The following is a 288,358-nucleotide window of genomic DNA, read 5'->3' on the forward strand; positions in this document are numbered from 1 at the left end:
TTTTTTTTTCCATAGGGAAAAAATAGAGTCTGTATGTCCCTAGCCAAAAGTTTGATGATGTTTTTAAATGTAAAGGGTTTATTAGGAATTAGGCTTATTACGGGATTCTTGAAAAAAAGGGAGGAAACAGAAAATTCAGTTAAAAGAGCCAATGGCAAATGTATATGCATAAACCATATAGGGAAAAACAGAAAGCTACTTGTACTTCAAGGCTGCAAGCAAAATAAGCTGTTTGCAGACATGTGTTATTAGGGTGAGGGGGTTGCCGTTTGTGTCTAAAGCCAGGCTTGGGATGATCTGTACCAATATGTGCTTATACAAATGTATCTAAACTCACTGATCTTAGAGCACCATAGGGTTAATTTCCAACCAGTCAAGGAGGGCTTGTGGTAAAGCAAACCCAAGACCTGCTTTCTAAAGTTCAGGAGCCTCAGCCAGAAGCTGGACCATAGCCCCCAGGTGAGCTCTCCCTTCTATGCCTTTCCTTCTGTCCTAGTCCTCAACCCCCTCCCCAGCTCAGAAGATTTCTGGAGACTTTAAATAGAATTCTGTCCACAGCTCCTATGCTGTGCCCCAACCACGGCTAAAAATACCTTTCAGTTTGGCACCACACACAGCCCTGTTTTTTGGCATCCCCTTCCCATCTCTAGCCCCTTGGCTTTCTTTGCCCTCTGTGCTTACTAACTAGAGTCCACTCTGTCCCTCCGCCGTCCAGGAGCCCATTCAACCAGCACATTTCAACTAGGTGTTAGAAAATCCAGCTGACGTGGTGAAATCACACTGTGTTGGGAATTACTTACAACCATTCCCCAACACACACACACACACACACACACACCACCCCCTCCCTTTCCCTGGGAATGGCAGGCAGCAGCGGGAAGAGCATCTGCCCCATTTGAATGATCCATGTTCAACAGCAGGAAACAAGTCCCAAAGTATGGCATGAAACTAGACCTTTGCAAACTCATTCTGCTCTCTTCCCTCTCACTTTACAGGCACACGACCTTGAACGAGGGTCTCCGCTGACTTTCTTCTTGAAGCTGTAGCTGAGCTCGAAGGTATTACATGCAAGAACAATAGCCCTTACCGCCCTCTCCACTTAGCAATCTGCTCCTGGCTTTCAGAAAAGCAGGGGGAGCAGATTCTGACCTGCCCAGGTTTGGAGAGTTATTCTAAATCAACTCCCCTGCTCCATGAGGTTACTGAACCCCTTCCTTTAAAATGGATTCTGTGCCATGTAATTTAAGAAGTGCTTAAGGGGCTGAGGTCATCTAAAATGGTTTCTCGCTGGGTGTGGTGAAGGGTAGGGGTGGGGGTGGAGGGCCTCTGTCCTGTTTCTCAGAGAAGCTAGGCTGTTTGTTTCGATTATCCACCAGGGAGGAAAGAGAGGGAGAACAGCCAAGTGTCTGAGGGAGGGAGAGGAGGTGGATAGTTTAACTGCCTGGACAAGAACAGCCTTAAATTTGGGTCTCAATTTTGCAGTTTGAACAAGAAAACTGCAGTGGAGGGATTGCTTCAGGAACAACTTAAAGAGGAGGGTTTTTTTTTTTTTTTTGGTTTGTTTTTGTTCAGGGGGAATTGGCCCAAGCTATGAGGGTATGTTAAGGAAAGATGGAGAGAAGAGGACAAAGAGGAAGGAGGAGGAGGAAAACATGTTAGGGACAAGCTGTTCTTGAGACTGAAATAGTAGCGAAGGAATGGTGGGACAGTTAGCTCAACTTCCAGAAAGACCCTCAGAAAATATGCATTATCTGGGAGCAAGTAGTTTGTTCCAGAACTTACTTGTTGAACCACCCGGGAAGAGTTGATGATCACTTGTTGATTTACTTGTTGCTGTTGTTGTTTTACTTTGGTGTGGGGGATGTTGGTAGACAACAACGTTGGTTTGGTCTGTTGGTGTGTTGCTGGTGCTTCTAAATTTGCTGAGTGAAGAACAAGAAAGTGTTCCTAAGAGAGACATTTTAGAATGAACAGAGTAGAGGAAGGAGCCTGGCAGCCACTTTAGGTGTCTCTATCCCCCAGCATCCCCGAAAGAATGAGAATTCAGGAAGGAAAGGGTGCGAGCCATCTGTACTACCCAGAAACAAAGCATTTCCTCCAGACAAGCACACGTTAGTAGAGGCCCACCATGCCTTGGTTCCTGTCAAAGAACGCAGCTAATTCACCATTATCAAAGACATCGATAGAACTGTATTTTTGCACTTGGGAAGGGGCAGAGGGAGTGATTCGTGTTTGGATGCTCTTTAGCTTCATGTTATGCATATGCTAAGCTGTCAAAAATACTAGCCAAAGAATGAACTCATTTATGTAGGGGTTACATATCTCAGTGGGAAACAAAAGTGAATCTCTACACTTATGCAAGTTCATTCCCTTCCAAATTTTAGGCAATTTTCCCCTTATACATGTCATTTTCACTTTCTTCTTAAGACTTATTTATTTTCCTTGCAAAGACAGATTTACAGAGAGAAGGCGAAACAGAGAAAGATCTTCCACCCATTGGTTCACTCCTCAAGTGGCTGCAATGGTCAGAGCTGACCTTATCTCATGAAAGGCCTGCATGTTTGTCTGGTGGCTCAAGTCCTCACTTTGCATGTGCCCGGGGACCAGTTCACATTCCAGCTGTTCCACTTCCCATCCATCTCCCTGCTTGTGGCCTGGAAAGCAGTGGAGGACAGCCAAAGCCTTGGGACCCTGCACCTGTGTGGGATACCCGGAAGAAGTTCCTGGATCCTGGCTTTGGATCAGCACAACTCTGTCCATTACTGCCACTTGGGGAGTGAGTCCACGGACAAAAGATCTTCCTCTCTCTCTGTAAATCTCGCTTATCAATAAAAATAAAGCTTTTTTCTAAAAAAAAAAAAAAAATGAAAGCCAAGTTGAACATTTGATTCTTTCCTTTTTTCTTTTAGAGTTCTTTCGATCCTTCTCTAAATTTGTTCATTTCTTCCTTCTTTCTTTATTTGTGAGAGTACCTGGGTTCAGGTCCCCACTGCAGTTCTGGCTTCTACTTTCTGTAATGCAGACCATGGAAGGCAGCAGATGATGGCTTCTGATTTCCTGTTTGAGACACTTATTTTTAGCATTGCATTTTTTTCTCCCCGCTAGTAAAAAGCAATAGTTCTAGGAAGTGGTCAGACAGCTTCCTATTAAAAAAGGGAAAAAAATAAATAAACTAGTAAAAACAAAGGAAAAAACGTCAAGCAATGATTTGGGGAGCTATCTTGTTAATCAGTGTGTAAAGTCCTTAACAGAGGACTTTTAAATGCGTAATATGCTTTGAAAATATACAATTAGGGATGGGCATTTAGCCAAGCGCTTAGGACAGCTGCATTCCATAGCCTTGGTTTGAGTCCTGGCCCAGGCTCCTTCCTGCCAGGGCACACCGCTGGAGGTAACCGTAGATTGGTTATGGAGTCCTCACCATCCAAGTGGGAGACCTGCATCTTGTTCCCTGTGCCTGACTTTTACCTGAGATCAGTCCAGGTTATTATCCATGGACATTGAGGGAATGAGGCAGCAAATGGGAGGACTCTCTGTCTGCCTCTCAACTAAATAACTTTTTCCCCAAAAAAGGTAAATGGTAAAATTTCAAAAACATATTTTTTTATGAATCTGCAATTTCACTGTTTTACAAGATATCCCAAGTGACTATATCAAAGAATCAATTGCTCAATAATTTATGCTATTTCTGCTGTTGTACATAAATCATCCATTTCACCATTTTAAGTGAGCCACTCAGCAAAATATCAATATTTGACTGTCAAGAACACGTCACTATTTCTTTTTAGATGTTTAATTAATTGAAAATGTTGCTAATGGATAGAATTCGGCCTAGCAGTTAAACTTCTGGTGTCACATGTCAGAGTACCCGGGTTCAAGTCCCACCTCCAGATTCCAGCTCCCTGATCATGCAGATGTTGGGATACAGCCAGGGACAGCTCAAGTGGGTGAGTCCCTAGCACACCTGCAGAAGGGGCAGGTGGATTGCCGTCCCAGCTCAGCTCCCACGTGGGCCAGCTTGAGCTGCTGCAGACATATGGAGAGTGAGCCAACAGTGACAAATCCACTCTCTCTCCTTCTCTCCCTTCTTCCCATGTAATAAGTATGTGAAAAAATAAGTTACCAAAAAATATCTAAAAATGTTGAAAACAGAAAAAGACAATGATCGAGGGCACTATGGCACAGCTGTGACCTGTAACACTGGCATCCCCTATCAGTGTGCTGGTTAGATCTGGCTGCTCCAGTTCCAACATAACTCACTGTTGATAATTCTGGGCAGACAGCGCAAGATGCACACTACCCAGGTCCCTGTCACCAATGGGGGAAACCTGGCTAGAGTTGGAGACTTGATTTGGGGCCTGGCTCCGACGCAGCAATTGTGGATATTTGGGGAGTGAATCAGGAGGTAGAAGGACACCCCCCGCCCCCGCCTCATCAACTCTGTCTTTCAAATCAGTAAATTTTTTTTAAGGCAAAAAGTAATAGAGGAGTTCATTAAGGTTATCTGTCAAAATCTTGCAACCCTTAAAGAGAGAAGTGTTACAAGTCTGAATTAAGCCTGAATCAGGCATTTGGCTCAGCCATAAAGATAACCATTCGGGACATTCACAATCCATGTTGGGAGTGCCTGAGTTCAAATCCTAACTCTGCTTCTGATTCCTTCTAATGCACACCCTGGGAGGCAGCAGCTCAAGCACTTGGGGCTCTGGCACCCAAAGGGGAGACCTGGCTGGAGTTTTTAGCTCCTGGCTTTGGCCTGTGCTGGCCTCTAACATTTTTGAGCATTTGGAAAATGAGAGTGGATGGAAGATCGTTGCCTGCCTGCCTTTATCTTTACCTATCTCTTTGCTTTTCAAATAAATAAAAATAAAATTTAAGTATTAAATAAATGGGATCACTGCTGTCACATAGCAAATTAAGCTTCTGCCTACAGTGCTGGCACCTCATCTGAGCGCCAGTTTGAGTCTCAGCTGCTTTGCTTCTGATCCAGCTCCCTGTTAATGGCCTGAGAAAGCAAGAGAGGATGACCCAACTGCTTAGGCCCCTGCACCACATAGATTACCTGGAAGAAGTTCCTGGCTGCTGGCTTCGGCCTCATGCAGCCTTTGCCATTGTGGCCATCTGGGGAGTGAACCAGCTGATGGAAAATCTCTCTTTCTCATTCTGTAACTCTGACTTTCAAGTAAAGAAACAATAATCATGTCTCACTTTTGGCTAAGATCAAGTGCAAATTAAAAAGATCATTTTTTTAGATTTATTTATTCTTATTTGAAAGGCAGATTTTACAGAGAGAGAAAGAAGGAGAGATAGAGAGAGAAGGTCTTCCATCTACTGATTCACTGCCCAAATGACCACACCGGCCAGAGCTCAGTCAACCTGAAGCCAGGAGCCATAAGAAAGTTTCTTCTTGGTCTCCCACATGGGTGCAGGGGCCCAAGCAGTTGGGCCATCCTCTGCTACTTTCTTAGGCCACAAGCAGAGAGCAGAATTGGAGCAGCCAGGACATGAATTGGCATCACAGGGTAGAGGATTAGTGTGCTGTGCCACCACACCAGCCCCAAGGGAAAAAAAAAATCTTTTTTTAAAAAAATAAAGTATCTCCTATTTCCTATTTTGGTACATGTTGGTACAAAGGTGTAACTACTCTTGATCCATATAAATTCTCATTTTGCATGTGAAGTATATGTGTTTTATATCAAAACAACATAGTAAGTAGCTTAAAGAAGCCATTTCAGACATGTGCAAACACAGGAATTTCAATGATGAGATTCAAATCCAATTCCCTCTCACAAGAATGTTTTCCTGTTGTTAATGCTTTGAAGGTTAGCCTTTTGCCATAAAAAAAAGGCAGGGGGTGGTCGTGTTTGACCGTCTGACAGGAATTAAGATGACTTGTCTTGTGTGTGTTTTGTGCTCTAGAACCCCTCATCAGACAGTTCTCTTTGCACTGTGCCGTTCCGTGACCTGCTGCAAGATGACTCCTTTCCAGTTGGTAGCCACGATAGCCTTCCTGGCCTGTGTGCTTCCACCCGCTTCAGGAGAAAATGCAGTGACTGTGCTGTGCTCCACAGAATGGTTCATGGTCACGGTCCACCCCTACATGCTGAACAATGATGTGTATGTTCACTTTTATGAGGTACATCTGGGTACGGGGTGTCCTGCCAATCATGTGGAGACATATGCCTACAGCTTCACCTACCGTGTTACTGAATGTGGCATCAGGGTCAAGGCTGTCTATGAAGACATAATTGTCTACAGCTCCGAGATACGCTATGCTTCCCTGAGCACATCCTCTAGGTATGTGATACCACTGACCTGTGCTGCTCCTCGGCACTCCCCGTGGCTCCCCATGCCTGCCTTTGCGAGATCAGCCGGTAAAGATAGCGGAGCCGTCCACCATAACACAGGCTACAAGGTGTCCACCTTAGCCCAGAGCAACAGCAAGACTGATGACAAATGTCCGTCTTGTATCTTCAGTGAACAGCAGTGGTTCCAGGCCCCACCTCACCAACTGGACATGGGGTACCAATCCGTGCAGGCATCTCCCTTTGGTGATGATTTTAAGGACTTTTGTCATTCTTCAAGTTGATTCCTGTATTCGGGGGCGTCGTGAAGATGCTGTCTCTGTCGTATCTACCAGTGCTTAACCATGTCGGCTAACGGATCAGAGGATTTGTCTCCTATGCGACCTTGTTGAGAGCCCAAGTGGTCCTTGCACTTGGGGCTCTCATGAAATGCTGTTTCTGTAATAATTATGTCGTATTTAATCATGTCATATAATAAGCTGTTCTTGTAGCTCTCTTAGGAACACTTTGGGGAAGGGATGGTCTATGGCAATGTCAACAATAAAGATTTTGTTAATAAAAAAAGCTTTTGTTAATAATGAGACAATGTTTCTGAGAAGAAAATAAAATCAAAAGGAATAAAGCGGGTTATTGGGCATTTCGATTTAATAAACACATGTGAAGTTTTACTGTGGGTCAGGCATTGAACTAAGTGGTTTGCAAATATTAGTATCCGGTCTCTTGTGTCTAGCACGTTTCTCTGTCCCTTTACAGTCCCCCCAAAAATAACCTTCCCCAACTGAATTGCTTTGTCTGTATTCCCATTTTACTTATGTTTTGCACTATAAGTACATAACTGCATGCCTTCTTTTTTAAAAAAAATGTATTTCTTTTTATTGCAAAGTCAGATATACAGAGAGGAGGAGAGACAGAGAGGAAGATCTTCTGTCTGATGATTCACTTCCCAAGTGGCCACAACAGCCAGAGCTGAGCTGATCCAAAGCCAGGAGCCAGGAGCTTCTCCCACAGGTGAGTACAGGATCCCTAGGTTGAAGGCCCACCTTTTCTGCTTTCCCAGGCCACAAGCAGAGAGCTAGATGGGAAGTGGGGCTGCCGGGATTAGAACCGGCACTCATATGAGATCCTTGCATGTACAAGGCAAAGACTTCAGCCACTAGGCTACTGCACTGGGCCCAGCTGCATGCCTTTTTAGCTTGATCTATGGCTCTACCATTTTTTGTGCATGGAAAAAATAGGCTGCACTCATGATTTATAAACTACCAATGGTTCAAGTCACATTCCACATTGTACCAGCTAAACGGTGAGCTCCTGAGGCCAGCAGCTGAATCTTAGTTTAGTTCCAGACTGATGATACTTTGAAAGGAATCCCTGCCCCTAGTCCTGCCCCAACATATAGTATTTCAAAAAGTTCAAGGAAAAGTAAAAAATGTTTTAAATTCCTGAGAATGATATAGTATAATAGGTTAACAATCTGCAAATACTTTAAAATGTACTGTATTTGAGTAAAATGAGTATCTTTTCATTCGATTATTTATAGCCCTTGCTTGGATTCCTGCTAAACTGTTGTCTTTTTACTTTTCAAACTATTTTACTTAGTGGAGCATTTTTAACTATAATGTAAATGTAAAGCATGCAATCAAAAAATGTTTTAAACAGAAAGAAACTTGAGCTTATTTTGGTGCAAAACCCATTGAAATCCACACGTAATTGCTTCATGATGCAGATTTTTCCAGTTTTTTCAAGATTTTTCAAATTATGCACCAAAAACCCTCAAACTTTTAATTCCATTTTTCACATTTTGCTATGGCCTCCTAGATGATCAGAAAAACTTCACAAATGTAGCTGCCCAATTTGTTCTCTCAAGGGCCTGCAGCAAGTCAATGTAAGTGAATTGTTCAGCAAAGCAACTGCTCCGGTGCACTGGACTCTGCTGCGGGCACCGAGGATATGGCCATGAGTAGAAGAGGACTCAGGAGAAATGGAACTCACATAGTTAGTGAACACAGACAAATTCAGGTAGTGACAAATGCTATGGACCACTTTAATAAAGTGATATATGAGGGACTCGCATTGTGGCCTAGTGGGCAAAGACACCAACTAGAACATGAGCATCCCATACGGGCACAGGTTCATGTCCCGGCTGCTCCACTTCAGAGCCAATTCCCTGCTAATGACCTGGGAAAAGAAGCAAGGAATAACCTAAGGCCCCTACATCCAGATCAGAGTCCTGGAGGATGCTCCTGGCTCCAGTTTGGCCCAGCACTGGCCATGACAGCTATCAGCGGAGCAAACCAACAGATGGAAGATCCTCTCTCTCAGTTCGTTTTTGTTTTTATTTTTTTTTTTAGATTTATTTTTAATGCAAGGTCAGATGTATAAAGAAAGGAGGGCAGAAAAGAAGATATTCCATCTGATGATTCACTCCCCAAGTGACTGTAATGGGCAGAGCTGAGCTGATCCAAAGCCAGGAGCCTCCTCTGGGTCTCCCACGTGGGTGCAGGATCCTAAGGCTTTGGGCTGTCCTCAACTGCTTTCTCAGGCCACAAGCAGGGAGTTGGATGGGAAGCAGAGCAGCCAGGACTAGAACCGGCACCCATATAAGATCCAGGCACATTCAAGGCAAGGACTTTAGCCACTAGGCCACTGTACTGGGCCCCCACCCCCTTCTTATCTATTTATCTTTCTGCAACTCTGGCTTTCAAATAAATAATCTTTTTTTAAAAAGGTGATATAGGACCCGGCACAGTAGCCTAGTGGACCCTGGGACCCTGGGTGCAGCCTTGGGACCCTGCACCTGTGTGGAAGACCCGGAGGAGGCTGCTGGGTTTGGATCAAAATTCAGCTCTGGTCATTGTGATTATTTAGGGAGTGAACCAGCGGAGGGAAGCTCTTTCTGTCTTTCCTTCTCTTTGTAAATCTGATCTGCCTTTCCAATAAAAAGAAATAAATCTTTTTTTTTTAAGCATCACGTTATGTGTGATTAACACAGAGAATTATTCTGTTAGTAGTAATATGTTGATTTTTAAAGAAGCAGTATGATTATGGCATTCTGTTTGCTCATGTAAATATGGGTTATGTCTTCAGCAGCTGAGTAGATATTAGATATTCAGTCACTGCAACTGAAGAAGCATAGCTACTCATCTGTCCCTTCTTACAGGAAATGGGAACTAGTCCTGAAAAACAGGATAAGCATAAAACAAACTGTTATTGCTTCTGTCCGATGTACCAGCCATTACATTAGCTACTCGGGATGCAGTGATAAAGACGACAAACGTGGCCTAACGAGGGTGAGGGGAGTCCGGAAGCTTAGGAGCTGGGGGCTGTTGAAGCTACTCCAACGGGCTGTGGTGCAGCAAGTAAAACTGCTACTTGCAATGCTGGCATCCTATATTGATTCACTCTTCAAAGGAATGGAAGATCCCTCCCCCCCTCTCTGTCTCTCCTCTCTGTTACTATGACATTTGAATATAAATTGGTTTTTTTCAAATTGTCTTCTTTTTCATTTTTTAAAGATGTATTTATTTTTATTTGAAAGGCAGATTTACAGAGACAAAGATCTTCCATTTGCTGGTTTGCTTCCTAAATGGCTACAACAGCCAGAGCCGAGCTTCTGGGTCTCCCACACAGGTGCAGGATCCCAAGGCTTTGGGCCGTCCTCCACTGCTTTCCCAGGCCACAAGCAAGGAGCTAGATGGGAAGTAGAGCAGCTGGGATATGAACTGCTGCTCATATGGGATCCCTGCGCTTACGTGGAAGAGGATTAGTTAATTGAGCGATCGTGTCTGGTGTAAAATATAATAAATCTTTCAAAAAAATATTTATCCCATTTTATAGGTTTAGGAGTTGGAGGCTCAGAGAAATTCAAGATGTACAGTTAGGAAATGACTGGCCAGGAAGTCGAACCCAGATTTGTCTAGCTCCAGAGTTTGCTTCCCCACCCTGTCTTCAATACTCTCTCCCAGAGAACAGAGACACCCATGTGAAATGGAAGATCTGAGAAGGTTTTTGATAGAGAAAAGCAACAACCCCAAACTCAAAAGACCTGATGACACAGAGGCGAGGAAGGCGAGCATTTTTTGAAGACTAGCGCTGAGAAAATGCATGGTGCCGGAGGCACAATACTTGTGGGCTTTGCTGAAACTCAGGTAGGAGCAGATAAGGAGAGCACATGATGCGGGGTGGGGGAGCTGAAGGATAGGCAGGGACAGAAAAGAGAGCCATTTTGCAGGGGAAAACAAGGCTTCATTGATTTATGCCTCCGGGAAACAGTTCAATGCAATTTTAAGAAATTAACTGAGGTAGTACAAACAGATTCAGAGCATGGAATGTTCTAGAGCCCAGACCAGATAGGACGGATTCTGGAGGACCTAAGGTTTAATCCCTTTTCTGATATGTCTGACTGTATACATGTGAAAAAAAAGAGACTAACTCGGCATTGGAGGCGTGAAAGTTCAAAAGACAAGGTAAACTGAGGATTTAAAGTAAGGAAGGTAGACAGAGCCCAAAGAAAAAATGAATTTAGCCAGGACATGCTGATTTTGAGTTGATAGGAATCAGCTTAAGAAATGCAGTGGGAGCTGAAGCAAGAGGTAATTGCAGGGACACGAAGCCTTGGAGGAATCACATGAATGCGGGTAATTATGACCACATATTTTAAATCCCTTACATTCAGTCCCCAAAGCATCATTAGCAAAATGGTAGGCGAAGTACAGAAAGAAGTATGTCTCTTGAAATTCTAGGGAGAAGAGCTAGATGGGCCGTGGTCTCCATGGCAGCATACAAGCCAAGATGGGGTAAACTTAGGCCTCGTGGAATCAGGACTCTGAATTTGACCTTAAATGAGAGGTAGCATTTCATGAGATGAAAATGATGAAGAGCATTCTAGCCAAAGAGAAAACAGAAAAGATGAAATATCTTGATCATGAATCATATTTTATATAAGTTAACATCTCAATATAAGCAGTTTTCACTTTCAAAATTCAATGAGAATCCATACTTGTTGATTTGGATATTATACCATTATTCAGTAGATATGTACTTTGACCATTTTAGGTGCACGTTTTAACTTCTCAACTCAAGTGTATGCTTCTTGAGCCTGGGGGAGTCTGTTTCCTATTTGTTTTGCTTTTCCCCTAATATAGTACTTAGTGAAGTTACCCTGTATGTACTCAGTCCAGCTGACTGGTGCTAAGAAAGCACTAGGGAGTCAGTGGGCAAGGATGAGAAGATAAAGACAATTTAAGGGGAAGAGATGCATTTTGAATTGGTTTAAATGGCATTTGAAATGCCACCCCAAAAGCATATTTTCCTCCTTTATTGTGATAATGGTCATTTATGTTTTAAGATAACATGATTTATACAAACCCACAACACAATATTAATCATATTCGTGTTAATACTCAGAAGTGCTTTCCTGCTTTCAAAAGGAATCAGCATTTTCATCTTTCAATCTTAGGGAAAGTGGGAAAGCCAAAAATGTCTGAAACCATTTGTTATAAAAATGGCTTGTCAAATATTTAAAAATTAGAGTCATAATGAGATTTTTTCATCCATAAAAGGAGACTCAAAGTGATATTTAGACTTTATTATTGTGTCCTGAAAATACCAAGCAGGCTTTTTATTATTATTACATGTCAGGCAGAGAGAGAGCAAGAGGCAGAGAGTTCACGTGTACTGGGTAACTCCCTCAAACGCTCAGGCGCAACAGAAGCCAGATGAGAAGGCAGTTGGCCTAGCAATTAGAATGTTGATACTCCCCATCATAACAAAGTACCTAGGTTCAAATCCGGCTGCTGACTTCAGCTTCTTGAGAAGCAGTGGTGATGGGTCAAATGCTTAGCTCCCTGCCACCCACACTCTGGACCAGGTGATAAACATGGCTGCCCATTGCCAATGAGTTTTCTTTCTGCCCTTTGATTCATTTGAACCCCCTCCCTGAGACCACTTCCACCACTTCCTCCCTTGAACCCCCTCCTGTCACTAAGGTAGCAGCCTTCCTTCTCACTCTTTCCTAAATAAATCATGCCTTAAATACTAAAAACAAAACCAAAAACATTAAAGTACTTGTAAATGTTAAGAGTAAAAAAAAAAAAAAATCAAAAGGGGGGGTAAAAAAATCATCTATCCATGATTTTAAGCTAATTTTAACCTTTTGGAGACACATAAACATACTCCTATCCCTCCACTTCTCCACCAATAATAGAAGTCAGATTGAGCAATAAGCTATAAGCTAAACACAGGGCGTCTCTCTCTGTGTCTTTCTGTCTCTCTCTCTCTCTCTCTCACACACACACACACACACACACTTCATAAGAAATGCCTTATCAATGGGCAAGTGTTTATCCTGTTTAAATTGCAATTATGATTGCTTGTTCCTGACACAGACAGGAGAGAGTTCCAGTCTTGTGATTTTTTTTTTTACAACTTTTTCAGAAGAAAACAAATGAGGTCAGATTTCAGCTTCTAAATTCACTTTGGTTATACAATTACAAGATTTGTAGTGGCTATCTACTGCTGGACAACAACAACAACAATTTACTCCCAAACAACACACTTGGGGATCTCTCAAGAGGCACAAACACAGCAGCAGCTCTCGACCAGAACTGCAAAATCCACTTCCAAGCTCACTGCAGTGGCTGGGGGAAGGGCAGCTCGCTCCATTCCTGTCTCCTTCAGAAGCAGGGAAAGGAAGGAAAGGCAAAAGAAGGAGGAAGGGGAAAGGGAAGGGGACGGAGAAGGGAAAGGGGGAGAGAGTTGGGGCCCCAAGGCCCAGGTGGGAAGCCACAGGCTTTTTGTGCCCCTGACTTGAAAGTGACATCTCCCTTGCTGTATTCTGCTTGTTTGAAGAATGCAGCCCCTACCCTAGGGGAGGGAGTTGCACCCTGTGGGAAAGCCAGGCCCACTTGGGCCCACATGGAGGCTGCCCACCTACATTCCATCTTACCGTATGGACAAACAGGCAGTACACAGCATTCTTCAGCTTATTTACGTAAATGGCCCCCACATAGCCTGGGTGGGAACATGCCTGGTAGGTTCCAGAATCCTAGCACTGACTCAACTACCTCGATCATCTGATCATTTACATTTTCCTTCTTCTGGATAAACAAGTCTTACAAGTTTCAAGTTAAATGACTGACTAATGGGTGAAATCCATCCACAGAAAAGCTTTGATTTGTATTATAAGAGGACATGGATGTAAAGCCAAAAGAGAAGTAATGCAAATGATGATACTGGATACAGGTGTTAGTGTTCTTTTGAATGTTGCTCATGTTACCGATCAGCTAAACTCCTTTAAGAATCCTGTAATGCCATTCACATCAGATTGACAGTCCTCTAAATTTAGAGTGTGGGCAGCAGTGGAGGGCAGGAAAATATGTAATGACAACTGGCACTCATTTGCTCCCCACCACTGTTAACTTTGCTTTGTTTTTATCCAAGTCATATCCATCTGGTTTGGCCATTGGTGAAGTTCCTGTGACCTACCTGTAGCAAAAAGCGTGCAATCAAAATAGTGTACAGAATGATGAGACACCAGTAGCTGAAAGGGGCTAATTTGGCAATGGCGAGGCAGTGGGAGAGTACAGGTTTCCTGAAGGGAAGTGACAGGCCTGCCCTTAGCTACAAGGGTTTGTCAGTATTCATTTGCAGAAATGTTGTGACAGGTGGGAGGGAGGGGGGATTGCCTTGAGTATGGGAAGTAAAGCTAATACACTTTTCAAACATAAAGGAGCATTTTTGAAAAGATCCCTGCCAGCTGTCTAGAACTATACCCTTTGAGGGTAACTATACAAGGAGGAATATTTAAGAGCTCAGGTTATTTTCAGTGTGTTTTAACTGTGTCACACACATGCTTTACGATGTAAACACCAAACTAAATTCTTCACCTTTTAAAGTTACTTTTAAAATGTTTACTTTTAGCCAAATATTGCTTTCTATCATGAATTCTTTTCATGTCTGTCTGCAACTTAGGCAAGAACACATCTTTAAAAGTTTCCTTTCTAAGCAATGCCCCTAGAATATAGATCCTATTTTCTAAATTGCATTTACATGAAAAAGCTCCAAAGGAAACCTCCTGTAGGGAAAAGACGTCAAGTTGGATTCCTTTGGGCCTGCCGCTACAGCCTAGCTGCTAAAGTCCTTGCCATGCACACTCCCGGGATCCCATATGGGCACCAGTTCTAATCTAGCTCCCTGCTGGTAGTCTGGGAAAGCAGTGGAGGATGGCCCAAAGCCTTGGGGCCCAGCACCTGTGTGGGAGACCTGGAGGAGGCTCCTGGCTCCTGGCTTTGGATCAGCTCAGTTCTGGCTGTTGTGGCTACTTGGGGAGTGAATCATCAGACGGAAGATCTTCCTCTCTGTCTGTCCTCCTCTCTCTATATTTGACTTGCCAATGAAAATAAATAAATCTTCCTTTATCCCCCGATCCCCTCCCTGCCATGATCAAGGGTAAGTCAGGTTCTGAACAGACTGACCCAAAAGTAAACATCAATATTCTTGACATCAACAATCAGAAAAAAAAAAAAAGACCTCTTCAAACAGCTTTCTCTTTTATGATTTTGAATACTAAACAATAATTTTCATTTCATATCCCATCTGCTTCACTTTTGCTCCATGAAGGGGAGGAAATCACACTCTTTGAACAATTGTCCCATGCACCTGAGCCCCAAATACACGGTGATGCTCGGGTTACAGCAAGTGCAGGGAAGAGCTAAGTTGTCCAAGTAATGTTCAGTGTGCTGTCAGAACTACATGAAAATATTGAATGGCAATTTCAGAAAACTGCCCCGGCTGCAGCAGCCGAGGAGACTCAGTCGTGACACATGTGCTCCTCCGTCAGACCACAGATCTTGTCATTTTCCCTGTAGATGTCTGTGGGCATACCTGCGTCTGCCCCCCAAGTATCTTTCTTTAAAAGGGAAAAATAAAAAGCAACTATGCTGGCACACTGGTTAACACAAATTTGGCATTAACCAGGCCCAGAGAAAAAAATAAATCTTAAAAAAAAAAAAAAAACTGCATCCCAATCTGCATCTGTTGTCAAATCCGTGTGCCTGCTCCTACACTGCCTGGTCTGATGTCACTCTCCTTACCCAGCTCTCTGCACCTCATTCTCCTGTAGAAGTGTTCTGCTCAGGGCAGCTGTCTGGCACAGCAGTTAGGTAGGTCATCACCTGGGACACCCACAACCCATAGGGGTGTGCTAGGTTTGAGTCTTTGTTCCTCCACATTGGATTCCGGCTTCCTGCTAATGTGTGCCATGCAGGGGGGGGCAGATGACGGTGTACCTAACTTCCCAACCTCCCATCTGCCTTGCATGAGGTTCTTGGCTAATGGCCTAGCCCTGCCTGTCTCTTGAAGGCATCTGGAGAGTGAAAAGGCAGATGGAAGATCTCTTGAAAGAGAAATCTCTCTCTCGCTCTTTCTCTTTTTCTCCTTTTCAAATAAAATGTAAGTAAGTACATAAAATGTAAAACGTGTATTTGGAAAATAAAAAAAAAATTCTGCCCACCTCCTCTCCACCTTCAGGCCTCTGAAAATGCTGTTTGTCCCCCTCTTGCAAACCCTGCCCTCATTTGGAAGCGCAGAAGCATAACCTGATGGTGATGATTTTTCAGGAGAATCTTCATTGTACTGAGCAGCTAATTTAAAAGCAATTTAAATTTCCTTTTATGTCAGGGGATGCTCTCCAAGGGTCAGCTCCAGACCAACTGCAGATAAACCAGGATGGCCCATTTGCGTTGAATAGCCTTCAGGGACAGCAAGGCAGTGAAGGGTACCCAAGCCAAGGGTGAGGATGGTCACCATGGTCTCTATCCCAAGCACACCACCTTGTCCCTACTCCCTCTGGTTTCTGATTCCATTCTCGGATATGCGTTCATTTAACAATTAGGGTATTGGTCACCGACTGATGTTTGTGATTATGCAAAGTGAGAATCTCCCAATAGGTAGACATGTTCCTGCTCTCTGGGAGCTTACTGTCTACTAGGAGGACAGTCTCAGAATAAACTAGCTTCACTAAAGAGCTGTGTCCTGTCCTAACAGGACAGAGTCAAGAACTGCAACCCTAAAGCCATCTGAGAAGGCTGCCTGGAGGTGATGGCGCTGAGTGAGACCTTGAGGAATGAGGAAATACTTCAAATGTGGAGGCATTGAGAAAGTGTGCCTGGAGAGTAACTGGAGGGACAGATTGGAGCCTTGAGGGTCTTGAACATCACACTCAGAAATTTAAAAATTTAAATTGTGCAATCATATTAATTGACATGATCAAAACTGTGTTTTCCAAGAATTCAGATAATTGCAGAAAGAGGGGCAAAACCCCACTGACGGATCAGTTGAGGAGCCCTGAAAACATCAACTCGATGATCTAGCAGTGGTAAGTTAAGGGTTTGAACTTGGCAGCAAACGAAAGTAGGAATAGAAGGAATTGCTTTTGATTTTCTTCTTTCCTCCTGTGCCTTCCTTTTATTCTTTTGTTTGTTCTGTCTTTCACCGTGTCCCTTTCCCTCTGCCTTACTCCTTTTGCTGTTCGATGCTGGTGGTCTCAGCATTCCTGAGAACTCTAAGCTAAAGAAGTTGTTGGGTCCTAAATTTAGGACAAATGCAAAAATCACAACTGGGTCTAGATCTCCATTTCCTTTCTCATGCCACCAAGGGATGGGATGGACTCTGGTCAGTGACTATTGCAAAACCCCACCTCATTACAAACCCAAAAAATATTTTAAGTGACAGGAGGCTTAAAAATGTACATTTCCATCCATCCTAGAAATTCCGCCTGCTAAATGCTTTTTGTTTTTAAAAATACAACCAGTTCTAGATGAAGACAAGAACAAGAAGTGCGAGTGACTTCTGGAGAATTCAGTATTAAAACTTTTCAATACACACATTGGCTTTCCCATTTCTGCTCCAACAAAGGATTTCGTCGTGCCTTGGAAAACACAGAGCTTTGCTGGGTTTTAAGCAAAGATAGCATCCCTCAGTTTCCTCCCCTCCCCAGCCCTTTACCCAGCTCTAAAGATAGCATTTACCCCCAGGAGCATTGCCCCTTTATATACAGTAACCCTGAAAAGGATGTCATGCATTCGAACTGGGCAGAGTTCTGTTCTTTTTCATAGAACCTCCTTGGTGCTTGTGACTTTTGAGATTGTTGTTGTTGTTTCTATTATGGATACAAATGGAACGTGTCCTAATGCACTTCAGCCTCCCTCACCGTGATTACATCAGGCGTATTGTACGTATGTGAGGCTCAAAAAAACTGCCACAAGTGGAGGATTTGAAACTAATGACCCCAGAAACTGATGGCTACACTTGAACTTCCATCATGCCTATAAGGCATGCAAACGATGAGTTTTCCATCTGCAAGCCCCCATCTTTCTGCTTTAGTCTGTCAGTGCACACTCACTGCAAAGAACAGCAAGTCATGCTCAGGCACAAGCCAGTGTCGCTCTCGGCCCGGCACGGTGTAAAGAGAGAATAAAGTAGGCCTGCGCCCCTTCCCACCTCTTCCTAGCCCTCCTTTTCACAAACTTCTGTCATTTCTGTCATCTGAGATAGCGTCTGATTTAATGGGCCAAAATCCAAAGATAATGAAGACAATACTAGTGCACACCAACAAGAAAAACATGCTGTGTTTAAAGAAGAAATCTTAGCAGCATTGGGGGCAGTGGAGCTGCACCTTCAAGGGGGAAGAGCCATGGAGAAATGAAAAGCAGCGGTCATCGCCGACTACGCTCCTCTCTGGCAGAAAGGAAAACTACTAATTCATTCTCCTGGTTCCTGATGACATCATGGCGTGGGAGATGTTAAGATGAAAGCGCTCCCTCCCACCCCCCAAAGTTCGAAGTTTTGCAAAGAGCAATCTTTTAGCATAAGTTCCTAAAATAATAATAATAAAAAAATACATTTGGTTCAACCTGATCACGGGGCAAGGATTGTTGGTTATTACTCACAACTAGCCTTTACTTGAACCCTGAGAAAAACGGCTTCTACAAACACCACACTAGAGGCTTCAGAACACAATTCCAGTTGTTTCCTCTCTGTTAAATCTGTAACCCTATCCTGATTTTATCTCTCTGAAGACTTGTGGATCTTTACAACATAAGGAAAGTCTTATTTCCCTAGTTCAAGGCCTTCACGAAAACTAAACTCGTAAAAGGCATTTCTATTTACAATGAAAAGGTGAAGTTCTAGAAATTGTCTTAATTTTGCAAAACAAGAGTTTCAATTCAAACGCTGCCCTCCTACCTATTTCCAGAGCTGCATTGACCATTGTTTTTGCAGAAAGCACTTTCCAAAAATGACTCCATGTAAAATACCTCATTAGGCATAACCTCCTCGCTATGTCCAGTGTTGGACTGATTGATTTTTCTCAGCTTCAAAGCCATTGCTAACATCTCCTCCCACCGCTGACTGTAATGATTTCTTATCAAGGTAATTTCTGAATGGGTCATGGAAGAAAATGGGAAGTAAAATATGTGCGTTTTTTCTCAAAAAAAAAAAAAACCGCTCTGAAATAGCATCCTTCAAGTGACGACAATAGGCGGTGTTTATTTCCTTCCACCTTCCTAGCTGCCCAAAGTTGCCAGGCTGCTAACTGGAGGCCTCCCAGACACCCCCACGGGGTAGGGGCTGAGTTCCGCCCTGCTTCTAAACCCAGGAGCAGCCTCCGCACTCCCGGAGGACAATTGATGTGTCAAATCGGAAAGGGCCTAGTAATGAGAAACCATTTGTAGAATCAGGGTTTGTTTCAGAGGTGTTCAGAAACTCCTTGAGACACCCTGTTTGAAAACTATTTCAACACCGTTCACTTGAGTAAATACTTAAGCCGGCCCTCCCTCACTTTCTCCAGCCCCGTAGCCATATTACTCACCCTCAAAGAATTCATCAATATTCAACTGGCTCTCTAATTTGCTGATGTAGCAAAAAGGAGTTTAATAAAGAAAGCTGCTGCAATTTTTTTTTTCCTTAGAGGACACTCGCCACAAACTCAACTTTCACCCTATAGCCCTGGAATCTTCTATCCTTCTACTAATTCAGTTAGGGAGGGACAAAGAATGCTTCCAGGCAACAACTCTAGCAAAGGAGCACAAGAAACCAAGACTCCAACGGCCCAGAGAGCCTTTCACCCCGGAGGACTCGGGAGTTTTATAAATGACCTAGCTGAGGACTTAGAAGCTTGCTCAGCCACGTCTGCCAGCCTGGCAAACTTGGCCCTTGTCTACCAAGGGTTCCGAAGTCCCTTAATCGAGAAAGCGAAGCTTAGTGTTAAGAGTTTTATTGCCCACGACGCCCCTACAAGTAGCGGCCATTCCAAAAATAGTTCCTGAAAAGAAACCCTTGATGTGTACAACTATTTTGGCTTTAACTTTCGCAAACTTGCTTTGCAGACCCCAGAAAATTCTCCTCTCCTTCCTTTCCACCCGCGCTTCCTCCCCCAAAACAGCCACGGACGCCAGCGAAAGGCTGTGCTGAACGGTCTCAACACGAGGCACAGAAATTCAGTTTAGGATTTTACAGTTCGACAGGGAAATCACAGTTTAAAATGCGTCCAAGAGTTAAGTAGTTCAAGAAACGCCAACGCCGAGTGCGGTGCAGGCCAGGCTTTTATTTTACTTTACACACTGATTCCACAAGTGTGAGCGTGCTTGTGTGTGCGTGTTTTGCAGCTGTGGTCATTTTTTTCTTACCACACCTAATCTGTGTTGTTTTTTGTTTCTGTGTGTGTGTGTGTGTGTTTTGTTTTTTTTTTTTCTCCAGCGCCCGCACGCGGTTCTCTGCTATCCTGCGGGCAGCCTACAGGACACAACTTCGGCCTGCCTCGCTAGGACAGTGCAAGGCACCGGGGCGGCTGGGGCGGCGGCAGCGGCGGGCGCGCAGCTCAGCTCCCGGAGCACTCGGGTTTCCTCGCTCCATAGTGATGATACGCATATCGAGTGTGGCGGGTGTATGGCTGAATCCTGCCCGGGAAGCCCTGGGTTGCCTCCGACCCGGGCGAGCGCTCTCCGCGGCTCCACCACACCTTCAGCTGCCCGAGCTGCCCACCTGCCCCAAGGTGTCCTGGCCCCCTCTGGCCAGCAGTCAGTGCCCCAGGCTGTGGCCACTGTAGGCAAGCGCTATGCATTGCTGTTCCTGCCCAGAGCCCACCGGGTTTGATCCCTGGTTGGTCGTAGATTTGTCCCACCCGGGACGACGAGAAAAAGAAGCCGCGTTCATTTTCTTAGTGTTCAGGCTGGATTTCATAGGCGCCTCCAATCTTTTTTTATGATGTTTTACAAACATACAGTAAAGTTGAAAGAACAGTAGTACAAACATTTGTCATCCCCCCCACCCACCCACACACACTATGATGAGACAACTGTTAACGTACTACATTGCTTTCTCCCCCCGCCCCCCGCCTTCCCCGGTGCGTGAATGTGTGTGTGTGTGTGTGCGCGCGCGCGCGCAAATGTTAACTGCATCATTTGAAAAATGCAGACATCGTTTCCATTTCACTCCTCCACCCTTCAGAATGTATCTTCTAACAACACCACCCTATCTGCCCGCCATACTACTTTCACATAAACAGCATGGTCCGGAAAAGTATACTGAAACTCAGTTTCCCTTTTTGAACTGCGTACACGTGGAAACAATAGTGCCCTCCCTCCGTGTAGGGCGCCCCACAGCGAAGGGCCAGCGTCTACTGGGATCGCTGTGACCACGACCGGGGACCTCTGCTGGAGAGCATGGCAGGGCACGGCAACCAAACGCTTGTTGAAACCTACACGCTCGAGCAGGATGAGCCCCGAAACTTTTTATGGCAGCGAAGGACAGTGCTGGAGGCTTCGCACAACCACCTTGCGCCCAGCTGGCAGCTTGGGAAAAACACTACGTGGGGGCCGGTGAGCCAGCTTTCCGTCCAGGGAACGGCTCTCTAGGTGTCCGCTGTGCTACCTCGTGCCCTTGGCATTTCGACTAGCCCTTTTTTTTTCCCCTGACACCCCCCCCCCACCTCAGCCCCGCCGCCCCTATTCAGCTCTGTATTGGCTATTCTGGGCGCCCTTGTGCCCTTCTCGGCCCTCCCTGGCTGTGAGCCAAGGCTGTGGCGTCCAGCGCCTGCACACCCCTCCTCCCCAACCGCTCCCTCTCTTCCCTTCCCCCCTTCCGCCCCCGGGCCCCCAGAGGAGCCGGGCGAGGGCGGGGGGGAGGGCGGGGAATGTGAGCCCGCCTTGGCCACGCCCTCCCCGGGCGGCTTTTTCTAGGGCCCCTCGGAGCGTCTGGATGCTGGCTGCTTCGCTCGCTTCCTTGGGTGCGCACAGCTCCAGCCCTGCTCTCCGCTCCGCTCCGGTCGCAGCGAGCGCTCCGCCCGCTCTGCTTCCGCCACGCCGCTCTCCGAGTTTCGGCCGCTGCCCGGGGAGCGCGCTCCCTCCTAGCCGCGGACCCTGGCTCCCCGCTCCTCGACCTGGTGGCGCGGTGCCCGCCACCCCGCGCCCTCTAACCTCGCTGTCTTGCAGGTTCCAGCCCTCCCGCCGGCCCAGGTTCCGTTCCCTCTCGCTTAGCTGGCGGGTGGGCGATCTTTCTCTCTGCTCCCTCCCCCTTTCTTTTCTTTTCTTTTACCCCCCCTTCTCCCCCCCCCCCCCCCCCGCTTGCTGGCCCGTTCGCTAGCTCTCAAACGCGGCGGAGCGACTTCGCAGGAAAATCCCAGAAACCTTTGCAAAAAGCTTACAATGAAATTTAAGAAGTTCTTCGATTTCGGCGCCATTTTCAAGTGCAGCCAGAGGTGACATAAGATTTTTTTTAAAAGGGACTTGCAGGCTCGCGATTTTCCTGACTGTAACGTCAGTTGTGTCCGACTGAAAAAAAAAAATCTCGTGCGGGATTCTGAGAAAGTTCTATGTCGCGCTGGGGTGGTGACATCGCGTTTGGGGCTGTGGGTGGGGGCGAAACAGATCTTTAAAGTGTTTAGCAAATTGAGTGCGGGCCGGGAAAATTCTTGGGAAACGGGGCTGGGTCGAGGAGAGAAAACTGAGTAAGGGGCGGCGACCGACTATCAGCCTCACCGGGGTCGGGAGTGACTGGTTTTAACCGAATACGGATGGAGGTTTCATAATTCTTATTTGCCAGCACTAAAATATGTCTTGAAAGGTAATGTGTGATTGATTTTGACATTGTCTCTCCGAAATGAAAATGTTCAAGGTTGTTTTCACTGTGGGAAATTTGACATTGAGAAACTTTGGCTTGAATGTGCCTGTATTCAGGGGGCGGGGGCGGGGGGGGAGGGAGTGACACGGCACCTACAGAATGAAAAAGACTTTGTAAAATAGAAGCGGAGAAAGAGACGTATTTGGCTCTAAAGTCGTTGGCGCAGTTCAGCAGGGGGGTGGGGCTGTTGCAACTAAAACGTTACCGATTCTTTGTGTATTGTGTCAGCAAGCGACCCTCTCCAGAATTGACAAGAGGCCTGTTTGTGCTAATTTTTCGTAAGTAAAATTTGCTCTCTGAGGAAATACGTGAACCGGGACAGGGAGGTGGCTCTTTAGGAACTTCAGTGGTTGAGGTTAAGTGCAAATCGCACATGAATTCGGTTCCAACAAGGTTACAAAACAGTCATGCCATTTCAAATGAACTGTGTTTTTTCGAAGACAACTCAAGAAATGTTCAACTGGAGGTGACTTTAGAGGTCACCTTATTTCTGTGAACATAAACTATCTGGGAGAAATGGGGGGGGGGGTTCCTAAAGTACAATTTAACATTTACTAAACATGTCCTCTTTTTCTTTTTAAGGGCAACCAACGGCGTGTTCCTCCATTACTTTCAAAGCTCAGTGTAAAGGTTGATTGTAAATTTTGTGATCAAAACAAAATGGAATTTAGCGGCATTGAATGCCCCCGATTTAGGGAGAAGGGCTATTACTAATGGCGTTTTTTATCCTTACAGAAAAATACGTTGGTTTTCCAAATGTTGTAATTAGCCTCATTAAAGTATGATGCACATTTTGTTAATAAATAGAACACTTCTGGTTTTGAAAATGTTAAAATTTTCAGATGAAACAAAAACAGTGAACAGAGCTGTGTACTTTAAATGTGTTTTTTGACTTTCAGAACTGTTCTGGTTTTGTCCTTGTGTTGTTGTTTTAACTTTCAGGTTTGTGATGGAAAGCTTCTGGGTGCTTTTTCCCCCCCCCTTATGCTTAATTGAGTGTTTTGCTGAAATGAAAAGGGAGTACATGTAACTTAGTGCTAATCGGTGTCCATTTTAAAAAGGAAAAGTAGTATTTAATGAGTTAATGATTAAGGGGTATGGCCAGTGTCGGCCATTTCGGGACATAAAAGAGTTTCTATGGAGCTGCTTGAGACAGGAAGTAGTAATTGACATCAAGCATAAAAGCTTTCTCATGTCTGTGTCAGCTATCAAAACATCAATTTATTTATGAATTTGAGTACCCAATTTAGCATGTAAATATCCAGGTATTCCTTCCTGCACAAATAGTTTGCTCTTATTCTTTGCCCTTAAGTGCAGTGTTTACGCATGAAAATACTGGGAGTGAAATAGAGAATATCTGATGTTCCTATCAGTCCATCCATATTTTGCCTGTATTTCCAATAAATGAGAAATCTTAGAAAACAGGGACAGTGAATGAGGCGTGCAATATGCAGCTGGACGACGGCTCAACAAGACTTGGAAGCTGTCAAGAGTGCTCCAGGTGCTCCAAGTGGCCCCAATTTATTTACTGTTATTATTCATGTACTTGTACAAGTTAACTTCTTTCCCATCCTGACTTCTATTTCGAACGCTGTGCTTTTCACTACTACACTTTCCATCCTCGAGGAAAAAAAAAAAATTGGGAGCCACACCCTCCAGTCCTCTTGGCAGATCCTGGATGTGAAGGGTCTAAGTTATTAGAAGTACACCCATTCGGAGAGAAGCGCCCAGAGTTCTGCTTCCTCGCCTGGGGTGGGGCGGGGCAGGGCTTATTTCCAATCTAGGAGTCTTTGTTTCAACCCCTCCCCACAGGTACTCGAGAGCGACCCTCCTTCGTTAACTGCAAGTGGGTACAGCAGCAATTCATGTTTTGAAGTGTTATGATTCCTTCAAAACGTGAGGCGCTGCTATATCCCCTTGTGGGAAAGGCAGAAGGTGGGAGTCTGCGGACACGCGTTCCCGTGACCACAAGCCAACTCCCTCCCCCCCCCACCCCACTCCTGCGCCTAGGCAGGCTCGGGAGCAGGTATGTGGGCAGCGAACTCCAGTGTGTCAGGGCCATCAGTGCCACTTTGCAGGGCTAAAATTCAGGGAGAGTAGCCCTGCCCCGCGGGGTGGTCGGCTGGAGAGTCCACTCTCAGCCGTGCCTTAGCAGCGGGAACAGTACTGCAGTGAGGTCGGTATCCTGGAGTATTGTTTCCGTTGCCAGGGTAAGCCTGAGGTTTCAGCACGCGCCCAGCCGCCAGGTAAAGTATCAGTCTGTCCACACCGTGCCCGCTCGGGCGCTAGCTCACCGTAGAGCAACTAGACTTCGTCAAAGGTCCCCAGCGGCGAAGTGAAGGGAGGGTGGGGAGAGGTGAGGATTTAAAAAGGAAGCGAGCAGAGGTGCAGCCCCCTGAAGTCTCTGGGGTTCCTGCTAAACAGGAGACCCCCAGCTCCATCCTCCCGGGGAGGGGGGGTGGAGAGGATTTGGGAGATCCGAGAAGTAGTGAGTGAGCCCTCTCTTGCCCCACCAAAGTGTGGCGCGCAGCCCCGTCCCTCCCCCCACCCCCACCTGGAGCCCTGGAGGCTGCGGCGCTTAGGGACCCAGCTTCTAAAGGCGCTGACCTGCCTGCTGGGAATTTGAGGCCTGGCAGGAGCGCAGGGATCCTAAGGGAGTAGCTCCACATTGAGGCTTGGCCTTGCTAGCGGCCGTTTGTCCTTACCCCCCGCCCCCCCCCCCCGTCTCAATCTGGTCCTATAGTCCCACCAGGGAGGCGCTGCCTCCGAGGCAGCTTTAACCCTAGTGGTAGGGACTTGGGGACTCAGGCGTCCTCCTCGCCTCCCAAAATCACCTTCGCCCCTTGCTGGGCTGCGCTTTTGACACTGTGTGGGTTTTTTTCCTTTCCCCTTGCTAGTCACTTGATTATTATTGGCCAACACAAAGATGAATGTGGGGTCTTTTACATTTTTTTTTCCTTTTGTCATTCTTAAGGACAAAAGAAAACAGACCACATACGTCTTAGCTTAAATAGTGTTGAACTGGGCTTCGCGGTGATTCAGTGTGGTCCCCAGAAGCGTTTCAGTTTGGGGAGACCTTGGGTTCCTGGTACTCCAGGAGTCAGGTTCTAGCTGCCCAAATCGCCTGCTCTCCTAGACTACCTTGCGTGGAGGCAGTGCTTGGGAGTTGCGTGGGTCCCTTCCAGCTGCCATAGACTGTAGGGGCTCCTAGGGGCCCCTCGCCCGGCAGCCTTTGCGGTTCCCGGGCTCCCGTAGCTACCTAGGCGCGCACGGGATACTCCCGCCCCGCCAGCCCAGGGCCCCTCAGGCCCGCAATCTCCAGATGCAAACGGCGAACAGGTTCTTGCAACTGGCTTGCATTTACAGCTGGGGATTGGGAGGGGCACCTCGAGCCTCGAGCCTCGTGCCTTTCAGCGGCTTCACATCTCCTTTTCTCCCTGTCCCTCCCGATCCCCCCTAGAGCCAGGAGGTCCCGTGTCACCCAGCGCTGGAGGACCCACAGCCCACACCACCAAGCTCCCTATTGTGGGCGCCTGCACTACCCAGGTGAGGCGCCACTGCTGGGGACCCAAAAGGGTTGGGTGGGCACAGACTGCATGGGAGCCCCCTTCCTGACTTAAAATGTTTTTTTTTTTTTTCTGGTTTTCTTTACATGCTCCAAGTTGCTGTTTGCCTGCCTAGATTTTCCTCCAAGAACCAAAATGTGAATAAAGTGATATTTTAGCCAAACATTTCTGTGTCAGTTAAGAAGATGGCAATTCGTTCCAGACTGTAAATTCTCTTTAACAACTCCCTAAGGTACTTTTTCAAAAATTTTTTTCATCATTGCTAAACGTACATCAGAATGTGTGGGAGACTTGTATAAAGTGAATCAACTGAGAATTGGCTGTGAACTGACCCAGCCAACCTCAACCCATCCACCTTTTCATTATTTTTTGCTCCCCTCCCCCCCCCACACACACATGTTATTTGTTAGTGTGGAACTGTGTGCACGTGGCTTTATATAAAGTTTATTAGATGCAGCCCTTAAGAGAAGCTTAGTCTAGCTCTAAATAGAAAATTCAACATTTCTGTAAATTGTGAGACAAGATGTACAGGTTGCTGTGATACGCTAAAATTGAATATAATTTTTTAAAACTTTCAATTGCAGGAGTATTTTTTGGAAAGCACCCAGTTTCTCCAGTTCGCAGTGCTGACCCTCGGCCCCCCAAGAAGAGACAATACACCAACTCGCGTGGCGGGGTTCTGGACACGGAAGACTCCTGTCTCAAACACAAGCATCCCACCAAGGCTGTCATTTGTGTGCATATTTAACTCACTAGGTATTGCAAACCACCCCAAGCATTCCAGAAAAGGGGGTCAAATAGAATGCATCACTCAATGTATTCATATACATCCTTTAAAAATGTTATTGTAAAATGTTTTATGATGTGTAAGTCAAAAGAATCTCTCCCACTCCCTCTTTTTGCTTGTCACTCCTCCATACCCAATGCTGTTCTGTCCTGCCAAAGAAATCAGTTGTGAAGGGAACCTCAATGGAATTGGACAGATGTATGTTGCTGTTACTTGGAAAACTAGACGTCAATAACCAGGGCCACAGAAAGACACAGTGGTGGTAACTCTGTAAAAGTTTATGTGCACATACAAAGACAAAAGTAGAATTCCAAACAGGAAAAGAGCTTGCTAGCCTCCAGTGCTGGGAGATTGAATGATTGTATGCTGCTTTGATTTCCGTTAACACAGGCAACTGTCCAATTAAAAAAAATAAGAACTCTGCAGTGCAAATTATTTTGCTGATTTTTTTTTTTTTTTTTGAAGAACACCACACCTATCATCTAGCTCTTCAAGGCAGATGATGAGGCGGGGTGGGCGGGACGGGCCTGGGATTGCTTCCTGAACCCCAGACTAGGGAGCTCAGGGCTATACCTGGAGCAAACATGATCCTGCAAGGTGGGAGTTAATTACGGGCAGCTTTCTTGAGAGGCTGCAAGGTGCAAATAAGAATAGGCTCACAAAGCCTGTTTGGGGAAAATCAAAAATTTATTTTCCTTTGGCCTCCAGTGTTGCTTATTCTCATGACCTTAGGACTGTATATATGCGGTTGTATTTAGATTTATCACACTCCTCTTAAAACATGCACACCAATTGTATAAATGGGTATCTCCCTGCCCCAGCCCAGCCCCATACCCCACTCATTCCCCACATTAGTAAATGAGCAGGGATCTGCTAGCTAGCTCTTGCATGATATTTTACCAATCTGCTACCTTAGCCTCCCCTTCTGTCCTCTGCAATTGATCCCTTAGGCAAGGTCAAAAAGATTTAAAAACACAGCAAGGATGGTAAACCAAGCCGTTAAGGGAGGAGCCCTGGAAGACTTCCACTTCAATTCCTTTAGCCTTGGAACACTCCCCTGCGCAGACTGAGTGTCTAAGCCACTGGCGGGGGAGCTGGGGGAGGTGGCAGAGTGGGGGAGCCCAGATCGTAGGTGTATGGCCCACTGAAGAGTCTTGCCCGCCCTGTGTCTTCCAAGGCAGCTGCTTCCCACCCCACCCCCACCTTCTAGCCAGACCAGACCTTTGCAAGCCCTGGCCACAGAGCTGCAATCATGGGAGGCGTAACAATCCCAGCATCTTGTCTTTATAAGGGGCTTTTACATACTTTTCCAGATGCTCTCCGGTTCGTTATTTTGAACCCCCTTGAAAGATAAGTACAGCCAGGCAGTCAAAAAAGAAAAACAATTACAGGCGAGGAAACAGGCTCCTGCAGGGAAAAGATAATGTCTGCCTTTTTTCCCTGGGACCTGTGTTTCCAGAACTCTCCGGCTTCTTACCTCATTACCTGTTCAGCAGCAGCAGCAGCTACTAAGGAATAAGCAGGGTAGGGAATGAAGTGGAACTAGTAGGTTTGGTTTAGAGACCCTCCTAGTGAAACTGATCAGTCTTATGGTGGCCTTTTGCTTGCTGAGTGCACACCTCCTAGGGAAGAGCCAGTATTTCTGTAAAGGAGTGACTGTGGGTTACCTATCTGAGTACAAGTCGCTGTGCACCCAAAAAACCGTGTATGCATAGTTTTGTGTCAGTGTGCAGGTAAGAGGCTAGCAGGAAATATATGGGAACACTACAGTGGTTATCTCTAAGTTGTAGTGCAGTAACATGGTCAAAGAAAGATGCTAAACTATTTTTGCGATGTGTTCCTAATATGTAATGTAACTGTATTGGGGACACTTGGCATTCATAGTTTTGTATCAATAATGCGGACAAAAGGCTGGGAGGAAGAACACCCAAAGTCTAAAGGTGGTTGTATGGTTGTGTCTGAGCTATAACACCATAGGGGAATAGAGAAAGATGCTAAACTGTTTTTGCGATATGTTCCTAATATGCACTATAACTATATTGGGAACATTTTGCATGCATAGTTTTGTGTCAATGTACGGACAGAATGATGGAAGAAATAGGCCAACGACCCAAGTGTAGGTATCTGGATTTTGCTTTTGTGATAAATTCCTGACCGTGTGATATGAGTGCACTGGAGACATTTTGCATGCATAGTTTGTGTCAAGGTGTACGAAGGAATATAACTAAACCTTAATAGTCATTCCTGGTATTGTAGTGTTACAGCGGATTGTTTTTTTCTGCATACTTTTATGTATTTCCCAAGCAATACTTGTATAAACCACAAAATGCATTGCTTCTGTAGAAATAATAAAACTTATTTTCAAAAAGAGCTTGCTGTTTTTATATTTAAAAATATGTATGAACCCCTGACCTGAGGTGGGGGAGGAGGGAAGACTTCCTATGTGGGTAGCTATGGGCCTAGAATCTATTTCAGAGGGATTTGGGAAAGCAGCTTGCACCTTCAGATGGATCCACAGTGCAACATGTATTTTCATTTGCTCTTGGCAAATGAAAAAGAAAGTATAATTTTAAAATGTAATCATGACACAGTAATTGCAATATTGCTAAACAGGCTGCTATCTGCTGTCTAATCAAGGTAACACTTTAGGAAGTATAGAAAAGTTGAAACAGGCTCCTTTTCCTGCAAGAGCAGTTCAGGAGGGCAGCACTCAGATGCTTGCCCAGGGCCTGAAGACACGCTGGCCTGTTTGAGACATGCCCGAATCAGGATGGCACCTCATGGAAAGCCCACTTGCCTTGAGCTAACTTTTTTGTGAATGTAGACAAAGATCCCTGACGTTTTCCACAAATTCTGCCGAGTTCATGACGACCTAGGTATTGGAGAACACGTGTGACAGCCCAAGTGAGGTGTCCCCTATTCCAACCAGATACAGTTCACCCCATCGAGTCCTGAGGCACCAACTCAGGGTCTCGGTGTCACTTCACTGCTGCACTGAACAGACATCACCCTGAAGGAGGAGCTAGGGTCCCGCCCCACCTCCTTTCGGAAACAGCCTGGGAAATTGTTCTTGCCCTACAGAATACTTCAGCAAATCCATGCTCCATGCTACTCGCAAAATACAGCCACGGTACTCCTTAAAGAAGCTGCAGTTAGGAAGCCGAAATGCACACCTGCCAACATCCTTTGAGACCATTCTTCCGATTTTCCCAGTGCTGAGCCCCTGTCCTGCCAGATACGTCCTCTTGATTCAATGCGTGATGCTCACAAACATGTTGCCCCATGGCACTTTCTCGGTTAGAGTGTATTCGATGGGTACCTTGCCCTGTCCTTGTCACCCAGGTGAAAGGCAGATGGGAGAAAAGCAGGGGGTAAGCCGATACTGAGTCATTGAGGCCATAGACACACAAATCCTTCCCTGTGCTTGCCACCGAGCCCGGAGATCTACAGATTTGCTGAAGCTGTGTGTTTGACCTTCACGTGAGCCTGGGCAATCACGCAAAGTACCTGATGGCTAAGTGATGGCTAAGTGAGTCACCCAAGTGGTCTCCTCCATGCCAGGCCTCCCCTGGCCCCTCAGACACACAATATGAAATAGAGTGGCAGGGATCCTGTCCTAAATGGGAGGACAACTTGAGAAACAGAGACACAGAAATGGGAAGGAAACAGGCCTGATTTGAGCACTGCTATTAAATATCCTAAAAAAAAAAAAAAAGATTTATGTCAGATATATACAGAGAGGAGCAGAGACAGAGAGGAAGATTTTCTGTCCGATGGTTCACTCCCCAAGCGGCCGCAATGCCTGGAGCTGCGCCAATTCGAAACCAGAAGCCAGGAGCTCTTCCAGGTCTCCCACATGGGTGTAGGGTCCCAAGGCTTTGGGCCGTCCTCGACTGCTTTCCCAAGCCACAAGCAGGAAGCTGGATGGGATTAGAGCCGGTGCCCATATGGGATCCTGGTGCATTCAAGGCGAGGATTTTAGCCACTAGGCCACCGCACTGGACCCTGCTCTTAAATACCTTTTACCAATGAAAATAGCTTCAGCCCCAGATTTGGAGAGTCAAGAAAAGGCCCTCGATTTTGGCCAGCAAAGATAACACACTGCTTACATGGGTGTATGCCAAGAAGGGTGTCAAGAAGAGGTGGCAGGCACACAAGGAACCAGGAGCATTGCTTTGCTGCTAGGGTCAGGCCAACCCTTCGTTCCGACAAAGAGGAAACTGAGTCACAGAAGGAGTAACTGGCACAGAGGTCCTGCAGAGAATTGATGGCGATGTTAGAACTTGAATCTTGGTGGTTGGCTCTTTCCATTCAAGTACAGAAGGGCTAAAGGACCACGGCAGTGACTCAGAGAGACTGGGAAGAGTATGGGGTTTGAGGAACCCCTTCTGAGGCGAGTGAGGCCAGGAGAGGTGGAGAAGGCCAGGACAAGGGCAGGGGAGGGAAGCACAGCACGGGGGCGAGCAGGTGCAACATGGTGTGTCACCACGCAAGGCCAGACTTCAACTGGAGGAAACTGTTCAATCTTGCTTCTTGGGGTCAGTCACATGGCACAGCAAGTTAAACCTCTGCCTGTATCATCAGCAAAGTCCTACAGGAGCACCGGTTTGAGTCCCAGCTTCTCCACTTCTGATCCAGCTCCCTGATAATGACCTGAGAATGGCAGTGGAGGAAGGCCCAAGTGTTTCAGCCCCTACCACTGATTTGAGAAATCTAGATGGAGTTCTAAGGTCCTGACCCAAAGTCAACCACTGTGGCAATTTGAAGAAAAAGCCAGTAGATAGAAGATCTATATGTCTGTTTCTGTCTTACCCTCTCTCTGTAACTCTGTCTTTCACACAAAGAGGTCTTTTTTTTTTTTAAAGTTTGTGGACAATGCAATGAAAAGAGAAGTTTATTATAAAAACAAATCTTGCCATGCGACCCCTTGAAGGTAAAAAGACAGTGTCCCCTAGGGCTGCAAACAGGCACAAGCCACATACACACAGCACAACTTAGGAGAGCACAGCTTTGATTCAATAGTGAGGAAGTTGCGGTGTTGTTTTGTTTATAAAAAACTACACAGATTTATAAAGATAAAACTGAGATCTGAAAATCATTTCAAGTTTGTTGCTCGTTTGGGCTGTCCCGGGCCTCCCACTTCAGCTTCATTCCAAGGGAGATTTATGCACTCGTCTCTAGACATTCGGCTTTTTGTTTGTTTTTCCTACCAGTACCCGGGCCTCCTTGTCTGCTTCCTGGCTCTCTCTTTTGGTGAACTGCTCCTCCTCCACCTCAATCCTGGAGTTCTGGAAGAGCTGCTGATCACAGGAAACTTCTGTGCCCCCCACCAGGCTCTTGACCCAGGCCAGGCCAATCACACTGTCCCATCCTCCTCTCTACATTGATGGCCCTAGAGAGAGCTCATGTGACCCCTGACTGACTAATCAGAGCACTTGCCTAGGATTTATTGCTTTTTATAAATATGCTATGTGAAGTAGACAAACTTTTTTTATTTTTTAAAAAGATGTTTTATTTGCAAGAGCTACACCAGAGAGAGAGAGAGAGAGAGATGGAGAGAGCAAGAATGAGGGAGAGAAAGAATCTTCCAGCTGCTGGTTCACTCCCCAGATGGCCCCAAGAGCCAGGCGTGTGCAAGGTTGAAGCTGGGAGATTCATTCAGGTTTCTTACGTGCATGCAGGGGTCCACTCTTGGGCCATCTGTCACTGCTTTTCTCAGGCCATTAGCAGAGGTCTAGATCAGAAATGGAGGAGCTGGGATCTGAATCAGTGCCAATACGGGATGTTGGCATTGCCAGTGATAGCTTTACTCAGTGCACCACAACGCCAGCCCTTGCAAAAAATCTCTTTCTTTTACAGTTGGTAAACCTGGAGCTGTATGTGGCTACACCCTCCCTCACCCCGCTGTACTATTCATTGCTAGAGAAAGCCCAGCAGCAGTTAACAAGAATTTCATGTATGTGGAAACCGGCAGTGGATGGGGTGGAGAGAAAGCCACTGACGGGGTGAGTTCTTAGACCCTGGTGGTTTTGATGCCAGCTTCCCCCTGTTGTTGGAACACATCTCCTTTCTGTTTAAGCTTGTCTCATTCATCAGGCACTTTCCCCAAGTACCTACTAAACGCCATGGGTCATGCTAGGGTCTGGAAATAGAGCAGTGAACAAGAGGCAGAGACCCTGCTCTCATGACCTTTTTTTTTATGCTAGAGTTATGCACTTGTCATTTGCAGCTGAAACAGTGCTGCCTGCCAGACTATGGAAGACTTTACATGCCAGTCTAAAGACTGCAATCAACGATGAGAAATCTTCGCACGGAGGGATCGTGTGAGCTGTCACGAAGGTGCCGATCTGAGGCTGGCCCAGGTTGGAAGCAGGAACTAGGAAAAGTCTGTAGACTGGGACTGTTATGCTTCTTTAAAAAAATATGTATTTACTTATTTGAAAGGCTTAGTAACAGAGAGAGAGAGAATCTCGCAGCCACAGTTTCTCGCCCCAGTTGGCCACAATGGCCGGGGCTGAGTTAGCCTGAAGCCAGGAGCTTGATGCCGGTCACCTATGTGGACGCAGGGGCACAACACTTGGACCATGTCCCACTGCTTTCCCCAGGCCATTAGCAGGGAGCAGGATAGGAAGTGGAGCAGCCAGGGCTGATCCAGTGCCACCACACAAGGCCTAGTTTTGCTCTATCTTTCAAAGCACTTCGTGAAGTAAAATGGCCTATATGAGTCCAGGTGCCTGGGATGCAATCCAGTTCTGGAGGAAAATAAAGTGCTTCCTGTAAGTGTTCCAGGCCCTCTCCACCTCTTTCATTGAGAGATTTAGTAAAACCTTACCAGCTCACTGCACATGCTTGCCTTTGGCCTGTGTGCTGTGCCAGTGCTTGGGCTTGGAGGCCACTTGGCATTGGCTTCCTTCCCGCCCCCACTGCCAATGCCCATCTGCACGTGAAGTGCCTATGCTACTGACAGCCGCATATGTAGCTCCAGGGAAGGCTGGCCCGCCCTCATTCAGTGCCCCCACCTGTTAGGACCCATTCCAAGTGCTTCCTCCGGAGGACTTCCTTCCTCGTTCTCCCCCCGCCCCTTGCCGAGCCCCTTCTGAACTTTTGCCATGTCTGATGTCCAGGCACTTGCTCAGAATGTGGGAAATGGTTTCAGGTGTGTCTCCTACAATTTAGTAGAAAGCTCCAGGCTGGTTGACAGGATTGAGCCCGACATGGCTCTGGGAGAAGGTCTTCCTGAGCCTCTCCCTGGGACAGTCCTGATTCACACCTAGTTTATTGTCATAATTGGTAGCAGCCTCCCCTTGTGTTTCTAAAAGTGTTCTAAGATATGTCATCAGCATGTTCACAGGGAGGCTAGAGAGGATTTGTGGTAAGAGCCTAAGAGAAATGTGTGCTGGTGAGCCTGGCACAGTAGCCTAGTGGCTAAAGTCCTTGCCTTACACACCTGGGATCCTATACGGGCACTGGTTTGTGTCCCAACTGCTCCACTTCCCATCCAGCTCCTCTGCTGTGACCTGGGAAAGCAGTCGAGGATGGCCCAAAGTCTTGGGACCCTGCACCTGCATGGGAGACCCGGAAGAGGCTCCTGGCTCCTTGATCGGCTCAGCTCTGGCCATTGCAGCCACTTGGGGAGTGAACCAGTAGATGGAAGATCTTTCTCTCTGTCTCTCCTACTTTTCTGTGTATATGCCTTTCTAAGAAAAATAAGTACACCTTAAAAAGAAGAAGAAATGCATCCTGGTATAAGACAAAACACTGAGATCGTCGACAAAGTCTTGTGCTACAATTCCATGCTCTGTCACTCGGAACTGAGCATACCCACTGCAGGGCTCCGGACAGCTTTGTGCTGGACCATCTCGGGCTCCCACCTGCTCTCCAGCACAAGAAGCTTTAAAGCCACGGCCCAGCCTGTCACAGGACACAGGCCCTGTCTCCGTAGGTTTTATGCCATAGGCAAATAAAACAGCACCATTATGCCCCACAAAGACTGGAAGATCCTGGAGGCCCATTTTAAGAGTAGGCCAGGAATTCCAAGGCCATCCCTTGGGGATGAACTGAACTGCTGCCTCACAGGGGCAGCCAGAAGAAAAAAGCCTCTCATCTCATCACCATCACATCAGCCCCTTCTACTTGCCTCACCCTGGGCCCTGGTCTGGCCAAGGCATCATTCAAATACATCTAATATAAGCAAACAAATAGAAAACAGGAAACTCAACTGCATAAGAAACTGCAAGCGAATAACAAAAACTCCAGAATAGGCTCAGAGATATCATCTGTATACTTACAAAGGAAAATGAGGCTGGCACCATGGCACAGCAGGTTAAATGATCACCTGCAGTGCTGGCATTGCATATGGGCACTGGTTCGAGTCTTAGCTGCTTCTTTTTCTGATCCAGCTGCCTGCTAATGTGCCTGAAAAAGCAGTGCAGTATGGCTGCAAGTACCTTGCCTCCTGTCCTGGCCCAGCCCTGAATGGCAACCGTTTGGAGAGAGAACCAGCAAGTGCAAGATTGTCTCGCTCTCTTTCTCTCTGTCTTTCCCTGTCTCTTTGTAACTCTGCCAAATACATATATATATTTTTTGTTTGTTTGTTTGTTTTTTTAAGGAAGAGACAGAAGTAACTTTTTGAGAATTGGACTGTCTGATACCTGGGCCATCTTCCACAGCTTTTCCCAGGCCTAGAATAAGGATGCCTTGAAAGTGAACTGGCTCCCCCAAGTACCGCAGTCTGCCCTCCATACGCCTGAGTCACCTGGGCAATCTCATGCCCTGAAGTTGGATTCAATTCACTGGAGATAGCTAGCAGCCCCAGGCACCTGGAGAAAACAAACAAAAGGCTTAGAGGACTGGAATACTATCCTAAGCTCCAAATCACAGTCATGCATTACTTAATGACAGAGATATGATATGATCAGAGAAAGGCACCATTAGGCAGTTTCCGCGGTGTGCAAACGTCACAGAGTGTACATGCACAAACCAAGGCTGCTACCTTATCATCGGGCAGCGTAGGCCTAGGAGACCTTATGCGAGCTGTCATTGACCAAAGTGTTATTTTGCAGCACGTGACTGTATTTTGTTACACTGAAATCCAACATTCACATTGCAAGTTTGTGGAGAATCTGATGCTGAAATCTTTTCTAGATGAATCGCTTCTGGGTTGAGATTTCATACATAGTAGGGCAGCTCATTATGACAAATGGGCAATCAGCCGTTGGCATGAGGGTTTGTGAAAGGGGCTGACAGGGCCGGCTTCGTGGTGAGGCAGGCTTAGCTGGCCTGTGAGCCCAGCAGCGCCTGTGGGCACAGTTTAGCTGTTCTGCTCTTTGAACCAGCTTCCTACTCATGGCCTGGGAAAGCTGTGAAAGATGGTCCAGGTATTTGGGCTCCTGCTCCCACGTGGGAGACACCAAGGAAACTCCTGGCTTCTGGCTTCCACCTGCTGAGCACGGACCCTGGAGGTCATTTGGGGAGTAAACCACCAGATGGAAGGCCTCTCTTTCTCTCTCCTTCACCCCACTCATACGTAACTCAGACGTGCAAATGACAGGAATCTTGTTTTCTGCCAGTGCCGTCGGCATTTTGTTCATGATTTTTTTTTCCTGTTACTAGGGGCATGCATATGCAGGGTTGTCATGTCCCTGGTGAATGTGTCTTTTCTTTTATGCAACAGTCTTTTTCTTTCTGCTGCACCTCTGGAGTCTGTCTGGCCCAGCCTCAGCCATTGTGCCCACAGGGGGAGTTTCTCTCATGGCCTCTCCTTGACTTGCAGAGTGCGTCCCTTTCAGCTGTGTTCCCACATGGCCTTATCTCTATGTACAAACATTTCTCTTTTGAGCATTTTCCTATGCTTGCTTAGACCTCTCATACATTTTTTTTTTAATTATATGTTTTGGGGCTTGGTGCAGTAGCCTAGCAGCTAAAGTTCTCACCTTGAGCACTCCAGGATCCTATATGGGCAATATGGGTGCCCGTTCTAGTGCCAGCAGCCCCACTTCCCATCCAGCTCCCTGCTTGTGGCCTGGGAAAGCAGCTGAGGATGGCCTTGGGACCATGTATCGGTGTGGGAGACCTGGAGGAAATTCCTGGCTCCTGGCTTCAGACTGGCACAGCACTGGCCATTTGCGGACACCTGGGGAGTGAATCATCAAATGGAAAATCCTCCTCTCTGTCTCTCCTCTTTTCTGTATATCTGACTTTCAAATAAAAATAAATAAATCTTTTTAAAAAGTATGTATTTTGTGCCTACTATGTTAATACTAATATATGAATATATAATCAATTAATGTATCAACAATAATGAATGTATAATACATTACATAGTAATATGCTATTCATTAAATAGTAATATTTATGTATTTGAAATATACTCTTCAGAGACCCACACTATGACATAGCATGTAAAGCCACAGTCTAAAGCGCCAACAGTTCATATAGACATAGATTTGAATGCCTGGGCTGCAGTCCCACTGCCACTTGCAATCCAGCTTCCTGCTAATGCCAATCCTGGGGGGGCAGCAACGATGGTTCAAGCACCTGAGTCCCTGTCACCCACCTGGGACACCCAGATGGAGTTTTAGGTTCCTGACTTTAGATTGGCCACACACATATGACTGTCGCCCTTCTCCCCCCCCAATCTATCTTCCACCCACTTTCCTGTCACACTGCCTTTCAAATATATATATCCTTTTAAGTGCACACTTAAGATGCAGCACAGCACACAGCCTCAGAAATAGCGCCCTGTGGATACTTGTGAATCTGAGTTTTTCTCCACCTCATCTTCCAGCCTCTTCCTACCCCCAACCCCCTCCCTCAACAAACACTTTCGTGTTTATTATTCCCTTGCAGTTTGGTCCAGGACTATGTTCCCAAGCAGGTAAAAGTCATGAATGGCACAGAATTTTTAATGTAGGAGGCAGCTTCCAAAACTTCATGATACATAATATGGAAAAAAAATCAACTATGCTTAGGTTTCAAATTCTTTGCACCACAATAAGCCTGTCTTCTCACTTCATCCTAGCATGAACTTTGTGAAGCACCTTCATAGCTACCCCAAAGCAGAGTAGCTCAAAGCCAATAGCCATTTCTTTCAATCTCTTGGTTTTGTAGGCTTGGAATTCAGGCAGGTTTGCCTGAGTGATTCTTCTGTTTCATATGGTTGAGTGGAACTCATAGGAATGAGTTGACTGTCAAGGCTAGCAACTGTTAACTGGTGTGTGACTGCCAGCACGGCTGAGCCTGGACGGTCAGCAAGTCTGCAAGGTCAGGACTTCCAGAGAAAACACTTCAAGAGAGCCAAAGTGAAGGCCTGGGCTTGTAGTGACCTTGCCTTGGAGTCCCAGAGTTTCAGTTCTGCTGCTATCACTCGGTTGAAGGAATGTCCAAGAGAGGGGAATTAGCTCCACCCAGTAATGGGAAGATTAGAAAAGAATTTGTGGCCATCTTTAATCCACCACAGTTCCCAAAACAGTGTGTTTCTAAGCATTTTTACGCCAGATGTTTGGAGGGGCCCTATACATGCCGAACATTCCACAGTAAACATTTCCTCTCAGGCTGATCTGTAGATCTTCTTTTTATTATTAAAAATAGTTTTTAATACAGAAAATTTAAAACATATAAAAAATAGTATCAGGGGGCTGATACTGTGAATTAAATTGTTGCCTGTGATGCTAGCATTCCTTATGGGCATTGGTTTGATATCTAGTTGTTCCACTTTTCTGTTTTTCTTTTATTTTTGATGATATTTACATAGTTGATTAGGGTGAGAAGGGTTGAGGATTAGGGGAAAATGGGTGAGACCATTGTTTCCAATTTTTCTTTTTCTTCTTCCTGTATCTGGGGAGGGAGGCGGCAGATAAGGGCAACACCCAGCCTTCCAATTGCCTCAGGACCCAGGGATGGGGAACAGTCACTCGATGTTATCCCAGGGTCCCCAGTGTGCAGCATGCTCTGAGGTTTCTGCTTAAGTGGCTTCAATAGTTCTAAAATGTTGTCAATCTCACCGCTCCAAGGTTGAGGAAATCCTTCCAAGGTCCATTGGCTGACATAGTCCACCATTCACCCAGAAATTTTCTGCCAACCCTTGGCTGGGGTAGTTGTCCAATTTGTTCTGTTTTCTTTCCTCTATTATAGTACCAGATGTCTTCTGCAGGCCTCACTGGACTGCCATATCCTCCATTTTCATCTGGGTATGTGTAAAGGGACATTGTGACCCTAGAAGTTCAGGGAGCACAGGATTGTGATTGATAGGATAATAATATTTGTATGAAAACAATTGAGTGGGTACCGTTTGTATAGCTAAATGGACGTCATTTGTATGAGAACAGTTGAGTGGACAGCATGTGAATGAGAACACTTGGTAGAATATACAAAACAAAAGAGTCCCAAACAATAGTACAGCAACAGTCGATGGGTTTTGTTGATCAGTTCAGTACCTCCTCCCTTAGCCCATATGACCCTCAGTGTATAAAGTCTGAGGTCACTAATAAACTTCAGCTATTGACCATCAGTCAGAGTCCATGCATGTTATTATCAGCTCCATGCACCAAGTCCATCGCTGTGGGACAGCGACAGGTATGCCATCCACTGCTCCATCTAAGCCACTGAAGAGGCCCAGTTTTGACACATGCTCTCCACACTCAGTCCATAGATACTGTGCCTATTCTGGCACACCCTAGACCCAGTCCACATCCATGCTGTGGGACACTGCAGTCATGTCCAGTCCAGAACACTCCATTCCGACTCTCGCACTCACTAGTAGGAACCACAACCCAACAGAGGCATCCCCTTAGCTCCCCAACCAGGCGTGTTCCCAGCCATCCATATTGCATGTACCCACGGTTGCTCTGACCCAGCACGGCATAGCCCATCCCCCATCTTGGCCTTTGCCATCAGATGCTGCAGCCTGACCCCAGTCCCAACTTTCACTAGTGGGTGCTACAGACCATCCCTGCCCAGTCTGCTACCATCCCTGGTTCATGCAAAGTGGTAGGTATGATAGCTTAACTCGGCATGACTAACACTTCAGGCTGTTCCACCTCTGACTCAGCTCCCTGCTTATGCACCTGGGAAAGCAGCAGAAGATGGCCCAAGAGCTTGGGCCTCCATATCCATATATATGGGAAACCCAGAGTTCCAGGCTCGTGGCCTCTGCTGTCCATTTGGGAACTGAACCAGCAGGTGGAACGTGTGTGTGTGTGTGTGTGTGTGTGTGTGTGTGTTACTCCCTATTTAACTCTGCCTTCCAAATAAATAGGTACATATTTAAAAATGGTATCATGAACCCCATGTATGCCTATCACCCAACTTCAACAGCTGTAACCTCAAGGTCCAGTATGGTACAGGGATCCAGGGATATTCCCACCTACCTTGCTTCACTTCCACACAATTTTGAGGGTTTAATGTTGTTGTTTGGTTTTATTTTATTTGAGATCTATTTGAAAGGCAGACAGAGAGAGAGAAAGAGAGAGAGCTTCCTTCAGCTGGTTCACTTCCCAAATGCCAACAATGTTGAGGTCTGTACCAGAGAACCCAGGAATCTTAAACTTTGCCATACGTTTTTGTTTAGTTAAATTTTTTAATGATATATTTTCACTTATTTGAAAGAGTGACAGAGAGGGAGAGACAGAAAGAGATATTCTGTTGACTGGTTTGCTGTTCCTTGCATCGCTGAGTCACTTCAAAAATAGTTACAACGCCTGAGGTGGGGCCAGGCTGAAGCCTGCAGCCTGGAATTCCATCCGAGTCTCTCATCTGTGGCTTGCCTGGATGCCTTATCAAGGAGCGGGATTGGAAGCAGAGCTGCCAGGACTCCAATCATCACTCAAATATGTGATGCCAGAGCTACAGGCAGAGACTTATTGTGCTGTGCCAAAGCACCAGTCTCACCTCCATATAATTTTTTTAATGTTTTTTTTCATATAATTTTTGAAATGAATCATAGACATCAAGCCATTTCATCTGTAAATCTAGTATAGACATCTAAATGAAAATATTTTTTGAAAGAAAATCGTAACCACAATACTATTATTCTACCTTAAAAAAAAAAAAAGATTTATTGTATTGGAAAGGCAAATTTACAAAGAGGAGACAGATTTCTCATCTGTTGGTTTACACCCAAAATGGCCACAATGGCCAGAACTGAGCTGACCCAAAACCAGGAGCCAGGAGTCTCTTCTGGGTTTCCCACATGGGTGCAGGAGCCCACTCTGATCCTCTACTGCTTTCCCAGGCCAGAAACAGGGAGCTGGATGGGAAGTAGAGCAACCTGGACACGAACCAGGCCCATATGGAATGCTTGCATCTACAGGAGGAGGGGTATCCTCCTTATCCTAATTGGTGGTCCACATGTGCGTGCATCACTCTGAACTATGAAAACATTAAAAATCAAATGAATTTATTATTAAACATTATATATTCAAGTCATTGTTGGTACATAAGTGCCAAAAGTGTGTGCCTATTAAAGTTTTCTCAAATTGGGATCCAGATGACATCCAGTCATCGCTAGTGATTATTTCTTTAAGTCTCTATCTGTAGGTGCAGCCTTCAAGACTTTTCCGTATCATTTGTTTGTTGAAGATACCAGAGTGTTTGTCCTGGAATTGACTAATTGCGATGCCATTGTAAGTGTAGATGGTCTCCTGCATTTACCATAAATTTTGAGTTTATCTTAGAGGCTTGAACAGGGTCACGGTTGGTTGGTTGTTTATCCTTTTTTAAAAACCATTTGAAAGATTTATTTAACTTTTTAAATTGAAAAGTCAGATATACAGAGAGAAGGAGAGACTAAGAGAGAGATTTGTCCACTGATTCACTTCCCAAATGGCTGCAATGGTCATAGCTGAACTGATCCGGAGCCAGGAGCCAGGACCTTCTTCTGGGTCTCCCACGTGGGTGCAGGGTCCCAAGGCCTTGGGCCATCCTTGGGTGTTCTCCCAGGCCACAAGCAGGGAGCTAGAAGTGAAGTGGAGCAAGACATGAAGCAGCACTCATATGGGATCCCGGAGGATGCCAGGCAAGGACTTTAGCCATTAGGCTATTGCGCCAATCCACTCCACACTCCTTTTTTCCCCCTTTTTGTTTAGAGTATTTCATAGGTGGTATACTGGGCCAAACAGTGTCCTGCCAAGTCATGTCCACATGTGAATGTGACCTTATTTAGACATAGGTTCTTTGAAGATAGAATGAAGCCCAGATGAGAATGAAGCCTACCCAATACCAGTGTAGTGGTGTGTTTGTAAGAAGGAAATTCAGCCTGAGAAACAAATATGCAGGGGAAGGCAACCATGTGAAGATAGGGTGGAAACGGAGGGATTCTGCCAGGAGCCAAGGTACATCAGACTGCTGGCTCCCAGCAGAAGCCAGGCAGTGCCCAGGAACACTCTGCTCCCTGGGGCCTCTGCAGAGAGCGTGGTCCTGAGGTACACCTTGAATGGGACATTTGGCCTCCAGAACTACGAATGATTAAATTTCTGTTGTTTGAAGATGCCCGATTATGGTAGCCCTAGGAGACGGTAAGGGTAGCCGTGTGTTTTCGCATCAGGTAGCGCATAAGCTTTGCTTGTTTTTCTCTTCGTGATGCACTGATTATACTGCTCTTTCCCTTTTAATTTTGTTATGTATCAAAGCAGACATCAGGGGATCAGATGAAAAGGTTATGTGAAATTTCTCACTTATTTCAGTGCTTAGAATAGCTCTTGAGATCATCATTTTCTTAACTTTCTTTTTGGTGATGACATTTGGAATTTATATTAGTCAAGGGCTTCACGATGCTACTAAACAGTTTGACAAATGAAAAGACTGCAGTCCAGCTGAACACAGGCGAGGGTTATAGATAATAGTCAAATGAAAAGATGCTCAGCTTCCTTCTTGAGAACAGTGTTAGTGCCTTCTTATTTATGCTCCACAATCTGTCTACAAGAAGAATTATCCCCTCATGTGCTAGTTGAGTAATCAGTAGTGCAGGTCACATGGAAAACAGCATAAATTGTTGTTCTTTTTTATTTTCCCACATATTTGCCATTTAAAAAAAGCAATAATAAGTTGGTTTACTAGCATCCTCCAAAGGCAACTAATTCACTGAGTTTTGCTCCTTTTTTTTGTTTTATCCTTGTGGTACAACAGAATGTTCCAGAATCTTCTTGTAATACTTCTTGACCCAGACCTTGAATTACCCATTTCTCCAAGGAGCCCTGTTCCTTTCAGTGGGAAACAGTGTTTCAAGGCCACATTCTGGGCCTGTTTCAAATTGCATTTTGTCCCTTCCTCGGCCTCTCAAAATCCCTTTCACCCTGCGCTATTATTCCGTAATACGAATCTCCTTTAAACTGCGGAGTTTATTTGAGTTTACTGTACACTGTAAGCTGCAAGAGTAGACACTTCAATCGGGTTTTTGTTGTTGGCATTGTTCACGGATGTACCTCCACTATCAAGAACAGTGTCTGGCCCACAGTTGATATTCAATAGATATTTGTTGAATGACTGAGTGAATTGTTCAGGCTCGGGATGTACTGAACAATGCATTTCATCTCATGTATGTTGAAGGTACCTGCCATAATAGAAGGTCTTTTGTGGGGATAGATCTTCAAATATGAATTCAATCTCCTTCATGAACATTGCATTTTTTTTCTGTTTTCTTGGTTTAATGCTGGTATATATATATATATTTTTTTTACCACTTTAAGTTTTCCAATCTATTTCTATAAAATTCTTCATGCTATTGTGCCTTTTGTAAGTTTTCCTTGGGGCAGGCATTGGGTGTGGTGACTCAGGCACCGCCTGGGACACACATGTCTCATGTTACAGTGCCTGCTCCTGCCTCACGCCAGTGCATACCTGGCAGACATCAGATGGGTCAGGTACTCGGATGGCTGCCATCCACATGGGAAACTCAAGCTGAATTTCCTGCTCCTGGCTTCAGCCTGGTTCAGCCCTAGGGGCTACACCCATTGGAACCAGTGGGTGACACTTGTGTGTGATGTGTCTGTGTGAATTAGAAATAAATATTTAAACTTTAAAAAATTAGCCAAAACTTGTATTATGAGAACCTTAACAAAACTCACAGAAGTAAGCACATAGGGTAATGAACTCACCTCAAAATACATGTACATCCTAGCTCCTTATGTGCTAACTCAGTCCACCTTCCCTGCCAGAGGATTCATTTCCACAAAATCACAGCTATCTCACCATTTTACAAGAAACACTTCAGTATCTATCTCTACATAAATCTTTGTTTACAAACAAATGTTCCATATTATCTATCTATCTATTTATTTATTTTTATTGGAAAGACAGAGAGGAAGATCTTCCATCCGAAGATTCACTCCCCAAGTGGACACAACAACTAGAGCTGAGCCAATCCAAAGCCAGGAGCCAGGAGCCTCTTCTGGGTCTCCCACGTGAGTGCAGGGTCCAAGGCCTTGGGCTATCCTCAACTGCTTTCCCAGGCCACAAGCAGGGAGCTGGATGGGAAGTGGAGCTGCTGGCATTAGAATTGGCGCCCATATGGGATCCCGGAGCATTCAAGGCGAGGACTTTAACCACTATGCTATTGTGCTAGTCCCCTACATAAATCTTACTTCTTGTGTGTTATGTGATTTTTAAGAATCTCTGCTATAGGGCCCGGTGCAATAGTATAGTTTTTCATATGCTATCGGAGTCACCAATTCTAGCTTTCTCAGAGGGTAGGGCTAAAAAAATATTTTTGCATGCATGAATGTGTGGAAACACACATGCATTACACATGATCACATATATATCCACATGTATTTATGCAGACAGCGTTTATTAAACATTTACTAAGCGTCAGCAGCTCCTGGTACTATCTCCTACTCTAAGCCAGTGCCACAGGGTCAGCCCCATCCCACCTCTTTTTCTTGATTGTAGCTCCTTTCCCTACCAAGAAGAGGCAGAGAGCTCCCTGATCCACACGAATTTACTCACTGAATCAATCCTATAAGGTACAGAAAAATATTTCTTTGGTGCTAACCCATGCCTCTGGAAAAAAAAAAAAGTCTAATCAGACTAGTTTTAAACTAGTTTGAACTAATGTAATGAGTTAAAAATCTATTTGGGCTATTTTTTTTTCTATCTTGAGTACATGCAGTATCAGTACTATATTTAAAAGTTACCTCGGTTCATTTGCTGTTTGTATTCAACGTTAGGGTTCTCACACATACTTTCCTTTGCTTTTTCCTTCTCTTCCCTTCCATTTCCTCCAATCCATTCTGGCATATAAAGCACTGAAATTGACCCACAAGTCAGAGCAGTACAAAAATATATTCAGGACCAGCATAGAAACCTAGTTGCTAAAGTCCTCATCTTGCATGTGCTGGGAATCCCCTGTGGGCGCCAGTTGTGTCCTGGCTACTCCACTTCCCATCCAGCTCTCTGCTTGTGGCCTGGGAAAGCAGTCAAGGACGGCCCAAAGCCTTGGGATCCTGCACCCACATGAGAGACCCAGAAGAGGCTCCTGGTTCCTGGCTTCAGATTAGCTCAGCTCTGGCCATTGTGGTCACTTGGGGAGTGAAGCAGCGGACACAAGATCTTTATCTCTCCTCCTCTCTGTAAATCTGCCTTTCTAATAAAAATAACTCTTTAAAAAAAATCTTCAGAGAACCATCTTTCCTCCCCTAAATTGTCCCCATCCTCCACCCCAAGTCTCCCCATGCCTTGAGTGCATTTGCCCTTTGCATGCTTCTTTGTTGCCTCCATGAACAGATATGTGCACATGTACTTCCTTTCCGTTTTTCCTGACACGAGGGTAGCATATCACATACATTCCTGCATTTTCGGTTTTCATTCTTGAGAATCTCTCCATGTCTGTTCAATACTCAATTATGCAGATTGCCACGTTGTTTTTCACTTACTGCTATACTATATTTTGGCATCCTGTACATGCAGTTACTGTAAAATCTGAAATAATTCTGGTCCCAAATATTGTAAACAAGAGCTACTGAAGCTGTACTGCAAAGAGGGTAGCTTAAAATAGCAGATGTTTATTTTCTCCCAGTTCGGGAGACTTGAAGTGCAAAGTCAAGGTGTCTGTGGGGTGGGTTTCTTCAGGGGCCTCCCCTTGCTTTGTGGAAAGCCCTGTATGTCAGCGTCCCCATTTCCTCTCTTTATAAGGATGCCAGTCGCACTGAAGCAGGCCCTGCCCTGGTGAGTGCGTTATTATTACATCAGCTGCTTCTTTAAAGACCCTATCTTCAAATGCAGTCACTTTTTCCAGTTCGGGGAGTTCCAACTTCAACACGTGAATGGAGGCAAGGGAGTCCAAATTATACCCCAATGGTTAATCTCCAGAAAGGCGCATACAGTTCAAGAGCAGGCTGTGCTAATGCCTAAGGTTTATCACAAGCGAAGGAGACAACAAGGAAAAAAAAAAAAAAAAAAAAAACCACAGACCCCAGGGTCCCAGCAGCCCAGGTTCACACACATCACGGAGCTTGATCTTTGTGGCAAGAAACCCTGACAAGCTGGGGTGAAATGGCCTCTAGAGTTTAGGGTGGACGCCAAAGGTAGCCACCAGTGACCCAAAGAACCTGGAAGCCCACATGGCCAGGGAGTGGCTAAGGACTTGTCAGAGCAAGCAAGCTACCTGCTCTGTTAACTCTTTCCTTGCAACACCTGAGCGGCAGAGGGCCTCCTTCCTAATGAGCAGCACCTGCAAAGTGCAGCTACAGGTTTCAGGGATGTGGAGCTGAGGGGCTGAGGGGGGTGGGCAGAGAGCGCCATCTGGCCTACAGACCACGTACACCCAGAGGTCATTTGCCTTAGCCAAAAGCACTTTCTGATTTGAAACATAAAAAAAAAAAAAGATCTTTCTGCTTTTGTAAGTTTTCTCCAAGTTTCATCCATGTTCCTCTGATAGAAGCCAAAATCTTCACCATGGTATAGAGGGTTCCCCCTACAACACCCCGCACCTCTCTGACCTCCTCTCCTCCCGCTTACCCCTTCCGTCCTCTGCTACTGCACTGCTAGGGACCCCGAACTCTTCCATACAGACCTACTGCCGCCTCCGGGCCTTCGGCGTCCTGGAGTGTTCTCCAAAATCCTCCCAGGTCATCTTGTCCACAGACAGCGGTGCTGGAGTTCCTATGCCTTCTCCCTGCTTCGCTCTCCTTCACACCTGGGAAGTGCCGCTCATGCCTGCCTCTCCCTCTCACCTGCTCCACAGCCAATCTGTTCCACCGAGCAGGCTGTGCTAGTTCATTGCCGGCGCACAATGCCTGGCACACAATAGCTGCTCAGCAGCGGTCTACTCAGCGGATAAGTGAATGAGTTACAGACGTGGGGTAAGAGCAGAAGGGGAAAACTTGAAATTCGGTTAAGGTTTCTACTTTCAGCTGTACTAAGGCGCTTGACTTTCTCTCAAGATCCTAATAGGCAAAATCATAGTGATGAATATCACATTTTCCCTTAAAGATTTATTTCTTTTTATGGGAAAGACAGATTCACACAGAGGACAGACAGCTCATCCATCCACTGGTTTATTCTCCAAATGGCCACAACAGCTGCAGCTGAGCCCATCTGAAGCCAGGAGCTTCTTCGGGGTCTCTCACATGGGCATGGGTGCCCAAGGACTTGAGCCATGCTCCACTGTTTTCCCAGGTCAGAAGCAGTGAACTGAATCAGAAGTGGAGCACCTGGGAAACAAACTGGCACCCATAGGGCATGCCAGTGCTTACACGCCGAGGATTAGCCAGTTGAGCCATTCAGCTGCCTCCTCCAACATTTCACCTTTTAAAAATTATTTTATTATTCCATGGTACTAGTTCTATAGGCTCCAGAAGTTGCCTTCCCCTCTCCTCAAATTCCCCCTACTACTAATAAACAGTATTTCTTTTATCAGGATGATTTTGCTTTCCTCTGAGAGGCCAGGAGGAGGGAGATTTTGCCTCCTGGTTGCACAGTGCTTAGAAACCCCATCTCTGATGGCTGAATACTAATGGGGAAAATGGCACCTTCTAAGTCATGACTCCTCTCAAGTGTGGGAGGCCTTTAGCATTCCATGAGAACAGATCCAGCTTTTATTTTTTTTAAAAGATTTATTTGTTTACTTGAAAGTCAAAGTTACAGAGATAGAGAAGGAAAAACGCTGAGACAGATGTTTCTCCTCTGGCTCACTCCCCAGATGGTTGCAACAGCCAGAGCTGAACCAGACTACAGCCAGGAGCCTGGAAATTCATCCAGGACTCCCAGGTGGGTACAGAACCCGCTTCTGCTGCTTTCCCAGACAAACCAGCAGGGGAGTGAGTCAGAACTGGAGCAGCCAGGACTTGAACTGGTGCCCATATTGGATGCCAGCACCACAAGCAGCAGATTAACTCTCTATGCCACAATGTTTGTGTCTGGCACGATAGCATAGTGGTTACAGTCCTTGCCTTGCATGCCCCGGGATCCCACATGGGCGCCAGTTCTAATACTGGCAGCCCTGCTTCCCAGCCAGCTCCCTGCTTGTGGTCTGGAAAAGCAGTCGAAGATGGCCCAAAGCTTTGGGACCCTGCACCCAGGTGGAAAACCTGGAAGAGCTCCTGGCTCCTGGTTTCAGATTGGCTCAGTTCCAGACATTGCGGCCACTTGGGGAGTGAATCATCGGAGGGAAGATCTTCCTCTCTGTCTCTCCTCCTCTCTGTAGATCTGCCTTTCTATTAAAAATAAATAACTCTTTTAAAAAAAAAAGAGTTGAAACAAAAAGGAATTTTCAAAGGCTGTAAACAGGCTTGTGAACAGTTTCAGTGGGTAATGGAATTTTGGGGGTTGACATCTTGTGTCTCTGTAGTAGTTTTCTAGAAAAAAAAAAGTTTTCTGTTTCCTGATCAGAAAAATGGTAACAATAAGACACACACATACATACACACCCGCCATGTGTGCTTGAGAGATTGAAAAGGCTCTGAGATCAGGCAATATCTAGACGGTTAGAAGAGGATTTTCTTTCGGGGAGAGAACACTGTGAGGCTGACAGGAAGGAGAAATGAGGAGGAAGGATGGCTCTCCAGGGGCCCCTGCGAGCAGGGAGGGAGCAAGACTTGCCAGGAAGCAGCAGGTGCGACAAGCTTTATACAGCATGTGCACACGGGATGAGACACAGAAAAAGACCAAAACGCCGATGCTGGCACCTGGGCAGTAAGAGGAGATGATCTTGTAAGTATTCATTTGCCTTCCATACTGATCCGTAACTTTAAAATCAGGGGGAAAAAAAACACCCAACTACCACAAAGGCAAATACTGAAAATGTTCTTCCCAATTCAGGCGGGTAACAAGTTAGAAGCAGCCAGATCGGCCTGACCCTGGGACGGAGGCCACTCTGGGAAAGCAGGTGACAGAAACAGGCATGTCAACAAACTTATGGGGTTTCCCACTCATCAGTGTCCTATCTTTCTAGTTGAGGATAAATAGCTCAATTAATATCTCAACTTTTCTGTTATGATTTCAATACACAAATGTTATATTTCCTATTACAAAATTTATTTAGTTGAAAGGCAGTTAGAGGGCCTGACACGATGGGTCAATGGCTAAATCCTTACCTTGCAAGCACCAGGATACCATATAGGTGCTGGTTTATGTCCTAGCTGCTCCACTCCCCATCCAGCTCCCAACTTGTGGCCTGGGAAGGCAGTGGGGGATGTTGCAAAGCTTTGGACCATATGTGGGAGACCCAGAGGAAGCTCCTGGCTCCTGGCTCTGGATTGGCTCAGCCCTGGCCATTGTGGCCACTTGGGGAGTGAACCAGCAGATGGAAGATCCTTCTCTGTGTCTCTCCTTCTGTCTGTAAATCTGCCTTTCCAACAAAAATGGATACATCTTTTTAAAAGAAAGAAAAGGAAGGAAAAAGGCAGAGAGAGGTCTTTCATCCACTACTTCATCTTAAAATGGCTCTAATAGCTGGAGCTGAGCTGATCTAAAGCCAGGAGCCAGGAGCTTCCTCCAGGGCTCCCATTAGTGCACAGGGGCCCAAGGACTTGAGCCATCCTCTGGTGCTTCCCCTGATGCATTAGCAGAGAGGCGGATGGGAACTGAAGAAGCCACGACTGCCATATGGGATACTGGTGTTATAGATGGCTACCTAACTTCCTGCAGCAGCGTGGGCCTGCCTGATACTATACGACAACTCGACAGGCATGAATTTAGTTTCACTGTAGAGGCTAACCTAAACAGTTGTTCCCCTTAATTTCAAGTAACACATCTGCAAAAGAAAAACCAAACAGTACAGGAAGCATGAAGCAGAGAATGAACATCCTGTGGGCTGGAGATCACGTCTCCTTCCTCTGCCATGCCTTTGGCCTAGTGCCCACATCCCTTTCCCTTTGACAATGACTGTAGACTTACCCAGCATTTCTCAGAGGGTCACAGATTCACGTTGGATTCTCTCAGCTGCCGGGATGCCTCTTCTCACCTCTGATACGCTATAGCAGGCTTAGCTGTAGTGTCACTGAGCTACCCACTCCTGGGCAGGTCTGATTTCTGTAACCCTTGGCAAGTGACCAACTCTTTTCAAAACTGTCACTACCGAAAATACCCACCTCAGCAGAACAGAGCCCCTTTCTGGGGATGGCCCAATCCGGTGACCCATCAACAGCGAGATGGAGACCCAGCTCAGCACTACATGCAGGGCTGAGCTAAAGAGCCATCCTGGCTTGTAGCACTCGCTGTGGGGTTTGCGGGGACCTCTGTGGACCTACGATGCAGCCCAATTTCTTTGTGCTGTGGGCATCACTCTACTACTCTTTCTTCCCTCCGAAGCACTGATCCCAATAATGGTAATGAACTTCTGGCACGCAAGCCTCCTTCTCATAGTAGCCCCATGCTAGCCTCACTGGCAGCCTATTTTCTTTCTTACTCATACAGGACACAATGGCTCAGCTTACAGCTAATAACATCTGAGTCAATGAAACACAGGAACACTTACGGTTTATTAAGGTACGTAATTTTTATTCATGATCTGCACTTTTATCTCAACAAGCCCCAAACACCACTTTCTTGGCATTTGGGATCAAACAGGTTATTGTTGGCTGCCTCCTTAACACCAATTCTTTTACTTCTTCCTTCCTCATCAAATCCTGATTTGACTCACTCTGTCCCAAGGGAAATGGATTTTGATCTTGGCTCCAGAAGTGGGCGCGACTGGGCAAAGGGCAATGCGAGCCCGAATCTGTCATGACTGTGAGCCCATTCTGACCAGTACGTCTTCATGCAAGCATGTTCAAAGAGCAGACACAAAGATTGTCTCAGGGAATCCTGCACTCCACTGGCGACTGACAGCCCCCTCCCGACCATAAGCAGGGCTGGCCCTCGGTGCAGCTGGTTCTAAGAGCATATGGGGTGGAAATCACGTGGATTCTCAGTGTTAAACTGCAGCAGTGGGTCATCGCCATCAGGTCTGAGCTGCTCCTGCACTCCCCAGATGTGCAGTCCATAAACTCCTCTTGTTTAAGCCAGTCTCATCTGGGCTAGCTGGACGTCTAGAACATTCTAACTGAACCAGAGACCCTCAAGATTACCGCAATATATCTGTCTGGTTTTCTCGCTTGCCACGCCTCTGTACATCCTCCCTGTTACTTCCCTACACTGCCCTGGGATTTTGGTGTTACCTTTGCCCAAACTGACTTGCAGCAGACTCTCCCCCCAGCCTTCCTCCCTCGGTATTGACCTGTTGCTGTGTCTCCCAAACTCCAAATTCTCATTCCAAAGGATTTTTCTCCCAGATAGATTCCTCTTTCCATTAGCATGTGTGGCCTACTCTTCCAGCACTGCAAGCTGCCTGGTCTTGCATTAGAGTCACTTGTACACTTGACCTTACGCCCCTGAGGGAGGAACAGTTTGCATTCATCTCAAGCCCTGAGACAGCTAGCACAGGGCCCCAACACACAGGAAGTTCCCAGAATTATCTATGGAATTTGGTTGCTCCTTTAGCCTATGTGACCCTAGGCAATTGTTTTTTTTTTTCTTGTGAAGGCTCATTGACTTTTTTTAAAAAAACAGATTATTTATTTAAAGCCAGAGTTACAGTATGGGAAGGAGAGACTGAGGTACTCCATCTGCCGGCTCACCATAAGTGGCCACAATGGCAGGGGATGACCCAGGCAGAAGCCGGGTCTTGTGCCACTTTTTAGTAGGGAGCTAGATTGGAAGTGGAGCACTGGGACATGAATCCATGGGACATGTGCCCGAATGAGATGCTGTTGTTATGGCAATGGGCTTGACCAGCTCAGCTACAAAACTGCCTGGACTCAGGGGTCATTCCCCCCAAATATAGTTATGTGCTGTAAGTGACAATTAGGACTCAGAAGCCACACTTTAAAAATAGCACGAGAACCAGCTGACGCCAACATCTTTGCCCAAGTTCCAAGTGAAGGCCGGGTGGGCACCTTGGGGACCTGACTTGGCTACACAGAACACCTGTCTAACTAGAACAAGGGTGGCAGCAGCTAGAGAACATTGCCAAGAGGGTGACTTCACAAGTATTCAACTTCAGAAGACCGGACTGAGGAGGGATGAGCCAATGTTAAGAAGGGGGAGGTGAACAGCCTGGTTGTGAATGCATTAGTGCTGATGAGATCCCAGTTTGGGAACTGGTTACATATCAACATGTCACCTTGGAGAACTCCTTCATGCTGTGACTCAGCTACCTTATCTGAAAAACAGGGGACAGCAATAGTGCTTACCTGCCATTATACCGAATGCACCAATACACGCAAAGGGTCCATGCATAATAGTAAGGGCTCCGTGAAGTGTAACTGCCTGTGAATACAAACTCAATGTCACTCACTGGGTAGGTGGGTAAAATGGAAAGTGGGGTCCAGTGCGATAGCCTAGTGGCTAAATCTTCACCTTGCAAGCACAGGGATCCCTTATGGGCACTGGTTTGTGTCGCACTGGCCCCTCTTCCCATCCAGCTCCCTGCCTGTGGCCTGGGAAAGCAGTTGAGGATTGCCCAAAGCCTTGGGACCCTGTACCCACGTGGGAGACCCGAAAGAAACTCCTGGCTCCTGGCTTCAGATCCGAGTCTTTAGAGAGAAAGGCTGACTTTGGCTCTGGGCAGGAAAACACAAAACCCTGATATGTAGTATGTCTTGTGGTGCCAGAACATAGAGACGTGCTCAAAACAGGGGTCTGACAAGAGGCTACAAAAGGCGAGGGAAAAATGCGAGACTAGTCGTTGCAGGCAGGGAACACCATTGTGGTCCAGGACATTAAGTTGCTCTTTGTAAGGCCAGCAACCCTTTCAGAGCGCTGGTTCAAGTCCTGGCCGCTTTACTTCCGATCAGACTTCTGCTCATATTCCCTGGATGGCATTCAGATGACGGCTTGAGGACTTGAGCTCCCATGTGGGAGACCTGAAGGGGTCCCTAGCTCCCGGCTGGGGCCTGGCTTTGAGCTGGCTGTGGCAGCCATTCAGAGAGTAATCCAGTAGATGGAAGATTCATATTCATTCTCTCTCCCTGTCCCCGCCTTTCAAATAAAATAAATCTTAAAAAGAATTCTGGGAAAAGGAAGTCACACAGCATCTAACCAAACCTATCATTTCAGAGCTAATACAGTCATCATTAAAGGAATGGAAAGAATGTTAAGAAAGTTTCATTGAAAAGCAACCAAGTTTGAAAGTCACTTCAGTCACAACAAGGAAGTCCATTATGAAGTACACCCATGTTGTATAGAGAAAAACATAAAGCTTGACAGTTTATGCGTGAAGTCACAGATAAAAAAAAATCATCACTCTTCCAAGTGGCTTGAAGTGTCCAGAAAATTCACATTCAAAAACGGCAGAGCAAATACGACCCTTCCTGCCGGCAAAGGTCTTTGTCTACAGCTGCCCACAGGTGGTAAAGGCAGCAGAAAAGCCTAAGGAGCACAATGGAGAAATCCCACGAGTCTTTGAAAATTCTTACCCCTGCAACAAGGCAGCTTACACTTGGAAAAGTCAGCTGTGATCTCAAAAAGCTGTGTTGAACGCACACATCCTTTGGGCTGGCTTAACCTTCGCTGGCTTAACGTTTTGAACTATGTTATGAGTGTGATCATTCTGACCTAAGAGCTGGGCTCTATAGATAAAGCGGCAATGAATCGAGAGAGATTAGGGAATAGAATTGCCTGGATTAAAATTCCTCATATGCTGTGAGTCTGAGCCAATTACGCAACCTACATTTCTTAAGCTCCAACTCAAAACAAACAAAGCAAACTCCCTTACAGGAGTTATCATGAAGGATTCAAGTGTGGAAGCACAGTTCCATTACATAGATACGCATAAAAGTTACACACACACATACACATACATACATACATAGACATTATATGGAAATAGTTTGGTAGATGGTGGCTAGTCTTTCTTAAAATCATTTTTGGTTCACTCTCCAAATGTTCCCAAGGGCCAGGGCAACTGAAAGCCAGGGATCCATTTCTCCCAGGGGAGAGGCGACAACACCACTACATGATCCATCACTTGCTGCCCCTCCCTCCAGTCCCCATTAGCCCACTGCTTCCCTCCCCCCCAGAGGCTGGGATGCAGGGTTGACACACCACTTTCCTCTCATGGAAGTAGCAAGCTGGGTGTCCACCTGGGCCCGTTTCCTTCCCCGCCAAGCCCACACCCAGTGACCTGTCTGCTCGAGCGAGCTGAGCTGCTGCAGCAGCTGCTGTTGTTTAGGAACTGCTTGACCATTTGAGACTCTAAAAATCAGCCGAGAAGTGTAAGAGTTATGGAGAGTGACTTTGAGGCTGTGCAAGAGGTCAGGGCAGGATTCGCCCAGGTGGTCTTGGAGATGCGGGCCCGCATTCGTCTTTTGGGGAGATGGAGGGAAAGGCTGAAGAAACAGCAAGGTTGAAGAAAAGAGAGAAGAACAGGTCAAACAACCATCTCAGCTATATCTTGGCAGCAAAATACGGGGCAAACGGAGACTCTATGATGGACTAAGTCAATCAGTGGATTCTTCAAAGACCTCATAGTACTTGGAGTGGCAAGATTGGTAGCGATTCATAACTGTTGAACTATCAAAACCACCTGAGCAAGAACCTCGGAGCATACCCTACATCCGGGACCTGGGGAGGGTGAGAAATTGGGTGGGCCTTCTCCCTTAATATCCCCCTTTAAACATGAAGGAAACAATATGGAAATAAAAATAAATTTAAAAAAACAGCAAGGTTGATCATGGAAGTTAGAGAAGCAGGCAGCTCTTTTGCATATGGACTTAAAGGGTATTGTCAGCATTTTCTTTGGAGTTCAGCAAGCAAGCTGTATGATCTGATTTATTTATCTAAAAACCAGAGTTGCAGAGAGAGGGGAAAGAGACAGAATCTTCCACATGCCGGTTCACTGTTCAGATGGCCTCAATGACCATGGTTGGGCCAGGCTTTAAGCCAGGAGCTTCATCTAGGTGTCTCGCACATGGGTGGCAAGACCCTAAATACTTGGACCATCTTCTGTTGCTTTTCTAGCTGGATCAGAAAGAATAGTCAGGACCTGAACAGGCATCCACATGGAATCTTGGCTTTACAAGCAGCAGCTTCACCTACTTTACCACAACACAAGCCCTAATCTGATTTATATTTTTTAAAAGATCATCACCTCATTGGGGGGTGAAAATGCTGGCAAAGTGGGTTGAGCCACTGCCTGTGAAGCTGGAATTCCATTTTGAAGCAGAATCAAGTCCCGGCTGTTTCATCTATGATCCAGATTCCTGCTAATGCGCCTGGGAAGACATGGGAAGATAGCTCAAGTGTTTGGGCCCCACCATCCGTACAACAGCATAGAAAAACTGGATGGAGCTTTGGACTATTTGCTTCAGCTGGCCCAACCTTGGCTGTTGCGGCCGCTTGGACAATGATCTTTTTTAAAATTTTTTCAAGCTTTATTATTTTTATTGCAATGTCAGATATATACAGAAGAGTAGACACAGAGAGGAAGATCTTCCGTCCGATGATTCATTCCCCAAATGGCTGCAATTGCCGGTGCTGCGCTGATTCAAAGCCAGGAGCCAGGAACTTCCTCCAGGTCTCCCATGCGAGTGCAGGGTCCCAAGGCTTTGGGCTGTCCTTAACTGCTTTCTCGGGCCACAAGCAGGGAGCTGGATGAGAAATGGAGCAGCTGGGATTAGAAGTGGCATCCATATGGGATCCTGGCACTTGCAAGGTGAGGACTTTAGCTGCTAGGGCACTGCGTCGCACCCTGGGCAATGATCTTGTAGAAGGAAAGAGTCTCTCTCTGTTGCTCTGCTTTCTAAATAAATCTTTTAAAAGAAATGCACTTGCTAAAATACATCATCCCCCTCACCCTAAAAAAAATAGTACACACACACACACCATTGGGAGGCAGCGCAGTGCTGTGGGAAGGAAGCAGTGCTGAGGAGCCTGCGCAGGGTGCTGGCAGTAGGCAGGGGTGAGGAGACGCTCTATCTGCTAGGGATTTTGACTGACAGGAGGGCCTGGGATCTGACTGAAGGTTTAATTAGGATTACTTTGCTCAATGTGTCAGTCATGGAAGGCAGGTAAGGCTGGAAGTGATAGTTTGGCTCAGAGGCTACTTCCGTAAGCCAGGAAAGAAATGATGGCCATCCCGCCCAGGGCAGCCTCACCAAGTCCCTTGTTGCCACTCATTTGTCAGAGGAGTATCTGGGATGGCCTGTTCTAGAAAATGTGCTGTGGCTAAATAAAAACAACTCAGTTTAGTATCTGACACATATTAAATACTAATTACTGGCATTACCGGTATTTTTCCTGAAGTCCCTGTAATTTTAAAATGAGCTCAAGACAGCCCTTAAAAATGCAAATGAAATCTCACACCCAGCTTAAAGCTCTCAAGTGTTTTTCCTCTGTGGAATGCAAAAAATCCATACTCCCTGCCACAGCATTTTATTAGCAGACCATCTCAATAAATCCGAGTCAGTTTTTCCCTGCTTACATTCTAGCAGCGATAGGGAGGGGGTGTAGACAAACTGAACAATGAACACCAATGTAAATTAGAAATCATGTTGTTGAACTACAACATACAATACTGTCCCCAAAATCGGAAGGAAGGAAGGAAATCACTTTTTGGCTGGTTCAATCCTTTTAGCTAGTACAGCATGCTGTTGTGTGCAACTGAAAACAGAGGAAGTAAGGCGATTGAGCAGTGGGAGGCAAGATGAAGTATTAACTAGCTATTGAGTGACATTTGCTGGGGCGGGGAGACCCAATTTACTTCACATGTAGTACCACTATTCTCAAGCAGCCAGCGCTATGAAGGGTGACAGAGCTGAAAACATTTTGTAAACTAGGAAGTTCTAGGACTACAGCAAACTATTGCTTAGTATTGTTTCAAGCTTTCTACTTTGGTGCTGGGTGTAACATTTTAATGAACCAAATGGTCAGATGGCCCAGTGGTAGCTCATACCTCACTGGGAGCAGAGAGAAGCGATTCAAAGCTTTGGTTTAGCTTTTCTCCCAGTCCCTAGAAAAGCAAAAGGATTTTGCTGTTGCTCCACTTCCCATCCAGCTCCCTGCCTGTGGCCTGGGAAAGCAGTCGAAGATGGCCCAAAGCCTTGGGACCCTGCACCCATGTAGGAGACCTGGAAGAGGCTCCTGGCTTTGGACTGGCACAGCTCCGGCCCAGGTCCAGCCATTGCAGCCACTTGGGAAGGAAATCAGCGGATGGAAGATCTTTCTGCATATCTGTCTTTCCAATAAAAAGAAATAAATCTTAAAAAAAAAATTATCTACATGCAGGACGTGTCTGAAAACAATCCGGAGATGAAGCCGAAAGTTGAACCTAAACAATTGGACTGAATGCCAAGAGAAAGTCACCTTATTTTAGCCTAGCAAAATGTAGCAAAGCGTGCCAAGGCTCTGAAATCTCATATCTCTGAAGTTGGAAGGAACTTTGTGAGCTCCACCAACCCATTCCACCAGAGCATCATTAGTGCCTATGTTTGGTAAAGATTACAACTTACACTAGCCCCCCAAAATTAACAAACCAGGAAAAGATAACAGAAAACTACACTGGGTTAATCTGTAGAGAACGGTTGGGCAGTTTCTTTTAAAGAGACAGTCTACTTTAAAGGATGTTTACAATGAAGAATTCACTAAGAGGTAATTTATTTTTTTAATTTATTGAACTGCATTTAAAAGGAACTGCTGACAAAGATTCACTGGAAACAATCTGAACATATGGGAAAATACAGCCAACGCTACTGAAACACTAATAAAATAATAACAGGGCCTAGGTGTACTCAACAGAACAAAACCCCTTCTTATATGCTCTATTTTATGTGAAACTGACTACTGCTTTTCTTTTCTAAACACACAGTGACATAATTAATATGCAATCACCTTTGTTCTTTCCTGAATATATAAAAATTAAAATACCAATTAAAAAACTAATATATCTTCTCTTTAAATGTTTCTTACAGATACAACTTCAATATTTTCATCTCATAGTGGTGTGATTTAAGATAATTTTTTTCATTCACAAGTTTAACATTTAACAATCCTTCCAAAGGGAACTGATAGTCTATAGGCTCATAGTGCAAACAAAGAGTTTAGGAATGCAGCAAATGACATATCTAAAATATAAAACAGATAAAAACTTTCATAAGGTACATGCAAAAAGCTCTATTTATAAGCAGATGGCCACAGAACCAGACATTTGATCACTTTACTGGCGATGTCAATGAGACTCCTGATGTTTTCCAAATTCAGCCTGAACCTTCATCTTCAGGCTTTGTATTTTGCTTTTCCAGTTTCGCTAATGACACAAACATGCTACAAAATAAAAATTGAGAGATTCACATTAGAAGAGCGTATTCCAAAATAAAAGGCAAGCTATTCTTATCTGGTAAGGATAGCTTTGTGCTGCCAGGCTTTTGGCTAAACAAACAGTAACTTTCAGGGAGTGTGTTGGAACCAAATGCATAATTTGTCCCATTAGTTTATTTTTTATCTCAATATGCACTTTTAAATAACAAATGAAGCAGGCAATTTGAAATGTATCAAAGTGGGAGGGGGCAGGGTAAGTAGAGAAAAAAAAGCATAAAAAAGCCCGTTTTGCTAGAATGCTGTTGTGGTCCCCTCATAGTCACGTTCCTAGCTGTATCCATGGAACTCTGTTTTCACAGCAGAATACTGGAAGGAGAGTAAATGAAAAGACTTAAAACACTATCATTTCTTTCTTTCTTATGACCACATTTATCACCCTAGCCTGGCCAACTTCCAGCTGTGTAAGGACGTCTGTATTTGACTACAACTTTATGTGACTAATGGGAACCATCAGCCTGTTCAAATTATGAGGTGCTGGAAAGAGAAAACAATTCTTGCCTTTCCTAAATTTTTATGTGGGTCTTGAAAAACGAGAGCGAGAATAAGAAAAGTTACTTACATTCAAATCTCTGAAGTATTCATTATAGTCGAGGGCATATCCTACAACAAACTTGTCTGGAATTTCAAATCCGACAACTAGAAGGAATCATAATTCATCATTTAGATGCAAAAATATATTGCTTTCAATTTTAATACTTGCAAATATGCCTTCTCTGCAAATGTTCCCTAAAGTAACTAAGCCATTTCATATACAACTTTTTTTAGGTTGAAGATGGTTAAATGATTGACAAAAACAGTAATCCACTTACAGTCTGGCCTGTATCCAACACTTCGAGGGGTCCTTTTCACCAGCAGGCTGTTAATTATAAAATGATACAAGAGACATATGGGCATCACAAAAGAGAATATTAACGCTCTTAAATGGTTTCATCTGCATTTATCATACCATGGTCAGGTTTAATACCCGTAAGACTTGGAAATGGAGGACGAAATCCTGGAGATGCTGGGTGTGTTGGGGGGGGGGGGGCAGCAATGAGCCTGCAGACAGCAATGAGGCCTTGACTGACCTCCACCCAGGGCCAAATGGATCCTTCTGGGAGCTGACTCCCTCTGCGGCCACTCATGGGGTAGAGTGACAATCAGCAAGGACACAAAGATAAGGGCTCTTGGGCTGAAACCCTGGAAATACAATCCAATCCGTAAGCTCTCAAGGGTGTGGGAGAGGTGAGCATCATTTTTCAACAAAAACATGAACATTTGGCTTGTAAGCAAGAACAGCAGGTGCAAAAAACCTAACTAGTGTTAAAGGAAGTGGCATTTTTGAGAGTAAAAGTTGTAGGTGAGGTAAGCCAGTTTTACAAAAAGCTGATTTTGCAACCTAAATCGTGTCTGTTGAAATGTTTCAGCCATGGCAGGGGAAGTGGGAGTTGGAGGAGGCGGACAGGGCATTTAGCCTAGAGGTTACAATGCCTGAATCCTTCACCAACCAAAGTCCTGGAGTTCAATTCCCAGCTCCAGGACCTGATCCCAGGCTCCCATTAATGCCCTGTCCCTGTTGCCCAAATGAAGACCTGCAAGTAGTTTCTGACTCATAGCTACAGCCAAGGTTCCTGGCCATTGCAGACATTTGGTAAAACGAACCAGTGAATGGGCGCTCCCTGTGTCTGTTTCTCAAATAAATAAAGAAAATTTTCAAAAGTTGTAGAAGATACTTTGAAAGCCTTTACATACGCTAAAGACAGTCCCAATAAAACTTATTTCATACCTTCTTAGATAAATATATTTAAAATCTGGCAATCTTGGCCGCACATCAGAACTACCTGGGTTCTTATAAAACTTATAAAACTCACACACTCTGGCCACGCCCGTGAGCAGCTCCATCAGACTGTTTGGGTTTTTTGTTTGTTTATTTGTTAACTCTCATGGGGTTCCCAATGTGCAGCCAAGGTTTAGAAGCACTGGTCTAAGCACGAAGCTCCAAGGAACATCTAATCAAGTTCCTCATGATTCTCTTCCAGTAATTAGTCAGAGGATACACTTGAACTCAATTTCCATTTAGAAAGATAATAACAAACCAATCGCAGCAAAAACCCTTCTCCCTGCCTGAACTCAAGGACACTCCAGAAAAGGTATTGCTGCACTCAGTGCAAGCTGTGTCATGCAATCAGGGGCGTGCAGCACCCCTTATACCCACAAATCTCGAGGCTTAAAATGAAGCTCCATCTGAACTGCTAAAGTGATTACAACAGGTTGGGAAAGGTGAGGAGTAAGAGGATATAAGGAGATAGAATAACAGATAACAAAAAACAATCAGAGGTGACAAGTGCCAGTATTCCACAGCACAGAGGAGAGACTAGTTCAAAAGTCCTACTACATTCTGCATGAAGAACTGAAAGAGGTGCTGGTAGCCTCCAAGACAAAGAAAAGTGAATAGTGAGGCTGGCATGGCACAGCAGGCCAAGGCCTTACCTGTGATGCCAGCATCCCACATGAGCACTGGTTTGTATCCCAGTGGCTCCACTTCCCTTCCAGCTCCCTGCTCACGGCTTGGGAAAGCTCCTGGCTCCTAGTTTTGGATCAGCACAGCTCTAGCTGTTATGGCCAGTTGGGGAGGAAATCAGCGGACAGAGGATATGTCTCCCTGTAAATCTGCCTTTCAAATAAAAAGTAAAAATAAATCTAAAAAAACCAAAGTAAAAAGAAGTGCACAATCTTATCACCTTATGCTGTGTATGTATTAACATATTACACTGTACTACACAAAAACGTATAAGAACTATGTTAACCAAATAATTTAATTTCAAAAGTAAATAAAAAAGCTGTATGAAAGGGGTTGTGCTGTGGTATAGTGGTTAAAGCCACTGCCCGAGGTGCCAGATCCCATACGGGAACCAGTTTGAGTCCTGACTGCTCCCTGCTGATACACCTGGGAAGGCAGTGGAAGATGGCCCAAGTGCTTGGACACAGACGTTGGTGAACCAATCCTGTTTCAATTTCATATCACAGACAATAGCGAACAGCCTGTATCTAGATTTTACGAGGCACTAATCTGTTCTCTTGCCATTGGAAAGTCAGATTTAGAGTGAAGGAGAGACAGAGAAAGATCCTCCATCTGCTGCTTTACTCCACAAGTACTTGCAACGGCTGGAGTTGAGCCAATGTGAAGCCAGGAGCCAGAAGCCTCTTCCAGGTCTCCCACACGGGTGCAGGGTCCCAAAGTTTGGGCCATCCTTGACTGTCTTCCCAGGCCACAAGTAGGGAGCTGGAAGGGAAGTGGAGCAGCCAGGACACAAACTAACACCCATATGAGATTCCACACATACAAAGCGAGGATGTAAACCCCTTGGCTACCGTGCTGGTTCCTAATCTGTTCTCTTGTTTTCTATATTTGTCATTTTAATAATGTTGTACAAATGGAATCATGAGGTAGATAACCTTCTGAGACTGGCTTTTATCAACATGGCTCCTTTGAGGAGGTATGAACAGTAGGGTGTTTTGTTACGGAGTGTTATCCTATGGTATGTGTGTACCACCTTCTGTTTAACCACTCAGCTTCCAGCTCGGTGCTATGATGCATGAGGCTGCCATGAACATTCATATGCAAACTGTCTGTGATTCATATGCAAACTGCTCAACAGTGAAACTGTTCATACTGGCACATGTACACTTTTGAAAGAAACTGCCAAACTGTTTTCCAGAACAGCCATGCCACTTTACAATCCTATCAGTTAACAGCTTTTAATTTTTAATTTAAAATGTTTATTTGTGCTTTTGATAAGATTTACCTATTTAGCCAGGATATGATGCAGAGCCCATGAAATGCCAGTACTGCAGGTGGAGGCTTTACCCCCTGTGCAACAATGCTGGTCTCATACTCATCCATCTTTCAATTTATTTTATTTCTTTGTAAGACAGAGTGACAGAGGCAGAGAGAGAGTTCTTCCAGCCACTGATTCACTCTCAAAATGACTGTAATAACTGGGGCTGTGCCAGGCACTGGGACTATACCCAGGTATATAGTGTGGGTGGCAGGGGCCCAAGAACTTAGGCCATCTTCCAGCACAGCTTTCCTAGGTGTCTTAGTAGGCAGCTGCATCTGAAGTGGAGCAGCCAGGATTTACATAGTTCTTCTCCATAGGATGCTGGCATTCCAGAAGACAGCTTAACCTGCTGCTCCACGATGCCATACCCTACTTATTCTTTTTTTTTTTATTAAGATTTATTTATTTTTATTACAAAGTCAGACATATAGAGAGGAGGAGACAGAGAAGATCTTCCGTCCGATGATTCACTCCCCAAGTGAGCACAATGGCCGGTGCTGTGCCGATCTAAAGTCTCCCACATGGATGCAGGGTCCCAAAGCATTGGGCCGTCCTCAACTGCTTTCCCAGGCCACAAGCAGGGAGCTGGATGGGAAGTGGAGCTGCTGGCATTAGAACCGGCACCCATATGGGAGCCCAGCACGTTCAAGGTGAGGACTTTGGCCACTAGGACACTTGTGCCAGGCCCTATTTAGTTATTCTTAACTCTGCATTGAATAAAACTTCATATTTTCATATTCTATCTCTGACTGATAAATCAATTAACTCGAAAGGCATTGTTAATTAAATTGAGTTAAAAAATAATATTATCAAAGTAAAAACAACACACACAAAACATCAGCAGTGTTACTACACCAGCAAATTTAAGAATAAAAAATGGATGGACTTTGTGCTATTTCTTCTGGGTTCAAATCCCACCTCTAGATCTCAATAGCCCTGTGACTTAGGGCAATTCCCAACGTCAATAAAGTGGGAATACTAATGCTACTTGAGGGACGGACATTGTGGCACTGCAGTTAGGTCAATTACAAGGCCAGCTATGCACAGTAGGCTTCATGTCCCAGCTGGTTTTGATCCAGCTCCTTGCTAATGCACACCCAGGGAGGCAATGGCACAAGTAGCTGAGTGGCTGCCCATCCATGTGGGTGACCTGGTTAATACTCCAGGTCTCTGGCTTCAGCCAGGTCTGCTCTTGGCATTCAGGGCATTCGGAGAGTGAACCAAAGGCAGTTAGCACTCTTGCATGTGCTGTCTCTGTCTCCCTCTGGAACTTTGCATTTCAAATAAGTAAAATCAATCTTCTTCTAAAACCCTATAATTAGAGACACTCATGGGTAGAAGAATACACGAAAATGCCAAACAACACAGGAAAGGCCAGGATGTGAGGCTAGCTTACAAGAAGGTCCTGTAACATTTTAATGTGGACACAAAACAAGATAAAAAAGACAATACTCAATTTTAGGGGCCCCAAAGCCTTCCTGTAACATCCTTATTTCCCATTGGGATCCTTATTCTCAATTTTGAAAAGAGGCCCAAAATTCTCTCCCATGACACTCAGGACAAGCTGATATAATTCACATGTTAAAGACTCCAATGTTATTATGAGGCAAAAAATGACTAATGAAGCTTATTAATGCACAACAAAATTATTTAGAAAGATATTTCCAAGTCTTGAGATTACATTGCTGTTTTAAAGATAAAAATGACAGCTGAGAACTTTCATAAATTAAAAAGAAGCAATTACTTAATTTGCCTTCACATGAATACATTATCCTTTCTCCAAATATACTTACCTTGCAACCTTGACCATTTTTGGATTATACTGCTTGACCAATGAAAGCAAGGTCTGCATTGTTTTGCCAGTGTCAATTATATCCTTTAAAAAGAAAAAAAACATTTACATAGTAAATAAAACCAGCATGCCTTTGACTTCAGAGTCACCATCTCTACAACATAGCGCCACTCCCAAGTATAATTGGATGTTTTCTTTTGCTTCAGTGGTTCTTATCAAAATTCCCACACTGAGATTTTTCTGGAATCTATAAATCATCCAGCCCTCAGTAAGCAGTAAGTGTGTCAGTCCCAGGATTCAATTTTGTAGGCACAGTGAGGTCAATGACAGCAAATTTAAATACACACAAGCACAATATATCATAAATATGCAATATCATGTGCTAATTCTATAAAGATCCACGAATAATTTCATATACATATATATGCATAACTGCTGTATATATATGCATGTTTTATTAGTTATGATATCAGGTATCATGAAAGCTTTATAGTGTGGTTTTTTAAATAAACCTAAGACAGAGGATCTCTCCCCAAACTCTCCCATTAGGTCGTAAACAGACCCCTCTGCTTTGGGAAGTGAGAAGCACTGTTCAATACAATGCTGAAAAGTACACAAATTACGAAGGTTTAATATATAAATGGCTTTACATGAAAGTTAATCTCAGCCATTCAGTTGAAAGTAGGACACTATTTGAAATAAATGCACCTCTGAAAAGGGAAAATATTTTTTGAACGTAGTTCCTCTTCCAAGAAAACACTTATTTAAGATAGCATAAAGCATGGTAAGCCATCAGAAACGGCAGGGTTGGAGACTTTTGAAAGCTGCACATTTCTGGGTCATATTAGGCAGACTCCGGCTAGCTCTAGGATTCTAGACCGTTCGTGCATACACCCCTGGAAGAATCCCATCCTCTTGAGTGAGATGGAGATCTATAAAAATGCTGCTGCCAGTTCTTCTGGTGGCTGGGTTATACTCAACAAGACAGATGTAGCAGGCTGCTGGTTTTAAAGAAGTCAGCTGCCAAATTATGAGAGGGCCCTGGGCTAGAACAAGAGGACAGCCTTTAGCATCTGGGGAACACACCTGGAGTCAGTGAGTCACCAGCAGCGAAACAGCCCCTCAGCTCTTGAACCCACAAGGACGTCAACCCGGCCAACAGTGTGAACAACACAAGTCCCAGGTGAGACAGAAGCCACAGTCAGCAGCCTGTGAGCAACCTGGTGAGACCCGCAGGCCAGGGGGAATCTGTGCTCAAACCTGCACAGTTATCACACCTCTGGCAATAAAGGCAAAGTGAAGAAAACCAGGGCTTTAGCTGTAGTAGGATGCTTAATTTCCTTTAAAAAATGAGATCTGAAGCAAATACAGAAAATGTAAATATTTTGGGGTAGGCACATGTGTGTTGAATAAATCCTTGTCTTCAAAATACTTCATAATTAAAATTCAAAGATTCAAGTAAGTTGAGGAGGGAAGGAATATGAAGCAAGGCTTTATGGAGGTAACTTCAGCCGGGTCATGACGAATTAAAACATGGGATAAGGGAGGGAGGAAAGACACGTAAATAACAAGAAATAGCAAAAAGTAGGAGTGGATGAAGAAAATATAGCATATTATTTGCTAATAAAAAGCAATGACTACTGACATACTCCATAACACACATAAGCATTGAAAACACTGAGCTAACGGAAATAAGCCATACACAAATGCCATGTGTTTACTACCATTTACACAAAATATCCAGAACAGGTAAATCTTACAGAGTTAGGAAAGAGATGATGAGTTTCTTGCGGAAAGGGGAAATCTCTAAGCGGATTGGCTTTCTTTGTTGGACAAAAACATACTTAAATTGAATGCAGTAATTGTACAATGTTGCAAATATAATAAAAGTCATCGAATTGTGCACCTCAAGTGGGTGAACAGTATGCGAATTATATCCCACTAAAGCTGTTATTTTACAGAAAAGAAATACGGAACAAAAATCAAAGGGCAGAGAATGAAAGCACAGGCTCCAGGAAGCTGTGAAAAGCATGAAGAAAATGCAAGAAAGTTTCAAGAGAATGAGATTGTTTTTATAAGTTGAGGTCACACGAAAAAATTCAAGACTAAAGAATGGGGGAATAAGGTCTGAGCAGGAGATAACAAACTATGCTTCAGAAGTTTATAAAAATCAGGAAGGCAGAAGTATCTGAGATGAGAGATCAGAGACAAAAAATTAAAGAGGTACAGTAGGCTATAAAAGAGTGATAAAAAATCAAGGCGTCAAAAAGTATTAAAGAGGGAAAGAATTTGAGAAGCTGGAAGTGTGAGCTTTTGGTACAGGATGGCCAGCAAAGGCCTCAATGAAATGGTGACTTAGGCATAAGCCAAAGGTTCTTAAACCTTAGCAGTCAATAGACCTACATGGATGCTTGTTAAGCATCGTTTGCTGGGGCTCATCTTGGTCTATGAATCCCACTTTGAGAACTGCGGAGCTAAAGGAAGTGGTGATCTGACGCTTCCCTTAGTAGCTCAGAGCCTTGAGAAAGTGTTTAATCTTCCTGTGTTTGCTTTCTTAGAACAGTCCCTGGTAAAGTAAGCACTGGATAAAGCTGGCTATTATTATGTACAAAATACTTTATAGGACATAACAGGAAAAAGAAAGTAACAGAAATATTCTTTCACACGTACAAAACATTATGTAAAATAGAAAACATTAAACTATAAGCCTTTATATACAATATGACTATGGCATAATTAGGAGAGAGAACTTTCAAATCAAAAAGTTATGTAGACAAAAAGAAAACTTTTTTCTTTATCAGCAAATAATCATTTACTAAGTAGTCTTTATAACACACAAGCCCACCATTAAACCAGTTTTAAGAGCAGTTTCTTTTCCTTTAAGATGGTGCATACTAAGTTAGAAAATACTAAATATATTAAAAGTAAATGTAGAACTTACTTCAACAATCAAGACGTTCTAGAGGAAAAAAAGAAATAAAAATCAGTTCACTGATTCAGACACTATTTTCCATTTTAAGTTAGACAGTATAATAACACAGTATAATGGTATAACATTTTCAAAGAACATCTGACCTAAGTGTTCACTTTGTAAAAATCTTCTATTACTATTCTATTAGAGGAATAATCGTGGCTTTGTTGTGAAATTTCTCCTGGTCTCAGGTGCTGATGTGTAAACGAGAGCTGGCATTGACTTCTTTTTTGTCCTCTAACACTGTAAGAAGTATCATTTGCATAATAACTAAAAACTCATGCATTTAATGGATCAAATGAATCCAATTCAAAAAACCATTTTTATTCCCGTGACCCAGATCTGCGTCTTCTAGGTTCTGTCCATATCCTTGGACGACGCCAAGGAAAAACAAAAGTGCTTCCTCACAACCTAATCCCCACACTATTTCTATATTTCAGGATTTTATAGCTACATGAGTTCTTGAGAGAACATACCATCCAACAATTTCTTCTCAAATTAGAGAATGGTCTCAATCTATTTTTAAGCTGTGTATAGGAAGGACTCAGCATTCACATACTGGATTTTTTTGGCCCCAAAAAGATTCATGCTGTATTGTTTATTTGTAATTCTCATTGTAGTCTGTCATGCAGCTATAGCATCAGAATTTTAATTTTCTATAATTCTTCTAAGACAATGCTTATTAAATTAGAGTGTATCATATCCAACAAGTTGCAAGAAAAGAGACTTGCTACTTTCCCTTCCCCTGTTTGTGTTTATATTTTTACATATAACATATTACTGCCCTAACTCACATAATTTACAAATAGCTATCAGGAGTAAATAGTTTACCTTTAATTTTTTGGGAAAGGGGATGAAAATTTTCAGAATCAAGTTGAAGATACTAAATGTACACTTATATAAACAAGTAAAGCTTCAACTTTGGCATATTTTGTCGGAACTAGGTCTCCTTGGTTCATTGAAGCCTGTGCACGAACCGGTGCCCATATGGGACCAGGAATGCGCGAGGCGAGGACTATAGCCACTAGGCTTCTGCTTAAGGCCCAAGCAATTCTTACACTTTGGACAGGTCAGGAGAAATTACTTTATCCAAAATGGGGCTCAGAATAGAAACGAAAATGGAAGCAAAGCACATAGCAATTTAAGAGTCATTACTTTTCAGTTTTTATAAGATCTCAATAAACGTAATGACTCCGTAAATACTACCAAATACACTGAAAAACAAATAAAACCTGTTATAGTAGAGTGAGACATTTCTTGGTAAAACTGTGGCTCTACCACGGAAAAGGAGCGCCACCTTCAGCAAACACAGAAGTAGTTGCTTAAGAGGTCTGTTCTTTCCTCAAATCCCAACTAATTTGTCTCTTTACATTACACAATTTAAGGCTTTAGCAATATTGAATAGGATGAATTAATGGGCCAATAATTGCTTCACTACATGGTTCTTGATATTTTCTAGCTTATATGAAGGCTGACTTAGTGTTATCAGTGATGGGGTTACTGTCATGGTCATTTGCACAATGGGACCAAGTTAGTTTACACTTGATTAGCCAAAAGGCCGAGAAGCCACAGGACTATCATGTAATAACGAAACAGAGAAAACAAATTTTAGTCTCTGCTCTAAGCTGTACAACATTCATTAAGCTATAAGCTACTAGCAGAAAATGGTCCATATAAATCAAAGTCCAGAGAGAGAGAACATACTTGTCTAATATAACCCTGTGCTATCTAGAATTTAACACCAATGCTATAAGAAATAAAACAATGAAAATTACTACCATTGCTGAGAGTTTATTGTGTGTGTAGTAGCTAAATCCCTATGTAAATAAAAAAAATCAAGTTCAGAGGTCAAATGACTTGCTTAAAGTCATAAAAACAAGAACAGGGCAGATTAGAAATTTAAACTCATTCAGGTTTCAAAGGGGGGGGGGGAATAAAAATACTTAGATACAGGAATTCAGCATTGTGGCACTGCAAGTTAAGCATCTACCTACAAAGCCAGCTCAAGTCCCTGCTACTCAGCTTCAGGTCTAGCTCCCAGCTAATGTGCCTGGGAGGCAGTAGATCGCCCAAGTACACGGGCCCCCACCACCCGCAAGGGAGACCCAGATGGAGCCCTTGCTCTTGGCTTCAGCCTGGCCCAGCTCAAGACATTGCAGAAATTTGGGGAGTGAACCAGCACATGGAATATTGATTACCATTTGTTATCTCTGTAACTCTGAATTTAAAATAAAACAAAACAAAAAGAAAACAGGGGCACAGCACGAGACCCGGTGAAATGCTCCCCTTTGCATGAGCCAGGCTTTCGTATGGGTGCCAGTTTGCATATCAGCTGCTCCCCTTCCCTTCCAGCTCCTTGTGTGTGGCCTGGGAAAGCAGCAGAAGCTGGCCCATGGAGTTGGGCATGTGGGCAGGCCTGGATCAGACAAAGCTGTTGTGGCCACCCGGGGGCAATTCAGCACATCAAGGATCTTTGTCTCACCCTCTGTTTCATTCTGCCTTTCAGATACATACATACATAAATGCTTTAAAGAGAGAGAGCTCCACAGGCATTGTATCAGTTAATCCTTTTAACTCTATGAGGTAGCTAGAGTGACCCACACTCTTTTGGCATAAAAACCACAAAGACGTTTCCTAACCCGACTGAGGTCCCAGATTTAAAGTTGTTGAGGCAGGCTTTGAATGTAAGCCGTCAGCTTCCAGAACTCACTTTCAGCGACACTACTTCTCTATGATTGAAGAAACTAGGTATGAGTCTTTTTTTTAACTTTTTAAAAGAAGCCTATTTTGCCTCCATCTATATTTTTTGAACGATGTCAAATTAGGCTCCCACAGAGACAAACATCTGCCCTTGGCCATATGAATTTAATGTCGGATTCTGCACTTTTCATTATATGATATAAGAAAGGATAATTTACCATTGCTTCAAAAGGTTTAAATAACATCTGTGGCTACATTACATAAGCTGCCTCTTCATGAGTGATTGAAAGCAGTGTTACTGCTCTTCTGGTTCAAGATACATACATACCTTTCCAGTTAAGGTTGAGAGATCGTCTCCACCGATTACTTTTATGTCCCCCGTTGACTGGTCATTCTAGTTAAAAACACACACACACATATAAACATATGTATTATGCACACACATACCTCAAATCATCACATGGGAATTAGAAGATTTAAGTTAGCCATCTAATGTTCACAGCATTATGACATTCTAAATGATATGAATTATAAAATTGTTTCCAGAAATGAAAGACTATGTAATTTTCCAGTAGAGATTAGTAAAACATCCTAATTAGCCATTACTGATTTGATGTCCTAAAAATAAAGTACATGCATTTTGGAGTGGGCAGGATTCTAGCAGCCACTCATCTGTGCTCCCAGTCACTTCCAAAACCATGAAGGAAGGCATTAGGTGACAGATGTCTGATTCTGGCACCGTACCAGTCACATGAGTCAAGCAGGTTGTAGGGGCTGGTCTCCACCACACTCAGCCTCAAGGACACATCCCCTCAAAATCCGGGCCCAAGTCATCCTCAGCCTTGTCTCATCAGTAGTCCATTTAGGCACATCTCCTTGGTTCCCTCCCACTTTTCTGTTCTTACAGAATCCAGTAGAAACCCTTACAAGAATTTCAATGCATTATGTGCAATATCCACCGGAGTTGGTGATAAGAATGGCTAGAATTTTGCTTGTGCTGGACTCAAGGCAGAACCAGGGTGAAAGGGCAGGTGAGCCAAAGGATTCAGACTTGCCCTGTCAAGGAGAGGAAAACACACCATAAAGCTGCAACAATGAGAACAGTGTCATGCCAGCACAATGATCGACAAGGGGATTAAGCAGCAAAGTGGAGCCCAGAAACAGACTCGGAAATAGATGATGATTTAGTATATGAAAAGGATGGCATTTTGAGTCAGTAAGGAAAAGATGAATTGCTCAACAAAGGGGGTTTGGTCAACTAGCTATCCATTTAGGAAAAACATAAAGTATGGTCCCTACCTCAAAGTATATACATATACAAATCCCAGATGGATTAAAATCTAAATGTAAAAAAACAAAGCCATAAGCAGACTGGAACAAAGTGGAGAACTTTTTTTCATATGCTTAGAAGGGATACAAACCTAGGCTCAACATGAGTCTAAACCAAAAAGATCAGTAACAAATATTCCTATTATACCTTGGGTCCAACAATAGTACCATTTGGGAAGCTGGAGGACACAAACAAATAAATAATTGATATAGGAGACGGTCATAAAGGTATAAAATGGTATGCACCAAAGTTGCTGTCTGCAACGCCAGCATTCCATACTGGCACTGGTTCTAGTCCTGGCCGCCCCACTTGGGAAAGCAGCAGAGGAAGGCCCAGGTTCCCGGGTCCTGGCACTCAGGTAGGAGTCCCAAAAGCTCTCAACATCTGGCTGCAGTCTGGCCCAGCCTTAGCCTGTGTGGCCATCTGGGCAGTGAACAGCAGATGGAGGATCTCCGACTCTCCCTGTCTATGAACTCTATCTTTGAAATAAATTGGAAAAAAAAAAGATACCTAGCTGAGAAACAAACACTAAAATGATGCAAATCTACCATTCACCCTTCTACCCTGGCAAAATCAGTATGATCTGTCTTGAAGATGACAGAGCACTAACTATTAAAATTGGAAAGATGACCCAGTAATTCCACCTCCTAGAATTGATGTTACCAAAATTATCACAAATATGCAAAGGTCTGTTCAAGGACGTTCAGTACATTGATTGTTCTTCACACAAAGTATTATCTATCCATTAACAGGGAATTAGTTACATTAAGTCCATCTACATAATACTATAACATGAAGTTACTGAAAACAATTCGGTAATCCAATACACAATGGACTTTAAACAATGCTAAAAGTAGTGGAACAATGTGCTGCCTATTTTAATTCAGAACTAAAAAATTTTTTACAACAATTAGCTCTAAGTAGTGAGAACAGGGATAAGACTTTACTTTTATACAAATTGCTTAAGATTTTTAAATTTTTCAGCTAGTTTCTACCAGGTTGAATATAATTTGTAGATGTAATTTTAAGAACATGATCTTCCTTTACATCTATAATAAACATCAATCTTTCATGGAGTGTTATTTTTGAAAGACACCAATAGGCCAATACGATTTGGTGCTGCAAACTAACCTAAGACTTATAAAAAAACCTTTGCATATTATTTCTTAGGGAAGCTTCCTTTCAAACACATAGGATTAACAGGGAAGTGGGGGAAACGCGGCACAAAACCAGAAGCTTTAAGAGTCAATCATGTTAAGTGGCTAAATAGTGACATCTTGTGTAGAAACCTGGTATTACACTCCAGCTCCAAATAATTGGTTTTTTTAGGGGGAAAGAAGAGTAAATATTTGAGAACTGAACAGTGTGGAGGCATAGAAAAACTCCTTTATAATCCAAAAGCTATGGTGATAAGAGACAGGAGAACTTGAAGCATAAAAAGATACTGCTGTTTTGCTAACATCCCTGCAGTTTTTCAGTGTTTTCTGAAGCCTTTTTCATGGAAACAGTCACCTTTTAAGTAGAAGCTAATGAGGATTCAGGCAAGAGCAGTGGTCCATGGCCACTGTGCTGCAGCACAGCTGTGAGTGCCCCAACCACACACAAAGGCATCCGTGTGCCACTGATCTCACTTTCACAGCCAAAGAAACCTCAGGAATCTCCCCGACTCCCTTCCCATTGTGTCCCTTTACATGGACTGCTTCTCAAATAGCTCATGAGGGTAAAGTCTCGGGTAACGGGGCTGGCATGAGGGAAGAGCCCCTCTTATTGTCCCATTCTCCTCCGCTGCTCTCAGCCGTCAAGAGAACCCAACCCGTGCTTCGGCCTTGGCTCTTAAGTGCCACCATCAACTACAGAAAATTCCCAGGGGCTGGTGTGATGGCTCACTGGCTAATCCTCCAACTGCAAGCACCAGCATCCCACATGGGTATCAAGTTCATATCCCAGCTGCTCCACTTCTGATCCAGCTCTCTTCCTTTGGCCTGGGAAAGCAGCAGAGGGTGGCTCAAGGCCTTTGGACCCTGCACTGGTGTGGAAGACCCAAAAGAGGCTCCTGGCTTCAGATCAGCTCAGTCCCGGCTACTGCAACCAACTGGGGAGTGAACCAGCAGATGGGAGAGCACTTTGTCTTCCTTCTCTCTCTAAATTGCCTTTCAAATAAAATAAATAAAACTTACTTCCAGAACTTATAAATCATTTTTTTTTTCAGCATCCTCTTGGAGTTTTATCATCGGGAAATGTTCTCTAGCTATCCAGCCAGGCCAAGTCTACCACACACAAACATCCTTTTCAGACCACACTAAAGACCCCAGAGAAAAGCAGCAGACACCGCATTTTATAAAATGTAAGTGCAGTAAAAATAAGTCTGGAAAGATATATACCCAGGTTAAAATTATTTACTTGTATTTTATGAGTTCTTTGAAACAACCTCACTTTACTACAAAAAGACTAGCAGCTTGAAACATTGTGCTGATGAAGCAAGGCCCTTCAGGATGATCTCACACTGCCTGTGCTGGCAAGCACAGTACCACCAGCCACATTCAATTTTCATAAGACTTATTTCCAGAGATTAGCAGCCACACGTGGCTAGTGGCTCCGTAACAGACAACATAGATGGACAGCACTTCCATCACATCAGCAAATTCTGTTTGCAGAGCAGTACTCTAAATATATCAAGGATAACTAGAGAAGACTGAAGAGTAAGCACTAATACTTAAAACCTGCTCTCTTGGGGATGTGGCATGATGGCTCAAGCAGCTAATCCTCACCTTGCAAGTACTGGGATCCCATATGGGCACCAGTTCATATCCCGTTGGCCCGGCTTCCCATGCAGCTCCCTGCTTATGGCCTGGGAAAGCAGTCGAGGACGGGGCAAAGCCTTGGGACCCTGCACCCACGTGGAAGAACCGGAAGAAACTCCTGGCTCCTGGCTTCAGATTGGCTCAGCTCTGGCCATTGTGGCCACTTGGGGAGTGAACACCAGTAGATGCAAAGTCTTCCTCTCTGTCTCGCCTTCTTTCTGTATATCTGACTTTCCAAAAATAAATAAATCTTAAAAAAAAAAATACTGGGGCCTAGCACAATAGCCTAATGCCTAAATCCTCACCTTGCATCTGTTGGGATCGCATAGGGGCACCAGCTGGTGTCCTGCCTGCTCCACTTCCATCCAGCTTCCTATTCTGCACCCATGTGAGACACCCAGAAGAGGCTCCTGGCTTCAGATCAGCTCTGCTCTGGCCACTGTGGCCATTTGTTCAGTGAGCCATCTGATGGAAGACCTGTCTATTTCTGTTTCTCCAAATCTGCCTTTCCAATTAAAACAAATCTTAAAAAAAAAATTCTGCTTTGGGACCTGGTGCGGTGGCCTAGTGCAATAGCCTAATGGCTGAAGTCCTCGCCTTGCAAGCACCAGGATCCCCTATGGGCTCTGATTCTAATACCAGCCAAACTGCTTCCCATCTAGCTCCCTGCTTATAGCCTGGGAAAGCAGCCGGGGACAGACTAAAGCCTTGGGACCCTGCACCCGCGTGGGAGACCTGAAGGAAGTTCCTGGCTTCGGATCAGCGCAGCATCTCAGGAGCCTGTTGGGACTCCTCTGCTTCTCCTGCGAAGGCAGTGTGGGAGACCTGAAAGAAGCCCCTGGCTTGGAAATGACCCAACTTCAGCTGCCGCACACATCTAGGCAGTGAACCTGCGGATGGAAGATATTTCTGTCTCTCCTTCTCTGTAAATCAGATCAGCTTTTCCATAAAACTAAATAAACCTTTAAAAGAAGAAAATTAACAAATCATTCTTTATGTTTGCTATTTCAGGCTTTTTATCACCATTCAAGGAATTCAATTTAATAACCTTCTCATAGCTAAAAGAAAATACATAAATAAAAACCAAAAATCTAAACGTAGAGAGGCAGGCATTTGGCTGAGTGGTTAGGTCATCTGTTGGACCAGCAGCACCCCTTATCCGAGTGCCTGCTTCCAGAGAAAACAGCCGAGGCATTTGTACTGTTCACCCTCCTCTGCCCCAAGTCAGAGGCCCACATGGCTATGCTCTCTCAACCATGTAAGCAATAATAAAACCAGAATAAAAAATAAAATCTAAAAAGAGTGCCTGCATCAAACCCTTGCTGCTCTGCTTCCTATCCAGCCTCCCAGAGAACAGTAGATTTGGGTATTTTCTTCTTAAGATTTATTTGTATCAGAAAAGCAGAACAAATCTACAGAGAGGAGAGATCCTCCATTTGCTGGTTCATTCCCCAGATGTGTGCAACAGCTGGAGCTGAGCAGATCCCAAGCCAGGAGCCAGAAGCAGGTGCAGGGTCACAGGGCTTTGGGCCATCCATCCACCACTGTCTTCCTAGACCACAAGAGGGCGCTGGAAGGGAAGCGCAGAAGCCAGGACATGAAACCTGTATGGGATGCCAACACTTGCAAGGCATTACGCTAAGCTTCTGCCTGAGGCGCCAGCATCCCATTTGGTCACTGGTCCCAACTGTGCTACTTCCCTTCCAGCTCCCTGCTTGTGGCCTGGGAAAGCAGTAAAAGACAGCCCAAAGCCTTGGGACCTTTAATTTATGTGGGAGACCTGGAGGAAGCTAATCTTCCACCTTTAAGTGCCAGAGTCCCATATAGGAGCCAGTTGTGTCCCACCCAGCTAGCTCCCTGCTTGTGGCTTGGGAAAGCACTAGAGGATGGCTCCAAAGCCTTGGGACCCTGCACCTGTGTGGGAGGTCAAAGAGAAGCTCCTGCTCGTCAGCTCAGTTCTGGGTGTTTCAGCCATTTGGGCAGTGAGCTAGCAGATAGAAAAGCTTTTCATTCTCTCCTTTTCTCTGCCTACGAAATCTCCCTGTCTACGGAAATTAAATAAATCTTTAAAAAAATAAAGTCCATGGGCCTGGCGAGGCAGTCTACTATGCACTGGGATCCCATATGGGCACCAGTTCTAATCCCAGCAGCTCCACTTCCCATCCAGCTCCCTGCCTGTGGCCTGGGAAAGCAGTCGAGGACGGCCCAAAGCTTTGGGACCCTGCACCCGCGTGGGAGACCCGGAAGAAGCTCCCAGCTTTGGATTGGCTCAGTTTTGGCCACTGTGGCCAATTGGGGAGTGAAGCAGCAGACAGAAGCTCTTCTCTGTCTCCCCTTGTCTCTGTAGATCTGCTTTTCCAATAAAAAACATTTTAAGAAAAAGTTCATGTCCCACACTTGAGATCTGAATACCCAGCTAGCTCCTGACTTTTGCTTCCTGCTAATACAAACTATGACAGTTCAAGTAATCAGCTAGGTGCCATGAACGCAAGACCTTAATTGCTTACTGAGACCGCACCATGAGCCGGCCATCGCAGACAAGAGCTCTGCATGCTCTGTGCTGTGCTGCCTCTCGAAAACTTATTTAGAAAGGTGAGGTTATTCAAGGATAGACTACAATGCTGATTTATGAAACAGCCAAGAAAGGACATTTATTCCCATCTTCAAATAAGATAAATATCCATTTCTAAAGGATAGCGGGCCAGTACAGTGATGCGGCAAGATAAGCCACTAGTTTGAGTCCTAGCTGCTTCACTTCCCACCCAGCTCCCTGCTTGTGGCCTGGGAAAGCAGTCGAGGAAGCCCAAAGCCTTGGGACCCTGATGTGTGGAAGACCTGGAAGAGGCTCCAGGTTCCTGGCTTCAGATTGGCTCAGCTCTGGCCAATGTGGTTGCTTGGGGAGTGAATCAATGGTTGGAAGACCTTCTTCTCTGTCTCTCCTCCTTTCTGTATATCTGACTTTTCCCAATAAAATAAATAAATAAACCTTATTTAAGCCCTCCATTTAAGGGAAGTCACTGTAATGAAGTCAAACAGGAAAGTATAGCTTGCCGCACTTCTAAGAAAATACAGGAAGGGCTGTCATTGTGGCCCAGCAGGTTAAGCCACTGGCTGCAGTGCTTACACCTTGTGAACACGTTGGAGTCCGGGCTGCTCCATTTGAGATCTGGCTCCCTGCTACCATGTCTGGGAAAGCAGTGGAAGATGGCTCAAGGGCTCGGGACCCTGCCACTCATGGGGGAGGCTCAGCTGGAAGCCCTGGCTTCTGGCCTTGGCATGGCGCAGCCCTGGATTCTGCAGCCATCTGGGGAGTGAACAAGTGGATGGGAGATGTTTGTGACTGTCTCCCTCCCTGTAACTGTCTTTCAAGTAAATAAACACAAATATATATAAAACAAAAAGAGAAAAACTATGGTATCCACACTTACAAAAAATGTATTAGATATACTTACGTAGTAGCTCTTCAGTCTGATAAAGTCTACAGTCATAGGAATGGATCTATCACTATTTCTGTTCAGCGCTTTAATGTAATCCAGCAGATCCGCAAAGAACTTATAGCCCCCCTTGAGCACACAGAGAGCGACGATGTGGTGGCCTCCCATCTCTTTCATCACATCTCGAGCAAGCCTTTCAGTCCTACAAAAACAAAATCAATAATTAAACGAAGTTTCATACATTAAACTCTCTAACACACATCTTATAAACATTTACGTTCAAGAAAACACATCCTTTATGCCCATAAAGTGTGCCATGGCATTATAAATCAAGTTAAAAGCTTGTTGCCTTCAAAAGCCAGGTATATCATAACATCTATCACACATTTTTTAAAATGCAAATAAAACTGGGACACAATTTTCACTTTCAGATTGGCAAATTCTGAATTTAAAAAAACCTGCCTGATAATAACTAACATTAGAAGACTTCATGAGGAAACGGACACTCCCCTGCACTACTGGGATTAGAAAATGATAGCGGGCCTAGCACAGTGGCCTAGTGGCTAAATCCTTGCCTTGCATGTGCCCGGAATCCCATATTGGCACTGGTTCGTATCCCAGCTGTTCCACTTCCCATCCAGCTCCCTGCTTGTGATCTGGGAAAGCAGTAGAGGATGGTCCAAAGCCTTGAGGCCCTGCACCACGAGGGAGACCTGGAAGAAGTTCCTGGATTTTGGCTTCAGGTCGGCTCGGCTCAGCTCCAGCCATTGTGGCCACTTGGAGGGTGAGCCAGCAGATGGAAGGTCTTTCTGAATCTTTTCTCTGCTAATCTGCCTCTCCAATAGAAATATATAAGTGTTAAAAAACCTGAGATAGCTTTCTGAAGGATAAATAGGCAATGCCAAAATACTCAATACTTTTCCTTTGACCTAAAATTTCCACATGAATAAAGAGGAGCAGGTACAAGCCAGCTATGATAAAATCGTTAATATCAAATGCTATGGAAATTCTGATAGCTCTAGATGTAAAAATGTTACAACTATGTGGGGCCGGCATGATGGCTGAACTGGGTAATCCTTCACCTACATCCCACATGGGTACAGGTAGCTCCACTTCCCATCCAGCTCCCTGAGCCTTGGGACCCTGCACCCGTGTGGGAGACCCAAAACAAATCCTGGCTCCTGGCTTCACATCAGCTCGGTCATGACTGTTGTGGTCATGTTGGGAATGAACCAGCAGATCGAAGATCTTTCTCTCTGTCTCCCCTCTCTGTAAATCTGCCTTTTCAATAAAAATAAATCTTCTTTTACAAAGTTACAACTACGTGCTAACATGTGCCATGTGCTAAAACAGACCAGACATGCCTATGTGCGCATGTGCATACAGTATATGCACAGCGGATAGCTAGGGAGGGAGCGCATGCCGGAAGCTGACAGGAGAGCTCTATTCTACTTCCACAATGCTTTACAACACAGACATACTGGCATTATAGTTTTAAAATTAAAAACAGATACAAAAAGCAAAAACTCAAATATCAACCATGAGTTTTCATGGTAATTCATTTGAGAGGAAATTGTCAAACTAGATCTATGGAATAGGTAAAATCTGACACTGCCTTCATGCGACTCAGTCCCAGTCCATTACCGGATTCAGGACCAAGCACTCAAAGTCATACCCCCAATCTCACTTCAGTGATTTCTTTCTCACTGTAGAATCCCACTATAGCTTCAGTCATAATGAGTAATTAATAAGGACCTCATCTTTTCTTAATAAAGAGTTCAAAATAAAAGGCACCTTTTATCTAACAGTTTAGCCTAGTTAATGCTCAAATATCGACTACTGAAAACAGCTGATAACACTGCAAATTAACACAAGAAAAAATACAAAATTCCAACTGAAGGTCTTACTAACCTGTCCATAATCAGTCCATGAGGAATGAACACCCTCTCCAAGTCCTCGGCATAATGATTAGGTATGCAAAATAAATCTAGGTCATAACCTGGCTCATCATCACTAATCTGAAAAAGAAACAGTTATTTCAATATGAGCGTTACAGCATACAAACATTTGATTGGCTTTCATTTCTTTCAAATTTTAAATCTACCCAAGGGAAGGAAGATATGAATTACAATTATGTAAGAAAACATATGCCCTAGAGACGAACAGTCAAGAATCCATAAGTCCAATGACATGATACAGATTTTCCCTTAGGTCCAAAAGGGAAAGAGACAAACTTTAAATAAGACAAATATCAACATTTTCATACATTTTAAATGAGGGTTATGCATATATGGAAGTTCACTTCATTATTCTCTCCACTCCTCAGTATACTTGAAACTTCAGGACACATCAACAAGTAAAATTGCTATGCCTTATCTAAATCTATCCTTTTATCCAAATCCACCAATAAAAGCTAACTGATCAGGCCTGGCGCAGTGGCCTAGTGGCTAAAGTCCTCACCTTGAATGCGCAGGGATCCCATATGGATTCCAGCGGCCCCGCTTCCCATCCAGCTCCCTGCCTGTGGCCCGGGAGAGCAGTTGAGGATGGCCCAAAGCCTTGGGACCCTGCACCTGTGTGGGAGACCCAGAAGGAGCTCCCGGTTCCTGGCTTCAGATCGGCCACTTGGGGAGTGAATCATGGGACGGAAGATCTTCCTCTCTGTCTCTCCCCCTCTCTGTATATCTGCTTTTCCAGTAAAAATAAACACATCTCAAAAAAAAAGATAAAGGGGAAAGTGGGTGAGTATGGATGAATAGGCCAAATAATGGTAAGAATTAGGGACTTGCTACTTTCTGTATTTCCTTACTGTCAATGTCAGTTTCATTAATTTAAAATTCCCACTTACCATTATATTCAAAGTTTATTCAAGTATTAAAACTAGAGAGAATTATAATATTGCGTATCAGATTATATCTAATACTGATGATATAAAGTTTGGCATTTAAATTAATTAAGCCTTCAGGTATATTAATACCTGTTGAACATTTCTCTCAGCACATTGGTGCTTCAGGACAAGTGGCTTCATTGACTTCCCAAAACACACTTAAGGTTTATATTATTCATAGAATCCAGTTACGTTTTGACATTTCGATTGCTCAAAGACCTAAGGTTTATATGCTGCGCACTCCCTCGGCGTCTGCACACCAGCCCTGCACACCAGCCCTGCACACCAGCCCTGCACACCAGCCCTGCACACCAGCCCTGCACACCAGCCCTGCACACCGATGGTACTAAGCACAGGTACTGTGCAGCGCTCAGCAACAGACCAAACCCAGCATGACTTACACATTTGTATCAGAACACATTTACTACAACAAGGAAATGGAACATCTGTGTCATCTACAGGAGCGTTTCCAGAATGCTTTGCAACAATCCAGCGCTGCCTTTACAAATTGTATGAACTGAAATCTAGTTTGGGGCTAAGAAGACCTTGCTGTATCTTATAACATGAACCTGTAAATATTAAATGTTAGCCTCACCAGAGCATATCTTCTACCACCTAATAAGAACAAAAGCGTATACTCCTTTAAAATCAAGGGTGCCAGGAATGACTTCGCCAGAGCTTACTCACGCCTTCCATGCACTTACTCATTGTTTCTGCCACCAGCACAAACCAGGACGCACCCAGGAGTCTGAAACACACCCTTGCAAAGACTCCACGTGTCAGCGCGGCTCAGCCGCTGACTTCAGAGTCCTGTTTGTTTCCATTAAAGCCAGTGTCAGTTCTGCCCAGCGTTCATCCTAGACTCCAGGAATTTGCTAGAATTTCTATTTTAGAGTACATCTCTACTTACCCATCCGAATTCTTACTCTAGTTCTGTCTACATCTCAACTAAAATCCAGTTCAAATGATTTTCAGCAGAACCAGTTTTATGTATCATATTTAACATGAAAGTATGTCGTCTTAATCAAACCTTAGATTTTATTTTGGGTTTTGAGATTTATGGTTTGTTATTTGAAGCATAAAAACCATGTTAATAGCAAAAACAAAAATTCAAAAATTTTTACAACTCTAACTATTCTAGGTATGAATTCACTATATACAAATGAAGATTTTATCTGGGTCTTCATTTAAGAAATATATTAATAATTATGGATGTATAAGTGTCAGAACTGGGCACTGAGTACACATTATGAATGCTGAAAATCCAAAATCAAATAAGGAGAAAAGGCACCAACATCAACTTTCCTGAATTTTACATTTTAACAAAAAGTCAAGCCGCTCGGGCCCAGCGGCATGACCTAGCGGCTAAAGTCCTCGCCTTGAACACGCAGGGATCCCATATAGGCGCGGGTTCTAATCCCGGCAGCCCCGCCCGGCGGCCCCGCTTCCCTTCCAGCTCCCTGCTTGTGGCCTGGGAAAGCAGTCAAGGCCGACACAATGCTTTGGGATCCTTCACCCATGTAGGAGACCTGGAAGACTCCTGGCTATGGGGCACAGCACCGGCCATTGCGCTCACTTGGGGAGTGGATCATCGGACGGAAGATCTTCCTCTCTCTCCTCCTCTCTGTATATCTGACTTTGTAATAAAAATGAATAAATCTTTAAAAAAAGAAGTCAAGCCCTCCTAATTCACATTTAATGATCAAACAGTGGAATATTGGGGTAAGTGTGTCACAGCAAGTTAGGGCCCTGCTTGGGATGTCCACATCCCACACCGGCGTACTGACTCAATTTCTAGTTAGTCCACTTCCAATCCCATTCGTTGCTAATGCAACCTAGGAGTAAGCAGAAAGTAGTTCAAGTATTTGGTCCCCGACACCTGCATGGGAGGCATGGATGGAGTCCTGGGCCTCTGGCTTCAGTCTGACTTAAGCCTATTACAGTGAAAAAGCAGACAGCTATTCCTCTTTCAAAGTAGATGAAAATAAATAAATGGGCAAGTAATAAAAAATATTAGAATCCTAGCTTTAAAATGGTAAGGGCCCCATTCAGAATCTATATTCTTTCACTATTACTCAAATAGTTATTGGAAGATACTATGTTGTATTACTAGAGAATTAGATAAATCTGACAGAGCTACCCCTCAATGAGCTTACAGTATATAACTGTCATAAAAAAGATACAGGTATAAAATGTTATGGCACTGTTACGAAAGAATGCTAACTCTAAGAAGCCGGACTTACACCTCAGCCATTAGTAAGAAATAACATAAACACGATATAATTCAATAAATAGGAATTTTAGTTTTATATCATCCCAAATAGTTGAAAATACCTCTGAGTTACTTAAATTTACTCAGAATAAAGAAATCTGACTGCATTTCCTCAGAGCTCTAGAACACAAATCTCATTCTAACCTTAAATGCTTACTAATGAAAAATGTACGCAGGTACTTCTCCACCTTTTGTACAGAATCAAACTCCTTGCTATCATGAATTACTGAAGTTGCAGCAATACTGCGGGGCAGCCACTGCTGGCATCCCATATCGGTCTTCGGATCCAGTTTCCTGCTACCATGTTTGGGAAGGCGGAGGAACATAGCCCCATAGCCCAAGCGCCTTGGCCCCACCAGCCATGTGGGATATTCAGATGGGGCTCCAGCCTCCTGGCTTCAGCCTGGCTCAGCCCTAGCTGTTCTAGCCATTTGGGAAGTAAACCAGCAGATGGAAGATCTCTCTCCTTCCCTCTTTCTCTACAGCTGTGTCTTTCACACGAATGAATCACTGCAGACATTTCACTTTCCAGTAGAACTGGCTTTGCAAATGCTGAATAATTATGTGTATCACATCTGTAATAATGGCTTTCATACATGAAAAGCTTTGTGTTTGACACATATAATTTCTAATTGCAAAGGCATATTATCTAAAATTACAGTAAGGAAATTAACCCGAGCTAAAACAACATTTGCAACATCAATGCATCATCTGTGACTATGATTGCTTAAGACTCTTTGTGGTTTAAAAAAAATGGCAATTTCTGTCAGTCTAAACAAGACTAAATGGAAGCGAGTCATGAAAAAACTGTAAATTAATGATGTACAATAGAATTTTAGGAAAAGGTATTTAATCTCATTCCTAGTAATCAATATTTGCAAGCTTTGAGAATGGGTAGAACTCACTAGGTGGCATATTTTTATCTCCAATTCAGATACAGAAAGCAACAAAGCAGATATGTCATACATTTAGGATAATTTGTGCTAACTCAAGATGTCATAAAAGCAAAATTATGAATTACTGATAAAGATACCCATAGATATGAAAATATATCAGTAGTATATTATTCTTCCTATTTGGTACTGATCTTAAAAGTAAATTACATATATAGCTTGCTTGCTTCCCTTTCTAAGGGTCAAAGCTAGTAAAAGAATTAAAATAAGCATTTTTTTTAGATTTATTTACTTTTTATTTGAAAGATTTACAGAGAGAAGCAGAGACAGAGAGAAAGAATCTGCTGGTTCACTCCCCAGGTGGCTGCAGTGACTAGAGCCGGCAGCTTCCTCTGGTTCTCCCACATGGGCGCAAGCCATCCTCTACTGCTTTCCCAGGACATAAGCACGGAGCTGGGTGGAAAGTGGGGACGCTGGGACATGAACCAGTGCCCATATGCGCTCCTGGTGCATTCAAGTTGAGGATTCAGCCACTGAATGGTGCAGAAAACAAGCATAATTAACTACTCAAGCCAGGGATAAAATTATCAGCTCTCCAGGCAAGCAGGCACATAATACTGTATGTGAAACTGATGTGAATTCATCCAATACTAGAATTGTCTCTTCATTAACATGCACAGTGGAAGAATGCTTACTCTTGACAAAAAAAAAAAAGTATGTGTAAATTATCAGCAGCATACTACTGAATAGCTTTGTTTGAATCCTTACTAGTCATAAACTATTACTGTAAATGTTAATTTGGTAGCCACTGGGAGGAAAATAAGAATTGCCAATACTGATGCTAATGGCTATGATTGACACTTCCCCAGCATATAAATTTTATTGAATCCACACAATACAAAATTACACAAAGAGGGAAGAGTGCACTAGCATAGCTCAGCATCTTTATTACTCGGACAAGTAACAACATGGCCCAGTTACCTAATGAACTCCAGAAAACGAATAGAAAACTCCAAGATACCTCTTGCCTGCTGGTCCTTTTCCTACTTTACGCAATATGCAGAAACAAACAATGGTCAGGAAACAATTAAGATGGGTCTTAAAGATTACACAACATAATTTAGGTCTGTACTTATAGACTGTCAGTTTAAACCACTCAGGCATTAATGATATAGCTGTGGACCCAAAAATGCATAACTGCATCAATTCTGTAAAAATTTATATATCCAGCACTATCAACTGGAACTCCAGAAGATATATCCATATCAAAGCTACCTGATGTTTCGCATTAACTGTAAAAATCCATAGGTTTTTTAGTTCAAATGAGTCAATGTTTACTCTGGCAGTTTAAACTGCAGTTACCTGATAGATCTAGGGGCCAATTTCATGTATGTGATTGTGGGCAAGTTCAAATTACTTCACCTAACTGTGTCTCCAAGGTCATGCTAGTGTTTACCCAATGCAGGGACCTGTTAAGCAACTTCAGGGTATTTACATTAGATAATCTCTACAAAATATTTACTTCAACGGCTAAGACATGGGAAGTGTTGATAAATATCTACTACTGCCACTGCTAATTTAAATGTTTAGAAGTTCAACACAGAATCTGGGGAGGACGCCTTAGGTCCAAATCCTATCATTCATCGTGCAGTGATGGTGAGCAATTTACTGAACCTCTTTGAGCTACATACAGATCTAGTCAATTAATGTATGTGAAGAGCTTAATTAGCTCAGAGCAAGCACCTTTGAAGTGCTATTTATTGCCAGCATTTAGGGAGAAGAAAATTGCTTTAAAGGAATGGGAATTTGCTAGTGAAAATCATAATATCTTGATGTGGAAACAAAACTGACTGCCTGTACTAGCAGTATTAACTAATTCATCGTATAATGAGACAGTCATCATATCCCAAAGCTAAAAGCATCTATCCAGCTTCCTCAGCAACGGAATGAAAACAGCAGCCATTAGCGTCTGAGTGCTCATTTTCAGTAAACCATTTGAACGGATAGGCTCTAGACAGAGACCCAGGCATGAGTCAGAGATCTTTTCTTACTGAATGACCTAGCATATGTCTGCAATCTTTCGGAAGCCTCCAACAGTCCTCATCTATAAAATGCTAATAATCGGATCACTGTTGGAGTTGTTTTGAAGACTAATTAGGACGGCGCAGGTAAACACAGTGACTATTCCCAGGAAGGGACGGGGGCAAGGGTTGTTTATTCTCAAAAACTGTTTCATAACCCCAACTTAACTAACAGGCCAAAAAGCAGCCAGCACCCCAGTCCATAAGAAAATTGGAGCATGAAGCCAAGCGCCCAGGGCCACAGAGCTCACAGACCCCACTGCACTGAGAACACTGATTTTCACCTTAAGCTACAATTCCTAGCACAAAATGCAATCCCTTCCTTCTGCAATAGGTTCACTATTTATTCATTCAACAAACCACATTGAAAACTTCCTCACAAGCCAGATATTTGCTGTGGTCTGGAGTTACCCTGGTGACTCTAGCCCTAAGAAGGCTTTCCTGGGAGAAGCCATCAATAGGTAATGAGGTGAACGCTAAAACAAACATCATAATAAAGCAGCCTAAGGCATTTATCTACCAGGGGCGGGCTATTTTAGCAAGCCTTGATCTGAAGGGTTGGGGAGGAGCAACAGTAGCTCGCCTAGCTCCAATGAACAGAACCAATGAGGGTGGAGATAAGATTCCAAGGCTGCGGGAGGCAAGAACGACCTTGAAGGTAAAGCACCAGCCTCTCCCTGCAACCTCTGAGAAGGGGAATAAGGATACAAAGCTTATCTAGATTCAAGGCCCAGCTACTTCGGGCCCAGGGAAAACGACCTGCCTTCTCAGCAGTTCCTTCGTGGGTGGAAACAGGCATGGTTGCCACTGTGGGAGCTGTGGTGAGGATTGAAGAGGCTACTGCGCAGTCCCCCAAGTATGAATTATTGCACCTGCAGAAGTCAACGCAAAGCCCACGTGCCAGCATAAGCGGTCGTTTCCCGTGCCGAGGCCCTTTTACCCTGAGTGACCTAGGTGCCTCCGCAGCAGCGTCAAACTTCCAGACGGGGACCCCTTAGGGGGAGCTCCCACGCCCTCAAGCGGCGCGATCACGGCCCCGATCGGCCCCTCCCCGCAGCACGCTCGCCGGCGGGCACATGTCAACCACAACGCCATTTCCACCTTCTCTTCCCCCACGCAGCCCTCTTTCACAGGAGCTCTCCCCCCACGAGGGACCCACCCCGAATCCCGCCATTGCTTCCTCCTCACCGCCCTCGGGCGACCTCAAAATCCAACCGAGAAACCTGTGAGCTCCCCCGATCCCCACCGCCTTCCCCCCAGCCTCCCTGGCCCCAGCGCGCACCCCGGGCCCCGCCGCCTCCAGGGCCCAGGCGCCGCCACCGCTGCCCGACGGCCGGCCGCGTGGGCCAGGCCCCAGGGGGACTAACGAGCCAAGCGACACTCACCACCACGCTGGGACTGCGAGTCGCCATCACGGAGCCGGCCGGCGAGTGAGCTGACTGGAGGCGCTGAGAGGAGGAGGAGGAGGAAGCCGGCGGCGCAGGCGAGGAGGAGGAGGAGGCGCAGGAGGAGGTGGCGCGGGAAAGCCGAGAGGGTCGCTGCACCGACAGCCGCAGGCAGCCTTCCGAAGCCACACGCAAGCCCCGCCCTCGGCCCGCCTCCGTCAGCGCCGCCCGCGCGCTCGCCGCCGCCCTGCGTCCGCTCGGGGGTACGGGATTGCACGCGCTGGAGGCGGCCGTGGGAATTTTATTCCGGCAGGAACGGAGACTCCGCCTCCGCAGTCTCTCCGCCCTGGCCTCAGTCTCCCATTCACAGGGCTCCCAAATTCCCAAACCCGCCTCCGACGCGGGGGGAGGGCCTGGTTGCCTCCCCCCCTCCCCCTCCCCCCCGGTTCTAAACTGGGCGTCAGCTCTTCAGGTTGCAGTCACCACGTGGTTGCCTGCACCACACGTCCCCCTCCCGAGACCTGGCACCGCATTGTGGCTTCCATTTTCCCGACTCTCTCGGGCTCATTTACATGAACGGCAGCAACGACACCACCCTAAACTGCTTTTAATGCTTGACTTAGGGCGTTAAAGTCAGCCGGATCAAGCTAGAAATCTGAAAGGGACACTGAAGTGCTGAGTAGCCTTGTGTCAATCAGACTCCAAGCCTCTTTTGACCTCAGTAAAATGAGAATATTGACAGTATATCAGCAGGATCATTCGGGGGATTTAAACAATGGATATGTGTGTGAGAGAGACAGGGAGAGAGAGACAGAGAGACAAACAGACATTCCGTACTTAGGACACTGATCAAGGAGCAAATGGGAATTTTGGCTATTAACTGATCTTTATGTCCCCACAATCTCCTATATGGAACTGGGGGTAAAAAAAAAAAGTCTGTTTTCAAGTACTAATCTGATTACAAAATGATTCTACCTGTGGCAGCTTTGACCTAAGGTTTTATGGGTTATTTTCAAATATTAAGATATTACTTGTGAAAATTCCGCAGATCGCAAAAGCTCAGGTGCCAGGAAGTGTGGAAGTGGCCAAACAGCGCAATGCAGCCAACAGTCAACTGGCATAAGCTCTGCTCTGTGCCAGGATGCCCAAGGGGGCATCCCTGCTAAAGGGGGGCGAGAGGTGAAGGAACAGCCCAGGAGGAGAGATGGTTAGCAGAAACAAAAGCAGGAAAGGATGTCATGCGACAAAAAAAAAAAAAAAAAAAAGCCATACAAAAAATAGACCAAGGTGACTAACCAAGGAACTAAAGATTTTCCACAGAAAGCAGGTGAATCAAAAATGAGGGGAGTCCAGCTGCCCTCTTCTTCTTCTTTTTTTTTTTTTCTTTAAACATTTATTTATTTTGAGGGCCTGGGACAATAGCGTAGCAGCTAAAAGTCCTCGCCTTGAATGTGCCAGCATCCCAGCTGCTCCACTTCCCATCCAGCTCCCTGCTTGTGGTCTGGGAAAGCAGTGGAGAACGGCCCAAAGCCTTGGGATCCTGCAACCGAGTGGGAGACCAGGAAGAGGCTCCTGGCTTCAGATTGGCTCACTGATTCAAGTTTCACTGTGGCCATTTGGGGAGTGAACCAGTGAAGGGAAGTGCTCTCTCCATGTGTCTCTCTTTCTATATAAGTCGGCCTCTCAGATAAAACTAAATAAATCCTGTAAAAAGATATTGAAGTACAAACTTTCAAGGTGAATGCTGGTGTTTTATTTGGCAGGTTTATATATTTTGATTTTTGTTTTCAGTGACATCGATGTCCCTGTGAGCAAATGAAAAATGGTGACAGATATTGTATGCATATTCCACTTTCATCATCAGCTTTCCAGAAAACAAATGCAATATTTAACTCTTCACAAATTATCCACTTTAGCCTTTTTAACTCATATGCTCACCGAGTTTATTGCTATTTAAAAAATGCACTAGCCAGGGCCAACGCCATGGCGCAACAAGCTAATCCTCCACCTCTAAGCACGGCATCTTATATGAACTCTGGTTCTAATCCCAGCTGCTTCACTTCTCAGCTAGCTCCATATCAGCAGCCTGGAAAAGCAGTGGAGGATGGCCTAAGGCCTTAGGACCCTGTACCACTTGAGAGATCCAGAAAAAGCTCCTGGCTCTTGACTTTTGATCTGCTCAGCTCTGGCCATTGCACCCATTTAGGGAGTGAATCAATGAATTAAAGATGTCCCTTTGTCTCTCCTTGTCTCTGGAAATTTGCCTTTCAGATACAAATCAATAAGTATTTTACAAGAATTATAAGCCAACAATAAAATAATGAACAGTGGATTTCCTCTGTATAATGAGTGACACATCTGCGATGCCAGAGCTCTCTCCAACTACTCACCATAGGGTCATGGCAGGACGCCTGTGCCTTTACTTCCTGAATAAATGCTATGTACATGGTAGCTTCTTACATCTTGCAGCTTTGACATGGGTACAACTGGCTGGTACAGCACATATTCGGCAGGGAACACAATGGTGATCAAAACTTGATCTGCTTCATCTGCAGTTGTCTTGCATGCTGTCCTTGAGAGGAAGGCATTAGCTACATTGTATTTAGGAAAGGTTTAGAAAAGGGAGAGGTGGTAAAATCCTGCATTAATGTGAGAACTTTTGGTATTTGTTTGTTTGTTTGGTTTGGTTTGGTTTTTGGTAAGTGCAACTCACAAACCAGTAGATAGCAGGAAAGCAGAGGCTGGAATTAAAAAGTAGTGGACCACAGACCCATCCTGCTTATTTTCATAAAGCTGTTAGAAAATGAAAAAAAAAATTGACACATGCTGCATTGGATAAAATTCCGGAATGGCAGACATAAACCAAGACTATAGCTGGCACACCAGGCTGTGTATTCCTTCTACAGTGGAATAAGGCTAGACTAAGAGATACATCCCAGCACTGCTCTCAACATTTTTAAATTGTAGTAGTTCGACCTCTGGATAAGTTTTCTTCCTTGCCAGAACTTTCTGGGTATTCTAAATGTGCTTTAGACTCATGTCTACCTCTAACTATATGGTCTACCACCAAGTACTTTTTTTTTTTTAAGATTTATTTTTTTTTTTTTTTGGAAAGTCAGATATAAAGAGAGAAGGAGAGACAGGAAGCTCTTCCATCTGATGATTCACTCCCCAAGTAACCACAGAGGTTGGAGCTGAGCTTATCTGAGGACAGGAACCAGATGCTTCTTCCGGGTCTCCCCCGTGGGTGCAGGGTCCCAAGGCTTTGGGCATCTTTGACTGCTTTCCCAGGCCACAAGCAGGGAGCTGGATGGGAAGTGGAACAGCCGGGCCATGAACTAGCATCCATATGGGATCCCAGCGCATGCAAGGCAAGGATTTAGCCACCAGGCCATCACCTCTGGTTCTGTTTCTGATTCCAACTTAATATTAATGCACACCCTAGGAGGCAGTAGGTGATGATTCTGGTTATTGGGCCGTTACCCCACATAGAACTGGATTGAATGGCTCCTGGCTTCTTGGGTTCAGCCTGGCTCAGCACTGGCTATTTTGGGTGTTTGGTGAATGAACTTACAATTGCAGATAGAAAATCTGTTTCTATCTCTGCCTTTTAAAGAATAAGTAACAACTTTAAAGGTGTTTCTGTGGGTGCCTGCCTTGTGCTAGTGCAGGCTCAGAGAGGAGTGAGCCTGGAGATTTCCCCACAGGCTTGGTCCTGAGTCGGGTGGGGAAATGGGACCTGAGAGCCCTAGGCAAACATGCTGGTACGATGTGATAGTGAACTGGGCTTGGGGAACTTCGAATGTGCTTGGATCTTGGGTCAGTGTAGGAGGACACTGTGACCCTAGAAGATCAGGGAGCACAGGATTACAATTGATTGTATAATATTTGTATGAGAACAACCGAATGGATACCTTTTGTATAACTGATTGGATATAATTTGTATGAGAACAGTTGAGTGGATAGCATGTGAATGAGAACACTTGGTAGAATATACAAAACAAAGGAGTTCCAAACAAAAGCATAGAAACAGTTGATGGGTTTGTTGATAAGCTCAATACCTCCTCCCTTATCCTATATGATCCTCCGTGTGTAAAGTCTGATGCCACTAATAAACGTTGGCTTTTGACCATCAGTCAGAGTTCACGCTTGTTATTGGCTCCGTGCACCAAGTCCATCGCTGTGGGACAGCGACAGGTCGGCAGTGGGCTAGAGTCCCAGGCCAACAAGCATGGAAGATTGGGCTGGGGAACCCATGCACTCCCAGGTGCAGAGACTATGGATGGCTCAGGGAAGAGGATTAAGGGGATGTGTGGAAAAAAGGACCACTGAGGCAGTATGTTACAGGTGAGGAATGACTTACGAGGAACTTCCATCGACAAGGCCACTGTATTTGCACGTAATCAAGAGGGCTGAGACCAAGTGGTTTGGAGAAGGGAAGCTGGAGGACCTTTGTATGTCAGAACAATGCACCTGCACCATGAGAGACCTGAGCTAGGCTAGTTAGCATCGACTACCATCGACCACCACCCACGGGGCACACTAAAGTTAGGGGTGGGGGCCTGTCTGGCACAGTACCTGCCAGTGAATGTTGGAATAGGGGATGGGTCACATTACGCTGAGTCATGACACTAACCAGCTCGTCAGAGAACCAGGTCTGGGGCAGATTTTGTGGCGGATATGTGAGCTCACCATTGTGGAACTGCAATCTCACTGGTTTGTTCAAGAGCTGGAGAAAGTGATGGGATGGGCTAACACATGACCATGGAATCCTCTGACACTCATGGATATTGAGGTTGTGAAGAAACCAGGCTGATACAGGCTCCAGCACCCGCAGGCGCACCCAAGAATACGGTGTGGTGTGGGGCGGGCTGTAACATCCACCAGCTCATACAAAGGCAGTGATAGGGAGCAGACTATGCCACTAGCACCCACTGGCACATGTGAGATCTGGGTCTGGGAGTGGGCCTGGCACAGGACCTTGGAAAATTTAGCTAGTGGGCCATAGTTCCTGCTGGTGAGAACATGATTCAGGCCTGGGTGTTGATCAGGGCAGGCAATGAAGCTTTACATGTTGTCAAGTGTGCGGGTTGGTTCTGGGGATGGGAGTGGACTGGATAGGGCCAGGCTAAAACAGCACACTGACATGTGCAGGAGCCAGACTGGAGTGTGAGTCATGCTGGGCTAGGATATCACATCTACCGGTTTGCATGAGCCGACAATAGGGGCAGACTGGGCAGAGCTAGGCTACAGTACCCACCAGTGAGAGTTGGGACTCAGTGTGGGCTAGGCCAGACCAGGCTGCAGTACCTGATGGCAAAGGCCAAGATGAGAGGTGGGTTATGCCGAGCTGGGTTAGAGCAACCATTGGCACGTACAATATGGGTGGCTGGAACAGGCCTAGTTGGGGAGCTAAGGAGATGCCCCAGCTGGGTTGTGGTTCTCACTTGCTGGGGTCTGTGTGATGGGTGTGGAAGGCAGGAAGGTGTGAAGAGTATCGTTCCATTGCAGGCAGGGCCACAAGGAATTTCCCGCTGCATGGCAGGGTCCTGAGGATGTCTCTACAGCCACCTGAATACAGCTCCACCTCCCTTTGCATGGACACCAGACAATCCCGCTGAGAATTCTGTAATCTGTTTAGGCATTGTCTGCCTCTGTGGAGTTTGTTTATTACCAATATGAGCTTGGAAGTTGATGTTGCTGATACCGTTTTAGCCAAAGGGCCTTTTATTATTGCTGTCTCCTTTGCCCCTATTGACCATATGCTAATCAAGGGTGTTATGTCCCCAGGTGTAGTGGGAATCTATTCTTTCCCTCTTTCTTTGATCTTTAGGTCCTTCCTTCTGTGATGCCTTTCCTCCCTTAACTGATTTAAGACTACGTTGCAGAAGTTGCTTTAAGGTGAAACAAATGGCAGAATTATCCTTAGAAACACCCACTTGACTATGATGTAAAATGTCTGAGCCACAGTTTGACTGCTTCTGTATAAATAAAGCAGACAGCTTTCTTGTATTGTCCATTATGATCATGAAATCGGAGTGGTCCATTTCGTCTCTCTTTGCACCTCATCCACACACTCTTCTCGAGTTCCGAACTCAGCTGGAGCTGGACTCCAGCACTCACTGGTGAACACAAGAGCCAGAATGAGGGCAGCAATCTGGGCTGGACATGACTGCAGCATCCCTAGGCATGAGTGTGGATAGGGACTAGGGTTGGGCAGAATGGGCTAGACTCCAGCACCAACTGGTGCTTGTGAGGGCCAGGATGGGTGCAGGATGGGCTGGGCTAGGTCTTGGCACCCTCTGAATCACACTAGAGCTGTGTCTGGGCATGGAGCAGGTGTGGCTGGGCTGTAACAGCCAACAGCAAGAACCAGAATGGTGTGGGCTTGTCAGGAAAAGCCATTGTTCCTGCTAGGACAGGAGGTGGATCAAATCAAGCTGGACCAAGGATCTACTGGTGTGTGTGAGATCTGACACTGGGAGGAGGTTTGATACAGGAGCTTGGGAACCTCCTGTGTCAGAATGCATTTCTCACAAATGAGCGCAAGAACCAAGGCAAGGAGCATCTCAGACCAGGCCAGGTTACAGTACCCATCAGCTTATCATGTCTCGGGGCAGGCAAGGCTGGACAACTTTAGAACATCTACTGGCAGATATGAGAACCAGGACAGGGTGCAGAACAAACTAGGATGGGCTACAACACTAGCTTTTTACATTAGGGCTGGGACTGGGGGCTGGGCTAGGCAGTGGCATGCACCATCATGAACTGGAACTGGGGGCAGATCGGCCCTGGCCTGGATACAGCATCAGCTGGCAAACACCAAGGTGAGCCAGGAGATACTAAACTGTACTGCAGCTCCCAACAACACAGATAAGACCGGGGTGGGGAGGGTGGAATGATGAGCTTGGTAGGGCGCAGCGAGGACTCCCCTGCTGGGCCAGTGCTCCTGCAAGCTGGGACCGGGCACAGACCACACTGGGATCTGTTGGCCTTCATGTGAGCTGGGTTGGGGGTGAGCCAGGATTGGCTAACTGTACCCACTGGTGTATGCATGAGCCAGAGTAAAGAGGGCTGGTCAGGCTTTTCTGCAGCATCAGCTGCATCCCAGGAATGGGAGCAAGTCCTGTCAAACTAGAATGCAGAACCACTTGGAGAGTGCAATATCTCTGACTGGGAGTGTTGGCAATGCCCCGCGTTGCCATGTACCCCTAGCCCAGCGGAGGGACTAGGGTTACAAAAAAAGACAACACACAGTGGGTCATTCTTGTAAAGACAATGCCATTTATTTGAGGTTAACCTGCCTCTTTTAGTCTGCCTGGTTCCTCCCAGTATTATCCCAATGCTCAAGCAACTCCTAAGCTCCTCCGAGGGCATCTTAAAAAAGGGGAAGTGAGGAAGAGGGAACTTGCGGTCAAGCCAGGGGCTAAATGTATCAGGCCAAGATTGCCCATCCTGTTACACCTTGAGAAACGAGCTAAGCTGTGGAGTTAACCCTTGGGAGACCCGGGCCTACATGGGAGTGGGCTGAGTAGGGAAACTGTGAGCACCTCTGTGAAAGGCTGCAACTCCTTCTGACGACCATGAGAACCAGGGCTGAGTGTGGGCCTGAATAGACAGGTGGTGTCAGCTGCTGGCAAGAGTGTGGGCTGGGTATTAGGGTCAGTTGGGTTGAACTAGGCTTCAACGCCCATTGATATGTACAAGAGTTGAATGGGATGCGAGATAGACTGGACCAGTCTGCTGCATATATTGGCAGGCACAGGAACCAGGGTTGGAGGCAGGGCTGGTGGGGGGTTTTGGGGGTTAAGCAAACTGGGTTGAAGTTCCCACTGGTGTATGTGAGGGTTGAGTGTGTGGTGGGTAGGAATTGGCTTGGCCACAGCATCCATTGGTTTACATGAGACATGAGGCTGGAAATAGAAGTGGCCCAGCAACTGCAAATACCAGTGTCTGTGTAGGTTGATGTGGGTGATGGTAACAGACAGAGCCAGACCCTGTATTGGCTAGCACATGCAAGAGTAAGGTCTGGGGTTACTCAAATGAGGTTTCTTTGGGGACTCCCCTCCAAGTGAGCTGCTAGACTCAGAACTCCAACCATGGGGAGAATGGTAGGATCTATGGTCTGACCATGGAGTGTATGTGTCAGATCTGGGCTGACTGGCTAATACAGAGCATTAGATGCTATGCCTAGATGCACATGGAGGATATGGCAGTCCAATGTAGCCTGCAGAGGACATAGCCATAGCAGAGGATGGAGGGCAGAACAAACTGGAGAACTACCTCAGCCAAGCATTGACAGCAAGTATCTGGCCGAATGGAGACTCTGGGATGGACTATTGTCAGCCGATGGACCTTGGGAGGAGTTTCCTCATCCATGGAACAACGAAATCAACAGCATCTCAGAACTATGGAAATCACCTAAGGAGTACCCTTGGAGCACACTCCACACTGGGGACCCTGGGATGACATAGGGGGTGGCTATCCCCCATCCCCAGATACTGATGCGGTTAGCAGACTGGGTGTGGCTTCTCTCCTTCCTTTCCCCAGATACAGGAAGAAGAAAAAAATCTTGAAAACAATGGTTTCATCCACTTTTCCCTATTCCTTGACCCTTTCCACCCTACTCAGTGGTCCACATGGCATGCATCCTTCTCAAGGAGGAGGGTGATAGGTGATGTGATCCCCCAATTTAAAGCTGTTCTGGTCAGAAATACAGGTTTCAAACTGGGGTTTGCAATTGGCATGTGAAGTGGGTGTTGGTGGAAGGGGTCTGAGCTCTCAAGCATGGGTGAAATGAATCACAGAACATTCCAGTCAGTGTCTGTGGGAGAATCACTTGGTGTGCAGGAAAAATGCCACACACATCTGGCCACACAACTGTTGTGTGCTGTGTTGAGACTAGGGGAAAAAAAAACCCTAAGAGTGTCTCACGTGCCATCTCAGTGCTGTGCTGTGGGCAGTCACCTGCTACCTAGTGAGGTGGCTCAGAGCTTCCCTCCCCATGGCCTGATGAGGCACAGCTCCCTGGCCTGCCTGTCGTGTTTGACCTCCAGCATGGCTAGAAGGTCAAGGGGAAAACACGTGGAACATGACTTATGATATGACCAGAAGATCAAGGGAGATAGACGTGCCTTATAGCCAACGACAGTGTCTTTGGTGGACTGGGTGGGCAGGGTAGGGGGTGGGTGGAGGGGTAGGTGGATGGGGTAGGGATGGGGGGCGGGGGGTCTGCCAGAAGGCACTCTCGTGCCCTCCCCTTCCTGAGCCTTTATAATCCTGGGATCTGTATTGAATAAACAGACATTCCTCAGACGAGGGACACCATCGCCTCACCCTCGGTGACCTCAAGGCCTAGCACAGAGCCTGAACCTGGAAACTGTGCTATGATGACCTTTAGCATTAAAGACCTACTGTCTCATCTGGTGACCTATAAAGTGGCATCAAATGTGTCGGCGTCCTGCAGCAATGGACTTGGTCCACGGAGCCGATAATAACACACGTGGCCTACTGACTGATGGTCATTAGCAGAAATTTATCAGGGGCAACAGATTTTATACCCTGAGGGTCAATATAGGATAAGGCAGGAGGTATTGAGCTTTTCAAAAAACCATCAACTATTTCTATTGTTTGGAACTCCTTTTGTTTTGTATATTCTGCCATGTGTTCTCATTCACATGCTGTCCACTCAACTGTTCTTATTTATTTATTTTTTTATTTTGTCAAAATAATATTTTATGTCAAGATGAGGGCATTTACAAATGAAAATAGTGTCACTACCAGACCCTAATACATGGTGGCACATATATTTACACAATCTATAGAAAAAAAGATTTCATATTTTACTGTGTTATCAAGTAATGAAACCACATCAGAGACTCTTCTTGCATTGGGAGGTATGCTTACTTGTTATGGCTTATCAGATGGGATATCAGTTGTAAACTGATCACTCAACTGTTCTTATACAAATGATATCCCATCAGGCATACAAAAGATAGCTATTCTGTTCTCATGTAAAGGATATCCAATCAGATAAAAAATAAATAAAAATAAAAACAAGGATGTTCAATCAGTCACGCAAAAGGCATCCATTCAGTTGTTTTCATACAAATATTGTCCAATCAACTGTAATCCTGTGCTCCCTGACCTTCTAGGGTTACAATGTCCTACAAAATGAAAAACGGATGTGGTTTGTGTGTTAGTATCTACATACCTGTCACTGAAAGCCAGAGCAAGTTCACAACTAAACAAAACTCTAGTAACCTTTGAGGATGTGGACACTTCATGTCAGAGTTTTCAACAGGTTACACGGATGTCTTAAGAAAAATACATCAAAACCCTGCTATATTTTAATTTCAAGTTGCCAGTTTTGTTTTAACTTTTGTTAGAAAATAACAGCCACAAGTGACTTCTAGCTTCCTAATCCTGCAATATTTGCTGGTTCATTCCCCACAAGGCTACAGCACGTGGAGGTGGGAGCTAAACCGAGAACACAGTCCCCTTAACTACCCCAGTGGCCTCCTAGGGCATACATTAGCAGCTAGCTGAAACCATGAGGCAGAGCTCAGAGAGAAACCCAGGTACTCCACCACAGGGAACGGGCACTTAGAAACTAAATTTTATTGCAGTGCAACTGAGGTGTGCAACTCCCAGGATTGTTTTAGCTACAGTGCTACTACAAATGGAACACAGGGCCCGGCACAACAGCCTAGTGGCTAAATCCTTGCCTTGCACAAGCTGGGATCCCATGTAAGCGCTGGTTTGTGTCCCAGCTGCTCCATTCCCACCTAGTTCCCTGCTTGTGGCCTGGGAAACAGTAGAAGATGGCCTAAAGGCTTGGGACCCTGCACCCACATAGGAGATTCTGAAGAGGCTCCAGGCTGCTGGCTTTGGATGGGCTCAGTTCTGCCCATTGCAGCCACTTGGGGAGTGAACCAGTGGACAGAAGATCTTTTTCTCTGTCTCTCCTTCTCTCTAAATCAGCATTTCCAATAAAAATGTAAGTCTTAAAGAGAAAAAAGAGACAAATGGAGCACAAACAGGGCTGTGTGAAATTGGTAAATCTAGTTATGGCTGCCTTAGAATCCCAGGGAAACTGTTTCTGCTGTTTTGTTTCTCAGACAAAGCCCCTTTCTTTTCTGCTGCACTTCTAATATGCAGTTTAATAACATGTTTCAATACAACTGGGATGAACACATTCTCGCAGTTCTCATTATCAGTTGGCCTTCAAACTACACTGGACCTTTCAAACAAACACACGAAGAAATAAACAAAAGCATTATTGTCCTCTGTGAGATTCGTGGAGAAGGGCACTCTTAGAATGTCTCAGGGAGCGATCAAGCAGGCGAGGGAAGAGAGTTGCGCAAGCATATAGAGGCTCATAGCAGCTAATGTGGGCCTGATCCCCAGCAGTGGCTCTGCCGTGAGGCAGGGGAGAGGAACTTTGAATGGGAGGACCATTGGCTCCCAGGCTTCCAGCAGGCAAGAACCACCAGGCAGACCAAGTGGCCAGAGTAAGCTGCATGAGAAAGCAAAGGTGAGACAGTGGCCGCTAGCTGGCAAGGGGAGTTGGGAGCAACCGCTTCTGCCCCCTGCAGGTTCAGGGGCTGGCCACTTTGGTTTATTGTTGTTTGTTTAAGGAGAAAGAAAGAAAAGAAAAGAAAAGAAAAGAAAGAAAGAAAGAAAGAAAGAAAGAAAGAAAGAAAGAAAGAAAGAAAGAAAGAAAGAAAGAAAGAAAGAAAGAAAGAAAGAAAGAAAGAAAGAAAAGAAAGAAAGAAAGAAAGAAAGAAAGAAAGAAAGAAAGAAAGAAAGAAAGAAAGAAAGAAAGAAAGAAAGAAAAGAGAAGGAGAGGGAGAGGAATGCTCTTCCACTTCCTGGTGTACTTCCCAAATATTTGTAACAGCCTCTAGTTGGGATGAAAACCCAACTCAATCCAGATGTCCCAAGAGGGTGGCAGGAAACCCAACTACTGGAGCCATCACTGCTGCCTGGCTTCCAGGGTCTGCATGAGAGGCCAAGTTGGAGGCAAGTACTGAATGCAAGCACTCTGCTGTATGATACAGGTATCTTAACTGTTAGGTCAAATGCCTGCCCTCCCCTTGGTATTATATTTGGAAATACCTTTCTTTTTCAAAAAAGGTTTCTTTATTATTTTTAAAGGATTTATTTATTTTTATTACAAAGACAGGTTTATCGAGAGAAGTAAAAACAGAGAGACAGATCTTCCATCCCCTGTTTAAACTCCCCAAAAGGTCACAATGGCCAGAGTTAAGCTGATCCAAAACCAGGAGACGGGAGCTAGAAATTTCTTCTGGGTCTTGGCACGTGGGTACAGGGGCCCAAGGCTTTGGGTCATTCTCCACTGCTTTGCCAGGCCATTAGCAGGGAGCTGAGGGGAAGCAGTGCAGATAAGACATGAACTCGTGCCCATATGGGATGCTGGTGTTTGGAGGCAGAGGATTAGCTGGTCAAACTGTGACACCGACCCCTGAAAATGCCTTTCTGCTAGAAGAGCCAGCTTACAGGAATCACAAATAGCAGCAGCACAAATAGATCTAGTGGTAATAATGAAGATGTGCTGTATGAAAATGCCTGTTTTCCACCATTTGCTAGACTTTTAAAAAAGCAACAGATGGATGCTTCTTGATCAATGTCTGCTGTGGTTTAAATAGGATATGGCTCCCAAACCCGAGCAGCCCATACTGGACGCTCACCACATCATCCTTCCTCGACCTGCACTTCATGTGCCACCATCATCTTCACCAAAGGCTAACCCAGTGGGGCCACCTGATCTTGGAAATGAACATTTAAAATTGTGAGTGACATAAGTATTTTTTTTTCCTTATACAGTTCACTTTTTTTTCAGGTATTTCATTGTAGGGATCAAAAGCTAATACAATTCCTTCTAAGGCAAGCCATTTTTAGATTAATTTTCTAAGCTGAATCCAGAAAAACTTTTGTAAAATCATGTGATATGGAAAAGTTACTATTTCCACTTTGTATGTGGATTTCTTATTGGGAAGGCGGATATACTGAGAGGAGAGACAGAGAGGAAGATCTTCCATCCGATGATTCACTCCCCAAGTGAGCCCAACGGCCGATACTATGCCAATCCGAAGCCAGGAGCCTCTTCCGGGTCTCCCACGCGGGTGCAGGGTCCCAAAGCTTTGGGCCGTCCTCGACTGCTTTCCCGGGCCACAGGCAGGGAGCTGGAAGGGAAGCGGGGCTGCCGGGATTAGAACTGGCGCCCATATGGGATCCCGGGCGTGCAAGGCAAGGACCTTAACCACTTGGATTTTTATTTATTTTTTTTTTAAAGATTTATTTTTATTATTTTTTGATTGGAAAGGCAGATATACAGAGAGGAGAGACAGAGAGGAAGATCCTCCGTCCGATGATTCACTCCCCAAGTGAGCGCAACGGGCCGATACTATGCCGATCCGAAGCCAGGAGCCTCTTCCGGGTCTCCCACGCGGGTGCAGGTTCCCAAAGCTTTGGGCCGTCCTCTGCTGCCTTCCCAGGCCACAGGCAGGGAGCCGGAAGGGAAGCGGGGCTGCCGGGATTAGAACCGGCGCCCATATGGGATCCCGGGCGGCAAGGTGAGGACCTTTAACCACTTGCGCCACCGCGCCGGGCCCTGTATGTGGATTTTTAAAAGCACACTATTTGACATGTTTTTTGGGAATAGTTATTTAGCAATTGTATTTTATCTCTATTTTTACTGTATCTCCTTGTATTTTTTTTTTTGAGTGTTTGGAGAAAGTTAAATTAGTGTGAAGCTAATTAATGAGCCTTTGATTTGTAAAATCTACTAGAACTACCTGTAATATGTGCCTGTATCATAAATAATACATAGTAACTACATATAAAGTGACTTTTGTTCTTTGTTTGAAGACTTATTTTTATTGGAAAGGCAGATACACAGAGAAGGAGAGTCAGAAAGATCTGTCTGCTGATTTACTCCACAAGTGGCTGCAATGGCCAGAATGAGCCAATCCAAAGCCAGCAGCCAGGAGCTTCTTCCAGGTCTCCTACTCTGGTGCAGGGTCCCAAGGCTTTAGGCCATCTTCCATTGCTTTCCCAAACCACAAACAGGGAGTTAGCTGGGTGGGATTAGAGCAGCCATGACACAAAGTAGCACTCACATGGGATCCTGGCACGTGCAAGGTGAGGATTTCGTCATTGGGCTGCTGTGCTGGGTTCATGAGTTTTGGTCTTAAGCTTTCATGCAAATTTTCAGGCTGGCACAGTAGTCTAGTGGCTAAAATTCTAACCTTATATGTGCCAGGATCCGATATGGGCACTGGTTCCAATCCCAGCTGCTTCCCTTCCCATCCAGCTCCCTGCTTGTGGCCTGGGAAAGCAGTCAAGGCCAGCCCAAAGCCTTGGGACCCTGCATCTGCATGGGAGACCCGGAAGAAACTCCTGGCTTCAGATTGGCTTAACTCCGGCTGTTGTAGCCACTTGGGAAGTGAGTCTTCAGAGGGAAGATCTTTTTCTCAGTATCTCTTTCTCTGTATTTCTGCTTTTCTAATAAAAAGAAATTGATCTTAAAAAAAAAAGATTTAATGTGAAGTTTCAAGAACATGTGTTTGCTTCCCTCCCACAATTTGTGGAAAGTTTGATATGAATAGGAACTACTTTAACAATATTTACCATTGGAGAAGCTTAACACCGGATGTTTAAAGACAACTAGATGTCACTGTTAAGAACTGAGTGGGTTCAGTGAAAGTGATTGTATTTTGTAAAAGTGTGTCTGTATGAGGTGTTATGATACCCGGGATTTTCTGGAAAATAAACCCGGAGGTATGTGAGAAGGAAATAGAGAAAGGGAAGGATGGAAAAGGGCTGAGGACTGCTGAATCTGGGCAGTGTAGCACAGTAAGCTGGTGCCTTAGACCATTCAGTCATGTGAATCAATGGGCTTTTCTAAAATGTGCACATATCCCTTTGGCTTAAAATTCTTGTTCGAGAAATTTATCTTCAGGAAATAGACAAGAAGAGCAAGCACTGCGCACACAAATGTTCAGCTCAGTGGCAGGTTTAGACATTGATTACCCACGTGTCCCAAACGAAAAAATGAAAAATAAATGCTACATCAAGAAAATGAAAATGGAATACAAGAAAAATGACAACAAATGATACAAAACAAACAAGGCAGCTGGAGGGCAAAGGCAGCTCAGTTTGGGGTACCTGACAGTGGAAGAGGTTGGTAATCCACCCTGAGTCCTTGAGAAGCAGGGATTTTCTCTATCCATCGGAGCCAAACACACTTGATCTATTTGCCCATTGACAAGCATCCAGATACACACGTACCCTGGGGCCTGGCTCAACACGTACTTCTGTCCTTGCATTTGATGAATCTAAGATCAGGCCTTCTTTGGACATCCTTGGCAAAAAGCTGCTGTTTCTGCTATGTTTAACTTAAAAAATTGAAAATCACAGGGAAGATGCAAAAATAGGACAAAGAACTCCTGAATATCCATCACTAAGACCCTCACCTTGTAACATTTTGTCCCATTTGCTTTATCTTTTTTTTTTTATAAATAGTTCTTTTCTTCTGTATAAGGGACATTGAACATATGAAACGATTCAGTATATTTTTAACAACAAGGGTATTCTTTTATATAACTAAAGAACAAAGATCAGAATTGGAAAATTAGCAGACATAATTTCTCTAATGTTCAATCCTGACTTAGAAATATTCTCAGCAGCAGAAAAAGTACTGTTTTTCTGAACATCAGGATTCAGATCAGGAGCAAACAGTACTTTTTGTCATCACGTCTCTCTACTTACTGATATCTGGAGCTGGGTCTTGCTTTGTTTTTAAAGACAGTATTTTGAGGAGTATATGCCAGCTGACCAGTAGAATGTCCTTCAATCTTGGGGTCTTTGCTACTTCTTCAGGATTAATTAGTTAGGCATCATTAACAATCAAACCTGCAAATAACTTGATGGCTCAAAAAGGAAATGGCTCAGTAAACTATGGTACATCCACAAAATGAACTGTCATACAGCCAATAAGATATTTCCAATTTTTCAGTGAAAAAAAAAAAGCAGCTGAAACTTAATGGGTCTATAAACCAATTTTGTCAAGTTAACCATACGGAGATACCTTTGCAAAGAAACATGATTTCAGGGCCCAACACAATAGCCTAGTGGCTAAAGTCCTCACCTTGCACGCATCGGGATACCATAGGGGCACCGGTTCTCACCTTGGGTGTTCTGCTTCCCATCCAGCTTCCCGCCTATGGCCTGGGAAAGCAGTCAAAGATGGCCCAAAGCCTTGGGACTCTGCACCTGTGTGGGAGACCTGGAGGAGGCTCTGGGCTCCTGGCTTCAGATCGGCTCAGCTCCAGACATTGCAGCCACTTGGCGAAGGAACCATCAGACAGAAGATCTTCCTCTTTATCTCTTCTGCTCTCTGTATATCTGCCTTTCCAATTAAAAAAATACATTTAAAAAAAGAAACATAATTTTAAAACAAACAATGGTGACTTACCATGCTTAGTAAAATCACAGAAGATACAAAATTTGTATCTCTATTTGTATTTTCTAATTTATGTGTAATGAACTTCAATGAACAGTAATAAAGATAAAGAACTCAACAGAGCCAAGTTTCTCTTGGGTGTCTCTAGGATCACTATACGGAAAAAGGAGCAGCAAATACTTTTTTGTTTAAAAAAATAAACAGGGCCTGGTGATGGCTCAGTGGCTAAAATCCTCACCTCCCATGTGTTGTGATCCCATGTGGGCACTGGTTTTAATCCTGGCAGCCCTGCTTCCCATCCAGCTTCCTGCTTGTGGCCTGGGAAAGCAATGGAGGACGGCCCAAAGCTTTGGGACCCTGCACCCACGTGGGAGACCCGGAAGAGCTCCTGGACCATTGCAGTCATTTGGGGAGTGAATCATCAGATGGAAGATCTTCCTCTCTGTCTCTCCTCTTCTTTATATATATCTGCCTTTCCAATAAAAATAAATAAATCTTAAATAAAAAAAAGAGAAAGTAAAAGAACAAAAGAATAAGAAGCACTGTTATCTGCCGTGAAACAGGTAATACCTTTATAATCACTTTATTTTCTCTACTGGGTTAAGACAACCTGGTGAGGTAAGGGATATTATCCCGATTTTGATGGACAGAGTGACGGACTGCAGCTGAGACAAGGGGAAAAAACCTTGCTTAGAGCTACTTGTGTTAAGTGGCAACAGTGACATTCAAGCTCAGGTCTCACAGACAATGAAGCCCTTATTTTCTGCAGGCCTACATTGCTTTTTTTTTTTTAAGATTTATTTATTTTTATTGGAAAGTCAGGTACAGAGAAGAGTAGAGACAGAGAGGAAGATCTTCTGTCTGCTGATTCACTCCCCAAGTGGCTGCAACGGCCAGAGCTGAGCTGATCTGAAGCCAGGAGCCAGAATCTTCTTCCAGATTTCCCACGTGGGTGCAAGGTCCCATGGCTTTGGGGCATTCTTTACTGCTTTTCCAGGTCATAAGCATGTAGCTGGATGGGAAGTGGAGCGGCCGGGATACAAGTCGGTGCCCATATGGGATCCTTGAGCACGCAAGGCGAGGACTTTGGCCACTAGGCCACCACGCAGAGCATTGCTTCTTAGAGGGCAGAACTGGGAGGAGTGGCAGATAAGTTTTTTTTGTTTTTTTTTTTTTTTTTAATTTTAGATGATGTTAACACAGCTGATCCGAGTAGGATGCATCAAAGTTTAGGAAAAAAATCAGTGTGATCATTATTTCCAAATTTCCTATGTCTCCTTGTTTCAGGGTAGGGGGGTATAAGGAGGGAAGTCATACCCATCCTCCCAACCGCTCCAGTACCCAAGGATGGAGAATGTGTACCCCGTGTCAAGCCAGGACCCCAGGACTCGCCATTACCTTTTGGCATCTGGTGGGGTGAAAGTCCCCTGTCACCGGCTCCTGGCTCCTGGTGTCAAATCAGCTCAGCCCTTGCCATTTCAGCTACTTGGGGAGAGAACCAGTGGATGGAAGATCTTTCCCTCTGTACATTCACATTTCCAATCAAAATAAAGAAATCTTAAGCAAACAAAAAGACCCAACCAAACCGGCGGCAAATAGATTTGGCTGGCTGGAGGGCAGGCCTTGGGGCACTGTACTCATGCGGGGGACCTGGAAGGAGCTCCTGGCTTCAAATAGGCTCAGATTTGGCCATTGGAGCCACTTGGGGAATGAACCAGTGGGACGGAAGATCTTTATCTCTTCTGCTCTCTGTAAATCTGACTTTCCAAAAAACAAAACAACAACAACAACAACAACAAAAGAATCACATGCTAAGGCCTTTCAAAAAGTTCATGGAGATGCATATTCTGCAAAAACTGCGCTTGTTTCAAAATGTCTTGTACCCAAAATTAACTCCTCCAACTTCCCATTTCTCTCAGTTCTCTTTTTTGCCTCTTCGGGGCATACAGTTTACTTCAACCTTACATCCAGGGTCTTTGTGAAGAAAATTCCACATTTTGTGTATATTCTTATTAAATGTGCTAGCAGGATGGTGGCAGGTAGATAGGACATCTAGACTCTCTGACAGAACTTTAAAAAAATTCTGTTCTTTCTTGGGTCATCTGTTAAAAGATGAATAGGTGACTAAGAGACAGCATGTGGACTGTTAAGGGCATCAAGTAGAGTCAGAAAATAAGACAAGAACTAAAGACATGCTCATTGGTTTTTGTAAGTCACTGGTGAATTTTGCTGGGACACGTGTAGCGTGGTGGAGAATGGGAGAGATTGGACAGAAGCAATAAAATGTAAGCAATGAGTAGTAACACTGCAAGTGGAGCTGTCAAGCAGGGACTTTGAAGATGATTGTGAGAAATGGAGCAAAAGGCAAAATGTGGAAGCACAAGTGGAAGAGGCAGCACACTGGGAGAGGCAGGAGTCTTGAGCCTTGTATGCCTATCTCTAATCCTCACAAGTCTCTGAGCGAGGTCCTGTTTTCATCTCTGAACTGTTTGGGGACATAATGGAAATAGAGAGGGGTTCAATACAGGATGAAACTCCTGTGCAATTTGAACCCAAGCCACCAAATTCTAGAGTCGGTATGCCTATGTTTGTAATATCTTTGTAAAAATATTTATGCATTTTTATTGGAAAGGTAAACTTACAGAGAGAAAGAGAGACAGAAAGATCTTCTATCAACTGGTTCACTGCCCAAGTGACCACAACAGCCAGAGCTGAGCCAAGTTGAAGCCAGGAGCCTCCTCTGGCCTCCCTCGTGGGTGCAGGATCCCAAGGCTTTGGACCATCATCCACTACTTTTCCAGACCACAAACAGGGAGCTTGATGGGAAGTAGAGCAGCTGGGACATGAACTGGTGCCCACATGTCCCACATGGAAGGTGAGGATTTAGCCACTAGGCTCTTGCACCAGGCCCTCTGTAAGAGTTTCTAAATGTAATGGGAAAGACAACAACGTGGAGAATTGAGACAAACCACCAAGCATCTATGGTGGCAACAGTTCATATTTTTGAATTTTTAAAAATATTTATTTATTCAAGCAAGGCAGAAAGGGTGATGTGGTGTTAAAGAGAACTGCGAGATGCAGGAAGTTGAGGCTGGTGGTGTCACAAGGTAGCAGAGGTCATCAACCATCACATCTGGGCTGAATCACTCAGGAAGTGAGGCCAAGAAATGAAGCGGCTAAAACGAGAGCAGAAGTTAGAAATCTAGGGAAATGGCTAAAAACAAAACAAACACAAAGTAGGATCCACACCAGCTTATTAACACAGGAACAGAGAGGTTGGAGCCAAAGAACAGAATGGAAGAATGGAAGAACTTAGGCAAGCGGAAGTGGCGATGGAGACCCCTTGTAACCTGATTCATTGAGTGTCATTAGGAGATAAAGATCTTCCCAGCTGCAGGCAACTCTAGTCAAGTGTTTCCACTGCTATGAGAAAAGCAGTCCCCAAGAAACTGTTGAATTCAGCTGGACAATAAGATGCTGGACTCTATGCATGGCACATGCTTGCAATGAAAGAAACAAGACTGGATTTGAACTGTAATATGGCAATAAGGTGCAACAGTCCACCATGGGGGGAGGGTACGCAGAGGGGATGGGGGAACATCAGAGCCTATGAAACATTGTTAAAAAATGAAATGCAATTATATATATATATAAAGAAAGAAAAAGATAATGCAAAAAAAAAAAGCAGCCAATAGATAAAGGGCAGTCCGGGCCTAGTTAATGCCAAATTTATGTTAATTTACCATTATGCCAGCATAGTTGCATATTCTTTTTTAAAAATTCTATTTATTGGGCCCGGCGCGGTGGCACAGTGGTTAAGGTCCTCGCCTTGAACGCCCCGAGATCGCATATGGGCACCGGTTCTAATCCTGGCGGCCCCACTTCCCATCCAGCTCCCTGCCTGTGGCCCGGGAAAGCAGTCGAGGAGGGCCCAAAGCTTTGGCACCCTGCATCTGCGTGGGAGACCCGGAAGAGGCTCCTGGTCGTTGCGCTCACTTGGGGAGTGAACCATCAGATGGAAGATCTTCCTCTCTGTCTCTCCTTTCTCTATATCCGCCTTTCCAATAAAAATAAAATAAATCTTCTAAAAAATTCTATTTATTTATTCTATTATTCCATGATATAGTTCCATAGTCTCCGGGATTTCCCTTCCTCCATCCCCAAATTCTTGCCCCCACTGATTTCCCCATGTCATTACATTAGTATAGTCCTTCACAACCTGTCATAAATCCATCATTCTGCTATTTAAGGGTATCCTGACATTGTAGGCATGGACAACGGCACAGTCCAGCATTTATTGTTAAGATGCATTCGATGGGCCCAGCACGGTAGCCTAGAACATGCCAGGATCCCATATGGGTGCCAGTTCTAATCCTGGCAGTCCTGCTTCCCATCCAGCTCCCGGTTTGCAGCTTGGGAAAGCAGTCGAGGATGGCCCAAAGCTTTGGGACCCTGCACCTGTGTGGGAGACCTGGAAGAAGCTCCTGGCTCCTGGCTTCGGATTGGTGCAGCACCGGCTGTTGTGCTCACTTGGGGAGTGAATCATCGGACGGAAGATCTTTCTCTCTGTCTCTTCTTCTCTCTGTATATCTGACTTTGCAATAAAAATAAGTAAATCTTAAAAAAAAAAAGTAAACAAAAGATCCATTTGAAAGTTCCACTGGGAGTCCATCTTTGATTTGTAAGAACAGGTGCACACTGCATTGTATTTTCATATCTGTGGTTGTCTCTACCACGCAGTTACTGTACATCCCCTTAAACGAAAAGCCATGAAACAAAATCAACCACAGAGAGAAAAATGGAAAATTTACGACAACATGAAGTTCAATAACATGCTACTGAATGACCGATATGTCGCTGAAGAAATGAAAAAGAAAATCAAAGACCTTCCTGAGGCAGACGCTGCTGGTGTGTACCTTATGAGTCGGTGAGGGAATAAAAAAAAAAACCCTTTTCTTTTTTGAATGAATGAAAATAAGAATAGAAATACCAACCCCCCTGAGATGTAGCTATAAACAGTATTTCAAGGGCAATTGATCTTGTATTTTTCATGGAGGTTTCCTTGTATCAGAGAGAACATAGGATATTTGTTCTTTTGGGATTGGCTTGTTTCACTGAGCATAATGATCTGCAGATAGGACCAATTGACTGCAAATGGTAGAATTTCACTTTTTTTTAATGGCCGAGTAGTATTCTATGGAATATCACCTTTTCCTTATCCACTCTTTGTTTTTAAAGATTCATTTACTTTTATTGGAAAGTCAGATCTACAGAGAGAAATCTTCTGTTCACTGGTTTACTCCACAAGTGGCCACAATGGCCGGAGCTGAGCCAATCTGAAGCCAGGAGTCAGGAGCTTCTGCCAGGTCTCCTATGCAAGTGCAGGGTCCCAAGGCTTTGGGCCATCCTCTACTGCTATCTCAGGCCACAAGCAGGGAGCTGGATGGGAAGTAGAGCAGCTGGGTTATGGACCGATATCCATATGGGATCCTGGTGCGTGGAAGGCAAGGACTTTAGCCACTAGGCTACTGTGCCGAGCCCTATCCACTCCTCTTTTGATGAGCATCTGTGTTGTTTCGATGTCTTTGCTATTTGTACATTGTGCTGCCTTATGGAATTACAGATCTCTTTCTCACATGGAAGCTGCCTTTTTTTTTTTTTTTTTTTTTTTTTTTTTTTACTTTTGCTTTAAGGATAGGTGGGAAAGATGGGAAACTCTGGGCTGGGACACATTCACCCTGGCCCCAAGATGCGGGCCTGTGGATGATTGCCTCGGGAACAGGGTCTGGGGATGTGCTGCAGTGGGAGCAGCCGAGAGCACGTTTCACAGGGAAGTACTTACTTCTGGGATCATCCATGATCTTGGCCACCGCACTTGTTGGTAGGCGAGGGAGCTGAATGATTTGGAAGATACTGGAGAACATGTCTGGATCAGGCGGGGGCACCTGCTCACGTGGGAAACCTGGGCTCTGCTGGGCTGAATATCATCACCCTCCGCTCACTGGTGCATGCAAAGGCTGGGACTTTGCGGGGGTATGCCTGGCAAGGTTTGGCTGCAGTACCGGCCCATCAGTGTGCTTGTGGGGAGGGTTCACATCAGGCTAGGCCGCAGCTCCAGCACAACACAAAGAAGGTGGGTCTGGGGGCAATTATGTAGGGGACTTGTGTGCTTCACTCTGTGGGACTGCAGTAACAGCTGCCCGACACAGAGATGAGGGTGGTGATGAGTCGAGCCAGGCTGGGCCACAGAACTCACCTGTGGGGTGACCTCAGGGACCTCGTGGGTCTGGGACTGGGAGTAGGCAGGAGAGGGCCAGGCTGTCGCACCTATTGGCACATGCAAGGTTTGAGACTGACAGCAGGCCACTGTCCCCTCTGGGAGCTCTGTGGCTAGGAACAGGGCTGGTAAAGGTCCTTGGGGACCTGTGCTACTGAGTCACAGCTCCCACCGGGGAGCACAAGATCAGGGGTTGGTGGTGGGCCAGGTCAGGCAAGGCTGTAGCATGTGTTGGCACTTGTGGGACGTGATCTAGGGTCTAGGGACAGGTCAGGTGGACCCAAGCCTCAGAACCTGCTGGCATGCACGGGAGCCAGAACAAGGTGTGGGCTGCACCCAGCTGGGCTAGGCTACAACACCTACCAGCTAGAGCTGTGACTGTGGGTGGGCTATGCCAGGCTGGGATGAAGCATCCATCGCATATGGAAGACCCAGGGCTGAGAACAGACCTGGTAGGTGAACTCTGGGGACTCCCGTTTTGGGCTACAGCTCCTACTGGTGAATATGAGGGCTTGGACTATGGGCAGACTTGGCTGGGCAAGGCTGTAGTACCCGTTGGCACCTGTTTGGGCTGGAGGCTGGCCAGACTAGGCTGGGCACCAGTACCCACTGGCGATTATGAGAGCCAGAGTGGGTGTGGGACAACAGGCTGAGCAAGGCCACAGCATCTGCCAGGTTACTTGAGAGCCAGGCCTAAGAGGGTAGGCAAGGCTGAGCTAAAATGTAGCACCCACCGGCAAGAGTTGAAATAGGTGTGGGTCAGTTGGGCTAGGCTGGAGTGCCTGCTGGTTAGTGCCAGGACTTTGCGGCCAGCCATGTGAGTCCAGGTTAACAGTATCCACCGGCACACACATGATCTGTTACTAGGGGCAGGCCTTGTAGAGGAACTCTGGGAACCCCCCTGCTAGGTCACAGCTCTCAAAGGTGAGCACAAGAACCAGGTAAGGCCAAGCTGGGCTGCAATACCTGTTGGCATACGTGTGAACTGGGTCTAGGACTGGGCCATGCAGAGTAACTCCACAGCAAACACCAGCATGAGTGAAGAGCCAGTACAGGGTGCAGGCCAGTCCAGGCTGGACCATAACACCTGACAGTTTACATGAGGGCTGGGGGTGGGCCAGGCTGCGCCAGGCTGCCACACCTGTCAGCAAGAGTTGGAACTAGGGTGGACTGGGCTGAGCCAGGTTGTAGCACTTGTTAGTGAGTGAATTGGGGGTGGGTCATGTCAGACTGGGTCACAGCACCTGCTGGCATGCACAACACCTGGGGCTGGGAGCAGGCCTGGTAGGGGAACTTCGGGGACTCCCGTGCTGGGCTGCTGCTTCCATTGGGCTATGCTGCTGTCCCCACAGTCACACGCAAAAGCCAGAATATGTGCTGGCCTGTCAGGTTAGGCAATAGCACCAGCAGGCAAGTGCCATGACTGAGTATGAGTCACGTCAGGTTGGACCACAGTACCCCCTGGCAGGCACAAGACCTGGGGCTGGGAACATACGTGGCAGATTGGGCAGACATGGCAACAACAGTTAAGATAAGGGAGGGGAGGTTACCACTGTATTATTGGAATTGTATCTACAAACTCTATCGAATCTGTCAAAAACTAATAAACAATTCAACAGCCCAGATCCAATCACTGCAACCATTTGGGGAGTGAACCAGAGGATGGAACACTTCCCTGTCCTTCTAATTTTGCCTTTTAAACAAACAAATTAATAAGTGATTTCGTGTGATGGAGGACGTATGTGTGAAACCCAAAGGCAAGAACAACGGCAGGAGATTGTGGTGACTGGTGAGAATAATCCTAGATGGCAAAGCTCAGAACACTAGGAAACCCTCATCTTCAACGTAGGGAGATAAGTCAGAAAAGGTGCGGTCTTGCAGACACACCACAGATCAGGAGATTCAGGGAAGAACGCTTCCAATAGAGCATCAAAATGTAACTGTTACCTTTTCTCTACTTAACTTTTTCTTTTGAAAGGCAGATAGAGATGGATCTTGCAGCAGCTGACTCCTCAAATGCTTGCAAAAGCTGTGGCTGAGTCAAGCTAAAGCTAATCAGCTGGGAAATCAACCAGGGCTTCCCACGGAGAGCGGACCCACCACTTGTTTCCTAGGGCGTGCATAAAAGGTGGAAGCCAGAATGTGAAGTTGAGCCAAGACGTAACCAAGGCACTCTGGAGACCACAGGCGTCGCAGGCAGGTCAAAGTCATTGGGCCACACACCTTGCCCAGATGTGAACTTTTCCAGTTTTGTGTTGATCCTTCTAAGAAATGGCTTACAAACTGTGGCGGCTGCATTTTCAGGTTTCATGGAATGGAGTAATGGCTGCCTCAAGCTTCTCCTAGCCTATCTTTTCCCAAGGGAGAAAGCAAGCTGCAAGGCCTTTTCCCCAGGACATACGTTTTTGTTAGCACTGTTCGCACCCCCAACATCCTGGCTAGCCGTCCCAAGCTGTTTTGATTCAAGAGACAGGTTGAAATGCTCCCAAGGGATGTCCACAAAGTTGAGTTGAGGATCATGCCAAAATTCCGGCTCTTTGATCTGTAAACTGTCAGAAACTACTTTATCTTTTGCTAACCAAGAACACATGAGAGCAGTGTCCAAAGAATTATTGCTTCCTGGTAGTACTAAATCATTGCTAAATATAGAATATAAGCCTATTGGACTTAAGGATCAGGAACACTGAAAAAAGAATCCTGTTGTTAACTTGCCTAGCTAACCTCTGAAAACAGCGGCAGTTCCCACGCCTGCTAACAGTACTACTACCGAAAGAATGCTTTTGTGTAGTAACACAATTTCTTGTCCCTCCTTAAGGACTTATTGATATGAAAAATGAGTGGACAGAAACATGATCAAAGGTGTTATTGGTAAAGCATCTGAAACGGTTTACTATTGTTATCACAAAAGTTCATTGAAAATACCTGTTATTCAATAGGATAATGCTCATTTTTAAAAAAAAAGATTTATTTATTTTTATTGGAAAGTCAGATATACAGAGAGGAGGAGAGACAGAGAGAAAGATCTTCCATACAATGATTCACTCCCCAAGTGAGCGCAATGACCAGTGCTGTGCTGATCCGAAGCCAGGGGCCAGGAACTTCCTCCAGGTCTCCCACGCAGGTGCAGGGTCCCAAGGCTTTGGGTTGTCCTCAACTGCTTTCCCAGGCCACGAGCAGGGAGCTGGGTGGGAGGCGGGGCTGCCAGGATTAGAACCGGTGCCCATATGGGATCCCAGTGCATGCAAGGCGAGGACTTTAACCACTATGCTATCGTGCCAGGTCCCAATAGCATAATGCTTAACTGCAATGTACTTATGAATATTTCCAACTCTTTCCTGTGATTAATGTTTAGTTTCATTCCACCATGGTCAAATAACAGCCTTGATACAATTTGGAAGATCTATTTATTTGAAAGGAAGAGTGACAGAACTCTCCTTTCATCTGCTGCTTACCTCCCCAAATGCCCACAACTGTGGCTGGAACAAGCCAGAGCCAAGAGCATGGAACTCCATTGACATTTCTCAGGAACGCAGCAGGCACCCACATCCTTGGGACATCATCCACTGTCTCCCCGATGCACTAGCAGAAAACTGGATCAAAAGTGTGGAGCAGGGCCCGGCACAGTACCCTAGCAGCTAAGTCCTTGCCTTACATGTGCCAGGATCCCATATGGGCATCAAATTCTAATCCCAGTGGCCATTTCCCTTCCAGCTCCCTGCCTGTGGCCTAGGAAAGCAGTCGAGAACTGCCCAAAGCCTTGGGACCCTGCACCTGCGTGGGAGACCAGGAAGAAGTTCCTGGCTCCAGATTTACTTAGCTCTGGCTGTTGTGGTCATTTGGGGAGTGAATCAGCAGATGGAGGATCTTCCTCTCTGTCTCTCCTCCTCTCTGTATATTAGACTTTCCAATAAAAATAAATAAATCTTTAAAGAAAAAAGAATATCAGGATGTATTTGGGACCAGAGAAAACAATTCCAGCACACCATACTCTGAAATACTACAGAAAGGGTTGCTAAGCCAACAAGCAAAACAAAACAAAAACAAAAACAAAACAAAAAGGTGAGAAACTAAGATGCACTGGCACCTAGTAATGTATTCCAGTGAAAAAGACGAAGTGTAGAATTGGAGGACCGTGGTCCTATTTATGTTAAACAACAGATAGTATTTGTGCAGGAGCATTTACAAAGCTACAAAGCTACATATCAAGTCCTTCTCGAGGCAGGCCTAGGAAGTTTTCACTCTCTATAGCTTTGTGTGTTTTACTTGCACACAATCACCACATATACTGTTAAAAAATGAGGTATCCTTTTCTAGGGTGTAATTCATGTTTTTCAGAATAATCACATAATCATGCAGCCATCAACTACTGTGTATCCAAGACATTACTCCAAAAAGAAATCTTACACCTGTTTAACAGTCATGCTCACCCACAAACCCCCATTTTTGCAGCCCCTGGCAACCACTAACCAGCCTTATCTCTATGGTTGTTTCTCTGGACATTTCTTGAAAATGGACTCATAGCATACATGATCTTTTGTACCTGGTTTTCTAGCATAATGCTTTCATTGCTCACCCACACTCTCTCGTGTATCAGTAACTGATTCCTTCTAATGTTAACTAACCAGCCTTGACTCTATGGAACCCACACCCCTATTACCAATCAGGGAAGTTACGTGAGCAGCTTCAGTTCGCCCTTTTCTTCCAGAGTTATTTTCCACCATGCCCCAGAGCATCTAATTCAAGCCAAATGTTTCTGAGTCATGTAATAAAAGGACCAAGATGTAATCAAATTCTCTTAGAAGGCGTTCTTAGAAGGTGGTTTTCTGTCCTTGAGAAAACCTTTCTATTGTAGAACCTTGAAATGAATATAAATTCACATTTTTCCTTTTCCGGTCCTTGTTTAACAACAAGTTATTACACGAACTAGGCATTTCACCTTGAAATAAACACTAAGTCATCAAACTTCATTAAACACATTCACAAAAAAGACATACAACTATGAAAGTCATAACTCATTTATTGAACGAATAGTATATGCAAGAATACCAAAGGAAACATATACTACAAACTACGATCCTGAAAATAAAGCCAAGATAACAGGAACAAAATATACAGAACATGAGAGGAATGTTTGATATTTGACTCATGATGCATTCCTTATCTTTACAATTAAATGTCTGTTATGTGTGTTAGAACAAAACTGTATACCTTTGTCAAATTTTAGTGCTTTTTAAAAAAGCACCAGCACTCCAGAACACTTTCTCTTTTGCTTTGAGATTTTTGAGATTCACACATTTGTTCAAGTACATAGAATCTGGATCAATAGTAGACCTAAGGAACTTGTCATTCCTTAATATCTTGAGTAGCACATACTTCAGAGCAACTACTGCCTGAAATTCCAAAACTGGTGTTTCTTGAAATAAAATTGATTGCAGTTGTGGGTTTTTAATAGATTGAGATGAAAGTAAAATCCCGCCCCCCCCCGCCCCACCACCTCCCCCTTCCCCCAGGAACAAAGAGCTCTTATTAAAGTATAGAAACTCAACTCTATCTTTCTATTCTAAAGAACATTTTTTACTAACATTTCTGGTAAGGCAATAAATGCTCCAGAATAATCTTCAGTATACGCTTGCAAAGATTACACTGTTCAATATCATTAGAAAAAAAAAAAAGGAAAAGACGCTTCAAAATTTCAGGCTAAAATATGCATAAAGAACATTAATGGCAGTATTTTTGAAATGATGTAAATGTTATATACTTATCAAATAATGTCATGCTTATTAAAACTACAGTTAAGGACTTAAGAGATGTACAGTAAATACACTGCTGAGGTCCATTTTTCTAAATATTAATACCACAATGTGATTACTACCCAGAAGATGATGATGCTACTTGGGAACATAAGTACTGTACAATTTTTACATTGTAAGGCACTTTTACTCAGCATGTGACAAAAACATGTATACAGAATCAGTATATTGGAGATTTACAACCAAAGAAGATTTTTTTTATGTGACTTCAATTTACATTTCAATTTTGTCATGAAAGATGATTTAGCCAATCACACACCACAGTGAGAAAAACAGGTAGTCAGCCACTTGTCTAGCCAACCAAAAGGTAAAGTGCTATTCTGGTTGCTAGTGGCAGAGAGGGCTGAAGAAACCCACACAAAGTCATACATTTCACTACATAACAAACCCATCAACTGACAGCTTATAGTATTTGAAATCCTTTACATAATTATTGACTGGCCATGATTACCCCTGGCACCTTCCATTTTTCCTAAAAAAAAAAAAAGTCATTACAGTAGTTGTCCCAAAATGAAGGAGCTCTGTTTCTCCATGGGTAAATTCTATGGCACATAATATACAAACGATGTAGACACAGTGATCGAAAGTTTTGTTTTTTTTTTTTTTTTTTTAAAAAAAACACAATGGTTTTCAAGCTGTTGTAAGGAAATAAAGTACAGATCCTTTGGGAAAAGTCACATTGCTTGGTAAACAAACATCTAGATCTGTCCTTGCACTTCAAGTCATGATACATTTTGAAAATGAATCACATACATATGATGGCATATTAAGAGCAAAATGATAAAACATACAGGGCAACCTACTATAAAGCTAGTTTCTTTCTAGAAATAACATCAGATGTTAAAATAAAGCAAGCATTGAGTCCCTTGTTTAAGTAAATGTGTGAATACACACTTGACAAGTATGATTTTAAGGGACTAGCCGTTTTTAAAAAAATCAGTGATTAAGCACAGTGTAATTTTCCATCTGTTACATTTTAAAAATGCTTTCTACCCATGGTAGAATATTTCAATGTACAGTCTAGTCAACATGATTTCTTATGTGCAGTTCTGCTTTATGGTGGGAGGGTAACTAGCAATTCATAAATCAGAAACCCTTGGTATTGAGGTGTTATGGTACTATCAGGCAGACCACAACTGAAGGTTTTTTGTTTTTTTTTTTTTTTTTTTTTTTTTGGTTTTGCCATAAAGAAATATATAGATGTGCTTTAGCACATAAGTGGAAGAAAATATCACAAGCTCAAAATACCGGTGTGAAAGTCCTTTCTAAAAAGCTGGGTTCTTAGGCTTTCATAAACAGTTCTGGTGAGCAACAAAGCAATACCAAGCCCCACCACGAAAGAAGCAGGGCACCGCAGCCTATTTAATCATAACCAAAGCAATGACCGCAGACATTACAAATATTAAATAAGGTTTCTAAAATAGTGGTCACAAAGTTAAAAAATAAATACTGTTCTATGCAAAGACTGCTTTTCACTCCTATAGCACAAGAGACCTTACACTTTTTGGGCCAATATGTGGAGTATTTATTCCGTACAAACAGGGCACTTGAGAGAGGAACGGGTTTCAGACATGGTTGTCTCGAGTCCTTTAGAGAGTGGTAAGTTTTTAAATCTTAAAGAAGTTTAATTTGCTGTTGCCAAACATTACTTTGAACTTGAAAGGATTCAATCATTCTGCCAGAAGCTCTCTGCGCGACATGGAAAAAAAAGAGGTGTATGGTCAAGAGAATTTTGGCATAAGCACTGGAGCTAATAGCTTATAATCAGCAGTTGTACCAGTCCGAGCTGATCAGTGAGAACAACTTTAACAGGAACCCAGTGAAAAGTTTCAGCACATCTCTGAGATGAGATTTTTAGTATCTGCTGGCAAAGCCAAGAGAAAAATAGAGTTCTCTTCAGTTTTAGCCTCCATTACTTAGGATTGGAGAAAAGAAATCCATAAATGAGCAGAGTGGCCTGCAGCGGCATGTTTGCATTGTAAAGCAACATCTGCTTATGCCTTCCCTTGAGCATCGGTGCACTGAACACATTCAAACACTCTAAACAGCACAACTTTGTTCAGTCCAGAAATACAGCTTACTTCATTTCAATGCCTGCTTTAACTGCTGACACACTACACAGGGTTAATAGTGTTTCAACTGCGACCCAGAAACTGAAAGCTACAGCTATATAATATCAACATGTCAAACTCCGCCGTCGAGCGAGGCTCATAAAATGAACAAGACTTTTTAGGCAGCTTAATGAAGGATCAGGAGTTGGGCAGTAAAAATTACAAACCCTTTTTTGATTTTAGAAAACAGTGAAAAAGAATAGTAGTTATGGATGTCTTATTCATTCCCAGTTTTCTAACTCTGTCCCATGAACCTGTTTAAAAGATGATAAAGAAATGTAAAATATGATGCTTGAGGGAAATATAATCAACATAATGTTATTGAGGAGTGCGAATATATTATTGATTTGACATTAAAACTACATTCATTGATGAAGTAGATAGCTTGAGTTAATGGTTACAAAACTGTTAAAAACCAAAAAACATAAAACTAGGCAAGCCTACACAATCCTCAGCATTCCAGTAACATGCTCTTAAGTAAATGTAACAGGAATTGAAAATCTTACTGTATGCATTACTTCAACATGAATTTATCAGTGTGCACTGCGTTCTGACAACAGATCTCATACAATTATCTTTCATACCTAGTTTCCATTAAGTTGCTGCAGAGTTAGTTGTTGATCATTTTCTATTTTTCCCCGGCTTTTACTCTCTCGTTCTTCATCTTCTTCATCTCTCTCATCATTTCCACTATGATTTTTACAATACAGTCTACAAAGATAAAAGGAAAAAAAATGACAAATTCTTTGTCATTGTTGATGAGAACACATTTATGTCATCCTTAGTGGATGAGGGTGGCATTCATTTCATGTAATTGTTTCCTCATACACACTTAAAAATCCTCCACAAGTAAGGGCTGGCACAACGGCTCAACTGGCTAACCATCTGCATGCATGCTAGCGGTAGCTCCACTTCCCATCCAGCTCCCTGCCTGTGGCCTGGGAAAGCAGTGGAGGACAGCCCAAAGCTTGGAGACCCTGCAGCCACGTGGGAGACTGGGAAGAAGCTCCTGGCTTCAGATCGGCTCAGTTCTGGCCACTACAGCCATCGGAGGAGTGAACCGGTGGATGGAGGATCTTTCTGTACATCTGCCTCTCTCATAAAAATCAATAAATCTTAAAATAAGAAAACCCCACAAACAGTTACAAATCCATTTTTGTCTGAAAGGCAGGAAAAGCGTTATTATGGAGATAGAACAAATTCATCAGAAATAAAATCTCTGGTGGAGGATGACAATTACATGGCAAGTCTTCATTCCACCTGGCCAACTTAAAATACGAAAGCGGACACACACAGATAAACCAGATTCTATTACATTTATTTCATACATACAGCCTGGAATCCCACATTTCTGGAAATACATTTTGCATTTACTTCTGCTTTCTGCTTCACATTTCATGAAACAATTGTATGCAAACGCTTCAAATGCTTTTTCACCTTCACTGTTCTAGCCTGTACTGGGAATACATTCCTGAATCAGTCAATTGCCAGTGACCGTCTGGCTCTTGGGCTATGTCTTTCCTAGTCTACACTGATCCTTCCAACTTCCTTGCAAACACTGATGACTTGGGACAAGATCACACCTGATAGTTTCTCAAGTGTGTCGCAGACTAGATTTCGTGAACTATGGGAGTTTTATTTGCTTTCCTTTCACACTTACTTCTTACAAACTGGTAATAAAGTCTAAGAGCTTGGTTAGCTTTAGGTTCGACTTTTCTTTTGCAGTTAAGCCTTAAGAGTCGTGTAGTTTCAAACTGCCCCACTATTAGTGCTGCCACATGTGATCATCCGATAAAGGTGGTAGTTAGATAACCAGCTTTTTACAGAGTGAAGGTACGTTTGCCCCTTTAAAACTAACACGTAAATGTTGGAGCAATACTTTGAAATCACACTGTTCAGCTCATGTTTTATTCTTAAATATTTATTTATTTGAAAGGCAGAATAATAGAGCAAGAGACAAATTTTCCACCTGCTGGTTTACTTCCCAAGTGCCCCATAACAGTTGCAGCTGGGTCAAGTTGAAGACAGGAGCCAGAAAGTCCATCAGGATCTCCCATATGGGTGGTTTAGGGTCTAAGCCATCATCTGCTGCCTCCCAGGCAAATTAGCAAAAAGCTGGACAGGAAACAGAACAGCTGAGACTTGAACCAGATACCACTCCAATATAGGGTGTCCCAAGAGGCAGCTTAATCAACCGTGTCACAACACTTATCCCCAAATATCCTTTTCACTTCAGTGAAAATACTTCATATTTGAAATTCAGTTTTTAAAGAAGGTTTAAGTGATTTCAGGACAGAGAAGTTGGGATAACTTCAGCTCAGCAGTAGGCCAATTACAGACAAAATGACAGTCACAACGCTTAGAAAATATTCACTGGATGCCCTCTTGTGGCCAGCAGGGAGAAAAGTCAGTAATGCAGGAATTCACATGTCACAAACAGATCATTAAAATTTAGGTCTAACATTTCAGTACAATAAAAAGGCAGGATTATGCAAAAGGGGAAGAGCTGACTTCAGTCTAGTGTTGCACATTTCTTTTTTCTTGGGGTGGGGGGAAATCAAACATTTTCAGTAACTTTCACAGAACCCGAGAGGATCTGTACTCCTCAAATGCTACACATTGGGAACAATCTTTCAGTTAAAAGAGAGAGAGAGAGAGAGAGAGAGAAAGTCACTGTTCAATAGTAGGGTCCCTGACACTCCTCTGGGGAACTGCCTGTGGACTGAGTTCTGGGTTCCTGGCTTCTGCCTGCTCCCCTGGTTGCTACAGGCATTTTGTGAGTAAACCAGTAAGAGGACAATATCTGTCTGTGTCTTTCAACTAAAATGAAAATGAGTTAAATTATTTTTAAAAACCTCATGAGTTCAAGTATCAAGAGTGGAATTCCTTTACAGCAACACATATGAAGCATGTGCCCACAAAATGTAACCGGCATCTAACTAAGCTTTCGAACTAACTGATAAGGAGATACGAGGAAGATACTAGAGACATAATGAAACAGCAAATTGACAAATCTAGGATGTGCATCTTTTACAGACTGGACCACAATGTGGGCCCTAAGGTCAAAAGTTTAAACTGGGCAAACAAGATCCTTGTTGTCACAGAACTCACCATAATAAAATGTATGTGTACATATATACAATAGATATTACATATATATATGTATGAGAGGCAGAGAAACGAACTGATCTCTCATCCACCGGTTCACTCCCCAATGTCTGCCAAGAGCCAGGGCTAGCACAGGGCACTAACTAATTTAGGAAACTGCAAGTGCTATCTTAATCTATTAGGCCAAATACCTACCTACCCCTACAGCGCTCACATTAAAAAAAAAAATGGATAGAACAGAATTAACATAAAAATTTACATATTCCTGCCTCCTCTTTTCAATACGAGCATGTTAGGATCCAGAAAAGGCTGATTAGAATGGAAAGCCACATTTAGGAGACAGAGAAACCCTTCATTCAGAAATATTTATCCTTGCCTTTTTTCTGTTTGTCCATTCTTCTCTCCTCAGAGTAGTCACAGGAGGAATCTCATCTGAACTTACAGGCCTCTAAATGGATCTCAGCTTAAAGGCTGGCTTTACAAAGACATTGCAATGTGAAAAGCAAAAGGAGCAATTCAAACAATCATAGATTCCAATGTAAATATCTTTGTTTAGAAATGGTCGCTGAAATGCAGTTTCCTTTTTTTTTTTTGAAATGCAGTTTTCTAATAGCTAAATGTCAAAAAAAATCTAAATATCAAAAACTGGAACCTATAAAACTGATAGAGCCATGTAATGGAATTATATGCAACAACTAAAACATGGAAAACTAAAACTGTTAACTGTCTTAGATATAGTCAAGGAAAACAGATTACAAAATAGTGTATACAAGAAACTTTTGTTTTTATAGATATGCATGTATAAATAATCACTCTCTAGAAGAAAATATTCCAACTGGTTTAGAACTGTTATCTCTGAGTGACAGAATTAAAGTTGACATGTAGTTTCTTATCAATATTTTCTACTTTTTCCAAAACGAAAACAGGTAATTTACAAATATACTCCATTTAAGTATTTAAATAATTTTCCATATAGTCTCAATTTTAGGTATTTAAAATGCATCAGTCATATTAAGAATGTTAATAGTTACTTTAAATAATAATGTAGAGCTTCAGAAATATTTAAAACCGGTGAATTCATACAATGGAGAATATAAAATTGCCTCTTGTTCCTAATCAGAATGAAAGTGTATTTAACCTAACTGTTGTCAGAGATGAATTAAGAATCAGCAAACTACGAAGTTTCATCTCTGAAGGTAGGGTCAAGGCATGGACATTTTATTCACTTATTTCTAAAGATTCATTTATTTATTTTCAGAGTTATGTAGAGAAAATGTCCTCTGGTTCACTCCCCAGAAGGCCTCAACAGCCAGTACCGAACAAGCCAAAGCCAAGAGTTTCTTTAGGGTCTCCCAAATGGGTGGCAGGGGCCCAAGTGCTTGAGCCAGCTTCTGCTACTTTCTGTGGCCCATTAACAGGGAGCTGGATCAGAAGTAGAACTGCTGGGACATGAACCAGCATCCAAATGCATGCCAGTGCCACAGCTGGTGGCTTCTCCAAGCCATGGCACAGATGGGTGATTCTGAGGTACACCTCTGCTTAAGAAAGACAATTTGAGACAATTACTTGAAAATTCAGAAACTGGGCGTTGATGTAGTGCATAGTATGCTAAGCTTCCACCTGTGGTGCTACCATCCCATACGGGTGCTGGCTCAAGTCTCGGCTGCTCCACTTCCCATCCGGCTACATGCTTTCAGCCTGGGAAAATGGTGCAGGCTGGTCCAGGTCCTTCGGCCCTGCACCCACGTAGGAAACCTGGAAGAAGCTGCTGGTTCCTGGATTTGGACCAGTTCAACTCCAGCCAGGGAGGTCATTTGAAGAGTATATTAGTGGACAGAAGATCTCTTTCTCTCTCCTCCTTCTCCTCTTTCTGTAACGTCACTGCTTCAACAAAAACACTTTTTAAAAATTCAGAAATTGCGTCCCACAGCGTGGCCTAGCGGATAAGGTCCTTGCCCTGAACACGCCGGGATCCCATATGGGCACCGGTTCTAATCCTGGCAGCTCCACTTCCCATCCAGCTCCCTGCTTGTGGCCTGGGAAAGCAGTCGAGGATGGCCCAAAGCCTTGAGACCCTGCACCCATGAGGGAGACCTGGAGGAAGTTCCTGGCTCCTGGCTCCAGATCAGCGCAGCACCGGCCATTGCGCTCACTTGGGGAGTGAATCATTGGACGGAAGATCTTCCTCTCTGTCTCTCCTCCTCTCTGTATATCTGACTTTCCAATAAAAATAAATAAATCTTTTAAAAAAATGCTAACAGTATATTATAAAATTTACCAAACTCCCTTTAATAATAAAGAGGCAACTACTCAATTGAGTTCAGTGAAGTCTTTAAGGAACAGATGTTCCCAATGTTATTTTCAAGAGGTTCAGCACATAGCAAGATAGAAAATTTATTCTGTGGTGATTGCGTAAGTACCTGACAAAGATACATAAAAGAAAAACCAAATAAACCACGGACCACTCTCACTTTAAAAAATAGATGCACAAAAGTTCTAAACAAGGGCCTGCGCAATGGCTCTGTTAGCTAATCCTCTCTCTGCAAGTACTGAGATACCATATGGGCACCATGTCGTGTCCCAGCTGCTCCACTTCCCATCCCGCTCCTCACTTGTGGCCTGAGAAAGCAGTGGAGGATGGCCCAAGGCCTAGAGAACCCATACCTGCGTAGGCGGCCCAGAAGAAACTCCTGGCTGCTGGTTTCGAATCGGCTCAGTTCTGGCTTTGTGCCATTTGGGAAGTAAACCAGCAGATAGATTTCTCTGACTCTCCTCTATATAGATTTGCCTTTCTAGTAAAAAAATAAGTAAATCTTTAAAAACAAAGTTCTAAACAGAATTATTAAAATTCACCCCTGTATTAGAATTTAAAAACTGTACAACACTAGGAAATTTATTAATGTGATCTATGATCTATTATAATTAATAAAGAAATATTGCCTTCATGATAAGTGGTGAAAAAACATTTGATACTGATCACCATCAATTTATGAAATTTCTGAAATGGCGTCCATATGGGATCCCGGTGCTTTCAGGGCGAGGACTTTAGCTGCTAGCCCAAGCCACAGGGCCCCTACAGTCAGCATTTTAGGCAGTGCTGTACAATGCTGACATGCTGAGTACTTTAACCAACTAATTTTTTAAAATATTTATTTAATTTTATTGTAAAGTTAGGTATATAGACAGAGGAGAAGAGACACAGAGGGAAAATCTTCCATCTGTTGATTTTGTCCCCCATTGGCTGAGCTGATCCGAAGCCAGGAGCCCAGAGCCTCTTCCAGATCTCCCACATGGGTGCAGGATCCCAAGGCTTTGAGCCGTCCTCGACTGCTTTCCCAGTTCACAAGCAGGGAGTTGGGTGGGCAGCAAGGCTTCTGGGATTAGAACCGGTGCCCATATGGGATTCTGGTGTGTGCAAGGTGAGGACTTTAGCCATTAGGTTATTGTGCTGGGCCCTAACCAACCAATTTTTTAAAGAATCATTTATTTTTATTTGAAAGGCAGATTTTACAGAGAGAAGGAGAAACAGAGACTTTCCATTCTCTGAAATGGTAGCAACAGCCACAGCTGAGCTGATCCAAAATTGGGAATCAAGAACTTTTTCCAGGTCTACCAAGTGGGTGTAGCGGCCAAAAACCTTGGGACATTCTGCATTGCTTTGCTAGTCCATAAGCAGGGAGCTGGATGGGAAGTGCTGCAGCCAAGACATGAATACCCATATAGGATATGATACCCATATAGGATGCCAACTCTAGCAGGTGGAGGATTAGCATGTTATGCCACAGTGTCGGCCCCTCATAGGTATTTTTTTATACAGAGTAATCAAACTTAAAAATCACTAAGTTATTGCATTCTATGCATGTGAGAGTAAGTGCTTTACAACTCTCGAAGGCAAATGAGAAGCTCAAGGATTTCCATTTGCTTAAACAAATAGAACCATTATAGCGATATATTGACATCACTAGCCGAAGGCAACACAGGTAAGTGGAACAGCGATCTGTTATCTCAAACATCCACACCTTGTTCTTTCATAACCTTTCGGTTTCTATCTTCACAACTATATCCTATTCGAAGCTACCAACAATTTGCACCTGAACCACCAGCAGTAGCCTGCAAATTAATCTCTTATTTTCATCCTTGATTCTCCCACCTGAAAGTCAAGATTTTATTTACTTAAAAGGTGGTGTGACAAAGAGAGAAACTGAAAGATCTTCCACTTGCTGGTTGACTCCCCAAATGGCTGCAACAGCCAAAGCCAGTCGACACTGAAGTCAGGAGGCAGGAAACTCTTCTGGGTCTCTCAGATGGGTGGCTGAGCCCCAAGCGCCTGAACCGTCTTCTGCTGCCTTCCCAGACATATTAGCAGGGAGCCAGATTAGAATGGGACTCATACCAGGACTCTGACATTGATGCCAGCATTATAATTGGCAACTTAACTCACTGCACCACAAAGGCAGCCTCTGAGAACACTGGTCTGCACACAGTTTGCAGTTGAATACTCGTTTAATGAATAGATGTGTCCCTAAGGACTGCAGGCTTCCCGAGGATGTAGTTGATACCTGTGCCGACCAATAGTGTATGCCCAACTCCTAGTACAATGCCTGCTCTAGGAAGCATAATTCTGGATGAATGAGTTTTATTCCAAGGGCACATATTCACAGGAAAATGCCAGTTGCATTACTTATTCCTTTAATAATACCCTCAGCATTCTATTCTTGAATAGAGACACCTAAGAGTAGAGATCAAATACATGAATGCCATATATTTAAGGGTATTTACTTACTGACATACTTATGAAAATGGACAAGTGTTGTTTTCTTACTTGTATATTCCTCGTGACATATTTTCAATGTATTTAGCTTTGTCTTGCACTCCACAGTGGTAATGGTAAGTCTTCACACAGGCTTTTATTTCACATCCGATAGTAGCACCGGGCTGACTGCACAGTGTACACTTCTGTCACAGAGAAGAAAGGATCAGAAGCAGCACTTCAAAGTTAACATTAGCATTCTATGTCTTGACATATTTCAGCCAAGCATTCCAATTTACAAAGAAAATAACAACCATTTTCCATAAAAAGGAGCACAGACAACTTATAATAAGTTAAACTTATAATTAAAATACTGCAAAATAAACCATACTTTCGTAAACCTTTGAATGTGACATCATCTTTTGATGTTTCCATTACTTAACATTTGGAATACGCCAGCTTGGTAGGACAAAACTATACTACCCACAAGACTGGACTTAAGCCTAAATGAGATGATCTTTAGCACTGCCAACACAAACATGGAATGATATTATTGGGTACTGTAATGGCTGATGTTGTTCCCTCTTGGGGATCAGATCCCGTTCTATCATAATTTGGGAAAAGCACAAAAAAACAAGAGAGCAACCACCCCTCACCTCTGCAAAATCCATCTCTACCAACAACTCAAAGGACAGAGGAAGACCAAAGGAATTGAAATCTTTTCAAGATTTCTCAGTTGGAGCTACAGCAGACTTGCCTAAGGAATATTCTCAGAGACTGGTGTAAGTGGCTTAGGAGGAATTCCATAGGGGTACTGGGTTAAGTCCCACCTGCTCCACTTCATTATCCAGGTGCCTGCTTATGACCTGGGAAAGCTGTGGAGGATGACCCACATCCTTGGGTCCCTGCAACCACATGGGAGACCTGGAAGAAGCTCCTGGCTCCTGGGCTCTTATCTGCTCAACTCTGGCTGTTATGGCCATTAGGGGAGTGAAGCAGCAGATGGACGAACTCTTCCTCTGTAACTTTGACTTTCAAGTTAAATAAATTAATCTTTATAAAGAAAACAATATTCTTAGATAAAAAGCTGATTAGAAAAAGGGTTTCATGGTCAATTAAGTTGGAACAAAGTTAGGCTAAGAAGCCTTTTCTCCAGGATATCGGGATGTGGTGCAGTTTTCAAGTCTGTTGAACACTTAGATGCCCTTGTATTTTTTGAGGGGTGGGAGATCTTTCAATGAATTTTAAGCATACTTCTAGGAAAACTTATAGCTCTGTTTACCTTGATCTTCAAAAGTAAAGAGGTAAACAGCAACCTGATCAAGAGACCTGAATAGTTATGCCAGTCATTAATTTGGACTTTAGCCATATGTTACAATATTATTCTACTTGATATGATGAAGTGGTGTTTTTTTTTTTTTTCCTATTTTTTAGTATATGTGCTGCTGAAGCAAGTACTGCTTCCTTTTTTCTTTTTTTTTTTTAGTACTACAGGTTCTTCTATAAAACGATTTCATTTTTAATAAATTTTATTTTTAAAACAGTAATGAAAGTTCCAATAAATTGGACTAGAACTGTGAACAGATTACAGCAATACTTTTCACACAATCAATTATAGAATTCCAAAAAGAAGGATTTTTTTAAAAAAACATTTTATTTATTTTTCTTGGAAAGGCAGATCATATTTTTATGGAGAGAAAGAGAGACACAGAGAACTCTATCCACTGGGTCACTTCCCAAACGGCTTCAATGGCTGGAGCTGAACTGAAGCAGGCACCTCTCCTCCAGGTCCCAAGCACCTGGGCCATCACCTACTGCTTTCCTGGACAAGCATGGAGCTGCATGGCAAGTGGAAGAGACTCGAACCAGCAGCCCCATGGGATCTTGCTACTAGCAAGGTGAAGAGTTAGCCATCGAGCTGTCACGCCGTGCCCAAGAAAGGATTATTTCTAATGGATTTATCCAATAGGGTGCCAGCTCATGTCCTGACTGCTCCTCTTCTTGTCCAGTTCCTTGGAAATGTGATTGGGCACCTGCGATCTACACTGGAGGCCTGGATGGAGCTCAAGGCTTGCTCCAGCCACAGCCCAGGCCATTAAGGCCATCTAGGAGTACATCAGAGGATGAAGGAACTCTGGCCCTCTTCCTGTAATTCTGCCTTTCAAATAGATAAATTTTTACATTAAACACATATCAAATATGGATACCAAAAAATCTATAAGGGAAACTTTAAAGCTATGAAAAACATTTTAAGACACATAAATGTTTCTGTGCACTTTAAACCTATGCCTTAAAAACTTTTTATTTAAAAACAAAAAGAAGGCCCAGCGCGATAGGATAATGGTTAAAGTCCTCGCCTTGCATGTGCCAGGATCCCACATGTGCCAGTTCTAACCCCGGCAGCCCTGCTTCCCATCCAGCTCCCTGCCTGTGGCCTGGAAAAGCAGTGGAGGATGGCCAAAAGCCTTGGGACCCTGCACCTGTGTGGAAGACCCGGAATAATTCCTGGCTCCTGGTTTCTGACTCGCTCAGCTCCAGCTGTTGCAGCCACTTGGGGAGTGAACCATCAGACAGAATATCTTCCTCTTTGTCTCTCCTCCTCTATATATCTGCCTTTCCAATAAAAATAAATAAATCTTTAAAAAATATAAAAATAAAAAAATTAAGAGATTTTCAAAGCTCCATTAGCTTTAAAAAAGTTTTCTTTAAGCAAAATGACACAATAAAATAGTTTAAATTTGACAAGGTTTGTCACATTCGTATCATCACTGATTTTACTAGAGGATTTCTATCTGCCCTGAAATATAAACCTTAACAGTACAGTTCTCTTTAGCAATGAAGCTACTTAGAGTAGAGGTTTCAATATTATCAGTATCCTTGTTTTTACTACAAACAAGCAAAACATACGCTTTGCTTTTAACATATGAACCACTTTATATTAAGCTTTTGATGACTGATTGAATTTGATATGTGTTTCATATTTAAAGTAGTCAAGAATAATATGCATAACACAAGTGTAAGAACCACAGACCATTCTTTTTCCTCGCTTAATTTCCTGCAGCACAGTTTTGATATCGAAATCTCCAAATTCTGCTCTTGATGTTGTTGTGAGTTGAACTGTGCCAGAAGAAAATAACTGGAGAAGAGAAATGCACAATGTTAACAGAGGCCTTATACGAAAAAACATAAATGAGACATTAAATGTGTTATATTAATCTTCTCTAAGATGCGTTTTCCTCAGTATTTAAGTACTAACTCCAATTATTCTGAACATATTTATATTGTTAAAATACAACCCAAAATGAAAGATAATAAAATAAGATTGCTAGTATGGAGCCAAGATGAAATACCCTGCTTCAGACAAAGATTTCAATAATTTCCTGTCATCTCAACCATTCTGTATCTCTACAGAGTTTTTATAAAAAATAGATTAAATTGGCAAATTTCAACTATAGGTTGTAGGTTAGAATCACCTAGCGATTTTGTTTGTTCAAAACAGACATGTCCCGGATCTATTCCACGGGTGCCTCAAGTTCCTATATTTTGGAAATAGCCTCCCAGGTAAATCTGACATGTATTATGGTTAAAAATCTATGAAACTGGAACGGGTGGAGTGGCACAGATAGTTCCATATCAGAGTGTCCTTTCAAATCCTGGCTATTCCCGTTTCCAATCCAGCTTCCTGCTAATGTGCATCCTGGGATACAGCAGGAGCTGGCCCAAATTCTTAGATCCCCGCCTTCATGGTGGAACACCCGGCTGGAGTTTCTGGCTGCTGCAGGCATTTGCAGAGTGAATCAATGGATGGAAGGTACAGATCTCTATTTCTGTCTCTTTTGGTCTTTCTATTTGCCTTTCAAGTAGATGAAAATTAGCAAATATTTCTAAAAGAAGGTGATACACATAATGCAATTTTATATGAATTTTAATATATCATTACAATGCAATTTTAATATACATTATAGAAGATAAACTCGTAAGTAAATGTTATACCATGTGTTACACACAAAAGATACTTATTAAGTTACAGTAGAGGCCTAAAACATCTTTCATAAAACGTCTATGTAGCTGAAATTTTTGGTTACGAAAAATTCATGCATTACTTTGAAAATGGTAACTATAATGAATACTAGATCAAATGTTACAAAAATATAAAGGGAATTATTTTTAAAAACATAAGGTTTGTTAAGAATTAGGATCACACGACATGCTATTCATAATTCTAAAACACTAATGCTAGGCGACAAAGTGCTGTATTTGGTTATTAGCTACTGATTTCCAAAAGAGCTTCACTTTAAAAGCACAATGAAATAAAACATGCTTACCATACACTTATAATGTGCAGCTGCCTTCTTGGCATTAAATATATGCAATTTTCCTCTTGCTTCATTTTCTTCCTCCCCTACGTGACAGAATCCACATTTAGGCCTTGTGTCACTAGGGCTGCCTCTATGTGGAGATCTATCTCTCTGCAAATGGAAAATAAAAGACCAACTTAATAAAGTGCCTGATAGCATGATTTCAAGTTTAAATTACATCCACATGATTAGCTTCATCTATACAGTTTAAATAAAATGGCCATGGTACAACAAAAGAGTCCAAAAGTTTTGTACTTACGTAAGAGCTACTTTCCATTTCATCTGTTCCATGAGAGGATGTGGATCGGGTGTCTTCTGATAGCCCTTTGAAGTTGGTTTTTCGTGGCCTTCCTTTGCGACTTTTCTTTTTATTTTTAGGTGATGAGGGCTCCAGTTCATGCTCATTAAAACTTTCTTCTAAATCAGTTGCTTAAAAATGAACAAATGCTTTATATGGACCAATCTTAGAATGACAGTTATTACTTCATAGGTTCTAGCACAAACACTTCTCCTTAGAAAGAAATTATCTCCCAAAATGAGGAGAAATGTTCTGTGGTATATCCAATATAGCAATGTAATGTTTCAGAAAAATACAACAAAACCAAATGCAACAAAATGGTTATATTACAAATATGGCACTGTAGTTTCCTTTCTATCTACAATTTTATAATAGGGGGTTTTGTGATCTTGATTATGTGGTTTAAAAAATTAGTTATACTAAAATTAAACTTATAAGTTTTAGTCATACTGCTCACATTTCAAGAGCTTATTACACCCATGTAGCCACCTGCAGGCAGTACAAACTGTCTACCTTCCTGTCTACATTCCTACTGATGAAGAAAAGTTCTTTTGGATGGTACTGTTCTAAATAGCTCTTCAAACAATCATAAAGACTCAATGAACAAACTGAGCAAGAAAATCATCTAAAATGAACTGATAAAATAATCAAAACAGTAAGCACAAAAGGAGTTTCTAATACAAGTGGTAGGAAATCTATGTTGAGCATTAATTGCGTATATTATTTTGATAAAAAATATGTAAAATTTTAGAACTCTATAATAATTTTAAAAGGATTTCTATAATTAAGAGGTGTTCCAGTTATTCAATACAGCTATTTTATTAGTTGAGTGCATATTGTCATACAAGACATTGAGTTTTTAAAAATGTTTTTGTAACAACCAAATATTTACTTGTCTTAGGGTCAAACTATAAAGTTTTTGGCATAGTTCCAATACTTTCATTATTTTTATTTACTGATTATAATTCTGGAGGCTAACATAACAATGAGAAAGTAGATCAACTTTTATTCACAAATATAAATATTTTTCCCAATACTTTAAAAAGGGTTAACTCAGTAAATATAGTTGAATATGTAAACTCAAATAACTCATGTATCAGGTTGTTTGTAAAATAGTTAATGTTCATTTGTATAAATGCAGCTTCATATAACAATGTAGGGCTTGAAGGAGTTAAGGGGAAAAGGGAAAAATTACAGGGTTGTGTATTATAAGACAAACTCACATGAACAATTCCCGTAACGACAGAGTAGACAATAAAACACACACTCTGATAGTAACATTACAGCAAATTCCATATCAGAGCAAACTACTTTTTCTTTTTCTTTATATTAAGTGAGAAAATTTCATGTATTTCACAATATAGGATTTAGGAGTCCAGTGGTATGTCCCAGCCTAGCCTTCTTCTTGCCCACACTCCTTACCCACCCTCTTCCTTCCTTTTTTTTTTTTTTTTTTTTTGCTATTTTTCACATGGCATATTTTCATTTCACCCTGCAATCAGACTTAACACTCCATTAGGTAAACATATCTATCCATAGCAAGCAGGGGGGAAAAAAACCTTACTCTTCCTCAGGAATACAAAGTCCCATGATGTCAATTTCATTCATATAGATTACAATTTTGTACTCTGTGTATTAATTATCACAGATCAGGAAGAACATATTTTTTCCCCCCCTTTGGAATTGGCTTATTTCATTAATCATAATGGTTGCTAAAAGACTTCATTTACTTGGAAAAGACAAGATTTCATTATTTTCTATGTCCAAGTAGTATTCCATCATATATACATATTTTTTTTAAAAAGATACATTTCTTTTTATTGGAAAGCCAGATTTACAAAGAGAAAGATCTTCCATCAGCTGGTTCACTTCACAAATGGCCACAACGGCCAGAGCCGAGCTAATCCAAAGCCAGGAGCCAGGAGCTTCTTCAGGGTCTCCTACTCAGGTGCAGAGTCCCAAGGCATTGGACCATCCTCTACTACTTTCAAAGGTCAGAAGCAGGGAGCTGGATTATAAGTGGAGCAAATGGGACATAAACCAGCATTCATATGGAATGTCAGCATTTGGAGGCCCAGGATTAGCTAGCTGAGCAAAAGTGCTGGTCCCCATATATCATTTTCTTTATTTAATCATTAGTTGATGGGCATCTGAGTTGATTGCATATCTTAGTTATTGTGAATTAAGCTGTTATAAACATGAGGGTACAGATAACTCTTTAATAGGCTGATTTAATTTCATATGAATAAATTCCAAGGAATTTGATGGCTGGACCATATGGTAGATCTAATCTCCATATGGTCTTCTATAATGGCTGCACTAAAAGACATTCCCATCAACAGTAGATTAGGGCAGCTTTCCCCCCCATATCCTCACCAGCATCAACTGTTTTCTGATTTCTGTGTGATAGTCATTCTAACTGGAGTGAAGTTGCTTTGTGGTTTTTATATACATATCCCTGATGGCTAGTAATCCTGAACATTATTTCCTATCTGTTAGCCTTCGAAAAACGCCTGTTCATGTCCTTTCCCCATTTCTTAACTGGATTGTTTCTTGTTTTAATTGAGTTTTTTGAGATCATTATAAATCCTAGATATTATTCCTCTACCTGTTGCATAGAGCATATTGTGTTTTAAATAGCTTTAAGTGACATTTTTCTTCCTTAAGTGACAATTTTAAGACATGGGATTTTGGGCCCAAATTTGAGTTCTAGCTGCTCCACTTCCCATGCAGCTCCTTACTTGTGGCCTGGGAAAGCAGTAAAGAATGGCCCAAAGCCTGTGATCCTGCACCTGTGTGGGAGGCCTAGAAGAAGCTCCTGGCTTTGGATCGGCTCAGCTCCGGCCGTTGCGGACACTTGGAGAATGGGGCAGCAGATGGAGGATCTATCTCGCCTTCTCTCTGTAAATCTGTCCTTCAACAACAACAACAAAAAAATCAATAAATCTTTAAGACATGGGATTTAATTCAAGCTGTTAGTTGCAGTTGTGAACAATTCAAAATTCTTAAAGTGATAAACAAATGCTTCAATTTTTTTGATATAGATATACAAGGTTTGTGAAAAAAATGGTTTTTAAAAGTACATATAAATCACTTCTTGGCCTTTTGGCTAAGATCAAGCGTAAAAGTATATATAAAACATGTGTATGTGTGTATATATAACATTCAGTTATCTAAAATGAGAACAGTATCACTAACATCATAACACTGTTTTTATTAAATATCTATAAAGTCATCACTTTAAAACTGATTCCATTATCAGATCAATGTAACTAGTTTTCTCCATGGCATTTCTTTCTTAATATAAAAGATTATTCAGTATTTAACATTTATTTTGTTTGGAAGGCAGTTATATGGAGAAGAGAGACAGATCTTCTACATGCTGGTTCACTCCCCAAATGACCCCAATCGCCAGAGCTGAGTGGACCTGAAACTGGGAGCCAGGAGATTTTTCTGGGTCTTCCACCAGATTGCAGTGATCCAAGGACTTGAGCCATCCCCTATCACCTTCCCAGGCAGTAAGCAGGGAGCTAGATTAGAAGCGGAACAGCTGGGACACAAATCAGTGTCCATATGGTATACCACTGCCACAGACAGACGCTTAGCCCATGCCACAGCGCTGGTCCAAGATTATTCAATATATAAAAGCCACAGAAAAAAAGTCACAAAACAGTCATGGATTTAATTATTTCACTTCCAGACTTCTGAGAAGTTTTTTTTTTTAAAGGTGTTAAGTCAAATGACAGTTAATAAATTGGAAAAATACTGGCCTTACTTGTGAAAAATGATTAGTATCCTTATATGATAAGCTCAAGTAAGATGGCAGCTTTAAGTATGAAGCAGATGAAAGGTATAATTACATAATTTACAGAATAAAAGGTTAACAAACCTACTTTTAATTTCTCTAGAATGGAAGTGTAAATCAAGCGATACATCATTTTTGAACTAGCAATACAGTAGACCGAGTTATAAAGTTTACAATAAACCCAACAAAACATTTATTTGCAATAAAAATAAAAAATGTCCCCTATGGATTAAGAAGACATCACGCCTATGCTTGAACAGGATTGAAGTGAGAAAATAATTTCTTGCTCATTTAATAAAATTCTGATAAAAATGCAACTTAGCTGATTTTTTTTGGAAAAGTAAATGAATAAAAATATACAATAAGAATATTCAACAGCAGTTAACATCCCAGCATATGGGGGAAAATGTTTGGTCTAGCAGTTGAAGACATGACCATACCAAAGTGCCTAGGTTCAAGTCCTGTCTGCTCCTGAATCCAGCTTTCTCCTAACGTACACTGGGGAATGTAATTAGAGACGGTTCAAATACTTGGTTTCCTATCCACAACATGGGAGATGATCAATGTTTCTGGCGCCTAGTTTTGGCTACCCCAACACTGGTCATTTCAGGCATTTTGAGAATGAACTAACCAATAGATGAGAGAGATCTCTGTCTCTTTGAAATAAATATATATTTTTTTAAATACAGAGAAATGTATTGGTAGGAGAGAATAACAAGTGTGAAAACAGACACAATGCATGTGGAAGCTGACAGTATAATATTGGTGGCATTTTAGACCAGCTGGGAAAACATACAATGGTACCACTGGCTTTGTACTGTTCAAAAAACTGAGACCCTGGGCCAGCACCAAGCATGATAGGCTAAGATTTCGCCTGTGGTACTAGCTCACAGCATGGGTGCCAGTTCGCATCCTGGTGGCTCTTCTTCCAACCCAGCTCTCTGTTTATGGCCTGGAAAAGCAGCAGAGGATGGCCCAAGTCCTTGGGACCCTGTAAGCCATGTGGGCTATCTGGAGGAAGCTCCGGGCTCCTGGCTTCAGACCCATCCAGCTTTGGCTGTTGCAGCCATTCTGGGAGTCGATGGAAGGTCTCTGTTACCTTATGTAACTCTGCTTTTCAAATAAAAATACTAGTTTTTACAAAATGAGATTCCTCATAATGTATGACACAGATAGATTAAAATTATATCAATAAACAGCTATAAATGTAGCAGAATAAAAGATTTTTAAAGGATTCATTTTGTGTTAAGATTTATTTTTTTTAATTGGAAAGTAAGATATACAGAGAGGAGGAGAGACAGACAGGAAGATCTTCTGTCTGCTGACTCACTCCCCAGGTGGCTGCAACAGCCAGTGCAGAGATGAACTGATCTGAAGACAGGAGCCATGAGTGTCTTCCGGGTCTGCGACATGGGTGCAGGGTCCCAAGGCTTTGCGCTGCTGTTGACTGCTTTCCTAGGCCACAAGCAGGGAGCAAGATGGGAAGTTGGGTCAGCTGGACACGAACTGGCACTCATATAGGATCATGGAGTGTGCAAGGCGAGGACTTTAGCCACTAGGCTACCATGTCGGGACCAAAGGATTCATTTATTTTTATTAGGACAATTTAACAGAGAGAGGAGAGTGAAAGTGAATCTTTCAACTGAAGGTTCACTCTCTAATTGGCCACAATAGCTGCAGCAGAGCAGAGCAGAGCTGAGCCAATTCCAAACTAGAAGCCAGGAGCTTCTTCCCAGTCTCTCACATAGGTGCAGGGTCTCAAGGACAAGGACCATCCTCCACTGTTTTCCCAGGCAATAAGCAAGGAGCTAGATGGCAAGTGGAACAGCTGGGACAACAACCAGAACCCCTGTAGGATGTTGATGCTGCAGGCAGAAGCAACTTGCCCAATAGTATTCGACAGCATTTAAAAACTGCCAGGGCCCTGCACCATAGCCTAGTGGCTAAAGTCCTTGCCTTGTAAGCACTGGGATCCCATATGGGTGCCGGTTCTAATTCCGGCAGCCCAGCTTCCCATTCAGCTCCCTGCTTGTGGCCTGGGAAAGCAGTCGAGGACAGTCAAAGCTTTGGGACCCTGCACCCGTGTGGGGAGACCCTAAAGATGCTTCTGGCTCACGGCTTTGGATTAGCTCAGCTCCGGCCATGTGGTCACAGGGGGAGTGAACCGGTGGGTGGAAGACCAGACCCTTCTCTTTGTAACTCATTCTGTAAATCTGCCCTCCCAATAAAAATAAATAAATCTCGAAAGCTGCTTAAATGGGCCCTGCATGGTAGCCTAGCTGCTGAAGTCCTAGCCTTGCACATGCAGGGATCCCACATGGGCGCCAGTTTGTGTCCCAGCAACCCCAACTTCAGATCTTCCATCTGCTGGTTCACTTTCCAAGTGGCTGCAACGGCCAGAGCTGAGCTGATCTGAAGCCAGGAGCTTCTTCTAGGTCTCCTATGTGGGTGCAGGGTCCCAAGGCTTTGAGCCATCCTCTACTGCCTTGTCAGGCCTCAAGCAAGGAGGTGAATGGGAAGCAGGACCGTCAGGACAGGAACAGGCACCCATATGGGATCCTAGCACGTGCAAGGCGAGGAGGACTTTAGCCACTAGGCTGTGGCACTACGTTGTACATTTTTTTAAAAACAGATATACAAACAAATAGCATCTTAAGCTACTATTCTACACCTTGATTTCTCCATTTCCATGACAGTATATGCAAACTGCCCTCCTGCCTTCTAAGAGTGAACAGTAATCCATTGTATTCCACCAACCACCTATTAAATATCACAAATGTTTTAAAGAACACCTTTTTCTATTTATATTAATATTCTTACACAATCTTAATAGCATATATTTGTGTCTGTACGTACAGATATATATGAAATAATATTTAATAGCCCATAATAAACATTTGAGCGTTTGAATTTTTACTGTACCAGATGTGCTTCAGTTTGATATGCATCATCTTGTTTGAGCCTGCATTTTGACAGAGTTGTACCAGTCATTGTTCAACATCCTGACCCCGTTCTATGAAGATTACTTAATTTTGTGTAAGATCACAAAGCATGAGAGTGGATGAGCTGGGACAAATATACGCCAGCGTGTAAGCAGATGTATGTGTTTAAAATGCTAACACTCACTATCACAGAAAAACAATTTCCATACTTTCCTGGCAGTCACAAGTTCTGCATATATCTGTGGATGCATGGAATTTCACTGAAAGGACATACCTGCTTGCTTTTAGCAAAGAAACTGAGTTATAAGGGCAAGAGTGGGAAGGAAGCCTCCAGTGTATGGTCTTCTGAATGGCTGATTTTAGTACAAGTACTCAAGAGCTTTTCAAACAGATAAATACAATATATTTGTAATTTCTAAAAATCCAGGCTGACATGATCAGAGATAAAATTGTCCTTTTTGTTTGCCACCAATTGGTTCCAATTTCTTACAAATATGACCCTACTATGTCTATGGCACTTGACACTGCCCAAGCTGCTGCTTGCTTCCATTCTGCTCGTCTCTGATATGACCCTATGGGGTGGCCAAAGCAACTCCCAACTGCCTCCTCATGTTACAAAGCCATGTCTATCTCCTTTCTAGTCCTCTTCTTCTTAACCAATGCTTTCTTCACCTTACATGCTCTTGGTCTATGCTCCACTTCCTAACCTGTCCAAAGGTCTCACCTGGTTTAACAGTGTGAAGTACAAAGGGTCTTGGATAGAATGCCTAACTGCCACTTATGGGATCTTAACTTGATTAAGGTACTTACCATTTGTGAATCAAAGTCATCCCATGTATCAAGCGAGACTTAATACTAACACCTTCTTCACAAAGCTGCCTTAAAAAATTATTTGTGAAGAATGCCCTGCAAACCACACAATCCTATTCAGTTGCTGCCAATGATTCTTGTCATACTGACATAGTAAGCACCTTCATACACAGTCAGACTCCACCTTCCCAAAGGTGCCCACGCTCAGTAGACACTCAGTAAATTTCAATAAATGTTTGGATGTTAAAAAAAAAAGAAAGAAAAATTAAAAAGACAGGCATTACAAAAAGACTGGTTGTCTGTGACCATGACTTGTATTCTACACATGCATGTGATGAAGAATTGAAACTCAACCTCATCACAGATTATTTTGTTCAATACAAATTTAGCACAGAAGTCTTAAATTATTAATGAAAATGATTTGAAATAAAGCACTATTCATTCCTAATCACAGTTCCTTGAAGGCACCCAAATGTTTACAGTGATGGCGAGCTGTCATATGAAAGTACCTCTCTAAAACAGACTAGTATCAGCTACAACACAAGACTATTTGTTATTACCCACGTTTAATATTTTTAAAATACTGCTTAAAAATGTAAAGAATATATTATCTAGACATACACAGAGAAAAATATTTACAATGAAGAATTTAATTCTAGTTATTCCTGTCCATTTTAAGCATTTTTTAAAATTTTTTATTTATTGGAACGTCAGATTTACAGAGAGGAGAGAACAGAAAGCTCTTCCATCTGCTGGTTCTCTCTCCAAGCGGCCGCCAACAACCAGAGCTGAGCTGATCTGAAGCCAGGAACCAGGAGCCTCTAACTGTTTTCCCACACGGGTGCAGGGTCCCAAGGCTTTGGGCTGTCCTCTACTGCTTTCTCAGGCCACAAGCAGAGAGCTGGGTTGGAAGCGGGGCCACTGGCATACAAACTGGTGCCCATATGGGATCCCAGCACGTACAAAGTCAGGATTTTAGCCACGAGGCTTATGGCACCAGGCCCTCTTGTCCATTTTTAAAAGTATCAGTTTCCTATTAAAAATAGGAAGGCATCACACTGTTTTAAGAACAATACTCAATAATCACATGTGGCTAATGGCTACCTACCATACTGCACAGTGTAAATAAGGAACATTTTTATCATCACCACAAGTTCTACTAGGCAGTGTTTCCTGGCCATTAGTCCTATATCCTCTTGTTAGAAACCTTGCATCTTTAAGGACTACATTGTTGAGTTGAACGAATGCTTCTAAAAATATTAAAGTGAATACAAACTATAGGGGATGTGGCCAAAACAGAAATTCCTATTAGTCAGCCAGGAGTGACACCTCAGATTAGATGTCTCTATCAAGCTCCCAGATGATGCCAAATCTGGTCCACAGATTCTTCCCTAAGTAGAAAGAAGCTATGTCTACCCTCTTTCCTTCCCTGTTGCTAGTAATTAACTCCAATCTTTCCACTTCATTCTTCAGCACATCACTCATAGTTCCTTTCTCCATTTCCACCTCTGGTGTCATCCATGGGCTATTTTGGGTGTTCACAAGGACAATCAAAGCAAAAAACCACCCAACCCCTCAGTTTCTTGACTTTCAGTGATGTCCTCTATCAACTGCTCAATTCCCATAATCATATCCAGTAAACCTAAAAACCACCAGAAATGGTTCTACTTCAGAAATCCCGACACACTTTGAACCACAAATGATTAAATTCCTTAAGTACTCTCTCATTGTTTTTGGATTTTACCAGGAGCTGCAGTATTTAGATTTTTTTTTTCTTTTTCTCCTTTCACTTTCTTCTCTATCTAGCTCAGATTTCTCTTTTGCAAATGTCCCAAAGTCATTAATTCCCTAACTTCTTTGCTGAACTCACTTGTCAAAATCCTAATTCTGAATTAGCCATGTAACCCCTTTCTCTAGGTTACATCCAGGATGGGCACTACGACATAAATTCATACTTGCCAATCTCAACCTAGTTTGGAAGCCTGACATTTCTTTAGGCAAACTTCTTTGCCAGTCCTCACAGCTATTCTTTCAAACCTCTTTTCTGCAATCTATAATCCTCACACTTTTCCCTAGGTTTCCTTGACAGAGAAAAGAAATCTGGGAACTGGTGCTGTGGCTTAAATGAGTGGTTAACCACTTAACTCAGTGGTTAAGCCACAGCCTACAGTGTCAGCACCCCAAATGCATGTCGGCTTGAGTACTGGCTCCAATTCCTATGCAGCTCCCTGCTAATGTGCCTGGGAAAGCAGCAGAAGAGGGCCCCTGTGCTCAGGCTCCTGTTACCCACATGGGAGGCCCAAAAGAATCTCCTGGCCTCCACATGGTCTAACCCTGGCCATTGTGGCAATCTGGGGAGTGAACCATCAGACAAAAGATTTTCCTGTCTTTCTTAGCTCTGCTTTCAAACAAATAAGTCTTTTAAACAACAGATCTGAGCTCCTTCTCTCCAAGTATAATGAAAATATCATTGGCCAATTATTTTGTGTGCTGAATCATCTTTCCTATACTTTCGAAATCCTAACTATAGGATCCTTTCTCACGGGAATTTATGTATCAACAAATTACTTGCCTCCCCATTTTAAAATGCCAACTCGGCAAAAGAGACTAATATGAAAAAGCTATGTACTGCATGATTCCAACTATGTGACATTCTAGAGAAAGTAAAACCATCAGTAGTTGCCCAGGTTTCAGGGTGGAGTGGGGGAGAGTAAGTGGAGCACAGGAAGTTTCCAGGGCAGTGAAACTATGGTCTATAATAACACAATGATGAATCCACGTCATTACACATGTCAAAATCCTTAGACTCCACCAAACCAAGAATGGACTCCAATGTAAACTATAGACTTCAAGTGATGATGATGTGTCAATATTGTTTCTTTGACTGTAATAAATGTACGACACTGGCGAGGGATGCCCATGGTGGGGAGGTTATATGCAGGTACTGGGGAGGAAGGTGACCAGATAGGAATTGTACTGGAACGCAGTACTTTCTGCTTAATTTTGCTGTAAACTTAAAATGTCTCTAAAAGTTAAGGTCCATTAATTAACAAAACCACCACCTTTAAAGCTCTTTTAAACTATTCCCCTGCTCTTCCACAGGGAAATACAGTAGGTTTATCTGTGTCACATTTGTCTAAGCCTCACTACTCATGTGCAAAGAGGTGTATTACTAACTGCCTCTACTGCTCCATCCAGGCCACAGAAAGGTAAGCTATTGTGTAAGCTCCATTGTTCCAAATCCTGTGGATGCTCTTTTGCAAAAGATTGATGGATTTGAAAGGCAGAGTTAGAAAGAGAGAGACATCAAACTTGCACCAGCTGGTTCACTCCCCAAATGGCCACAATGGCCAGAGCTGGGCTAGTCAGAAGCCAGGGGCCAGGAGCTACTCTCAGGTCTTCCATATGTGTGCAGAGGACCAAGGATTTGGGCCATCTTCTGTTGCTTCTCCCAGGCACATTAGCAGGAAGGTGGATCAGAAGTGGAGAAGCTGGGACTCAACCTGGCCCCTCTATGGTACATTGACACCACAGGAGGCAGCTTTACTACATCACAGTGCCAACTCCATGTGTGCTTCTGAATAGCACACCAAGTTGATAATTTTGTCCCTTCTGACTCTACTCTCTCCCTTCTCTTGGCTCCAAGACTAAATATGAACCTGGGTTTCCATCCTACCCATTCCTCCCCTCCACCTGTGTAGGACCATCCTTCTATACTTAGTTTTTACCTGCTGAAGTTCTTCAGCAGTCAGTCCTAGGCCATCTCCTATTTTGAATTGTTTCCTTACTATATTTTCCTCCTACTATCATACATTGCGGTATGCATCTCTTCTGCTGAATAAAAGATGGACTCCTAATGAAACTGCTAAATGTATCTTGAAAATAACGTGTTGGGCTTCCTACCATTGTCTATACCTATAATGTCACGATGCACTTAAACAGCAGAATCATGGACTTGTGGCTGCTGTTGAAGGACTATACTATTGTGACAATACAGGGGAAAACAGTGGGAGGGGGAAGAGGGATCTTATCACTTAAATCTTCAGGTGTTTGTCTTGGTGATTAAGATTCCAGTTAGAAGCCAGTGTTGTAGTGCAGCACTTTAAGCTGTCACTTGCAACACTGGCAACCTATGTCAAGAACTGGTTCATGACCCAGCTGCTCTGCTTCCAATTCAGCTCCCTGCTAATGCTCCTGTGAAGGCAGAAGACAGCCCAGGCTCATGGACCCCTGCCTCCCATATGGGAGACCTAGAAAGAGTTCTTGGCTCCTGGCTGTGGCCTGGCTGCTGTGCTCCTGCTACCCCCACTTCTCACTGCTTTCCTCTCTGTTTCCCCCTGTTACTCTGCCTTCCAAATAAACAAGAAATCTTTTCTTTAAAGATGTATTAATTTTTATTTGAAAGGCAGATTTATACAGAGAGGAGAAAGAAGATTTCTCATCTTCTGGTTCATTCCCCAAGTAGCTGTAAAGGCCAGTGATGAGGTGATCCGAAGTCAGGAGCCAGGAGCTTCTTCTAGGTCTCCTGAATGGGTGCAGAGGTCCAAGGACCTAAGCCATCCTCCACTGCTCTCCCAGGACATTAGCAGGGAGTGGGACTGGGAAGTAGAGCAGGCGGGACTAGAACCAGTGCCCATCACAGGTGGAGGATCTACCTGTTACATCAACACATAGGTCCCCAAATAATACTTTTTTTTAAGACAACAGTTAGGATGCTGTCATCTCGCAATGGTGATTCTGGGTTTGATACCAAGCTCCACCCCCTGACTACATGCAGACTTCGGGAGAGAGCTGTGATGACTCATGTGGTTGGGTCCTGTTAACCACATAGGACACCTGGTCTGACTTCCCACTGCTTGGCTTCATCACGCTGTTGCAAGTACGGATGTTCTCTTTCTCAAAGACATTTTTAACAACCACTCTCATATTTATTCACTTTTCATCCCCCTAGTTACAAAACTAGCTTAAGCTTACTATTGTTAATCAAACAGGGCTCCCACAACAGGCCATTCTCACCTACTTAAAACAGTCAATCCCATGTTATCCTCAGGATAATAGTCAAAACGTTCATCAATCTGACCCATGCATTTTCCCATTATTCTGTGCTGCTCTATTCACTTTTATTTTCATTTTTAAAATCAATTCCTTAAAAACATTCAAATACTTCTGGTCTCAGCCTTCCAAGATTTTGTTCTGCAACCCAAAGATTTAATTTAAAGCAAACTCTTCTAAGTTCCTTTCCAACATGACACCTTTTTGTTTGTTTGTTTGTTTTTGCATTCAATCCATTTATTACCAATTAACTGTGCAACTACTCACCTAATGTACATCTCTAAAATTATACTTCAAGGTATTTGGAGCAGATACCTATACTCCTAATTACCTAAAAGGCCCAGGCCACATGAATTTACCAGCTTGCATGTAACTCAGAAGAACCCGGTCTTCACTAGGCTGCCAGAACTGAATCAGAAATGCTTTACTGCACATTTCAAATAAGCTTATAGGCAGTCTACCTTGAGGTCATCATTACTAACTGGTAAATATATAGTTGAAGGACTCAGAATCTAATAATCTAATGATATAGTAATAATTTGAAATTTTATGGATGTAGCTAGATATCTTGAGTTGTAAAGAAAAAAAGAATTGGCTATAGAAATTTACAGTCCACTATTCTCTGGTGAGTTATAGGTATTAAATATTCAGTAATATTTAAGATGCAAAAATTAAATTATTATAACATGCAATTATTCTTAACTTTAATACTCCAAGACAGTTCTAGTTATATAAAACTAACATGACAGACTGAATTAAATAGTGTTTATTATAACCTGAAAGGCCATCCTGTGACATCCCATCCCTGTCACAAAACCACAGAGCAGAAATGCATTCTGCATCAGAACTAGCTTTGCTTCCGACAAAGCACTTACTATAAAATAATTTTGAGATAAATGCGATAAAAGCTAAAATTCAATAAATATAATATCTGTAATACTTTTACATTGCAAAATTATACTTTCAAAAGCAAGCATTAAGCACAGCACATAAGATGTGGCTTGAGACGGCTACACCTTCTGTCGGAATGCCTGGGGTTGCATCCTACTGTGCTTCTGACAGCAGGTGACGACCCGGTACTGGGGTCCCTGCCACCCATGTGCACTCCCAGACTGAGTTCAGGGCTTATTCTGTTGCTCTGATCCAGGCTCTAGCTGTTGCGGACACTGGGGGAGTAAACCAGCAGACAGAAGATATCTGTATATATCACTCTTTCTGCCTTTGAAATAGGAATTTTAATAATAAACCATACTTCATGTTCTACAATATGAGTACAAACATACTATGACTTGAACAATGACTTGAAAATCCAATGTTCTCCAGAAGTATACCGTGAACCCAGATTTCAAATACAGTGTCATAAATTTGAAGTAGTAGTAATACTGCCAGTTTCATTAAAATAAAAGTTGCCTTGTAAAGTACAAATTTAAATCTCTTTTTAATAGAACAAAAAAGTGGTCAAAATTGTTCTATGTACTTTCTACAGACTGCAGTGACCTTTGGCTACCACTAGGTGGTACTATCAGCTTCAGCAATCTAGGGAATAAAAATGCTAGTTGGCTACTAGTAATTAGTATATATTAATTGTGTTAAATATCTCAATTCCCTGGTCCCAAAAAGCTCATATACTTGTATGAATCAGATCAGGACTTTGAATTCTCACCTAACATATACAGCCAGTGTAATCTTACAGGATATTGAAAAATATACTTAAAATGTAATGAAAGGTAAGAAACAATCTTTCACAGATGGGTTTTTTATTCAGTTCTAGAACTGAAAAAACGTAAGAAATAAATACAAAGGCTTTTCAATCCCACAATATCACTTCAAAAATATTCCGTTATTATTTATCTGCTTTAAGTTAAATGTTAGTTCTTGCTAATAATATTTTTAACCAGTGCTTTGTTAAGATTAATCTGGATTCTACAGGGAAAGCAGTATTATTTTGTATTATAAAAGAGCAAGATATGAGGGACCCAAAATGATCACCAATTTGAATATGCTACCCATCATAACTGCGTGAATCTTAATAAAAGAAGTAATTTCCTGAAACAATAACGATCAAATAATTCTAATTCTAAGCAATGTATTATCGGATCTCTAATCTAAATAAAAGAATAGACCAAAGTGAGAACAAATACAAGTCATTTTGTATTGAAAGTTAAAATATCCAACTACCTGTAGGAAGAAACAAACTAGTTCAACCCAGGACTCTCCTACCCCCTTTAAAGGCTAAGCGCAACTTGGGCTAAGTACACAGAAATAAGACCACCCTGGGTCTCTACAGCTTCATGTGAAAACAAACTACTAAATAACTTGAAAAGCACTAGTCCCTCTTTATGAGAAGAGGATACATCCTAAGACCCCAGGGGCTGCCTGAAATCAGACAGTTCCTAACCCATAGCTACTGTTTTTCCTTTACACGCACACATAGCTCTGACAAAGTTTAATTTAAACATTAAGCATACTAAGATATTAACAATAACTAATAACAAAATAATGATAATAATAATGTAAACTAACAAGTTGCTTCAGATGCATGAACTATTTCTGGAATTTTCGATTTAGTATTTTCAGAACACAATTTACTAAAAGTAACACAAATTTCAGAAAATGAAACTGCAGATACAGGGTGGGACTACCGTACAAGATGAATGAGTGTTTAACAGAAAGACTATTACAAAGTCTATTAGTATTCCCAAGTTCACATTTCCTACAACTGACTGTAACAAGGATTCCAACTGTAACCATTACAGAAACACACTGCAACTAGGTTGTTCCTTCCTAAAGAGAAACGAAGTTTCAACACACATTTTACAAGAACTTTAGAGGAAGTTTTTTTTAAAACATTTTGACCTTTTCAGAAAAAAAAAATTCTGACCTTTTCCCACTATATTCATTAATTTATTCTAATGCTTTTCTGAAATGTCAATAGTTCTAGATACATTTAATGAGAAACGTTATGATAAAAATTAGTGTCATACAATTCACTCCTATTTTACTCAAAATTCTTCTCAAAACTGAAAAATGACTATTGTAGATATGACATACCTTCAGAGTTATGTGCAGTTTTCTTATGCTTTCGGCAATAAACCCTATTTATAAAAAAGGAAGATACAGAAAATTACCAAGTAAGCAGACAAAATTGAACTCAACTTTTGGTTGTTGATATCAGAAGTCACAATCGTGTAATGGTTTTATTTTCTGAAGACAGTGACAGAGAGCAAGAGAGACCACGAGGCACCTGTAATTCATTCCCTAATTGCCTCCCACAGCCAAATTTGGATCAGGCCACAGTCAAGAAGCCTGGAACTCAATCTGAGTCTCCCATCCGGGTGGCAAGGACCCAAGTACTCGAGCCATCAGCTACTGCCTCTCGGGGGAACATCAGCAGAATGCTGAGACTCACGGCAAGGCACTCTGATATGACACATAAGCATGCTAAGTGGTGGCAGTGTACCAGCGCTGCCCCTAAACTCATGTTACACAATAAGAAAAAGGAGCAGTATACTTCATCCTAGTCACAAGTTGCAGTAAAACATATCTTACCATTAAAATTCTTATATCAACTCTCTTCCACACCCACCACACGGACCCCAGCATGAGAGCATTAAACTCCTTATCTAAAACATTCTTTATGATGAGAATAAAATGCCTGAAATGGAAATTTGTTTTTACAAAAGCATAAAGGTATTACTGCTAAAAAAAAAAACCACTTAAGATATAGCAAATAATTACATATAAATTCCTTGCGAAGGTTTCTCTCGGATTTGAGCTTTATCGTGCAATGCACAATGGTAGTGGTATGTCCTGTGGCATGTTTTCACATCACAGCCAATTGTTGCTCCAGGACAATGGCACAAAGAACACATCTACAGAAAAACAACAAAACAGTATTAGCAGTATGTGATTTTGCTGAGGCCAAGGTATCAAGTTAGAGGCATATTATCTTTCTGTCAAGAGAAACAAACTGGTTATTGAAAATTCCGTGCTTAAGAATGTTACACTTTCTTAGAAACAGTTTGAATAAAATTCTTCTAAGGGTAGTTCTTCCTCATGCTAAATACTAACAAAAATCAAAAGGACATTATTAATGTCTGTTGTTTCATTATGATCTAGAAAAACTTGAAATACAGTAGATCCGGAATGTGAGCTATATGCCACATTATAAAACAATCAGATCTTGGGGACAATGTTTCCTCATTCCAGAGAAAAGGTTTCATCAAAATTTCCACTTAGTTAATGAGAATCTCTGGGAGAAAAGCCTTAGGTATTATTTAGGAACCTGGTAAAAATCAACTTGAAGTGAAGCAAGGAGAGAAGATAAAAGAATTAGGTAATTTTCGCAGTATCCTGAGCTCTGGGATATTCTGTGATACCAAGTTGATTACATTGTAAAAATGTGCTCACCTACTTCAATTGAACCTGCTACTTACCTTTCAGCAAATACACAAATGAATAATCTTCTAACATACTTTAAGACATGTTTAACTCCTAAATTTAATGGATAATTCATATTAACTAGCTGATGCTCTAGATTTAGAAAACACTTCTTTCACAAAAAAAATGTTAACAGTGATTATTAGTGGTTTTGATTCATATATTGGAGTGTTCTATATAAGTGGACTTTAAATGAAGCTATCTCCTAAAAAAAAAATTCACAAATAAGGTAAAGATGAAAAACTATTTATTTGCTGCATGGTTACTGTCCATCTTATTCTAAACTGTCCTCCTCTTAACGTGAACATAAAGTCATTTGCCATCCTAACTTTTGTTGTTTCTTGGCTTCTAAACAATTTTGATGTAACAAGTGGCTAACACAAATTGCAATGAAATTTCTTACATTTTTCTAAGCAAGTCAAACACTCAAAACTCTCAGTGAAGCCATTGTTTAAAAATATTCATATCATAAGTCAGAAATGAAACACTCTCAATACAGGTACTTCCCAGAAAACACGAGGGCAAGTACCCATTATTAGTACTTGTGAAAAGACCACACTTCCTTAAATAAATACAAAAGCTTCAAAGTCTGACTGTAAGAAGATGTACTCCGCCAAATTATCAGGCAGAGAACGGCACTGGATGATTTATATATTCTTATGAAGGAAGAGTATTTATTTTACAATTTAAGCATAACGTTCTATTATTTCACTGAATTACATTTTTATCAAAAACTATAAACTACATAAATTCTAGAAAATACAAAGAAAATTTAAGATTTATACTCACCAAATGCCTTATAGTGTTATGATGCTTACATGAATTCTGCATATATTAATCTGCAATCAACTGAATATTACCCAACCTCTTTCAGGACTCTACTGCAAGTAGTTTACCTTAAAAGTATATCTAAAATGGTTTCAGAAAGGTGTACGTGGAACATACATTACTAAATTCAATTACTAAGCAATACTGAGTGTTGTTAAAAATACTGCACTGAACTCAAATACCAGAAAGATGGTGAGCTAGGTACCCTTCTATGTTGCTGGAAATTGGTACATGCCCGCTAAAAAGCAAGTTTCCTTATTTTTTGGAGAGGGTTTTTTTTTTTAAGTTTATATTCTTTGATCTTCCATAAATTTGGTCTTAAAAAATGAGACCTAAACAAATTTAAGTACCAGCACAACCATAGAATTGTTTAAAAACAATCCCAAATGGAAAATCATCTATGAAAAACAAGTCATAGTTCAATAAATGACAGCACACCCATTGGAAGAGGTAATCTATAGGCACTCTTTTCCAAGACACTTTACCAGCAAGAGAGAAAGCTGATGCATGTTAAGAAAAGACATGGATATAAACCCGTGATCATGAGCCCAATGATGTTTATGACACACATTCTTTGAAAGCAAGCTGAAGTAAAAGCAGCACGATGCTGCAGGGCTAGCTTGGAGTGGTTTTCCCCATTATTTTCTGATTTTCCTACAATGGGCAAAAGTACACATACATGCCAAAAACATTACAAAACATAAATACTCTGGCAAATGCTTTCAAATTCCCATCCCTGTCTGGTATGAATGCAAAGGAAACCGAAAGCCCAACATACATCAAAAGCAGTGTTTGGCAGCTTGTAAATCTGCCCATCGTAACTGATTTAAGTTGTTATGGTAAAAGGAACCAATTCTGACAGTAGCCAGTTAACTACAATAATTTAAAACGTCAGAAAAATCTTACTTTATTATCAGTTTTACTCAAGGAAGAGAAAGACAACAATATAACAACAAAAATATGTTCAGTATGGAAAATTCTTCTCAAGTTTAGGAGTAGGTATTTTGCTGAATTAGAATTCAGACCTGTTTCATACAGTGTTCATATCCAAAGAGTCAAATTTTTGGTAAGGTACTAACAAAATGAGAAAAATTATCCATAATAAAATTCAAATAAAATATTAAATCCCCCTGCTTATCTATCTAAGCAAAAGGAAAATTGACCTTCAATGTACTACTCTACTCCAACCCCTAAACAACCCTTTACAACTTAAGATATATAAAGTGTTCATTTTCACTCTTATTATTTTATCCTTTTACACAATTATCACTATATAGATGTTACACAACACTTTCCAGACAAATTATTGAAGGCTAAAGTTTTATTAAATAGTGCTCAATAAATATGTCAATTCAAGACCATAGTATCTTATGGCATATTCTCTTCTTATTCATGTTTTCAACACCTGAAATTTTAACATAAATTATCTTCAGGGATTTATAAAATATCTGAACACTCTAAGATTGAGAAAAAGCAAACAGATTCATCCGGTTCAATGAGCACAGAATGAGTAGTAGTAGCATGAGTGCTTGGGGGAAAAAAAAGATCAGCTCTCTTAGAGACAAGGATGAGAAGCAAAGAAAGACAGAAAGGAAAATTAAAGAAGCTGAGAAACCAGATAGGTAGCTACTAATTTTCTTTTCTTTTTTTTTTTTTAATTGCGAGAACTAAAAATAAAACAGAGACCCTTTCAGAAAAATGTACAGTAACTGGAAAAATGGGATTTCTACTACTGCCACCAACTCCCTCACCACAGCAAGACACCAGATGGCAGGAGCTGAGGCATGGCATTCCGCTTCCCACCAATGGGTCACTCTAATTTCTCACCATCCCTACCAGGCAGCAGCAGCATTCACAGCTGCCTCTCGTTATCACCATGCACTGTATCCATGTCTCCCTCCAATGTGGGGAAATCAAAGTTTACCTGAGGGAATACCTTCTCCAAAAACAACAGAAGCTTCCCTTTCCACCCCCTCATAAAAGGCTTGATTCACATATCAGCTATTCCCTTGCAAGCCACTTTCTTTCTTTTTTTTTTTTTTTAAGATTTATTTATTTTTATTGGAAAGGCAGATATACAGAGAGGAGGACAGAGAGGAAGATCCTCCCTCCATTGATTCATTCCCCAAGCGGCTGCAATGGCCAGAGCCAAGTCAATCCAGAGTCAATCTGAAGCCAGGGGCGTGAAGCTTCTTCCGGGTCTCCCATGCAGGTGCAGGGTCCTAAGGCTTCCAGCCATTCTCTACTGCCTTCCCAGGCCACAAGCAGGGAGCTGGAAGGAAAGCAGGGTTGCCAGAACACTAACTGGTGCCCATATGGGATCCCAGCACATGCAAGGCTACTGTGCTGGGTCCCCTAATATCTTTAAGAGAAGTGAGCCCGCCTTTGATCGAGCCCATTGCCGGGGGTGGCCACACGATTGTCCGCTGGGCTGGCAGGGGTCACCAGCAGTCTCACTGCACTCAGCATTCATGAGGCTTGCTGTCCAATCCACATCCCCCCACCAAGCGTGCAGGTGTGTGGTGCTGGGGACATGGCAGACTTGGGCCAGGGGGAGGACATTTTCTGTACTTCGCATAAGGCAGCAACCTGCTAACTGAAAAGGATCCACCTCCGAAACATCTCAACCAAGTTCTGCTATGTGGCCCTCCTGCAGGATTTTACAACGGACTTCCGCAATCTCCAAGGCAAAACAAGTCAGCAGTAGCAGGGAGGAGGAGCCACCATTTACCACAGTCCTCGTGATGAAGCGTGGGGAGTCGTATGGAAAATGGACAAAAGCAATCAAAGTTCTCTGGATGAGCAAGAACAGGTGGAAAGTGTAACCTACATTGTGATAGAAGTTAAGGTGTCAACTCAAGATGGGAGAAAATTAACCTGTTCAAGTTACCTGATGACAAATTATGAGAGTGTTCCCCCTTCCCCACAGCATAAGAAGGTTGTGTGCATGCGTGCAAAACAACATGGTCTGCCCCTGGAGTATCAAAAGTTAAATGCAATAGAAGCAAATGACAACAAAGGAAAAGTCTCCCAGGAAATAGAAGACATGCTCAAGAAGCAGGAAACTGAGCCTCAGTAGAATCTTCTAGAATACACCTAAGGACAGTCTCCCCTGTGTGCCACGAGAAGACTTCTTCCTGTTAGGTGTCTCCATGTTGAATTCGTTTCCAGCAATGCCCTGAAGGGACAGCTCATCGGGTAGTGCCTCCTTCCCAAATTAGAAAGAGGAGTAAGATGGCCAAAACCCCGAGGCTGTGATAAAGGCTCACTGCCTACTTCTGTGGATGCGGCTGCTTTCTCGACTTGGTCTGTAGCATCTTCTTGTGTGTTTCCGAGGATGGTTGATGGTGGTTCTGAAGAACTGCTCTGCTCTGGTTTTTTTGTTTTTGTTTTTGTTTTTAATCAGCTTGATAAGCAAGCAAATTGCAGACAGTTACTAATAATATTTTTGGAAATTGCAAAAATGGCATACTGTTCTTAGAGGAATAAATGTTTTGTGGCATAAAAAAACAGAAGTGCAAATTTCTTCATAATGGTAGTTCTTTTATTTTTCTCATCTATTTAATTTGCTACTTCAATAGGCCTAATAAACCTTTATGCCAGTTCCATATTGGGGAGATTGGAAAAAACAACTGCCTTGTTAGACGTTTCTGTATGGCATCTCCATCCTGCTTCTAGAAGCTACAAGAACTTCATGGTAAGTTGCGCCACATGATCAGTCTCAAAGAGCTGACCAATAGATGAAGGAGGAACCAAGTCACACATGAGAGGCCCAAGAAACTAACAGGACCATGACTTAGCTAAAGTCTGGTAGGAACCAGAGTTTGAGACATAACCTGTTCCTTACTCAAATGAATTAGGCCAGGACTGGAACTCAGTTTACAAAATCAAACCTGAAGCGACAAAATGAAAAATAATTGCTTTCTAGCTATATATAGGGTAGTAAATCCAGATTGAGACTGTCAATTGTCAACTTTTAGGGTATGCAGAAAGAAAAGGCTGGGGTAGGGAGCTTCAATCTGATAGCTAAATGGAGCCACATGAAGCCAGGGATGAAGCACTCAGTATAATTTAGCATTGCCCAGCTTATTTGCTGTAAGTAACTGACTACTGGTGTAGACAGAAAATCTCAAAGTTTATCAGCTACTATTTTCAAAACACCTGTGTATCTACTAAGCATGTCAGGAACTGATTACCGGTATAGACAGGCCATCTCTAAGTACTGCACTCTCTAAAGACTTGCTCCAAGAAAACACAGAATGTTTAGTGAATGCAAAGGAGGGTACAAAAACAAGCCATGTTCTTGAACCTAAAGGTAAAGAAAATAATGTCAAAAGCACAGGTAGCAGGAGACAAGGTACCTAGGCTATTTTCACAGGAGATATCAAAGAGAAGTGACAACAGTTCACCTCACCTAAGTGTTTGTTTTTATTAACGGATACTGCTATCTTTAGTAAAAATCAGCAGAACAGTGCAGTTAGGTTGTTTTCAGAGATGTCCTTTCAAATCCTCCCTAACTCCAGGTCCATTGCTTAATGACAACACCTCGCACATCCAACACAGAGAACAGAGGGATCTTTGAGTTACCTGGTTAACTGATACTTCTCTGATGATCTATTAAAAGTTCCTTTTTAAAAAGCATGTTCTTACATGGGAGGGTAAAACATGAACTCATTAACTATTTAATCCTATAGCTATTTTTTTAAGTGGCATTTTATCATAAAGGCACAAACTTAGCACTACTTAAGAGGTCTAAAAGAAAGCAAGCAATAATGAAATCCAAAAGCTGTCAGAGTCATTCAAAAGTGACAGGCTGCTTGAAAGTCAAATTAAGTACCTTAAATTCAAGGCACTTATAAAAAAATAAAGTAACTGGAAAGTTCTTGCTAAGCTTCTAACAGCATTAACAGACTAAATCAAAGCACTTATTAAATATACCATTTCAGGAGTCTTGAAAACTAGAGGGAAGGGAACTAGGCCTATCAAATTCTTTCTTAACCTAATCTTCTGATCTTTATTTGAGTATTACATATTCCAGCTCCATACAACATTCTGAATCATGACAGATGAGGAATGTAAATTTTTTTATTGAAGTGTGTGTGATTGTTTTTCCATTTGAAAGATTCAGACAGATATTTTCCAAGATATGTGTTTCATGCTGTTTTCTGTATCTAATTTCTTAAAAAGTACTTCATATTCAACTAAATGCAAAGACAGTCCCCTAAAGCCAGATATCATAAATTATTTTGTATTATTGATTTTGGTTCTTCTTTGTTAGCAAAAATAAATAAAAATTACATAATGACATATATTTATTGCATTCCCAATTACAAAATACATATTAAATAAAGGCAAAGAAAAAAGTTTTGCATTAAAAAATACATATTCAGTAATAATCAAAGATTCAATTTTCTCCATCATTAGACTTAATGTTTCTCTTCAGCATTGCTTATTCTTAGTCACCTCAAAAGTTTAAAAAGTTCATTACTTACATACACTAATTAATCTGCATGCCAGAGTTGGAGTCGTGTAAAAAAATTCCTATGAATACATTCATAATGCATTTATACTCAATTACATGAATGGTAACAGGGTCACTGAGCAAATCCTCAGAAAAAAGAAATCTACCTCTTTCCCTCCCCAAATAACCGAAGACAAGCCTCCTGTAGGTTAAGCCACCTTACCATTGTATTGAGTAAAGGTAAGTTTTGCTGGATCACAGCCACGCTCATTTTTTTGTGTATTGTTTGTGATTGTAGCTAAGATCATATGGCTTGCAAAGGCTTGATATTTATGATCTGGCTTTTTACAGAAAAGTTTGCTAACCCCTACCCTGAGACAATGATCCATAACTAAGGGAACCCAACCACAATTCCCTCACCTCCTCAACTCCCCACTCCAATTCTCTTATACTAGAGCTGAGTAGGCACTGCTGCATTGAAGATTTAATAGCACCAAGTCACCTGGCAATTTCTGCTTGTGTATACGCAGGTAGAAAAGTACTGGGACTAATACGTTATGGGTGCTGCATTTGCCCTCACTAAATCCTAAGAGAACCCACCACTTTAGCTAGCACTAGTATTTAGTCCTCATTTCTTTTTTTTTTTTTTAAGATTTACTTTTTATTTTTATTGGAAAGGCAGATTTACAGAGAGGAGAGACAGAGAGGAAGATCTTCTGTCCGATGATTCACTCCCCAAGTGAGCGCAACAGCCAATGCTATGCCAATCCGAAGCCAGGAGCCTCTTCTGGGTCTCCTGTGCAAGTGCAGGGACCCAAAACTTTGGGCTGTCCTCCACTGCTTTCCCAGGCCACAAGCAGGGAGCTGGATGGGAAGCGGGGCTGATGGGATTAGAATCAGCGCCCACATGGGATCCTGGGTGTGCAAGGCAAGAGCTTTAGCCACTAAGCCATCATGCCGGGCCCTAGTCCTCATTTCTTATGACTACTTCCTCCTCCTCCATGAAACTCACTCCACCCCAACTTCCAACTGCATCTCTCTCCTGGTGGAATACATTTCAAATGTCACTTAATCATCTTCCTGTTTCCCAGTTCTCCTGTGGCAGTCCACCTACTTGCAAGGCTAACCCATATTTACTCAATCTTGCATTTAGAACTGTCTGTATCATTGTGCTTGGTTCAAAGTAGGCACTCAACTAAACATTTCCAAATGGAAAAATAAAAATACAACCCCCTGTCCCAAAGTCCATAGTAAAATGGAAGAAAAAGTCTTATGCATATGTATATATGCATACGTACCCAATATAGTGGGTAATGTGTCACACTGTAGGCCAACTGACATTTGAAGTTTGAGCTGCAATTTAAAAAGACAACTTTTGCGAGGCATCCAGGAGAAAGGGGAGCCAGGGATGAATATCAGGATATGCACAGCCATCGGAACAAGCAAAGGAAACCCAGAATGAAGAGGGATGGAAAAGGGGAGGCAAGCCAGGACTTCTAGACAGCATACTGAGGCCTTTGGGCACTATTTCGTAGGTAGTAAGCAATCAAAACAGGTTTTCATTTAGGGAGTGACATTAACTTCTACAAGCAAAAAACAAACAATTGGCAGCAGTGCACTGGAAGATGGGAAGACTAGCTATAGGATAATATCAAGAAAGATAAAAAGGCAGAGATGTCCCAGAAGCAGAATCGACACGAAGGAAGAAGAGTTGAAGATTAAAAATTCAGAAAGTGAATCAGGTTTTAGGGCAGGGGAGTTATGAATACTGGTTTGGACAAGTTGAGGTTTAAGATGCCTGCAGGACATGTATGTAGAGCAGACAAATAAGCTGCCATCATTACAGTTCATGCTCCACAGTACCTACTGTAGATCACCTTTCTCCTGGAAAGTTCTACACCCTTCTCTACTCGTTTCTTTCTGCACTGAAATCCCTGTCCAATATTTAAAGACCCTGACAGCACCCCATCCTAATAAACTCTAATCCATTGCTGCCTAGCTCACTGATCCACGCTGTCACAGCTAACCTTTTGCCTGTACTCATCATGATTTTTTTAGCCTTACCATCTCTAGGAAGCAATCTTAACTCGCAAACTGGGCAACACTCCTCCAAAACTAAAGAAAAAAACAGGTGTACGTGATGATGCATCTTAAATGCAGATTCATGGTAGGTCCAATACCTATTAATAAACACCTGCTTCTTTGCAGTGTCAAACACTATACTGGAACTGAGCACTTAAAGACCTATGTAGAATTTGTCTATTTTCAGAAGCTGCAGATAATAATCAGAACATGCTTACACGGATGCATACAGCTCTTTCATCCTAAAAATTATGGTGCTATTAACCAAACATATCAGTTAACAGGAGTCTAGTTACATCCTAAATTCATTACTATTTCTATCTTTATGAGAAAAGTAAGCTCTAATCATTCTATTTTTAAAAATGTGAGTTGGAGTTAAGAATGTTAAACGATAGGCTAGTTAGTATACACTGACAAGTGGGATTCTTGTTTTGAAGTCAACTGGTATTGGATTCCAATCCCAGCTCTTCCGCTTATAAGCTATATACCCGTTCAGGTTACTTTCCTGAGCCTCATTTTCCTTAGGTGTGAGGTGAAAATAAATATGTTCCTATCTCAGAGTATGACTGTGAAAATTAAATAGGATCATGCAATTAAAACATTTAGCTTAGTTCCTAGCACACATAGAAGTTAATGTTACTTATTCCTACTGCTAGGAAAAAGTCAGAAAATGCTCAGAGGAATTTTTTTTTTGAGGGAATAAAATTTAGTTTTGAAAGGGAAGGTCTAGTTGTGAAAATGATTATCAAGTACATGTAGGATTTCTCTTCTCAAATAAGAGAAAAATCTACTTTTTAATGGAGAGACATACCTAGAATAAGCAGCTTTAAATTAAGAGAGGGGCCTAATTCAACAGCTTAGTGGCTAAGTCCCCTTTCGTTTCCATGCAGCACATGATATATCTGACAAGGGTACCAATTACAATAATGGCTATCCAAAATAGATAGGGCCCAGCATGATGGCTCAGTGGCTAAAGCTCTCGCCTTGCATGCACTGGGTCCCCATATAGGTGCTGGTTCATGTCCCAGCAGCCCCGCTTCCCATCCAGCTCCCTGCTTGTGGCCTGAGAAAGCAGTCGAGGAATGCCCAAAGCCTTGGGATCCTGCACCTGTGTGGGAGACCCGGAAAAGCTCCTGGCTTTTGCCTTCGGATCGGCTCAGCTCTGGCTCTTGTGGCCACTTGGGGAGTGAAATCAACAGATGGAAGATCTTTCTTTCTGTCTCTATAATTCTGACTTTCCAATATGAATAAATAAGTTTTTAAAACAAAACAAATAACTTTAGTGACCTTATCCCCCTCCTCATCCAGAGAGCACACTCTTCAAACATACTGCTATCAAGTGTTTCCTTAAATTAAAAAAAAAAAAAAGCAGTAACTCATTTTTACTTGCAAACTTCCATTTCTTGGCTAGATGGCTTTTGAGTAAGAATAGATGGTACAAACTGATGTTCTCCATATGGTTTCAGTAGGCACTGGAGGTAATTCTGGAAAAATTACCTATGTATGTCTAAACCAGAAAAACAGGGCCTGGATAATAAAAGCCTTAGCGCTCTGGCTGATTTTTCATGGTCTATCTTGGTGCTATATCCTGAAAGATGATTTACATAGATCAATATTTTCTTGTACAATAGATTTTTTCTTTCTTCTTCTTTAGGATATCCTTTGTGGGTACCAGGGCCCAAGGCCTTGGGCCATCTGCTGCTTTCTCAGGCTATAAGCAGAGAACTGGATCAGAAGTGGAGTAGCTGGGACACAAGCAGGCACCCACATGGGATGCTGGCACCAGCGTGGTGAAATAGCTGGCTGTATCACCATGCTGGCCCCTTTCCTCTTAATTTTTATGGTTGACCTGAAAACCTTAGCCTGAAAGCAAAGGCATCAAGAACACAGAGAGCACACACCTGTAGCTCCTGCTCTAGTAGCCCACTATTGTCACAGGATTTGGACCAATCTGGCCTAAACCCTCTCCCAAGTCCCAGTCTCTTCTTTCTGCTGGGGGAAGTAAGCACCAGTGGTGCCACCATCAGATACAGACTGCAATCTATCTGGAAAGCACTTAAGAGCCAGCATTCCAGTTTTTGATTTTTCAATGGGTATTTATGACCTACTTTTTACCAAGAGATCCAGATGAACAGGAGCCAGGGCAAACAGGCTCACAGAATGAAATGCTTTGAAAAGTCAATTAGGAAAGCTAGTTTATAAAGCTCTTCACACTCCCTCCCCAGTTGATTTCTGACATGTGTACTGGTCATGCAAAACTACATAAGGAGTAGCCATCTGGCACAGAGTGCCCACATCCACATCAGAGTGCTTGGGTTCAAGTCCCAATCTGTTTCCAATCCTAGCTTCCTGCTAATGAGCAATCCTGGGAAGCAGTAGGTGTTGGCTCAAGTAACTGGATCCCAGGAACCCAAGTGGAAGATTGGGTCAGAATTCCAAGTCCAGGTTTTCACCTGGTTCGTCCTAAGCTATTGAGGGCATTTGCAGAGTGAACCAGAAGATGGGAGAGCTCTGCCTTTCAAATAAATTTTAAAAACAAATTAAATAAGAATCTCAAACACAGGGAAAATCAAAGAAAAAATTAAAAATCTGAAATTGTGGTTGCTTGCTAAGTCTTTTAAAAAAATGATACGATGGGGAGCTGGTACTGTGTACCGGTTAAGCAACTCCTATCACAGCTCTAGTTTGAGTTGGTTTGAATCCCAGCTGCTCTGCTTCAGATCTGGATTCCTGCTAATGTGCCTAGGAAAGCAGAGAGGGAAGACACCGCAACAGCTTGGGTTCCCGCCATCCAGATGGAAGACCAGGACTGTGCTCCAGCCTCCTGGTTCCAGCCCTGCCCATCTATGTCCTGCCCTTACAGCTATTTGGGAAGTTCATCAGCAGATGGAAAATCTCTCACTCTTTGGCTGATACTTTGCCTTTCAAACCAATAAATCTTAAAAAACAAACTTTTAAAAAGTATCGAATGAGAGGAGCAAAACTAAAGGATAAAAGGCATTGTAAAAATTATTTCAAAGTTAAATACACAAATATTGTCCTCTTCTCTCCTTATATAAATTATTTAAATTTTGACATCTGGGGAGAAAAGGGAGCAAAATAATAAGCCCAGGTTCAAAACTTCTCTGCTGTGTCACTATTCATCAATGTTATACACTGACAGTGTCCAAATGGTTCCTGCAACATCTTTTCTAAGGCAAATTTTTAATCTCTCTTTTTTTTAAAGGTGTATTTATTTATATTGGAAAGTAACAATTGCAGAGACAGAGAAGGAGACAGAAAGATCTTCCACCCATTAGTTCACTCCCCAAGTGGCTGCAACAGCCAGAGCACAGCTGATCTGAAGCCAGGAGCCAGGATCTTCTTCCAGGTCTCCCACGTGGGTGCAGGAACCCAAGGCTTTGAGCCGTCCTCGACTGCTTTCCCAGACCACAAGCAGGGAGCTGGATGGGAAGCGGGGCTGCTGGGACATGAACCAGCACCCATATGGGAACCCAGCGCATGCAAGGTGAGAACTTTAGCCACTAGGCTACCACACTGGGTACAAATCTTTATCTCTTTGACCGTTCTTTGCAATCATGCAACATCACCATGTAATAACCAGTGATACAGCATTAGCTATTTACACTTGGCAAAAAGATAAATAAGTTAATGACTTGTCTAAAGTTACATAATGTGTTAGTAGCAGTCATTGAAGAAAAAAAATAGGCTTTATGATTTGTCAAACTAGCATGCTTTTCGTTATCCTACCAGCATTACCAGTATCTTATTTTTATCCACTATAACTACTATGGTGGCTACCATTCATTGAGTCCTAACCGTGTACTGAACTCTGTGCTAAGCCCTATATATTCTCTCTCTTAATACCGCCAATAATTCTGCGAGTCAAGTACTAACATTATCCCCTTTTTGTACATGACAAAAGTATGGCCTAGAGAAAGAAATAATTTACTCAGGATCCCTCAGTGAGTGAGGAACAGAGCTGGGATTTATTGAGCTCTGTTACTACAGCTTTTGCTCTCATCCCAGTATCGTTTCACTCTCTAGATCAAGGAATAAGTTTATTAATTTGTTTCATGTCACACTTGAGAGGGAGAAATTAATGCCCTACACTATATAACATTAAAAATTAATCAAAACAGTAATAGTGAAACTTGCATCTAGTTCTGATGTTTTCCTAGCAAGCAGTCCAAATAAATTATCTCCAACAAATTCAACAATATTGCTAGATGTATTCTGCTGCTTCGTGGAACATCTGCTAATGGTATTTCAACATTAGAGACCAAAACTGCTCCAGTTCTGACTACAGGAGACACATCAAATGACAAAGGTTCTAACAAGTCAGGGTACTGAAGCTTTTTCCAGAGATATTCATCATGACAAGCAATAAATAATGGCATAATATAATTGATAGCCAACCACTTTTAAATAAACAGTACTTTTTCTAAATTCATTTTAAGAACCAAAAAAAAAAAAAAAACCCACAGTGTTCTTGTTTCTCAAAAGTCAGCACTCCATAGTAACAGAAGTAACCTTTTTAAAAATCAAATAAAATCACATTTTTTAAAACAGAGTTTTCATTTGATCTCTACGATTCGCCGTGTGAGGAAAACTTAAAGATTTTCATAGTTTAGATCTTACAACAAAAACAGTCTGACCTCTAAATTCTCACTTTTTACCAATGCTATTTATCAGAATTTGAGATCATTTTTCCTGAAATAAATCTCAAATGTTACCTTTGAAATAAGTACATCATGATGCCTTTCCCCTAACACTAGAAGACTGATATCACTTCAGCCCCAAACTCTCAGAATACAAACTAAGAGATCACTGAATGACTAAGAACATAGATACTTCTTTAAAATAACAGAACATTTGATTGTGAAAATAGTGGTCGCAATTACACATGCAATTTCAATAAAGAACTCAAACAATAAAAAGAATTAAATGAAAATAAATCTTTCAATTAAATGTTTCAAAGTAAACCATAATGTGTCATAAAACATCTGAAATAATACTACTTTTCCAATAGAACAATGTAATATCTTGTCAATCCATTTACTGGTAATAAAGACAGCTTAAAGCGGTATTACTATTGCACAGCCTCAGAAAATTCCTATAAAATTCATTAAAAGTTATCCAAAATGGTATATACATCGACTTATATATAGTTGAACCATATTAAAATACTAGAAGTGTCAAGTACTAGCATTTTCCTGTTAATTGTCATCTTCATTTATAATGACCATAGTAACTTGATCATGGAAGATGAAACCTATCAAAATTATGGAAAATATAATTAAAAACCTTACTACAATACACTCAAGTAGGCAAACTGTTTGGTATCTAAGTCAATACAACCACTAAGAGGATTTTTATTCTTTTTTTTTCAAAACAAAAAAACCTGAATGATGTAAATAATGTTTCACTCCTTTTTGAATGGTAAGTTAAACCCAGCCTTGGATTTTGCTGGCTCAGGAAAAAAAGTTGCCATTTTAAATTATTCTCAGTTAATAATACAATACACTCTAAAATAAGCACTTCTTCCATAATGAGTTTAAAATAATTTTTATACTCAAGAGGCAGAAACACCAACTTACCAGCTTTGTGCCTCTTTTAATTTCCTTTTGGACATCTTCAATAGAAAATCCACCAAGACTTTCATTATCAGAGTGTGAGGATACCAAAGCAGATGAAAACAGCTATAAATTACATTAAAAAAAAAGGGGGGGGGAGTCATATATAATTACAATAAAACCATGAACAAGATGTTAAATTTAAAAAGAAATTTTCCAGTACAAATGGCATAACATTAGTGGTAATTTGCTTTAACAGTACTTTTAAACTATGTAGGCATATTCATGCATCATCAAGTTTCTCATGAATGGCTTCAAGGCTTCCTATGTGCTGCCCAGATACTTACCATGCACTTATGATGTGCTGCCACCTTCTGGTTTTCAGATATCAATAATTGTCCACACTCCTTGTCTCTATTTGACTTACAAAAGCCACATTTTCGTTGTCTTGTAGGCCCTTTTTTCTGTTCAATTGAGCTTGACATGATTTTTAAACTGCCTTTAGAAGGCCACTTTAAGCCTCAAGAAAATAAGAATGGCAACACAACAGTTAATTTCATTTTAAAAACAGTATCTACCTAATCATGGAAGTTGTTTAATGCATTTTCAGATATATTTAACAGAGGCAAATTAAAAATAATAATCAATACATGAAAATACCTAAGGTGCTTCCCTAAAAATGTATTTGCAAATAGATAACTCAGTGAAGCCTAAAGTACGTGAGAAAAATCCAGCAGCTCCCAAAGGAGTGAATAAAAGAAATAAGCAGAATTCTTTCTATACAGACAAAAATGTATAATATTAAATCACCACCTGCTGGGAAAGTCTAATAGATACTATATTTTATATACAGCTAGGTGCCCCTTCAAGGAGAAAATCATTTACCTAAGAACACAGTAAAAAATACTAAGAACATCACAAAATAACCAGAGAAACAAAATCCTACACCTGCACAATTTCTTAAAGTTCACATGTTGACAAAACAGTAAAGTGAACTTAACCGTGATTTTTGGAACAATGATCTTGAAAAAAATCTTCAATTATTTCTAAGTTTTAAAATATCCTATATAGAACTGTTAAAAATTAACTTCTGCCACTCTATTCCCTTTTTAAAAGCACCAAGATTCTAATAATCTATTCAAACACATATTTTAGAATTTAGTTATTTATAAAATAATTATATCATTCTGCAATTACTACAGTTCTGCCTAGGAAATCGTTCTAGACAACCAACAATGATTTTTGAAAGGCAGTAACTTCCATACTCACATTAGTAACACTTTGTAATGGGAGGAAATTTTTTTCTGAATAAGTCTTAAACTTGATCAAATTATAATGATAGGTAACATGCTCAGACAAGCAAGGTCAGAAAAGCTCAGCCATGAAAGTTTTCAGATTTAGAATATCAATCTCAACATGGATTCTTCAGAGCAATGGCAAACAAATTGAAAATCAGTATTCGTGCAGTTCTCCCAAGTCAACAGTTTAGGAGCCAGGCTGTCACAGCAGGAAGGAATCACAATCGACCATGCCTCAAACTTTTGTCTGAAAATTTATTAAAAGCTTTCCATTTTCTACTATGATATGGAAATGTTCGTGATACTGTTTCAAAAATGTAGCTTTCTGAGAAAGCACCTGATCAGCAAGAATGGTGGCAGCCAGATGCCAGCAGGTATTACTGTATCTACAAATCACTCAGCATTTTGAAATATAAAAATTTTGCTACTTAATCAAAATCACCTATGAAGCAACAAAGGAAGCATGTCTTCTCATCATCGATTTTAATCTGGAATTTTCTTTTTAACGAAACTTCAAAAGCCCTGGCAGTCCTTGTTTTGATGGGGGTTTAGTCAACTCTTAAGGCTATGTATGATTTAAATACCTCAGTCTTCCATACAGCATCTGAGACTTCATTACAGTACTGAATTCACAGCACTGGCTATAAACCGTGAAACTGATTGAAAACAGGCAGCAAATACTTTTAGGATTAAAGAGAAAAGAAAAAAGGACATAACAGAGAAACAAAAGAAACAAAAGGGGAAGTGTGTTAGCATTTGTTCAGGCAAGTATGTGCTCAGTTGTTTTATCCAAAACTGCCCAAACCTTTAGAAATAACTATGCAAAATACCCAGACTCATAAATAGTGCCAAAATTTGCTATTTGAGGCCTAAATTAGTTTTCTTTCCTGCTATGTAATGAATAGTAGGCACTCAAAACCCACTGTGATGTATCCAGCCTTTCTCTGTCCATCCTAGCCAGATGAAAGGATGGTACATTATAAATCTAATCTCTACAGACATCTGTAATTTGTAATTTCTATACACTCACACTGCATATAAAACTGGCTGAAGCTAAAATTCCTATTGTGTAAATTCCTTTTTATTCCTATAATTAACTCTGAAATGGTATTCCCCAAATGCTATCCAGATTCAATTCCGCCTCTTCCGATCGATACACAGGCAAAGCTCTCATGTTCATTTTGAGACCCAGCTTTCCTACATAACAGACTCTAAAATCTAAAAAAAACGGTGTAAAAAGGACACTTTGAATTAACATTTTTTTTTCTGAAAATCAGTTTAAATTTCATTTATGAACAGAGCCCCATACGCAAAGAAAAAAAAAAGCGCAACAAACCAAATAAAAACTTTCCCCAATGTGAAATGACTAAATGGATTTTTCCACTAAAATTCAAATAATGCATCTGTGCATATCTTGCTAGTTTCTTTACAGCCTCCATGTAAAACATGAAGTGGAAACAATGACTCCTGGCAAAAATGTCTTTATCACGAAAATAAAGATTTTTATCTCATGCTGTCACATCTGTGGTCTCTAAGTAGCCAAAGGGCATTCCAAGGACCAATACTAAGGATTCCTAACCATACACAGCTATACGGCATGATAATTTTAGTATACAATGTTTCTCAGGGCATGCCAAGATCAAAGTTTAACATTGTAACACAACAATGGAACCTCTTCCTTAAAAAGAAACATTTCAATGTAGATGTTACAAAGCGGAATTAAAGAGGCAACAGTAGCAGCGAGCACAACATAATGTCAATGTCCGGAAAAAATGTTGCGAGCGAGATTAGTTAGGCTACAGTGTTCGACGCGTTTCCGATTTTCCAAGACTGAAATAACCTGAAACCTCTTTCATTGAAAAAACAAACAAAATAAAAACAAATCCTGCAATTCCGGAAGATTAAAACACCCCACAGGAAAGCAAGTTGAAAGATACACCTTTGAATATATTAACATGATCCTCCAAAGAAGCCGAATTCGTCAGGAAAGTTACAGTACAAGAGAAATAAATGAATAAGAGATGTACCGGAAGGGTACCTGAATTTGGTTGCACGATATTGTTCCAGGCTTCGCACTGCTTATTGCGGTTATTCAAAAGTAAACTAAAGGAATTTTCCAGTTGTTTCAAAAATCAAGGGTAGAGAAAGGATTTGAATCGTATGAATACGACCTGCTGTTACGCAGTAAGTTGATGAAAAGGCTGTGTGTGTATGTGTGTGTGTGTGTGTGTGTTTTAAACAAAAGATTTTTTTCAACTTCCACGCAGAACATCAAAAAACGAATGGAAACTGCAAAGGAATACCGTTGCTGCTCGCCCATATAATGAAAGATGGTACACACAACGTACCAAAGCCTCTGCTAACGGAGATTGCCCAAATCCACAGTAGACTTCACGATCCCCCGCTAATCCAGCGCTAGATAAACTCGCAAAAACTATCTTCCTCTAAAACACTTCAGCAGGTTCCTTTCCGTCGCCAAATCAAGGTCCCCTAATTGTCCTTTTTGAATCCTCCGGAATCCGGGAAGATAACACCCTATCACTTTCTTTGGACCCCCTCTCCAAGGAGTGTGTTCTCTCCTAGTCTTGATTTGTAAGCTTTACCTTCTGCATCAGTTTCACCCCAATTTCCCCCCACCCCGGAGTTTTTCCTCATTCCCTAAAGCTAAGCCTCTTGCCATCCTAACGATTTTCCTCTTCCGACTCTTCCTAAACTGAGTGGCTCCCTGCTTCCCAAATGTGTCCTAAGCAGCCTTAAAGACTAAAAATGTTGGTTTTCCCCCTTTTGAATGCTGTGCCCCCACCCCCGAAGTGGAGGTTCAAGCCTAACGTCTCCTTTAGCGCCTCCAAAGCACTTTCTCAGCAGCCTCTTCGCCAAGCGCCTACAATGAGCGGCGCTTCTGGGGTCCCTGACAATAAAGCGAGACCACCAGGAGTCCCCCCCTTAACAACGGGCAGGGGCGGCGGCCTGGCCACCGCCATCCTCCTAGTCTCCCGCCGGGCAGAGAATTGGGGGTCCCGGGGTTCCGAGGGGACTCACCGGCGGGGCTTAGAGGCGGAGGGCGGGAGGGAAGCGCCAATGAGGGGAAAGAGAAAGAAGTCGGTCTCGGTTCTCCAGCAGCGCCTGAGAGCGGGGCTCTGTCGCTGGAGGTTGTTTCCTTTCATTCGAGGAGAGACGGGCTCGCGGAGCGCCCTGACGTCGCCCCCCTCGCACGCACACGTTCCACAGCACGTTTACACGTCTGGATCGCGCCGCGGGCTCTGATTGGCCGCAGGGACAGGGCAGCTGAAGTCGCCGGTTGAGAACGCATGTGCTATCCGCCTCTTGTACGGATCCGGGCGGTTAAACTCCGCCTCCTGGTCGCGCGCGTACCTTCTATTCTCCGCTCTGCCGCTTCGCCGAGTGTTTGGGGGGCAGGATCCTAGGATATAGAGAAAGAGATTCAAAGATCTGGCTGTGGGTTGGGCGGAGAAAGGGCAGGCTTGGGATAGAAACCGTTGGAATGGGGCCTTGGGTAACCGGTTTGCAACAGTGAATCAAGGGGGTAGGCCTTTTCCCTTACACTTGTTCACCAAGGCCTTTTCACATCCATGATTTCATTGTACTCTCGGGGTATCATTTTGAGGTCCTCCGTTCGTCTCATTTTACTGCCAGGGAAGACTGAGAAGCTCATAGTGAACTCAGCTGGTCTAAATTTCATTCCCTGGCCGAGTTATTTGAACCTTTGTACCTTGAATCTGAGAGGTTGTGCTGTTTTTGTTTGGTTTTGTCTTTGAAATGGGGATTAAAAATAGTACTTCACGGGCTATTATGAGAAACGAATGAGAGTGTGCAACTAAAGCGTATATTAGCATTCTAGCATGTGACAGTAAGTGCTGCGTTGTCACAAAGAGAAAAGATGTGATTTTTCTTTATGACCCACACAAATAAACCAGGACCATAAGCGACTACATGACTAGAAACCAGACTACATGGGCTTGAATCCCAGCTCCCCCACTTTCAGTTGGATGAGCTTGATATCATTGTATTACCTTTGTACCATTCAGTTCCGTGCCGTCTAAAATGGAGCTCATGCTGGTATCCATTTCAAAAGCTTGTACTGATACATGAGTTAATGTATGCAAATCACATCGAATAATGCCTGGACACAAAGTATACCCTGTGTACGAGTCAGCTATTCTAGTTTCTTACTAGCCTCACAGAGGGCAAGCTGATATTTAAAACAAAAAGCCCTACCCAGTGCAAATTCAAAGATGCCCTTCAACTGTTTTCCCTGCAGTGGGGGGTAGATTTCTTCTGTTCTGGTCTGACGCTGTTTCTGTGCTGTTCCACAAATCTTTTCCTTTTTCTCTACAATGCCAACATTAAATTGTAATCCTCGAGTGATCAGGGTAGTGTATTATCAGTCCCACTCAAATAGGTAGTTAATTAAGGATGGACAGACTGGTCAGTCATTTAGCTGCAAGGAACACTCAGCCCTTTTTATCCAGACCCTGTGCTGTAAAAGAGGGGGTCTAGAGTTGTATAAGAAGATCCAGAATGTGTATTCCAAACATGTCATATGGTGTAAATGAAAACAGGTACCTTGGCATCATTTTCCAGCAGCTTTCACAACTGATGGCAGGACGAGACACATGGCTGTGTGAGGACACGCAGTACCTCTGCAATGTAGCATCTCTTCAGGTTAGCTTTCTTCTTCAGTCTCCACATATTGCTATCCTTTATCCCTCTTTCACCAATGTCAACCAGTAAACACATGCAACACTACCAAGTTCCAACACAAAGGAAACAGGCATTCACATCACCCAGTCTGTACCTTTGAGCGGGCTCTAAAAGGGGACCCAAATAAGGAAACAGCACGTTTTGTTAAATGCTGTCTTAGAGCTGTGTGCGTGCTACAGACATCTGCCTGTCTGTGATGTGCAAAGCACCTGTGCTGAAGTGCAGCACTATCATACGACACAGCCCAGTCATCAGCCATTTACACTAGAGCAAGAGGAACACACACAGCTACAGAGGAGATGTTCTGCTGTGAGTGCCTCGAAAGGGCAGAAGAGAAGGAAGGGCCAAGAGAGTTAGATGAGGGAGAGACGAGTGACTCCAGTGGCTTTTGGGCCCGAGCCCTGGTAGCCAGTCCAAACGGTATGACTGATAAATGCAGGCTGTTCCTTAGAGGAATATAGAAAGAAGTCAGATGGTGATAAGGTGCTCTTAACATTTAAGGGCACATGGATCTCACTTTTTTTTTTAAGTATCCATTTTGCTTTAAAGAGTTAGAGAGAAAAGGAGAGACACAGAGATTTTCCATCCACTGGCTCGCTCCAGGAGCCTGGAGGTTCTTCCAGGTCTTCTGTGTGGGTGCAGGGGTCTGGGTTCCTGGGCCATTCTCTGCTGCTTTACCAGGCAGGGAGCTGGATGGGAAGTGAGCAGCCAGGACTCTGTCCGGCATCCGTCTTATGGGAGGCTGGTGTCACAGGTGCAGGATTAGCTTGCTACACAACCATGCCAGTCCCCAATATATTGATCTCTTAGGCATTTATTAGTATAAACACACCAACACTCCTCCAGACTTTCCAGGCCCCAGATCCTGCACATCCTTGCAACAAACTCATTTCATGATTTCTTTAGAAAAGGACCATCTGAGCTAAACTACTTTATACACTCACCTTCTCATGCTTCCTTCAAGACTAGAAAGCATTGCCCTTTCTGCTTTCTAAAACTACAACTGCATTGAATCACATCGCTCCCATGCTCCAAAGGAACTGATTATTCACTTGCTGGCAGCATCAAGTACTCTGCTCTCATGTGTCTTGAAACACAAAGGATTCATCTACCTTCCTGATGAGGCTGTGCCCTTAGCTTCCAATTGCTCTCTAGTCATTCATTCAATAGACATTTACAGATAGCTTCTGGGTGCCCAGTGTTAATGCCAGATGATGGCTACTTGAAAAGAAATAAGATGCTGCTCCTTACTAAAATATCAAGTTGTACATCTTTTTTTTTTTTTTAAAAAGATTTATTTATTTTTATTGCAAAATCAGCCACAGGGAGGAGGAGAGACAGAGAGGAAGATCTTCCATCTGATGGTTCACTCCCCAAGTGGCTGCAGCGGCTGGAGCTGAGCCAGTCCGAAGCCAGGAGCCAGGAACTCTTCTGGGTCTCCCATGCAGGTGCAGGGTCCCAAGGCTTTGGGCCGTCCTCAATCACCCTCTCAGGCCACAAACAGGGAGCTGGATGGGAAGTGGAGCTGCCAGGATTAGAACTGGCGCCCATATGGGATCCTGTCACATGCAAGGCAAGAACTTTAGCCACTAGGCCATCATGCCAGGCCTGAAGTTGTATATCTTAAGTATAACATTTATTTGTCAATTATGTCACTAGTTCTCAGAGGAAAGAAATGAAAACAACAGGAAGCATCCTGTAACTTCAAGAAATCCTCATTCTAAGTGAGAAAGAAAATCAGGTCAACAGGATTTCAGTGCATAGAGGAACTGCTATGGTAGAAATAGACATCCCAAGGATTGATGGACTTTAGCCAGTGGAGTAAGGAAATGCATCACTGGTTGCAGTGTCTTGAGTTGAATCTTGAAGAACAGATCAGTGCTCAGAAAAAAAAATTATATTCTATTGTCCTGACTTTACTAAGAGTAGGCTCAAGAATCATGCTTGATGGCTTGCCATTCGTTCTTTTTCTTCCATTTACTGGTTCACTGCCCAAATAGCTACAACAGCCAGAGCTGAACCAATTTGAAGCCAGGAGCCAGGAAGCTTCTTCCAGGTCTCCCATGCAGGTGCAGGGTTCCAAGACTTTGGGCCATCCTCTATTGCGTTCCCAGACCACAAGCAGGGAGCTGGAAGGGAAGTAGGGCAGCTGGGAAACGAACTGGTGCCCAAATGGGATCCTGGTACTTACAGGGGAAGGGTTAGCCAATTGAGCCACTGTACCATGCCCGCTTGATGACTTTTCTCCATCTTTCTTCTTGACATCTTTGCTATATTTAACAGTTTTGATCATCTTGTATTTTCTTAAAGATGTATTTATTTGAAAAGTGGAGTGACAAACACACACAGTCACGTGTGTGTGTGAGTGTGTGTGTGTGTGAGAGAGAGAAAACAGAAGCCTGGGACTCCATCCTGGTTTCTCACAAGGTTGATGGGGGCCCAGATGCTTGGGTCATCATCTGCTGCTTTCCCAGGTGCGTTAGGAAGAAGCTGGATCAGTAGCTGGATAATTAGGGCTGAAACTATCTTTCCAATATAGGATACAAATGGTGGTTCAATCTACTGTACCACAGTGCTGGCCCCTACCCTCCTGTTCTTAAACTTTTACCTTCCTTTATTGGGTCTTCTGCTGGACTATTGCTCACTCAGGCTCAGCAATTCTTATAAGTGTGGATAGTGAGAATTACTTTGGAAATTTGTGGACAATTCAGTTTCATGGTTTTGTTTGTTTGCCACATCCTAGGGATGCTGAAGGTCTGGGTCTGCAGTGTGCTTCCTTAATCCATTCAGGTATTCTAGTGTATCTCTAGAGGATCATGCCTTAACAAACTGACCTATAGGGCCCAACATCAGGATCCCACATGGATGCCAGTTTGTGTCCAGGCGCTGCATTTCCCCCCTGGTCCCTGCTTGTGGCCTGGGAAAGCAGTGAAGAATGGCCCACAGTCTTGGGAGCCTACACCCACATGGGAGACCTGGAGGAGGCTCCCGATTCTTGATTACAGTTCAGCTCGACTTGGCTCTGGCTATTGTGGTCACTTGGGGAGTGAACCAGTGGATGGAGGATCTTTCTCTCTGTCTCTCCTCTCTGTACATCTGCCTTTCTGGTGAAAAAAAAAATGTATCTTTAAAAATAAAGACAAGAAACTGTTGGAGAGTTGACAGTCTCTTGAATCTCACCACCCTTAGCAACTGCTGAACAACTGCTTCTGCTCTGCTTAGGCCAGCCCTGCTCATGACCTCAAGCCACTAATTGCAGCACAAGTCAATGTATCCTCTCCAGCGGCTAAGCAATTACCCCGCCCGTTTTTCAGTGTTCTCCTATCAGATAAGGAATCACATTTCTTCCACTGCCTAAAGCAAAGGCTAAACTCACTTTCATGAGTATGATTTTCTGACTGTAACCAAACTCCATCAATCACTTATTCATCATGTATGTATTGATCGCCTACTATGTGTTAGATAAAATAGACATGATCCAGTTTAGTGTAGCAGGCGAGATAGGACCAAATCATGCAATCACATAAACAAATGCAAATTACAACCATGACAAGTACAAAGGAAACCATTTATGTAGAAATGCAACCTGTTTACATTTTGAATATTGGATACCTTTTATATTCTGATATTTCATTTTTACGGTAGAAGAATTATTTTAAATGTTTTTTGAAAAAAAAATGCTATTATAAGAAATGCTGCATTGAAGCCAAAGGGCTTCGCCTGAATTGCTTGGCATGTCAGTAACATTTGACTACTCTGAACCTCAATGACACGTGAGCCAAAGCACAATCATTTTACTTGTGAGACTGTGGAACAAAAGGACAGATAATGATGCATATAAATGTTCTTGTTTCAACAAGTAGGAAGGACTGATTTTTCTCCCATAGGTCTCAAGACTGCCTTATCATCTGATTAATCTTCCAACTTGCATTGTCTTCCAGTGTTCGGCCCCTAGGCTGTTCTACTAGTTGCTGATTTTTAAAATTCCACTTCAGTGTATCAGTGAGGATTTATTCCATTTTTAACTCTGTCGAACCTATAGAGTTCCTCAAAAACCTAGAGAAGAGCAGTCCAAGTGGACTTAATTGTTGTTATCTCTTCCTTGTTTGGCAGTTTGAGGCTGGAAATGACGGAGAAAACTGCCCCCAAATCTAGTATCTTTGGGTGGGGGAATGTTCTAGAGACCCATGGACATCCTTAAAACATCAGTGAATGTTGCATATACACATGATGAAGTTGATGTAACATAAAAGTGGCAGTACTGGAGAAGTAAACTTCACAGTGTTGGTGAAGGCAAAGTAGATTATAATCAGTGTAACAGGTACTACCCTAGGCACTTTAAGTATATTATCTTTGCAGATTCTCAAAATAGCCCTGAGAGAGATTATTAGGAAATAGTATCATATCACAGAGGAAAGAACTTTTTTAGCACAATTAGGAAAAGGAGGAGCCTTGTTTCAGGCTTACATCTGCTTGAAATCTAGGACCCAAATTCTTTTTAATATGAATGAGAGTGTGACCGAGCTGCTTATTCACTACCCAAAAGCTTAGGGCCTAGGGTTGGGTTTATTCAAGATGAGACTAGGACTCAATCCAGTGTTCTCATATGGGTGTCAAGAGCCCAATTAATTGAGCTGTCATCACTGCTTCCCAGGCAAGGTCTATGTGAGTTAGTAGTGGGAACCAGATAGCAAACCCTGGGATTCAAGTATCAGAATGATGGCATCCTAACCTGTGTATTAACCAGTAAACCAAACACCTGACGTGGGCCCAATCTCCTAATCACAATGCTGTAGTAAATCTTTGTGATGTTCACTGCTCCACTCCTGGTCCATAGAACTTTGTGTGTGGGCCACCTCAGACCCTCAATAAGTATTTAATGAAGTAAAACCATGGAGAAAGGGGGAGAAAAAGTAAACAAAACAGGGAAAGGGGGAACTGGAATGAGTGAAACCACTGAGAAATTTGCTGATAATAGAAGAATACTTCAATTCATGGAGAGATGAAATTAAAAGATGTTTACTTTTAATCCAAAACTTGAAATGCATGCACAGTTTTTCATAATACATATATTTTTAAAATATTTATTTATTTTTATTGGAAAGGCAGATATACAAAGAAGAGGAGAGCCAGAGAGGAAGATCTTCATCCAATGGTTCACTCCCCAACTGACCACAACGGCTGGTGCTGAGCCAATCTGATACTCCATCGTGCCAGGTCCCATAATACATGTTTCTATGAACTGTTTGAAATACTTTCCTATTGCGATCCAAGTCCTATCCCAGTGATTCTGGCATAGGCATGAAATACAACTTGGACATCTCATCAGTTACCTTGGAATGTCTGAAAGACTTCATTCTGATCAATATCAATCTTAGATGTGTATATTAGTCAAGATGCACACTAATAACTGGCTTTGCCATTAGGTTCCCAGTGATTTTAAACATCTTTGTTCCTTTTGGTGATTTTTGGCTGTTGGTTAATCAACACAATCCGACAGATCTACATTGTTATCAAGTATTACAGAGGAATTGCATGTAGATAAGACTTGTGGAGCTTAATATTCAGAATGAGACAAAATCCAAAATGGTAGGCAGAGAACCAAGTCACCGGACACAAATTCTGGTTTCAGGTTATCTGCTGCGTACCACAATTCCTTCTCCCGTAAACTATGGATGATGGGAGTACCTTTCTCAATGGTTTTAAGGAGGATTGTGTGAGATAATCTGCAATAAAGCACACACTGCAGTAAATATTAACTACAAGAGCTGGTTTTATAGTCAGTGATACGGAGTAGTTTTCTTCTTGGTTCATGCACAAGCGGCTAAGTCAATTGTCTCCAGTTTTTCTGAGAAAAGAAAAAAGCTTTTGTTTCTTGATTCATGCTTTCCAGGCTTCCTAAAACTCCTTCCCTTTACAGCTCTCGTGGATTAGAAAGGCCTAGCAACCGTCAGTGTTGAGCTCAGGTGTCAGTCCTGAGCATCCGAGAAGCCTTCCCTTCCCCTTCGGTTGGGTGGCTCTCTCTTGCTCTTTTCTTCCACAGCACTTTGACTAGACCTTTCTCTTATCATTTACTACATTTTATAGAAAATTGCCTCCTTCATGAGACAGCGAGCTTTTGAGGAGAAGGGATCACGTCTTATTCCTTTTTATATTTCTAGGCACCAAGCACAGTGCCTACTGATTTAATGTTTGCTGAATAGTTTCAATTAGACATGTGAGGAGCTGATGGTTGCTACAGTTGGAAGACCTTTCTCCCATCTGAGGTTGCGGTCTTGTACTCTGAGCCCTTGTTCTTGTACCTCCCTCTTGCACTTACAGTCATGCAATGCAATTTAGCACTTAATTATATGCTGCATAGTGCATATTATTTTCTAATTGCTTCATATGTTAATCTACCACTTATATCCTTTCCCTTTAGGCACTAAAAGAAGAAATGGCTAGAAATTGAAAGCAGATGATCCAGCTGTGTGCCACACCCAGCTGTCCATCAGTGCTGCTTAAGGAGTACCCAGAACATTGTGAATGCCACTATTAGTCACCAGAGGTGAATACTGATGAGAAAAGACCATACTTTATCATGTGTGCCTAAAAACAGTATCTTCATGTAGCAGGCACTGGAGAAATATTTGTTGAATGAATGAATTCTTTAGTGAAAAAGAGTAAAGCAACAATTCAGGCTAGACAACAGTAGAACTGGCTTGCGATCACAGCACTGTCAAGTCATTTGAAACTTGGAAATTCACATTATCTTGCTGGGGTGCAATTTTAGGTTCTCTAAACCATAAAGGAGTCAGCCTAGATGATGGTTGAGATCTCTTGTAATTTTAACATCCAATTCTTTATCCAAATGGTTTGAAATTTCTTCAAGAGTAAGGACAGGACCAACTCAAATCTCTTTTCTTCATAGCACCTTGCATGGTGCTGAGTACTCAGCAGGCTTGGATAAATGCCTTAAAAAGAGAGCCATCACTATTCATTGTCTCCCTTATCCCAAACTGAAACAAAACAAAACAGCCAATGGATGCCAGCCTGCCATGAAACATGCTTCATCTCTAAGAACAGATCCCACAGGCAAAATAGGATAATCTGGAATTCTCTTCTAACTGCTTCATTTCAAAATCTGTGAAATATTTGAGACTCAAAATCGCAACATAGGCTTCAGTTTGAGCGCATGCAGAGTTAAGCTGCAGCTTAATCTCAGGCCCTTTCCTCCCTCTTCCTTGATAATCATCCATACTCTTCACTTTAGTTACCACCCACTATGACCGATGACACACTCATTTATCTCTCCAGCCAACGTCTCTCATCTGAATTCGAGGACCATACATCCCAACGGCCTGTTTGACATTGCTTGTTTCAACTTGTTTCAAAGTCAAATGTCGATGTTCTATCTAGAATCCTAGTACTGCTACACTGTTTCCTAATGCACTAATTAGCACCTCTTGCCAACCAGTTTTACAGGCCAAAGACAAGAGGGCATCCTTGACGCCTTCTTCTTCAGTCCCACTATCCATCTCTACTCGTTATTGATAGCATATTTTGCTTGTTAACTGTGTCTTCAATCAGTCTGTTTCTTTTTTTTAAACTATCTCCAGCATATTTACCATCCCTCATCTGGACTATCCCACTAGTTTACTAACTAGACTATTCCAATTTGATTTGCTCCCTTTCCAATCTATTCCTTACATTCCTGTAAGTGTTCTTAAGTCATGTATTCATCAAAAATACTTATGGAGTGTTTACTATTTGTCAAGATCAGGGCATACAGTAGCAAACAAGACAAACTAAAATCCCTGCTGTCATGAGGTTAATACTTCAGTGGGGCAGAGAGACACATTCAATATATATGAAATATATAAGATCAGATGTTCACTGCTGGCATGACAAATTAAGGAGGATAACAAATCTCAAAAAGCATCCTTGTGGGCCCAGTGTGGCAGCCTAGTGGTAAAAGTCCTCGCCTTGCACATACGGGGATCCTATATGGGCTCTGATTCTAATCCCAGCGAGCTTGCTTCTCATCCAGCTCCCTGCTTGTGGCCTGGGAAAGCAGGAGAGGATGGCCCAAAGCCTTGCGACCCTGCACCCACCTGGAAGACCCAGAAGAGGCTCCTGGCTCCTGGCTTAGGATTGGTGCAGCTCTGGCCGTTGTAGCCACTTGGGGGCAGTGAATCAATGGACAGAAGATCTTCTCTGTCTCTCCTCCTCTCTGTATATCTGACTTTCCAATAAAAATCAATAAATCTTTTTAAAAGACTTAACCTTCATTGAAAAACAAAATTATTGCATCATAGATAAGCTGTCACATGTAAACCTCTCAATTCTCTGGAAAGCTCCTAAAGACATAAAAGGGTGACTGATCATCCTGATTCCTTTAGTACTGGTACTGGAAGCCCTGCACCCCAGGAAATTCCTCCCCAGGATGTAAAATGCATCATTTTTGAGCAATAGTTGCTCAAAATTGAGGGGACAAATGACAAATTCATATTTGTTTCCCCAAATAGGGGATGGAAGCATCACTATTTTAACATCAAGTAAATATGACATAAATTATTTAAAGTCATTATCACTAATCTTAGCTCTTATTGTTTCTGTTCCCATCCATGATTTGCAGCACACATTAATGGATCATCCGCTGTCACATCATTCTAACAAGTGGAACTTCAGCGTGTAACTTGAGCAAACGGTAATCATGAACTGAAACATTCTGTGTTTGAATTTGCCTGTGGATTAACTATTGAGATTTGTATGGAGGTAGTACTACTTTCATGTTCAGCATTATGAGCATCATGACTGTTTTCTAAGTGTTCAGATAAAGAGAAAAAATGATTATAATGTCAACCCCAGCTTGATCCAGAAAGCACCAAACAAGAAAGCTAGATGACCACATTGTTTTAATGATAGATGGAAGGATGCATGCAAGTGGACTAGGGAAGTAAATGACCAACCAGAGCACACTGAACAACAAGCAGAAAGAACTTTGGGGTTAGGCATGACAGAGATGGAGGCACGGAGCGTACACATGGAAACTAAAGTCCAATCTGAGATAGTCAAGTATTGATAAATCCTTCAAGAGCTTTTGGTCTTCAACAAAACACTAACATTCACACCTGGTGGACACAGATTTAGCTTACACGTTCCATATGAACAATCATAACTTACATATCAGTCCCCTGATTGTTTTGTGAAAACAAAGTTATATTTCTCAATTCTGAGATTGCAACTTAAATGCTCTGTAGGAGAGCAAAAATTTGGGGGATGGGCATTGTAGCTCAGTGAATTAAGCCACTACTTGGGATGCCTGCATCCATATCAGAGTGACTTTCAACCACTCCCTTTTCAGTCCAGCTTCCTGATATTGCACACCCTGGTGGACACCAGGTGATAGCTCAAATTTTGGGGGCACCTGCCACCTAGGTGGGTGACCTAGATGAAATGCCAGGCTTCTCAGCATCAGTTGGCAGAGGCTAGCACTGAGGGCTAATTCTGTCAAGTTAAACTGCAGAACCACCTGGAGAGTGCATGATCTGGGAGTGGGAGTGGCCCACTAGGGAAATAGTGGGCACCTCCTTCTTGGGTTGCCATTCCTACTGGTGAGCATGAAAACCAGGACTGGGGCAGGAGTTTCTAGACAGAATGGCACCCACCAGCATATGTATGGGCTGGATAGTAGGGCTTGTTGTGTTGAACTAGGCTTCAATGCCCATTGACATGTTTGAGAGCTGAATGGAATGTGGACCAGACTGGACCAGTCTGCTGTACATACTGGCAGGTACGGGAACAAGGGTGGGGGGCAGGCCTGGTGGGGCTTATTGGGAGTCGCCCTAACTAGGCTGCAGCTCCCACTGGTCTGTGTGAGGGCCAAGTGTGTGGTGGGCAGGATCAGACTGGATTACAACACCCATCGGTTCACATGGAAGATGGGGCTGGAGGCAGAACTGACCTAGAAATTGCAACCAATGGCATGTGCATAGGCTGATTGGGGTGACGATCTGTGCCAGACCCTGCACTGGCAAGCACACACGAATCTGGTCTGGGATCACCTCAGACAAAGTTTCTTTGGGGATCACCCCAATTGAACTGCTGGACTCAGAACTCCAACCATGGAGGAAATCACAGGTTCCAGGGTCTGACCATGGAGTGCATGTGTCAAAGCTGAGTCTCCTCAGTGGCTCATACGGAGCAGTGGGCAGCATATCCAGGTGCACATAGAGGATGTGGCAGACCATAGAAACCTGTAGAGGTCACCTGGTACCACAACAGAGGACAGAACAAATTGATCAACTACCCCCAGTGAAGTGTTGGCAGTGAAAATCCAGGCAAGTGGAGATGCTAAGGTGGACTATGTCAGCCAGTGGATTCTGGAGAGATTTCGTTGTGCTTGGAATGGCGAGATTGGCAGCAATTCATTACTGTTGAACTATTAAGACCACTTGAGCAGTACTCTTGGAACATGCCCCATGTCAGGGACCCTGAGATGGGGTGGGAGGTTGGGTGTGGCTTCTCCCTTTGTCTCCCTCCTTACCCCAGATACACACATACACAAAATGTGGAAACAATGGTCTTACCCACTTTCCTGTAACCCTTGACTGTTTCTGCCCTAATCAACTATGTAAAGATTATTAAAATAAAAGAATAAAAAGAAAAAGAAAAGAAATTCCAGGCTTCTGGCTTCAGGCCAAGTCAACTCTGAATATTTTGAGTCTACAAATAGTCCACTCAAATGAGTGAGCCAGCAAATGGAAGATATTCTTTCTCCCTACCCACTTTGCATAAGTAAACATTTTTTTTAATCAAGGGAAATTATTAGTGCAACATCTGTTGACTCCTTACAGTATACAGCTGATTCTGTCAGATCTTACCAAAGACATAATTTTCTGTCTATTAAGTGATGTATCAAATCACTGTTCCTCCTTCCTACCACTTAGGTGCTTTGATTTGAAAAATAAGAATTCCAAATAATCCTGATTTCTGTGAGCTGGTCCATCAAAAGTAATGTGAAGATACAAAGTGAGTGGAAATTTTTCCAAAGTGAAAAAATGTATTCCTCTAAATCTAAATAGCTAAGACGTAATCTGGTAAAATTTATGCTCAGCTCTTCAGATCTTGGAAATAGTTCCTGAAAAGTAAAATCAAGACACAATTATACTGGTGTAGATTTTTTAAGTCTATGCAAGTTTTTTTGTTTTGTATTTCATAATATGCGCTTCCATGAAGTGCCCTTTTTGAAGTAACCTTACATAATTAGGTCTTTGATTGGTCTTAGCTTAATTTTTTGAGTAGGAAGAGTAGGAAGGTGATCCCATCTAGTCTTTTACATGAAAAAATGAATTTATCTAGGTACTATCTGTTCAAAGCCTCATTCTTCCTCCCATTGAATTGCTTTAACACCCTGTTAAAAGTCATTGATTGCAAATGTAGTTTTATTTCGTGACTCTCAATGCTGTTCCATTGATTGCTTTGTTTATCTCTGTGCCAGTAGCACACTGTCTTCATTACTGCAGTTTTGTAACGTTTTGAAATAAGGAAGTGTGAATGCTCTAACTTTGTTCTTTTTCAAGTTTCTTTAGACTGTCTAGGTTTTTTGCAATTACCGAAGAATTTTATGACCAACTTGTCATGGTCTACGACAAGGAAGTTCGAATTTTGCTGAAAGACCGTGTTGAAACTGTAGATCAATATGGGTTGTATTGGCATCATTAACAAGAAATTTTGTGATGAAAGTAGAAACATCGCTCTGCCACTTTTCCCCTCCCTGCCCACTCCATCATTAAACATGGTCCATGTGTGTCTGTGATTTTCTCACCCTTTAAATTAACTTTACCAAAAAAAAAAAAAAAAAAAGAAGAAGAAGAAGAAGAAGAATTTTGTGATCCGTGATGGTTTGTTCTTACAGTTTTGGGAATCTTTAATTTCTTTCTTCAATAGTTTTTAGTTTTCAGTGTGCAAGTCTATACCTCTGTTGTTGAATTTTTTCCTAAGTGTTTTATTCTTCTTGATGCTATCCTAAATGAAGCAATTTTGAAAATTTAGTTTTCATTTTGTTCATTGCTAGTATGTAGACATCCTAGTGGGTGAGGACATTGGAACTCATTTGTAAGTTCTAACAGATTTTCAGTTTCTTTTTCATGATTTGCTGTGAACTAGATCAGGCTGTCTAAAACTAGTTTCAGATGATACAGTTTCACTTCAACATTTCCAGTCTGGATGGATAAATACAAGGGCCCAAGTACTTGAGTCTACTGCCTTCCAGTATGTACATTAGTGAGAAGCTGGAATCAGGAAGAGAACTAGGATTCAAATCCATGTGCTCCAATATGGGTTGTGAGTGTTTTAATCGCTGCACCAAACAGCATCCCTGGTATAAAATTTTTTTTAAATATTTTATTTATTTGTAAGTCAGACTTTAGAGAGAGGAAGACTGAGCAAGAGACACACACACGGAGAGTCTTACATCCACTGATTCTCTTCTCAAATGACCACATTTTCAGAGGTAGGCCAGGCTGAAGCCAAGAGCCAGGAGCTTCATCCAGTTCTCCCACATGAGTGGGTAGGGCCCAAATATGTGGGCCATCTTATACTGCCTTTCCCTTGCCATTATCAGGGAGCTGCATCAGTAAGTGAAGCAGCTGGGACATGCACCAGCATCCATATGAGATGCTGGCATCATAAATGGCCAGTTTACCCATTACCTGACAATGTTAGCCCCTGGCATAAATTTCTTTTTTCCAATACAACCTGCTACCAGTCGTTCACTTTTATGCTCTTATTGTTAAAATTATTTTTATATTACAGGGAAAACAAGATATTGCATTATATATAATATATATGCATACTATAAATGCACATGTATATATATATATGTATACCTATATATGCATATATATAAGTATATATCTATATCTCCAAGGCATGGATCTTCAAAGGCCCTACTGTTGGTTCCTAGGGTACACCTCTGTAGATCCTCTCCATGCAGCACCCTGATACTGCTGCTGTTACTTTCCCTATGGCTCTTGTACTCCAACCACCACTTACCAGTCCCCTTGTATCCTGATGGTTTGGGCCCTGCAGCACCGATGCCCCTAGGCTTGCCATGTGCTCCTGGATGCCTTACCCATGTCATCTGTCAATCATGTGTGACCTTGTCTGGGTTCTGGGTTTTACCAGCTCCCACTCCCCATGCTTCTTCCCTCACTCATTATCCCATGTGTTATAATGTTTTAAAAGTACATCAGAATAACAGAATCTGGATTCAGATACACCAGTTTATCAACTAGCCAGCAATTTATTCAACTAACCTTGACATTTCCAATGGTATGAGTATGCCTTGCTTCTCTTAACTGTTATTAAATATAGAAAAAGGAAATCAATGATTAATTGGAAAGATTTTTTTAAAGGAAGACATTAAAAACTCAACCCACTTTATTTCTGCAAAAATGTCCTACAGAAGATAACCTGTTTTACTTCTGAAATGGTTAAGATATATTACAATAAATATCACTTGTTAATGTGATGTTAATACTCAGTTCAGTAACAGGAAGAAGATAAACCTTTGTACAATAAAGTGAATGTAAAGTTGACATAAGAATAATTTTTAGGAATTCCTTATTAATTTTGGATACAAGCAAGTCCTTTGTCAGTTGTAATTTAGAAACAGCTTTCATTTCATGCCATTTTAAATTCTTTTAACACTGTATCTTCAACAGTTTTTGTTTAGTTTTATTTTTGTTTGAGAGACAGAGATGGAGAGATCTTTCATCCACTGGCTTGCTCCCCAAACGCTCAAAAAGTCAGGGTTAGACCAGGCCTTGGCCAGGAGCTTGGAACCCAATCCAGGTTTCCCATGTGGTGGCACAGATGCATGCACTTGAGCTGCAATTAGCTGCTTTCTGGGATGTGTGTTAGTAGCTAGCTTGATAGGAAGTGGGGAATATCCAGGACTTGAACCAGGCAATCAGATATGAGATATAAGCATCTTAGGCAGCAACTTAACAGTTGCACCAACCATCTCCCCAGTAGTGTTTCTTAAGAAACAGAATTTCTTTAGGAGCTGACATGGCAGAATAACAGGCTAAGCTTCAGTCTGTGGGACCAGCACCCCATATAGCATCAGTTTGTGTCCCAGCTACTCACTCCATTTCCCATCCAGCTCTCTGTTTATGGCCTAAGAAAGAAGTGGAAGATGGCTCATGTCCTTGGACCTCTGCACCCACATGAGACACCCAGAAGAAGCTCCTGGCTTCAGATCAGTAGAGAAAATGACCATCTGCCTTCTGCCTTCCTCTTCTCCAACCCTGAAGATCTCAGCGTGGGGGAAGAAGAAAGTGAAAGAAACTCTCAGCTCCGCCCCCCACTGGGGACTCTCCCCGGCCCTGCCACAAGAGCTTGGATACAATTTGAGCAAAGCTAGACATCAGCCTGGCTGAGTACTCATTACTGAAGTGAAACTATGTTACTCATTACAGTGATCTGGAAACTTAGGGGGAATGAACGGAAATTCCATTAAGACAAGCGCAAAGGGAAAGGGAAGTTCGACACAGCATAACAGTAATCGCATTTTTAAAAAATCATCAGGAAATACATTTTAAGACTTTGGGGGCATCCATGTGCAAGTAAAAAGAGTAGTTAGTGAAAAAAATCTAAGAAGGAATCTTGGTCAAGCTAACTAGCTGAGGTGCGAAAGTGGTGTCACTGTAGAGTGTAGTACAGATAACCTGGATGGAATGTATGCCACAGGCAATCCACAGTAGACAAGTGGTGGAGGTTACCTAACATCCCAACTACAAAAGTCAGCTACATCCTGATTGGGATCTGAGCTCTGCCATGTTAACCATGTTGCTTAATTTCAATCCTTAGGTTCCTGGACTGTAAAATAGGAATGGTTACAGGACTTGCTTTATAGGTTGCATGTAGGGATAAATAGCAAACACATAGTAACTACTTCAGGAAAAGGAATCATCGTCATCAACCACATAGTTTAATTAATCATTAAATGGCAGAAGTTGCTTTTTTTTTTTTTTTTTCTGCTTAAAGTGAGCTATCTGGGACAGGCATTTAGCCTAGTGGTTAAGCTGCTGGTTGGAATGTTCAAGTCGCAGGTCCACTCTTTTTAAAGAATTATTTTTGGGGGACTGGCATAGTGGCTCACAGGCTAATCCTCCACCAGTGGCACCAGCATCCCTTATGAGTGCTAATTCTGTTCCAGGCTGCTGTACTTCCAGTCCAGCTCCCTGCTTATGACCTAGGAAAGCAATAAAAGATGGCTCAAATCCTTGGATCTCTGTACCCACAGTGGGAGACTCAGTGAAGCTTCTGACTTGTGTTTTCAGATCAGCTCAGCTTTGGCCATTGTTTGCCATCAGGGAGTGAATCAGTCTATGCAAGATCTCGCTCTCTCCTTCTCTCTGTAAATCTGTTTTTCAGGTAATAAATAAATAAATAACTCTTTAAAAAGAATGATTACTTTTATTTATATTTGAAAGAGTTGCACAGAGAGAAAATGAGAACTTCTATTTACTGGTTTTGTTCCCAAGTGGCCATAACAGACAACAGGGCGAATCCAGGAGCCAGAGTTTCTTTCAAAGTTTCTTTCCACAGGAGTCCAGGGGCCCAAGCACTCATGTCATCTTCTGCTGCTTTCTCCAGACCATAAGCATAAAGATGGATCAGAAATGGAGTAGCTGGGATTGAACTGGTGCATACTTAGGATTTTGGCATGACAGGTGGAGGCTTAACCTTTTAAACCTAGTTTCCAACCCAGCTCCAGTCTTGACTGAACCTTTCTGTTAATGTTGACCCTTGGAGGCAACAGAGATGACTCATGCACTTGGGTCTATGCCAAGCAAATGGGAGACCTGGATTACATTCCCAGCTCCTATCCATTTGCTCATTTCTGGCATTTGGGGGAGTGAATGAAGTGGCAGATTGGAGCACACTTTCTCTCACCTCCTCCTCCCTCCCTCTGTCACTGGGAAAGACACAGTCACTTGGACCATCATCTGCTGCTTCTCAGGGTGTATAGAAAAAGGCTGAATCAGAAACAGAGTATCTGAGATTCCAATCAACACTCTTATTGGTAGTGGCAGCTTAATCCTCCGAGTTAGAACATCCACCCCCTCACTCACACTTAAAAACTGAATAATATTACATTGCACGCATCTACCACATTTAGCTTGTCCACTCATCTGATGATGGATATTTGGGTTATTTCCATCTTTCAGTTTTTGTGAATAATGATGCTATGAATGGGCTCTTTAACCAATTTGATGAATTGGCAACTAGTGAATGATCATGCTCAAAGGATGCTGATAAGTGAAATGATGGCATCTATGATGGGAATTTCTAATGTTCTATTACAGGGTTCTTTCTGCAGCTCTCTCAAGAAGATATAAAAAGTATTAGTGACTCATTTATATTGTAGTTGACACAAATATGAAGGAATGATCATTATGATAGCAAAACTAGAATGCAAAGAGATGGACAAGTTAGAGAAACTGACTACCTCAAGAGAGATGAAATTTCACAGGAGTAAAATTTAAGTCATATATTTAAGTCAAAAAAAAAAAAACCAGCTACATGAGTACAGGCTGAAAATGCTGTCACTTCAAAAGAGTATGCTGGGGCCTGGCATGATGGCCTAGTGGCTAAATCCTTGCCTTGCATACAGGCAGCAGTTCTAATCCTGGCGGCTCTGCTTCCCATTCAGCTCTCTGCATGTGGCCAGAGAAAGCAGTGGAGAATGGTCCAAAGCCTTGGGATCCTGCAATCGCATAGGAGACCTGAATGAAGCTCCTGGGTTTGGATCGACTCAGCTCTGGATGCTGTGGCCAGTAGGGGAGTGAACCAGTGGATGGAAGATCTTTTTCTCTGTCTCTCCTCCCTGTAATCTACCTTACCAATAAAGATAAATAAATATAGTTTAAAAAGAGTCAGCTGAATGTGTGCCAATAGTTAATTACCCTTTCAAATCTTAACGTGATATTAGGCTATGCTAATGGAATTGTAATGTTTAAAACAGAGATTATTGTCCTACTTCACTCTATTCAACATCTAAGATATTGGTGTTAATTTTTCAGGGACACATCACTGCTTTATTTGAAGTTCCAAACTAGACAGTTCTGTGTCCTTGAGCAAATGAGTTAGTCTCTACGTCCCTATTACATAATAGAGAGAATAATAGGCTTATAATAAAGATTAATGAAGCAACACATAGCATACTCCATAAATGGTAATTTTTAAAATTATGTAGATAAGCTAGAATATGTGTCCCAGGATGCAGAGACTGAAAAACATCTGATGAATTATTAAATAAAAAGTTTGAACTGTGTTTCCAAAACTCAGGTTTCAACCTTAGATTCAAATGCTACATGAAATACTAGTAAACTAAATTCAACAGCACATTAAATGATCATACACCATAACCATGTACATCCATGTTAGGGATGCAAGAGTAGTTCAACATATGCAAATCAACCAATGAGATACACTACATTGAAAAAATGAACAAAAAAAAATCACAAAATGATCTCAAATACTTGAGAAAAGCCTTTTGAAAAAGTAAACATTCAATCACGTTAAGGAAAAAACTCTCAGAAAATTGGGTATAGAAGGACCGTTTCTCAACACAGTCAACACCACATATGACAAACTAATGCCGAGAAGGAAAAAGAGCTTTTCCTCTAAAATCAGGAGGAAGATAATAATCTCCAATTTTCCCCACTTTATTCTTAGGTAATTCCAGAATTTCTTTCCAGAGCAGTTAGTTTCCCCAAAATGGGTGGCATCTAAACTGGAAAAGAAAATGTTAAATTATCACTGTTTGCAGATGATGATGATGATGGTATGTGTGTGTGTGTGTGTATACATATAGTCAGAACAAATAAACAAATGCATAAAAGTTTCAGCATAATGACCATAATTAGTAATGTACTGGACATTTCAAAATTGCTAAAAGAATAGATTTTATAATAAGAGGAGGATATAGGGAGAGAAGAGGGGAAGAGGGAGGGGAAGAGATGATCCCATATGCGTGTAAATGTATATCATGGGAAAAATAAATCTTCATAATAAAAAAATTTTAAAAGAATAGATTTTAAACATTCTAACCATTTTTGAAAGTATGTGTGATAAAATATATGCTAATTAATTTGATGTAAGCATTAGACAATGTATACCAATGTCAAAACATCGCATTGTACCCAAAATACAATCAGATGTCAATTAAAAATGAACATTTAAATTAAAAAGGAATGAATTACTTGTATTGAAATTGGTTGGGTATTGGAAACAATTATGTTGAGTTTCCATTTATCCGAAATACTCAGAATAGGCAAATACATGAAGACTGAACTATAGAAGTGTTGAGCAAAGCAGGGCTTGGGGTGAAGTGAGTAGGTAAAGGAAGCAATAAATGGCTGCTTAGGGGCTGTAGGGTTTCTTTATGTGAGGATGAAATTTTTGGAACTATAAAGAAATGTGATTGTACAATTCCATGAATATATAAAATGCCACTGAATCACACACTTTAAAATGGTAAACTTGAAATAATATTAATGGTAATTCAATAAAAAGAAAATTTCCTTTCAACTTATACTGCCATCTTTCAGTAACTTGTCAAGTTGGTGAACGTTAAGGGTCAGAGAAGCACCAATACCTGCTTTCGTGGCCTTTAATGAAGTAAGGAGTTGTTTCATGCACATCTACAAGAAAGGCAATAGTGTAGATATCATGGAAGGGGGGGGGGGGAACTGTTCAAAAAGAAAGGCCCCATAAACATTACCATGGCAAAACTGAAAGTGTTTACAATATGACCCAGCATGCTGTTGGCATGCTTATAAACAAATGGATTCGAGGCAAGATTCTTGCCAAGACAATTAATGTGCATTTTGAGCATATTAAGCACTGTAACAGCCAAGAGAGCCTCCTGAATTGTGCCAAAGAAAAGGATCAGAAAATCAAGGAAGTCCAAGACAAAGGCACACGGGTTGAAGTGGACAGTGAGCCTGCCGCAGCTGGAGCAGTCCATTTTGTCAGACACCACAGAGAGGAGCTTGAGATGCTGGCACCCCTCCTCTGTGGAGGCATAGCATAATCAGTGTAACCCCCAAACCCCCCCAGAAAGTCCTCTGAACTCCAAAAACTTTAAAATAAGAATCAGTGTTAGGGTAATAAAAAAAATGGAGGACTTAAGTCTTAGTATTTTACTATTTTATTGGATGTATATGTAGGGAGATTGGAAGGGTAGGTAAATTAGGACAACTCTACTATGTGATGTCTACAAAAGAATCACTTTAAATATACTCGAATAGGAAGGTTAAACATAAAAAGGGCTGAAGAGGATACATTACAGAATCATTAATTAAAAGAATGCAGGAGTGCTAATATTAAGGAGAGAAAGTAGATCTCAGAACTTAGCAGGTATAGAATTTCACAATGGTTAAAAGTTCAATAGAGCAAGAAGACACAGTGATTCTGAATTTGTACATCATGGAACAGGGCCTCAGAACGCATGAATCAAAACCTGATAGAGCGTAAAGGAGGGAAAAGTAAGTGTACAAATACAGCTGGAGACTTCAATAACCCCTCTCTAAGCAATTGATAAAATTACCAGATAGAAAATCAGCATGTATACAGAGGAACCAAAAAAAAAAAAAACAACCAATGTGGTAGGCAGAATAATAGCTTTCCAAGAATATCCATATATTAATATGCAGAATCTGTGAATATGTTGTACTGTATGGCAAAGACAAATTTAAGGCAGCCAACTAAACTAAGGTTGCTTATCAGTTGACTTTAAAATAGAGAATTCTTGTCTAATCAAGCTAAATGTAATCATACTATTCCTTAAATGTGAAAGAGTGAGGCAGAAGTTGGTGAGTAGAGTTTGGGGTATCACAGCGGTGTGAAATAAAAGACTTAGCCCACAGCAGGCTTTGACGTGGAACAAAGGGCCACAAGGTAAAAAGATTCTAGAAGACAGAAAGAATAAGCTAATGGATTTCCCCCAGAATCACTAGAAACACAGGCTTGTTTACACCTTGCTGTTAGCCCCATGTGACTCATTTCAGACTTCCAAGTGAAAGAAATCTAATATAATAAATTTGTTTTGTTTTAAGCTAGTAAGTCTACTATAATTTGTTACAATATCCATAGAAAATGAACGGAGCCACATCCACCTGAACCTAACAAGTCTGTTCAACATTAGTAGAACATACCTCCTTTTCAAAAGCTTATGGCACATTGTTCAGAATAGACTACATTCTAGAGCATAAAACAAATTTTACAAAATGGAAATGGATTGAAATCATACCTGGATTCTATTCTGATCATAATGGTTTCAGCAGTGGAGAGCTAAAAGGAAAAGTCTCTAAACACTGGTGGATAAACAACACGCATATAAAAAAAATCTAATGGCTTAAGGAAAAGTTTCAAATGACACTGAGGCTACACTGAACTAAATGAAAACAACAAAAGATGTGGGATGCAGCTAAGACAGTGAAGGGAGGGACATGTATAGCAATGATGTAATGCATGGAAAAGAAGTGAGCTCTCAAATCAATAATATAAGCTCTTATGTCAACCTAATAGAAGAGCAAAATTAACTCAAAGCAAGTATACGGAAGGAAACAGTAAAGAGCAGAAATCAGTAAACTTGAATGGAGAAATCACTTAATCAAAGAACCAGTTCTTCCTCTGTCTGCGGAATATGAGAACCAGGATTGGGGCAAGGGTGGCTAGACAGAATGGCACCCACCAGCATATGTATGGGCTAGAGAGTGGGCTGGTTGCGTTGAACTAGGCTTCAATGCCCATTGACATGTTTGAGAGCTGAATGGAATGTGGACCAGACTGGACCAGTCTGCTGTACATACTGGCAGGTACGGGAACAAGGGTGGGGGGCAGGCCTGGTGGGGCTTATTGGGAGTCGCCCTAACTAGGCTGCAGCTCCCACTGGTCTGTGTGAGGGCCAAGTGTGCGGTGGGCAGGATCAGACTGGATTACAACACCCATCGGTTCACATGGAAGATGGGGCTGGAGGAAGAACTGACCTAGAAATTGCAACCAATGGCATGTGCATAGGCTGATTGGGGTGACGATCTGTGCCAGACCCTGCACTGGCAAGCACACACGAATCTGGTCTGGGATCACCTCAGACAAAGTTTCTTTGGGGATCACCGCAATTGAACTGCTGGACTCAGAACTCCAACCATGGAGGAAATCACAGGTTCCAGGGTCTGACCATGGAGTGCATGTGTCAAAGCTGAGTCTCCTCAGTGGCTCATACGGAGCAGTGGGCAGCATATCCAGGTGCACATAGAGGATGTGGCAGACCATAGAAACCTGTAGAGGTCACCTGGTACCACAACAGAGGACAGAACAAATTGATCAACTACCCCCAGTGAAGTGTTGGCAGTGAAAATCCAGGCAAGTGGAGATGCTAAGGTGGACTATGTCAGCCAGTGGATTCTGGAGAGATTTCGTTGTGCTTGGAATGGCGAGATTGGCAGCAATTCATTACTGTTGAACTATTAAGACCACTTGAGCAGTACTCTTGGAACATGCCCCATGTCAGGGACCCTGAGATGGGGTGGGAGGTTGGGTGTGGCTTCTCCCTTTGTCTCCCTCCTTACCCCAGATACACACATACACAAAATGTGGAAACAATGGTCTTACCCACTTTCCTGTAACCCTTGACTGTTTCTGCCCTAATCAACTATGCAAAGATTATTAAAATAAAAAAGAGAGAGAGAGAGAAAAAAAGAACTGGTTCTTCAAAAGACCAATAAATTTGATAGAACTCTTGACAGGCTGAAGTACAAAAAGAGAACAGGAATTACCAGTATCAGAAATGGGAAAGAAAATATCACTACACACTCTGTTGACAATAACAGGATAACAAGCCATGCTCCAAAATTTGACAATTTAGAGTAAAATACTCTACTATTTGCATCCTACAAACTAACCTAAGTTGAAACAGGTAATATTAATCATGCTAAATCCACTGAGGAACATGAATATTTAATTTTAAAACTCTTATAAATCTAGAACTCCAGATAAAGATCTATCAAACAAATGCGGAGTTGGGAGGGACGGATTCTGAATCATTTTGTGAGGCTAGTAGCAACATTCTGATCCCAGCAAGAGGCAGCATTACAAGAAAGAAAAAATTACAGGCCAATATCTCCCATAAACCTAGACACAAATGTCCTCAAAATATTACCAAGTCAAATCCAGTAATATGCAAAGATAGTTAATGCCACAAGTAAAGTTAATTCCAAGAATACAAGACTGATTCCACACTCAAAAATCAATACAACCCACAAGATTAAAAGGCTAATGATCAGGCAATCATATCAATTGATTCAGAAAAGAGTTTAACAAAACTCAATACTCATTCATGAAAAAAAAAAAAACTCTCACCCAACTAAGAATAGACAAAAACAACCTCAACTTGAAAAAGAACATCTAAAAAAACCTACAGCTAACATCTTAGTGCTAAAATACCAATTGCTTTCCCCCTAGAACATAATAAGGCAAGAATATCTACTTTTACCACTTACTCATCTGAGACTGAACAAAAAAAAAAAAAGAAAAAGAAATGAAAGTCATACATATTAGAAAGCAGAAAATAACATTTTTGCCATTTGTAGATGTCATCTTGTCTAAATATAAAATTCCACAGAATCTACCAGAAGTAAAAAGAAATTTTTAAGTACAGCATCTTAAAAGATCCAAAATGACTAGCACGGATTAAAATAAATAGCAATTGTATTTTTATATATTAGCAACAAACAAGTGAAAACCAGACGTTAAAACACAGTATCATTTACATTCATTACCCACAAGAGAGACCTGATGGTGTTTCAGGCCTTTGGCTATATATTGGGCCAGCCCTGCTGTTGTAGGCATTTAGAGAGTGAATCATTGGGTGGCAGATCTCTCTCTCTTTCTCTCTCTCTCTCAAATAAAATGAAACTAAACTTTTTAAAAACACAATTACAGGGCCCGGCACGGTGGTGCAAGTGGTTAAGGTCCTCGCCATCCCATATGGGCGCCGGTTCTAATCCCGGCAGCCCCGCTTCCCTTCCAGCTCCCTGCCTGTGGCCCGGGAAAGCAGTCGAGGATGGCCCAAAGCTTTGGGAACCTGCACCCGCGTGCGAGACCCGGAAGAGGCTCCTGGCTTTGGATGGGCATAGCATCGGCCGTTGTGCTCACTTGGGGAGTGAATCATCGGATGGAAGATCTTCCTCTCTGTCTCTCCTCTCTGTATATCCGCCTTTCCAATAAAAATAAAATAAATCTTAAAAAAAAAAACCACAATTACATTTCTTTTTCATGATGCAGTTCTTTAGGCTCAGGCATTTCCCCTTCCATCCTCTCCCTTTCCCCCACTGATTTCTGCTACATAATTACAATAGTCTAGTCCTTCAACAGCACTCACAAGTCTATCATTCTCCTATTTAAGTGTACCCTGACATTGTAGGAATAGACAATGGCAGAAAGTCCAGCATCCTATTGTCAAGACATATTTAACAATTTCACTGGGAGTCCATATTTTATTCTGGAGTAGAGATGCATAACCGGAATGTATCTTCACTTCTCCATATGATAGTCTCTATTATACAGGTCCTCTAAGTGAGTGCATTATTACCTATATATATATATATACCTATATATATATACATGCATTTTTACCTATATAACTATTTTCTTGTACCTTGCATGAAGGTTGCCTTATATTAGAGAGAACATATGATATTTGTCCTTTTACGAATGGCTTATTTCACCCAGCATATGGTTTCTAGTTGGGACCATTTTGTTGCAAATGGAAGAGCATTATTATTTTTGATGATTCAGTAGTATTCCATAGAATAGCTATATCACAGTTTCTTTATTCGTTCTTCATTTGATGTGTATGTGGGTTGTTTGCATGTCTTTGTTAGTATAGATTGTGCTGCTGTAAAGACAGGATTACAGGTTACTTTCTCACATGCAGATTTCACTTCCTTTGGATATATTCCAAAAGGTGAGATAAAAAATGGGATAGATGTGTGATGTGGTAGATCAATTTTCTCAGCATTCTCCATATTAACATCCATAATGCCTGTAACAAGCCCACACTCCCACCAGCAGTGAAGCATCGACACCAGCAGGTGTTGTTAGTAGATTTCTTTACTTTTTAATTTTTTCAAAGCCAAAAAGATCCATTTTATTTACCAAAGGCTACACAAAAAGAAGTGATACTTACGCACTCAACAGTAACTTTTCTGCTATACAGGATCTCTCTGCGTTGCAGCATTTTATTTTATTTATTTAATTTTTTTGCATTTTTAAATTTTATTGTTTCTAATGACTACATGGTTGATCAGGGTGGGAAGGATCAAGGTTTAGGAAAAATTGGGTGAACTTATTGTTTCCAAATTTGCTATTTTTTCTTGTTTCTGGGGGCAGGGGAGAGACAAAGGTGCAAGCCACATATGACTTTCAGTAGAGTTCTGAATGTAGGCCAGTCTCACTGGAGTTAGGTGGAATTTCAATGAGGTTTTTATTTGTATTTCCCTGATAGCCAGGAAGCCTGAGCATTGTTTTCATATGCCTATTAGCCATTTGAATTTGTTCTTTCCTTTGTTCACTTCCTCACAGGGTTGTCTATTTTGCTATTGTTGAGTTTGAAAAGTTCTTTGTAAATCCCAGATATTAGTTCCCTATTTGTTGTATAGTGTACAAAGATTTTTTCACATTCTGTTGACTGCTTCTTTGCTTTGTTTCCTTTGCTGTACAGAAGCTTCTTAACTTGATATAGTCTTACTTGTTTATTTTGGCTTTGACTCCCTGTGCTTTTGGAGAAGTTGCAATTTTTTTTTATTGCTTTCCATTGGAGAGGAATTCAGGGGGAAAATATCCATTTTGTACTCTGCGTCAAGATTATGTAGTTACTAACACAGCAACAGGTTGTCACTATGACCGAATATCTCCTGAGGGAGATAACAGATGGCAGCTCTGGGGCACTATAGGGATGAGAGTCAGCCGACTTGCGCTTGAGCTGTCAAACTGTCTTTTTTGTTTGTTTGTTTTTGTAGGATAAATGGAAAGAATCACCTGAGTTCTTTAAATATCAGTCTCCTCATCTGTACGATTTGAATAATGATGTCTCTTCACAGGGCTGTTGTGAGGACCAACCAAGGAGGTGTGTGGATACATTTTTCTACATAGCGAGGAACTGTGCAAGCATGCATGGAGGGTACCACACGTTTTTGTGGCACAAGCATCAAAAGACACAGGAAACAATGGTGCTAGTGCATTTTGACTTGCCTTTTTATCAACTAGGACTTTGTTCCTCATTGAATGCCAATAGTATTCTTTGTAGCTAGTCAATAATGCACTTATAGAAAAACAACAACGTATTTAATAAACTCTGAAGTGCTTTTGCCACCTGCCATTTGTGTCCACTGTGCTGGCTCCTAGTTTCTTCAAATAATGATTTCTGGGCTCTCCATTCTTTTTCTTCTGTTATTACCATGTTGCATATATTGATTCATTTAATTGTGTTCTAATTCTTGTGGACTTATCTGATTTTTAAACCTTAATTCTTTCCTACTGTGTATAGTTTCAAATGAGTTGTCATTGAATTTGCTGATTATTTTGCTTAATCAAGTCTGATGATGAAGCTCACTAGTAAATTTTTAAAATATATTTTTGATGAGGTTAGTCCTGTGGTGTAGTAGGCTAGGTTTCCAAATGCAGTGCTGACATCTCACATGGGACCTGGTTCCAATCCCAGCTACTTCATTTCTTATCCACCTCTCATCATCTTATGGCCTGTGAAGGCATAGAGGATGACTCAAGTCCTTGGGCCCCTGCACCCAGGTGGAAGACCCAGAAGAAGCGTCTGGCTCTTGGCTTCACATCAGTTCAGTTCGGACCATTGCAACCATTTGGAGAGTGAATCAGCAGATGGAAGATATCTCTCTCTCTCTCTCTCTCTCTCACACACATACATACTAACTTTCAAATAAAATTTTAATACTACTTTGTTTTTATTTGAAAGGCAGAGTTACAGAGAGAAGGCCTGATGATGTGCCAAAGCTCCAACCCCATTAGTTAATTTATACGTTCACTGTATTATCCAACTTCAAAATCTGTTTGATTCTTTATCATTTGATCTCTTCGTTGCTATTCTCATTTTGCTCATGTTTTGTATTCCTAGTTTAACTTAGTTGTTTGTATTCTATTGTGGTTCACAGACCTTGTTCAGTATTTTAAATTCTTTGTCAGGTAAATATTTAAATCTTTCTTTTTTAAATATTTATTTTATTTTTATTTGATAGACAAAGTTACAAAGAGGAGGGAAACAGAGGAAAAAGATCTTCTACCCGCTGGTTCATTCACCAAATGACTACCATGGCCAGAACTGAGCCAAGCTGAAGCCAGGAGCCAGGAGCCTGAAGCCTCTTTGGGTCTCCCACAGGGCTGCAGGAGCCCAAGGACTTGAGACGTCCTCCACCACCTTCCTAGGCCATAAGCAGGCAGCACAGATCTTTATTTGTTAGTAGAGATTTATTTTCTCCCCTTGGCAATACATTCTTGTTGTGGCTGAAGTGTGCTTGTCAAAGTGTCTATGTTAGAAACTTAAACCTTAATTAGAACAGATTAGGCCATGAGGTCTCTCCTTTCATTAATCAATTAATGTTATTGTTGAAGGAGTCCCTTCTTTCCTTCCTTCCTTTTTGTAAGCATGATAGAGTTTACTAGAAAAGCAAGTGTGACCCTCTCTTTCATGTGAGCATTCTCTGTTGCCCTTCCACCACAGGATGACACAGTTGTGACTGCCCTGGCAGGTCCAAGCCTCCTGTCTTAGAAATCCCCAGCTTGAAGAAATGAAAAAAATAAACCTCTGTTCTTCGTCAATTACCTCATCTCAGGTATGCTGTTCTGACAGCAAAATCAGACTTAAACAAGTGTTTCCCTGAATCTACATGTTCCTAAAAGTTTTGTTTTAGTGTGTGAGCATTTGAAGAAGTAGCCATCTCTTTTAATCTTCTTGGGCTGGTTTTACCTGGCAGAAACTTCTGCCAGTCAGCCCAGACAGAAATTCTAGAAACCATCTTGCATTTTCTATGGATGTGCATGCTCCCTGCCTCCATTGCTGCCGGGGCATAACAATCAGGGTTTTGTGTGTTTCTCAGTCTTGGATCTCCTCACAGGCTGCTGCAAACCTCCACCCCTGTCCTCCAGGGCAGTGCACTGGAATGCCAGTCATGTTGGGCACAAGCTCTATTTCTCTCCCTGACCCCTGAAGATGATTCTGGCTTGTGGACTTCCGACCTCTCTCAAATGGTTGAGCAGACTGCTGGGATTATGTGCCCCTTTCCACCTAGGCTAGGTCTGCAACCTGCACATGGGGTACAGGTACATTTCTCTCCACCCCTCCCAGAGGACATGTCTCAGGATTGTGCACCTTCTTTGAATCCCACAGTGCCTCACAGGATGCTGGGAATTGCCCATCACACTTCCCTAACGATGTTCAGAGCAACACTGGAAGGCCAGGAGCAGTCTCCACTTTCCTTCCTTTCTCCTGCAAGAGAAGTCTCAGGATTGTACACATTGTCTCTGGCTTGCATGGGCCTGCTGGCTGCTTAAAGTCACTCATGTCTCTTCCCTTTTCATAACACTCCCTCGCAGACATGTTTGTCTGCTGTTGGCACTCTGAGTGAGATGAGAGAGAAGCAGGTCTCCAGGGGGTACCCTGAAAGGCCTGGGATTCGAATGCGTGCTTCCATTACTCTCTCTCAACTGGAGAAGTTATGGGCCAAGAGGATGTCTTGAGGCACTGAACTGAGCTGCCTTGAGCAAGCAACTGACATGGACAAAAGGAAGCTACTCTTTTTACCCGGTTCAACACAGTCGCTTTTTGGTTCAACTGAGATGTTGTAACTTAACTGTATTATGTAGTTCTCCTAAAGCTGTTTTCAACCAAATATCACAGTTTTCCCATTGTTTCTGAGGATAGGCAAGGGTGTCACTTTATGCTTTGTGTTCTTGCCAATATCACTGATCCAGACAGATCTAGTTTTTTTTTTAAATTATTTTCTCATTAATTATAATCTCATTTCTCATACAGAGAGGAGAGACAGAGAGGAAGATCTTCCATCCGATGATTCACTCCCCAAGTGAGCGCAACGGTCGATGCTATGCCAATCCGAAGCCAGGAGCCTCTTCCGGGTCTCCCATGCGGGTGCAGGGTCCCAAAGCTTTGGGCTGTCCTTTGCTGCTTTCCCGGGCCACAGGCAGGGAGCTGGAAGGGAAGCGGGGCTGCCAGGATTAGAACCGGCGCCCATATTTGATCCCGGGCGTGAAGGTGAGGACCTTAACCACTTGCGCCACCACGCCGGGCCCCAGATCTAGTTTTGAATACTCTGCCCCAAGCTAGTATCATGACCTTCCACAAGTATTATGCCCTCTCTGAACTCCATGTCCATCAACATTAAAACAGCCTAAAAAATGTCCAACCCACAGGGTACCATGTCAAGTCATTATCATGCAGTGAGTCTATTCAGTAAGTAGTATCAGTAAGTATTCAGTAAGTAGTATTTTATTATTACCATTAGGAGTAGAGACCTTCCACATTGAAATTATGAGGAGAGCTGTTTTGTTTTTGTTTTTGTTTTTGAGATTTTTTTTACCTGAAAACAATGCTACAGAAAGAGAGAGAGAAGAGCAGACAAAGAAAGAAGAGAGGTCCTCCATCTGCTGCTGTGACTGTGATTGGGCCAGTCGAAGCCAAGAGCCAGGAGCCTCTTCCAGGTCAGCCATGTGAACACAGGGTCCCAAGTACTTGGGCCATCCTCCACCACATTCCCAGTCACACTGGCAGAGAGCCAAATTAGAAGTGGAACAGGTGAGACTTGAATCAGTGCCCACATGTGATGCCCAAGTTGTTACATCACAACACTGGGCCTTATTTTATAAAATAAAGTGGAGGAGTGGAGCTGGGAGTATGTCCATAACTTCCCTTATCCATTCTTTTCTCAAACAATTCCTTGTTGACAGTTTTATGCCAGCCAACAGTGAGATTCTATGGCTGCAATGCTTGTAACACATTTTTGGCATAAATAAGGCACACACAAAAAGATGTGATGAGAAGTAGATCTAGAAGTAGATCTAAAGATAAGGGTAAGATGTATGGGAATTTCATAGTGCTGGAGGTCTGGGACCATATCATATTGTGTAGTAAATTATAAGAATTAACACAAAGTTCCAAATTCAGGAAAGACATTTAGACATGTGGTGGGTGTAGGGTCTAGCCCTGATGATACTTCTTGGGATGCCCATGTCCATGACAGAGTACCTGGGTTTGAGTCCCAGCTTTGCCTCTGATTCCAGCATCCTGCTAATGAATACTCAGGGAGGTACCAGGAGATGTCACAAGTAGATTCAAGACCTCAATAAAATTTCTGGCTCCTGGATTTTTTTTTCATGGACCCGCCTGGGCTCTTACAGGTATTTAAGGAGAGAATCAGCAGATGAAAAATCTTTCTGTCTCTCTGCCTTTCAAATATATAAAACAGCAAACTAAATAAGTATTTTTGTTTTATTTTTAAAGTTATTTTTCAGTTCCATACAGTTCCATAGGCTCAGGGATTTCCCCTTCCAACATCCATATTCCCTCTCTCCCCTCACTTTCCCCCCATGTTAATAGGATAGTCCTTCAGCAATAGTCACAAATCCATTATTCTGCTTAAATAAGTATGTTTAAAATGAAATTTGGGCAACATAAAGACTATAGCAAGAAAGGGATTTGAAACTTCTTCAAATACAGTTTGTTGAATAATTCCCTGAGAATTAGCAGGGGCAGGAACTATTGTCCAAATATGGGTGCTGTTTAGGTTGGAGTTTATAGACTTTGAATACATTCTCTCAGAAAGGGAGAAAAATAAGGCCGATAAAATCTAGGACACAGAACAAGACAAAGCTGGGCAAGGACCCTAGTGGCCCAAGCCATTGTCAATAACATCCACAATCAAGGCATATTGAAAACTAAAAACTGATCCTTTCCTTGTTTACTAACTACTACAGTTGGTAAGACTCTTCAACCTCTGATTATTTCATTGCTTCTGATGAAGATGTTTCTCACATTGGTTTGTCAGGAAATCCATTTTGCAGCTCCCCATTCCATCCATTAAAGGCAATAGAGAACAATAACTAGCTTAGACTCAACACACTCAATCTAAGGCATCATTAAGAAAGATTAATGATACATTAATGACTCCATGAATAGTGGTGAGAAGACTTTATTTAAGAAGTGGTGTTAAGGAGAGATAAATTTCTCAGAAGAGCAAATAAAGAGATTGAATATAGCAAAACCGCCCCTCCTTATGGAGCTTAACTCTTGCTCTTTCCTGTGTTTGTGGTCTAGATTCCTCCCCATCATGCCCATAACTGGGAACAAAGATGGCCTATGTTTATAAAAGCTACCATCATGCCTCGCCTAGTCTGCTTCTTTGTATCTGAATTACCATTTAATTGCTACTGGATCTAATTTCTTGGTGGCTGAGCCATGATAGAAAGTGTTTACTTAATGATTCTGTATCTACCACATAAAGGAAGCAAGAAAAACGTATCATTCATTCACTAGTATGTGTTTCTTCATAATATGCCATAAGCAGGATTCTTTCACATGGCAAGATGACTATGTAGCATAATTGTTACCAAATTGGCAGGAAGCCGAGTAGCATCCAAAACAAGTAAGTGAAAGAAGACGTTTTCACTGACTGGCAAAATAGTTTGCAAAATCATTACAGAGAGATGAAGTACTCACGTTCTCCTATTTCAGAGCAAAACAAACAGCATAATCACAAATCTGTGTGATTAAAATCGCAAACCGGAACATGTCACTAAATTTCTTTCAAGGAGCAGCAACTTAATACAAGTGTCATTCCATTTCTTGTCAAAGACCCATTCAGCATGTCTATAACCTAGCAGTGAGGAACAATTTATTTGCAGAACAATCCATGCATCTGATAAACTTTGGTTAAAATGTGGAACAAAAAAGACAAAGTATAGAACAAGAGCATACTGCACCAGTTTCTGAAGAAAGTACTAGATCAATTATTATAAAGTATTACTACAACTTGGCCTTCAGAGAGCTGCAGCAAAGCATTCTCATCTATATGCTGTAAGCATATATGTTGCTACATCATGTAGCTAAAAATTTTGTTAATGAATTACATTCTATAAAAAGATAAATTGGGAAATCAAAAACATAAAATATATGTGTGGGAAGAGGTAAAAGTGAAGAGTGATAGAAGTCATGTTGTTATCAGCTTAGAATAGGTTTTGTAAAATCTGTGGTATGGTGATTAACATTTAATCTAGCAGTTAAGACGTCCACATTCCACATTTGAGTACTTGAGTTGAACATTTTTTTTTTAATTTGCTTTCATTTTATTTTAAACTAAGACCAACAGCCAGTGAAAGACAAGGATGGTTGATGGGGAAAGATTGCCCATCCTCTAGCTTATTTCCCAAATTTCTGCAAGACCTGAGCTGGGCCAGGCTAAAGCCAGGAACTAGGAACTCCGGTTTTCCATGTGGATGGTGAAGCACCTGAGCCATAGCATAGTGCGTGTAGCTAGAAACAGAAGTGGAGCTGGGACTCCAACAAAACACTATGAAACAGGGTGTAAGTGTCACAGGAAGCATCTTAACTACAAGGATAAATGCGCTTCTTCTAAAAAATATTTATTTATTTTTATTAGAAAGGCCGATATACAGAGAGGAGAGACAGAGGGAAAGATCTTTCATCCGCTGATTCACTTCCCAAGTGGCAGAATCGCCAGAACTGAGCCCATCTGAAGCCAGCAGCCAGGAGCTTCTTCCAGGTCTCCTACGTGGGTGCAGGGTCCCGAGGCTTTGTGCCGTCCTTAACTTCTGTCCCAGGTCACAGGCAGGGAGCTAGATGGGAAGTGCAGCAGCTGGGACATGAACCAGTGGCCATATGGGATCGTGGTGCTTGCAAGGTGAAGACTTTAGCAGCTAGGCTACCATGCTGGGCCCTAGGATGAATGCCTTCTTGAGTACCTGGGTTTGATGCCAACTTCCACCATCTGACTCCATGTTCCTGCTACTGCAAACTGCGGGAAGAAGCAGAGATGGCTCAGGGGATTTTAGTTCTGCTACCCAAAGAGGAGACCTGGATTGAGTTCCCAAATTCCGGCCTTGGTCTAACACAGCCCTATCTGCTGTAGGCATTTTGAGAGTGAGCTAGCAGACAGGAATGACCTGTCTCTCTCTACCTCTTTTTTTTTTTTTTTCAAATAAAATCAATGACTAATAAAATAAATAAGTGATGTTTTAGGTAAGCCTCATGGCAATAACAAAGCAAATTCTACAGATACACAACAGGTAAAGGTATCAAAGCATACTGTAGGAGGGCAATTGATTAGATGTATAGGAAAATAATTGATTAAAGACAGGCTATTGGGCATCCTTTCCAGTGTGGAGCCAGGACTAGATGCAGTTCTTCCAGGAAAGCTCCAGGAGCAGTTGATATGGAAATGAATAGGGGAGAAATTCCTTAATCCTCAAGTTTAGCTACCAGATCAAAGAGAGGTGCTTCCTCCCCCAGGCGGGGGAGGACTGCGGGAGAGAACAGGAACAGACCAAGGTACCTGCTAGAGGAACAAATTGTTTATTAGTAAACTTCCTCTTGCTGTTGATATGTAACTTCCTCAAACCCTCCTCCCTTATGCCTTCCAGACCCTAAGTCTTTAAGAAATCGGATGCTGTTAGTAAACTTCAGCTGTCCGTGTGTATGACTGTCGCCTCTGTGCACCAAGTCCATTGCTGTGGGACAAGGAACAGTATACCACTACAGAAAATCATCCTGGCAATGTCCGTCTGCTTCCCTGCTCTGAGGTATTGCTCAATCTTCCCTTCCCCAGAGACAAAAAGAAATGGAGAATTAGGAAGAAACGATTTCAGACATTTTTCTCTGATCCTCGATCCTTCCCACCCTGGTCAGCCCAATAATCACAATCAAATAAATAAGATTAATAAAAAAAAAAGAAAGAAAATCATCAAATCACAATGAAACAGAAAGAATGGATGAAATGGACATGGAATCTACATAAAAACCAGAAAAATGATTTTTTAACTGTATTGCTGATTTTTTTTCTGCCAATAATTAAGTGTAAACTTACTAAACTTCATCATAAAAAGACATCCAAATGCTAAAAGGATTTACAAACAGGACTCAACTAGCTACTGTTGCTTAGAGACTCACATAGAGTTTAAAGGCACACAGAGGCTGAAAGTGAGAGAAGAGAAACTCTAGACAAATGGCTACCAAAAGCAGAAGTGGCAGTTACATACGTGAGACAAAACAGACTTAAACTTGAAAATTGTTACAAGAGACAATGATGGACATTATATAATGAAAAAAGGTTCAGTTAATCAGAAAGATGTAACAGTGATAAATATATATGAATGCAACATAGAAAATCTAAGTATACAAAATCAGCATTGACAGAACTCAAAGGAGAAATATGGGCCCAGAGTGGCAGCCCTGTAACTAGAGTCCTTGCCTTGAACGTGCCAGGATCCCACATGGGCGCCTGTTCGTGTCTCAGCAGCCCCAGTCTCCCCTCCAGCTCCCTGCTTGTGGCCTGAGAAAGCAGTCGAAGACAGCCCGAGGCCTTGGGACCCTGCACCCACGTAGGAGACCTGGAAGAGGCTCCTGGCTGCTGGCTTCAGATGGGCTCAGTTCTGGCGATTCTGCCACTTGGGAAGTGAATCAGCAGATGAAAGATCTTTCTCTCTGTTTCTCCTCTTTGTAAATCCGACTTTTCAGTAAAAGATGAATGTCTTTTTTTTTTTTTTAAAGGAGAAATATATAGAAACACAACTATACTGGGGGCCTTCAATTTGGCACTTTCAACAATCACAACGAAAAGTCAGCACTGAAACACAGGATGTGAACTATGCTTCAGACCGGAGGCACCGAAAGACATACAGAGAACATCCCATTTAATAACAGTGGGAGGAGTCAGAGGGGATAATAGGGAGTTAGGGTCTCCGGTTCCTGGTAAAGTTACCTTGTAAAATGTAAAATGTGCTTCTCCCCCTTTCTTAACCTTCCAGGAACACATTCCTCCCTTGAGGGAGAACAAAGGGATAAAAGCAACATATCAATCAGGGGTTATTAGAGACACCTTAGCCCTAGTGAGAGATGATATTAGATGCAGAGACCAAGAGAGACAAAGAAATATGGCCTTCTCTCTCCCAGCCTGTAGCTGTGGCTTCACTGGGATTGCTGAGAATTAGTCATCAGAGGAAAAGCAGACTCAGGTTGGCTCTGTGTGATATGCAGGCCCTGCTTGAAAGATAGCTGCAACCCCAATACCCCTCTCTGGGACCTTCTTGGAGGACATGGAGGGAGGAAACGCTTTCAATGAGCAGAACTGTGTGAGAACTTCCCTATACACTTGCTTGTGTGCTTTGCTTCAAAGGAAAAATGACCAGATACATATTAAATACTGATTTTTGGATTTTGGACAGTGGTTTCCCTGGTTTATCAGGGCAACATGATTAGAAAATTAGTTATAAATAAATTTGGAGAAGAGGTATATTGCTAAATTTCTCTGAACAAGAAAAAATGTGAAACTATTTTTATCATATGTGAGTGATCGTCAAAGAATGACCTCAGCTGAGGAGGATTTTACTAATCAATGAATGGGGCCAGTGTTGCAGCATACCACATATTGGTACCTCCTGTGGCACTGGCATCCCATATGAGCAATGGTTTGTGTCCCAGTTGTTCCACTTCTAAACCATTTCCCTGAGAATGGCCTGGGAGAAGAAGCAGAAGATGGCCTGGTTGTTTGGATCCCTGCCACTCATGTGGGAGATCAGAATGAAGCTCCCAGCTCTGGCATGGTCCAGTCATGGCCATTGTGGCCATCTGGGGAATGAATCAACATATGGAAGACCTTTCTCTCTCTCTCTCTCTCTCTCTCTCTCTCTGTGTGTGTGTGTGTGTGTATGTGTGTGTGTGTTTGTATCCCTTTCCCTCTGTAGTTGACTTTCAAGTAAATCTTTAAAAAATAATCAATGAATATGACAAGCCAGTCTGTGGCTATAAGTCTGCCTCTTTCTGAAGCTGTTCTTGCTGCTGCTCAGTGAGCTCACAAAGTGGTCATGATGACACGGATGGATGTTGTCTGTTTACTGTTACTTTAACAAAACATTTGAGGCTTGAGGCTGGATAGCATATAAAGAAAAGAGGGTTATTTATCTCACTATCCTTGAAGGTGAAAATCCAAGATTGTGTGAGTGAAACTATTTGGTTTCTGGTGAGGATCTTAAGCTGTTACTGGAAAAGCAGAAATGGAAAAGAGGATGGGATGAAGAGACCCAAACACTTCATAGTAACTCACTTTCACAAGAACTAATCTGATCTCAGATGAAAGACAGTAATCTCTCTTATAGGTCCCATCTTGCCTCACTGGTACTCAACCCGAGTCTTGGTGGGAGAAAAATGTAGCCAAGCCTTAGCTGACATGATTCATGGGATTCCCACAAACCAAACCCAACACTACTATGGCCACCACTGAGTCTCCAATATGCTGTCAGCAGAGACCAACACCAAGTCCCTGAATTCCTCATTCCTCAGGGTGGTCAGTCAGCTGCCTAGCAGTAGGTTTATTATAGTGAACCAAATAAGCCATGAATGGGGCAGAATTCTTTCTTAGTGGAATAAACATTCTAGATACATATTTTTCTTCCTTGTATTTACCCAAACTACTACCTGTGAACTTATCCCACACAGCATGGTTGTAGCTCAAGTGCACTTGGATTTAAGGAACTCACTTTCAAGCAAAAGAAGTGTGGCCATAGGCAACGCTTATGAAATTCACTGTTCCTATCATATTCCCCTTCATTGTCAAGTAGTTGTCCTCATAAAAGAGCAGAACTGGCAATAGATGTGTATACCAGAAAAAAACTGACTTTAAATAAAAAATTATAATATAAAACAAAGATGAACAATCTATAGTGATAAACAATGTATGCAAATATGGAAAAAATAGAATAGCCCAATCTTTTAAAAAATTTCTCCTCTGTTGTTTTTTTCACATTTTTCTTCAAAAAGATGTACCTTATTTTTTATTTTGAAAGGCAGAGTCACAGAGAGAAGGAGAGACAGAGAAAGAGGCCTTCCACCTGCTGATTCACTCCTTAACTTCCTGCAATAGCCACAGCTAAGCCACTCCAAAGCCAGGAGGCAGGAGTCTGTGTCAGTTCTACCATTTGGGTACAGAGGTCCAAGGTCTTGGACCATCCTCCACTGCTTTCCTAGGCCATTAGCAGGGAGCTGATTGGGAAGCGGAGCAGCCAGGATACAATCCAGAGTCCATAGGGATTTGGTACCACAAGTATAGGTTCAGCCTACTGCTCTATGATGCTGGTCCAAGAACAGCCTAATCTTAAAATAGAATAATAAATCTTTAGGTGTGGACCTTATACTTACCATACTTAAGTTTGCAAAGTTTAAAACAATAGAAATATTTATTCGTGCAGCATTGGTGGAAGGATAATCAAATGAACTAGAAAAAGCAGTGCAAACATTGACATATTCATAGTCAGTTGATTTTCAATAAAGGAAGCAAAGCAAAGCAATTGGGAAAACGTAAGTCTTTCCTAACAAAGTACTAAAACAACTGAAAAATAAATCTCTGTAAATATTTAACATCAAATCCCACTGATCATCATATACAAATATTAATTTGAGGTAGATCATCTTCCTAAATACAGACCCTAAACTACAGAGCGTTTAGAAGAAAGCATGGGACAATAGTTTCATGATATTGGGGTGGAAGAGAATTCCTCAGATAGGACACTAGCAAATAATAGCCATGATAGAAAAAGGAATAATTTAGACTTTCTTAAAAAATCAGTATCAGACCTAGAGTGATAACCTAGTGGCTAAATTTTGCCTTGCATCAGCCAGGATCCCATACGGGCATCAGCTCATGTCCCAGCTATTCCACTTCCCATCCAGCTCCCTGCTTGTGGCCTGAGAAAATAGCAGAGGATGGCCCAAGGCCTTGGGACCCTGCACCTGCATGGGAGATTGAGAGGAAGCTCCTGTCTCCTGGCTTCAGCTCAGCTCTGGCCATGGCAGCCACTTGAGGAGTAAACCAGCGGATGGAAGACCTTTCTTTCTGTATCTTTTTCTCTCTGTATATCTGCCTTTCCAATATAAATAAAATCAAATCTTTTTTTTTAATCTCATAAAAAGCCATTAGCTTGGGGACCAACATTGTGGCATATTGGATCGTCAGTTCAAGTACTGGTTGCAGTTTCATACTAATGCGCCTGCAAAAGCAGCACAAAATGACCAAAGTAGCTATTCACATGGAAGACCTGAAAAAAGCTCCTGCCTTAGGCCTGGCCTGAGACCTTGCTGTTGCAGCCATTCGGGAGTAAACTAGCTGACAAGATTTCTCCGTCTCACCTCCTCTCTCTATGTAAATCTGCCTTCCGAACAAAAAAAATACATTCTTTTAAAACACAATACATAGGGCCCAGCAGCCGTGGCCTAGTTGCTAAAGTCCTCACCTTGAACACCCCGGGATCCCATATGGGTGCCAGTTCTAATCCCAGCAGCTCCATTTCCCATCCAGCTCCCTGCTTGTGGCCTGGGAAAGCAGTCGAGGATGGCCCAAAGCCTTGGGCCCCTGCACCCGTGTGGGCTACCCAGAAGAAGTACCTGGATCCTGGCTTTGGACAGTTGCGCTCACTTGGGGAGTGAATCATCAGATGGAAGATCTTCCTCTCTGTCTCTCCTCTTCTCTGTATATCTGACTTTCCAATAAAAAAATAAATCTTTAAAAAAACACACAATACATAAATTTTAAGTTTTTTTGTACCCACATAAACTTAGTTTTAGTTCTAGTTTTCACTTTGGGAAGGACCCTTATATAGTTGAAATGTTAGGATCAGAACATAAACATTAAAATAACATTATTATTTAAAATAAAGACCTTACTGAATGTTGCCAGTTTCCCCACCAGTGTTTCCTACAGCAAAGAAAATAAACACACGGATAGACACAGCAAAATATCTGCAAGGCAGTAGTATTCTGTTACAGTATCTCTGGGTTCAATCATGCTTGCTTTTCAGTTTAGCGTTTTTGTCTGTCTGGATTTTCGTTTTTCAAAATGAATTAATACTAATTTTACAATAAGAAAACCATTCCCATTAGTAGAAAAGAACAATAAATATATGTTGGAATGTGATGTAAAGGCAGGGGAAAGTACCACTAGGAAAAACACAGATTAGCAAGCCACAATCAAGGAGAAAGTATTTGCAAACCATGTAGGTAAAATAACCTTCATGCGCATTATGGAATAAAGTCCTATAATTCAGTAACAAGAAAAACAGCCCAATTAACAAATAGGCAAAGTACTTACCAGCTGCTTAACAGAGGAAGATATATTAAGGGCCACTAATCACAGGAAAAAGTTTTTCATATCACTATAGTTTTCAGGAAACTACGTTTTGAAACCATGATACTCATTAGAATGGGTAACATTGTAATTTTAAAAAATAAAAGAAAATTATTTTCTAACTGGAATTCCCTACTTAGGGAAACAGTCACAAACAATATGAAAACAGAACATTTTCTACACTTGAAAACATTTTTCAAAATTCTTTCCTACATGCTATTTCCCTAGTAGGAAGATCTGCTTTTTTATAATTAAGGGGTACATTAAGGATAAAAGACATGGGGGCCAGAATAATATAACATAGAATGGAACAAAGGGATTTTCAGGATTACAGATGAAAGAAGTCTCAAGCACACAGCAGACTTCGTGAGAAACAAATCCAGAATGGAGGGAACAGTGACTAATATTTACTTGATTATCACAATACAAACAGTAAATACTATATTAGTTTTTTTTTTTTTTAGATTGTTTCATTTCAAAGGCAGAGTTCCAGAGAGGGAGGGGAACAAAGAGGAGAGGGTGAAGGGGTGTGTGTGTGTGAGAGAGCATACACATGCTGTGCTCAGCGCTGGGGAGGAGAAGGGGAAAGAGAGAAGGCAGGAACAGAGGGCAAGAGAGGGCAATGGGGAGAAGAGGAAGGAGAAGAGTGAGAGAGGAGAGACAATTTGAGAATGAATGGCTGGCTGCAATGGTGGGGCCTGGAATTCACCCAGGTCTCTCACATGGGTATAAGGGCACTCAAACACTGCCTTCCCTGGGACATTAACAGGAGCTAGAAATGTCCATGGGGCAGTCGGGACTGTAATTGGCATCCATATGGGCTATTAACATTGCAGGTGATGGCTTAATCTACTAACCCTTCAATACTGTATTGTATTTAACCAAAAAAAAAAAAAAGGGGGGGTATGGATATAGGAGAATGAACAAATTCTAGACAGGAGCACTATAAGAGGCCCATCATAATTTACTGTGATAAAAAAGTGAATTGATAATGTCTTAAGTATACAAGAAATAACAATATAAACACGATAATGAGAGATATTGAGGTTAATTCAAGAATGATTGTCCTTCACAGATAAAGCAGTCCATTATAATTATCCATCTATCTTACAAGCACAACAAGGGAAAAAAATCCTTATTTTGAACAAAACTTGTAAACTCCATGTATTCACTATCAAACTTCTCTGGGTTCTTCTGAACAAATGCTATGACCCTTCTTGTTTTCAAAACATTCAAAGTCTGTTGTTAAGTGTATGCTTTACTTAGTTTCTGTTTTTCTTCCTGTTTCGAAAATACATGTTTTTCAAATATGTATTATCTGCCCTCTGAAGTGTGTTCGCTTGTCAGTGTGAGGGCTTGCCTTTCCTATGGATCCCAAACTTACTGCTGAAAAGCCTTGTGGGATAAAACTTAGATTATGTTCAGTTACAAAAGAGAATTGGTTAACTTCTGATTTGGACTTATTTTCTCCCCTACTTTCTTCTAAAAAGCATTTTTTAATGGACAAAGCCATATTTTGAAATATTGCCAACTGTCTGACTTTATTTTCAGAAAATTTTTCTATCAATTAAAATCCTGTGTGTCTGTCATGGCCTAGTTAAACATGGGGTGCTTACCCAATAGAATATTATGAAGCTATTAAATTTTAGAAAGTATCACATGCACTGATATGAAGATACATTGTTAAATGTTAAATATAGAGCATCCTACCTTTGTGTAACAAAAGGAGGAGAGGATATATGAGCATATACTTCAATACATTTTGCACCAAAATCAACATACATTTTAAAATTTCAATTTGAAAAGCAGCTAGAGTAAGAGACAGGGAGCCCTTCTGGCCCTGCCAAGTGTGTGGCAGAGACTCAGTTAGCTGTGCCACCACCAGAGCCTCCAAAGGTCTGCATTGGTGGTAAGGTGGGATGAGGAGCCAGAGCCAGGACCCAAACACAGGCATTCCCAGATGGAAGTAAGCATGTTAGCACTAGGTTAAATAGAGGTTCCCAAACTTTTTTTTATTAAAAATGATTTATTTTATTTTGAAAAGCAGATTTGAAGAGGAGAGTCAGGAAGAAAGATCTTCCCATCCACTGTTTCACTCCTCAAATGGCTGCAACACCCAGAGCTGAGCCAATCTGAAGCCAAGAACCAGGAGCTTCTTTTGGGTCTCCCATGCGAGTGCAGGGTCCCAAGGCTTTGGGCCATCCTCGACTGCTTTCCCAGACCACAAAGCAGAAAGCTGGATGGGAAGTAGAGTAGCTGCGACTAGAACCAGCGCCCGTATGGGATGTTGTTGCTGTAGGCGGAGGATCAGCCTGTGGAGCCATTGCAGTGGCCCTTAATTATATTCTGGAAAATTTCAAGAACCCTCATGTATTTGCATAAACACTAGAGGAATACACCGAAAAAAAAAAAAAAAGAAAAAGAAATGCGGTAGAAGGAGGGGGAGTGAGGTTTGTCAATGTTTTCTGTAGTTCAGATTTTTGAGTTATATTAATTTATTATCTTACTAAAATGCAAAAAAAAAGAGATAAGAAACGTGTTGCCTTGGATGCTTTGTATTATAAGTAATTTGACATAATTCAAGCTTTTAAAATGGTGTGTATGTCATTTATTTAGTACTACATGAATGATCATAAGAAACAGAAAGAGGGCCCGGCGCGGTGGCACAAGTGGTTAAGGTCCTCGCCTTGCACGCCCGGGATCCCATATGGGCACCAGTTCTAATCCCGGGAGCCCCACTTCCCATCCAGCTCCCTGCCTGTGGCCCGGGAAAGCAGTCGAGGACAGCCCAAGGCTTTGGGACCCTGCACCCGCCTGGGAGACCCGGAAGAGGCTCCTGGCTTCGGATCGGCACAGCACCGGCCGTTGCGCTCACTTGGGGAGTGAATCATCGGTCGGAAGATCTTCCTCTCTGTCTCTCCTCTCTGTATATCCGCCTTTCCAATAAAAATAAAAATAAATCTTTAAAAAAAAAAAGAAACAGAAAGAGTAATGGTTAAAAATGTTTACTTTTTGGGCCAGCGCAGTGGTGTAGCAGTGCGGTCAGGATCCCATATGGGCGCTGGTTCTAATCCCAGCAGCTCCACGTCCCTTCCAGCTCCCTGCTTGTGTCCTGGGAAAGCAGTGGGAGATGGCCCGAAGCTTTGGGAGCCTGCACCCGCGTGGGAGACCCAAAAGTCGCTCCTGGCTTTGGATTGGCTCAGCGCTGGCCGTTGCAACCAATAGGGGAGTAAACCAGTGAATGGAAGATCTCTTTCTCTGTCTCCATAGAATGTGTGCTTCAAATAAAAATAAAAGTTTTTTAAAAAGGGGAACCACTTTTTTTTTTTAAACCAACAAAAATGCTTACTTCTAGGAAGCATACGTGAAAGTAAAGAGTGGGACATGGGATACTACATTTCATTGAAAATCTGTATTATTTCACTTCTTAGCCTTATGTTTTTATTTGATAAAAAACTCAAGTAGCACATCTCACCCACCCCACTCGACTGTGGTGAACAGACAGCAGAAAGCAAAGCTTGCAGTGATGTAGAGAAAAGCTCTACCAGTCCCACGAAGGGACCACATTTACCCTGGATATTTGCCTATTTGAAGCTCCCTTCCAGTGACAGCATGATGGTGTAGTGTGTAAAGCTGCTGCCTGCAATGTTGTCATCTCATATGGGTGCCAGTTCAAGCCCAGGCTGATCCACTTCCAATCTAACTACCTGCTAATGGCCTGGGAAAGCAATGCAGATGGCACATATGTTCGGATGCCTGTACTCACATGGGAGACCCACATAAAGCTCCCGGTTCCTAGTTTCGGATCAGCCCAGCTCTGGCTGTTGTGGCTATTTGGGGAGGGAAGATCTCTTTTTCCTTCTCACTTGTACTTGTGCCTTTTAAATAAATAAGTAAATATATATATATATAAGCTCTCTCCCCTGTTCTGGATTAACATAACACTTTTTGCAAAAATCAAGACCCAGTCTATTTCACAGGAACAGAAATGCATAGTAATGTTAAAGATGCAATTAATCCTAAGCAAGCTTGCCTTGGATGACATTCCAAATGAATTCATACAGATTAACATCATCCTTTCAGCTTCTATAGTGTGAAGACATGCAATTAAACTCTGCCCCTTCTGATGGACATTTATCTTATTCCTAATTTTTTGTTACAAGAATGGCCCCATGTCATTCTTGCATGTCATAAACCACCAAGTCCATGTGCAAGAATAGATTCCTAGAAACAGAATTAGTAGGTCAAAGAGGACATTCTATTTTATCAATTTTCCACCACCAGAAAAAAAAAAGTAAACAAAGAATATTAACTGTAAGGAGAAATTTGAATTTTCCTAGCCTTGGTTAGTATGGAGGATACAAGTTTTTAACTTCAGATTCCAGGAAAATCAAAGGAAGAGGAACTGGCTTGAAATAAATCATGGTGACTTGTCATGAGTGGCTCATTGTAAAGAGTCATTTCAGTCTCTGGGAGGAATCTGCTTTCATTTTCAAGTAAAAGTTTGTTTTCAAACTTTTAAAAAAAGTTTGTTTTCAAACTTTTTTCAAGCTGTGGAATAGCAGGCAAAACCAACACCTACGGTACACATCCCATATAGGGTTTGGTTGGAGTTCTGGCTCCTGACTCCACAGTTCAGGCCTAGCACAGTTCCGCCTTTGTGGTCATCTGAAGAGTCAATCAGTACATGGAAGATCTTTCTCTATGTTTCCCTTTCTCTGTATACTATCCTGCAAATAAATATAATCTTTTTTTAAAGGGTGAAGTTATTGTAGAGGAATAAGTGAGATGCTGGAGGTTGATGTTCAACTTGGGCTAAAAGTTAGGAAAATAATAGAAATCTGCTACTGGTTAATCCAATCAGTTCCTTTAAAAAAAAGTCTTTAAATTTTAATTTGAAAGTCAGAGAGAGGGAAAGACACTCCCCAAATGCCTGCAACAGCCAGTCCCAGGCCAGGCTGAAGCCAGGAGCTTCATTTGAATCTCCTATGTGGCTGGCAGGTGCCCAAGGACTTGGGGCCATATTCTGCTGCTTTTCAGGTACATTACCAGGGAGCTGGATTGGAAGTGGAGCAGGAAGGACTTGAACTGGCACTTATATGTGGTGGTGGCTTTGCAGGCAGTGGTTTAATTTACTGTGTCACAGCACTAGTCCCCCAGCCATTTCTTTTACATTCTTTTAACAGTACCCTCTTGAACAAGCAACCCAAGAACATCTTTTTCAGGTTAACTCAGGAAATATGATCACTCAGGCTATAGTTCAGGAAGGCAAAAGGGCTAGTAGGAGAGCCTGCAGACCAAAGACATTTGTAAAGCATGTTAAAGACCAACCATTCCCTTTGTCTTTCAAAAAGAACAACAAAAATAAAACCAATGAGAGATAGGTAGCACACTCAATTTTTCCTTATTTTTCAAATTGACTAGAGTAACAATATCTGATCTACTTAATTATAAGAAAATCATGCATAAATTAAACAGTAATGGTGTGTTCCTCATTTACCCAACATATATGAGTATTTATTTAACTCTGGTTTTCAAGATTTATCTTATTTATTTGGAAGACAGACTTACAAAGAGAGGGAGACAGAGAAAAGAAAAAAATCTTTCATCCACTGGTTCACTCACAAAATGACCCCGTAGCTGCGGTTAACCAGGCTGAAGCTAGGAGTATGAAACTCCACTTGGGTCTTCCATGTTGATGGCAGGACCCCCAAGCATTTATGCCATTTTCTGCTGTTTTTCCAGTTGCATTAGCAGGGAATTGAATCAGAAGTAGAGCAGTGGAGACCCAAAGCAGCACTCAAATGGGATATTACCATAGCAGGCAGTGGCTTAACTTAATGTACAATGCCAGTGCAGTTATGCTACTTTCAGTTGTTCAATTCTATTTTCAATAGGTCAGCAATTAAATTCATTTTTGGTCTCTGAGCAGACAGCAAATGAATAATATACAAGTGTCTGATTAGTAGAGATGTAGGCATAGCATTAAACTGAATAGTAAACAATGTATGAAGCAGGAAATGCTGAAAATTAAAAAACAGCTTACTACTTAATAACATATACAGAATCCCTTAAAAATGTCAACACAGTGATTACAGAAGCGATATACCATATGACTCAGCTATCCCACTCCTGGGAATATATCCGAATGAAGTGAAATCTGCACATGAGCAAGCAACCTGTAACCCTATATTTATAGCAGCACAATCCACAATAGGAAAAATGTGGAAGCAACTAAGATACCCATATAAAGAGGAATGGATAAAGAAACCGTGGTATATCAACTCCATGGAATACTACACAGCCATTAAAAGAGTGAAATTTTATCATTTGCAACAAAATGGCCACAAATGGAGACCATTATGCTCAGTGAAATAAGCCAATCCCAAAAGGACAAGTATAATATGTTTTCTATGATATGACAACCTTCATGCAAAATACAGATGAAATAGATATATAGGCAATCAAGTATATACACATATTCTCATAAACTGTATAATGCAGACTAGCATACTGAGAAGTGAAGATCCATTGCAGTAAGCATCTCTACTCTTGAATAGAAGGAGGACTCTCAATAGATTAGGTAAATACACCTTGACAGTATGATATTGGCTTTTCTATCTTTGCCTATACCTACAATGCTATGACACACTTAAATAGCAAAATGTTAAACTTGTGACTGTTACTAAAGAATCACACTACTGTGATAATATGGGGGAGGACAATAGTATGAAGGGAAAATGAGGAGGGAGGAAGTGGGAGAATCACTATACCTACAAAACTGTATCATAGGGCCCAGTGTGGTAGCCTAGCGGCTAAAATCCTTACCTTGCACATGCCGGGCTCCTATATCGGTGCCAGTTCTAATCCCAGCAGCTCTACTTCCCATCCAGCTCCCTGCTTGAGGATGGCCCAAAGCCTTGGGACCTTGCACTCATGTGGAAGACCCGGATTAAGTTCCGGGCTCCTGGCTTCAGACTGGCCCAGCTCCATCCGTTGCACTCACTTGGGGAGTGAATCATTGGACAGAAGAGCTTCCTCTTTTGTCTCTCCTCCTCTCTCTATATATCTGAATTTGCAATAAAAATAAATGTGGGGAGCGGTGCGCCGGAGCACGTGTATGATAGGCAGTCACAAGATGGCGGCTGGCCGAGGGCCAGGAGGCGGGGTTGGTCCCACCAGGAGGCAAACAGAAAGTCACGGGGATAGGCTGATGCCCTTGCTGTGATTATGTCATTGCTACTGGCCTATCAGGTAGCGCCAAGTGGACCCACGGGGAGAAGTGATTGGTGGAGAACTGTATATAAGCCGCCCGTTCGTTGTGTGTTCCGGTTGCGGTGGCGGCTCCTGTTTTTCCAGACCCTCCAGAGAGTTCCTCGTCGTTTTAGTGTCCCTGCTGGAAGGCAGCAAATAAATCTTTAAAAAAAAACAAAAACAAAAACAAAACAGTATTCAACTTGTCAGGGAAAAAAAGCTCTTCTGACAGTTGGACTATGTAAAAAAAAACTCTCATAAAAAATAATAACAACTTTTCTCTCCTCACGCTCGCGTTGGTGTCTGCAGCACCCTCGGCTTCTCCCTTGTGCTTCAGAGTGCAGCGTCCAGAAAACCACCATGTCTATTCTCAAGATGTGTGCCTGAGAGATCTTTGATTCTAGTGGGAATCCGACCATGGAAGTTGATCTCTACACCTCCAAAGGTCTCTTCCGAGCTGCTGTGCCCAGTGGAGCTTCCACTGGCATCTGTGAGGCCCTGGAGCTGAGGGACAATGACAAGACCCGCTACATGGGGAAGGGTGTCTCAAAGGCTGTTGAGCACATCAATAAAACTATTGCGCCTGCCCTGGTTAGCAAGAAATTGAACGTTGTCAAGCAGGAAAAGATAGACCAGCTGATGATCGACATGGACGGGACTGAAAACAAATCCAAGTTTGGTGCGAATGCCATCCTGGGTGTGTCCCTTGTTGTGTGCAAAGCCGTTGCCGTGGAGAAGGGGGTCCCCCTGTATCGCCACATTGCTGACCTGGCTGGTAACTCGGAAGTCATCCTGCCAGTCCCAGCCTTCAATATCATCAATGGTGGCTCGCACGCCGGCAACAAGCTGGCCATGCAGGAGTTTATGATCCTGCCTATCGGAGCAGCCAACTTCCGGGAAGCCATGCGCATTGGGGCTGAGGTCTACCACAACTTGGAAAATGTCATCAAGGAGAAATACGGCAAGGATTTCTCAGCGATGAGGGCGGGTTTGCTCCCAACATCCTGGAGAATAAGGAAGCCCTGGAGTTGCTGAAGAATGCCATTGCAAAGGCCGGCTACACTGATAAGGTGGTCATCGGCATGGACGTGGCTGCCTCTGAGTTCTTCAGGTCCGGCAAGTACGACCTAGACTTCAAGTCTGCAGATGATCCCAGCTGCTACATCACACCCGACCAGCTGGCCAACCTGTACAAGTCCTTCGTCAAAGACTACCCAGTGGTGTCCATCGAAGACCCCTTTGACCAGGATGACTGGGAAGCTTGGCAGAAATTCACAGCCAGCACGGGCATCCAGGTGGTGGGGGACGATCTCACCGTGACCAACCCAAAGCACATCGCCAAGGCCGTGGAACAGAAGTCCTGCAACTGTCTGCTGCTCAAAGTGAACCAGATTGACTCCGTGACTGAGTCCCTGAAGGCGTGCAAGCTGGCCCAGTCCTACGGCTGGGGCGTCATGGTGTCTCATCGCTCTGGGGAGACTGAGGACACCTTTATCGCCGACCTGGTGGTGGGACTGTGCACTGGGCAGATCAAGACTGGAGCACCGTGCCGGCCTGAGTGCCTGGCCAAGTACAACCAGCTGCTCAGAGTTGAAGAGGAGCTGGGCAGCAAGGCCAAGTTTGCTGGCAGAAACTTCTGAAACCCCCTGGCTAAGTAAGCTGCAGGCCAGCGATCCCGAGCGCTCAGTCCCCACCGGCTGAGCAGATCTGCCCAGCAGTGGTGCAGGCAGCTCCGGGTCCTGAGCAGTGCTCGCGGGGCCTATGGTAGTTAGCTCCCCTCTCCCGTCACCGCAGAAGCCACGCTTGACCACCTGGCCCCAATGGCAGCCCACACTCTGTATCTCAACTTTGGCCCGGTTGATCCTCCCTTACCAAGCACCTCCCTGGTCATCTCCATCTCACCAGTGGGTGTAAATGCAAAATAAAAACCTGTGACCATGAAAAAAATATAATAATAACAATAAAAAAGAAAAAATAATAGACACAAGGTAAGCCTGAAACAAATGTAAGGAAAGTGAAAGTATGTGCAATCACAAATGAAAATATGGATTTTTAAAAAATTTCAACATAGAAGAGTAGGCACTGTGACAGAAGATTGAGCTCCCTATGGAAGTCCCAACCATTTCATTTCCCATTCAGCTCCTTGCAAATGCACCTAGGAAAGGAGCGGATGATGGCCCATACTCTTGTTTCTTGCCAACAATATAAACCATCCTGCCACCCTGGATGGAATCCCTGGCTCCTGGCTTTAGCCTGGCCCAACCTCAAGTATTGTGCTCATTTGGGAAGTGAACCAAAAGATCTCCCATTTCTCTCTCTCTCTCAAATAAAATCAAATAATTCTTTTAAAGCTACTGTACAATGCAGCAATTATATTCCTAGGGAAACTACAGTGCATGTCTTAACAAAAACTTGATGCAAATGTTTATAAAACACTATTCATAATAGCCAAAAAGTAGAACTACTTAAATATCTACCAATAGAAGATTAGATAAGCCAAAAGCAGTATATTGATAAAGTAGAAATATTATTCAGTAATATCAAAGACTGAATGTGGTACATGACACAACATGGATGAACCTTGAAAATGAATTGATCAGTGAAAGGAGCCAGACACAAAAATTCACCTATCATATGACTCCATTTATACACGAGTACACTTTAGGAAAAGCCATAGAGAGAGATTGGAGGGGGGATATTGAGAGCAACTGCTTAATTGAGCACAGGTTTTCTTGTTGACGTGACAAAAATGTTCTAATATTAGATAACAACAATGGTTACACAATCCTGTGAATACACTGAAAAGCATTGGGTTGGACACATTAAATGGGAGAACTGTATCTCAGTAAAGTAAACCTAATCAAAAAGGAAAGAAGCAATTTGGACAGGATAGCAGGTGGTATATGATCATATCTCTCTTTGAGAGATCTGACACCTGGGACTTTCCAACAGACAACCAGATGCAATGGTGAGCCTGTAAGCACAGCTAGATTGAAACTCCTATTCTCTTAACCACTGGGTTTCTGAAGGACACACCGATATGGTTGATCAAGCACCCGAACAACACCACCAGCAGTTTCAGCCTTTCCCAGGCTTGGGGAGACATCTTGAGCTATGAAGAATAGAGTTGTGACTTTACATGTCAGTCAGTGGAATCTCCAACTACCTAAGCCCATGGATAGATGAAGGTCGCCAGCTAACAAGAAATACCAGCCACTGGGAGCTGGGAAATGGAGGTCATGGAATCAAATCGCAGTGTTACCACCTGAGAAAGATGAAAGGCATGTAGGAAGCAATTTAAATTTGTCAAATTAAACACAAACATGTTATTCTACTTTAACTTTGGGCTAATTCACAATCTACTTATTTAAAGCTAAGGGTACCCCTCCCCCCAAGTATGTACATGGTCTTTGTTCTTACGCAAGTAGTTATGCCTTGTATTGTTTCCAGCTCATGTCACTTGTTGACATACTGATGAGCATTTTGAAGACATGACAAATGTAAAAATATAAAACATGATATCCAAAAAATGCTATCAACACAGTACCTGGTGGAGTATTGGCATTTCCTTTCTGATGCCAGGACTGACTGGGAGCTGCATTCACAGTCATTGCCCAAGCATCACCTGAATGTTATACTAGCCCAGGAGAAGACTTAAATTCACAATTCAAAGCATGGTTTCTACTCAATACTGACTTTTTGCAGCATTGTAAAGTTGAAAAATCCTAGTTTGAGCCATTGCAAGTTAGAGACTAGCTTGTAATCACCTTATATGGTGAGACCAGCAATGTGTACAAACTGCTGATTTGAGAAGGGCTACTATACAAATGGAGAAGACAGGCATACTAGGCCCTGATCTAAGAGAAGCCATTTGTTTTCCCACATGCAGATGCCTCAGGCATTAGTGAACACATGTCAGAGAGATGAAAAAGCATCTGTTAGCCCTACAATAGGGTCAGTGGACATTGGTCAAGAGACCAAGTTCACTTCTTGGACACATTCAATCTTAGTAGAACTGTTTGCCTGAATGACTGAACCTGGAATGGAAAGCTGTTTGGATCCCAGATCCTCTCAACTATTCTCAGGCACTCCAGGTGACATGCTTTGGTTTTTAGCTGCTGCCAATGATACAGTTTTGGCATTCACATCTTTTGTCAAGTATGGGTGAGAATAGTGACTTTCTGTAACCATAAAGTGTGGCAGGAATGACTGTGCATCACTTCTGTGACTGCTTAGCATGAGATTGTGACTTGCATCTTGTTGGCATATGACATTGCCTACTCAGCTTACACGCATGATGACATATGTGTTGGTAAAAGTCCATGTTAGCGACTATCTGACAGCAACCACAAGAATATACAAGTATGTCCTACAGCAGGTGAGTCTCAGACAAGACCACAACACCAGCAGGTGGCTTTGTAAGACCCTGGAGCTGAGGACCTAGCCAGGTATGGTAATAAGAAGCTGGATTTCTAAAGCTTTGAACAATAGCTATGCATCATTTTAAGCTGTTTTTTGTTTTCTTTTTGTGCAGGTGGGAGCAGACCTAAATGCCAATACCATCTTGTTAAGAATATTATATTTCTGTTTTCCTTGAGGGAAGTAGAGTGAACACTAAGGTGACAAATACTGCCAATGCCATGGCATGGTAGGTTAAGCCTCTGACCATGGTGCCAGCATCACATCGGGGCGCTGGTTCAAGTCCTGACTGCTCCATTTCCCACCATGATCGTTATTTATGGACTGGGAAAGCAGCAGAGAATGGCTCAAGTCCTTGAGATGCTACACCCATGTGAGAGACGTGGAAGAGGCTCCTGGCTCCTGGCTTTGGATTGATTCAGCTCCAGTTATTGCATTCATTTGGGGAGTGAAACAACAGATGGAATCTCTCTCTCTCTCTCTTTCTCCCTTCCTGTAATTCTGCCTTTCAAAGAAATAAAATAATCTTTTAAAAAGTATGATGTGGGGATCAGTGTGATAGCCTAGTAACCAAAACCCTCGCCTTGTATCTGCTGGGATCCCATATGGGTGCCAGTTTGTATTCTGGCTGCTCCACTTCCCATCCTGCTCCTGCTTGTGGCCTGGGAAAGCAGCAAAGGACGGCCCAAAGCCTCGAGACGCTGAATCCGCGTGGGAGACTCGGAGGAAGTTTCTAGATCGGCTTAGCTCTAGCTGTTGCGGTCACTTGGGGAGTGAATTGGTGGATGGAAGATCTTTATGTATCTCCTTCTTTCTGTACATCTGCCTTTTAAAATAATAATGAATAAATCTTTCTAAAAAGTATGATGTGATAGCTGAGATTTTCTTTATAATTCTTCAGTAGAAATTGAGTGTAATTAGACAGGGAGAGGAGTTCTGAAGAATGGATCATCGAAAAGTTCATGGAAAGTGCTTATTATGAAGAAATTACACCTTTCAAGTTGTTTGCACCAAAATAAACATTTTTTAAGTCCATCTTTCCACACAATTTTTAAGAGATTTATTCATCTTCAAGGACAGATCCACTGCCTTGCATGAGATGTGGTGTGCAGTCAGCCTGCAGCCAGCCGCTCCTAACCACAGCTGCAGCTTCCTCGCCCCACGCGGGACCTTTGTGTGGGAGAGACTGAATCTGCTCAAGAGAGGAACGAGGCCGTAGGGGCGTGGCCATTTGGGCTTTATTCAGATCTTTGAGAACCACATTTGATATGGGGTTCTCTACTGAGTAGGCCAAGGTTTTGCAACAACTTCTCCCTCTGCCCAACATTGCTTCTCTCCCCTGCCTCTCAGCCTCTCACAAATGATTATCGCTAATAAATACTGTGGATCCCAAGCTCCAACTCTGTGCTCGGTTTCCAGAGATGCCGACCCATGACAGCTGGTGCCGAGAGGGATCTGAGACGGCAGCCAGTGGGGGCTTTTAGGGCTGGAGCACTCTTGCCGTAGGGGAAATGGGAGCTTTCTCACCAGGACTTGGTGCAGCAGGTGGCTCGTGGCACCAGACAGCAGTACAATTATTTGTTTTTATTGCAATATGTGATTTCACTGGGAAAATGCATATTAAGAAGCAAATGTGGTTCCCTTGAAGAAAACATACCAAAGCTCGGGTAAACTTAAAAATGACCCGGATCTGATGGCTCAAAGGTTAAGTCTTCACCTTGCAAGGGCCAGAATCCCATAGGGGCACCAGTCTGTATCCCGGCTGCTCCACTTCCCATCCAGCTCCCTGCCTGTGACCTGGGAAAGCAGTCGAGGACGGCCTAACATCTTGGAGTACTGCACTGACGTGGGAAACTCTGGCTCCTGGCTTAGGATCAGCTCAGCTCCGGCCATTGTGACCATTTGCGGAGTTAACCAGCAACTGGAAGATATTTCTGTCTCTCCGCTCTGTGAACAAGTTCTGCTTTTCCAATTACAAATAACATTTTTAAAAGCTTAAACAAAATTTAATAAATGCATAAATAAATAGCCTAGATAAAAGCAGAAAAGGCTAGAATTGTGGCATGATGGGTTAAGCTGCCAATTGCAATACTAGCATCACAATAAGGGGAAACTTTTGAGTCCCAGCTGCTTCAATTTTAATTCAGTTCCCTGCTAATTACCTGGGAAAGTGATGGGGGATGGCCCAAGTGCTTGGGGTGTGCATCCATGTGGGAGACCCAGAAGAAGTTCCTGGCTCCTGGCTTCAGCCTGGGCCTGCCCTGGCTATTGTGGCCATCTGGGGAGTAAGCCAGCAGGTGGAAGATCTGACTGTTTGTCTCTCCCCCACCTTTCCTCTCACTGCCTTTCAATTAAACAAAATAAATCTTTTCAAAAAGGGTAAGTGGGGAGGTAAATGTATATTACCTGATAAAAGCTCCCTGCTTCTGACACCAATACCCTGTGGAGTGGGAATCACAAGTGTCAAATGCAAGCCTTGAGAGCAGCTGTAACACCTGTTCTCCAGTGCAGGGGCAGCTGACAACCTGAAAGTTGTCAGGGCAGTTATCAGAAACATGTGAGCAAACAACAGCTCCCAACAAGGAAGGAAAATACATATTTTTTTTCTATTTTTTAAAGATTTATTTATTTTTATTGGAAAGGCAGATGTACAGAGAAGAAGAGAGACAGAGAGGAAGATCTTCCATCCAATGATTCACTCCCCAAGTGACTGTAAAGGCCGGTGCTGTGCCAATCCGAAGCCAGGAGCTCAGGAACTTCTTTCTGGGTCTCCCACGTGGGTGCAGGGTCCCAAGGCTTTGGGTCATCCTCGACTGCTTTCTCAGGCCACAGGCAGGGAGCTGGATGGGAAGTGGAGCTGCCGGGATTAGAACCGGTGCCCCTATAGGATCCTGGCATGTTCAAGGTGAGGACTTTAACCGCTATACTATTGTGCCGGGTCCGGAAAATACATAATTTATCAAAACAAACTTTTAATAGACGGAGAAGCCTCTCGGTGCTCTGGGCTCGAAATCATCCCCTTTTCCACATTCACAAAGCCGCCGAGGGATGCCTGGGCTGAGTTGGAGGCCTAAGGGCAAGGGCTACTCCATGGGGCGTGCCAGGCACCCACTGTGCTGGCAGACGGGGAGACGGCAGCATATAAAGGAGAGATTTATTTTTACTCTGTTTGTTTTCAGGGAGGTTAGGGAGATCACTGGACTCCAGGAGGGTTGGGGCTGGGCTTTGACCCCTCATAGGATAAGAGACAGTGAAGGCTGTGCGAGCATCCTGTGTCCTTGAGCATGAGAGTTAACAAGGGGCTGATCCAAAGAGTTTGTTGCCATGGAATCAGTGTGACTTAACATTCTCTTGCAGTTTTTTTCCCCCTCAAAATCCAAGTGAATGAGGAATTGGAGGAAGGGCCCCACAGGACAGGCACTGTACCAGCTTTTCAGCTTCCAAGGAGCTCTAGAGGTGATACATACGTTTGCTAGATGCCAGTGAAGTTGAGGATGACAATCTGAGCAATGGGCCACCACTGGACTCTGGCTGGTATCCTCACTGGTCAGACCGAAGCAGTGTGTACAACACATTTGGTAATCCTACTCCTTCTGAATTGGTTCCACCTGTTCAAGCACGTGTCGGGCATGTAATTGCAGCTACCTCAGGTGACTGTTGGCAGTAATCATGGGCCTGCTCCCCATCGTGCATGTGCAGGTGCACATGCAAGTCCTCACCAGCAAAGAAAGACTTCTTGGTGGGGTCGGAGCACAGACAAACCTGTCAGTCTCTGAGCATGTGGAAGGTGAATGCAAAACAGTCCTCAGAGCTGGGCTCCTTCACCTCCATCCGCATGCCAAGGTCAGGGGTTGAGGGCAGAAAGATCTCCTTCTGCTGCTCTCACATCTGGGTGTAACAGTTGCCCATGACAATGGTACTATTGGGGATTTCCTCAATGAAGCATATATTCTTGGTCTTGCTGATAGGGAAGTAGAGCTTGAGCACTTGTGCATGTGTCAGCAGTACAATGATTATAACTATCATCCTGAGCTGGCACTGTGGTACACTGGGTAAAGCAGCCACCTGCAGTGCCAAACTCACATACAGGCTTTGGTGCAAGCCCTGGCTACTCCATTTTCAATCCAGCTCCCTACTAATGGCACGTGGGAAAGCTTCCTGGCTCCTGGCTTCACACTGGCCCAGCCCTAGCCACTGCAGCCATTTAGGGAGTGATAAGGCCTTGTTTTGTTTTTAAGATTTCTTTATTTTGGGGTGCAGCACAGTGGCCTAGTGGCTAAAGTCCTTGCCTTGCATCTGCCAGGATCCCTTATAGGTGGTGGTTCTAATCCCGGCTGCTCTACTTTCCATCCAGCTTCCTGCTATTTTTTTAAAAAGATTTCTTTACTTGTTTTATTAGAAAATCAGATTTACAGAAAGCAAACATGAGAGAAAGATCTTCCGTCCGATGATTCACTCCCCAAGTGACCTCAATGGCTGGTGCTGAGCCAATCTGGAGCCAGGAGCCAGGAACTTCCTCCAGGTCTTTCACACATGTGCAGGATCCCAAGGCATTGGGCCATCCTTGAGTGCTTTTCCAGGCCACAAGCAGGGAGCTGGATGGGAAGTGGAGCATTTGGGATTAGAACCACCACCATATAGGATCCTGGCAGATGCAAGGCGAGGACTTTAGCCACTAGGCCACTGTGCTGAGCCCAAAACTAAAGAAATCTTAAAATTAAAAGAAAAAACACCTTATCATCTGAGATATTGGAAATTTACTAGTTGTTGTGATGCATAATGGTACTTGCAAAACTTCACAGAAAATGGAATTAAAAGATCATTATTTTGGTGTAATGTTTTAAATCCATGCATAGTTGTTTTCATAGTAAGAGACTCCCCTATATAAGGTGTAGGCCCCGGTCTCCCAAGGGTTAACACCACAGCTTAACTTCTTTCTCAAGGTGTAACAGGATGGGCAATGTTGGCCTGATGCACTCAGCCCCCGGCTTGTCTGGCAAGTTCCCTCCTCCCTGCTTCCCCCTCTTTTTACATACCCTCGGGGGAGCTTAGGTGTTGCTTAAGCTTTGGGAAATGCCTGGAGGGGCCAAGCAGACTATAAAAGATGCAGCTTGACTTCAAATAAATCGGCATTCTCCTCACAAGAATGACCCATTGTGTGTTGTCTGTCTCATAACCCTAGTCCCTCCGCTCGGCTCGGGGTGCGGCTCGGGTGCGTGGTGACGCGGGCGTTGCCCACAATAAGGCATGTAAAGTACAGAAAATAGTACTAACTACATAGCTAACAAGACCAGATGATTACAGATAACCAACTGATAAGGGTATTGAGGCCTCAGCAGGAGCTAAGACTGTCCCACTGCTTATCTCCTTTGTGAGAACAGAGAACTCTGAAAGCCAAATCCAGGATCTAATAGCCAGAATAGCTATATTTCTTTTTCTAAAAAAGATTTACTTATTTTTATTGGAAATGTAGATCAGATTTATATAGAAAAGAGAGACACAATTTCCCAGAATGGCCACAACGGCCAGAGCTGATCCGATCCAAAGCCAGGAGCCAAGAGCCAAGAGCCAGGAGCTCCCACATGGGTGCAGAGCCCCAAGGCTTTGGACCTTCCTTTACTGCTTTCTCAAGTCCCAGGCAAGGAACTGGATGGGAAGTGGAGCAGCTTAGACATAAACCATCAGCCATATGGAATCCCATACAAGGTGAGGATTTACCCATTGAGCCATTGCATCAGGCCCTGGAATCATTATATTCAACTAAGGTTTACTTCCCAACCAAGACAAGGCATTGGCTTGGAAAAATCTAGCACCTTCACTCATGGATGTGGCCATTTCCATCAGTGCTTATGAAGATTTTGACTCTGCGTACTCCCCTGAATCAATCCTGAGTCTGTAGACCCGGCCCGAGCATACCTGCTAAGAGGATTATTGACTACCTGCACAGTGGAAGACTATGCAGAGATCTCTTCCCACACACTAACAGGTGCTGCCTCTCAGGACCTAGTCCCACCTCCCTTTCAGAATGCTGGCTTTGCAATTAGGAGTAAGGAAAGTGGGTGGGACTGTGCTGAGGTTAGCAATCAAGGAAAGAGATTACACTTTCATGGGGCTGTAAGAGCTAGATGGCACAGACCCACAAAAGAAACATGACTTTCCCTGACACTGCTTTCTGAGGAAGGGCTGAGGAGCATACACTTGGAAGAGTTTATTGATTTGGGTTTCTTTCTGAGATATATGATTTCAGATTGTATCAAGGACTCCAGAAATTGATGCGAATTTTCTAATATGATGGCTCCTGAAACTAAGGAAAATATGATAGCTTGTATTGGGGAAAGTTGAAATGTCATGATTATGATGGCAAATAGTAGAGGAGAAAGGGTAAAAGGCCAAAGTAAATGTCCATGCTGGAACTGATACTACTGTATACAGCTTCAAGACACACAAGAAGGATTCAGTGCAGTAGCCTAGTGGCTAAAGTACTCACCTTGCACTTGCCAGGATCCCATATGAGCACCGGTTCATATCCGAGATACTCTGCTTTCTTTCCAGCTCCATGCGTGTGGCCTGGAAAAGCAGTAGAGGTTGGCCCAGAGCCTTGGGATACTGCATGCACGAGGGTGACCCAGAAGAAGCTCCTGGCTCCTGGCTTCAGATCAGCTTAGCTCTGGCTGTTGCAACCACTTGAGAAGTAAACCAGCAGATAGGAGATTTTTCTCCTTCTCTCCTTCTCTCTGTAAATCTAACTTTCCAAAAATAAAAAGATCCACAAGAACAATGCTCCATAGGAGGATCCATAGGACACACCATTGGACAAGGCCATCATGAAAGTACTGCTGAGAGGATCCCTTGCAAAACCCAGAATTTCTGTGGGGGCCTACTGTGCAGGCCAAGACTGAAAGTAGAAAAAGCCGTTCCAGACTTTGCTGATAGTGTTGAAGATGAGACCCAAAACAACAGAGACCAGGTGGTGGTACTTAATCATCAGCTGCCAGGAGAATGTGATTTTTATAATTAGACACAGTTTGCATGGCGGCCAAGAGAGCCTGACCCAAGAGAGTTATGGAGTCGGTTAGTAAAGCATACCATCTCTAAGGGTCAAAATTTATGGGCAGCTGAAAGGGATGTTACTCAGCTTGAAATAGCAGAAAAAATGGATGGAGCAAGGGCACTCACTTCAATAATAAGTCATGATCCCTTGCACAGCTTCTAGAATAAATTCACTTTTCAAATGGCAAACTCACTGATAGATGAAGTAGCTGGGCTCCAAAGAGAGAGATCATTTCCCTTCTTTTCTTCTACAAAGAGACCACTGGCCATTTATGTGGTTAACTGCAGTGGAAATAGAAAATACTTCAAAATTTGGAGGACTATTGACCTAGAGTGGGAGCTGGCACCGATACTGGAGAGCCAAAGTACTATCATCACCTGTGGGACAGGCAACTGACGGGGCTTCGGGCAAGATACCGTTCATGGGAAGGCCACTGGGTTCAAGGAGCACTGGTCACTACCAAAGTTTCTAAGGCTCATCTACTCCTTGTGTCTTTGGCCAGTGAAACAAAAGTTCTAAGTGGGGAAGTGGCTGCGATACAGCCTCACTTTGGAGAGGGGACGTGGAAAGAAAGTGTCAAGTGTCAATGGACAGAGCTTGTGGTAAAACACTTTACTTTGAAGCGTTATTTGTTTATTTTAAAGGCAGAGTTATGTAGAGAGAGAAAGAGAGAGCAAGAGAAATCTTTCATCAGCTGGTTCACCCTCTTTCCCAAAATGGCCTCAATGACTGGGGCTGGGCTAGATTGGAACCAAGAGCCAAGAGATTCATCCCGGTCTTCTACATGGGTGTCCAGGGGCCCAAGCACTTGGTTCATCTTGTACTGTTTTATCACACATATCAGGGAGCTGGATTAGAATTGGAACATCTGGGACTCAAAGCATTGCCCTTAAGAGGTGTGGGCACTGTAGATGGTAGCTTAACCCACTGTACCACAACATCAATCCTGAGGTGACACACATTATCACTTACCTCATATGGAAGCAGAACTGGCCCAAGGTTACGATACTTAGTAATCTGTAGGCAGTGATAACTGGGCTAGTCAGCCACTGGGAATTTGGAACGACAATGAATGGAAATTTGGGGCCAAGGAGATCTGAGGCAGAGAAATGTAGATGGACATGTGACAATAGGCACTGGCTTGAATATCTTTGCATCGCATATTAACAAGCACCAGAGAGCACCTAAATCAGAAAAGGCATTGAACCAAGTAAACAAAATGACCTCAGCAGCTGACATCAAACTGCCTCTGTGGGCTGGCATTGGCCTCCCCAGCGCCGGTGCGATGGACATATGGAGTGTCACACAGTGGCAAGACCAATCTTGCTACTACCACTGCACCAACCCACCAACTATAGAGACCACTCTATATGAGTACTTTGTGCGGCACAAAATGCTTAGTGGTAAGTTCACAACATTGTGGTCCTCCAATCTCAGAAGGAGCAGTGGTTTCTTCTCGTATGGACAGACATACATTTCAAGTAGAACACTTTCTTGCAGAGTGTCAGTATAGCGAGTATGAGATCCACCAGCATGAGATTCCAGGTCATACTGTGTCATATCAGGAGAACAACTTCACAGCAAATAAGGTGCTGGAGCAGGCCCGGGACCATGAGACTCACCGACCATATCATATCCCATACCATCCAGCTTAGGCCCATCTGAGACCTCAGCTTAAGAACTAGGACACTGGGCCATACTGTGTGCCATCATGCAAGATGTAGAATATACACTGAACTAAAGACTTTTTTTAAACAGCACTATGCTTTCAACTGAGAGGGATTATGCAGTTTAGGAATCAAATAGTGGAATCAGAATTGACTACAGTGACCAGACTCCCAGTAGCCCGCTGAGGGACTACAGTAGTACTATAGCAACTTGTCTTTCCTGAACTACATTTCCATTGTCTGCATGTTTCGTATCAGAGTGGGCCATGAGAGGTTTTTGTGACTTGGCAGGCCTCAGTGGAGTAGGAGGCATATTGATTCTGTGTTGGAAAATCTGTACAGGAGCCCCAGGAACAATTGCAACTCAGCCGCATTGTTCCGTATCTGCTGGGTCACCTCGCTGTCAGGTGAGGGGCAACAAAGAGCCTGCAGCTGCTGCTAGACCTTTTCCCCAGCATTCCACCAGCTTCTCAGCTTTCTGCAGATGGGCCACATGCGTGTGAAGCTATGGACAAGGAGCACCACCTTCTCCTACTGGATACTCACATCACCCAAGTTGCAGATAACCAGAGACTAATCAACTGCAGTGCATCCTCCTGGCCTTTGGCTCATGTTTCTGAGTTTTAGTCTATCCTTGTCTTCTCTTCACATATATTGTCGCCTCCTGACCTCCTTACAGACTCAGGCTCCAGCATTAAATGTCAAGCTTGCAAAGACTGTTCAACTGACTCCCACAATTGAGTCAGAGCTCTTCTGTCTATCTGTATTTATAAATCAATCAGTTGATAGGTGGGTAGGTAGGTACACACATAGATGGAGATGACAAAGACATAAATAGGATCTGTTAGTAGTTCCACTTCTCAGACTGAATCCTGATGAATTCAGGAACGTTGGCTTGTCGTCTGTATCATTGTTGATAAGCTCCAGGACATGACGGCCCATGACCTCAGCGGAAAGGTCACTCTCACATTTACCTCACATCTTCCACAAGTCATCAAACTGCTATTTGAGAGTCACCCTCTGCATACTCAGAGGAAAGGAATGTCCTTATCACTGACTACACAGGGATGCAGAGAAGAATCTGAACACACAGCGCTGCTATATGCAGCCTAGTTCATGTCCATCGGATCAGAACATTTTAGATATCCATTTTTTTAAAAAATCAAAAACAAGTTTCAATAAATGCCATTTCTCTGTTGCTTGAGGTCTTTCTACAGGACAGATCCTGTGTCACATAAAACTCATTAAACACAGTTGTGCATTCTGCTTAAGATATGTTTATTTGAAACATAGGGAGAAAGCGAGAGAGCGAGATCCTCCAATTACCAGTTCCAAACCCACATGGCTGCAACAGCTGGAGCTGAGCCAGCCCAAAGGCCAGCAGCTTCATCCAGGTCTCCAAAATGCATGCATGGGCTCAAGTATGTAGGCCATCTTCAACAGCTTCATGAGAACTGGAACAGCCAGGGCTCACTTGAACCAGTGCCCTTATGTAATAGGTACCTTACCCTGTTAAGCTGCAACTTAGACCTCAATGTGTGTGCTCTTCTGTTGTTAATTTGGCCTTTGTTATGGGAGCCTCGACTAAGAATCGAGAAATGGATGAGGAAATATATGTTTTCTTTCCTACAAGCTACAGGGTTGAAGCATTTGGTCTCCAAAAGGGGCACATCTTCTCTAGAAGCACAGCAAAAGTCCCGTAGGTTGTGGATGTTGTCTGGGTATTGTGGGCTCCTTGTGTCCCCAGGGCCAGAAAGCCAAAAGAAGTGGCACTGACTATGCAGGGATGATTCATCCTAATGATCATGAGGAGGTAGACTGCTATTCCACAATGAGGACAAGGAGAAGTATGCCTGGAATTCTATGCCACTTGGGCAAATCTCAGTGTCCTTTACTCAATTGTGTCTTTAAGTGGACACGTACCGCAACCCACCCTGTGAAGGATATAATGACCAGGGCCATCAAGGCCACTAGAGGGCAGTAGATTAGACAAGTGTGACCTAGAAGATACAGTGGAGGGAACAGGTGCTGAGTGAGGATCTATTGCAGCTCCAAGTCCACCTGCAGCAGTGGGAGCTGTAGATACTCCCCCTAATAATGTCACTCTTCCAAGTTCTCCCTCTGGGAATGAGGCCTGAAGGAAATACAGGATGGGCTGTAGTAGACACAAAGATGTACTACCAAGGTCTACCTCAGAGAAGGACTTGCTGTCAATGGTGGGAGGTGATGTCGGTATCCAGTCTCCTCCAGCTGTCAACTCCTTTAGTTCTCTGCAGAGAACCACTTGACCCCCAAGTTGTAGCCTCCCACCAGCAGCCTGCACCTGGTGACTGAGTGAGGCAGAAGTATAAAGCCACAATTGGCCCAGTGTGATGGCTCAGTGGCTAAATCCTTACCTTGCATGCACCGGGATCCCGTATGGGTGCTGGTTTGTGTCCAAGCTGTTCCACTTTCCAACTCCCTGCTTGTGGCCTGGGAAAGCAACAGAGTTGCTTTCTTCTGGGTACAGGAGCCTGGCTCAAGTCCTTAGGCCCCTGCACCCTCATGGGAGACATGGAAGAAGCTCCTGGCTCCTGGCTTTGGATTGGTCCAGTTCCTCCTTTCAATGAAAAATAAAATAAATCTTTAATTTAAAAAAAAAAAGGTACAAACATTTGCAACCAACTGGGGCGCTCTAAGTAGCCATACTACAGAGTTGTATAGGCTTTGTGAGGTGTGTGTGGCAGTTTGGCTTTTCTATATACCTAATCCTGTTTTCTCCCCTTGCCATCACAGGCGTTGATCCCCAAGAAACACCAAGCATCCCAAACTCCATCTCAGTATCTTCTGCCATACTCTTCTTCCCTCAATTACTGGACCAACATGCAAACTGGAACCCCTTGGCTCTCTGCAGTATATTTTTAAACATGCCTCAACCCAAGGGAAAAGTTTTATGATAACTCATGTGATACTGGGAGGTCGGAGTCCTTATGCTCCATGCAAATATATTTTTGAACTCATTAAAACCACATAATAGGATATAATGCATTTTAAAGGTTGGTAACCTCAAAACCAGAAACACCCTCTGGGCTCTCTGTTGACATAAACTACATTTATGAATTCCACAAGCTGCTTGTTTGTCTACTATTTCATTGTTTGAATGGTAGATGTCGTCTTGTATAATCTTGAATAAATTTGTAAGTTTTAAAGAAAACATTTTGGTTTGCCAGTGAAAGTATTTTAATACAGAGATCCCGAATTTCTTTCCCCCAAAATCATTTCCATTGCGAGTGTATAGAATATGGTTCCTTTATTATAACTTTGAGAAACTGACAAGGGAGGCAAGGAAAGAACACATTCTTCATGGCAACGGGGCTTCATGACACTTCTTTTTCTCAAAACCTGGTTAGCTTTCAATGAAAATACTTAAAGGAAAATATTCTAGGAGGAAAATATGTATTTTATGAAATGTGACAACTTTAAAGTACAAAAAAAAAAAAAAAAAAAAAACAGAAACACCTCAGAATCCAGAGCTACAGTGAGTGGGCCTCTAAGAATCCCGGCTGTTTGTAACTTTGCGTCCATTAGTGCAGTTTTCTTTCTTTAGAGAGCTGCCAGCTGGGCTTTGTAATTCAATTCCTTTTGTTTTGTCACTGTTAAGAGTTCATTCCATTGCCACTGGAAGAGGCTGCTGTGTCCTTCTCGTGGGCCTGCTACCGGCCCATCGCAAGCCATGTTCACTCTATGGGCTTTCCAGTAGTCAGATGCATCTGGCTTTCCATCTCAGCTGCTTAGGAAACGGCTGACTCCAGTTGAGGACAGGGTGCCATAGCTCAGAGAAGGCCTTACAGAAAGTTAGATGTCCTCTATAGTGATTGATCTGTGGCTCATTGACTTTAGCACAAAAACTTCCTATTACAATGGAACAAGCACACAGAACTTGAATGTCAGCCCCAGTACTTGCTAGCTGTGGGATACTGCCTAAGCCACTTTGTGTCTCTGAACTTCAATTGCTTAATTGTAATATGAGTGACAGTTAAGGGTTTCGTGCAGATTACACAAAACCACATGTATACAAGTGTGAGACACATAAGAAAAAGGCATAACTATAGCCTGAACATATGCTGTGATACTAGTTACATAAAGACTCTGAGGTATGCCTGAAGTAATTATCTGAAATACACATACAACACCTGTTGCTAACATGTGTGGGCTCAAAGGCAAATTGTGCCAGCAATATCGGGGCACACTTAAATAACAAATCGATGAAATTATAACTCCTTATGAAGGACTATACTATTGTAACAATATGGGGAAAATTAGTCGGGGGGGGGAATCGGGGGATGGGAATTCCAGACTCCATGGAATTGTATCATATGATTCAAAATTCAAAATAAAAATTAAAAAAGAAAAAGGAAATGCGCCAGGATGCACTGGTATTGTGGCATAGTAGGTTAAGCCTCTGCCCAGGTGCTTACAATCCTGTATGGGTGCTAGTTCATGTCCCAGCTGGTACACTTCTGATCTACTTCCCTGCCAAAGGCCTGGGGCAGCAGTGGATAACCTAAGTGCTTGGACCCCTGTACCCAGGTGGGATAGCTGGAACAAGTTTCTGGTTTCGGACTGGCCCAGCTCTGGCCTTTACAGCCATTTTGGGACCACATTTTAGAACAAGTAGATGGAAGATCTATCTCTTTATATAACTCTGCCTTTCAAATAAAAATTATTAGTTTGAAAGAGAAATACCTCAAGATACTCCAGAAACCATGCTCAGAGAACCAGGCAGGAGAGCCCAGTCCCCAGGCTTACTTGAAGCACAGCCTCCTTCAGAAGTCCGGGCGTAATGGGATTGCTATCAGGCTGCTGTGGGTTAAGACCCAACCGATAAGATGAGCATCCCAAATCAGAGTGTCCGGATTGAGTCCCAGCTGCTCTGCTTCCAACCCAGCCCCCTGCTAGTGCATCTGGGAAGGCAGTGGAAGAAGTGCTTGGGCCCCCACCATCCTCATGGGAGACCTAGATAGAATTGCTGGCTATAACCTGGCCCCAACCTGGCTGTAGTGTCCATTTGGGAAATGATCCAGAGAATGGAAAATAATCTCTCTCCTTCCCTCTAGCTTTCTGCCTTTCAAATACATAAAATATATATTTTTTTTAAAGATTTATTTTTATTATTTTTTCATTGGAAAGGCGGATATACAGAGAGGAGAGACAGAGAGGAAGATCTTCCGTCCGATGTTTCACTCCCCAAGTGAGCGCAACGGGCCGATACTATGCCGGTCCGAAGCCAGGAGCCTCCTCCGGGTCTCCCACGCGGGTGCAGGGTCCCAAAGCTTTGGGCCGTCCTCGACTGCTTTCCCAGGCCACAGGCAGGGAGCTGGAAGGGAAGCGGGGCTGCCGGGATTAGAACCGGCGCCCATATGGGATCCCGGGCGTGAAAGGCGAGGACCTTTAACCACTTGCGCCACCGCGCCGGGCCCATAAAATATATTTTTTAAAAGGCTGGGTATAGGGCTTGGCATGGTAGCCTAGTGGCTAAAGTCTTCATCTTGCATGCCCCAGGATCCCATATGGGTACCAGTTTGTATCCTGGCGGCTCCACTTCCTATCCAGCTCCTTGCTTGTGGCCTGGGGAAGCAGTAGAGGACAACACAAGGCCTTGGAACCCTGCACCCATGTGGGAGAACTGAAAGAAGCTCCTAGCCTCAGATCGGTTCAGTTTGGGGGTTGTAGCCACTTGGGGGAGTGAATCAGTGGACGGAAGATCTTCCTCTCTGTTTCTCCTCTCTGTATATCTGAATTTTCAATAAAAATAAAATAAATCTTTAAATATATATATATAAATCTTTTTTAAAAAAGAAAGAAAAATAAAATAAATCTTAAAAGAAAAAGAGGGATAAAAAAGGGGGGGGGCGACATTATGGCCTTGCAGCTAAAGTCCTTGCCTTGAATGTGCCAGGATCCCATATGGGTGCCAGTTCTAATCCTGGCAGCCCCACTTCCCATCCAGCCCCTGCTTGTGGCCTTGGAAAACAGTTGAAGAAAGTCCAAAAACCTTGGTATCCTGTACCCATGTGGGAGACCCGGAAGACGCTCCTGGCTCCTGGCTTCAGATCAGTGCAGTACCGGCATTGCTGTAACTCAGGGAGTGAATCATTGGACAGAAGATCTTCTCTGTCTCCCCTCCTCTCTGTATATCTGACTTTGCAATAAAAATAAATCTTTTTTTTTTTAAAAGGCTGAGTATGATCAAATGTGTGTGTGTATGTCTGTGTGTGCGCATGTATGAAAGAAAGAGAGATCCTACAAATAAAAGCATGGCCCTAAAACAGCGATATCACTTTAACTGTCCATATGGAAATGAGTTCACACCTACCAGACAAGGATAATTACCATGTCTTACGAGGACGAAGAATGAGAATGACTTTTGTGTTCTGGGCAGCTGTGGTCGTGGGTCCCCAGCTGCACACTTCCATGCCAAAGGGAGACGGGACATACTGTAAGAGCCTTTCTTGTGCCCATTCCTCTTTCCTAGACTTATGCTTTCCCCCTGAAGAACTAGAGCAGAGCTTTCCTCCCACCTCTGGCCTGCTGCCTGCATGAGCCAGGGGTCAGCTTCACACAGATCTGATCTGAGTGGGGCTCAGCAGGCTCTGGCACAAGGAATTTCCCCTTAAGCATTTCCTGAGGCCAGAAAACCCACTATGAGAGCCCGTTACTTTGTCTTAAGGTTTCCTACCCCAATAGAATCAAAAGATGACTGCTGCAGCTTTCCCCACCTTCCCAAACATGGCCCCATATCATGGATACACATATCCTGAATGAATTCATCATATTGTCTGCAGAAAACACGATTTGAGAAAAAATAAAGAGCTTGGTGAGGGTAAAACTTGAAAAAGACAGATGGCTTCAATTTCCCCTTGTCAGGTAATAAGGACGATAACTAAGGTGACATTTATTGACTATCTGTGATGTCGTCTTATCCTCCTAACAACGCTATTAACCCTGTCTTCTAAGAGGAAGAAACTGAGCAACAGGGAATAAAAACAGCTCGTCCCAGGTCACACTCGGGCATTTACTCTCAGTGTTCGAGAGGAGTGTGCTGTTTCTCTTTCATACATCTCTCGGAAACCAGACTGCTCACAGTGGACTTGGCTGAAGACTGTGCCCCCAGCCTCTTTGGGCTTTTGTTTCCAAAACAGAACGGATGGCAGCCCAAGATAGGGAGACACCAGCACAACTGTTTTCCCACAGTTTGTCACCTGGGGACCTGACCTTTGCCTTAGGAGAATTTCATTCTCTATTCTAACTGCATATGAGACCTAGAGTTGGGACCTTAAAAATCAGCAACATCACACAACTCGAAGTCATTGCTACTAACAGTCCTCGTTGAAGTCAAATAAACCTTTCCCATTCACATCCAAAGCCCCTACCTCTTGCCCCCATGCTTTGCCTGAAAACAATCCTTCTTATCCTTCAAGTCCTAGCTCAAATGTCACCTCCTTTATGAAGCCCTCCAAACTCCACAGGAGACAATCTTCCTCTGTGCCCCCACAGCACTTTACATTAGCACTGCTAGTATACTTCCTACCACATTGTTTTAGTTAGTTGCATAAGTAAGGTCTTTAACACCACAGACTTGTCTTATTCATAAATCCTTTTATCCCCATCTCCTCAGCCTAGTACATGCACTACTTCAACAAATTAAAAATTCCATTGATTGGAAGATACACCATTATTTCATCTCCTAAAAAAAAAAAAAGCCATCCAGTACAATTACACCATTAAACACCACCAACTTGAAAATCCATTCCAAATTGCTATCTTTTTAGTGCATTTTAGAAATAGTGATGGTAGTTAGTACTCACCAACTGGGTGCAGAACTAGATGGTGGGGCCTGGTGTGGTAGTCTAGCGACTAAAGTCCTCGACTTGAACGTGCCAGGATCCCATATTGGCGCCGGTTCTAATCCTGGCAGCCCTGTTTCCCACCCAGCTCCCTATTTGTGGCCTGGAAAGCAGTCGAGGACGGCCCAAAGCTGTGGAACCCTGCATTCATGTGGGAGAACTGGAAGAAGCTCCTTTTTGCTGGCTTCGGATTGACTCAACTCCAGCCCCTGCGGTCACTTGGGGAGTGAATCTTCGGACGGAAAATCTTCTTTTCTGTGTCTCTTCCTCTCTATGTATGCGACTTTGCAGTAAAAGTTAACAAATCTTAAAAAAAGAGAACTAGATGGTAGCAGTGAGGTGAAGCAGACACTCCTAAAGCAACACGACAGGCCACGCTTCCTAATCAAGATTGATTTTGGAGTTGGTGGTGAGTGTTGTGTATGTGTATTGTTGATTTCAAATATTCCCCCAACAAGTTAAGTTAAAGGGATGAGTGTCCTGACATGCATTCTCCATTAAACGCTGCCATATCTCCCACTAAATATACCAAAAGGTACAGTGATATGTCCACATCAAAATTGGGGATGGAAGGGAGTAAGTGAGAGTAGTTACAGAAACAATGAGACAGAGTATGTGTGTTTGCCTTGATTCTGATTAAGCGATTTCAGCTCCGTCCCATCTGCTCATGACAGGAGAACGTCCAGCTTCCTCTTAGCCTTGCTGTGATTTAGATGTCATCCTATTCCAACTCCATACTGTCGGGTTTTTCACCTTGCCTTCCCTTTCTCCTTGGTGCTCTGGGGTTCATGATTACATACCACATACCTGTTAGTGACTGAACCTAGGCTTTTCGTGTGGTTTTCCCATAGGGCAGGACTTGCTAGGTTCCAGCATCCCATGCCATCTCATCCAGAATCTACATTCCAGTTCCATTCTACAAACACAGTCCCAACTTCAACCCCATTCACTGTTGCCACCAACACCACCACCACCACCATCATCACCACCATCACCATCTGGAGTCAAGCTAAACTATGACTTAACTCCTCTGGATCTTCCTTCAACACACTGCTTCCCTAGGCACAAAATATACAAGATAAACCAACTTATTGTTGAAAACCTTAAATGTGTGATTGATAGAAATTCTCTTGAATTTCCTCCTTAAAAATGGAATTACAGACCAGTATTACGGCGTAGTTTATGCCACCACTTGCAATGTGGGCATTCCTTATCATAGTGTAGATTTAAGTCCCAGTTGCTCTGGTTCCTATCCAGCTCCCTAACACACCTTGGAAAGCAAAGGAAGCTGGCCCACAGATGTGGGCTCCTGCCACCTATGTAGAAGACCAGAATGGAGATCCTGGCTCGTGGCTTCACTGGGCACTGTCCTAGCTCTTGCTCTCCCACCCCTGTCCCTCTGTCTTCAATAGAATTATACCAAGATGACCGAATTTAGGTGTTTAATTAAAATAATATAAAATTTACAAACACTTAGACAGTTCTGTCCAGAAACATTCAGAGAATGAATTTTCAAAGGTAAATATATTTTTAAATATTTATTTACTTATTTTATTTATTTTACTTATTTTTGTTGGAAAGGCAGATTTACAAAGACAGAAAGATCTATCCACTGATTCATTCCCTAGCTATAGCAAACAAAGATGAGCTGTTCTGAAGCCAGGAGCTTCTTCCAGGTCTCCCAAGCGGGTGCAGGGTCCCAAGGCTTTGGGCTGTCCTCAACTGCTTTCCCAGGCCACAGGCAGGGAATTGGCTGGGAAGTGGGGCTGCTGGGATTAGAACTGGTGCCCATATGGGATCCCAGGCATGCAAGGAGAGGACTTTAACCACTACACTATTGCGCCGGGCCCATGAATGAATCTTTAAAAGAACAAAAACAGGGCCGAGCACAGTAACCTAGTGGCTAAAGTCCTCCCCTTGCACACCAGGATCCCATATGTGCTAGTTCATATCCTGACAGCCCCACTTCCCATCCAGCTCTCTGCTTGTGGCCTGGGGAAAGCAGTGGAGGATGGTCCAAAGCCTTAGGATCCTGTACCCGCATGGGAAACCTGAAAGAACCAGCTCGCTCCTGGCTTTGGACCAGCTCAGCTCTGGCCATTGTGGCCACTTGGAGAGTGAATGAGCAGACGGAAGATCTTCCTCTCGGTCTCTCCTCCTTTCTGTATATCTGACTTTGCAGTAAAAATAAATAAATCTTTTTAAAAAGTAAATCTTAAAAAAAAAAAAAAGGCGGAAAACCCTGAAAGGCATTTGTTCCCTTAGGCAGCTGCTACCCTCATTCAGTCTATCAGGACCAAGTCAGAAAACTACAATTATTACCTTCGAATTTAGTCCACTCTTCCCAGGCCAGGCAGTAGCCTCCAGGTCAGTTTAATCTGTCTCCATTTAGTGCTCCCCCACCTTAATGAGCAGAGGAAACAAGAGGCAGGAGAAGAAACAGCCTCATTCACTGATTTATGACTGGCAGAGTCTTCACAGATGTTCTCACTATGAAAAGGGGTCTACTGAAATGCCTCAAAGTTCATGGAAATGAATTAGGCTGTAGGCTTTCTTTGGTGCCAAGAAAATTGAAACTCATGCATCGTTTTCTCGTAATGTATCTTTGAGAACCCTTTATATGCAAAGATTTCAAAGTTTTGCACCAAAAGATTTTGTTTTATCATTTACTTATTATTTGAAAGGCAGATTTACAGAGGGATGGAGAGACCAAAGCTTTTAATTTACTTTCCATGAACTTTTCAAAGTGTGCTATCATATTTTCTTGGAAATGGGGCGGGGACTGCAAAGTAGGTCCTCTGAATTATGAGAACAGAACACATCTGATATCATCGAAGTGTAACTTGCTTTCACCCACGTAAAGCTACAGTTGCAAGTAAATCACTAAGGGGGAAATCACAGGCAATTAGAAGTCAACAGAACTTTAATGATCGATGTGTCCCTTCATATTACACAGGGGAACCTTTAGGCCTAGAAGATAAATTAACTAGATAACATCAGAGCAGGCTCTAGAACACAAAGGCTGTGACTCCTATCCTGGCGGTTTTCCTAACAGAGAAGACACTTTCACCCTTACAGCTGCATCCCATCCCATCTGCTGTTGCATTTGGCTTAGCATTTGGCTCAACAATATCATACAAAGAGACCTCTCATTACAAAGAATCCTGATGATTGATAAAAACAAATGCAAATAAACTATCACTTCCATTAAAGGGTTGAGGTAGTGTATTTTGACTCGTAAGGGGGCCAGATTACTATATAAATCAAGCCAGCTCACCGGCAGCTTACGTACATAATAACATCCAATGCCTCTCACCACAATCCCGGCGAAGCGATGATGAAAACCCGAGCAGGAAGTTTTAGCAACTTTCCTCTGGTGGAATCTTGGAAGAACTATGTAAACAACGCCCCTTACTGGCCAACATAACAAAGTGCAAGGCCACAGCTGACAAAAGCAAGGCTGGAGCAAAGGTTACAGCAGTGACTCCTTAAGTTGTCTTCCAATCAGTGGGAATGGGGGCCAGGTCAAAGGAGAAGGCATGAGCAAAAAAGGTTCGGGGGAGGATGAAAACTGCATTTTTCTCTGAGATGTTTCTATGTGCCTAATTAAGGGTAGAGTCTAAAAAAAAGCAGATACACTTTTGGTATCCTCTGGAGTTTGATCAGGCAGGTACAAGTCTCATAGGCCTGTGTTAAGCATGTACACATAACATTTTTATTGTTAATATCAATGAAAACAGATGGAAGAATATTCACGTACCAAGGGCATATTGCTCACAAGATAATAAAATGGTTGTTAATTTGTATTCATAAAGATTTGGTGAGTCACTACGAGTTTTTGTGTGAAATATATAAATATACTATAAGTATAAAATATTTCTGAGGTTTCACTTCCGTTTGGATTCTCACAATAACTTCATTAGAAAGAGTATGAAACGCTAATGAATGAAAGAGTTTCTTAGAATGAATTCTAAAAGAATGAAAGCAAAGCTTTCAAGTTTTACAGATACTGCAATTCACCACAAATGAAAACTATTTCCTATTACACACATTTTAAGTGGTACACACACACACACACACACACAAAAGGACAACAGACATCGATTTGGCTCAAGGATTTGTCCAAAGACAGATTTTTTTTAGTTCACAAGAAATCCCCACAAAAGCCATCTTGGACACTGGATGATATTACCGCTGACGCCAAGTGTTTTCTAAGCAGCTCTAACGCTCGGCTGTTTCTTGCTTGCAGGTTCTTCTCAGCTCTTAGTTCATACTTGACCGCATCAAGCTCTGCACGAATCTTCTCGATCTCCAACTCATAGTACAGCTTCATTTCTTCTTTGAGAAGTACGCTTCCAACTTCAGTCTGATGTTTTAAGTTTCTAACAGCTTCTCTTAATTCCCGGTTCTCTAAGTTCAACTTGTAGATGGTTTCTTTGGCTTGCTGGAGCTCCTCAGTTAAGTTTTGTATATTGGCTGATTTTTTACACAGATCGTTTCGCAATGCTTGAAGTTCCCAGTCTTTCCTCGAAGAATCCACCCTTGTTTCCTGAAAATTTAGGGGGATGGTGTCATTTTTGGAGCTCAATAATTCTTTTTCGGCAGTTTCAAATTCCTTTTCAATTTTTTTGCATTTCGTGTTAAGTTCTTCAAGTTCATCATTCAGAATATTTAGGCGAAGTTTTGTTGACATACCTTTGGTGTATTTATTCCTACTGTGTCGCTGTAAATGAACTGGTAATTCCCTCCTACGCCAGGTAGGGTGATCCCTGCTATTAATGCTTTCTTTAGCTGCAACATCCAAACTAGATAATACACAGCAGTTAGATTTTGTGTCTGTTGCATTCTTTGTTATGTTTATATTTATCTCTCTTACACTGTGTTCTTGTTCTTTCTCATTCGATCGAGAAATACATTCTTTCTTCTTAATTGTACTTGTTTCTTGAAACGTTCTGCTGGACAAATTACAAAGTCTTTCCAACCTCTTGGTCTTTTCTGCAGTAGCTGGTTCCACAGATTCCGGCTGAGAAATCTCTTCTAGAATATACTGTGCATTAAAAAAAGGAGTAAACATATTCTCCTTCCAATGTTTTTTTCTGGCATCCATTGTTTTAGGCACTTCTTCCACTTCCTGAAAAAAAAAATGTAAAATCAAGGCAAATTAGCGCACAAGAAAGAACTCAGAACACTGGCTCACTGGTAATGCTGCCTGAGCTCAGTGCTGGCTCTCCTAACCCAGGACTCAAGCCTCACCGCTCTCATGTGATAAATAAAGGCCGAACTGTCTAAGCTCTACACAGTCCAGCTTAAGAATTCACCAATCCTGTGAGTATAAACAGTAAATTACACAATTAGCTTTTTAGTATAGCCTGAGTTAATTCTCTAAAAAAGCAACTGTACATGTGAAAACACACTGTTTTAAAATCAAAGTTTTGAAGTCAATAAAAATATTGTTGATACCTGTGCTTTTAATATGTCTGATTTTTTTTTTCCTGGATCTTTTGGATTGGACTACTGTTTATTCAGTCTTTAAACTGACTAATATCAGGGCTTAATGCAACATGAGCTGCTTTTGGTAAAACATCCCATGCAGACTTCCTTATGACTAATTCTGCCAAATGCCCTTCTGTCTTGACCTATAAATTCCTGCTATTCCAGTCTTGGGCTTCACTCTCAGGCAAGAACGCCAAGCCAAGTCTTGAATTCCATTCATTTGCACAGTAACTTCAGGATGAGAACCTATTGTCAACGACTGAGACTTTCAGTGTCACCAAATGTGTTTTTCTCAAGGTACTAACTCTAGGGTACTTTTTAGATGAAAAACTCAGCATACCAAATCACAACCAATTTTCCGTAATAATAAATTTTACAGGGCTTTTTTGGAAAAGTTTTTCCTCTTCAAAAAGAGGAAGAACTAGTTCTGACAGAATAGGGAATAAAGGATTAAGCAACGTGTTGGAGGGCCACTGGTAACTGAGGCCACCAAGCTGATAACTGCACTTATCCTTAAAGGGCAGGCTGGAAGAACAAGCATTCTTTATTTCATACATTAATTTACTTGGAATAGATCTGTGTCACCACTGAGAAAAATCAGTCTATTTGTTTACCAAAACATATAAATATAATTTTCTCTTTGTGATGAAAAATGACAAGTGTTGTAACTATTTTAATTAATATTCTCTTATTTGTAGCAATTTTGGAGAACACAGAAAATTACACACACACACACAGGAATTTTCTTCATAATTGCATGCCATGAGATAACCACTCATCTTTTTCATAACATAAACAGGCAATGCTATAGGCAAGGAAGAAACAAATTCAGTCCCTACAGGCACTGTACATACCTCTTGCCCATTTCTGAAAACAGATGAAGAAGACTGGCATTGTGGCATTGTGCTTGTAGTGCTGGCACCCATATGGGCACCAGTTCCAGTCCTAGCTGTTCTACTTCTAATCCAGCTCCCTGCTAATGGTCCCTGGCCATGTGGAAGATCTGGATGAAGTTCCTGGCCCCTGGTCATTTGACCTGGCCCACCTCCAGCCATTGCAACCAACTGGAAAGTGAACTAGAAGATGGTAGACCTCACTCTCTCTGTGTCTTCTTCCCTGTCTCTCTATAATTCTGAATTTCAAATAAACTGATCTTTTTCTTAAAAAAAAAAAAAAGAAATATGGTGCTCAATATCCTCAAGGGTACATCCCTACTGGCAACTAATTTGCTTTGAGGAAAGGCAATGATGGGTATTCTTTAAAAAGCACACCTTTCAGATGGAAGTTCAGGGAAGGTGTTAAAATCACTGGTTCAGAAGGCAGAAACCAAGGTTTATTAAAGTTTAGTCAATAAGCCTATATCGATTAATTCAGACTTGAAATTCCTGGCACACATTTGCCATTGGAGTGGACTCTCCTTTCTCTTGAAATAGTGTTTTCTGGGTTTTATTATTTTAGTAATCATCAGACAGAAACCCCTGTGACCTATCTGTTCTCAAAGAGAAAACTCATCATCATCCTGGTTTTCTTCTTTCTGTAAATATGAGTGGGGATGAATAGAAATTATTTTAGCAAACATAAAGCAAAAGAAAAAGGACATCATTAAAGAGGGCAGTGCTAATTGGCAGTCAAATCTTTCCCAGATAATTCTGTAAAAGATAATGATGCTTCTAATTAGGTAGCCATGCAGAGAGCATACTGGTCCTCTTCCCTAATTCTGGATGAAAGGCACTGGTGTGATTGATAAGGGAAAGGGTGCGCACAGGGGCAGTGAGGCCACTGGAAGCCTTAGTGACATATCTGAGATGCAGGTCTGAGCAAAGACAAAGGACGAAATTGAAAACTGTCTTAATTATTTTTGCTCCTTGAAAAAGTGACCTCTACATCCAACCCTCCCACAAATCTTTGACAAAACACACATACCCACTACTTAAAAAAAAAAAAAAGAAGAAGAAGAAAGAAAACAACTTTTTTTACTGCTTTTCTGAATCTCTGTATACTTCCCTGGGAATTTGAAAGAAAATACTTTCCAACAAACCGTGTAAACCGATGCTTTTCACAGACATGGAGAGAGTCCACGCGTAACAGAAATTCAGAGAAGTGAAGTGACTTGAACAAGGCCATCTAAGTGGTCAAACGGAGACCCTGTCTCCAGGTCAGTGTTTGTTCTAAATCCTCCTTATTCATCAGCTAAGTTTCATTTCACAAATTGAGAAAATAATAATAAAAAAAAACCCACTATTTTCAGAGCTTAGGTATCTTTTAAAGGGCCACAAAAGGAGAGAGGAAAAATGAAGGGGGTGGTAGGGCAAGGAGAACTGCGTGTCACATATCAAAGGACAGAAAAAGAAAGGTTTGAAAAGCCTTTTGGAATTTCCCTCCCATGGCTTACACAGGGCAGGGTCAAAGGGTCTTGGAGCTGCTCCTTTTCTACCCCCCTCTTTCATTGACAAGATAGCTTTTAAGTGCGTGTTCCCAAATCCAGTCAGAGTGTGGCAAAGCCTGGGCCGGTGGGGAGGGTAAAAGCTGCCAGTCTTATTTTCTCATTGCAATGGCATTGTTTGTTTATATGCAGCATGAGTATGACTTCAGTATTCTTTGGCAAGGACAAGGAATATGCTTTGAAACAATGCCATTCCCCAACCATGGTCTGGCAGCCATCTTGTTCTCAATAAAGCTGACTAGGTAATTTGTTGCAGCAGAGGCCAAGCCAAACCAGAAATTACCGTTTGATGCGTAAGCAGGCTTTTGTAGCGGGTTATTTGCAAACATTTATTACTATCAGTGCCTATCTAATACACTACATTGGGTATTGACAGACTGAAGAGTTGGGGAAAGAGGTCTAAGAGGAAAAAAATGTAAAGAAAGAAGCCAGAACACTGACAGGAAAATAGGTATGATGATATTACATGACAAGTGTCAGCAGTGGTCCTTTAAGACAGCAAGCCCCTACCACCACCCCCACAAGTCTCTGCAACCACACTGTTAAGGTATCAGTGTCTTATTTATTTGTGTCTGATATAAGTTAATGGTGAATTCCTAATGCTTCTAGTTAGTATTTCATCAAAAACATCACCATTCATTACTATTGCCTGCTAATTTGTTCTTTTTTTCTTTCACTTTCTTCCTCCATTCCTCCCTCCTTCCTTTCCTTTTCTTCCTTTGTTTCTTCCTTCCTTCTCTTCTTTCCTTCCTTTCTATTTCTTCCTTCCTTCCTCCCTCCCTCCCTCTCCCTTTCCTTCCTTCTTCCTTACCTCCTTCCCTTCCTCCCTCCCTTCATTTCCTTCCTTTGTTCTTTCCATCTTAATTCCCTTCCTACCTTTGTTCCTTTCCTCCCACCTTCCCTTCCTTTGTTTCTTTCTTCCTTCCATCCCTTCTTTCCACCCTCTCTCTTCCTTTTCTTCCTTTGTTCCTTCCTTCTTTCCTCCCTCTCCCTGCTTTCCTTTCCTCCCTTCCCTTCTTTCCTTGCTTGCTTCCTTCCTTCCTTCTTTCCTCCATCCTTCTCTCTTCCTTTCCTCCTTTCCTTTCTTCTTTCCTTCCTTCTTTCTTCCCGCCTTCCCTCCCCTCCTTTCTTCTTTGCTTCCTTCTTTCGCAGCATCAAAGTCATGGAATGTTTTTGTAGATTAAAGGGTCTCTTGTCTCATGGAAGTGGTTCTTTTGCCACTTAAAGAATTTGGGAACCACTGATAAGATAAATTGAAAATGGATATATAAAGCAATATTATCTAATATAACACAGTTACTGAAAACCTAGCGGAGAGTGATTATTGTAGACCTTTACGTACACAGTTTCATTAAAATCTCAGGTAAATGCACGTTAATTCTGAAGTAGCTTCAGAAAATAGCCACAGTTTACTGTAAAAGGAGAAATCCACAAAAACCGCCTCACATTCCCTTTCTAGGTAGGACCCTGGGAGTACACATGGACTAAGTGGATAGAAACTTGTTTTCTAAAATATCAATATTTTAAACCACATGCTTTAGAGAAAATTGGTGAAATCAATCAAATTTTTTCTTCCTGTTGCCTTATCCCATTTGCACTAGAATTGGATTTCAAATGTTCAGGACCATAAATCTAGATCTGCCTGCAAAACGCAGTTATTATTTCAGGAAAGGGGTAGGCAGGGGCTGAGAAAGAGTTCCACAGGAGCTCCAGAGGCTGTTTCCCATCTCACACGAATCCTCCCTCTTCAGCTTTATAACCTGGGGTGATGGCTGCAAAGGCCAACTCCTACTGCATGGCGCAACCTTCCTACCCTCCGCCACTCAGCCACCTGCAAGTAGAGGTGAAGACGAAGGCCCTCTACTAGCCCGCTCGGAGAACGGCTGGGCTGAAATAGGAGAGAGGCTGCTGCAAAGGAAGTCACTTAGCCTGGCATCATTCCTGAACTGCCCAATTCCTCTTCATTTAAAAACGGTGGTTTTCAACTCCCCCGCCCCTTTTTTGTGCTCCTAGCTTTTCCAGTTCCGAAACTCTGCCATCATTACTCTTCTTCCTTACTAGAAGATTCTGACTTTCCCCACCTCCCAATAAAGGAATTTCCTCATTTTCCACTCCATTTCACTGGCTTACAGGTAGCCATCAGATAGCAAAATGAGGATCCTGGCTGCCTTGTAACAGTGTGGATCCATATAGTTCACTGTGCAAAAGTATCCGAGAAAAGGAGAGGACATACTGGAGAGAGGAACGGAAATGAAGATGGACTGTGGTAGAAACAAACAACCAACACTTTTAGAACTGCAGTAAGACCTTCTGGGAGCCAATAAACAAAAAGCCAATAAAGCTGCTTCCTGAGTGGTTAAGAGACATCACTGAAGGTGGAAATGGCAGCATCTTTTCCAGAGTACCTTAGACAATGATCTGTGTTCATTTGCGAGTTTTCCTTCACCCTCCCTTCCAACATAAACCAGCCAGTTAAATAACTTGTTTTTCATGGATGTGTGCTTCCAAGTTACCATCCTCAAATTTACGGACTTTGGCAAAAGTCAATTTTCACACACTGGTAGGCACTATTACAGCGGCCAGAAAGGAACCGGAGCTCCAATCATAACCCTCTTCCCTATGGAAGAGTTAGCCTTAACTCCTGTAAATTAGTTGTTGATATCCCCAAATTTCTGAAGCTCACCAGACTCTAATAACAGAAAAGTAGTCATTTCCTCTACAATCTGAAATATTTGAATGTTCCTTACCAACTGGCTTCACCAAGAACTCCCTTAGAATACAAACCATTGGATATCAGCATGCAGATTAGCAGAGAGAAGCTGCACTCATTTTTCTCGGGCTTGCAGAGCATTTTGCACACACCTTTACTTCTATGCTGTGATCACCTGCTGCTTTACTTGTAAGGAGTTATTCAAATATCCCACCCTGGACCGGGCGCCGTTTCCTCTTCCTCACAGCCAACGAAATTCGCGCCAGTCCAGCCATCCACCAATCAGCCATTTCACCTGAGAATCCCAGCCCCAATCTCCCAGCCCCTTCCCCAAGTCTGCCTGCTTACCAATCATTCTTAGGCATTCAGCTGTGACAGTCTCAGGCACCAGTCCCCTGTGGCCTGCCCTCAATCCCTCCCAATCCCGCCCCCACACCTTGCAGGCTCACCTGAGTGACAAAACGGCCCCAGGTGTGGCTCTTCTCTCTCTTCTCCTTCTGACCCCCCCCTTTTTCCTTCCCTTTTTTCCTCCTCTCCTCCCCACAACCCCGTCCCGTTCCTGCCCCGCTGGAATAAACCTCCTCAATGCCTCGTTGCATCTGGTGTTTTCGGCTCACGGTAAAGAACCAGGTTGTGGGAATTAGTTGTGCATAATATCGTAACAACGTATGGACTAGAACACTTTTAAAAATAACTAACATTACTTACTTTCGCATTTTTGTTCCCTGCCACATAGCAGCCCTTGCTAGACATTCGCTTAATGCATGATCCTTAATCTTCTTCTGAAAAATTCTCTAATGCTTTGATTCTAATTGAAGGTTTTTCTAAATATATTTTCCCCCTTGAAGTTCAGTCGGCTTAGCTACAGTTTTCAAAACACTTGTCTCTCCTATTTGTGTGAGGCCTCTCCAAAGGGATACTGACTGTGCAGACTGATGATTTAGTTCCCCAGTTGAAGCATTTCTAAACCACAATAGGACAGCAGCCAGCACAAGTGTACTTACGTATCTTGAGGTCTGAGGTCTTCCACAGAATGCAGTCGCACCCCTCCAGCTTGAGCTAGAAAACAAAATTCCACCCCCCTCAGCACAATCAGGCGATACGAGGAGCCGGCTGACCCAGAGCCACGTTTATATCTGACATCCAGCTGAAAGGCCCAAGTGACAGAGGCAGCTGGTCTAGTGGTCACGCTGCCAGGTGCAATGCCTGCATCCCAAGCTTCCTGTCTTTGCACATTCTGGGGACAAGTGGGTGTGTCCCTGCCGCCCAAGTGGGAGAGCTGGGCTGAGCTCTGGGGTCCTCATTTTGCAGGCATTTGGGGGAGTGGGTCAGTGGATGGGAACTCTCTGTAGCTCTCTCTCTCTCTCTCTCTCATAAATATATATATATACTTTTTTATTACAAGTGATATTTTTAGAATATTACTTGGTCTGTTTGAAATGTGATGCTAAGCACTTAGTGGTAGTTCTCCTTTTCAGCTGTCAACCCATTTGTCCCAACTTTTGTGCCACTAAGCCAATTTCCCCTAAGCAATCCAAACGGGATGCGAATCACAGTGACATTCGGTTCCACGTGGTGTCTCCGACCCACTGCCACCTATGAACACAGGAGGCAGTCCTGGAGGAGGCAGCAGCAGCGTGCTGGTCATTCAGGAATTTGCCCAAGAGCCATGCTAGCCAAGTACTGGGGCCCAGGCCTTGCTGTCCCTCCTTCAGAGTCAATCACTTTGAAAACAACAACAAAATCCCCCAAACACTGCAATGGGAAGTGATTTCAATTAGTCCCTTAATCTTTCAGGCTCCTAACAGGGATCACCATCGCACCCCCCAAACTCTTTGTTACTAGTGTGAAATTCTTCCTTTCCAAAGAAAAGATGCATGCGGAGCCACCTTAACCTAGAAGGTGGAGACTTTATTAGTATGGAAATCACATTCTCCTATAAAGCTGTATCTTTGTGTGGATACTTTGGAGGTTTTCTCTGTGAATGGTTAACTGAAACTCCTGCCATCAATGCTTCCGGCCCACGGAGGGTGGCTCAAGTTTCCTGTGCTGTTCGGGCCCCACTACAGGTGACACTCACCCCTCCCCAGTTCCGTCCCCGAGAGGCCAGGCCCCCCCCACCCCCCTTCCACACAGCCCGACTCCTGCGTCGGCTTCCCTCCTTCCTCGGCCAGCTCCAGTCTGGGAAGGAAGAGCCCGGCTGATGAGGGGTTTGCCTGGGCTCGCGTCAGTGTCTGCCTCCAACCTCCCCCTAGCCCCTGCTCCATGGGCCTGGAGAGAAGAGGGGCAGGCCTGCTGGCCCCTTCCCCAGACATACCTGCAAGCTTGGGCGTGGTCTGGAGAGTCTTGTCCCCGATTCTCCGAAGGCAGCCAGCACCTGCGGGCCGCAGCCTCCAGCTCGGTGCTGGCCATCTCGACCCGGCCAGTGAGGCCGGGGCCACAGCTACTGCAGTGCAGCGCCAGCTCGGCCTGCTCCGTTGCCAAAAAACCTACCGGTCCAATTTAAAGGGACCGGGGGCTCTGGGGACGCACGCCCCGGGGCCGCCGGCTGCTGCCCGTCCGGCAAAACCCAGCCAGAGGACTGAGCATGCCCGATGGGGAGGGCAGCTCGGCAGCTTCCGCCTGAGGAGAAACAGGGCTTCAGGGCAAGTGAGCTGAAGTCAGGGTGCAGCTGGGTGCAAGGCAGCCCCACCCACCCATGGCGGGATTGTTACAGAGAGGCTGGATGAAGTCACAAAGTCTGAGGGACACTGTGATGATAGCGGGCTAAGGGGGAGGGGTACAGGGCTGATCTCTGGGCTTGCTGGACCACCCTCCCCACCCCATGCCAGGTTTTGCCCTGGAAAGTGCTAGGATTTGCTTCAGGGTTGCTCGAATTGTGTCTTGTACCCCACCCTCCAGCACCACATATACCCTTGCGAATCAGCACAGTGGTCTAGTCTAGACAGAATTTCTGCCTTGGGAAAAAAGCGCAAAGGAGCTTGGGTCAGGACAGCGTTTTCCCCTCTTCTGGGACATGGGACTTGTAGCTCAGCCCATGGTTTCCTAACGTGTCACCCGGGAGTTTCTCAGACCCACTCTCACACCTACCCGCATTTGAAACCTGCTGGGGCTGCTCCTTGTACACTGCTCACAGTGTGACGCTGCTGCCTTTTGTCAGTTCCCCAAGTACTCTCTTATGCTTTCAAAAGTCGCTCTCAACAACTAGTATTTACTCCGAGTCACACAAACAGAAAAAAGAAAAAAGGTGGAAATCTTTTTTTTTTTTAAGATTTATTTATTCTTATTGCAAAGTCATATATAGAGAGAGGAGAGACAGAAAGAAAGGAAGATCTTCTGTCCATTGATTCTCTCCCTCATCGGCCATAAGGGTAGCAGGGAGCACGGATGGGAGGGAAGCTGGGCTGCCAGGATTAGAACCGGATCATTCCAGGCGAGCACTTTAGCCAGCAGGCCACCTGCCAAGCCCCCAAAAGGTGGAAATCTTAAGTGTGTAATAAAATGAATTTTCGGGCCCAGCACCTTAGACTAATTGGCTGAAGTCCTCGCCTTGCAGTGCCAGGATCCCACATGGGCATCAGTTCGTGTCCCAGCTGCTCTACTTCCCATCCAGCTCCCTGCTTGTGGCCTGGGAAAGCAGTTGAGGATGGCCCAAAGCCTTGGGACCCTGCACCCACATGGGAGACCTGGAAGAAGGTCCTAGCCTCGGAACGGCTCAGCTCTAGCTGTTGCAGCCACTTGGGAAGTGAATCAGAGAATGGAAGATCTTTCTCTCTGTCTCTCTTTGTCTCTGTATATCTGACTTTTCAACAAAAAAAATGAATAAAATTTTAAAAAGAATTTAAAATTAATTTCCGCAAATTATTCATGTAAACAGCTCGCAAATCAAGGATCCCAAGAAGGACCTTTTCTACTTTTCTGGTCCCTGCCCACCCCATAAGGTGGTAAATTTATTGAGACTTCTACCATTAGAACTAAGTTTTACCTGTGTGACAATTTCTCTTTTAAGATTTATTTATTTGGGGGACCTGATGCAATGGCCTAGTGGCTAAATCCTTGCCTTGCATCTACCAGGATCCCATTTGGGCACCAGTTCCTGTCCCAGTTGCCTTCACTTCCCATCCAGCTCCTTGCATGTGAACTGGGAGACAAGTGGAGGATGGCCCAAAGCCTTGGGACCCTACGCCTACCTGGATGACCTGAAGAGGCTCCTGGCTTTGGATTGGCTCAATCTGGCCATTGTGGTCACTTGGGGAATAAACCAGCAGGTGAAAGATCTTTCTTTCTGTCTCTCCTTCTCTCTATCCCTCTGCCTTTTCAATGAAAAATAAATATATTTTTTTAATTGGAAAGTCACATCAGATTTCTTTTTTAAAAAATTTTTAAATTATATTTTTGACAATCTTCACATAGTTAATTAGGGTAAAAAGGTTCAAGGGCTATAGGAAAGTGGGTGAGACTATTATTTCCATGTTGTATCCTTCATGTTTAAAGGGGGGTATTAAGGGAGAAGGCCCACCCAATTTCCCACCCCCCCCCCAGGTCCCGAATGTAGGGTATGTTCCAAGGTTCTTGCTCAAGTGGTTTTGATAGTTCAACAGTTATGAATCGCTGCCAATCTTGCCACTCCAAGCACTATGAGGTCTTTGAGGAATCCACTGATTGACATAGTCTATCATAAAGTCTCTGTTTGCCCCGTATTTCACTGCCGACATATAGCTGAGATGGTTGATTGACCTGTTCTGTCTTCTCTCTTTTCTTGATTAGGGTTCTGAGTCCAGCATTTCAATTGGGGAGATCTCCAAAGAAACCTTGTCTAAGGTGTTCCCAGACCAGATTCTTGTATGTACTAGCAAGCACAGGGCCCAGCATAGTCCATCGCCCTGATCAGCTGGTGGTTGCAATTGCTGGGTTGATTCTGTTTTCAGCCCCGACTTCCACTGGAACCAATGGGTGTTGCAGTCCAGCCTGGTTCTGCCCAGCACATACTCAGTCCTCACATAAACCAGTGGGAGCTGCAGCCTAGTTGGAGCGACGCACAATAACCCCCACCCGGCCCGCCCCCTACCCCGGTTTGCCAGTATGTGTAGCAGTAGTTCAGTCTGTCGCACACCCCATTCCACCCCAGCCCCTGTCCTGGTTTTCGTGCCCTCCTGCAGAAGTGGTAACCCAAGAGGGAGGAGCCCACTATTTCCCTCCCACGCCTCTTCCACTCCCGGATTGTGCTCTCTCCAGGTGGTTCTGTGGTTAGAATTGCCAGAACTAGGCCCCAGTGCCAGCTTCTGCCAGCTGATGCTGGCCACATCAGATTTCAGGAAACAAGGAGAGACAGAGAAAAGTCTTCAATCTGCTGGTTTACTCTTCAAAATGGCCACAATCACTGGAGCTGAGCCAATCCAAAGCCAGAAGCCAGGAACCTCCTCTGGGGTCTCCCACATGGGTGGAGAATCCCAAGGCTTTGGGCCTTTATTACTTTTTCAGGCCACAAGCAGGGAGCTAGACAGGAAGTGGAGAATCCAGGACACAAACTAACTGACTCTATCTACTGGTGCATGCATTAACCAGAGTAAATGCAGGCTGGTTGGGCTTTGCCACAAGTGCTGGGAATGGGAGGCAAATCCTGTCACATAGACTGCAGAATCACTTAGAGAGAAAAAGATCTGGGTCCGGGAAGTGGGACCAGTAGAGAAACTGTGGCCCCTCTCTGATGGGCTACAACTTCCACTGGTAAGCGTGAGAACCAGGACTGGGGCAGGCTTGGCTAGATAAGTGGTAGCATTTGCTGGCATAAGTGTGGGCTGGATAGTGGGGTTGGTTGGCCTGAGCCAGGCTTCAATGCCCATTGATGTGCAGGAGAACTGAATGGAATGTAGCACAGACTGAACCAGTCTACTGCACATACTGGCAAGCACATTAATCAGGGCAGGGGGCAGGCCTAGTATGGAGTGTTGGGGGTTGTTCCAACTAGGTTACAGTTCCCACTGGCGTACGCGAGGGTTGAGTGTGTTGTAGGCAGGGTTGGGCTGGTCCACAGCATCCATTGGTTTATGTTAAAGGATAAGGCTGGACAGGAGTAGGGTGTCAAGCAGGGTTTGGGTCGTCTGTTCAGATCCTAGGGCCTGTCTGCACAGTGGGTATTAGGTCCATGATCCCTGGAAGTGGGGATGGAGGTGGGCTCTGTAAGGGCCTGTATGCCCTACCTGGTTCTTGGGCACACCTGCATAGTGGGTACTGGGCCAATGAGTCCTAGGGGTGGGGTTTGGAGGTGCCCAGGTCATCTGGCATGGGGTCTTCAGCTTGCCTGTGAGGTGTGTGCTGGATCTGTGAGCCTCAGGGGTCGGGGGCCCAGCGGGGAGTGTATCCCGGCTGTTCCACTTCCCTTCCACCTCCCTGCTTGTGGGCTGGGAAAGCAGTAGCTCTGTCTCTCAGGATCTGTATTAGCAGGAAAGTCAGGTTGAGAGCTGGAACCTGGACTCAAACCCAGGCAATATGATAGAAATGGGGGGATCTTAACCAGCTTCTCTTTTTTATTTTAGTTTTGATTTTTGATGAGGTTTACATAATTGACCATGGTGGGAAGGGTCAGGGACTAGGAGAAAGTGGGTGAGACTGTTGTTTCCAAATTTTCCTTTTCCTCCTTCTGTATCTGGGGGAAGGGAGGAGAATAGGGGAGAAGCCACACCTAGCCTCCCAACCGCCTCAGTACCCAGGGATGGGGAACACCCACCTGGTGTCATCTCAGGATCCCTTATGTGGAGCCTGTTCCGAGGGTTCTGCTCAAGTGGCCTTAATAGTTCTGAAATGCTGTATATTCGTCAATCCAAGGATGAGGGAACCCTTCCAAGGTCCATTGTCTGACACAGTCCACTTTAGATTCTCCATTTGCCCAGTTATTTTCTGTCAACACTTAGTTGGGATAGTTGACCCATTTGTTCTGCCCTGCTTGCTCTGCAATAGTAGCATATGTCCTCTTGCGGCCCCAGTGGACTGCCATATCCTCCATGTGCAATCTGGGTATGCCATCCATTGCTGCATCTTAGCCACTGAGGAGGACTCTGAGGTTTCTTTGGGGATTCCCCCAATTGAACTGCTGGACTCAGAATGCCAACCTTGGGGAATATTGTAGTATCTGTGGTCTGACCGTGGATTGCATGTGTCAGAACTGGTCCTCCTCATCCTTGAATTGACTCTTGCGTGTACTAAGCAATATGGGGTCCAGTTCAGTCTGTCACCCACATCAGCCCACACTAGTAGTTGCAACTGCTGGTCAGTTCTGTCTCTAGCTCCATTTCTTACACAAACCAATGGATGCTACAGACCAACCCAACCCTGCCCATCACACACTCAGCCCTCACATACACCAGAAGGAACTGCAGCTTAGTCAGAGCAACTCCCAGTAATTCCCACTAGGCCCATCTCCAGCCCTGCTTTCTGTGCTTGCCAGTACGTGCGGTAGATTGATCCAGTGTGTCCTACATCTCATTCAGCTCTTGTACACTTCAGTGGGCAAGGTAGCTCCACCCCTTGGCAAGTCTGTGGGTTGGTTCTAAAGGACGGTGGACTGCCCAGGCCAAACCTTAGCCACCTGGAATGTTCAGGAACCAGCCTGGAGTGCCAGGTATGCCAGGCCAGGCTATCACATCACTAGTTTCCATGAGCCAGGGATGGGAGCAGACTTGGCAGGGCTAGGCTGCAGCATCTGCCAGTGAGTGTTGGGACTGGGTGCCAGTCAGACCAGGCTGCAGCATCCGATGGCAAAAGCCAGGATGGAGGATGGGCTATGATGAGCTATGTCAGAACAACCACTGGCACACACAAGATCAGTGGTGCAGAACAGGCTAGGTTGGGGAGGTAAAGGGATATCCCAACTGGACATGACTATAGTATTCCTTGGCATGGGTATGGACTGGGTCTGGGGTGTGCTGGGCTGGGCTAGATTCTAGCACTCACTGATGCTTGTGAGAGCCACGGTGGGTGTGGAGCAGGCTGGGCTAGGGTCACAGTACCCATTGAACTATGCAAGAGTTGGGTCTGGATGTGGACCAGATAAGGATGGGCTGTAATACCCAACAGTAAGAACTGGAATGGGTGTGGGCTGGTTGGGCAAGGCCACTGTTTCTGCCACAAGAAGTGAATTAAGTCAGTCTGGGCCAAGGACCCAGTAGTGTGCACAAGATCTTTCACCTGGAGGAAGCCTGATAGATGAGCTTGGGGAACTCCTTTGTCAGGATGCAGTCCCTGCAGGTGAGTACAAGGACTGAGGCTTGGAGCAGCCCAGACCAAGCCAGGTTACAATACCTGCCAGCATACGTGTAGGTCAGGACCTGGGACAGGCCAGGCAGGGCCAGTTCACAGTACCCAGTGACGGACCTGAGAACCAGGGCAGGGTGCAGGATAGGCCTACACATCACCAGCTGGCTCACATTAGGCCTGCGTTGGGGGCTGGCTGGGCTGGGCTGGGTGGCAGCACCCACCAGCATGAGCTGGAACTGGGGGCAGGCTGGGCAGGATCAGGTTACAACACCCACCGGCAAATGCCAATGTGAGGTTAACCAGCCTCTTAGCAACCAGGCTAAATGCTTGCTCCTCCACAATTTTCTGAAGCCTCCTCCTATATGAAAGCAAAATGTGTGGCAACAATAGTACAGGTATTGGGAAGGAACAAATAAAAGTGTGCCATTGAAAGATTCTTGCACTATACACAAAGTGTTGCATATCAACTATTTGGAGACAGAATCTAATAAGAAAAATGGATTTACTGACAGTTCCCACTCCAATCACCACAGCTTAGTCAAATGACAGAAGTTGCCCAACAACGTGTCTCAAATTTAGTTGCCACAGTGCATTAGCTATGAGTAATTACATAAAGTGCAGGCATTGCTGCTAGCTCTCTAATCCACAAATAAACAACCTGTGTGTCAGGATCAATAACCAATTACATCACATTATCAAAGTTCTTCAGCAATTAGTCACTGTACAGCTGTTTGCTTCGTTTATGCACAGACAGTAACGAATGTAGCTGTGTTGCCTCCATGAATCCCATGATAAACCCAAGTGCTATTTTGCAAAACTTATTGAGAGAATTGACCAAGAAAGAAAAATGGCCCAATAAAGAAATGTAAAGTAAGAATAGAACTGAATTTCAGATAAGATATATGTAGAATCAAAAAAGAAACAGCAAAAAAAAAAAAAACATAGCAAATCACAGAAATGCTGATGTCGTTCTGGACTCTAGACACGCAGTCAGAGGAATCTTCCAAAGACAAGCTTGACATAAGTGAGAAAAATGATGGTGATGAAAAGGATGAAGACATTCCATAAAAAGTGATACCAGCAAAAAGCACCAAACCAACAACAACAGAAAGAAAGCCCTTTGAATTAAAGGAGTTCCTGGAGGCATTTCATAATGTGGACTATATGAGGAATTAAATGCTAGAAAGAAAATTCTACAAAGAATCTGGCAATTGGGCCCGGCACAATGGCATAGTGGTTAAGGTCCTTGCCTTGCACGCCCGGGATCCCATATAGGCACCGGTTCTAATTCCAGCAGCTCCACTTCCCATCCAGCTCCCTGCTTGTGGCCTGCGAAAGCAGTTGAGGATGGCCCAAAACCTTGGGACCCTGCACCTGTGTGGGAGACCCAGAAGCTCCTAGCTCCTGGCTTTGGATCAGCACAGCTCCAGCCATTGCAGCCGCTTGGGAAGTGAATCATCACATGAAAGATCTTCCTCTCTGTCTCTTCTCCTCTCGGTATATCTGACTTTCCAATAAGTTAAAAAAAAAAAAAAGAATCTGGCAATTTACCAAGGCATGGAAAAATGCTTGCTTGCTCTTAAAACTGTATTATGAAATACATGAAAATTTGTTTACTTTGTAAGAATTTTTAAAAAGTTTCTAAAATGCTTGCTCCATAAGGTATACTAAAAAAGAAGGCGATCACTTTTAAAATACTCCACAGGCATCCCTCATGCTCTCATGCTGTCCATTTCAGCAGACTTAATTATTTGAAAGGCAGAGTGACAGAAAAATGAATGAATGAAAGGCAGAGATGGAGACAGAGAGAGATCTTCCATCTGTTGATTTTCTCCCCAAATGACAGCAATGGCTGAGGCTGTGCCAGGTTGAAGCCAGGAGCCTGGAACTCCACCTGGGTCTCCCGTGTGGGTACTAGACACCCAACTATTTGGACCATCACCTGCTACCTCACAGGGGCATTGGCAGGAGGCTGGATGAGAAGCAGAGAAGCCAGGAACATGAACCTAACTCCAGCAGCTTGATTCGTTGTGCCACGACGATGCTGGCCCCATGTTCACCTTTTTGCATTGTAAGCACCTGCATTCTGCATCCCCTTCACACCTGACAATCAGTCATATGCCCTCCATTTCTGTCATTTTCCCCAATGCAAGAGTATATACAAATAGAATCACAGAGTGCGTATGCTACTGAGGTTAATTGTTGGGAAGGCTATGACTTTCACTGTAGCTGTTGGGAGTTAGCTGTCAGTTCTGAGTCCTTTGTTGGACAGTGAACTGTCTTTTCTTTGGATGTTCTACTGCAGTATCTTGCTTCGATTCTACAAAACTATCAACGCTGTCTCTTCTGTTATGTATTTATTCTGCTTTGTTCACTTGTTCCACTGTCTTATTGTCAAGATGTATCCAAGAGTTTCATCGGGAGTTCACCTTTGATTTGGAAGTAGAGATGCATACTGCATTGTATCTTCACATCTGGATATGATAGTCTCTATTACACAGTTACTATATATCCCCTTAAATCAAAAACCATGAAACAAAATCAACAACAGGAAGAAAATTAGGAAGATTTACAACACCTCGGAGTTAAATAACACGGTGCTGAATAACCAGTGTGTTGATGAAGAAATGAAAAAGAAAATAAAAAGCCTTCTTGGAGAAAATTATGCTACTCTGTAATCTATGAGCCAATAAATAATGTAATCAGAGAAAAGAGACTATTTTGAAGAAATGAAACAAAAACAAAAATATAAAAACCCATGAGTTGAAGCAAAAACAGTATTGAAAGGGTTATTGATCTTATAATTTGCATGAAGGTACTCCATGGAATACTAGTCAGTCATGAAAAAGAATGAAATTCTACTGTTTGTAACCAAATGGTCCCAACTAGAGCCCATTATGCTTAGTGAAATAAGTCAATCCCAAAAGGACAAATTCCAAATGTTATCTCTGATTTAAGGCCACTTTCATGCAAATTACTTATTTTTTAAAGATGTATTTATTAATTTGAAAGGCACAATTACAGACAGGTACAATGAGGGGAGAGAGAGAATCTTCCATCCACTGATTCACTCTCCCAACAGACAGAAACAAAAATGAATTTACTTGCTTTTATAATTTGAGGTTTACGGACCTCATCTTCTTCCCTTGCCAGGCCACCACCCATAGCGATTGACTAGTGAACCTGCATGCCACTAGCGGGAGAGCCAACTCTACTCCTGAATTAATTTTTCACTGTGGTGGGAGGTAGGAGTCCAACTTCATTCTTTTCACATGAATCTGAGTTATCCCAACATCGTTTGTAATAAGGATGTTTGTCTCTGCATTGTGCTTTCCTGGGACTCACATTGAAAATCAACTGATCACACATATGTGACCACATACACAAGACCATTCAGTTGACCTCTAGGTCTGCTTTTATCCCAGTAACACACTATAGCTTTAAAACTAATTTTGAGGGCCCAGCACAATAGCCTAGTGGCTAAAGTCCTCACCTTGAATGCACTGGGATCCCTTATGGGCAATCCCTTATGGGCACTGGTACTAATCCTGGCAACCCCGCTTCCCATCCCGCTCCCTGCTTGTGGCCTGGGAAAGTGGTCAAGGACGGCCCAAAGCCCTGGGACCCTGCACCCACATGGAAGACACAGAAGAGGTTCCTGGCTCCTGGCTTTGGATCAGGTCAGCTCCAGTCTTTGCAGCCACTTGGGGAGTGAATCAGCGGATGGAAGATCTTCTTCTTTGTATATCTGACTTTGCAATAAAAACAAATAGATCTTTTTTTTTAAAAAAAAAAAAAGAATTTTGAAAGCAGAAAATGTGAATCCTGTGGTTGACATCGCGGTGCAGTGTGTTCATCTACCACGTAAAGATCCACACCCCATCAGAGGGAGTCAGATTTGATTTCCAACACCCCTACTTCCGACCCAGCTTCTGGCTAACGTGTCCTGGGAGGCAGTGGATTGAGGGCTCGTATGTTTGGGTTCTGACATTCGCATGGCAGACCTAGCTGGAGCCCCTGGCTCCTGCCTGGCCCGGCTCGGACTGCTGAGGAGTGAAGCAACAGACGGAAGAGCGCTTTCTGTCTCTCAGCCTTTCTGTTACTCGACCTTTCAAATAAAACTAAAAACAACAAAAAGCAAATCTTAAGAGATACGTCTTCTCCCTTTGAAAGGTTATTTTAGCTATTCTCAATCTTCTCGTATTTCCATTGAAATTTTGAACATGATCACCCATTTCTGCTACAAAAGCAGCTGCGACTGTCACAGGATTCAGGCTGATACTGTAGGTAAGTTTGGAGAATCTTGCCATTGAGATGAAATCTTCCAACTCATAAACATGAGAAGTCTTTCCCTTTATTTGGCTTTTTAATGAATTTCTTTCAGCCACAATTACTATTTTCAGCCCTTTGTTAAATTTACTCCTAAAAGCCACTCTTTTGTGGCACTGCAACTGATATTGCTTTCTTTATTTCATTTTTGAGTGCTCATTGCTAACACATAGAAATATCAGCTGGGTCTGGTGCAGTAGCCTAGCGGCTAAATTCCTCACCTTACACATGCCGGGATCCTATATTGGTGCTGGTTCTAAACCTGGCTGCCCTGTTTTTCATCCAGCTCCCTGCCTGTGGCCTGGGCAAGTAGTCGAGGAGGGCCCAAAGCCTTGGGATCCTGCACCCGCATGGGGGACCCGGAGGAGGCTCCTGGCTTTGGATCGGCTCAGCTATGGCCCTTGCAGCCACTTAGGGAGTGAATCATTGGTCGGAAGATCTTCCTCTGTCTCTCCTCCTCTCTGTATATCTGACTTTCCAACAAAAACGAAGTGAAAGTTTCTTTAGTAGCTCTTAGCTTCTTCTAAGCATCTGGTAGCAATTTTTAATATTCAAAATAAGTTTCTGATTTAAAAATCCTCCGTGAAGAAACCCTAGACTCAGGTGGTTTCAGGAAAGAATTCATCAAATCAGTGTTTTAGGATCAGTGTTTTACGATGTAACCCCCTTTCTGCACTATTCCACCCGGAGAAGCGCAGCGGAGGGATCACGCTCAGTTCAACACAATTAGCACTGAGCCCAGGAGGGAAGGGAAGGAACGTCTGTCTGCTGCTCCCAGTGGCAAGTCAGGCTCTCCTGTGCTCCACTGATACCACGCCACCAGGGAGCTGCGGAAGAACAAAGGCCTGGCTCCTGCCATCCTCCTGGTGGGAGTGCTGATGCACTTCCTCAGTACCTTCCTGGTGGGCTGGGCTGTTCACGTGCCATCTGCCCATGTGTGGGCGTGGGGCACGGAGTTTTTGATGTGGTGTTTGGCTGGAGTGCAGTATTTATTGCAAAATGTGTTCTTTCTTGCTGGGGTGCCCTTCTCCCGGTCCTTTGGTTAGGGAGCGCAGGTTTTCGCTGGGGCTTCTCCTTTGTTCCTGCTGGCATGTGCAGCTTGCCAGTTTCTTCATGTGTGGGTATGAAATGCATGACACAAACTGACAACCCAGAAAACTCACCACCGTGTTGTTGTTTGTGTTCCGTGCTCCCTAACCAGTTTGCTGTGCCCTCTCTCCAACTTGCAGGATCCTTTTGTGTTTGTCTTATACATAACGTGCAGGGTTTCCGATTCTAGTGATAGTACAAAAACAACACACATAATGTGCAGGGTTTCCGATTCTAGTGATAGTACAAAAACAACACGGCTACCCCATCTTTCTGGAAGAAGATGTCCTCTTGCTATGTTTCTTTTTTACAATGAAATAAAAACTCTAAACTTTTCCATATTTCTAGTATTTCAAATTAAGATTTACTATATAAATATTTATTCTAGCGTACAGTTTAACTTCCCTATATATTTCTAAGTAACCAAAGAGTAGTTTGTGATGTTCAAATAAAAGCTCTCAAGGTCACAGAACACCTGAAACTGTTCTCATTTATTAATATCTCTTTGTACAGTTCAACTTGCATGGCCATTTCAAAAATTATTTATTTTTGTTTTATTTGAAAGGCAAGAGGCAGGAGAGAGAGAGATCTTCCATCTACTGGTTCACTGCTCAAATGTTTACAACCGGTGGCACTGGGTCAGGCTATGGCCAGAAACTCTGCATCCAGTTTCGGGGCCATCATTGGCCTGACTCCTAAGATGTGCCTTAGCAGGAAGCTGTAATCAGAAGCAGAGTAGGAATTTGAACTCAGGCATTCTCCTAAGGGTTGGTATATTGCCCACATTTGAGTTTTAAGCTCTGTGTTAAATGCCTACCATTTACATCAGTATTTTTGTAGTTCAATAATACTAACAGTAACTGTTATTAAGAAAAAAGACATCTGGAAAATCCTCAAATGTTTGTAAATAACACAGTTCTAAATGATAGCGCTCTAAAGGATTCTAAATTATTATTATCATTTTTTTCAAAGTAGAGCTCTAAAGGATTCTAAATTATTATTATTGTTATTATCTTAAAGAGGTATTTATTTTTATTGAAAAGGCAGATTTACAGAGCGAAGGAAAGACAGAAAGAATTTTCGTCCATTGATTCACTCCCCACGTGGCTGCAAATGCCATTGCTGAACCAATCTGCAGCCAGGAGCTAGGAGCTTCTTCCAGGTCTCCTACATGGGTGCAGGGTCCCAAGGCCTTGGGCCATCCTCTACTGCTTTCCCAGGCCACAAGCAGGGAGTTAGGTGGGAAATAGAGCAGCTGGGACATAAACCAATGCATATATAGGATCCCAGTTCTTGCAAGATGAAGATTTAGACATTAAGCCATTGCACCACACCCTCAAAAATTTTTTAAAAGAAATCAAAAGAATTGAAAGCAGGAATGGGTGTTGAGGTGGAGCACATTTAGTCACTGCGTGGGAAATCTGCATCTCAGATCAGTGTCAGTTTGAGTCCTGATTACTTAGCTTCTGGGTACACTTCCTGATAACGTGCCTGGAAAGGGATCAGCCAATGTCCCAAGTACTTGGACCCCTGCCACCCATGTGAGAGACTCGGATGGAGTTTTTGGCTCCTGGCTTCAGCCTGGATCAGACCCAGCCATTATGGCCATTTGGCAAGTGAACAGATGGAATATCTTTTTCTCTGTGTGTCTTCCTCTCTCTGCAACTCTGACTTTCAAGTTAAACAGTAAATCTTAATATATGTATATTATCTTAATATATATATAATATATATATATATAGCAGGGGCTTGGCCCACCACTGCCATGTTGGTGAGCAGAGTCCAGGTAAGTCCGCTCAGAAATGCAGGTTTGTGAATCTTCCAGCCATGTAGCTGTGGTTGGTAGATCCCATGCCGGGCCAGGTTTCCTGCTAGGGATCCTAGCTCTCCATCCATCACTGCCAAGCAGTGGGTGAATCCTGGGCTTGCAGGTGGCCAGAGCAACAACAGAGCCAGGCTTTGCCGGCTAGCTGCCAGGTGGCGGGTATGCTCTAGGGTCTTAGGGGTCTGGAATTACTGCCTAAGGACAACCATAGATAAGGCCACAGTATGTGTAGGTGAGGAATGAATCCCGGGGACACTCAACGACTAGGGCCATTGTACTTGCAGGAAAGCAAGGAGACTGAGACCTGGTGGTTTGGAGGGGAGAGGCCAGAAGATCTGTATGGGTAAGACTCATGCACCAACCCACATGGGAATCTGGAGTTGGGCTTGTTAGCATGGAACATTGTTGACCACCACACAAAAACTAGGGCTGGGGGTCTGTCTAGCAGGGCTAGATCCTAGTACCTGACTGAATGTCGGAATAGGGGATGGGTCACATTAGGCAGGACCATGACAATAACCGCCACACAAAAGAACCAAATCTAGGGATAGATTCTGTGGAGGATTTGTGAGTCAAACCCTGTCGAAATGCAAATCCTGCTGCTTAGCCCAAAAGTTGGAGTGTTGATGGGCTGGGCTAAGTGTGACCATGGAACCTGCCACACTCACGGATACAGGGACCGAGAATAGTCTGCGCAGGTCCAGGCTGCAGCACCCATATATACACCCTAAAACAGGCTGTGGGGTGGGCTGAGCTGCAACATTCACCAGATCATATAGGCCAAGATGGAGTAGCAGGTTATGCCAGTCAAGGGCCTACAGCCACTGGCATGCATGAGATCTGGGTCTCAGAGTGGGCTGAGTGGGAGAACTTGGGAAATTCCCCTAGTGGGTCATAGCTCCCACTGGTGAACATGTGGTCCAGGCCTGGGAATCAGGCAAGGTAGCTCCAACTGTTCGCTAATGTGTGGGCTGGTTTTGAAAGGGAACGGACTAGGCAGAGCAGAGCAAACCTTAGCTCACCAGCGAATGTGGAAACTAGGCTAAAGCGCAGGCCATGCTGGGCAAGGCTCTCACACCTACTGGTCTCCATGAGCCAGGGATAGGAACAGATTGAGCAGGGCCAGGAGCCAGCACCCGCCAGTGAGCGTCTGGACTAGGGGCAGGCTGGGTCAGGCCAGGCTACAGCATCCAAAGATAAATGCCAAGCAGGGAAGGGGCTATGCCAAGCTAGGTCAGAGCAACCACTGACACGTATAAGATCTATGGCTAGGAACAGGCCTGGTTGGGGAGGAAAGGTGACACCCTGGCTGGATTGTGGTTCCTAGGTGCAAGGGCCAAAATGGGGGCTGTTATCCAGTCTGGGCATGGATACAGGGTCCCTCAGCACAAGTATGGACTGGGAACTGGATCTGGGGTACTAGACTCCAGTACCCAGTGGTGCTCGTGAGAACCAGGGTAGGTGTAGGACAGGCTAGGCTAGGCCTCTGCCCCTGCTGAGCCATGTGTGAGCTCTGTCTTGGTGTGAACCAGGCTTGGCTGGGCTGTAACACCCAACAGTAAAAACTGGAATGGATGAGAGTCGGTCAGGAAAGGCAACTGTTTCTGCTAGGTCAGGAGGTGGACTAAGTAGGGCTGGACCATGGACCCAGTAGTGTGCACGAGATCTGGCATTGGGAGAGGTTCTGATGGAGGAGCTTGCAGTTTAACTTGACAGAGCAAGAACCCCAATAGGGAGCAGCCCAGACCAGGCCAGGGAATAGTACTCACCGGCATATGTTTGGCCCCGGTAGTGCAAATCAGGCAAGGCCTGTTCATATCACCCACTGGTGAATCTGAGCACCAGAATGGAGTGTGGGTCAGGCCGGGTTGGGTCACAACACAAGCTAGTTCACTGGGGACTGACTGGGCTGAGCTAGACTGTAGCCCCCACCAGCGTCCGTTGGAATTATGGGTGGCCCAAGCCTGACCAGGCTACAGCACCCACTGGCAAATGCCAAGGAGTGGCAGGCCATGACAGACTGGGTCCCAGCATCCAACCAATACATGTGAGACCAGGGATAAAAGGGGCTCACCCGGTAGGGGAGCTGTGGAGGGCACCCCTGCTAGACCACCACTCCCACTGAAGAACCCGAGTTTGGATGGGGTAGTACTACAATATTTGTTGGCCTCATGTGGGCTTGATTAGGGAAATGCCAGGCTGATTTGACTGTTCCTACTGGTGCGTGTATAAGAGTGAGTGTGGGTTGGATGGGCTTTGCTGTAGCATCAGCTGGCAGATGCTGGCACAGGGAGGGGGGGCGAGCAGAAATTCTGTCAAGTTAAACTGTAGAACCACCTGAAGAGTGCAAAATCTGGCAGCGTGAGTGGGCTCAGTTGGGAAACAGTGAGCACCTCCTTCTTAGGTTGCCATGCCCACTGGTGAGCATGAGAACCAGGACTGGGGCAGGGGTGGCTAGACAGAATGGCACCCACCAGCATGTGTGTAGGCTGGATAGTAGGGCTGGTTGGGTTAAACTAGGCTTCAATGCCCATTTAAAATCCGAAATACACTGGGTCTCTCCCACAGCCTGATTCAGTTACTCCTACTCTTTATTTGGGACTTGTGCTGCCTGCCTAGTAGCATCTGCCTTGGCCTTGCTTGGAGACTTCCAGGGCACACCATTCAAGGAAGGACAACACCATAATGAAGGGGTCTCATATTTTTGTCTCACAAAATACCTGTTTTCTTTGTCGACCCTGTCTCTTCCCACCCATAAGTTTCACCTTGCTTCACTGCTGGAGTCCAGCTCCAGCTGAGTTCAGAACTGAGTGCGTGGAATAGGCGTAGAGAAAATAGATGGACCATTACAATTCCAGGATCAGAAATGGACAGTGCGAGAAAGCTGTCCGCTTTATTTATACAGAAGCAGTCACAAGCTCTGGCACAGACTTTTTACATCAGAGTCAAGTGAGTGTTTCTACGGATAATTCTGCCATTTGTTTCACCTTAAATCAGGATGTTATCTATCCTGACCCTGTGGTCAGAAAGTTCTCAACAGATGGTGCATATCAATCAGTAACACATTCCTACTACAATCCTCATTCTACAACTTAGTCTTGAATCAGTTAAGGGAGGAAATGCATCACAGAAGGAAGGACCTAAAGATTAAGGATGGCCAATGGGGGCTAGCAGAGACAGACAGCACGAATTGTGCTAACATCAACTTCCAAGCTCACACTGATAGTAAAGACCAACTCCACAGAGGCCAACAATGGCTAAATAGATTACAGAAATCTCAGCGGAGTTGTCTGGTGTCCATGCAAAGGGAGGTGGAAATGCCTTCAGGTGGCTGTAGAGACATCCGCAGGATCCTGTAGCAGGAAATCCCTTGCGGCCCTGCCTGCAATGGAACAATACTCTTCACGCCTTCCTGTCTTCCACACCCACCGCACGGAGTCCAGCACCTCACAAGGTTTCCATGCGCCTCTCCCCTCCCCTGGTCCACATAGACCCTCTTTCTAGAGACAGAAAGAACCTATAGTGGCATCAGCACTCTGAAAGGACGGCACAAGAGGTGATCTTCAAGGGGACAGGTGCATACACTGATCCTGCACATCAGAGCCCCAGGAGGTAGGGACTGCAGCTCCTGCTCCCAGACCCAGGCCTGAGGGCACTCCATAAACCAGTAGACCTTGACTGGTCTGATTACAGAATCCAGTTTCCTTCCTTACCACAACAGGCTTGGAGAGGATTCTTCCTTCTTTTGCCCTCTAGCACTACAGGAATCTAGGTTCTTGGACTCCCTGAGCATCTGCACAGTGCCTAGCATTCTGGCTGGATAGCTGCTTCAGTACTTGCCTCACTCTACAGAAGGGTATGCATCACTATTGGGGTTTCTTAACTGTTACTCTTGCCCTGCGCACACTTGGACTGTTCTTTTGGGGACACACCTCATGCCCGTCCTAACTCAGGACATTTGACAAGGCAGTCTTGCCTCCCCCCCTCCCCTGCACTCCACTCCCCTACCTGCTGTTCCGTGTTAGCCCCTGGAGTCCACTCTCTGGCTGTTGGCCCTCCTGCTGTGGTTTGACGGTGTGCCTCTTTCACTCCACTCTGCCCCCATCCATTGATGGAGAAATAGGCCTGAAATCAAACAGGTCAAAGCCCTGGACCATCCCTGTCTTCCTGTCTCTTGTCTGTCCAGTTGGCACCCACTGATAACTTCTAGGGCACCAAGGAGTGAAAGTGCCTGGGGCTGAAGCACAGCTCCAAGTTGGGTTTGTGACTCCTCTCCCTGCCACATAGGGTTGTGACTCTCTACCCCTTGTGTGCAAAGCTTCAGACCCTTCGGTAGCCCCAGGACCTTGTGATTGTGACCCCTCGGCACGGAAATGAATTGGCATCTTTCTAGGGAGGCCTCAGATTCTTCTTGCTGGATGTATCACTTCAGAGTTACCACATCCCTGGCCACACAGACTCAATGCAGCAAAGTTGAGAGACATCTGGGCAGCAAGGCAGGTTCCATTCATCACAGGCTTGAAGCCCAGAGAACCAACAGAGCTTCTCCTTCCCCACCCTTCCTCAGGTTCCTGAGTGCACGCACACACATGGGGACAGCTGAGTTTCCTCCCCTTCTTCCTGCCATTTCCCTTCCTCCCTGTGAGAGCTCCCCAGTGCAACCCTGAACAGCCCTGGAGCGGCTGAGTCAAGGCCCAGCTCCTGACTGGACCCATGGGAAGGATGCTCAGTGCTCCTGCTCTGTGTCCTGGGGAACACAACTGTTTTTATTAACTGAATGACAATTTTTTTTTTACTGTCTGCTTATTAATGTCACCCAGTTTTAGTCAAGGAGTCCTCTGAGGGGAAAAAAAGCAGAATAAAAAACTCTTTCCTGTGCTCCTTTCACAAGCTAATCTTCCCCCTAAGATTATCATCATTAATAGTTTCTTGTAAATTCACCCGCAAATTTTCTGTGATATACCAGTAGAGTGAGAATGAAATCTCCAGGTTTTTCTTTATTGGGATACAAAATGTTATAAAAGCAAACAAAACGCAATACAAATGTATTCTTTAAAATTTATTCTTTATTCTTTTTAACAGCTGTATGCTATTCCATTGTCTAACCAATCTTAATTTATTCAACTGTCACTAAATTGTGATATATTTAAGTTATTCCAGTTGTTTGCTCTCTTAATATTGCCATGGACATTCTTTTTTTTTTTTAAGATTTATTTATTTATTGGAAAGTCAGATATACAGCAGAGAGGAGGAGAGGCAGAGAGGAAGATCTTCCGCCCGATGATTCACTCCCCAAGTGAGCACAACGGCCGAAGCTATGCCAATCCGAAGCCAGGATCCAGGAACTTCTTCCTGGTATCCCACACGGGTGCAGGGTCCCAAGGCTTTGGGCCGTCCTCGACTGCTTTCCCAGGTCGCAAGCAGGGAGCTGGATGGGAAGCAGGGCCGCTGGGATTAGAACTGGCGTCCATCTGGGATCCCAGCACGTTCAAGGCGAGGACCTTAGCCGCTAGGCCACGCCACTGGGCCCAATGCCATGGACATTCTTTAACAACAGTCTCTGTACTTGTGGGAATTATTTGTAAGAAATTAATTTGAGAAAGTCCCAAATCCAGGATAGTGGGAGAGTGTGGGAGTTCAGTGTGTTTCGTGCACATTGGTCCCAAAGAGGGTTCAAGCATTTACTTTGCCACTATCAGTGCTTGAAGAAGGTCCATCAATTTCCCCAAGCCCCCGCCAACATAAGAATGTGAGTAAGGCTGCTCTAAAATACTATTTAACTAGGAATGAGGCTCGACTTTTTTTAAAACTGGATTTTAAAAAATTTCTTCAGAGAAGCATTTTGGTGTATTGAAAATGAGTAGAGAGATTTGCCAGTAGGGAGAAAACACACTTATTGCAGCAAATGAAATACACTCTAGAGTCACTTGCCATGAAAAAAAAAAAAAAACACTTTTTTCTATTGCTCTTGTGAGTGTTAAATGTATGAAGACAAGAACAATCGGTGTATGGTTTTCTGTCATTTAAAAAAGTGGACCTATGATCTGTAATGTGCCACGGGCAGTAAAACATATGGTGGGCATTAAGATTTTCAGAGGGATAGAAAGGATGGCTTGTTTCTTTCACTGGCTAAAAGGTTATGACCCACTGTGCACCACGTGACCTGTCAGGACCTACTGACCCACCAATTATCCTGTGGAAAATAGAACTCACTAACTCTTCCTAACTTTCGCCCAAATCTGCAACTCCCGCTGGGCTCCCCCAGCTCTGCTAAAGGCATCACAGGCCGAGCGAGATCTGGAGGTCAGCGCCCTTGCTTTCTCTGCCCCGTTTGGCAGCTCCCCGCCCTCATCCCTTTCTTGGCTGGGGTCTTTGTGAGGAGGAAACAAGGTAACACCGTGTCCTACAGGCGGCAGAGGCAGGAAAAAGAATTCCATTCTCTTCCCAGCCTTTCCCAGCTTTTGTTCTGTCCTCAGTGACAACCACAAACAACAACAACAACAACAACATGCTTTTTGTTATTGCTGCTTTTTAAATTTTTTTAAAGCAATGCCCTCAGACCCAAGATCTACAGCTCTGCTCCTTGTCTATCTGGAAGCATTTGGAGTTAGGGCCCTCTCTATACGGAAGGCAGGGAGAACAGTGTTGTTCGCGTGAGACATATTAATAGGAAAACACCCTAATCCACTAAACAAAAGGAATGTTGATGATTCTTTCTCTTCTTCCACATCAGTATTGTGATTGAAAACTTTGGTTTGGACTGGAAGCTCATAGAATGCTCCTGTGCAGATTTTTGGAGGGACAGCTCCAGGAAAGGCGAAGGCAGAGCATGGCAAGGAGTGGTGGGCACTGCGATGAAAATCTACAGCTGCCACCTCCTGACCCCGTGTGGGCTGCCCAGCATCTCCTCTGCCACAAAGCCCAGCTCTGGCCCCTAGCTCTCTCCACCTTCTCTTGGGACTGCCGAGGGCTACAAATTCATTTTACTATGTCTATTATGCTCAGTAAAACATAATTAAGGACATAAATGGACTGCTTCTAAAAAAGAATATTGTACATTTAAAATGAAAATATTATGAGGTTTCAATTATCTGCTGTTTCAGATTATTTCTGCTACTGCTCCAGAGTCGAATTTCCTCTGCAGGTTAGTAGCCCCTGAAAATACGTGTTTAGTTATAAGCCTAAGTCTCTCTGGAGAGCCCCCAAATGGGAATGTTTCTCTCATTTGTGAGAAATGCGTATATTCCTTTGACACAAAAGAGCACATACAGTGTTTACCAATATGCAGATAACTTGAAAATGTGATCTGACCCACAAGTCTTCACCAGTCAGCAAAAAATCCTTCCAGAATCGAAAGTGTCAAAGAGCAGGAGTCAACTGAAAGAGCCCAGCTCTTGATGAGTAGCCTGCACTAGAATTTGAAGTGTTAATCAAATGAAAAATGTTCTTAAAATAGCAAATTAATTCATCTTCCTCTCTCTCTTTCTCTCATCCATATAATACCTAGACTTTTCCAACTCTTCTTATCAATTTCATAAGAATTTCTAAAAGAAAGACATGCATAAACACATACATATGTGTACACTTAGCCTCCTTTGGCACGCAAGTGGCAGCACATTTTTCATATTTTTCTACCTTCTTTTTCACTCATTATGTCTCTTATCATTGAGATTATTACATTTCAAAAGACACATTTCTCTCTCTTTGATGATACCATATTCCATTCTGTAGCTCTACAATATTTGATTTGACCAATCCTTACCATAGATGCATAGATTGTTTTTAAGTTCCTTTCCTAATGCAAAGAACACTGCCAACATTTTCAGTTCCATTCTTTAAAAGAGGGAATGTAATGTAGATTCAAAATTAGAGAAAATAACACAATGATCTTGCAAGGAGAACAATAAGCATTTAACAGGGTGAAGTTGTTTTATTTACAACCTCCACTCTCCTTGCCAGATTATTTTGAGATAAATTTAACCTTGTATTTATAAAAGATAAAGGTCTCTTTTTTAAAATTTACTTTTGATGATGTCTATGTAGTTGATCGGGGTGGGAAGGATTGAGGATCAGAGGAAAGTGGGCAAGATCATTGTTTACACATTTTCTTTTTCTTCTTCCTCTATCTGGAGGGAGGAGAGGATACAAGGGAAAAGACCACGCCCAGCCTCCTCGATACCCAGTGTCATCCCCGGGTCTCCATTTCGGAGCATGTTCAGAGGGCTCTGCTCAAGTATTTCTGAGATGCTGTTGATACCACCACTCCAAGGATGAGGAAATCCTTCCAAGGTCAATTGGATGACATAGTCCAATTCAGAGTCTCCATTCGCCCAGGAGTTTGCTGTCAATCTTCACTGGGTAGTTGATCAACTTGTTCTGCCCTCCTTCCTCTGAAAACCAATGGGTGCTGCGGCCCAGCCCAAACCTGCCCACTACACACTTGGCCCTCATATACACCAGAGGGAGGTAAAGAAGGGCTTTTAAAAATATATACATATAATTACTATATCTAAGAAACTGAAAATAATTTCTTAATATCAATAACACCTTGTCAGAGTTTAAACTTAGCCTTCAGACTGATTTGTTAAAATCAGAAAGCAATAACATCCACACATTTTATTTGCTTTAAATGCTTAAGTCTTTTATTTTGTATATTCTTCCTTTCATTTTTCTCTTATAATTTCCTTGTTAGCAACACTGTGTTATTTGTCTTACCGCTTTCCACATTCTGGTTTTCGGTAATTGCCATGTGTAGTATTAGGCTATTCTCCCCTCTTTCCCCATACCTTCTGCAAATTGGCTTTTAAAAATATGTATTTTTTATTGGAAAAGCAGATATATAGAGAGAAGGATACAGAGAGAAAGCTGTTCTATCCATTGGTTCACTCCCCAAGTAACCACAGTTGCTGAAGCTATGCCGACCAGAAGCCAGGAACCAGGAGCTTCTTTGGGGTCTCCCATGTGGGTGTAGGAGCCCAAACACTGACCCATCCTCTACTGTTTTCCCAGGCCACAAACAGGGAGCTAGAAGGGAAGTGGAGCATCTGGGACATGAACCAGCAGCCATGTGGCTCCAGGACATTAACCAGCACCCATGTGGGATCCCAGCATGTGCAAGGTAAAGACTTTAGCCACTAGGCTACTGCGGCTGGGCTCCTGCAAATTGGCATTTTAATAATACAATCAAATTCAGATATAATGCTATGGTAAAAATACTTCCCACATTGTGCTGTGTAGTCTCCTTAGGAAACCATAGGAATTTTTGTATATAGGCATATTTGTAAGATAAATTCCTGAGGTTTTTTTTTTTTTTTAAGATTTGTTTATTTTTATTGGAAAGCCACTGGTCACTCTCCAAGCAACTGTAATGGCCAAAGCTCAGCTGATCTGAAATTAGGAACCAGGAGCTTCCTCTGGATACCCCGTGTGTATGGGTGCAGGGTCCCAAGGCCTTGGGCCATCCTCTACTTCTTTCCTAGGCCACAAGCAGGGAGCTGGATGGGAAGTGGAGCAGCCGTAGCACAAGCTGGTGCCCATATGAGATCCCAGCAAATTCAAGGTGAGGATTTAGACACTAAGCCATCATGCCAGACCTGCTCTGAATCATTTTTTTATTTGCTAGATGCAGAGGAACTTCAAAAGGTTAATATAAAAATAGAGCTAAAAGATAAGTATGGGGCCCGGCGCGGTGGCACAAGTGGTTAAAGGTCCTCGCCTTGCACGCCCGGGATCCCATATGGGCGCCGGTTCTAATCCCGGCAGCCCCGTTTCCCTTCCAGCTCCCTGCCTGTGGCCTGGGAAGGCAGTCGAGGACGGCCCAAAGCTTTGGGACCCTGCACCCGCGTGGGAGACCCAGAAGAGGCTCCTGGCTTCGGATCGGCATAGTATCGGCCCATTGCGCTCACTTGGGGAGTGAATCATCGGACGGAAGATCTTCCTCTCTGTCTCTCCTCTCTGTATATCCGCCTTTCCAATAAAAAAATAATAAAAATAAATCTTTAAAAAAAAAAAAGATAAGTATGTTCGTGTGTAATTTATATGAAATCCACACATTTTTTTTCACAACAAGCATTTTCCATGTAGTTTTTCTAAACCCTGCACAATACTAATGCTGTTTGATCAAGCTCTTTTCAGTCTGTGGCAATCTGATATGTGAAGAAATATTATCTTGTCAAGTGCTAATGCAATTTAGATTTGGCTCAAACTCTATTTCATTTTGTGATGGCCTGATTTTTTTAGACATTAATTCATATAAACATAGTATGTAGAACAATATTACTGTGGTCACATTGCAAATGATTTATATGAGATGAGATAAAATGGCATGGGAAAAATATTTGTTAACATTTAACACAAAGGTCTGGGTGTTACACTAGTTCCTTTGGTTTGTCATCAAAGATGTGACTGAAAGAAGTCTTGTGTATATATTTAAAGAATTGATTGGATTTTCTTATTTTGGTACCCATATCCAGGGCATTATCACTGTGCTAAGCATACCAAGGGATTTAGTGAAGGCAAATGACCCAGGTCTTTGTGTCAATAAGCCTAAAGTCCAATAAAGGAGGTGAGATGCTTAATGATAATGCAGTTAAAATTTAAAGGTGGGAGAGGTCACTTTAGCTGGAGGGATCAGGAAGATGTGGTATTTGAAAGGCTTATCAGATGGGGATAACATTCCAGATGGCAGGAAGGGCAGGAGGCAAGGCTGGAGATGAAGAAAGAGCAGCTCAAAGGACCTTGAGAAAGCCACTTAGGCTGTGGAGTAAATAAAGGACCTGTGAGGATATGGAGGGACCACCAGCCTAGGAAGCAAGGAAGACCGAGTGGATTTGCAGAGTCATTTATGAAAAGTGGTATTTTAAACGCCAAAGAGGAAATGTTGTTATCTAAAAGCCAAAGGTACTGTAGGTGATGCAACAATAGCAGTCCATGGAGCTTTGGAACTGCAGTCACTATCACTTGTTAGCATTCCATCTTTCCTTGTTATGGTAAATGTTATCTGCCTCTACTGAGCACCAACCCAGTGCAGTTTCTATAGTGTTCTGCATAACATGCTTAGGACGAAAACACAGAGGCAGTCACATTGCTTTCTTTCTTAAGGCTAGAGGGCAACTGAGGCACAGAGGATATTTTGAAATTTCAATTCAGGGAAACAGCTTTTGAGGCAACTTCTCAAAAGTCTTCACACCGAATTCACTGCTTCAGTAGAACATGTCCATATTCTGATCAGGAAAAAGAGGTCAGTCATCAGTCATGTTAGCAAGCTGGTATTCTTGGGGTGGCAAGCTCCAAAAATAATCAGTGTTTTCCATTGCCAGATAATCAGATTCATTTCAAAGGCTAGTTGTGCGTTAAGGCAGAGCTGTCCAACAGAACTTTCTGCAATGATGGAAATTGTCTTCTGTTCTCATTGCATACAGCAGAAGCCACCATGTGGATACTGAGCCCTGGCAATCTGGTGAGTGAGGTTGAGGATCAGACTTTTTCATGTCATTTAGTTTCCATTAATTCCATATAAGATGACCACATGTGGTTAGTGGCAAGTGGCACAGCATTGAACTCAAAATGGCTATTCATTTTTCCCGGAAAGATTGAGTTATTGATTAAAATAAAATACCCCCCAATGTAACAGGAACACACAAAGCTTTTAATGTTTGTGCTACAATGAGGCTGAAATGCAGGCTGGAGCCAGGGAACTTTTCACACCCTGACAACTCCACTTGTAGTCAAAGGCAATGATAATTTACTTCTTTATACAAAAGTTTACCAGATTCTACTCTTTTAACAAAGGCAAATGTGTCCACACTGCACGAGTCACTTTAAAGCACAGATAAAGATTAAAACCCTCAAGTGGCAATCATCAAAGCAGGAACGCTGCTGCTAAATTCTCTGAGTGCAACTGAATTGGATTTTCTTTTTCTCCAAGAACCTCAGGAGGCTGCTTCACGCGGTGGAAATATGCCTTAAGTCAGTAATCAACCAGCCCTTTGGCAGACTTTTAAAAATGGAATTTCAGATGCATTAGAACAAAAGGATGCACTTTTCTCGACCTTGGGAGCTTGTGACCATTCGGAGATGAAAAGAGTGGTGACGCTAAGGAAAACTATTGTCCACAAAAATAAGCCTCTCCAAGGGGCACCAGGAATCCACAATAAAATCCCTGTTTCCAAGAAAATCCAGGCATTTCCATCAAAAAAGCCTGGAAAGATAAATAGAATGTCCTTATAAGCCACAGGTTTTTAATAATACAAAATGTCTAAGTCCAGGGTAAACAATGAGCTAAGAAAAACTAACATCTACTAACTCAGGTTTCTCAAGACCCGGCTCGTGACCTAGAGCCTGATCACAAGGTATTTTCAAAAGAGCTGCTTTTCCTGCACCGGTGATGAGTTTATTTTGTGAAACTTATTTGGCCACTGAACCCCACAAACTGCCCAGAATTCTGTAGCCAGGTGAACTACGATGACTCAGGTCACAGGCCTGAACACTGGGGTTTAGGGACTGACTTCAAAAGTGATGTCAGTGTCTGGCCTGATGTGCTGAATCTGAAACTCCCATGTATTTCACCAGCTGATTCCCCCAGAGTGGTTAGCGGAGCTTTTTCATAAGGTAATAGATGCTTCATCTTTGATGCTTTCTGGATGAGTTGTTTATGTATTTTTCTTTCCAACTGCAGCCCTCTAAGAGGCAGAAGTCAACAGACCTTCCCTTTGTTGCATAAGCTATTTAAACTTGCTGCTATACCACATCCTTCCTCTGACCAGTTCACTTCCAGGAACTAACCTGTGGTTTTCAAAACAGAATATTTTCCATAGCAGGCTATACTAGTTATTACTAACATTATTCATGTATTCTAAAGGGCTGTCCCAGGACTTTTACCATGGGCCACCAAAAATTTGAAAAAAATCAAAGCACAATTCACACACATAAAAATCCAGAACTCTAAGTCATCCAAATGATCATTGTTGTTTCTAACCTAGAATTCTGTACACTATTGTAGGCTCTGAAAATGGTGAAAGCAAGATCAAAACTCACTTCCCATTATCCTGAAAGTGTTTTCTTTATGATTTTTAGAAATAATTGAAAGCTATGTAATTTTCTTTCTAAAGTTCTATCAACTTAGCCCATGAGAATTCAGCTGTCACCACTGAGTTGCTTTTCTGTACTGGCACTGAGTTTGCAGATTTTTCAGTCTTTATCCAATGATGGGTGTGACCATCCTCACTCCTACTTGTAGATTTATTTAATGTAAACTATTTTGATTTTTTAATGCTTTAGAATAAATTATGTAGGCAGGCGAAAAATCATTAAAGAGTAAGTTCTCGTCATGCTTATTAAAAGAACAGTTCGCGAAGCACTTTTAAAATGCTGGATTGAGGTTGTATGTCAGGGTTCGAGTTTCACAGTCATCTCCACTTTGAAACATAATCTATAAAAGCCATAGGTTTTTATAGAAATCAAGTGTGTTTGGTGCTTAAGTGGGAAACAGTTCAACATTTAAACTGTGGTCAAGCTTTCCACTTTGAAATAGAAGCATTCGAGGAAAGAGTGATGACTAGTTTGCTGTTGAAAGAAAGTCATTGTGACATGTTCCTGCTGTCCCTTTGGCGGCAATGGTGACTAACACTAACCCTAAGTAAAGGTCATGTTGGTAACAATGCTTGTTTCGATAGTGTGTTTTATCATCATTCCAAAAAAAAAATAAAGCTAACTATGAAATACAAGAGCTAAAACTCATGCCTTCATTGGGATCATTGTGTAATTTCAATTTTGCCAATTGCACATTTATTAAGAGCTCAAAATTAAGGCTATAGGGAAATTTTCATTGTGTAAGAAGACTCCCTTAACCCTCGGAGAACATAATATGTCTTGGTGAATAGATTAGGGAAGGCAGGAAGAATTTACCCTAATTCTGAGCACTCAATTTAAATTTTGAAAAAGCGTGATACTTTTTGCACAGAATATTCAAACAATAAAATGGTATTCTGGCAGAGAAGATAAACATTTGCTAAAGGGTATATTAATGAGAATAGACTTATTGTACTATTATATCTCCAACATTTTGAGGAAGCATTTAGCAGAAGAAGCATTTAGCAGATATTAGATGTCTTGAAATATGATTAATCTGGGTTCTAGGTTACCTGTGCAACCCTAAGCAAGTGTCTTGAACATGTTGTACTGAAATTACTTAATAAGGTGGTCTTTAAGAACATTTCTAGCTCTCCAATTCCATGGTTTTTATTAACACCCTATAGTTTGATTTTGTCTACATTACACACATTATGCGTGTGTAGGTACAGCCCCACACCGATATACACAAAGTTTCTATGCATGTGGGGAACTAGTTGCTATGGGTAACCACCACAGAGAAAGAAAGCCGTTACGGCTAAAATTTCTCATAGGTTTCAAGAGTGTTGGAGGAGCTGAGAACAGTTTTTACCCTGTCACTGATTCAAATGAAATGCTACCTAATCAGCTCTCTGCAGCCTTAGGTCTAGAGCATGGTAGTAGAGGTGGAAATGGAGTGGAGGTGGTTAACTTTTGGGTGACTCAGTCATGATTCCTCCACTTGATCACCATGTGGCTTTGGTGACATGCTATGTATATAATCTGTCCACAGAATTCGTGCATGGGAGCCCTGGTCCCTGATGTCATGGTGTTGACAGGTGGAATAGGCTTCCCTACCCCATGAGCGGATTAATGTCTTTCTTTTGAGATGGTTCGTTCTCACAGGAATGGTTTGGATTCCATGCTAAGGACTGTCATAAAGGCACTGCCTTTACATCTGTCTTCACATGTGTTCCTCCTGCACACACCTTCTTCCTTCTCCCATGTTCCACTACGAGGCAAAGCTGAATGAAGCCATCCCCATAATCTTAGAAGATGCACTAGCACCATGTTCTTGACCTTCATCACCAGGAACCAAACCAAAACTTCTTTTCTTCAAAAATTACTCAGATACTAGTATTTTGATATAACAACAGAAAATGGGCTAAGATCAATCAAACCATTAAACAACCTTAGTTTCCTTAGCTGAAAAATGGAGAGATGGTAAGAAGCTTATTTCTGAGGGTTATGAGAACTGTATGAGTTAACACATACATGAAGCTGAGATATTCCAAAGTATGTCTGGCGCATGATACTATTCAATACATATTAGCTTGTATGAACACATGACTATGAAGTGAACTCCTTTTGATAAGAATGCCCTGATGATGTGTTCCCACTGGCAAGGCAGTATCAACCCCTAACAACCACACTTTGGATAAAGAATAAGGAAGAGGAAGGGAACCCATATGAGCGCTTTAGCATAGTGGCTAAATCCTTGCCTTGGATTCCTTATGTGCATTGTTTGTGTCCTGGCTGCTCCACTTCCCATACAGATCTCTGCTTGTGGACTGGGAAAGCAGTAGAGGCCGGCCTAAAATCTTAGCACCCTGTACTTGTGTAAGAGACCTGGAGGAAGCTCCTGACTCCTGGCTTCAGATCAGCTCAGCTTTGGCTTGTGCGGCCACTAGGGGAGTAAACTAGCAGATGAAAGATTTTTCTCTCTGTAACTCCTTCTCTCTTTGTAGTTGTCTTTCCAATGAGAATAAATAAATTGTTTTTAAAAAGGAGGGAAGGAAGGAAGGAAGGAAAGAAAGAAAAAAAGAAAGAAAGAAAGAAAGAAAGAAAGAAAGAAAGAAAGAAAGAAAGAAAGAAAGAAAGAAAGAAAGAAAGAAAGAAAGAAACAAGGAAGGAAAGAAAGAGAAAAAGAAAGGAAAGAAAGAAAGAAAAAGAAAAGAAAAGAAGGAAAGGGGGAAACAGAGTAGATGGTGCTGTTAACAGACACAGTTAATGCCAAAAGCTGTTATGGTAGTCACTGCCACGTATGCTACTCCATCCTTGAAAGGTGTTTACTCAGAAATGAGAGATGTTCTAAGCATAAAATGCACACTGCATTTCAGACTTAGCACCAAGAAGAGGTGCAATCTCCAATTAAGAATTTTTTTCTACTGACAACAAATTTGAGTGAGTACATTTGGATATACTGAATTACATAGGATAATGTGTTGAAATTAATTTCCCCTGTTTCTTCTGAATATTTTCAAGCAGCTACCAGCACATTTGAAACTACATACACAATGTATGTTTTCCTTCCATTGGACAGTGATGCATTGAAGCATAAACGGAGTCCACTGTCTGTGTCCTTCAACTCTTTGTCCAGTAACCTTGCATTGGAAGTTGAGCCACCATGTTATTGTCATATCACAAGGTTCTGTTTCCCTCCTCTGTCACATGTCTGTGTCCTCAGCTTCCCTCAGAAGCTCTGAGCAAAGTCCCACCCTATCCCTAACACCAGCCCTGGGCTTTCCTCTGACTTACTAATCCAAACGGCTTTGCTGTGTCTCTTGGGTGGTGAGAATAAAGATCTTTGAAATCAAACTGAGTGACACGTCATCACCTGGAGTGCAGGCTCATCACATACTGGCTTGCTGTGCAACGTCGGTCAAATTACCTAAGCTTTCATAGGCTAACAGCAATGATGAATCATGTTGTTGCAGGATTTTTGACTCCGAGTATGGCAGCAACCTCAAATTCTTGTCTCGCAGGAAAGAAGAATTTTCATGCGGACACAGTTTAGTTTTAAAGCAGGATTTATTAGAAAGGCTGAGAAAAGAAGACTCCCGTCCTAGCGACGGGAGGGGGTTTTGAGATAGAAAGGACTCTTACCTCCTGCCATAGTGTCAGGAGGACAAGAAGCAAAACCCTAGTCCTCTGCCATAGTGGCAGGAGAAGAATAAGCAAAACCCTAGTGCTCTGCCATAGTGGCAGGAGGAAAATGAGAACCCGTATTAATGGTGGGGAATGCACCTTTTAAAGGTTTCCCTCAAAGATGTTTCTCCATGAACAAAGAAAATTCCTAGTTTCCATGGTACCTGGCCTTGGGACAAAAGGCCACAGAGGTGCCAGACATAGGACATTCCAGGCCTTAGGCAGATGTGTATTACTTCTTCCTGCTCCCCTTTCAATGATAAAGAGATCGGCCTGAGGCCTTCCCACAGTGCCCGGAGGTAATGGCCGATACTTCTGGTGGGGAATTGATATGCTAATAGCACCCCTATCCCTTGGAAGAGACGTTCTCTGGTGAGTTCAAGACATGGTGGGGAAATTCTTTTTTACTAGGGGACCCAGAATACCCTAACTGCCTACTACCCACTCTAACTCCTCTCTCAATGTGAGATATTTGGGTAAAGTGTGGTGAGCAGTGCCTGGCAGGCAGTGAGCACTCAATTAATGCTAAAAATTACACATCACATTTGTTTTTTGCCTGGCGTGTTTTGGGGGGTAAAGGGGCCATGAATTGTTCAATCTGTTTCAGGTTTAAGTGAAAAATCTACCCAGGCTGATCTCGTGAATAATACAGGATGGGATCTCTAAAGATTTAAGAGTTACAGGTAATGCTATCTCATGTTGAAGGAACTGATGTGGTAGAAACAGCAGCTAGACTCATGTGGAAGGGCCCAGTGGGAGTGGGGAACAAGCTGAGTACACATAAAGTCAGCCAGGAGCCGAGTGCTAAGAAGGGGCAGGTTGGGCAAGGTGGCTGCTCACTCAACATCTTGTAGGTCCTGCTTTCTTCTAGTTTCAAATAGTGATAACCTCAACCACCTGGCTCACAGGTTTGACATGTCAGACAAAATCATCTATACATGTTTATGTGCCTTGAAAACTGTCAAACTCTGAAACAGAAGCCATGGCTCAAGATTCTTTTGTTAAATGACCCCTACACAATACACCATTTTTAAGATTTTTAAAATGTATATATTTGAGAAGGCGGTGAAGAGGGACTGAGAAAGAGAGAGAGATTACCATCTGCTGGAACATTCTTCAAATGCCCACGATACCCTGACCTAAGGCACACTGGAGCCAGGAACCAAGAATTCCACCCAGGTCTCCCTTAGGCACGACAAAGACACAAGAACCTGAACCATCATCTCTTGCTTCCCTCTTACAACAAGATGTGCACTAGCGGGAAGCTGGAATTGGAATCAGAGGCAGAACTTGAACCCAGGTTTGGTTTTTTTTTTTTTTTAAGATTTATTTATTTTTACTGGAAAGGCGGATATACAGAGAGGAGGAGAGACAGGAAGATCCTCCGTCCGATGCTTCACTCCTCAAGTGATCGCAATGGCCGGAGCTGAGCCAATCCAAAGTCAGGAGCCAGGAGTTTCCTCCAGGTCTCCCATGCGGGTGCAAGGTCCCAAAGCTTCGGGCCATCCTCGACCGCCTTCCCAGATCACAAGCAAGGAGATGGATGGGAAGCAGGACTGCCGGAACCAGAATCAGCACCCATATGGGATCCTGGCATGTTCAAAGTGAGGACTTTAATGGCCACGCCATCGCACCAGGCCCAAACTCAGGTATTTTGATACAAGATGCCAAGTGCCCCAAGTTGTGGCTTAAGCACTGTGCCAGATGCCGCTGACACCAATGTCTATGAGAGTTCAGAGAAAGCAGAAATCTTAACAACAAAGGTGACCTGTGGAGGGTATGACTCCAAATGTTCTTTAAAGGCTGAAAGGAAAGAGAACTAGATATCTATCGCCTTGCCCACAGCTCTGTCACGTGTTTGTGTCCTGAGGGAAATTATTGATTTCCTTGGGACACAATCACACTGGAAGGTTTCCAGAAATTTTCTGTTGATTTACATGAAAATGATCCCTTATTTCTGGCACAGAAGATGAGATGAAACATGAGTGGGGCCATGAGCTCAAGTACTCAACTCTGTGGGTCATTTTACAGTGAGTTTGGTCCATGTGGAGTAATTCTACATTGGTTCCTGATTCACTGCACCTTTGATGATCAAAGGGTGAATGTCAATGGTTATCTCTGCGGAAGAGGACCACTTTTGGAAAATGACTGAGTACTTACATAAGCACCTTCAACCACTGAAAATGACAATTCAATAATTAACGAAGACTTAGAAATAAAGGCACCAGTCTGTGACACAGATAAAAGCCAGTCTCCACGAATTGTCCACACACCATCTCCCCTCTCTCTCTCTCTCCAGAAGGAACTAATTCATTACTACTATTATTGCCAGTTAAAAGGAAGATGGGGCAGAAAGAGTGGGGGCAGAGGAGCAGCACAAAGGAGGGACCATGAGATAAACAGCAGAGATTTATGGAGTGGGAAGAGACCTCAGCGGTACTCTAGTTAAGTGCTTTGCTTAAATGTCATTCCACTAGTTAGTGACAGAGGCCAGAGTCAAGCTGAGAACCCCAGATCAGCTCTGCAGGTCCCTACGGGGGCTGCCCTGGGGTTTGGGGAGAGGGGGGGTTAGAGCAACCGGTGAGAAGGGGGAAGGCCCAAATTCCCAGCCTCACTTGTCTTAGCTTCCGTCCCCTCCCTCTCTTTGAGATGCAAAAGCCTTTCTGGAATTAACACTTTGAACTAACTGGCCTTTCTTAAGCTCTCCCTTCCCCCCATTCGGCTCCAAATCACCAAAAGGGCTTCTAGAGATCTTTACAGAGCAACTCCCAAGACTTATCTTTATTTACTAGGGAAACATTGCTTGATCTCTCGGTTACATATTTTTAGACAGAGTTAAAGGGTTGCTAACGTCTTCTAGTACTTTAGTCATGGCTCCCGGTGGCTAGTAAACACTTAGCATTGAAATAGAATTTGCAAAGTGGAAAGGAGCTGACATTTCTGATACCCCTCAATACAAATATTCAACCTCTTCTCTAGTCGAACAATGGAAGTGTCAACACACTCTGAAAGGGGTCTCATAAAAGTCCAGAGTTGAAGTTCTCTGCAGCCACCCAGAATTTACAAGCTAGTTGGGCGGATGAACAAAGCTCAATTATCCATAAGGGCCTCAGCAAAGATGTGATAATACCTCCCCTCATTAGCATGTTCGCATATGCTATAAAGTATGATAATTTTAAACTCTGATGAACGATTTTTATTCTTTTTCCCTATAAAAGGCTGGGGTGGGGATCCAATTCATGACATTCCTAAACAACAATGGAGACACTGTTTCCACATTGCTCATTCCAAAAGGCATTTTTGAAAGCTAGAGATAGATGCCTTTTAGAAAGTAGACCACATTTTTTGGTACAAATACTTAATTTATTCTCCTTTGATGACATGCCTGGTGGAATGAAGGAAATGGAAGGGGGCATTCCATCAAAACTGATGAGGCAGAATTATAACACAGATAGCATGAGAGTGCATGCAATATTAACCGCTGTTTCCATGTGAAGTTACTACATATAAAGGCATCAGAGGAGGAGCTGTGTTTGTCCTCCAGAGCCACATGGTTGGAGAAAACTTGAAGACACAATAACTTGTGAGGAAATGCTTTAATCCACAGGCTGTGAACATCAAGATACATTTTGATGGTCCAATGTTCACTATTGGAATTCACGATCTGGGATCCCAATGTATAGTGTGGGTATGGGGTAAGAAATACAGCCCGTGCTGTTTCCCTGTGTGGCAACCAGATTTGTTGAGTCAGGAGCATGGTAGCTTGCATGACAGATCAGGTTGTAATTTCAGTTGTGAGGATGGATAAATTTCCTCCCCAAACCTTCCCTGGGTCTTCCTTGGACTGCTGGTGCTGCAACCGTTGGCATTTGGAATGTTGGCAAGGAATCTGAGCAACAGGCATTAGCAGGAAAGAGGACAAAAGGGAAGAACAGTTACAAGCACCCCGAAGTGCCAAGCATTGTGATTCCTCTAGCATTCCCATGTTATCTCATTTAATCTTCAGTAACAGCCCTACAGGGGGAAAAAAAAAACTGCTTCAGTATAAGTCAAGGAGTACCAACCATTTCTGAAAAGAACCATAGTATCCACTTGGAAAACTCCGGCTCTGTAAAAGTGAGTTATTTGGGGTGAGTTATCTGGAGAGGGGCTCTCAGTTACCTCATTCATAAAATGCCTACAGAGAACCGACCAACTCAAACTTTGACTCAAACTTTACTTCAAAAGACATCCTGGTTAAGTCATTTCCAGATTGAATGCTGCTACAGATATTTTGTCACAAAGTTAAGCTTGAAAGAATATAAGAACTTGACCACGAGTCACGCAGCAAGAAAGACCAATTGGAATTTGGGATTCTTTCCACAAATCCTGTTAATCTGCCAAATGTTAAATTGGCAAATCTGTAGTTGTGAATATGGGGTAGTGTTAAAAGCCAGTACTATTAATTTTGGAATTAATTTGCTAAGAGTTTTAATTCTTAAATATCACGACTTCTATGTAAACTTGGCAACACAGTTATTGGAGTTCAAGAAACATGCAGGGATTAGTCAAATATAGAGATTAGTTTAGGAATGGTGCGTTCGAATTGTAAATGAAATAGTTGAAATTGCGGAAAAGCAAGGGACTGTAGAGTGAAACAGGGATAACTAGGACACTTTGTTTAAGAAGCAATCTATAAAATGAATTCTCTTAAGATTTATATTTAAATTTCTGACACAGAAGTAAAAATCAAGTAATTGCATAAGTTTCCTCCTTCTAGCATTAACGATGTTGAAAATGTCATACATTGTCATCTAAAGAAGACTCTTTTGGAGCTTAATGAAGACAGGTAATTAGTTGAAGGAACAACAAAGACTCGAACAAATACAGCAAATAAAAACTGGTTCTTGCTTTTCTTAGGTAATTAACCAAACTGATAAAGTCTATTCAGTTTCCAGTTTGCTGATTACGTTTGGACACCTTTAACTTCAGGAAATAATTTGGGTGGAGAAATAAGATATAAGGCTATTCCTGTATCTAGTACCTAACAGAAGCTATAGTATCTAGAAAACGCTAATAATTAATACAAGGTCAAAAGAATGAGACATTTCTGAGAACTGCAAAAAAAAAAAAAAAGACTAAAATAAGAATTTCATGGCACGTCAAATTAAGCAAAGCTTAGCCCCATGTTATTGGGTCTAAAGGATATGAGTTTACCAAAGCGAATTCACCACTTACTGGTGGTCATCAGAATGGAGGGGCTTCCATGCTTTTATTCTCAGGATCTTTGTAGCAACATAGCAGATGGAATAAACATGAAAGGATTGGTCAAGTATTACATTCTAAAAATATGATTTAACCCTAGATATTCACTGGCAGTATTTGTCTTGCTGTTTCTCCAAAATCAACAAGCAGACTCTATATTTAAAATGGCTTTGTTTATTAGCCTTCATATCCTCCAAGGAAACACTGAACTTTGGTCCAGTTAATTAATTATAAAGCAACATGAAAAGATTTAACATGTTGTAGTCCAGCATTTTTTGTGATACATACCAACATATCATGTTTGCTTCTTTAACCCGGAGTTCTTGGATACTTCACACACATCCTAGAACAATGTTATTGAGTTCATCAAGTTTATCAATATGATATCTAAAGAGCTTCACAAATATGCAGCCCATACTTGAATCATAGCTTCCACTTTTTCCTCTAGCTTTTAACTTGCAGCACAGAGTTATCTTATAGATGCTTTAATAAGCAGCAGTTAAAGAAATGGGATCAGTAAAAGCATAAAGGAGCCATTTGTCTTAGTGATATTAATCTCTTCTTAAAAATTTAGGGAGTACAGTTTCCAGTAATAAAATTCATTAGGACTTTAAAAAGTGTGGGATGATATGGACAGATCACTCTTCTCTAAGAATAAAAGTACATAGAGAGCTTCAAGTAGGGTCATCAATTATATGATTTTTAATGACAAAAACTGAGTCTTTCCATCTTTGGTTCTGAAATCATCAGTTTTCCTCTTAGACATCCTTTCAAAAATTTCAGAAGTAAGCTAGATGAAATTTGTTTTTTTTTTTGGAATTAATTGACATAGTATTGAGTAAACAATATGTTAAAAATAATGCAAGTTCAATTCTTCGAAACATTTGGGTTGAGACAGTATCAATGACAGGTTCAAAAAATAACAAACAGCCAAACAAAAATTACAGGTTAAATCAAGGCAAAGATGTGGTATCTAACCTTTTGGGATTCGCTCATTTCCCTTAGCATTATAGTTTCCAGTTGGGATTTGTTTTTGAGAAAAATCAAATCTCCCTTTCATTTTTCAAGTGGGTGTTCTCTGTAAGCTGTATCTGTTGAAAGATTCCCTTTGACAGTGAATGTTGGCCCTGTTATTTAGGTTGTCCCAAGCTTTCATTGCAGGCCCTTTAGGCATCTGGATAATTCAACACATTTCTCTTCGCCTTCCTCCTCAGCATGAAAAAGGCCAGACAATAGTTCTACTTCCTTCAGCAATCATAAGTCAGAAGACAGTAAAAGAGAATCGCTAAACTTAGCAGGGAGAACTAGTAAGTTGAGAAATACATCTTATCTTTGAAGAGGAAAAACCGAGAAAGGGAGAAAAGTTGAATATGCCATTCTGTTCTCTTTCTACATAGGTAGTAAGAGATTCTCATGCTTTATTTTACTTACTGCAAAGAGAGTATCAAATGACTTGAAAAAAGTTTCCTAACTTTAAAAGCGTATTTGTCACCCAGAGGTTTAACCTCCTAATCACATTTTCAACAAACTTACTAGAGTGAGATTGTTAAATAATTGGATGATATCAAATGTCATGACTTGTTTGTTTTGGAAGAAAGTGTTTTTGTAGTGCTAAGTACTTGAAGACTGCATTTGGAATATAAAACTTTATCCTGCATCATGTTCCATGCATGACATCTTTTTCATTCAGAAAATTTTATGATGATGCAAATTTGTACAAATTTAATCAGAAAAGTGATTGAAAAAATGATGTGTGTAAAACATTTCTGGTTTATGGCTTTTTCTTTGATTATGGTATTACAGTCTGCTAGCAATTTTATGGTTTGTAATACCAGAAGTTCTCCTTCTAAGGTCACATAAACAAGAAAATCAAAGTGTTTCAAACACAGTGTAAAAATACCTTTAACACTATTTAATTTTAGTGAGTAACTTTAATGTCTACTGTGGTTATTCTCAAGATAGAAGAATTAATTTAAGGCAGTGTTTCTACTGAGGGACAATATTTGTAGCAGTATTTTGACTAAACTATTCAACCTGTAGAAAATACAGTTGTTACTGTGAGGAACTGTTTTAATAGACTACTGAGAGAAGCAAAGCTCCACAGAACAGCATAATCTGGAAGCATCACATAATAAGAAAACATTGTAAGTACTAGTATCAATATACTTCATCTGAATTATGTGAAATAAAAATTAATTTTGTTGTAATTTAGTTATTGTTGCCATTCCGAACAAGGTAAAATCATTCTTAAAAATAATATGATTTAAAAACAATGAAATACTGATGATTATCAAAAACCAAAGTTAGCAAACACTACTTAATAAAAGCATACTTGCAAATGAAATACAATAAAACGTGTATTTTGCATGTATCAATATTTCAGAAAGTTGATCCACCTCTTGTTGCCATCTGCTCTTCATAAAATTATCTGAGATTACAATAAATATATTTTTACCTTCTTTTACCTTAACTCTGCGTGTTGAGTTGCTGAAATCTTCTGGGGGTAAATCTTTGTTATTTGATTTACTTTAACACTAATTACAGGTGTATTGTTTACATGATTTATATTGATCTGCGCTATTGAAAGAAATAACAATTTCTTTATTAATAATGAGAATTTCATTATTAACTCTGCTTTTCTGTTTCACTGACAAATTTATTTAATTTTTAAAAAATGTATATTAAGGAACAAATTTCTTACATATAGAATTAAGAACATCATAGCAGCTTCCCACTCTGTCTTCTCTTCCTAGCTCTCAATTTTTTTTTATTCCTCTTTTAATTTTTGCAACGACATACTTGCAGTTTGCTTTATAATCACAAGTATAAACCCCCACTAAATAATCCAACAAGTACTAGGTAGAAAAGTCACTGCTTCTCTAGAGTGTAGACTAGGGCTGTGAACAACAATCAACTCTCAAAATGTCATTTGTTCATATATATTACATTTTCTGATACTCTGCACATTAGTTACCACAAATCAGGTGAAGAATGAAATTTGACTGACTGACATAAGTTCCAACAAATAAATTAAGGGTTAGTAACCAAAAATTTCACATTTCTCTCTTTTTTTTTTCCAGGTTGATTTGTGTTGATACTCTTGTCACTCAAAACAAGATTCATTTAAAAACTATTAAATGTTTGTTAGTAAAGGGCTATTTAATTTTCTTTACACAAACACGTAGTGAAGACCAGTTTTATAGGATTTGCAACATTTTCTCCTTAGGCTAAGCACCCCTCCCATTTTTCAGTGACTGTTTTGATCTGCTGGCTTTGTTTTAGGCCTCATGGCATGTAGAGGAACAGGGGGACACAGAAGCACGCTATTGTAAAAACACACGTATTTCAGTAAGACCCTGAAGTTTTGAACTAGGCAAAACTGGAGTGTAAGAGACAAGCAAGTGTAGTCAAAAATGTAACATAGTAAATACACAAAGAACAAAAGGTCTATTCTAGTTGTGTCAGGAACATAATACTCTTAAATTACTTTCTGGTTTCCATGGGGACCTTTTTGTTCTAAGATACAAATCATTAGTTTTATCAGAGCCACTTAATATTATTTCTAAATCAAGTGAGATGATTTCTCAACAGGCTAAAATGTCAATTACCAGTAATTTTAAAGGTGTTAAACCTCAAACTACTTGAGATTGCTGCTTGATGTGGCGCAATTAAATCTAGAGATCAATACTGAAGAATTCCCCCCTCCCCTTTTCAGACCAGAGAAAGGTTCCAAGTGTCTATATGGGAGAGGTCCTTTGCTGGCTAACTATTTTGTGTGTGTTTTTAATCTACCATCAACTCAAAAACAGTGGCACGAATTTAAAGTGGTGATGGGGGCTTCTCAGGCTCAGGAAAGACAAGATCCTCCTCCCTGGAGGCCAGTGTCCCCACCTTTCTTACAGTCTTACAGAACATCTGGGCCGTTGTGCTGGCATATGCCCTATAGGATGCTCATATTGCACAGAGATTGCACAGTGTGGCCAATCTCTTTAGGCACAAGTGGTGTGACTGGGCGCTAGGAGTTGAGACTCCTTTATTTTTTAGCATGCCTGTGTATTGTTTGTTTCCCAGTACTGGGAGGGAGCAGGAGCCTGGTGGGAGCTGGGAGCCTTAAGCCCTGGGCTGTGGTCTGGGGGATGGGACGGGGTTGCGGGGGTCACAAGCTCTTAGCTTTTAGCCTCAGCATGACCACAAGTTTTAAAGCATGAAGGGATCACGTGCTTTTCTTTGAGCTGTTAGTTATTCTGACTTTTTTTCTTTTTTTGGTGGGGGGAGTGTGTGTGAAATGCTTTGTTCTTTAGTTTTTCTTTTTTGATTCTTTAGGTATTTTGGGCCAATGATTAATTTTTTCTTCCAAAAGACAAAGACAAAAATAAATCAAATCAAAATGTCCCAGTTTCCTGTCACCTCTATCTTGTTCATAGTTAATTTTACCTTGTGCTGCACAGGTACTGAGATCGGAACAAATTATCTTCGCCAGCTGGGACCTTGATTCCGACATTCTATATGTTGCTAACCCTTAAAAAAAATTAAGAACAAGAAAATATCCTGGTAAAGTAATCTCAAAATATCTTATTCCGGGTATTGTTCTGGCTTTAAAGAGAAGAGGGGGTGGGAGGAGGGGTGAGAGTGTGTTGGGGAGTAAGAAGACTGGGAGGATGTCTTGTTTGATGAACTGTTTAAACTTTTGGAAAATTTTAAGCTAGTGAAATACATGGTATTTCCATTTGAAAGTCTCTACCTAAATATTTCACTTTTGAGGCACTTGTTGTTCCCTTTCATGTGGTGATTTCATCTTTTTCAGCTTCTAAGACATTTAAGAGGTAGCAAAGCCAAATTATTGCTTCAGGTGATAACAAGAGCAATTTGGGAGCATTTTCCAAAATCAGGGTAATGGGTCTTTTAGTTCTGATGGTGAAGTGGATGAGGATATTTCTTCAACCACCAGGAGCTCTGGCTGCAGCTGCAGAACACAATTAATTATGCTAATAGTTTGTGAGAAGCGGATGTAATGCCCCCTCCCACCCTACCCCATGTTTTCAGGGGGAGGGGAGTTTGGCAAAAGGGGAAGGAGACGCCCTGGGGTCGAATCACAGGATACTATCTTCGCGCCACTTTCGCGGGGGGGGGGGGGAAACACACACACACACACACACACACACTTTTTACACTCCAGGTATTGCTGGAGCTCAAAGGTACCGTTCTTATCTTGCTTTCATTACAAGACCTCTCAAAGTCAAGTCTAAGATCTCCTCCTTCCCCCCCGCCCCCCAGCCTCTTCTTTGCACTGCTAGTAGATACCAGGAAAGCTCGCAAGTTGCATTGCAGTCGGTGCACTCGCAGAAGGGATCTGGTTGGTGGTAAACTTCGGGCTGCTGAGTTGCCACGCGCCAGGGTGGGCTGCAAGCTCGGCTTGGAGCCTGACAGGAAAAGGGGTGAAGGGGAAAAAAAAGAAGCACCTGTGGGAGTGACTCCCATTGGAGAGATGAGTGTGGTTTTCATTGCATTCACCGCTGACTCCAGAGGGGCGCTGGGCTATTCAGGTTGGATGCCGGGGCCGGCCAGGGGCGGGAGAGGCCAGTTTTGTGATGTGCTTGCCTGAGCTACTACTCTGCATCAGGTGGAGAATCAACAATCACAGGCACCCGGTCCTCTGGTGGACTTTGGGCTGCCACAGTCACCGGGGTAACAGTGTAGGGAGGGAAGGGTCAGACTTCATTTTGTTTAAGCTGCCACACAGCTTTCATTGCTTCCCCCTTCTAGGCTTCCAGTGCTCTCAGCTGTCCGGAACCTTGCTGCTCCCCGCCCCCCATCCCGACCCCGGATGGCTCCCTAAATCCTCTGCTGGGCTGATGTTTACCAGGGCCACTGAGGACATATAATCTGGTTATTGCGTTTTGCCCTGCGTTCTGGTATGCCTGAATTCCATTTTGATGGTGCATCCTAAACCGAGATACCGTTTTATTGTTGTTTCCCCCCGCCCCCATCGAGGATACCTTTAAGAAGCCTGCCCTCAAATTGGTCGTCATCAGTCATGGAATGAGAGGAGAAAACAAGTTAACTTATTCATATCTTCCTTGCGTTTGTGCGTGTGTCCAGTGGCTGCTACTGTTAGGGATACCTGCAAAGAAATCTTGATTTAGTGAGTGAGGAAGGTGCCTGGCAAGGGCGCAACCCTCCTACCAGGAGCACCAGGTGCCAGAGGTCGAATCTTTCACGAATGCAAAGAA

The 288,358-nt window shown here is 43.0% G+C and overlaps 5 protein-coding genes, 2 long non-coding RNA genes and 1 pseudogene across 10 annotated transcripts; 4 read left to right on the forward strand and 4 right to left on the reverse strand.

Annotated features, from left to right (window-relative positions):
• The first annotated feature begins 5,974 nt into the window (after nucleotides 1-5,974).
• Nucleotides 5,975-6,589, forward strand: PLAC1 (placenta enriched 1). Its single transcript, XM_041000059.1, has one exon. The coding sequence runs from the start codon at nucleotides 5,975-5,977 to the stop codon at nucleotides 6,587-6,589; it is 615 nt and encodes a 204-aa protein (XP_040855993.1).
• Nucleotides 6,590-25,913: 19,324 nt separating this feature from the next.
• Nucleotides 25,914-37,384, forward strand: LOC121169226. 2 transcript variants are annotated; one of them, XR_005885828.1, is made up of 5 exons: nucleotides 25,930-26,024; nucleotides 26,141-26,276; nucleotides 26,629-26,800; nucleotides 32,453-32,462; nucleotides 37,373-37,384. It is a non-coding gene; the product is annotated as an uncharacterized LOC121169226 (long non-coding RNA). The 2 variants fall into 2 exon arrangements; XR_005885827.1 differs by lacking the exons at nucleotides 32,453-32,462; nucleotides 37,373-37,384 and having other exon boundaries at nucleotides 25,914-26,024; nucleotides 26,629-27,266.
• Nucleotides 37,385-57,891: 20,507 nt separating this feature from the next.
• HPRT1 (hypoxanthine phosphoribosyltransferase 1) lies at nucleotides 57,892-87,136 on the reverse strand. Its single transcript, XM_040999746.1, has 9 exons — nucleotides 86,984-87,136; nucleotides 79,377-79,483; nucleotides 77,484-77,667; nucleotides 70,229-70,294; nucleotides 67,171-67,188; nucleotides 64,231-64,313; nucleotides 59,426-59,472; nucleotides 59,176-59,252; nucleotides 57,892-58,562 (listed from the first exon to the last, which is right to left on the reverse strand). Exons 1-9 carry the CDS (start codon nucleotides 87,008-87,010, stop codon nucleotides 58,515-58,517), a joined length of 657 nt encoding a protein of 218 aa, XP_040855680.1. The 5' UTR covers nucleotides 87,011-87,136; the 3' UTR covers nucleotides 57,892-58,514.
• An 8,172-nt stretch (nucleotides 87,137-95,308) lies between these two features.
• Nucleotides 95,309-111,461, reverse strand: LOC121169042. The gene is made up of 3 exons (XR_005885819.1): nucleotides 111,452-111,461; nucleotides 108,305-108,310; nucleotides 95,309-95,391 (listed from the first exon to the last, which is right to left on the reverse strand). It is a non-coding gene; the product is annotated as an uncharacterized LOC121169042 (long non-coding RNA).
• Nucleotides 111,462-114,750: 3,289 nt separating this feature from the next.
• On the reverse strand, nucleotides 114,751-165,642 carry PHF6 (PHD finger protein 6). Of its 3 annotated transcripts, none has more exons than XM_040999460.1 (11): nucleotides 165,518-165,642; nucleotides 161,528-161,700; nucleotides 161,205-161,306; nucleotides 146,532-146,665; nucleotides 145,845-145,888; nucleotides 130,146-130,315; nucleotides 129,854-129,997; nucleotides 128,560-128,664; nucleotides 125,601-125,734; nucleotides 118,255-118,381; nucleotides 114,751-117,248 (listed from the first exon to the last, which is right to left on the reverse strand). In XM_040999460.1, the coding sequence occupies exons 2-10, from the start codon at nucleotides 161,663-161,665 to the stop codon at nucleotides 118,255-118,257; spliced, it is 1,098 nt and encodes a 365-aa protein (XP_040855394.1). In that variant the 5' UTR covers nucleotides 161,666-161,700; nucleotides 165,518-165,642; the 3' UTR covers nucleotides 114,751-117,248. The 3 variants fall into 3 exon arrangements, with proteins under 3 accessions (XP_040855394.1, XP_040855395.1, XP_040855396.1); XM_040999461.1 differs by having other exon boundaries at nucleotides 114,751-117,924; XM_040999462.1 differs by lacking the exon at nucleotides 161,205-161,306 and having other exon boundaries at nucleotides 114,751-118,381.
• LOC121169265 lies at nucleotides 148,807-151,140 on the forward strand (annotated as a pseudogene).
• Nucleotides 165,643-213,249: 47,607 nt separating the features above from the next.
• LOC121169321 (alpha-enolase-like) lies at nucleotides 213,250-214,900 on the forward strand. The gene is given in 2 exon segments (XM_040999885.1): nucleotides 213,250-213,931; nucleotides 213,934-214,900. Coding segments are annotated over 2 exon segments (1,221 nt in total). The 5' UTR covers nucleotides 213,250-213,381; the 3' UTR covers nucleotides 214,605-214,900.
• Nucleotides 214,901-237,708: 22,808 nt separating this feature from the next.
• Nucleotides 237,709-247,020, reverse strand: CCDC160 (coiled-coil domain containing 160). Its single transcript, XM_040999744.1, has 3 exons — nucleotides 246,951-247,020; nucleotides 245,638-245,692; nucleotides 237,709-239,118 (listed from the first exon to the last, which is right to left on the reverse strand). Exon 3 carries the CDS (start codon nucleotides 239,092-239,094, stop codon nucleotides 238,132-238,134), a length of 963 nt encoding a protein of 320 aa, XP_040855678.1. The 5' UTR covers nucleotides 239,095-239,118; nucleotides 245,638-245,692; nucleotides 246,951-247,020; the 3' UTR covers nucleotides 237,709-238,131.
• Nucleotides 247,021-288,358: the final 41,338 nt, after the last annotated feature.

This window comes from Ochotona curzoniae, unplaced genomic scaffold (genome assembly GCF_017591425.1).
Source record: "Ochotona curzoniae isolate NIBS_2020 unplaced genomic scaffold, NIBS_Ocur_1.0 scaffold_1852, whole genome shotgun sequence".
Lineage (NCBI taxonomy): Eukaryota > Metazoa > Chordata > Mammalia > Lagomorpha > Ochotonidae > Ochotona > Ochotona curzoniae.

Bases quoted from the DNA above. Each gene is read 5' to 3' on its own strand.
- PLAC1 (XM_041000059.1), top strand. From the start codon at position 5,975: ATGACTCCTTTCCAGTTGGTAGCCACGATAGCCTTCCTGGCCTGTGTG.
- HPRT1 (XM_040999746.1), bottom strand. From the start codon at position 87,010: ATGGCGACTCGCAGTCCCAGCGTGGTG. The intron at 77,668-79,376 runs GTTAGTAAGACC...TTGTTTTTGTAG, and splicing joins CATGGACTGATTATGGACAG to GACTGAAAGGCTTGCTCGAG. The intron at 59,473-64,230 runs GTAAGTATATTT...TATAATTAACAG, and splicing joins AAAATGGTCAAGGTTGCAAG to CCTGCTGGTGAAAAGGACCC.
- PHF6 (XM_040999460.1), bottom strand. From the start codon at position 161,665: ATGTCAAGCTCAATTGAACAGAAAAAAGGGCCTACAAGACAACGAAAA. The intron at 161,307-161,527 runs GTAAGTATCTGG...TGTAATTTATAG, and splicing joins CAGCACATCATAAGTGCATG to CTGTTTTCATCTGCTTTGGT. The intron at 118,382-125,600 runs GTAAGAAAACAA...TTATCTTTGTAG, and splicing joins ATGTCACGAGGAATATACAA to ACTGTATTGTAAAAATCATA.
- CCDC160 (XM_040999744.1), bottom strand. From the start codon at position 239,094: ATGGATGCCAGAAAAAAACATTGGAAGGAGAATATGTTTACTCCTTTT.